At 44.0% G+C, this 260998-nt stretch overlaps 3 protein-coding genes across 10 annotated transcripts; 1 reads left to right on the top strand and 2 right to left on the bottom strand.

Moving 5' to 3' along the window:
- Window positions 1-26875: 26875 nt before the first annotated feature.
- CLASP1 (cytoplasmic linker associated protein 1) lies at window positions 26876-198259 on the bottom strand (the record flags this gene model as incomplete). 8 transcript variants are annotated; one of them, XM_082001361.1, is made up of 40 exons in its annotated part: window positions 196774-198259; window positions 159573-159651; window positions 159202-159305; window positions 158621-158712; window positions 158461-158536; window positions 155536-155633; window positions 154375-154442; window positions 120655-120807; window positions 119625-119698; window positions 118716-118808; window positions 117255-117400; window positions 116351-116486; window positions 115550-115620; window positions 114558-114617; window positions 113778-113855; window positions 111107-111274; window positions 110298-110347; window positions 108930-109100; window positions 107307-107330; window positions 99319-99433; window positions 97790-97809; window positions 95910-96077; window positions 88745-88852; window positions 84725-84787; window positions 80452-80555; window positions 77873-77896; window positions 76689-76933; window positions 73044-73107; window positions 71345-71508; window positions 70378-70456; window positions 69250-69393; window positions 57061-57204; window positions 55678-55784; window positions 46958-47108; window positions 45631-45877; window positions 44684-44874; window positions 42864-42992; window positions 31849-32055; window positions 28707-28823; window positions 26876-26962 (listed from the first exon to the last, which is right to left on the bottom strand). In XM_082001361.1, the coding sequence occupies exons 1-40, from the start codon at window positions 196966-196968 to the stop codon at window positions 26876-26878; spliced, it is 4614 nt and encodes a 1537-aa protein (XP_081857487.1). In that variant the 5' UTR covers window positions 196969-198259. The 8 variants fall into 8 exon arrangements, with proteins under 8 accessions (XP_081857487.1, XP_081857491.1, XP_081857493.1 ...); XM_082001365.1 differs by lacking the exons at window positions 77873-77896; window positions 107307-107330 and adding an exon at window positions 50813-50929; XM_082001367.1 differs by lacking the exons at window positions 84725-84787; window positions 88745-88852.
- A 27645-nt stretch (window positions 198260-225904) lies between these two features.
- NIFK (nucleolar protein interacting with the FHA domain of MKI67) lies at window positions 225905-230085 on the bottom strand (the record flags this gene model as incomplete). The annotated part of the gene is made up of 6 exons (XM_082001177.1): window positions 225905-226081; window positions 227326-227406; window positions 228084-228295; window positions 228795-228903; window positions 229677-229802; window positions 229948-230085. The coding sequence occupies 6 exons, from the start codon at window positions 230083-230085 to the stop codon at window positions 225905-225907; spliced, it is 843 nt and encodes a 280-aa protein (XP_081857303.1).
- Window positions 230086-230507: 422 nt separating this feature from the next.
- On the top strand, window positions 230508-238406 carry TSN (translin; the record flags this gene model as incomplete). Its single annotated transcript, XM_082001452.1, has 6 exons — window positions 230508-230573; window positions 230651-230744; window positions 236051-236147; window positions 236943-237058; window positions 237744-237823; window positions 238170-238406. The coding sequence occupies 6 exons, from the start codon at window positions 230508-230510 to the stop codon at window positions 238404-238406; spliced, it is 690 nt and encodes a 229-aa protein (XP_081857578.1).
- Window positions 238407-260998: the final 22592 nt, after the last annotated feature.

The raw sequence follows: 260998 nt of genomic DNA, 5'->3' as shown, positions 1-260998 counted from the left end.
GAGCAAAGTCTGTATATAGCTCTTGGACAGAGAAACAAGGCAAAGTTTGCTAGGATGTCCCAGGACTTCTCTGAATAGTAAATACATCTCCAGAATCTGAGTATTTTACTGCACTGACTGGAGAAATACATAGTCCAATGTAAGAGTAAATGACCACACCACGTGAAACAAAGGATCCCACCAAGTCTGGCATATCAATATTTTCTTTACTATCTTTCTAGAAAGTAAGTATGTTGGAGGAAAAATGACTTTAAAACAATCCCATTTGTTTCCTCTCTGGCCTGTTGCTGAATGTAGAAAATAAGGTGAGATCTGCTAATTAAATTTACAAAGACTCTGCCAGCAGCTCTGTCTTCTGAATATTCCTGTCCCTCCTATCCCTTCCTTAGCCAAACCTGATGAAAAAAAAAAACCCACATCTTTGTGCTTTGTCTACCTCTCCTGAAAGAAATCCCTCTTTCTTAGCCCGCTTCCGGTCTAACTCCTGCTCTTCCCCAGTGCAGAAGTTTGCATCACAGCATCAAATACCCTCTCCTGATCTTCAAAATCCACCACATCACACAGACCAAGTCCTCCTCTGCTCCCCTCTGGAGCTCCTTTGATTGCCCAAGGTCTGCTCTTCCTCTTTTCCTAACACGGCCCCTCAGTAAAGAAATCTTCTCTACCACAGCTTTCTCACCCAAACCTCCCTTTGCTCTCCTAGTCCCTCCCCGATGAAAGTAATTTCTTTCCCTCTGCTATGCTGATTGCTCTTCATCTCTCGTTTTAGATGCTTGTTCAGCTGGCCACGGTAAAATGATTAAAAGGGATTGAGTGAATATTTTATTTGATGGATTTTTCTACTTGAGGTAATGCTATGAAGGGACCTCGGGATACTTTTTGTGCGAAAAAGTATTTTAAAAATAAGTATCTTTTCCTGTGGACATTCGCACCTGGGCACAAAAGTGTTGTGCCAGTGAGTTCAAGCTGGCATAAAGAGGAACAATATTTTTAAGTATGTCAGTCCTTTTGATTAAAAAAAACCAAACAACAAAACAACACACACAAAAAAACCCCAAACACAAAACCTTCAAGCAGTAATATCTGCACTGTCAGTTTAAGATGTTATTGCCCCAAAAGTTCATTCTGCTGCTTCACTCCACATTACAATCCCTTTAGCTAAGCACTGAGTGGAAAACGTGTATGCTCTTCCTCCGCTTTGCTGGAGAGTCAAGAGATTTAAATCAGCTCCTCGGCACTTAGGGCCAGCCTAGTAGACTTTGCATTGAAGTCACTGAGATACAGTCACATATTTTGTTCCCTTTCTCCTCTGGATAAAAAGGTGTTTCCAAGGGGCTAAAGGGATGTGAGCGTGGGAACCTTACAACACTGCAGAGGTGGCTAAGTAAAAGCTCAGATTGGTAAAAGTAATTAAGCACTTAACCCCCACCAAATTCACAGGAAACAAAGCATCTCTGTACTTTATGAATTCCACCACAAACATCTCAATTGCTTCTGAAAAGTCTAACAGGAGCTTCTACGTCAGATAAGCAATTTTGTGTTCATGAAGCCCAAAAGAAACTTAAGTTAAAGGATCAAGGTTAAACATTATACTGTGTTGAAGAGCTTCCAATAGCTGCCTTTGGCTCATTATGGCATTAGTCAAGGTTATTCGGGGATTACTCCGACTCTCTCCTGATGCATGGGCCATAGAGTTGCAGCCTGTCTGGATGAACTGCAGGGATCTGAAATGAGCTGCAGAGGCTTGGGAAGACTTACTGGGATGGTCACCCAAGCACTGAATATGTTTAAAAAAAAAAAATTAGCATGGTGCCTTTTGTGTTGCCTCTGTGTGTATTTTAGCTCACAGGTTTCCAGCCTCTGACTTGGGGATCCTTGGAGGAACTGTATTTAAGTAGGCTCTGCAAGATAACCAGGAAAAGTGCCTGTACCATGACTGGTTAATTTTCTCTGCCTTCCCTGGAAAATACTGAAGGCACCAGAAACTAGAAAGAATTGAAAACTCCAAGGTTGTAATCAATGGCAATGCTCTTAACGAAGAGGGGAACAGGTCTTACACAGCCTTTATTGTTCTAAAAGCTGGAAAATCTTTACTATGCCTTTCCATGGGATCGGGACAGCTTCCAGTGGCAAGTGCAGACTCTCCTGGGTAGCCCACTGACCCCCGAGGTCTCCTCATCCATCCTGTGCAGGTCCACTTTTCAAAGGGATACCAGCCCAGCTGGGTTCCTGCTGGCCTCTGCTGAGCAGCACCTCGGGGAGTAGCTGGTGGCCAGCAGTTTGGGGCAACGGTTGCCACCAGGCATATGAGTGTAGTCTTGGAGTTACAACCCAGAAGGAGGACAGTGAACTGGAAAAACTGAGAATGAATAAGGTCTTGAAAATGTGCCTTATAGTGAAAGAAACAAGGAGCTTAGTTTTGTATCACCCAGAGGAAGATTAACAGGTGACTCAAACATAGCCTATGAATACGCACATGGGAAATCAACATTTCATTACAAATGTTCCTAAACCTCACAGCAAAGTGATACAAAAATCCAGGTGAAAAAAACCCCTGGAAATTAATAAACCGAGGCTAAGAACAGACTGCACAATTTAGCAAGGAAAGCAGTCAACCATGAGTGCAACCTTCCCAAAGTTTGCGGTTAAAGCCCCCTTTCCCCATCCCCATTTTCTAGATGTAAATCAAGACTAAAATATTCTGCTAAAGGAAAAAAGAAGTTAAACAGAAAGGAATTCATTTAGGTCCTGTGGCCAGCTTGAAGAGGAGAACAAAGATGCACCGGGACCCCTTCTATCTTTACGATCTCTGACGTTGCTTCCAAACGCCTTCCTGTTACAGTCACCTCCCTGTCCCACCCTGTGTGTCTAAGGCGATGTATCCCCTTCCACCGCAGCCAAACTCCCAGCAACGCTCGGATGTCGTGATGTGCTGTCAACACAATCATCATGACACAATGAGAACCACATTAACTGAACTTAATAGCAAAACAAATATCACGAAGAATACCGCACAGACTGGCTTATTTATTTTCTTATTCAAGTCATTCATTAAAACCCTTACCAATTTCTCACTTATCGGAGGTCACCATCAAATTTACAGCTGCCACTGAATTTCCAGGCACAACCAAGCCCTGATGAATCCACAAGGTCTTTTTGCCACAGAAATTAAACCTCATTTGCGAACTTTCCCCAATGTCATATTAATCATTTTGACTGTCCCGATTTTATCAGCAGAATCAATTTTTTTTTTTTTTTCTTCCTGGTGAACATTTCTTTTAAACTCTTTTTGTTGTGGAAACAAAAAATATTTACACAATGAAGATGATAGATGATTGGATGACAAAATAAGCGCTTTTTAAATTGCTCATTATACATCCATTGGCATTGGCTTGCTCATTGTGAGCTACAGGCTGCAATTACGGGGACCGGCACTCTCTCCGACGGAGCGCACGCAGTAGCTGTGTTTACATTGCTGCGAGAGAGGCCTCGGGAGCCGACAGCGCTAGTGGGAAACCAGCACATGACTAAAAAAAAAAAAAAAAAAAAGAATAACAACAACAAAAAAAGCATGTACTCTTCGGCCGGCAGCGGACACTGACTCTGCAAACAGCTGCGCCCGGTACGTGCCTCAGGGGTTAGTTACAGTCCCTCTGCCTGAGGTCACCGCGCGCAGCCGCCTGCGGCCGTGCTCCTGAGCAGCCTCGGCTGTCCTGGCGGGAGCGGCGTAGATACAGAATCGCAGAATGGTGGGGGCTGGAAGGGACCTCTGAAGATCACCTGGTCCAACTCCCCTGCCAAGGCAGGGTCACCCAGGGCAGGCTGCACAGGAACGCATCCAGTCGGGTTTGGAAGGTCTCCAGAGAAGAAGACTCCACAGCCTCTCTGGGCAGCCTGTGCCAGTGCTCTGTCACCCTCACAGTAAAGAAGTTTTTCCTCATGCTGAGGTGGAACTTCCTGTGCTACAATTTATGCCCATTGCCCCTCGTCCTGTCACTGGGCACTACTGAAAAGAGACTGGCTCCATCCTCCTGACAGCCACCCCTCAGATATTTATAGACATTGATAAGGTCCCCTCTCAGCCTTCTCTTCTCCAGACTAAACAGCCCCAGGTCTCTCGGTCTTTCCTCATACAAGAGATGTTCCAGTCCCTTAATCATCCTCGTAGCCCCTCGTTGGACTCTCCCCAAAAGTTCCCTGTCTCCCTCGAACTGGGGAGCCCTGAACTGGACACAATACTCCATAATACATCGCGTCCTCGTACACACCAGGCTGGCAGAGCAGGGGCACCGGCACCGCCCGGTGCTTTGCGGGGAGCAGCAGCGGGAGCTGAAGCATCGTCACCCGGAGCCGAAAACAGACCAGCTCCGCTGCCCGAGGAAGCTTTGCTTCACAGCAAAAACATTGGAGCCGGGACAAAAACATCTGCGATGGCTGCGTGCATCCCACATCCGCCCACCAGTCTGGTTTGCCACCCTGCCCCAAACACCGGCGTCAGCACCACTGGGGAGTGGAAGGGGAGGGGTGGAGCGGGGGGTCCCAGCTGCGGCAGGGACTGCTTAAACCAGCTTTGCCCGAGAGGCGGGTGTGTGGAAGCACGTAAAGAGGTGCCAGGAGACGTCTGGTGCATAGATCCCACGGACCAAGGCTATGTCCTCTCTCGTGAAAAGGGAGCCTGAAAAGCCTGAACAGGAGGCAGAAGGCACGCTGCAGGTTTGCAGATGGCTCCAAATGAGATCGGGCAGTTGGCATGCCGAGCACCAGTGCTTCAATCCAGCAGGACCTTGGAAAACTTGAGGCCAACAGAAACCTTGTGAGGTTTAGCAGAGATGTGTGAAGTACTGCATCAAGCTGGAATAACCTCATGTGCCAGCTCGGGCTGGGAACCAACTGGTTGAAGATCAGCCCTACTGAGAAGGACGCATGGGTTATCTTAAAAGCCCATTGTCTCCTATTGGAGACAACAGTTCCCTCTCACCAGATATGAGGCAAACTGCTCCTCCTAATGCAGGAGATCAGGGAAGTTCTCATCCCCTCTGGTTGGTGCTGGTGAGACTGCACCTGTTTGAGCCTCCAATTCAAGAGGGATGTGGAGAAGCTGGACAGTAGCAATTCCAGGTGAACTGTTAAAACACTCAGAGCCTAGAACACTTGTCCTCTGAGGACAGCTTGAGAGCATCAGGCTTGCTGAGTAATGATGATGAAATTAAGACAGGACCTAATAGCAGCCCACAAGCTATGCAAAGGCGGTTAAAAAGATGATGGAGTCAAATCTTCTCAGTAGCAGCAGTGATCAAAGCAATGTCCACAAGCTGTGGCTTGGGGGTTAAATTGAACACTAGGAAAAACTTCTTCACTAGAGGACTGGAACACCAGACAGGCTGTGCCATCCTTGGAGGTGTTCAAGATTCAACTAGACAGAGCCATGGTGTATTCAATCCAGTGTAGACTCCAGCCCTGTTTTGAGGTGGAGGTTAGATTAGTGACATCCAGAGGTCCATTCCCACCAACATTTCAACAAGTCTATGAAATCCAGCTGCAAGGGATACTGACACAGGTTTTAGTGTACATGCTCCGCAGTCTCATTCCTGCTCAAGGCAATGTCCAGGTCTCACCACACAGGTAATGCCCAAGCACACATGGGATGTCCACAGCTTCCCAGCTTCTGAAAACACTCATGGTAAAAGATCTACATGCTGCTCTACTGCATGTCCTCTCCTGCCCCATTGAGACTTCTAAGCAAAAACCATCTGAAAAGTGGTTATTTTTAACTCTGGAGGAAAGGGATTATTATAATTTGGACCTGGCAAAGCAACAGTGACAAGCAGACGCGTCCTCTCCAGTGTAAACTCCTCAAATGTGAAACGATTCCAGGATAATAATTAGACACAGTTGAGCATGTAGAAAGATCTGAAATGCTCTACCTCAGTGCATTTATCTGTTCTAGGACAGCATGAAGTACATCACAGAACCTTTCATCTCCCCCTAAACACTTTAGAGACAATTTAAATTCCTTGAAAGGAAAACATTTTAAGACCCTTCATGTATTCAAAATGCCTTTCAATAGCCCCTCAGAGAACTCTTTGTACCTTAGCAGAATCAAAATTTACAGCTCACAAGACCACTAGTTCTTCACAAATACCATGGCTTGTAAAAACTCAAAATATGAGAAAACAATGAGCATTATTATTATAATATTTGGTCTTTGCTTCAAAGGTCTCTTGAATCAAATGAGGTTTTTCTTATAGAAATGCTGTAATTAGGTGATTCACACAACAAATTCCTAACCAAGAGAAGATAAACTGGAAAAGGGAGTGTGATTTTCTTGTATTATAGCTACATATAGTCTGACTGTAATTATTCCCAACTGGTATATCCATACATAAAAGCACTTTGGCAATGACACTAATTTGTACAATTATCCTAATAACACGTTATTCCCTTAATTTTTATAAACCAAATTTAAGATTCTTTTTAAATTGTGTTTGCACAGCAATTCCTAGGTCTAATAACAAAGCCTCCCAAGTCCTCTGCAAGGTAAGGTGAGGTGAGTAGAGCCTCATCCCTACTGAGTAGTTACAAATGCATTTATTTCCTCAATATTCCTTTATCCCTTCAGTATCCCAGATTTCCTGCTTGTACAAGGTGTCACCTCTCATCTCTGCAAGTCCTGTGGGGCAAGGCGATACCTTTATATTAACTTCATACGATGGCACACAGTGTGGATGCCCCTCACAAGTGCAAATATCCTATCAGCGTTAGGTAATGAGCAAATAGTCTTACCTTACAGGTGAGGAAACTACAGGGCAAACTCATGTCCCGTCACCGAGACAGTGACAGATCTGTGAATAAATCCCAGGGTCATGAGTCCCAGTCCATATAGTCTGGCTCTCCTTACCAGCCACGCAGTTAGACCAGGGAGAAGCCATCTCTTTCAAGGTGGGATATGCTATACTGAAGTCTGCGACTTCATTTTCTTCTTATGCATACAGGGATAAACTTAAGAACTATTTGACAAAAACTAGTGGAGTTAGACAAATGTAAAAGCCATGTAGGTGGAAGAAGGATCAGACCCTTTATCTTTCTATAGCAGCAGTGGAGTACCTTGACCTGTCTATACAATAAGCTTAGTGAGATAATCGAAATTTGACAATTTTAGCTCATTCCCACAAACCCAAGGCAGCTGTACTTGCAGTGGTTTAAGACACACTTGTTTCCAAATCAGTACATATTCCATCTCTCTTTAATTCACAGATCACCTGACTGCTGAGGTACCCCTGTGGCATTCCTAAAGACTTTCCGGAGCTGGAGGGGACGGCGGTCTGAGGGCATGAACCGTAATGAATATTCTCAGACAAGACTATCCAAGTGACCCAAGCGCAGAACTGCTACACCCTCACTCACAAACCAAGGATAGCCAGATTGTTTTCACAGTGAAATAACTAACCTCACTGCAAATCCCTCCTGGGGACCATTGCTTTAACTTTTCTCATGATGCAGTTAGGCAAGGTCAGCAGCAGTTCAGACGCGCGGTATTCAGTACCGCTAGCTATATCATGGCAAAACCTACCAATTTCTTGCCTCCTTTAAGTTTGATTGCAGGACAGATGTTGGACTAGAGAGACAACAGACACTGAGGATATAGCCCAGGCTCGGTGTGCCAAGCAGAAACCGTTGTCTTCAGTAGGACTTTATCTCAGCCTAGAAGCGTTCCCATATTTCGTCATAAGGACAAGCCTCAGACTTTCAGAGGATGTTTTCCTTTGTTCTACTTTAATCAATCAGTGCCAGTTAACCAACATTTAGTTTCAGCTCGAGGAAGGAATGACAGAAATAATTATGTCCTGAGACAGACATCCCATCAGCTTCTCCAAACCTATTAACTATCTCAGATAAATTGGAAATCAATTAACTGAGATTAAGAAGTCTAACACACAAACCGTCTCTAGAGGCAGGATGACACAAAATTACTACCCAACTGCTGCGTATGTTCATATAAATGCAACATTACGCTGTCCATAAAACAATTTTGCTGGTTCATCCCAGGACATGGGTTCCTCTGACACTGAAATACAATGTGGACTTGTTCCAGGCTGCCCCTGACCAAGGAAGAGGATAAGCTGCTCCTGATGTGTCTGTTTATAAGACATCAGCCAAACAACTGTATTATCACAGAATAGTTAAATCAAGAGTTACGTGCTATCGGTTCAAGTTGCTCATTGTAAAATAAATTTGCAGTTTTGAAGACAGGTTATTCTGATGGATTAAAGATGTGAAAGATACACATACTGGTGTGGAATAGGAGGATAAGGTTGTTCTAGCTTTAGGTGTTTACAAGGTGTGGGTCTGCCTTTCTCATTTGCCTTAATGTAAACATCTGTTTAGGGTAGGATGCACAGTGTCCTAAACTCCCTGGACCCTGCCAGTGAGATTCCGCTGTCTGTAAACACTGGAGATGAATCAGAAGAATCCTGCCAAACATCTGCTTTCATTTATCAAAACAAGGTTAAGAAACTTGATCATAGTTTATAAACATCTCTTGGGAAGGGACTTTTCGTAACACAAACAGAAGGGAGGTAGTAACACTGGACGGGAAGCTGATCCCGTCCAGCAGTGTCCGGCTCATAACACCTGGTGCGAGCAGTAGCAACCACAGAGATTGTTACGTGAGACAGCACCGTTATTTTTATTGTGAATAAATAGAATAAAACCTACTTGGTAGTGTCAGGCAGTCAGATTTATATCTAACCTTCATAGCTGATTTTCAGTATTCTCCATTTATTTGGAGCGCCTGGCATTCTGATTTTGTCATTATACACCCCACCTGTGTTTTTCTCTCCAAGTCATAGAATCATAGAATCTTTGGGTTTGGAAGGGACCTCTTAAGGTCATCTAGTCCAATCCCTCTGCAATAAGCAGGGACATCTTCATGTAGATGTACATCTACATCTACACCTACATCATCTACATCTACATCTACATCTACATCTACATCATCTACATCTACATCTACATCTTTAAATATATAAAATAAATAAATGATTCTTGAGTTCTTCTTCCTGCGGGTTTCTTGTTTGGACTTTTCTAATTTTAGCAGAGTAAAATTTCATGGGTTTAATCCAGCAAATCCAAGCATAAACTGTGCTGAAGAATGGTCTGTACCATTGGTGCCAGTGTTCAGCGTGACTTGGAATCCATGTTTTACGGATTCCAAATATCCATTGGGAATTCCAGCAGAAAACCTGTATTGTGATAATATTTACAAAAGGGGAGGGATGGGGTCCTTAAGTAGCTTGCTAACTGCCCAAATCTAAGGAATCAAACAGTAAATGACATGACAATATGGGGAGATGGCTCTTGGTGGAGGCCATCAGGGTGGCACACCCGGTGTTATCCCAGCTCAGCGGCAGGGAGTTGGGAACAATCACAGACTGTCACCTTTTAGCCAAAAGAAATGTGCTTTTAGTAAAGGTAACTTCTTAGCCAGTCCTCTCAATCTTAAATATCAATAATTTTACCAGCACAGCTCTCTCTAGTAGCACTTAGAAATATCTAAAATCTGATTAACTATACAGAAGATACAAAGATTGCCTGAGTGATGCATAGCGAGGAAGACATGTGAGAGATGCCAAATCTCCTAGCTCAGAGACGACAAATAAAAAAAAAAAGGTGTGTTTTCATACAACCAAGAAGGAGTACAGGACAGGGGCAGGGACAGAGAGCATCAGCCTTACTCACAGGGGCAAACTGCCGAAGAGATCATAGGAAATACTCACATGTTGGTTAATGATAACACAGCAAGTCTTAGGATGAAACTTTGGAGGAGGGGAAGGGGATTTTATCTTAAAAACAAACCCGCTTTCACTCACACCCTCGTACCCACGTACTCACAACCAGAAAAAAAGCATCTGTCCATCCTCCAGGTACCAAGACATGTGTGTCCAGGGTCCACTCAGGATCCCTCGCAGTGACACAGGGCGCAAAGGACACGGCTCTGTAGTCCTCATCCTGGCCCCTTCCATGGCTGGTGACCTCTCACTCTTTTGGGATGTGCTTTTTGAACCCTGGAGCTGACAGCAACTGCCTTCTTTTGTCTCTCCATCCCACCCCACCTCTGTGGGTCATCAGGGCTGACTCATTGCCCTTTCTCTCCTCCCTGAGAGCCTCAAGGCTCCAGTCCCAACCTTTATTCTCCTGCTATCATCCCTTTGATGGTCTGAGGCTTTGTTTCAGCCTGGGTGTAGGTTTTCCTCTGCTGTAGGCCGTCTCTTGTTTGCCTGATCCAGCCTGAAGGTGTCTTGTTGCCAGCTCCAGCTCAGCCCAGCTTTGCATAGATAAACGTGACCAGAGGTGTCCCTCTGCAGCGTCACCTGCCCTGATTTAGATGCCAGCCATTGCAGATGCAATCCTATGGCTTCTCCTAGATGGGAGGTTACACTACAGCAGACTTCAGCCAGTGACCTAGAGACCCTGCAAGGGCCCATGTTGCTCCTAAAGGGTCTGTGGAAAGTGATTGCATTGAGCTGGCCAGCTGGCTATAGATCTGACTTTGTGGGGATTCCTATCTCTATTGGAAATTTAAAAAAAAAAAAAAAAAAAAAAAGGTTGAAAAGCATTGAACTAGATAATGCAAGAGCCTTCCAGTGGCCTTGAATATGCTATTCACTGAGGTCGGAAGCTGTTATGGAATTTTTCAATACATGTTTAATCTGGGCAGCCTAAGCTCCAGAAGCAGAGGGAGGAAACCCAGCAACTCTGGAGCCAGGGCCCCTCGGGCAAGGAAAGGGAACGTTTTCAATGGCTTTTAGAGGATGGGATGGCCAAGTCACACATGTTCCAGCAGTTCACTGGCAGCATTATAAAGACAGAAAAGCAGTGTCAGGTGAGCTGCCTAAAAGGGCAAAAATTGCCTCCCTACTCTGCAACGCGCTAATATTTGGGCATTTGTGGGTTTCAGATACCACACGATGAGAAGGCAACCTCTTAAGCATAGAGTCTTAGTGGCTATTCTAGACACAGCGTTAAGAGCAGCTCCCCAGCAGGCAGAAATCTGCTGTGGCACTGACTTCTCAGCAGCTGAGGTGTCCCACAGCGGGAGCTGGGGTGACACAGCCCTGCCCAGGCCCCTGCACCCCTCTCCACCCACCGCAGGACATGGCCCACCTCTCCCCACCCCTGCACCAGCGGTGCCAGGAGGCGAGCGGCTCCCTCTGGGAACTGGTCGTCCTCCATGAGAAAAAACCCTGCTATTTTCTGGTCTGCAGTTTGCTTCTCAGCCAGGTCAGTCCCTGGATCCGAGTCCCAGCACGGCCATGCAACCAGCAGTGCCAGCGCAGCAAGGGAGCAGGGAGGGGAGAAGCCAAGGGAGGGCTGGGGACGGATCCTGCCCTCAGCCCGGTGAGGTATGAGTACCATGAAGGTGTAACCTGGTGTCAACTCCAAAGAGACCAGTGGCAAAACATGTTTCCATGAACCACTTCAACAGCGCTCTGCCTCGAAGGTGTTCCTTCCTTCCTTCCTTGTGCCTGGAAAAGTTCGATGAAGCTTTCTGCAGATGACATCACCTTTCCTATTCCAGAAAGCCTGGAACTTTATTAGTAAAGCAAACCAACCCATGAGCCCTAACTTTTACTGCTTTGTTTCATTCACTGCCAGTGGAAAATAAAACAAAACGTTCCCTGACTGGTTCCCGCAGGGTGCAGGAACAGCTCGCAGCGGGGAGAGGTGGCCCAGAGCCAGGGAGCACCCAGGGGACACCAGGACTGTCCCTCCTCACCCTGCACTGCGCAGCTCTTCCCAGGCCCTCTGATAAAGGTACGTTGTGACGGATCTTTAAGGGTGATGTCCTCCAGTCAAGGGAGCGACACCACCGTGTCCCTGCCAGAGAGGAGCCCATTACACTTTCTGTCCCTCAAATGCCAGTAGCCTTTCTTGTGGTTGTCTTTGCTTTTAGAGACAGATAGAGCCCAGGTATTTATATTTCATATTCAAATACATCCAACTACTTTTAAAGCAGAGGGCATTGCCAGCCCAAGAAATACAATCTTACTCCAAGGCCTTGAGAAATTCGGTGGCTGTTGTGTAAGTGTCTTCCTCCATCAAAGGCAGCTCTCTGCCAAGGGCACCCGACGGTAACCGACATTGGTAAGAGGACCGCATCCCCTGCCCACGCAAGTGGTCCCACTGCTCAAAGTGTATCAGGCCCTACATTTTGTTAAAATCCACTACGGCCTGGTGAAAGGCACCGTGCAGGCAGAGCTCCCTGCCCATCTCCCTGCTCCATCCCCCATCCCCTCGGCGCCGATGGAGACCTGCGTTCCGGCTGTCTGCATGCCAGCTTTAGTCCCAAGCGCGGCGGCATCGCTCCAGGCAGGCAGGGACCACCAGTTTGCAGTACCCATCTCAGGGCCAATGAGCCTCGGAGAGCCGAGGGGAGGACAGCAAAGCTCCCCGGCACAGGCGCCCGTGAGATGGGCTGAATCCGGGGCATAAGCGAGGTTAGAAAACAAACCCTACCACAAACAGAGCTGAAGGGATGGTTGGATATCATTTAAGCGTGTTTCAAAAATAGAGGAAGCCCATGTCTGAACATGAGCTTTCTGTCCCTGCAGATACATAATAGCTGTGGAGGGATCCTGGAAGTGCAGGGCAACAGCAGTGGCTCGCCATCCCCTTGATAACAGGGGCCTTGAAGGAATATGCGCTCCCAAAAGACCTCCCAGCGGTCATAAATGCTTTGCCCATTTTGATTTTTTGGGCGCAAGGTTTGCATGGCCTTCTCCAGAAAGGGGCCCTGCTAGTGTGCCATCCCGTGCCTCGGTTTCCCCACCTGCACAGCCAGGGTAACTGGGCTGTCTTCCCATCGCTGGGAAGATGGATTGGTTAATACTTGCTTAGTGCTCTGGAGATAGCACTGTATAAGTCTAATTACATTTTATGCCCTCATGTGATAAGGATGTCATCTTGGATTAGAGGGGATTAGTCGTTAATGCCATTCCTGTACATACCAGTCCCCTCCAGGGCTTTGATTTCTGCCGAGAAGGTTTCTCACTCTGCTTTCCAATCAGCAAGGACCTCCTAGTTATGTTAATCAAGGAAAGCAAAGGTTTTTGGTGGCTGAAAACAACACTTGGTGGATACCGGGAGATGTCTTCAGCCAAGCAGAGGTGTGCGCTCAGTGAACGCTGGTGCGCGCTCGGCATCTCTCTTGCTTTGGCATCCCTCAACCTTTAGCAGGGCTGGGGGAGGGGGGCTGAGCGCGTGCCCTTCCTGCGCACTGGACACCAAACACACCGCCGAGTTACTAAGTACAAATCTAAGTTAATGTTTAGCGCTCGCCCAAAACACAGAGATTGCCGAACGCCAAAGGAAATGGCCTGAGAAACCACAAGCCGGCAACGATCGCAGGGCGCGGTGCTGCTGAGAGCACACCCCCGCGCCCAGCAGTGCCGCCCTCAGGGGAGGGCTCCGGTCTGCAGCAGCATCCCAGAGCAAGCGAGAGGGGAATCTGGCTCCCACGCTGCACGCTGAGAGCCAAGTGACTCACAGGGATTTTGCTGTTCTAAACCTATTGCTGTGAAGTTTATATCCTTACGTCTGCAGTGACCCCGACCCCCCCCGGAGGACTGCCTGTAGAGCCGGGGTGCTCTCCCCTGGTTGCAGGGGGATTGAGCTGAGGTCCCTTCCAGGGGTCCCTTTCCAGCGCTCCCACCTGCTCCGAGCACTGGCTCACCCCTGGCATGGGCTGGATTTCGGCTGCTGACTCGGAAGGGAAAGGGCTGTCCTGTCCCCACCTCCCACTGGCGCGGTTTGTCCCAGAGGAAAGCCTGGATCCATTCCTGCTGCTGAGCGCCCGGGGTTAGGCAAGAGAAGGACCCAGGCTCCTCGCAGCAGCAGGAGGGGAAGGACACCCGCCCCGGCTCTCATCCCCCGGCTGACGGGTGCGGCTTTGGCTCACCAGCACGATGAAGAATCTCAGTAGAAAGGAAAACCTCCACAGACTTCTCAAGCTGCACTAAACTTCCAGAGACAGCTCCCACAGCGGTACCTTCAGGGTGGACTCGCTGCAGCCAGGTATAAACCAATGAGCTGCAACATGAAGTGGTGGGAACTGGTGGACAAGGAGCACTGAGCGACAGCAAAGCTCTTGCAAACACCCCTAAAGCGTGAAACCGATACTCGTCCAGGCTGCATGGTCAGGGAAGCATGTCGGCAAGGGCTGGCAGAAGCATTCGCCAAAATCCTAGGAGGAGAAGGTCTCCCCTGCAGCTAAAGCGGGGAGCAGAGGCTGACAGCCAGCACTTGTTGCAGCCATCGCGTCAGTACCCATCTGAGCGGAGAGGTGCTCCCAGGGCAAAGCGCACCCCATTGAAGCAGGTGCTGAAGACATCAGAAGGGGGGTTGAAGAATGGCAAAACCTCAGCAGCGGTGGAGCCGGACGTTGCCCTGGGTCCAGCCATAACTGAACATATCGAGGTGCTTCCCTCTAAGCCAGCAGGAGCAGATGGATGCTCGCTGGCCACGGGCAATCAGTGGACACACAGAGGAAGGCACGGACATGGCTTTTGCCGTTTATATTTCTGTGGGAATAGGCAGCTGCGAGGCTCAACCATGCATGAAGGAGAGAACCGGGTAACCTTGCAGTTACATGCTGGGAAGTCCATGTCCTCCAAGCAGGGCGGCCCGTCATTCACATGCAGCATTTTGGAGGGGGGTTGCTCTGTGTCGTGTTGCTCTGATTATTCAATAACAAGTGAGAATATTTTTACATTTGTTAAGACAAATAACATGACCCCAGAGAAAGGAGGAATCTCTGCTTTCAGGAGAGTTTTGGGGTGCAAAGGCACTAGAAGCCCTTTATAGTCCCGGGAGCACCCACAACAGTGCTGAGAGGGCACAGCTGAGCGAGGCAGAGGGGGGCCAAACTTTCAGCCCCAGCTCTGAGGGTCCCGTGAGGGCTTAGAGAAGCACAGCTCAGGCTGAGCCTGCCGGGAGCTGAGCTGCGCTGGCGCTGCTGCTCAGGGTCAATGGGACGCAAAGGCAGCCGGGGCTTTCTGCCCAGCTGGTTAGCTCTACCAGGCAAATACATACCTCCATTTATTGCTTATTGCTGGCCAGAAGAGCCAGCCTGTTGTAAGACAGGGACTAAATTGCTGCCGCAATCAGTCCGTGTGGGTTCTCCCTGTCTCCCAGGGCAAGAGGACCTGGGGTGCAGATCAGGACATCCCGTTTAACTGCCTCCAGCACAGCATCCTTAGGTCAGGCCAGTCCTGCAAGGCAGAGTGAAGCTGGCCAGGAGACTGAATTTTCATTTCTAAAAAAAATTAAATAAATGAAAATTCAAGATTTTGAGGGAAAAAGGTTAGTTTGGTGTCTGAAACATGTTCCCTGGAAGCCAACCCAGGGCACAACAAGCACTAGGAGCAGCTGCAAAGTGGGGTGCTGAGGCTCGCGGGGCTGCAGGTGCCACCGGGACACCCCGGCTTGGCGCAGCCCACCCAGAGCCACAGCGCAGCCGGTGCCCTGGGAGCCGCGAGCATCCCGCTCCTTCGTCTGCGAAGACCAACCTCCCTCCCAGCAGCTACTCCAAAGGCAGGCAGGGAGCCAAGCTGTCGGGGAAGCCAGCAGGGTCCCATTAGCAACGTTATCGAACTCCACGTTTTTTGGCAGAACGTTTCCATTTCGGTGAGTCAGCAGCCTTGGAAGGCGCCTGTCGTCGGCAGCGAAGCTCGAGGCGGGTGCGTGGGGAAAGGCCCCCAGGACGTGCCCTGAGCTGGCCCGGACCCAGCTGCACGGGCACCGCGCTCCGAAGGAGCCCCGCAACAAACTGCCCGCGTGTTGTCTGGTTCCCCTCGGTCTGTTCCTCATCCATCAGCAGAAGAGCTCGTCCAAGCTGAGTTTTCAGGTTTAGTGGAACAACACGCATCAGGTTGAGACAGCAGAAGGATTTGCCCCTTGGCTCATGCGCTCTGCAGGAGTCACTTTCCCTTTTGTACGCTCGATCAAATTTTGTCAAAATGAGGCCTGGAGACAAGTCAACTTTATTACCCCAACTATTAACAAGTTTTTCTCACCTAAATTTTTGCTTGCTAAGCCCAAGACTTCTTGCCCCATCTGCAGAGAAGAGATCATCCCCGCCCTCCGCATTCCCCTCTCGTATATTTGAGGGCTGCTCTCACGTCTCCCTGGGCCCCTTCTCTCGCCTGTTATCTGATCCAGGTCGAGCTCGCCGGCAGTCATTGTGTCCTCGCTGATCTCTGGCCACCCTCCAACCTGCCCACGTCTGCCCCGTCCCAGCGTGAAGCCGACCTTTCTTCACAGCCCTTGTCTGCCACCCCCCAGCGCCTTCCTCCAGCAGGTCCTCACGCCCTTCACAAGGATTTATGGCCTGACCGTCGCTCGGCAGGGATGGAGTTGTCAGTGCTGTCGGAGAGATGGAGGAGATAGGGCAGGGGCTGCGGGCACGGTGGGAGCCGGCAGAGGGGAGACTTGCCGGGAGCCCAAAAATGCTGCCCGGCCCCCCTCTCTGCTCCCTCTCCAGCTGCCGGCCAGGGAGTTTGTACGCAGGGAGGAGAGCTGGGTCTTCAACATCTGGTGGCGGTGCTTGGGCCGGGGCTTCACTGTCCCAAAACGGGACAGCTCTGACGCAGCTCAGGGCGGGCAAGGCAGGGGGTAAAACTGGGCTGGGGACTCACAGCACAGACCAGGGTCGTGGAGCCCCTGCCCGGGGAAAGCTTTGTTTCTCTCCACTCCTTTTTTTCTTTTTTTCTTTTTTTTTTTTTTTTCTTTCTTTTTAACCAGGATGGGTTACAGGAGGACTGATGGATGGCAAGTCTCGCCGGGCAGGACTCGGCTGCTCGCCTCCCTCTCCCAGCAGCACCCGTGGGGCTGCAGACCATCGGCTGCAGATACCTCCTTGCAGGAAAAAGCAGGAAAAAACTGGCAGGGAGTGGAAACGAGTGGCAAGCAGATTAGAAACTCAGCTCCTATTTATAGACCGGTGACAGGGCCATCCGTTTAACCCTTCCAGCCCCGTGCACAAACCACGAGGTGCTGAGCCAGCCCTGGCCCATGCCAGAGGGGTGAGGGATCATTTCGGCACAAGGGAAGGAGGAACCCCCGTGCCAGGGCACCCCATGGTGCAGAGGGGACAGGAGGTGGGTCTGGGCATGATGGACCTTACAGAGCCACTCCCCAGCAGGAATGATGGGGATGGAGATGGGTTACAGGTGTACAGAACATGGGTCACTAAGACAAGAAGGAGAATATCCCAGTGTCCTGCTGCATGGCGGCCAGAGCAAGCTGAAAATATTTCATCTAAAGGTATTTCTATTTCCTCTGGAGATAATGAACAGGTTTTAGGGGCAACTCCAATGTTTCCAGCCTCTTTTGTGACCCCTGAGCTTTGGTGGGGTTGAAGGCAATGGGAGTTGTTGCTTTGAGGGCCACTGCATACCCGTTGCCCACGTGTGCCTGCTGATGCTCCATCCCACAGAAGTGGATCGTAGCCCCTGCCCCCTGCTGCTCCCCACCATGGTCACCCCAGAGCTTGTTGGCAAGAGGACAGCCAGACTTTGTCACCAGCTCCCTGTCAAATTCACAGTGATTTGTCAAATCTAGTAGTGTTGCCAAGGAGAGGTCATGCAAACACCAAAAAATACAGCGTTCACATTGCAAGTGCCCTGTACGCCCAACAGCTGGGACAAGGAGCCGAGTAGAGCATGGGGTGAGTCCCGGCAAGAGGCAGTCAGCACATCTGCAGGTCCCAGGAGCACACTGGTGCCATCTTCCTGAAGCTCCCCTTTGACTACTACTCTACCTGCTGTCATTCATGGGTGCCACAGTCATTAAGTACAGAAATTGGGTATTGCCAGCTTGCTCAGCCTTCCGCTTTCCCAGGTCTGGATTTCACCAAAAGTGGTGCCGAGCAGAGACACATCCGGGGAAGGTGAGCTTCATTATGAAAAAAACAACCCCCAGTGTTAGCCCTTGGGGCACCCTAAACAGAATAAAGGAGCCTCTTAGCTCTGCCATGCTATGTTAGACGTCAGTATGACCCAGTTTATCTGCAGAAGCGAAAGGGCTGCAACACTGAAAGAGGGCAGGTTTAGATTGGACGTAAGGAAGAATTTTTTTATGGTGAGAGTGCGGAGGCACTGGAAGAGTTGCCCAGAGAGGTTGTGGATGCCCCTTTGTTAGAAGTGGTCAAGGTCAGGCTGGATGGGGCTTTGAGCGATCTGACCTAGTGAAAGATGTCCCTGCCCACAGCAGGCAGGGTGGACCGGATGATCGGACTAGATGATCTGTAACTGCCCCTTCCAACCCAAACTATTCTATGATTCTGTGAAAAAAGGCATCATAGCTGCTTAGCTGCGAGTTGGGGTTTGGTACCCGCAACCGCTGCCCGTAACGGAGATGTCCCAGTGTGAAGCCGCTGCGTGCTGGATACACACGGGCTGTCCTGCGCCACAAGCAATGGAGTTGCTGTGCTGGCGGCAGCTCGCAGGCAGCGGGGAGTATTTTTCACTCCATTTCAGCTCTGGCAGCTCCGGCAGCCGAGCAGCTCCCCTTGGCCGGCTGGTCCAGGGTCAGCCCGGCTCCCTGCGCGAGGACGGCGCACAAACGCAGGGCTGGCCGCGGGCAGGTTTCACCGCAATTCTCCGTCGTTTAGGAAGAAACCTGCCCACCCCAAACCCCCTCAGCTATAGGCCTCAGCCGTTTGCTGCCTCTGCACGGAGAGACTTGCCAGCTGTTCTCCCACTTGCTTGTGTCAATAGCTATTTTTACAAAATTGCTTTTCTTTACTTCTTAATTGAGCTAAATCCTTTCCCTTAGCTTTCTTGTTAAAGGTGGATTTAAAGAGAAGGAGTTCATTATCTTGGCCATTTTTGAGTCATTATGAATTTCATCCCTCTCCTCATTAATTACTCATTACCCCTCGCTCTGGAGGGCTGCTTTGTCCACGATGTGTTTGCGAGCATCTTCCCCGGCACCCTGTAATCCCGCCGGCCCCGCGTTAGCTCGGTCTGGTTTACGCTGCCTCCGCTTTCCCCTCCGCTGCCCGCTCGGCTGCTCCCCGTCTCCTGCGCTCCCAAGCCAGCTCTTGCCTTTTCATTGCGCCGGGGCGGCCGTTTCCTGCTGAGCCCCCCACAGCCCCCCCCGGTCCCTCAGTGGGTCAAAGCCCCACGAGCATCGTCCCCGTGCCGGGCAGCAAGGAGGGTCGCTGGTTCCTGGCGAATGGGTTGGCACTGGAGTTTGGATATAAACAGCCCTTTTTTGGAAAGCAGGGGTTTTGCTCGGCCCGTTTCAGTATCTGCCAAGTTACAACAAAGCAGCGAGGAGAGCGGAGTAACGTTGCCTCAGGGCCTTGGGTTTACCGGGCCAATATTTCTCGAGCCTTCGGCTGCCGTCAGATCCCCAGGGAGAACCTGAAACGTTTCAGCAGCTCCTGTGCTGCAGCAGGCCGGGGGGCACAGCGGCCGCAGCGGTGCGATCGTCCCCCCAGCCGCGCGCGAGCGCTTCCCTGGCTCACGCTTGGCTGGCGCTGCTGGCTGAAGCAACCGCCTCCAGTCCCGAGCACATATACACACACACACATATATATATATATAAAAAAAAGCCCGTCAGCGCCAAGAACGGATCCACGACTGGGGGTCACAACGAGTGATGGCCTTTCTCTGGACCTACACAGACAGGCAACCAGCCAGTGTCTGCTGGCAAGAGACCCCCTCCAGCCCAGCCTGATGCTCGGGCTGACTTCCATGCCCATGTTGCCCCAGCAGCTTCCCAAAAGCCTTGCAGGATTTTTTTCCCATCACAGCAGGGAATGGAGATTTATGGTCCGTCCTCTCCTCCCCGAGGTCAGTATTACACGCATTTCTGCGCTAAGCCTCCTCCCAGCCCCCTCCCCTCGGGGCTGGGGTGCGCTCGCCGGGCAGGGCCCTTTCCGTACTTCATGGATGTGTATGAAAAAGCAAAGAAGGAAAAATGTGTTGGGTTAGTAAAGAGAAGAGAGGGGTGTGCGATATTTGCTCGAGGAGGGTAAATGAGGGTTGCACAAGCAAGCAATTGGGTTGCATAATCAGAAGCAGTGGAATTATTTAACTTAACAAGTTACCACTGACCAGCTGAGCTGCACTTTCTCAGGGGTTTTAAGCCAAAACATCTTATTCTTTAACTGGACCATATTAAGATAAGGCACCTGGGTCCAGGAGTGCAACTCTGCTGACATGCACTGAGCCGCTCCTTGGTGCATCCCTCGGTGGGAGGGAAGGGGTCCCAAAATAATTTGAGGAGGATTGCAAAGTGTTGGGCTGTGAAGAAAGCAACAGCAGTTCAGACCCTCCAGGACAGAGAAATGAATTGAGAATGAGCCGCAAGTGCTTAGAGCAAGCCTTCACACTTGCCAGGAATCTGCTAACTACCTTTAATTGCTGGCAGCAACTCCGGTCCTCCACCGTGGGGGAGAGCCTAGGAAAACCCTAAGCCAGCAATTACAGCCATTCCTCATTCTCCATCTGTGAAGCAATCATGTGGCTTAGGACAACAGGGGACTTCGTGACAAAGGAGCTACAAGGGACAGATACTTCAAGATGGTTCAATAAACAAACACCCCCTTGTCAACGCGCTGTAGTCTCAGCCCTAAAGGACACACCGAAATCCAGCACAGAAGGAGCCGGGAGACCGAACGAGAGGATTATTTTCTTCTGCTCCTGTATTTCATTTGGAATACCCGCTCTGGGATGCTCCTGTCGAGCTTTTCACTGGCTGCAGTTGCATCCTGCACAACTGTTGCCTTCTGCCACGCTGCTCCTGCAGCGAAGCGGGTGGCCCGTGCTGGTGCACCCGGAGGTGCGAGTCTTGCCACCAAGGCCCGTATTTGCATATTTTCCAAGGGGATCAGCAGAGGGACAGACCCGGGCAGGGAGTGGGCACAAGCCATTGCTGGGAGAAGACAACTCCTCCGTGAGGAGCTCTGTGCATCTGGCGAGGGTTGGTGGTGAGCCAGCAGCTGCGGCTCCACCTTGGCCTTCTTTCTTACAACCTGAGCAACGGCAGGTTTGGTAAAAGCCAGCCGCAGGGTACGGAGAGGTGCTCTCTGGAGACAGAGCAGGCGAATGTCCAGCCTCTTTCAGTCCAACCCTTGCTGCCTGATGCTCCGGAGGGAAAGGAGACCTCCAGCCACGCAGACAGCCCTCTGCAGGAGTCTTGGACAAACTGCCAGAATGACCTACGTCTGCATCTGCGGGATGTCCCTCTCCTCGGCCCCCACAAAGGGTTTTGCAAGGACTGACCATCTTAAGCACGTGTTAGCGAAACCCAGCTCCCCAGCTTGGGTTGTCCAATACCACATCTGCAATGCCTCAGACTTCAGAGCTTTTCCAAATCCCTCGGGGCTGTAAGGCTAATTTAGGCCAGCATCTGGAGTTTTACAAGGCACAGACGAGATAGGGAGGGGAGAATGAATAGAGCACTTTCTCATAACCACAGGTACCCGGCACTGCTCGAGACAAAACACGTGGGAAGCGCCCCGGGAAGAAGCCAGGGTCACCGGGCGAGGGTGGACCTTCCCTCGCGCTGCTCTGACATGCAGCGGAGTCAGAAAAGACCCGGCCACCACAGGCATGGGATGGTCCAACTGCAGCAGAGCACGGTCACTGCTCCTCGCTCCCGCCGGGCCCGGGCACCTCGACGCAGAAGGGTGCTAGGCTGGCGCGGGCAGGGCCAGGCGGCAGCCAGGAGTGCCAGGGCGAAGGAGGCACCAGTCAGGCTGCTGGTGCTGCGAAGGGTCTGCAGCGAAACGCAACTACCACTCGTCTGAGACTTCCCCCCAAGTTTGCCAAACTTCTTGTAGCTCAGTGATGACCTGGAGAGTAAAAGGGGCAGATAAAATAATCCTCTCGCAGGAGAGGGGAGAGGATAGTTTAACTAGCAGTGCCTTATCCGGCATGGCCAGAAGCACCGCAACACTCTCCCTGTCTGGGAATATTCACACCAAATGCTTCCCATAGGAAATCTGAACCTCCCGTGCTCTCCTGACTCCCTTGCACCCGTCACAAGGTATTTGAGGTCCTTTTACCTTGATGCTAAAGAATAGCACCAAGGTAGAAGTCATACCTTAGGGGACCCATTTCCCTAGGGCAGAGCACAGCTTCACTGCAGGGTTTTAAACTGCGATGAGCTATTATTCCCCCAGGGTAACACACAAGTGCTTGAGTGCTCAGGCTCCCCGGACACTTCAAATTCAAGTTGTCTTTTGGTACCAGGAACAGAGACCTGTGGAGTTCCCAGCACCCCTTCACCTCCCCAAAGACTTCATCACGCAAATTTCTACTGCCACGTACTTGAAAACCTCTGCAATTCCCTTAACAGGCCTTGTAACACAGGCACCTTTTGGAGCCCTTGCTCCTCACGTTACGTGACTTTGCACGAGACCATCAGCTTTCGAACAGCATACGGCTCTCCAGTCTGTAACGTCACAAGAATCCCCTAAAATCTTGACTTCCCAAAAACTTTTAAAAGCCGATGGCAAAAGACCAGCACCCCAAAAGATCAGCTGCCCGCTGGCCCCACTGCCACTCAGGCTGGTGCCTGGAGGAAACAGCCCGAGCACCACGCACCCTCTAATTAATACATGAAAACACAGCAGCCAGGGCAGGAATAAGAGCAAATCCTTTACAAGCAAAGGCTGCTGGAGCGAGGAGCTGTGTTGCATAATGAATCTACTTTAATATTTTTCCCCCGCCAAAAAAGCCAATGTCCATTTATTCTAGGGCAAACTCAAAAGGTTTTATTTTAATTTTTTTTTAGCAAATTCTATCACATAAATGTTAACAAAAAACATCTGTACAATTGCCATGATACACTCAAAAGTGAAACAAATGAGATATAAATACAGATATGGATGTAACATGACAAAAGCGGAAAAAAACAGAAAAAAATACATGCGCATGAACACGGTGCCAACAAAGTAATTTCTCATGGCTGACGTTTTTCAGAGCGGTTTTTACTTCCCACTTAAAACATTGTTAGCAACGTCCTGCTGTATTCTACGAAGGTCTATTTTTTTGTCCCTTAATATGTAGTATTATGCTTGATAAATAAAGGGGTGGGGAGAAAAGGTTTTGATGACAAAGATGCGAGTTACATTACTTATACAGGTTATTGGTAAGCTAGTAATAAGCAATAAAAAAAGACAGTCTCGTATTGTATTGTAATCCAGGCAAGCACACATAGTGTACCTTAAGAAAGCCACATGCCTCGATATTTCTGCACTACATGAGAACTACAGTACGTAGACCTGTGGGGCGGATGGATCCGGTATTTGCCCATGCCCACGGAGCACTGGTGCAGCCAATGGCAGAAAAAAACATCCACATCTGAGATTTCGGCAACCTTGCAGCCAGGAGCCGCTGTCTGCTGAGAGTTTTCTCCCATTCAGACTTTTAAAGCATGGTGGGCAAATAAAATACATTTTTTTCTTTTTTTTTCTTTTTTCTTTTTTTTTTTTTTTTTTAAAGGTACAAAAAATTGAAGCCCTGCATAATGGGCAGCAAGGAAAAAAAAAGGCAGCTGCAGTAGATGGCTACTGCCAGGAGAACGTGAACACAAGCTTCACCGGTGCGGTGAGGCACTGCCAGCATGCAGATCTTTCTCTGCAAGCGTGCGTGGACACTGTGATTTGTAGCCAGAGAGACCTTTATGCTTGCTGAAGAAAAAACAAAATGATTGTACAGCTTATTGAAGTCAGAACACTGGAGATCAGAGAGGTGACATTCAGAGCTAGCCCTTTGAGTACTTCAAAGGAAACAAAAAAAAAAATCAGGTCATGTTCAACATACTAAACAACCTTACTATGTACATTATACGCAATGTTTTATAAATACCTAAGCAGAATGCTCTCTACTGTATACAGGTATAACATACTTCTAGAGTACTCAAAGGATGAACAGTCCTCGACTGACTCACATAAGGAAATTTAGTAGCACGTTAACGAGCATCTGTTGACAAACAGAACAGAATCCGATTCAGAAAGTAAGGCCTGGTTCTACCGTTTGCAGCCCCAAGTGTGCTAATAGCATTGGAATAAAACAGGCTTGTCACCGGAGCCGCAGCAGGCTGCGCGTGTCTCTTCGAGGACGAGCCGTTACCTCCTACCGTAGTGTCAGCGCACGCGCCAGGGTCAGTTCAGGGACGTTACAGTGCGTTCACTCTCAGTGCATACTAACAGGATTTTATAAAATATATAAAATCATTTGAGAAGGAATTCAATTCCTGGAGATTTGCTACAGTGTGCCATTCAATAAAAAAAAAAAAAAAACAAACAAAACCCAAAAACAAACAAACCCAACAAAATGCAAACGGCGATGGACCAAGTTCCATCAGAGCTGGGAGGGACTAATCACCATCTGGTCAGCTATGCTGACCTTCTGAACCCCAGAACTGGAACAGAAGATGCTGAACTGAGATGGGGAGAAAGAGAGGCATAAATACTAAGCAGTTAGAGTACAAATTTAAAAAAACCCAAACAAACAAAAAACACACAAAACCAAAAAAAACCCAACCAAACCCACTACTAAAAATTCAAACAAGACAGCTAACTGCTGCCAACAAGTCCACTGAATATTTCCTCAAAAGGGAAAATAAATTTGTGTTAAACTAAAATAATTTGAATCATTCAAAAAATTAAAAAAAGAATATTCTAACAAGCATACCGAAAGATGTTGAAAAGAAATGGTCCATGGAAAGGGAGACGCCAACCATGGAGCAGCCAATCCTCCCATCTAGCGAGGATGGCTTTTCTGAGCCTGCGGAAAGACCCTAGGGGAATCCCACCGACCAGGATCGCATGGTTTCTCCTGCCGTGGCATTACTCGTTGGGAAAAATGAAGGAACTGGCCCTGCAGCCAGTAAAAGCCTGGACATATCTTGACAGAACTCAGGAGCAGGTCACCTCCTCTGCTCTCACATCAGGAGGGAAAGGGACCGACAAGCTTTGCAGTCCAGTCCTGCACAGACCCCACCAGCCCCAATCCCTCCTGACCTGGGTACTGGGAGGGGAGCTGGCACCAAGCGTCACCTCCTAGCATAGCTCCTTGGGCCAGGGCTGAGACACACAGGGATGAACTGATGGAAAGGGAGGACGGGGGGCTTTACCTTCCCTGCTGTGCCCCCCCGCTGCGGTACTGGAAATTCGTGTTCTCAGTACACTACCAAGGTGTCCCTTCAGCTCCCCGAAGGAGAAATGGAGGGGGCTGGAGAGAGACTGAGGCACTGAGAGCAGCCAGGGAGCACACATCCATCACCACAGCTGCAGCTGTAAACTGCAGGTCCACCATCACTTGCACTGGGGGCAAAACCCCAGTTATGATCCCTTGCAGGTTTGGGGTGGGCATGCCCATCAGCCAGGAGCCAGCCCAGGGCCAAACACAGCACCAGCATCTTCCTGCTTCCCCTGGTCACAGGCAGAGGCGGGGGGAGCTCACCCTCTGCAAACAGAAGGGTCTACCTTCGGGGAAGGGTAGTGCTGTGGGATATTTGACTGCTGCTGGTTTGGCTCTGATTTGGTCTGTATCATCAGATTTGTCCCGCTGCACCCTAACCCAAAGCATGCTGACAGCAGCGCCCAGCGAGGGCCCTCCAAAATGCAGAGCACCCAGTGGGGCTGTGCACAGGGCTGGCCAGGAAGGAGGTTTCTACAGGCAGCTAACAGCACTGCAGGCTCTTCAGGCATAGGAGGGGAGCTGCGGCAGGCAACCAGCACTGTCCAGCTGGGTCAGCAGGTGCTTCCACTGCATCTTTTTGTTCAGTTCCAGATGCCCTTTCTATCCTCTGGGATGAACATTTTGCCCGAAGCACAAAGGAGTTGTGGGGACAAAGCCATGCACCACTCAACACCAGTGGGTCAGGTCACAGCAGCAGATCAGCCCTTTGATGCTACAGACTTCAAGAAAAATGCAGCTAGCCTCACTGCCAGCTCCCACTGCCCACCCATGGACATACTGAGAGCCTAATCTGACACCCACCCACCTAACTCCAGTGTCCCATCACAGGCATTGCTCCCAGAATTGGGCCTCAGGTTCCCTTTGGGGAGTAACAAGTAACCTGGAGAGTCTTCTGAGCATGTGAAAGAGCCAAATCGGTTGGGAGGGGAGAAATATTTACACAGTCAATGAAAGGAGCAAAAGCCCAGCTGTTTTGCACAGCTGGCTGGAGAGCAGTTACAGAGAAATCAGCCCATCAGAGGTCTGTCGGAAGAACTATGTACAAAACCTCAGATGTTTAAAATGAACCTACTTTTTCATTACTCACTTGATATCTTTCAGTATTAAAGCATCCGAAGCTGGAATCACAGCCACATCTGCAAAGATCTCCCCACGGAGAGCCCTGCACATTAGGCAAGCTGCAACAGGGAGTACAAAACAGGACCACCAGACTTGTACGAAGCAGAGAACCTAGCCAGAACGGCTGCAGCCGCGGGGAGAGAGCGGGTAACTAGCACACAGAAACCAAAACTGGGTATGAACTAAACCAACAAGATTTGTTTGGCCTTTACATGTGTCCAGGTTCTTGGACTCAGTTTTGAACGCTAACCTAAACATATTTCTGAGATTTCAGCAGGCTATACAAATATGTTTAAGTATGGCTTTCTGTTGTTCACTTTTAATGAAGACTGCAACACAGACCTTGCTTCCTTTACATTCAATACCAGTAAGATTCTACATAAAAGCTTTTAAGGGACTAAAATACTGATTGCAATAAATATCTGCATGGCCTCCTTGAGCTGATGGAGCGCGCCAGTGAAGAGTAGCAGAAAGGTCTCTGAGAGGCACCGTTGATTGCTTCTAAGTCTACACATTATGTCCACATATCTCCATTAACTGTGCGTTGAAACATCTGAAGAGGAACTGCTGTTGCTGTTGGTGGTCTGGGCTCTCTTTATGTACAAGTTTAGTAGCTTCATCTAAAAGAAACAAACAAATGTCAGGGGAAGATGTGGACAAAAGTCAACTGCAAATCTTAAAACCTGCATTCTGCAGTGAACTCAGTTTTGAGTGAGCTGACACCAGGCTCTCTGGAGGAAAAGCAGAAGCAAATCTGAGCATATTTCAGAACAGAGGCAGGAAGGCATGCCTAGTCTCACTGAAGTTACAGACAGATTTAATAGGATTTAGAAAAACCTTTTGCATTTCACTTCAGCAGCCACGAGTTCATAGATGTTCACAGTTCATTCAATCCTGGAGCCTGCTCTTGGCAAGCAGGATTCCCACAGAGGTCAGTGAGGCTGCCGGCACACCAGCGGTCTAAGAGCCACAGTCTCTCCTAGGAAACACCCTGTACTCTCCATGCTTTATAAAATACTCGTTTTCAATGGCATTTAAATATCTTCACTAACTTGGTACATCTAGTGAAACTGCAGCTGTTATGACTATATACTTCCTTTGCATACGTTTGTTTTCTTTTTCCGCCTCACCACCTTAGCTCCAGATCCTGCAATGACTCACGCACACGTTTAACTTTAAACATGCAGGCAGCCTGCGTAAACCCAGAAGAATTACTCACATGTTTATAGTTAGTTATGTGGTGGAGTAAGTCTCTAGCACCTAGGATGCTGGGATAATAAAGTCTCTACAACATTTATAGGGGGATTTCCTAACTGCCCAAATATAATGAGGTAAACCTCAGCACCCATAGCTGTCTCTTTCCAGAGCAATTTGGAGGTACAAGTAATTTGTTCAAGGTCAAGGCAACTCAATTCAGAAATAAAATCCAAGTGTCCTCAGTCTCAGGTTGTTTTGGCCTACACCACACTTCCTACCCATGAAAGAAATTACTGCTTCAAAATAAAAGAACAAAGCTGTTAACACACAAACATCTAGTTCAGGAAGAAAAAAGCAGAATTCATCTTAAAGTTGCAGAGAAATCTCAGGTATGATGACTTCAAACAGGCAAAGAAATTTTGCAACAGCTTCCTGAGCCACTCTGAAAAGCAATTAGCCATCTCCTGCTTCAAAACAAAATGTCAGCTCTTGTCTGAAGGACACAGCTGAATTAAGGACTTGATTTCCCTTGCAGCATCAGGTCAGAATTTGAGTTTTGCTGCCAACCTAACTCCAGGGCACAAAATCCTTTCAGCTTGCTGATGTCCCAGGAGGAAAGGGACACATCCGCAATACTATTAAGAGTGAAGCTTTACCTGCGTTTCTGCCAGCCCAAAATCACAAACTGCTGCTGAGGGGACCTACTCTCCCACCCATCCCAGCTATGCATTCCTACCACCCTTTGTGCTAGATTACCTGTGCAGCTGCAAAGCGGACTGAAAGCTAATTTGTATTGCAGATCTGATTTTCAGCCAGAGCTGCCAACTGATCCAACTCACTGCACAGTCACCCCTGGATGCAGTGCCAAAGGGGCAAAGGTAAACAAGGCTGTAGTGTGGGAAGGACCCGCTTGGTGGCAGTTTGCAGTTACACAGGATCAAATGCATTCTGAAACCAATCCCTGACCCCCATTAAAACTTGCTTAGTGGGATTTCAAACGGTCACACTGCTGAGCAAGTGCTATGCTGCTCTAGCGGTGTTTGGCAGAGGGAGATAGGATGTAACGGTGTAAATGTAACTTGACCCAGAGCTATCGTGAAGCCACTGGTCGTGCTGCTAGTAGTGCAAGCCACTTATCAAAACACCAGAGACGCATTACTCTTGTACCTTGCTTCCCGTGAGTTGTGCAAGATGAGGTTTCAGTTCTTCTCCAATTACCGAATAAATTGCCACTAGGCAAAATACGCTAGCTTTACGGACGCTGCTCTCCGTATTATCATAACCCTAGGAACCAAGAAAAAAAGGTGAGGAGTCAAACAGCACTGACCAACATCCTTCCAGAGCAATATACTAAAGAGCTGATAAACGTTTTGCAAATGTAGCTGACCTAACAGATCAATACAAAGACCCTGCTTAACATAACAGTTTGCAACCTGAATACTCAAAGAGCAAGAGAATGCAATCACCCGGTACATCCTATTTTTTCCTTATTAGTTATTACTATCATGTTATAAGTTATTAATATATTGTTGTTTATAACATTAAGCAGCAACATGCAGTTTCTCAACATGATCTTAGGACTTTATCAAATACACAGATTCCTTGGTCCAGTTCAGATGACCATATGCTATCCTGGATGGTCAAGGACTTCTTGGAGGGGAGCCGTCATGCTCCCAGCTTGCTTTCAGAAAAGTCTTTCCTGACCCAAATCTAACACAAAGGAAACCAATTCTGCTCCTGGGAGCAAAGTTACAGATGGAGATTAATTTTGCAGCAAAATGGCCTAACGATTATATCACTCAGGACATAAAAACCAGAATCCTGTTTTGTGAACAAATATTCTATCCGAATACCTATTTGACAAAGTAACTCTATCCAGGCACTAGAAACCGCAAAAACCAGGGTCATTGTGGGCGTTTTCCAACTCTTTAAAAGCACTGGGCTTAAAAGGTGTATGTAACAGCACTACGCACGAGCGCTAGCTCATTAGATGAACTATCTCTGTAACCTGGAGCTTTCTGATTACTTATCAGGTAGGAAATACTGCAGAAAAGAACATGCTGAAAGACCCCTGTAGGCGTGCCGATCTCTGGCAGCTTCAGGAGAGCTCAAGCTAGCCACCAGGTCACTCGGCAGCTTGTGACATCAGTCCTGTACTCAGGCAGTGATTCATCACTAAGCAGCCATCCCAGGAGAAACACAGACATCACTTCAGCCTGTGGGATGCCGGCTCCTCTGGACGCAGGGTGACCTCTGCCGGGAAAGCTGGGAGGAGGGATGCAGCACACCTGGGGCTGTTCCAGCTGCAGGGCCAAAATACTTAAATGACAGTTTGCAATCCCAGAGAGCACCCAACTAGAATAGCAGGAGACCTAGGTAAGCTCAGAGGAACATTGAGCTATTGAGGACCGAAGTGGAAAATAGGCTGAGCCCAGGCCCATAGCAGAGGAACATCCATGGAGACACAACTCACTGCTGGGACGCAGGGCACCAGCTGTGGGTCCCAAGCAAAGGCTCCTGAACTCATCAGATGCCTCTGCTTGACCTCAAGTTTCCCTATGGGCCTGGCATTTTGCTTTTGTGTGCATCCCAAATTGCTCCCAGGGAGGCAGGCAGATCTGTGCGGTGTTGAGGCCTGAGGGGCTGCGTCCCAGTGGGCGCTGGGCTGGTAGAGCCTGCCCCATATGCACCACCAGGACCATCATCCCACCTCTCCATCTGCCAACTTGCTTGCAAGGCAGTGGCTGGTGCTTCTCCCAGCATTCAATAACACAGCCCAACAGTTAGAGCATTGGCTCAGGAGATGATACGGGCTCAAAGCTCTCTGCAGCCTGAGGGCATTGAGGTACAGCACATGGGGGAGTGACTTGTGGCCCAGCTCTATCCCCCCGGCTCCAAGGGAGCCAGGGCTCTGCCTCAGGACGAGGGCAAGCACCATGACTCTCCCCAGCCAAGCCCTGTTCTTGCATGGACATCCCCATCTGTTCATGGGGGTCACAGGGATCCCACTTGGGGCTGTTTAGCTGCACACTTGTGCTCACGCTGCTGCTGTCCGACACTCCTCACCTCCTCATCACTGCCAGTACCCTCACCATACTAAGCAAGCACAGGGGTGGTTCCCTCTGCACACAGTCCTTCAGCCAGAAGGTTCCCAAAATACCTCCCAGACAAGAAGAGCAGATTCCTTCGATCACTGTGAGTTTCTAAGGTGAGGAACTATCACTGGCAGCTCCAAGATGAAAAATGGCAAACTAGGCTCCGAAACAAGACCAGTTTTAAGAAATGGAAGCAGTTTAATAAAACAAATGCAACTACGTTTTTAAAGGCATGCTGCTCCCAAACTTCTCCGTTGCATTGAAGCTATATTGTTCAGCTTGTTGTCTCCAACAATTATGGCTAAAAACTTTTTACAACAGAAGTTTAGATCAACACAAAATTGCCTGATTCCCAGAAGTTGAGATTTAAGAAAAGAATTGCAAGAACTGACACTACAAAGTTGGGACAGATGCTGGGATGCAAAAGGGGAATTTCTGACTTCGCTCTTGTCCTTCCAACTTCTGATGGTCACAAGGAGGAGGCTTCTTTATTCCAGTTCTCCACTGAAGTCTTACCCACGCAAACATGTCTCCCCTTTCACATTGACCGATTTGCTCCTGTCGCAGTCCCTCCCTGCTAAAATACACATGTTCTCTCTCCTCCCTCACTGCTACCTCCCATTATTTCCTTCTTGCTTGCAATCTCATCCCAGCCACTGCTTGTGCAGGGAAAGAGAAGACAACACCACTACAGCCAGTGCTGAAAGCTAAATTCACAATCTAAGACCAAGCCTTAGCACTGGCAAAAATACAGCTCCCCACCCAGCCTGAGAGGGTTTTGAAAGAGGCTGAATGAAGTCAGTGAGTAGCTCGGTCCTGATTTCAGAGAGGAAAGGAGGGACTAGCCTGCCCACTGGGATTCAAATTCAAGTGCAAAGTACAAAGCCCAGAAAAGCTCAGTAGAATTAAAGGAGACTACAAGATGTATTGCGTGGGATACACTGAGACAGCATAAGATATGGTTAACTCCTATTCTCAAATTTATTACATGACTGCTACCAGCTTACTTAAGAGTCAGGCCACAGCATCTAATTATGGAACATACACACAGGAATCTGAGTTCTCTCAAGTATAAACACTTAGAAGGATTAAAACTTTAATTTACCAAAATCTGGCCCCAGAGGGTCCATCATTCTCTTAGGTCACAGACCTCACAAATTACTCAATGGTGGTTTGTGCTCAGGCATTTGCATTTGTGAGATGGGATTCTGTACCTGTAACAACCCAGGAATGATATCTGGAAGGAGCTGATGCAACGATTCCTTGGAAATCCTTTCAATGACTTTTGTCTGCATTTTGATGGCAGCTAAATTAATTGGATAATCTGCAGTCTGAATGATGGGGCAAAGCACCTTGATGCATTGCTCAGGGTGGATGGAACTCGCCAGGGTGGAAGCAGCTTCTTCAGCAGCTCTGACAACCTGGAATGAAAGCAGAGCAAAACCTTACATTAACGAGGTCACGTCACAGCCAAAAATCACTGTTGTGTGCTAGGAACAACTGCCAAGAAATGCTTGGGGATGTTCATTAACAGATCTGCATGAGGTTCTATCAAGAGGCAATTGACTCCGAGAATTCAAATCCTTCACCTCCAGTGACATCTTTGTTCCAGCCAGCAGTAAGAAGTCCATCCTGCCTCATGTAACTGTGTCAACGTTGTGGCTAGTTTGAAAGAGTCATCTGTTATGGAAGATAGATAAGCACCCTCAACCTAGGAGAAGTGAGAGGACATCTCCTCTTCAGCCACTGTCAAGGAATCTAAACCCACCAGTTTAGGCTTAATACACAATTATCTCATTAAACATTACAATAAGTGACACCACTGCACCTTTTACTATGCGTCTTACATGCTGAGTGCTTGGGTTACCAAGCTGAGACACCCGTGCCTACACAGATGTGTCCTGCCATTTCCCAGCTAAACTATGCTGTAATCAAACCCAGGCTACAGACACAAACAGGCTTTAGGGTGTCCCTGACCAGGCAGCTGTGCTCTCAGCACATCTAACCCATTAGGGCAGCATCGGGATCACTATAAAACATGGGAGGAAGAACAAGTGGAAACAGTGGTAGCACCCACCTTTTGCAACTAGCCCACACTGTGAAGCAGTCATACAAGACAAGGGAAATCCTAAATTCAATCCCATTGTTGGCCTGAGGGAAGGTAGATCCACAATGTCCACACTCTTCCCCAGTGGATAGGACAGCTAGCTGAAAGAGGAACGACCTGATTCTGGTCTCTCCTCCCATATGAGTTTACTCATCTTACATTCTGCAGTAATTGGATAAAAAAAAAAACCAGGATGGGAAGGCAGGTTTTCTTTTTTCAAGTGTCTGTGCCAATTGCCAGGCAACAAAATGAAGCTTCCCCTTGTTTGCACTCTTCCTGGCCACAAATCACACACTCTTTGCTCCTCATGTTCTTGTTTCAGTACAAAAGATGAAGGATGCTTTTGCTCATTTTCTCACTCCCTTCTTCTCCTACTTTTAAGGGAAGGTAAATCCTGAGTGGACAGAGATGCCCCAGTGGGCAGACTTAAATCCAACACCTCAAATCTAAGAAGAAAGAAGCATTCACAAACCCTCATGCTTAGCATCTCCCAGCTAGCCCCAGGCACTCCCTAAGAATGAGCCCAAGAGCACTAACGCACCCTTTGAAGGCACTCCCTCTTTCCCGACTGCGACTGATGCCTAGCACTGGTTCTCTAACTCATCCTAAGCTGAATTACCTGGGGTTGTCTGAAGTCAATACTTTGAAACCAGCACCAGTAAATCTGTCCCAGGCAATCCCCACCCCCCCTCCCCAAATAAATCAAATCACAGGTCTCTCATCACTTAGACTGAAGCCATAGCTGCTGGATTCTCCCCATTCCCCTCTTCCACACACTGTTGTGATATCAAACTCAGGGATTTCTATCTGACTTCAGAAAACCCATGGACAGATGTAGTTCTATCAAAGCCTCAACAGAAGGTAAGTTTTCATAATTTTTAGGTAATTACACTGTGGGTAATTGTGAACAAGGATTATTTGGAAGTTTATGCCAGTCCTCACTACGACAATAATATCTCCCTGCCTGGACTACAAAGCATTTTCTAGAAAGGCCTAATTGATTTTAAGATAGCAGCAGTGAAGAGTGACCAGAAGAGATCATCTCAATCTACAAAGTCTGCTTCACCCACAGTCTTAGCATTACAGACACACCACTATCATTAATCTTCCACTCATGCTGACAGCTACCTCCCTGAAACAGGAATGGCCACAAGATACTTGTATGCTCAGGAAATAACAAAACTCATCCACTTGGCTCTTGGTATTCTCTAAAGTAAACCCAACAGTGAAAGTGATCTCAGATACTTCACATAGTACAAATACCGTATGCACGAAAGGTACAGGCGAGATGGTGCAGCAGAGGCAAGACCTTGATTGCTTCTGTATCAGCTGTAAAGCTGCTCCACCTACTTCAGGCCTTTCTCAGCAATTAATTATAATATTAAAATTTATTCCCAAAGAAATGGCAATCCACAATGTTGTCAGTATTAAAAAAATTTCATCCTGAAAGATCTGTGAATGAGTAACCAAGCAGAACAGAATGCTTGTTTTCCCACTTCCAGCAACTTTGCCCTTTTCTGTCTTTTTCTTTGCTAACTCCTCTTCAACTTCGCACACGGGAAGCATGAAAGTTAATTTTTTTTTTTTTTTTCCATGTAAGCCAGTACTAGCTTAGATGGAAGGACTATGTGATTTTGTTGGGAAAAGAGAGAAACACCTGAATACTTAAGGGAAACCTAATGCCATGCTTTGGTACCACGGCATTGAATTGCTGGAGTGGATGAAGTCAGGAGCTCCCATGAGGTCTCCTTTGAAGGAATTCACTTCTTGGCACTGCAGCTTTTGACGTCGGCTTTCCCAGTGCTGAAACACTGCTACCATCAAACCTTGCACAAACAATGCAGTGGACTCACAAAGAGCCCAGATATCTTTTAATCAATTTAACAATATTCACGAGCAAGTCACTTTAGCTAAAAAAAAAGAGCACCCAAAAAACACCAACTGGAAATGTTTGGACACAGGCCACTTGGGATTTTGCTTTGCAACAATTCCAAATACTGTTAGTGAATGTTTTCAGACACCCTCAGAAAGGAGAGATTGCACATACATCACAACTCACAAAAAAAAAAAATTTTTTTTTTTCATTTTAAACTCTCCTGGTATCCTACTTGATAAGAAAGCAGAAATGTTTTAGTATGCACTTAGGGTGCATACTAAAATGGCTCCGATCTCAAATATACTACCGTAAACTCCAAACAATACTAGAGTAGGTAAAAATTTCAATGAGTACTTCTATGTGCATTTCAGCTCCACATCTTGTCTGCATACAGTTTACCATGCACATTAAGTTGCAGGTATGAGGCAAGTGCATGACAGAAAAACTTTTTAAAAGCGTATTAACCAATTCGAAGCACAAGGGGTTAAAATACAGCTGTAATGTTTCACAAAACAAACGAGGGTTCAACAGTCTTTGTTCTGCAGCTCTTTGGCTAGCTCATCTTGATACCACAGTCTGATCAGTTATTTTCCACAGTTCTTCTCTAAAAGCGCTGCTTTTTTTCTTTAACTCTAAATTGGCAAGACGTTGGAGCCCAACATTTTCCACTGCAAGACCGAACATGGAGTCAAATAGCAACAAAGGTCATACGTATTTGCACACCATAAGGTCAGCAAGAAAAATTGTAAAGGTGCAGCATTTATTTATGCCCCTACAAGTCCTCCTTTCAGCAAAGCTGCCCATTTCTAGCAAGGATCTGGCCGCATTTACACAGCAGTTGGGTATTTCACATCACTTCTCCCTGAAGTGCCTTCCCTCTGAACACAGAGGGACATATTACCCATGTCCAGTAGGCTTCCTGCTGATGTTAGCTTGTAAATGTGACAACACCAGGGAGACTTCCAAGTCTTCCGAGAGCACATCTGGCAGGCAGCGTCTACATCTAAGCCACGCTTCAGCAAACCCCTTAAGCGTATGTTTAACTTTAATAACATGCTGAAGTCTCACTGACGTCAATGGGATTCAAGCATGTGCTTACATGCTTGCCTGAATCAGAGCCTCTGCAGGTAACTAGCCCCCGGCTCCCCTGGAAAGGGCCGGCAGGGGACAGGGTGTAGGAAGGGGTAGGGCAATACCAGCTGAGAGCAAGCCAAAAGGACAAGCTCATCCCTGCCGGCACAGAAAGCTGAATGACACCGTTCTGCAATGCAAGTACCAGGCCTGTCCAGAAGGTCTTTCCTTCTGGCTTTAGCAGAATTATACATTCAGCCACCCAGACCGACCCTGCATCCCACAAGGGGAAGTACGTCTCTGAATACTTACACAGCACTGAGTCCCGCTCACCTGGTAACGCCAGAGAAATCATAAGCATTCCCACATAGAGGGAAGTGCATTATCAAGAGATACAAACTGCCGGGTTGTTTGGCAACAAGAACATGCAATTATAGCAGAGTTTAGCAAAGATATTTTGCCATGAGGTGCAACGCTTTTGTCTTGCAAATTATACATACCATACAATATAAAAAACCCCCTGAAATATCTTTTTTAATCAGGGCTTTAACCTGACCAGCAGAGTGAACAGCCTTAAGAGGAGCAGGAAAAAGGAGCAAACAGCATCAAGCAACAGTTCTTCCTCCCATCTTTGGAGGCAAGATCAACAGATACACACTGGGAAGCAACAGGAATGGCCCCATTAGGCTCATACTAACAGCAGGCACCACAAGTAGTAATGGTTATGAAATGCTTCCTTTAAATTCGAGAAGAGTGCTGTTCAGTATATGCTCAGACTGTGGAGCTCATTGTCACAAGAGGATTAAAAAAAATAGACAAGCTTACTGAAGAAAAAACAAAGGTCAAAACATGCAGAGAGGCAGGCAGAACCATTAGCAGGGGAAGGCTGTAAGCTTCAGACAGCTGGAAGGAGGGAAGATACTGACAGGGAAGCATCATTGTACATTTGCTTCTTGCTAGTCAGTCAGGTAGGGTATCAAGTGAAACAAACTTTTTGTCTGACCCAACATGATTATTCTCAGCGATCTGAGAAATATGAAAGAACATGAGCAGAGTCGTCAAATGAGCATGGCAGTTAGAAGCAGCAAGTTCAAAAGGGTGGCTATGAAGCAAGATGTGCAAGGCTGGAGAGAACCTGCAGGGTTTTAAAAACACAGACACTAAGCTGTGTGTAAGGTATGTCACAAACATGATTTTACCTCCCAGTAAAATCTTAGAGCAAACCATGGCTTGAACTGGATAGTTCGACATCATTCAACACAGGGCAGGTAGCCCAGGAATGCAGATCTAAAAGATAGAACTTTGTCTTAAAGAAGCAGGTTTTTCTCCTTTCCAAATGCTTACCTTACACTCTACACACTAGAGACTAGATTCAGCCTGACTTCTGCTGGCGTAACATAAGCTGCATTTACTGGTGGGTTCCTTGAAAGACATCTGCGGTGCATTAAGACCTTTCCAGTGAGTCTCCCAAAAGAGAGAAATGGTTATACTTCCACCCAGTTTGCTTTAGGGAAGGAACCATACTCACATACACAAAGCCAGAGAGGTGTACCACACAGGCAGGCTGTTCACCTCTAACAATGTCTTCCTTAATGCTATAAAGGAGTAAGCTTCAAAGTAACAGGTCAGATGGTCCCAGGAATATGCACGTGAAATGCTTTCTGATTTCAATGGGAGGGGGTATGTTGATGTGCAGTATTAGGGACAGTGTGATCAAGACAGCCACCTGTCACAGATCCCTTTCTTTTAATAGAGAAGCACATTGGCATCATCAGTGTTCTATAAAATTTGCTGGACAAACTTTGGATGACAATTCCCACTGGTTTACCTGGTTCACAATGCACAGCAGCCATGGGATCCTGGTCACTTAAGACAGCCAGAATCAAGACTCCATCTCTTCTGCATAATTTCTTCTGCTCAGCTATTAATCTTGGTGTATTATAGACATTGCTTGCTGCCTGATGGCTGCAGCAAGCAGCTTGTCTGAAGTAATTTGCTCTTGGGCGATATGCAGCAGCTTTCTAAAGGGTTTTTGATGGTTTCGTTTCCGCTCTGAAGTGACACAAATCACCAGCAAATAAGGAAAGCAAAATGTCCTGACTTGCCTAAGGCAGAACATACCAGGTTCATAGGCTACACAGGGCATCAGTGTAATATGCTGGGACCTCAGCAGAGCCGCAGCTATATGCCTAGATGAGAGCTGTACGTAGGACTGTAAGCTGGAGTACTCTGCCATGACTGCTAGTTGCACCGTCTCTGCAGAAAGTCATAAGGGATGAGGCAGTGTAGGTGAAACCCCACTGAAAACTTAAGAGGCTTTGTATGCTATTTTTGTGAAACAGGCAGAATGCCAGCTAAGTTTGTTAAGCAGAAGAACAAGGTTTTGCTTTCAGGCTTACAAGGCACACAGCTATGTTTTTGAGTCAATTTTTGCCATCTAGAGGTGGTTGCTTAAAGACTGCATAATCTACGCTGGAGGGGATGGAGGCTTACCAACACCTACCTAGCCAGGCAAACTCCCATCCCCAAAGGCTTTACAGTCTGATCCAGACAGGAACAAACAATGAAGCACTTGGTTTCAAAGCAGGAAGTGGACTCAGCAATAGGGAGTGCAAAGCAGATGAAAAAACAATGTGATTTTTTTATAAGGGATTCTGAGGAGATGAAGTAGATTAGACTGCTTCTCCTGGGCACTAAATAGTTCAAATGTGTTGGGAATTAGAAAAAGCATATAAACACATACTATGAAACATCAGCAAGTGTCAAGCTGCAGTGCTTGGCAGTTTCCAGCATGTGCTACATATATATCAATTAACCTTAAAGACTGTCATCATTTAGTGCTTTTCCTCTTTAGTAAGCTATGTTTTGCAGAAACCTACATAAAGCAACCTGATCTAGTTGAAGACGTCCCTGCTCATTGCAGGGGGGTTGGACTAGATGACCTTAAAAGGTCCCTTCCAACCCAAAGATTCTATGATTCTATGATCACACCATCAGAGGACAGTTGCAAATCATCTTATAAATGTCAGAGGCCAGTCTCAAAGCACCTCAGCAAGATAGTAACAATTATCTACAGTTGATGGGTATCTGTGATTTCTTCTTTTTCACCCTCTTTTAGAGGGTTACAACAAAGAATGCTACATGCCAATTATGTTTATGGACCTTCTGGATAATAAAACACTAAAATTAGATATCTAAGACATGGCACAGTATCCTTTCTTTACACACAGAAAATACTCATCAGCTACTCTACAGGCTTAGTTGCAGAGACAGAAGCGAGGAATTAGCTATCCTATGATTTTCATTTCATAACCATTTCCCACGATAATGAACTATTTCTGTTTTAATATACTCAAAAATAAGAACTTATACTAATTTTGCTGGTATGAATCTGAAGCAATGTCATCTCAATGGTATTGGGTCAGCGGGCAGCATCTCTCCTTAGTTATGGGTGAGTAACTACACTGGAACAAATGAGTTAATATTAACTAATTGGCAACAGAAAGATGGTTCTCTTCCAAATAACTCCAAACAAAGTGATAAAAATCAACAAGATTTAATACCGTCCACAATTTCAATTACATCCTAATGCTCCAAAAGTAAGTGAAAGGCATTTACACGTCAACCCCCATAAATATTTACAGTTATGACTGAAGCAGGCTTGACTCTTCACATCATCCCATTAAATCAACAGCATTGAACAGACTGTTATACTAAAAACAGTATAAAGACAGTCAGAAGTTAAAAAATGCAAACTAAACATGGATCCCAACCCAGAGTCTTCTGGTCTGTAGCCTAGGGTTGCATTAACTTTGAACCCCCACTGAGGTCTGTGATTTGCCAATCTCCTGCATTTGCGCTCACAACAAGTCACGACTCCACATCCAACTCAGTGAACCAAGTTTTCCTCTCCTGTGTCACTGGGAAGAGCGGTGCTGCTCCACTGATCCTAGACCTTTCCTTCAGCAACAGGTGGAAGAGTTCTAGCCATGGCAAAGATTCAACTGTCTACAGACTTCAGCTTGGACACAGACAATTATCCAAGCATCCCAAGATATCCAATTATGTTAACACTGCTTTGATACTTCCAATTACATAATCTGGAATAAAACCACAGACCCTTTTGTTTCAGACAACCTTTAACTAGATATCAGTACTCAAATGGACGAGGGGGTGATATTTGCTGGATGTTCATTATAACTTGTTATTTGATCCCTCCTGATCATGCTGAACAGCAGCACTATTGGAATTTAGGAAGACAAAAGAACCTTCTTCTCGATTTCCAAAGAACTGCCTCTTACTACAATAACTTCTTGGAGATGGTGCCCGAGATTAAGGGTTCTTTACCGTGCTCCTCTTCACACTCTCTCCTCTTTGCTTGGTCACTTTAGACTGTTTCTCCATGGACTATAAGTAACAGAAAATGGGAGCAATAACTTGGGGCAATTAGCAGTCTCTGGGCTGAAGGGGAAAATCAGGTAAGAAAGATTGAAACTGATACAGCTCACTCAAAACAGTCATTTTCTGCTGACTTACACAGCCTGTTGCATGACAAAGGATCTCAAACTATAAAACCAGGATCACTCTTTCTTCTACTACGAGGCAGAAGCAGCCCAGACGCATAACAAACTCTGGAGTGACATCATATCAGGGCATCACTGGCACAAGGATTAACACCTTCCTAACCAAATTATACAGCAGGTTTCCTCAAAATAGTTTTTACAGTATGGAGGAAGATTTTATTTTACATAGCCTAAGGACAGTACACCCCTGCCCTTAATACTGCTCTGATGTGAAAAAGAAAGCTGTAGAACCGACAGCTGAGATCTTCCCTTCTTCAGCTATTCTTTGAAAGTGCCCTTCAATCACAAACTGGTGAATTTTCACTTAAGCTCCCACTCAGTGGGATCAAGTCAAAGGGCAGGTCCTCCACCCTTCCTGGAGAGCACAGTGCTGCAAAGCCAGCAGTGAGAGTGAGCTGGAGGGCCACCATGGGATGGGAATTTGTGACCTTCTGGCCCAGGGTATGAGTTTGACCAACTGAGCCATGCCCAAACGGACTCTCAGTTAATTTTTCACAGACTTTCCTGAATCAGCAAGCCCCAGCTACATGTAAAAATACCTGAAGCATATTCCCAGGTATATCTTTAGCCTAGTTTGTGCAGGGACCCAAATGCAGGTTGGGAAACCTTTCTTAACTTCATGAATGCTGATACTCTCAAACTACTGGCAGACAGATGATGCCTTTCACGGGCTACATCATGGTTCCAATAGCGCTATTTACACAGAGATCACAGGGATCAGAAAAACCACATACATAGAATGAAAAATCCAGCCTCAGTGCCACCACTTAATACTGCTGTGCACACACAACTGTTTAGCAACAGGCAGCAAAACAGGAATATACCTGCAGCGTCCTATGACAGCTGTCACCGAGAGGTCTCACTGCAGTAGTTGCAAATATGATCTTTAATTATAAAGATGCTATGCAAAACCATTGTAAATCAAATTGTAAATGCTATGTACAGCACAGCAGCTACTTGCTGATACAATACAGCTCAAAATTGTTCTTCTATAAAGATGTACCAGAACTCACATCCCTTTGTTCCTTTGCTTTCTCTGTAGCAAAGACTTATTCTTCTCTGTCTTCCCTCAGGAGACACCTCATGCAAATCCTGAAGAACCTTTCCTACCACAAGCATGAAGAACACAGCATGGGGAATACAGAGGCATGGTGTCCTGTTTTCAACATCGTGCTTGATTCCTATAAAACCCACCAGTCCCACAAGGACAGTGAGTTCTGAGGAGCATTAAAAACAATGCCAGAGACAATCTGTAAAGGTCCTGCTAGAAATGGCAGTTTTGGAGGACTTGCAGGAAAAAAAAAAAAGGGCACTGAGTCAAGGTGAGCTGAGAAGTATGCAACAGGGAAAACTTGCCAATAAAAGGCACTCCTTCAGAACACAATGTTTTGTCTGAATGCTTTATCAGGAAATCAATTTACAACTGCTTCTTATTACTCTGAACTAAAAATGACAGGAGTGCAAAGGCTCTAAATGAAGGAGAGGAAGGTCAGCAAAGTATGGCAGTCCTCATTCACTAAAGGATTAAACATTTTCTACTTCTGCATTTTAGAGAAATCCAGCCTCTTAGTTTCTTTCCCTGAGGGTGTTTTTTGTTTTGTTGTTTTGATTTTTAAACAGTATAGTTGCTGCTACACACAGCTGACATAACCTTGTGCTAGTTATGCAATGCTCTAGAGCAGTCTGATCTATACAATGATCTTTTTCATGGCCAAAGCTCTCCAGACAGAGATGCCTAAAATTGCTAGTTTAGGACAAGCCTGTTTCACAGAAGAGTAAGTGTCTTAGATTTCAAAGCAAGGACTTTGGCAACAAAGCCATCACAGGCATTATCCACGTGGCACTTTATGAGGTTTAGTTCAGACTTGTAGCATGCACAAGGTAGATTAAAAGATCCAGCTTGGAAGTCAATCTACAAAGATTGACTTTAAATGTAATTTGATTTGCTACATTTCAAATATTATCATCATGTCCCTTTATTTGTGTTTTACTCCAGAAGAATACTTTTAGTTTTACACAGGAGTTCTACCACAAAAGGAAAATGCAATTCACCCTTTCCCTTGCTTCTTCCTCTGCCCCAGCTTCTTTTCAGCACCATGGCCTCTGTGTCCATTTTCTCCTGTTATTCACCTGTGCCCAGTTCTCCAGCGTGACCCAATTTCACCATTCAGTTTTCACACACAATTCTGCTTGAACATGGGCTTTGTGTTCTCCAGTACATTTCCTACCCTAACCCATAAAAATGGAGGGAACACAGTGTCTCCAATGTGCTCTGCAAAATTATTAAACATGCACTTTTCTACTACAGGGTCTCAGCCTCTCCCAGAATGAGCAAGGAAATCTTGGGAAGTTCCTAAACAGTGGCCTACAATTCCACATAGTTCCAAATCCACTTAAATGGTTGTCAGTCTCAATTTTTTTCCTCCCTGCCTCAGCACGAAAAATCCTGTCTTTTCATACGTGGGAGACTTAGTATCAATTTGTTCTACTGCCAAGATGGGTCAATGTGTTTGCCTGTTAAATCTCAGTTCCCATATTTCTTCAGCAGGTCCATGTTGCTTTCCCAGTAGCAACACTGAAAGGCTCACTCACCTCCTTGTGGGAATCCTTATGTGCTTCCAATGTTTTCATGATGGTCAACTCTGCATAGTTCTTAAACCTTGCTGGCTGGTTCCGTAAGATCTCTCTCAGGACTCGCAGTGCCAGGGCTCTTATTGAATGCTGTATCAAGAGAAATTCACATTAGAAAAAGTCACTTCTCAAAATTGTGGTTTGAAGTAAATTCTCATGTCTCCTACACGACCAGAAATCTTGTATCACTCTACCAGCTCCAGTGGAGTGAGCAGTGTAATCAATATAACTAAATATAACTAAAATTCAGCATTGGTCTCCCTGCTTGCTTTTGCACAAAAATACACATAAAGTGACTGTTGGCACAAGAAATAATCAGAATGACTCAACTTTGTTAAATTCCATACTCTTTTAGCAATGAAGTATAAATTTGTACCCAAAGCAGCATGTCAGCATTACATAAATCTTCAAAGCAGCTCAGATCATATTAGTTTTGCCCCTCCTCTTTGCTTAGCTTTGCAGATATCAGACTGGGCTCCATCCATGCAGCAAAGCCGCTTCTCATCTACTAATGCAGTAAAATCGACCCTCTTCCTGTAACTCCTATGGAAATTACTTTCAAGAATAGCCATTCATTGTAGTCAACACTGACCTGTGTGTTAATCCTTTATATCAAAAGATCATTAGCAGAAGGGATTTATAACACCTGCTTCAATTTCATAACTGTTACATATACTATGATTTTAGCCTGTGGCCACTCCAAATAGATTCTAGAATTTCAGCAGAGGAATACTTAACTTTACTCTATACTCAGCCTTTAAAGCATGTCCTTTGATATTCATAGGCAAAATTCATGCAGTAGCACAATTTGCCTGTACTTAAAGCCACCATATCTTCTGACAGGTGTGTGATGATGCTATGATTAAACACACAGGACTACAGCAGCTCATGCTCATACTACAAACAATGACTGAAAAAAATGTTGGCCACCTACACTGTTTCAGAATTAAAATTTCAAAGAGCGTGCCATATACTTTACAACGAGTATAAGAAATACAATGGATTTTGAACCAGATGAAACAAAAAGGAAGAACTGTGAGTGCTTTGAAGACTAAATATTGTAACATTCAGATGGAGCATGGCTCTGATGTGAAGGCGCAGCAGGGTGCTGAGCCCTTACCAAATACCATTGTGCTGCAAGCTGAACAAATAGCCCCAAGTGCAAAAAGTAAAGGTCTAGCCTGTAAATTACCACTTTGATCAACTATCAAATATAAAGCTGTGATAATAATGCAGCTTTTTTTAATACTTCAAAACAAGATCCCCTACAAAAGCAGTTTGTTCTTGATGACATTTTTGCAAGAGACAGATACCCATCCCACGAGATCTAGTAGTCTGGATTTTTAAACCACACAGAGAAAAATAAATAATCTATTCTAGAGTACCTTTATTCTCCTTTTTTGGGGAATGGGTATGATATAGTTAAGAGCTTGTAACTTCATCCTAACTTGGAAGATAGCAACTTTTGAAATCATCATAGTTTTTGTACAGGATTAGAAGATAACTTCTTTCCTGATTCTAGTTCAATTTTGCAGTTGTTTGTTACTAACACTCTGGAGGCGAGGGGAAAAACTGGGACACTTCAGAGTAGCTTAAAATTCATCACTGAACACACTGAAAATGAAAGCAGAGTCATCAACCTTCAAAAGAAAAAATGAGCAGTGCAGCATCACTGATGAGATGTATCACAAACGCAGCAGCTTTCATTTAAACTAGCATGGAGGAACTATCACCCTATGAAGCAATGTACAGGAGAGTTAAAACAAAAATCTGCATCTCACATCTTTGTCTCCAAGTGTTTCCAGCAGCAAGAGCAGAATGGTTTTGAAATGTTCCTCCCAAACTCCAAGGTTATCTTCCCTTGTGATCTTTAGCAGTTCCAGGAGAGCTCCTTTCCGCTCCTCCACCCGCTCGTTGTGGTTAGAGAGCTCTTTCAGAAGATCAGCCACCAAATCTGAATGGTCAATGGGTACTTCTAGGACAAATGGCAGCAATCATTTGGGGATATGAGGAAAAAGATCAAAGATGACAAGATTACTAACCCTCTACAGAACAAAGTGCACATTACAAGGGGCCCCCCCAAAAATGCATCAAAACCCAGGTGGCCTCAAGCAAGCAGGCAAGAGAATCTGACTAGCCCACAATTTCACCTGAGTTCATAACACAGCCCATGAACCTGCACGTGTCTTCTAACGAACCAGGAAGAGATGACTGAATTTCATCCAGTTCCAATAATTACTTCTACAAGATGAGAACTGCCAGTTTGTCCCAGACGCACACACCCAAAACCAGCGATCACACGTATGACCTTTAGATCACAGTACAGTGACTCATCAGTGTACTGCAAAGGAATACAGCTAAGGTACAGCATCACTTAAGTGAAATGCTCAGTAACAATGAGCTATTGAGACATGTTTCAGTCAAAGATTGGAATGTCCCCAAAACTGTGTCCCTACAGATACCTTCTAGACTCTTAAGGGACCAGTTTGAGGGAAACTCTAGGTAAAGAAAAATTCAAATTGCAGTTTAACATTTTCTCAATAACTACAGATCAGGATATGCTGGTATATACAGAACACAGAGTATTTCACACCAAGCCTCAACTCAGGTGCAAAGTAATACACAGCATATCTGTGGGCAGGCATGTATCCGAGAGCACTACCCATACACAAATATATCAGAAACAGAGTAAGCTGCCTGCAGTTTTATGAGATACACTAATACAAACCATCTCGAAGCTGATCCATGTCGTCATCAAATACTGCTTCCTTCAGGGCAGTCTTGTCATAAGTGTTAATTGTGTCAGCATAAGGATAGGGGTTATATTCTCGAGCACGCGGCCCTGAAAAAGCGCGGGGAGGCTGGGTGTTAAGTAGGGAAGTTTTGTTATCTAGAGCCATCCTTCCACCTTCCACAATGTCACTGCTTCCACGCACATCACTTGTAGGCACAGCGAGGCCACCATCTCGAGACACCTGGAGAATCAGAGATAAAAGACGTGACACTACTCAAATTCTGTAGAAGCTATAGCTTTTTTTGAGTTCACCCACCAATGCAAAGAGGCATAGACTCATTTACATGTACGTAATACTTGAGTAAAACTTCCCAGATTACCACTTCTTCCCCTTACATGACTACAACTGTTGCAAAAATATCTCATGATGATAGGGCAAAAAGCTATGCTAACGTTCCTAAATTTAAGTTAATATTGCCAAAACTACACAAGCTGGCAAAGATCATAAGCTCTGGAACAGGACTGATTTGCTAAGAAGGGGAAAGGAAGCAAAAGCAACATCTTCATGAAACTTCACAACCCATTGATAGAGGAGACTGGATGATGCTTAGCAAGCTAACATGAAATGCACAATAGAAGGGTCCCGAAGAAAAATCATGGACCAAGAATTTTTAGCTTTGAAGGCTAACTTAATCTACTAATGTAAAGTTGTTTGTCCAGATAGGAAGCAAAAATGTCATAGAATCATAGAATATCTCAAGTTGGAAGGCACCCTTAAGGATCATACTTTAAAATTCCCATAAATTTTGAAGTCCATGAATTTAATTAAAACAAATGGCGTCTCACATGGTAGATAATTCTGTAACCATTGATGCAACAAGGCACCATACGAGTTTTGCACTCAGAGCAATTACAAGTCCTTCCTATATATGAAGTAATAAGCCTGTGAGGGAAACCATCCATGCATTTTAAGAACTAACGTTTCCCATTACAGACCTAGCTACACACACTCCATGAAAAAGCCATTGCTTGAGCCATGCTGAGCCTGAGGAACATTAGCACTGTTTGCTTCATACATGAGACTCCCACAGAAACTCTGCGAGCACATTTCACAGGAGGGTAGAGTTCAAAATGAGCAAGGGACTAGATTAGGGGGACCCCATAATGTACATATAAGAAGCTAGCAACCAATAAGCCAATGATACTTGCAAGAATACAGCCGGAATAACTGGATTTTGTACACTAACAACCCAAAACCAGGTTCGAATGCAACGTTTTAAAGTTTCACCTATCTGGGGACATAAATTAATCGAATACTTACAATGTCACAGTCTTTCTTTCCATCACGTTTGATTGGCTCATTCAGGTCCTCTTGACTACGGAAACTAAATTTTTCAATTGCTTCTGTGACTCCACGAAGAGAGCTGTAGATTTCATCAGAATTTAGGTTCTCCGTGTCATAATCCAGCATACTAAAGACCAAACGTATATGAAATATTACATATGAAATTGGAATCTGCTTTTTACCGTTAACAAAAACAATGCCAAGTAAGAGACAGATGATTTGGCATACCCTTTCTAACAGTGACTTGTAACAAAACATGGATGGAATCAAAGCAGAGTGTGGCTCTGAGTCTCCCCTCAAATGGGGCTAAATCTAGGAGAAGCTCCATTGAAATCAGTGGCGTTACATCGCTGTAAGTGAGGGGAAACCAGGTCCACTGTTTGTTACATTCCACAGCAGTGAGTGTGCTAGCTTCTGAAAAAAAAAAATCCCAAACTGTCCCCAGCATGGTAAAGATGTTATTTAAAAAGGAAAAAAATTTAAAAAACAAATCAATCACTATGGGAACACAAAGGGTTGGACAACTGATGGAAATGAAATCAATGAAATTTAAGCTTCATAATAGATCAAATATATTCTACCAATGGATTCAAATGTGACAGATTGAAATGGAAAGGAAAATGCATCTTGATGTAAACCTTAGTCCCATTTTCATTTATAGAGTATTAAAACCAAAACCACTTGCACAATGCCTTGATAAAAGATACATTTCAGTATTGAGCCTAAGTTTGGGAATTCTCTCACTCAAATCTGATGCTTTCTTGCAGCCTGTCTGTTCCTCAGAAATTCCTCAGCAGCAAAAAGCCACACAAGTTTTGGGATTCCTTGAGGAGTTATCCAAAATTAAGTTCCACGAAAAAATGCCTGGCATGCAAGGGCAGATTATATAAAAAGATGTGGCTAAGAAGAGAAGCTCCTACAAACTTGGAGAAAATGAAAAAGCATTACTGGCAAGGCTTTGCTCTATCTAGGAGAAGTTGAGTTTGCATGACAAACAGTTTTCCAAGAGAGATTTAATGAAGAGACCCAGTAATGGAGAACAATTTATCTGGGGGAGTCTCGGATCTCAGTAGAGCCAGAAGCAAATAAACCAAAAGAATCTGAGACATTTACATCAAGTTGTTTGTCGATAAATGGCAAGAAGTGGCTCCCTACAGGGGTGATTTACTATTTCTAAACAGTTGGGGAAGGATGACGGGATGTGCTTGGAGGAGGACAGCTGAACAAAGCACTGAGTTCCTTTTCCACAAAAGAAAGACACCCTGTGAGGTGGGTGGGAAAAAATAAAAACCAAAATCCCTTCTGAATCCTGGGTATACAGATATTATTTTCAATAGAACTAGAAGTAGAATGTTAAATATCTAGAAGCATTACTTGTTTTCTGGAAGAAATTCAGGAAATTCCAGAGAGAGGATAAGATTGGTGCTGCCCAATTCCTTTGGGTTTAACACACTGAAAATAGTCATAATCCCTGGCTCCCAAGCAATGCGCTCACTCTCTGATCACACAAGCATCAGCACCATGTATTCTGGCAAAGAAACCAAAGAACAACTCCCCAGCTTTAAACAGTGTCTGTCAGGCCAGAAAGAAAGAGAAACCACCTAAAGAACAGACCAAGACCAGGAAACAAAAGCTTTTTATAAACCTACAGAAATCGAAGTACTTAGGGCTTTTAAACAGCTGAATTACACTAATGCACTGTGATGGCTTTCCAGACAAAAGTGAAGGCAGTTTTTAGGGTTTGTTTTTTTTTTTTTTTAAATAGGTATCAGGCAGGGATAGGACAACCTCTGTTTCATAGAATCTCAAAAATATTAATTTTGAGCCCAAGCATGTTTAATTCATAGATCTTAAGGGGTTCCTCATACAGTATTTAAGTGAGCAATGAAACTGCCATTTGAGCAGGCATACATATGACTGTACCCATGAACCCACACCAAGAGATGACATGACTTACCAAAGATGACACAATGAAATCCATGGCAAAAAATGAGAAATAATCACAGATATACTAACACTAAATCTTCTGCTAAAATCATCGCTTCTTTCCTCAGGGATGATTTTTGCCCTACACGGCTACCAAAGAATAGATCAAAGTACAGACTCTGCAATGCTAAAGGACTCAAACAATTTCTCAACAACGAGCCACCAATCTGATGCATTTTTCAAAGCACAAAACCACATTTTAATGAAAATCTAAATAATGATTTCATATGTCAAGAGTAAGCCTGTGTAGAGGATCACATTATCAGTGTGTTCTACATGAACGAAAACTCTACATGTGAACACACATGCCTATTGACAGTATGTGTGCTGGAATACTTCACAGACAACATGATGAGGGGAATAAAAAATAAAATGGAACTGCACCCACCTTTCAGGTAGAAAAAAAAGGGCAAAAAAAAATAAAAATGACCCATGCAGAAAATGAGAGGAAAGTCACAGGATGAATAAGAAGTGAGTAGAGATGAGCAGTGTTTAGGGATGTCACAACATTATTTTCCATCTTCTGCTGCACTAAACCAATGCAGCTCTCTGCAAGTTTATCAAGATACAATTTGGCAGTTTTCCAGTCTGACATGAAATACATTTTACTTCCATAAACTATTATTCAGTTTCCAATCCAAACTATGTGTAAGTAATCAACAGTTTAGCATCCTCAAGCAGTACACAGTAACCCACTTCCTGGCACTTTCAGGCTCTGGGCTGGAATATATGTCAAATTATTCCAAACCTTGGTGTCAACTAATGAAAGGAGGATTCTCAACTAGTTTAACTCCAACAATCAGCATGGATCTCTTCCACAGATATCTTAGTGTCCTTGAAGAGTCAGAATATTGATTTAAAGTTTTAATTCTTCAGGTCACAGAGGTATGGACTATGGGATTGTATTCTCTCTCTCAGATGTCACAGAATCCCAGATTTTGAGCGCTCAAAGAACAATTTGTTTGCTTTTCTTTCAATAGTTTTTCATTAGGAACTTCTTGCTTCAAGGAAAGACTATATATAGTCTGTCCTCAGGAAATACATATATTTAAGTCAGAGAAACCACATCTACAGAAAGCCTGTTGTGAGGGTATAAACTTAAAATGCAAGGAATTTAATGTAGTGGTCTGACAAATTAACTTTGTATTCAGAAGGGTTTTTTTATTAAAACCAGTATACAGCTTTAGTCCAGTATACTGACTAAAGACCTGTATGCAGATTGGAATAAAAAGTGAGAGCACAGGAGGAAGAGATGTCAAAATTGGCAGTCAATAACCTCTAAATCTTGTGGCAAGGACAATTTTATTTTTAATACTACAAATTTCCAAGGTGTTCCACAATCACACTGTGCAAGCAGCTGGTAAAATCATATACACAAGCTTCACCCTCATCATCCTCTGGATATTCACTACCGCAGCTGTGAAATCACTCCTGAGCTGTATTCGCCTGTTTGAAAGTACTCGTGTGCCACTTGCACAGTGTAGCCAAGGTGAAAGACCTTGCCTGCGTTACCATAACGCAACCAGTGTCTGCCAAAAGTGCTCAGCAACTGTGTTCTGCACTGGAAACCAACTGTGAAACGTACACCCATTCAGGAACCTGGCAGGGAGGAAAAGCCTGGAAAAATCCACATTTTCTCCTCCCCGCTTGCATGCTGCATCTTCTCCAAGCGGCGAGCAAGCGGCTGCCTGCCACCTCTGCCCTCTAAAAGCTATCATCGTCTCCTTTCATTTTCCAACCAAAGCCTCTACAAATCATTTCCCACATTTGAACAAATCCCACAGTATGAAAGGTAAATAATACTGTGACACCTCAGACAAGTTGGTTTAACAGGTAGCTTGTTACCTGGGAGAGTAAGAGCGCCTGAAAGTCTTGTGGGAAGGAGCAGTGGGGATGGAGTTAGGCTGAGAAAGGGGAGGGGGGTGCTTCGACAGCCCATCTGCACTCCAACCCCAGAACCGACTGCCGTGATCAGAGGAGAAACGAAAGAGAGAAAAAACAGAGAAAGGAGAGGGAGGAAAAAAAAAAAAAGAAACTATAATCTGAGTGGCTTAGTGCTGTCATGCTGCCTTGGAGAGAGGAAAAAAATTAATAAAAACAAAATTAAACAAGAACACTCCATTGAGCCCCATAAGTCATTGTTTTGGCCTTTATTATTAATTTCCACTTTTATTCCTAACGTAATAATATGGTTCACACAAAAATAGTCCCTGCTTGTACTAACCAGTAAGTTTTACAAACTGATATAGCCTCTATAAACAACTCCTAAGGTGCTCTACGTGAACAATCCCTGACCACACATCTGTATTCAAACTCTAAGCAGGTCTTTGTGAGCAACAGGATTTCCCTGGAAGAAAGAAAAGTTGAAGTTGATTTTTTTTAATCAGACACCCAAAGGTAGTTTGTCAAGTTTGGCTCCTGGCGCCTCTATAAGAGCCTGCAGTCAGGCCCTACACAATCAGCAAACCTTTGCAGGGCTCAAGATCTGATCCTGTTTCACCAGATTCAAGCTGATCCCAAATATGCAGCAAGTAAAAGTCAGTCTAGAGTGGAAACATATCATGTAAATTGGGGACTTGGCCCAGGTTTCGGCAGACAAATCTGGAAAGACTGGATGAAACCAGCCGCTAAGTCAATTCAGATCTCTCATCAAGCTTCCACAAGCCCTGTTTGATTTCTGGTTACTGTTTGATCCTGTGCCTTTGGGTCAAGGCATCCATCCCTGTGCTAATTTGTCTAACCTTTGCTTTTGTCCCATTCCCTTTATGGTACATAGATTTTCAAAATCATCTTCTAAATGAGAATATAGACGCTTGAGCTGGTGGAGCATTCAGGATATAGCTTTGTTTCCGTTAAGTTTAAGCACAGCGTTTCGGAAAGTCACATTTGTGCATACACAAGTGAAAGACTGCAAGATCAGAAGTGGCAAACAAGTCAAGAATTGCTCCAGTGCAAACAGCAGCAAAGCCAGTTGAAAACTCCTCTGAAGAGTGTTGCCAAGAAATTCACTCGTTAACCAGCAATCAAAACCCATAGCTATTACCTGCAACTATTACGGATATACACCAGACACCCAGACTGCTGATCTCACAGCTCAGGTCTCACCTATCTGCAAACGGGCCACCAAACAATGCAGGCTTGTCCTTATTGTATAAGGTGGGTGGCTTATTTTAATCCTTTTTCCATGCTTTGCCTTGCTCAACTTAATATTGAAAGTGTCAAATTTTATTTTTAATGGTATTTTCTATTGTCAGTGAAAAAACAAGCATGTAAACTTACATAGCCAAATAAAATTGTTAGCTTTTTATTTTCATGCATTTCCTCTAAAGATCTTTGAAGGACTAAAAATTTGTTTTTTTTAATAATTGGAACTATGCACAGGTTTCTGGGCTACTAATAAAGGCAGAAACAATAGGGCAAACCTATTCATTTGATATTCGTTCAAAGATTCCTACAGCAGTCTAAGTGAAAATTCGCAACCTGAATGTAACATTTGAGTTTACAGAAGTTCATTTGCCATTCAGAATGGTATTTGTACACTTGAGATCTTCACAATCTAGTATTTTCCTTTTTGTCATATTACATCATCTACCAAATCTCTTAAGTTTTTCTCTGTCCAACACAAACTCAAGCCATTCATCTGAGCACTGCCCAGGAAAGAAGTCAGTCAGAAGTCTGTTTTTTGCCCTATTATTTTCAGTCTTACCCAGTGCCCGCCCCTGCTTTTCTTCTTCAAAAAACACCTCTTTCCTTCATAACTCCTCTCCCCAAAAACTAAACTGTGAAGACAAAAAAAGCAGGTACAAATGCAGAAGTAACTCACAGATGCAGTGGATATGTTCTAATGATCATGAAGCAGAACTGGATGGACCAAATGAAAGCAGGTGAAGGAAGGACTCTGCCCAAGGCCATGAAAGCACACTACCCTTCTGAAGACACTAACATCAGTGGATACTTAAGCAAATGTTAATCATTTGGATAGGCAAATTAGCTGTTTGCATCAGCAGAGTGCAGTTCAACTAAAACATTCAAAATCTATACAGAGATCTCAAATACATGCACACATGTACACATACACACAATAAAAAAATCAGTCATCTGGAATTCAGTTGGGATGGCAATAATATGGGAGAAGTGATGTTATCTAAGGGCAGTGGCATACATACATACTATAGAAAGTCCGTATCAATGAAGCCTTGCTGGTTAATATTGAGGATATTGTCCACAAACCGTCAGTAATATGGGAAAGCAGCTATGCTTAGCAGTATTTTTATATTCCTACAGGACCCAAACTTTCCTTTCTATACATATCCCAGCCCCAAAGACATATACGTCCCTAGATATGACTCCTTCAATCTGCGCATCAAGAAAAAACTCAAAGGAAAGTATAATCTTCAAAACCAAAGCCGGCATTAAGAACTGGAGATAATCCTTCAACTGACTGCACTCAGGCTGCCTGTACAAGACATGGACAATGCAAGCAGGGGCTGCACATGGAGCACCCCAGGAAGCAAAGGGCATACACAACCTCGGTGCAACCTTTTGGCAATGGCTCCTGTAAAAATGTAAAGCCAAGTCTAGTTTCAGAGGAGGGCTACACAGAGAAACTGTGGGAATCCTTATCTTTTTATGGTACTATCAGAATGACTCTGGTGTGCTCATTTTCCAAGTCTGTAGAGAGAAAAGTGACATTTTACACCACTGATGAATAGCAAATGACAAGCATTTGTAATGGAAATATGACAGAGAAGCATCTATACCGACAACTGCAATGATGCAGCGTACCCTACTTGCCGTAATCTGTTTGCACACCTTCCAAAGCCATTTTTCTGAAAGGATGACCACATGTGCTCTTCAGAAACAAAACTAAATTCTTCCTTGTCCTGTAAGTTAGGACCATGCTCAAACTGTGCTACACAAGACATTTTCAAGAAGGATGCAGTCCAGCAGAGCATTAGAAGCTACTGCCACTGATTTGCAGGACTTGCCACTGCCTTTTCTTGACATCTTAATGACAGAATTACATGCTCTCTCTAACTATTCCTTGAGAACGTATCACATGGGAAAAAAACCTTCAGTTCCTAAACCCAAAATGCTAGAAAAAACCAGCAATAACAAAGTATGAAGTGTACACTGAATGCTTTAATCAGTATTTTTATACATGCATTCATCAAGAGGTGAGAAGAATGCAAAGCCAAACTAAAAAGCAGTGAGTGAAGTGGCAAAACACAGTTGTGGCCCAATAGCAAAATCCAAAATGCATGGTAAAAGGTCATGGTTTTATAAAACAACTGCCACATGCAAACACGGCCAGCAAAGCCACAACGTAACCACAGGGAGACGTATCTCAGTTTATCATTTCCCAAGACAGAAGCCAGCAGGGCAACAATGCTCAAACTAGTTAAAAAGGAAGTAATATAGTTGGAACCATTCCCCTAATACTCCACCACTTAATTTCTTAATGAAAACTTTGTTGAAAAAGCTCGTCATAGGCAACTCGACCTTCGCTTGCAACCTCTCGGTCTAGTTTTGGATTACAGCAGTTTTAGGGGGTCACAAAGACGTATTTAGATATCCAAAATTTTCTCAGGAAACTCCATGTGCTCTTCATATGCTGATGGAATTAGTATAAGTACTCATTAAACGCTAGAAGCCTGTGTTTTTCCTGACACACGGGAACTCACATGTCTAAGCATCCCTCCAGATAGGGTTAGCAAGTCATGACAGGGCTGATCAACAGATTTCAGTGTAAATTACTACACTGGACTACGAACTGCAGTCCTCACCCAATATGCTTCCTTCTGTCTCTTCAATGACAAAGGGAATTGACCTCCCATGGAGAGGGCAGGCAGACAAAAGCAACAGCTTTTACACTTTCCCAGCATGAATCAAAGCTTGTCCAGGTAACAACCTAATACTTTTCTCCAATATTTCTATGGTCCCAGAGCATACTGTTTAAATTCCTGTCTTCTCTGCTCCAAGTTTTTATGGTGCAAAATATGTCCATTCCCAATATCCAAGAGTCCATATTTGCTCAATAAAAGGTTTTGGAGTGGACCAATATATTCTAGGGTAGCACCTGCAGCTTCAGCAAAACACCTGGTTGCAAGAGACCTGCTGCCCAAAGGATCAGACTACTATTCTACTGGTGAGCAGCCTGGGGAGTGATCTGAGAGGTATTCAGCACTGAAACAGTCACCACCTCTGCTTGTTCTGCATCCTCACAAAGCACAAGAGGAGAACAGGAGATTTAGTACTTCTCTGAGCAGCACAAGCACAGTACTACAGTCAGATGAACTACTCATCGCAAGGGCACACCTGAAAAACAGACACAATCTGAAACCCTTGACCTGAAAGTCATCATATGCTTTGTGATATTCGCAACCTCAAGAAAACCTCATTTCTAATGCTGCCATTTAATATTACCTTTACTGAACCCATAAATGTGGTTCTGGAGAAGGCCTAGTTATGAAAGAAAATTAAAATTATAAGCAAAGACAATAAGATTACACAGATAACACGAGGACTGGAACACAGAAGTCAGTCACCAACCATGTATCATCATGTTCAAACCCTGTTTCTTTGGAACAGTCTACTGTAAACTTTTGGTCTTGTTTTTGCTTTCAAAGTGAGTCATATTCTGCAAATGCACACTCAGTGTTGAAATCCTTTAATATTTTGCAAGTGGTTTAATTAGCCTACCGCATTACCTTGGAGACAGTCCACCATGGGAACAGTTGGTAGGTGAAGTTAAGGGGCTGGTTCTACTGCTGGAGTGCCGGGAAGGAGTCCGACCAAGGGTATTGCTGGGGGAACCCTGGCACAGAAGCAGGAAGACGGGGATTAGCAATGTGTTGCAATGCACAGGCAGGCGTACACAACAACAACAGGTCCAAATATTGCCTTTGTTTGCACTAGACAAGCTTAGTACAGTTTTGGTTCTGGCTCTTGACCTAAAAATCTGCAGCCAGTGGCTCATGTAATCATTAATATGTTCTTGAAGGTACTGGTCTGAGGATAAAGAAAGCACACGTGCACTTCTCTACAATCCACAGTAGCTGCAATTTTAACTACACAACACATACAGCCTGCAAATATTGCCAGAGAAATGGTTTATCAATCCACCAGGCTACCCAGCTTCTCAAACACTATTTTCCAGGCTCCAAAGTATGCAGACCACTACCCTAGCAATTTAGCAATTTAATTATGCAGCTATTTTCTGCATTGTCCAAAGCATTCTGATTGTGCTTGTTACAAGCATAAGTAAACAATTTAACTTATCATTTTTCCACTGGCCTGCACAATCATTTATACCACAGCAAAATGAGTAGAAATTGCTCCCAATTCTGACTCACTTCACACAAAGTTGAAGGTACTACAGAATCCAGTCTGCTTGCCTGGAAGCCTAATGCTGCAGTTCTAGCTTACACAAAGGTCTACTTGTCCCAAAGTGCAATGACAGGAGGGATAAAATTCCAGCAAGTTTCACAAGATTTCCACACAAAAAGGCAAAAAATACCCTAATTCTTGCTGCTCTGGGTGTAAAAAGAAGTTTAGAAGAACACTTAAATCCTCTACTAATATATTCCTTCAGAAAAATAAAAATTTGCAAGAGCTTCATGTAAAACCAAAACATAAGGTAATAGGTGTGGACTGAGGTGACCTTGTAGGTCGCATCAAAGATCCTGCAAGTTTCTTAGTACACAATATATGTTATTAAACTGATTCCAGTAGTAGTGAAATCAGAAAATCTGATAGTATCAGGATCTCCATTTTAGCCAAAAGGTCATTACTGGAAGGATTTTCAAAAGCACCACCAACTTGAAAGCACAAACCCCCACCAACTTTTATGTGCTTCTCAGTAATATTTTTTTTTTAATTTGTACTGGTTATGACTATATTAAATTTAAAAATAACTGAGGTTTTTTGTTTTAATAATCCCTACAAGAGCAATATCGAACAGAAGCCTCTGTTCCCATATTGCTTCAAGACAACAGTTACAGATAATTCATGCCACTGAAACATCTGCAACAGCTTATCAATGAGCTGCTCTCTTTGGGGCTCTGCTGTTTGCCAGGACAAGGGCCTCTCACCACACTGGTGTTACTGGAGTTCTTGAGGTGGTTGTGCAGGAGCTTGGTAGCACCATCCTGGAATGTTTTTGGCAAGGCACCAAGTAACATGGTAAACTCAGGAGTGTTCAATTCAAAGAGAGAAATCAGGACTATTTGTGCTGCCTGAAAAGAAGAAGGAAGAAAAGACCATCAGTTTTTATTCTTTGAAAAGAGTATACATTCTGTTAGTAATGTTCCTTAGAGTAAACAATGTGCATTTTACAGTAAACAATGTGCGTTTCATTCAAAAATTAGACTCCCATACTAGTCAAATTTTTTGACATATTCCTTGTGATATGTCATAAGGAATTGATAACTGCTATAGTTAACTTTTTAATTCTTAGCACTTACAATATACTTTTGCATTTATGTCATTAACTGCTCAGATGTGAAGTGTACAGCTGTTCACAGCTAGTGAGAAAAGCTCGTACTTGTCCTGTCTAGCACGTACTTCAATTGAACAAGTTCTGCGAAAGTTTACAGGAAACAAATAAAACCAGAAGCTCAGAGAAGTATAAAGAATCTAGGACTACAGTTTGTCATTCCCATGCTTTGTATTTTAAGTGCAAATGGGACTAGTTCTCTTCCCATCCTCTTCCTAAGGATCTGACAAGCTTGTTTCATCAAACAGGCAATCCCTGCTTCTGTTTTCCCACTCCTCCTTACAAGTCTCACCATCAAGGCTGTTTCAGCAACAGAAGATTTTATCTCAAGTGGAAGATCTACTGGGATGGGGAGAATCACCTTTCTCATCCATGGACAGACTAAACCCCACCAGATTCCCTAAATTTGAGTGGTGAAACCAGGGTACTACTGAAACAATTGACAATTTTACCATTAATTACATTGGACAGGGTTTCCTCTATCTGCTTGGAAAAATAGCTGCCGGAACAGGATCTCCACTAACTCCATTAGCAACAAACAGCTCTGCATATCCTGAACTAAGACAATGGAATAAAATGGGAATGGAAGCAGAATAAATCAGAGTGCAGATCTGCAAGAGTAATTAGCATCACATGGTCCTAACCAGACTCCAGCAGCATAAAAGCCATGTAGATTACACCAATTCTGGTTTTTTTTCCCCTGCCTTTGCCTTGAAAATATACAAAAATATAAAAATTGATTAAAATAACAATAAAAATGAAGCAATGATGAAGGACCTCTGATGGCCTGCAGCAGCACCTTCTCCAACAGGGGTGTAGCCATTGACACACTAACCTCCCACATACACATCTGGATACAAAGCAGTGGCTTAGGCTCATAAATAAAGAAGCAAAGATACACATGCTCTTATTTTGGAACAGCATATGTATAGGCCTAGGAATTGCAGACACTCGTGTGTGACTCTCTTGGGAACTTTCTAAAACTTCCTAAAAATGAAAAAGAACTTTAAAGAGGGTAAAAATATAATTCACTGCTGTGGTGATAACTGTACATTCGTTGTTTTCACTAATTCAAAGAAGGAGGTTTTTAGTAAGTAATGTATTTGCAAAGTTGCAATAATGAAGTGTATCTGCAGTTCCCTGTGAAGTGGAATCCTTTAGCAGATGATGAACCTGGGTACACAAAAACCCTTTCATAGTGGAGGGGAATCAAAGTACCTCATTGTTTCAGTCTGCAAATTGCAATTCAAGCTATACTGTTCCTTCTGCTATCAGCCCCAACTTGCAGTAACACAGCTTTGTATAGAAAAACATTTTCCATCCATTAAAGTTCGGTAAGTAACACCCTTTTCATACGGCCAAAGAAACCAAGGCACACAACACGCAACGGACTTCCAATGACTGCAGTGAACAACAGGTCTTCAGACTCTTCACTCCAGATGGACCATGCTGCCTCCTGTCAAAACTCTCACTGACTTGAACAGAAAAACAGCATGTCATTATTCACTTCACACTAAAGATCTAAGGATGAAAGAATTGGGGAGAATTTTCCCCATGGCTTTCTTAACTCCATACTCTACCCTCCTCTGACCTGAAGTTTTGGGCAACTCTGCCATGAAGCCTGCCTGGTATCCAACAAGGACGTGTATTTCTGTCCATTTTGATCCAAGAACTTTTAAGTTTTCACCAGCACAGTATTTTCTGTAATAAAAATATTACTGCAAACAAGAGATCTCAGAACAACAATCAGCATGTTGAGCTGAATGCAAAGTGACAAGTCATGCCAAAGTTCATTCTTGTTTGTGAACGGCATGCATATCCCGGATGGTTAGGAAGTGGACATGCAGAACTTGTGTCAGAACAAGCAGATCTCATACTCATTGAGATTAAAAAAAACAGGAAAATTGATCAAGAAGGTTTCCCAGGTTGAGAGATTGCTCAGTCTAGAGTATCTGGAGATATCAACTGGTAAGCCAGGAGCTGCCCAAGGTACAGTGAGGCAGGGAAGAATTTAAGATACCTTTGTCCCACATATCTCCTATCAATGGGTTAGAAATAAGGTCATCCTTGGAGACCTCCTATGCAAATGGAGCAAAACAGGCGCAAGAGCAAATGCACTCTACTATGTGGCATTCTGGAGATACCTTTCTTGTATGCCAGAGAGGTCTAAGATGCATCTCACAGATCTGAGCAAAATCTTCACCAAAGCTCCACCAGGGACTTTATGATCCTGTGGCTTCACTTTGAAGCAGAGAGTTATCTAACTGACACAGTTTAACCCTGACACACAAACACTGATAGCACAGATGTTGTGCTACATCTGTATCTGAGGGAAGCTTCAGCTCACTGAAACAGTCACTTCATTTTGTTCCACTTTTTTTCCAGCTTTAATGAAAACAGGACTGCGTCCACCCTCCCTCTTTGCACAAAATACAGATTGTCTTTAGGAGTGTCTGCCAGTATTCTGTGTACCTGGTGCTCTTCGGTAGCTTTGCTGTTGCCTGCAAATAGGTCATTGGGCTTTGAATGAAGTGCTGAACAGTCACTCACAATGCTTACAATCTTATGTGGCCTGAAAGAAAGCAGACCTATAGCCTATGTTTTTTGAAATAAAGCCAAATACTACTACAGCCTGGGAGTGTTGCTCCAGTAAAGCTCTCACAAGCAACTCCAGAGCTACATGGGTTAACCTTGGCTGTGTTCTTTTTAAATAGTCCTCAGCCATCCAACTGCACTTTTAGGTTTATTTCTGGCAAAAGCCATTATTTGAAAGTTCAGCCACGATTTCCTACTTAAGATTTAACACACAAAGGTCTTGGTCCCCACTACCATAAAATCAAGAACACTGTTACCACTGACCTCAAAAGCTGGAAGGTCCGTGCTAGCTTGAAATCACATTTATAACAAGCTCCAAGTTTCACTCTTGCAATACTTCCCAGTTCTAATACAGTTAATTTTATTTCAGTAATGAAGAGCACCAGGAGCTGCATTTCTACACCTGACTAATAGTTAGATCTGGACAAATAAGTTTCATTTATCTAGCATACATTTATCTAGTCAAAGGACATCTTCTACAAATAATGTTTCTAAGAGTTTTAAATCTGTGGATTTTCAGCTTGTGACAAAACAGAGGACATTTTCATAATCTTGGAATCACTGGTCATTTCTGAAAATCTTAGCCCTTGTTTCATGAGATTACTCAGGAGTAGATAAATTTAAAACAAGAAATAAAAAAAAATATTTCTGTACACAATGTACAAACATTCTCCATGCAACACTCATGCTTGATGATATATAGTTTGAAGAAAGAGTGATATTTGAATTTTCCCTTGCCTTTGTGTCCCTGTACCGTTAGTGTGGAACACTAATCCATCTCCTTTCAGTGACATATAACGTAGACCCCTACAGATTATCTAATCTTAATGAAGCAGTTCTCTGCTGGCCTGAACTGGAGAAACTCCAGTGACTTCAGAGCCTGACTATGCTAGTGAGGGGGTCTGGCTCCACATCAGGTTCTTGAATCATTTGCAACGGATCGCTTATGTAACTTCATTATTTTCCTTATAACAATGCAGCGAGGGATCAGGTTCCACAAGCTGGTAGCAGCTCCCAAAGTTTCACACTTAGGTCAATGCAATTCATGCTGTCCAACAGTGTCAGCTGCTAAAGGGACACAAATGCTTTAGTGACTTTTGTTTTCACCTAGACAGTGGGCATTGGCCAAAGTTCGATAAGTCTGTAACCTCTGCAACTTGGCTGAATTGTAATAAAGTCTCTTTGAAATGGCTTGGGCTCATTAAGCAAAAAGATCAAGGTTAACTGGAAAAATCCTTTGATTTGAGAGACGAAATGTGGTCAGTGACCTAAGCTTAATACAAATGCCTGTTGCTGCTGCCACTGGTCCAATACACCAAGCCGAATAAGCAGCTAGTTGCCCGAGCAGTATGAAAGCAGTTTTCAAGTTACTCAAATTTCTGTTGGCAATGGGCTCATGACACTGTCAGCCCCACAAAAGCAGGGGACCTCGTACTCTTGATTTTTTATGAGGGACTACAACAAGAGAGTTAACAGAAAAGCACACCAAAGCCAAAGATTACTTCATAGACAGACACGCTTTTTTCAGGCTCCTAGTCAAGGTCTCTTTACACAGCTAGACAGTTGAGTTGAGACTGCAAACAAGATTAGTGTTATTAGTGCACACGGCTTTTAGTCTACCTGTTTACATTTCTCTTCCAAGTTTCCTTCACCAGGCCCTGAGGAAGCTGTAGTTGTCCTAGCTGGCAAATCCTCACCCACCCAACTATGCATGGTCTGGGTTTGACAAACAGGAAAGTTGGTATCATTTAGAGAAAGCATAGATTTCGACTAAATCATCTGAACAGTACACATGCTGTCTTTTTGCAGAAGAGTTTAAACCAGTTGCTTGCTTAATTTCAAGTTATAAAAAATCATTAGTATTTGATTTTAACCAGAAGAGCATTCCTTTCAGCAGAGGGCACCGCTGGCTCAAAATTAAATACAGCCACAACTCTCAGCCTTCGAGATCATCTCTCAGTTCTCCTACAAGACTTTGCTTTGGCAACCACCTGATGGTCTCCATAACCACCTGAAAACCTCTGCTGAGGTGCACAGGTTTGGCAGTGCTGCACTGAGATGGCACCAGGGCTTACATCTGCGTATTAGCACACATTGGCGTAGGGCAATGCTTCGATTCTCCGATGAGCGTAGCTGTGTTAAATGAGTTAATTCACATCTACCGAGACTGTTTGCAGGCTCTAAACAAGTGTTATTTAAGTGTACTTTCCAGCAGACAATTAAATGTTAGCTGGCACCAAGCTAAAACTATCTACCAAACCAAACCTCCTGCTTGTTCCTTTTTGAGGTCTAGAATCAGATGCGTATGGACATCCACATTATCGATACGGTAATATGAAGCACAATGGCTTCATCAGTTCATACATAATCCAAGCATGTTAGCTTGCGCACAGTTTTTAAACATACAGTTTTCCCAAAAGACTTCTGTTAGAATATGCTGTTTACATCCACATCCTGAAAAGGAATAATTTGTTTAGCAGATTTAACTACAAAATTCACATACAGATTAAATCCACATTGCTATTGTATTTTATACAGCAAACAGTTAATAGATCATGAAAGGCTTTTACAAGTCATGCATAGTTGCATTACATGTGTTAAAAGCATCTTGCTGGCACTTCTTTGAAAACTATGCAGCACTGAATCATCACATATTCAGATTACTGTTCTATAATGGATTACAACTCCTTATGCATGCTGTTTGTGACCTGGGCACAGCAAAGACCATGGCAAAAACGTTTATTATTTCTGAAGCACCAGATGTTATCCCAGAATTCAAGCTGATGAAGGCTACTCTGAGTAACTTTGCTCCTTACACAATGGCATTTGTTGCAAAAACAGGTTTCAGGACTAGAAATGAAGGTTACGTTTTGTTAACAACTGAGAAACTTTTATTATAAAGCTGGCATGATGTAAGTCTGAATTCTGAGGGGGAAGTTCCCACATATAAGCTAAGAAAGAAGAAAAGCTACTGAAGTAAGATGGTTTGTAATAAAAACATGCACTTTAAGCTGCACAGAGTCTTGAAATGCTAGAATAAGTATGGCAGACTTATCCGTCACAGTGCAGAGAAAGCAGTCTATGGTCTATTTATTGGATGGCTCTACAATGCACATGTAAATATTACCTCTAACCTCGATTTTCAAAATAGATACGTCATGTATACCTATGTAGGGGTATGTGTGTTTATATAAATGGCATGTACACACAAACATATTATGCAAAAACACATAATATAAACATGAGTATACACATTATGTGAAGCAATTTCTTCTTAGCTCATATTACTGTTTCAAGCAAACTAAGAGAATGTGCTTATAGTACAAACTGCTTTCAACTCAAAGGATACTAGAAGGCTGTATAAAGCAAAGAGATTCATTTTAAGGAAATCTGTCCCAGCACCATCTTTCCAACAAGCACATGATGATTTTCTGGCCACTAACATTGGGAAAAGCCATTTTCCTTACACTGTGTACACTAAAAACATTTGGGCTCTCATAGCTCTCTAGCATCAAATTCAAAACAAACAAAAAATGATGGCTACTATTTTGGAAACACAGCTAGGACACAGAGATCCTTTTTGTTCTAATAGCATTAAATCAAGTAAACACTGAAGTCCACCAAGTGCCATTTTTTATGTATTACTCTATTTTTCCTAACACTGACTATGTTTAAATGCCTGAAAGGAGTTCCTCTGTGCATTTAGGCTGAGTTTGACTTCTTTAGGAATATCCTTTAGCTAAAAGGCTGACCTCAGCAAATGGACATAATCCTATTTAAGATTCCATAAGCCTGAAATGAAATCTTAAGGCCTGGTTCTCCGGTAACTTGGCTCTTCATGAAGTCCATGAGACGCACAAGTCTGGTGTAGGAATATCACAAGAGTGCTAGAGAAACCTGTGACCCAGAAAGGCAAGGGCCTGCAAGTAGGGAATATGAAAACAATTTGCTATTCAAAAACATCTCTGTAAACATCCTCTTTGCCACTGCTACTGTAACAGGCCATGACCAACAGTGTTTATTGCCCAACACCAGTAAAGATGAACGATGCCATTTCAGCTCACTAAGGGTCTTTGGAAGTGCTTTTACAGTGACACTTCTGTCCCAGAGTTGCTCAAATCAGCCTGATTCTAGATGGAAAATTAAAGTTCCTGGAGAGATTTTAGGAGTATCATGGCATAACATTGTCAAGGAGCCCAATTTCATTTCCTTAGCAGTGTTTGCTTTCCTATTACTGGTCCTCCTACAGACATGACAGCAATATTTTATCCAAACTTGCCCTGGGCTTTATTGATAGATATGATTTCCTTATCAAACTGACAACATCAACATTTCCCAAGAAATGACATCTAGGACTACTACTTAAAGAGGTAAATACACCCTCATTGCCTGTTTGAGCATATGAAGAATTATTGACCTGCAGCCTCCTCTCTGAAATCTTCCTCATTTTCCAGTATAATTCAGAAACAGTTTCTCAATGGGTTTTAGAAAAACATCTGATCCCAAACTTGTTCTTTGGACACCTCTAGACTACACCTGCAAACCAGTGGTGCCAATCCAAGGAAGGCCCTACCCCTACGTAGTCTGAGGGGTACTTCATCTTCATGTGACTCACAGTAACACAAACAAAGCCCCCTCTCCTGGGCTTTTTGATTCATTGCAATGGCTCTACTTTCTTATCAAGTCCCATCCACTGCCTGTATTCAAGGGCAGCTTGGCCAAACTCAGTAATGTGTGGGACAGTTGAAAGAATGTTTTTCCAGTTACACAAGTGAAAGGCAGAACATGATGTACACGTGACATGAGGCTGCCCATAACATGTAAAAATGCATTCAGACTTGTAAAATAAAACTACTCTGGGAATATTTCATCAACAGAGAAGCCACGTCAGGATATCTGGCACAAAGGAAGAGATTAGTAGTCCAAATGACCATCAGGCAATAAAGATCTTGTTATTTGTCATTACGACCAGAGCTTGGCTGATTAACAAGATGGTAGGCAATGTCACTGGCCCTTCACCTCGGAAGGCCTTGTTTCCCTTCAGCCTGTACAAGCTCCTCCAAAAGGCTAAGATCCTGTGTGCCCTCACAGGTGACTCCACCCCCTCTAATGGTGAGCACTCACATTTAATAAAACTTTCCGTTCGCCTGAGCCTTGGACAGGACGTTTCTTTAGGCTTTGGCCAGAGTCAAATGAGAAGCCTCATTCTAATTTCCACTCTCAAGCTGATGGCTCTTTTCCAAGATCTAAGTATTTTCCCACACAGAGCCCAAGCCTGTCATCCAAATTCAATAAGCACTTCACCTACGTAAGGATTGCACAATAACTTTATTGGCAATATTAGTGATAACATGGTGAAGTTACTGACTCAATGTCCTCAGACTAGTCATCACAATATTTGCATTGCCATTGTGTTACTTTTCTGTGTGGTAATTAACTAGCTTTTGTAAAATTATTTCATCAAATCTTAAACATTTTCCAGAGAAGAAAAAAAAAAAATCAGAATCAGTTTGCAGCCTCCTGTTACAGAGAGGAATAAACCAAGGCAGAGGAAAGTCAAGTGGATCGCACAAGGTTAGATGCTACTGCAATCAAAATTAGAGCTCAGTTACCTGAAATCCTGATCTGTGCCCTGCCCATTGATATGTTCTGCTTGGGGAAAAAGAAGCAAGCCTGTTGTATGTGCAGAAATTACCAACAGGTGCTCTCATTGCACTTGAACCACATCCCATCCAGGTCACTATGCAGTGCTGCGTGACCTGGTCCTACCCAATGGCTTTTGTTCAGCACAGAGGACAAGCGTCTTTCGCCTTTCTTCTAGCACTGCTTGCAGGAAGTAAATCTTAACTTGAATGTACAGTAAACACCCATAGGTATTCACAATCTTTAAAACAAGGCAAATATTTACCCGTAACACACTGCAGATCACCTTATTTTAAACACAAAGCTTGATAATAATTTTGACTGTACATAGTTTGTGGCTACTATCAGCAGCTTGAATGGTTCCTGCCCTTAGAAGGAATCATGACATTTTGTCAGTGACACTCTGTAATATCAACTGTACGTTCCTCAAAGTACATCATATTTTTCTTATGATAACAAAGCTTATCTTTAGCTACAGATATCATTCCATACAAGAACATAAACTGCTTTATGCAGAACAGCATTTCCATTGACTAAGTTTCTTTCTGATTTCACTAGCTGTAAAACATGATCTGTAGTTCCAGTGAGGTGTCAGACAGGTGAAATGTCCTCATTAAGGGTACTCAATTAGTCATCGTAAGAATATGCAGTTTATTAATAAAGCTGTATCATTCAGTCTGAAAAAGGTTTTTGGACTAAATGCCACCTTTTGTTCTATTTTTGTCCAGTGCCTTAACACTACAGGGCTGGGACCTCCATGACCATCACATAGTGAATAGTAGTAATGGACAAATGACTAATAAAAGGATAATCCCACTATTGACTGAAAATATAAACCATTTCTTGAAGAGGTCCCTTGATTGCTACCATAGGATCAGATCTGCAAGACTAATTACCATGTGCACACAGCAGCCACATGCTTTCCTCAGTGACAGAGGTCATTTATATACTTCACCACCAGCATAGCAAGCTTGTTTTACCTGCATCTGCTCAAAGGTAAAATCCAGACAGAACAGCATGGCCAGACACACAGATGCTATTTGCATTAAGGTGGCATTCTGTAGCTCAAATCCAGGTGAGAACCACATTGGCTGCGGGACTACATTTCTTGTGGGAAGGAGTCCATGCCTCCGCAAGCAGTTGAGCGCAGGCATCGTTGTTCCAACCAAGTCAGCCGCAGCAGTACACATGGACTGGACTATGCCAGCCAAGACTCCTCAGTACCAAAAGTAAAGTCAGCTCTTGTCAGCTTGCAGGAGCTGAGTTGATTGTACTAGTGGTCTCAAATCCAGATTCTATTGAAAAATTACCTTATTTTACACTTTTTACAGGCCTCTTGTAGTACTTTGATCATTTGAAGACTGAATTGGTTCTTCTCCCTCTTCCCCATAACCTCAACTGCTGTCTCCATTTTTAGGTTGCGACAATGTTTACAATGCATGGTCTGCTTTGCACTTAGAAAAAGCCAGATCTTGAAGGCCACCATAATACCTTCCACAAGGGCAGAATCTTATGATCCTTAAATGAATCATCTTGATATTAAAAAAAGGTACTTGTTTTCTAGGTTACAGTCTAGTCTCCAAAAAAGAGAACAATTTTTTAATTGTGTTCTTCAGAACATTTCACTTGTCTGGGTTGGCCCTTGATAATCCAGTTTGTTTCTGCGTAATGAGTTTATCTGTCTCTTAATTACAGTCCTGACAGAGATAATGGCCAATGATTGCTTATAAATCTTTTGCTGCAATGTTTCTTCCAAAGCCCCTGGTTTGTACTATGTTCTTAATAAAATCATAGTACAGCAACAGTATGATGAAATAAAGATCACCCGGGCATTCATTTTTAGTAGTCTAAGTTAGCTTAACTGTGTAATAATTTATTTGAAAGCTACAGGAATCAGAGGCAAATCCAAGTCACATGTGGGTTTAATAAAAAGAATTTAGATCCAGTAATCTCTCATCTGCCCCCAAGGCACTGCTCAGGTGGAGCTTGCTGTAAGTTTTGGCAGAGCTCTGCACGTCTTTGAAACAGATAAAAGGATGGACACCACACTGTGAGCACCCGCTCCTCACATCCCACAGCTTCACAGCTAACAGCCAACTTTTTCAGCTACTGCAGATACTCTTCACTCAATTTTGCATGCAGCAATGATGACCCCTAACGGTGGAATATTTCTTCTGCTGAGCGATATGCAGATATTTTGCTTTTTAATGTATATTTCTACTTAAAGTAATTACAACATCCTCTTGCAGACCACCAGCAGTGTAAACTGCTTGAGATTGACTTCAATCGTAACAGAGAAGCAGCTTCTTTGCCTGTTTAATTCTTTCTGACTTTGTACATGGAAACATCAAAAGCGAAATGCATAAAACCTGGACTTAGATCTGGAATGAAGTCACCTTTTTTTTCTGAGGCAGACTATTTTGCAGAAGTAAATTTCAGTCACACTGGTGTGAATTATCTCTGCAGAAAGTCTTCAGAAAAGAGGACGAGACATTTTTCTCTAGATCCAACCAGCATGCCAGTACGCCAGAAAGCAAACAGCATGTCCCCAAAAAGCTTCTTTGAAGCCTTGTGTCAGCTATCAGATAATGCTGCAGTTGCAGCACCTTTGATACCCAGTGATCTTTTCATCAGAATCAAGTAATCACCAAGAACAAAAATAATTTTCTTATTTCCAAAGTTATAAAATAATGTTATTCTAGTGTTAATTCAACATTGTAAGTGCACGTAGAGTATAAAAATCTCATACAATTTTTGAAGTCCAAAATGCTTAAAGTTTTTTGTTTTTTAAATCCAAGTACATCTCAAAGCCTTTTAACTCCTACTGGAATCTATTTCTACATCTGGGCTGGGAAGAGAAGGTAATTCTGAGTTGTGTTAGAGATGCCAGGTACATAAAACTAAGTCTCATTTTTCTCTTGGGAGAGATGAATATCGTTATGTGCCCCGTTTTAGCTTGCCTGACACTTGCATCAACAGCAAGATAAAGCACAAAGTAACTGTATTACCCAGGCCTGATCTAAATCTGTCAATTTTCTCCAGGTTGAGATAAACACACAGCTCTTAAAAGAACAGAGTTGAGAGTCCCTGGCAGCTTAGTGATTTGTTTACTTTCTTTTAGCAATATTATAACACAGAAGTTGTGCTAGATTTCACTCGAGTCTACAAAGCACAGAGCCTTCACCTAAATAAACAAAAACGTAGAGATATTTCCAGACTGCTCAACAAGCACATTTTCAAACCTGGGTATCTTCTTCTATGGTAATAGTAGTTAAAAGTCACACAGCTAAGTACCTACTAGGAAAAAAAAATATGAAGACATGCTTCAGAAATGTGTCTTTACTGAACTGGCAATTTGGTTTGGACAGTAAGGTATGTAAGTCCATTTTTTAAAATTAGAATCTAACCACTGATTTTTTTTCATTACCTTTATTACCATTACTTTTGGGGGTTGTTTGTTTTCTGTTTCTTTTAGGTTGGTTTTTTTTGTGTCTTTTTTTTTTTTAATAACAAAAATTACTGCAACTACTTCATCATCCTGGCTTACCTTTCTCACATCTGAGCTCTTTGGTTCTGTTGTCCAAGTTATAATTCTAGATACAGCAAGTCTTGTCTCACTGGAGTTCACAAAATCTGTTGGATCCATCTGTCTTGCCAAGGACTCAATATACTTCAGGATAGCAACTTTCACCTGAGAAGTGAAAAGTTGATCTCATGAGCTGGCAAAGATGTATTTATCCCATAATAAACAGATACCACTACAGATTGACAAGACCTATGTCAAATGGGGGAAAAAATATCCCTGTGACATATCTCTGTCATGTCTCAAAAATCAAAAGCAGCTTTTTACACAGGATAAGTTTTGCGTAGTAAGAGTCTGGAATGGTTTATCAGAACTGGCTTGAAATACGTATGTCTGCTCGTGCATTTGCATAGCAGATCGGTACTCCAACACACTGTTTCTATGAGCGGTTATTGTTCCAGATGCCAAACCATAGCTTTTGGTCTCAGACCAAACACCTGATTGCTGGAGTCTCAAAAGATCCAAAATGTGGGAGACAAAAAAGGAACACTTGAGTCATTTGGCGTCCTGTATATTCCTGTCTCTGGAAGATAAATGTGTATGACTTTCAGAGTTTACAGTGTTCCTATAGCTTTGAAACAGCCACCTCCTGAAAAGCAGTCTGCACAACGGTATCCTTTTGGGAGGATTTAGTAAGAGGAAAGCTCTGATGTTGTTTTCTCCAAACCCTACATGTGCTATGTCTGATCTGTGCAATGAGCACTTGTTAAGGTGTGCCCAGGGTCCCAGCTTCCCAGCTGTTCGAGACAGGGTCTGGTCCCTTCTGTTCTGCATAGCCAGGTTTTCTTCTCACCAAGACCAGGGTGAAGAGGAATTTTCCATGTCTGAACTTTACTCTAATACATCCCAGTGCGCTTTAAGCCCAACTCTGTCTGACATGTGATGAGTCACAGGGCCCTATTTTAAAGATATTTAGATTTATTAAAATGGAGAACAAGAGAGTTAATCAAAGTTGCCGATACCATTTCTATATCATGCAGGTACTTACAATTAATTATCTTATCATGATAATCATTATCTTCATTTTATGCCTGACATGGCAAGCTGAGACAACCATGCTGATGCTTTAGTGAACAAGGTTTTGATACTGACCTTCAGGTTCGGGGTTTGGGTCTGATCTACAATAAACCTCATCAAAATGTTAAATTGTTGATCAAATGGAAAAGAATCCCTGTCCAAAGAAAACAAAGGCAAAAATGTAATGCAACATAAATTTTCAAACTAAATTAACTCGATATATTAAAGCTTATACAACAGATTTCAACACCTATCACACTTTTCTTAACTTTACCATCAACCAGAGAAACTCCAAGTCTAAGGATTAGCTGTGATTTAATACTGGAGAAAACTGCTATATCAACACCTTTATACACTGCTATTCTACCTGTTCTCTGTATACTTACCAAGCTTTTGGCACACCTGTCCATTCCTGCTTCATTTCAAGCTGTGCTTTGTTCCCTTATCTCTAGTAGCAGCAGGTTTTGATTTCTCTCCTCTTTCCTTCCTCTATCCTATTTTCTCCTGCATTACTACTACTGCTTTCTTAATTATCTCATTTCTAGGATGAGCTGAACTTTACCATAACAGTGTCCTGCGCTGGACTTCCTTAGAAGAGGACATTGACTACAGAATTGGTGTGCACATTGCAGTAGCATTCAAGGTCTTATCCTGACATTACCATTATTTGCCGTTTGAAAACATGAAAGATGCTCTGAACTTTGTGTTAAAGCACTGTTCATATTCTGAATACTGCAAATATATATAATAAAAAAGAAAACTGATATCAAAGCGCACGCACACCAAAAAAATCCACAAATTAACAAAATTAATCAGTCGCACACTTTAAATATTCTGCTTTAAAGTTATCTATTTAGAAAAGAGACAGGCCTTTTTAATTCAATGCTTGAAATACTGTGACATAACTTTGTTCTTTATTCTGGTATTCATCAAGATTGAGCCCTCAAAACATCCAGCACTACTGGGTTTCTAAAACATTCATTAGATGCCTTCCTGTAATCCTGTAAAAACCTCCATAACATTAGCCATCTGAGTACTCTACCTGGTGACATCCAGAGCTTTTTGAACTTTTGCTTGCACAGACCCCAGCAAATCTGCTCCCATTTTCTTTAGCAACTGGGTCAGGAGAACAAAAAGCCAATCCTGCAAATCATCTTTATGAATGATGATGAAATCAACCAGAGTTTCCAGAAACATGCTGAAGACCTATAAACAAAACAAGTGTCACAAAAAGGAACACTATGCTTTAAATAAAACTAATCAAAAGGGGAGATGTTTACACACCAAGTTTCAGGATGACTTTGTTATAGACAGTTTCATGAATGAATGATTTTAGTGACTACATTGCTCTGAAAAAAATATACAGACAAGACACATCTAAAATGTGTCATATTAAAATACCAGATGAAGGAAGGGGGTAGAATACACTTACTCTCTGTTGTGAATTCCACGGCAAAAGCAGGCCATGCAACAAAACAAACCACTCGTTAGGACACATAGTGATCAAGGCTGGTTGTCAGATGCAGTTTGTCAACCGATAAAAGATGCATTCATGGAAAGTTTACATTTTCTTAAAACACAATCTCTCCTCAGCAGAGTTACTTAAAACATTAAATACTTTGGATCAGATCCAGTCTCCTCACTCATGGAAGTAACATATGTTTATGTATGTTTATATGGAACAAAGTTTACATTTGTTTAACACCACAACTAACCAGTTTATAGCAAGAATTCTACAAAAGCAGTGCAAATGACAGATCACTACTGCCACAGAGGACATACTTGAGTTCAGTGTGCAATAAACCCTCACCTTACTCGAAAATCGGCAATATTTTGCAAACGAATAGCTACACCTTCACCATTTCCACAACACATACTGAACCTCTGAGAACCAAAACATTAAGACCTCACAGGTAGGAACTGCCACACTCAATGAGGCCTGTGGGACAGATGGTCCAGACTATAATTACGGCCAAAAATGCGCACTTCAAGCATAACCTGTAACAAGCAACCATGCCTGCCCAGGAGATTTCCACCCAACAACCATTTATTAAAACTGGTTTACCAAGTGGTCTGAAGTAGAGATATTTATACAACTTGTTCTTGCCATTACTGGTTGCCCTCAACCAGCAAACCTCCTCCAAAAGGGGCATGAAAATCCCTTTTCCCCTCTCCCTGTTCCCACCTACCTGTCAACAGAAGACCACTGGGTCTGAACTTGCCTGTGGGCCCATTCCCTACTCTGCTTCTTTTTAAGAGATGTCTGTAAATTCATGTCACGGCCTTTAACTTCAAAGGTCAATGTTATAAAGAAGGCAAAGTGGCTATATTAGAGACTTTATTTACTTATGAGATCCAGAACAATATCTTGGTGAGACTCCGTACTGCTGCCAGGTGTACACGCTACAAACCCCGGTGACCATGATGCTGAACTATGGCTCGTTACCCTTCATGGACCTCACACTACTGTCTATCACCAAGACACTCCCTAGAGTAGGAGCTGACATCTGAAAGGCATTAGGCTGCTCCTTGGGAAGCACAGGGTAACCAGTTCCTAGCAACAGAGGAGAGACCGAGACACATCCCTTCATTGTAAAACAGAGAAAAACCAAGGAGATTCATAAATGCCAGTTTCCCCAGGCAGATGGCAGGGGTAGAAATACAAAGCATTCATCTTGGAACAGTGTCAAATGTGCACACATGCTAATGTAAGAAAGCGAGCCAAGTCTTTGTGATCTTACCTTGCTGTGAGGGTCAGCAAACATGCGAGTAAATATTTCACATAGCCTTTTTAACTCGACTCGGCTAAAATACATAAATAAAACATGATATTAATGCTCAAGCTTTAATTGCAGCAAAAAAGCTAGTAACAACTGAAAAATCTAACCTTCTTTATTTAAATGTTACTTAAGTCACACTTCTGAAAACTCTGTATCTAGGCAAGGACTTAACTGGCATTCCAGTTTAACTGCTGAGATCACCAATCCTACATTGGGAAATCTAATAAACGTGTTTTGGTTTTTTTAAATCATAAGTCAGACTCTTCTATTTTCTGCTGCTTCTATTTTCTTCTGTATTCTGGATTGCAGAAGACTACTTGAAATGCACACATTTGGGAGGTATTCACTTTCTGGCTGCATCAAGGTCACAGGCTCACTGAAACACGGCTCTTTTGCAGCCTAGGAACAGGTTTCTCAGGTCTCCTTTGTGTCACGGAATTCAAATTTTCAAGTAAAATCAGAACTTTCATGCTGTTTGGGTGTATACTAATCATAAATATTTTGGTCTAAATTCAAAGTTGCTTCAGTAAAATCAGTCTAGAATCACACACCATTAAAAGATACCAGAAGTGACTCCAAAGTCTGAGGGCAGACACATTGAGGAGACAAATACATAGAAACAGAAGACATATTAACAAGTGGGAAACCTACTAAAGCAGAAGATAATTAAATCAAGGCACAATCCAAGTTCCTATTCGTAAGAGATTATGAGGTGCTCAGAAATGCTCTTTTAATGCCAGGAGAAAAAAGAATGATGTGTGGGTCCCTTTCATAAGATACTGAGTTTGAGTCAAATGCAGAACTGTTTGGTGCCAAAGATCTTATTTACAATGCATTGAAAATACAAGTCTTAGTTTTCCTGTAGTGCAAACTGCCAAAGAATGCAGAATTTTTCAGAGCACGGCAGTTAGGTAGTATTTCCTGCATACTATGGATGCAATTAGATATTTTCACAATTGCTATGTAATTACAGCAACTAGTGAAATGCACATGGATTGCTCAGAGAACAGCCGTTCAGATCTTGACTACAGGTACCCTCTTTCCAGAAAGATGTTAATTCTACAATCCACCAATGTATCTCCCCCTCTCTCAAAACAGGCTTCAAAGAACAGGCCAGAATATGCTAATAGTCTGCAATTATTTTATGTTACCTTGTTTATAAGTAACACGGGACTTTTTTTTTTTTTTTCAAATAAACCTATGTATGAAAGGCTGATCAAGTTTTAAAAGGGCACAAAGACAATGGTCCTAAGAGTTTGATGTAGAGAAAAAACTCTTTGTAACGACGCCACAGCAAGCTGTCAGCTTCATTCAGGAAGAGACTGAACAGTCTCAAAACAACTACTCTACAATGCTCTTCCTGACTTCATGCAGATTGCAGCTCTCTGAATGAACCCTTATTTATTACTCTAATAATTTTCTTTCTGGACAAAGGTTACATGAAGACAGCGAGTATAAGCATGTCCCTTCCCAAAAGCTCATGGACCCAAGGTAACAATGGAAGTACTAAATTGAAACAGGCAGTGGAAGAACATTTCCTTAAGGGACTTGTTGGCCTGGTTTTATTTAACAGAACTCATGAGAAGCCCTTAGAGAACTAGGCCACATGAAGCTGTATGAAACAAAAGAGGATAGGTAAGTGCCATACCTCTTTGCATGCACATCTTTCTGGATAACCAAATCCCAGCTAATATAGGATCAAACATCTTTCAGTTCAGAATACTAAAGAAAACCTAGCCACATCACTGCCTTTTATTAAACTTCTTATACCACAACAGAAGATACCAGGTTTAATTAGAGACTTGCCCCTTGGACTAATGACCTTGATGATGTTCTGCAAGATGCCATGAGAACAAACAGGGTGATAAAATCTAATCATTAGAACAGGCACTAGACCAACCCTGAACCAAGGAGGAAGCAGACCAAAAGCAAACAAAAATGAAATATAATCTAGAGAACTAAAACCAGTATCAAATTAAAAAATAACTCTGCAGGGATGTAGTTTCTGGGACAGGCTTATGAATTATTCAGGATCAAAGCTAAGAAAACTTGTTAGCTTGAGGGACAAGTGACAGCAGTACAGTTCAAACACTGCAACCAGCAGGGTTGTAAACAGTAATTTAATTCTACCGGCATTTCTGCTAAGAGCTGCTGATCTGGATAAATAGCCCATAACCTAACCTTCACAGCACTTCCTCCCTTGGAACTATCCCCAAGAGCACACAAAACCTTGGTTATAATCCTCACACACCTTTGTGGCAAAATCAGTCTCACCCAACTTTTTCATACAAGTATACGAGGTGCCACAGTTTTTCCATACAGTTCGTTAAAATAAGAAAAAGAAAAAAAGGCAGCATAGATGTGGGAAGTATCTTTTAAAAGACTCATAAACAGACCACATCAAAAGCATCTCTAGAGACTTTAACTACCCGTATTAAAAACCTGTAGCACTTCCCACTTAAGGACTGCACTACATCATGTGAAGGGCTAGAATATTTTTATGAAAGCAAGAGAATAACCTTTCCAGGCCTGCTCCCAGTACATTTTCATTCAGCCTGTTAACGTGAACCATCAAATATTGTCAGTCAGCGTGAAGGCCTTTTAAAATAGAAACAATTGTGCAAATCCAAGTAAGTAGGCTATAAACCACACAACAACCACTTATAAACTTGGTCATAATTTAAGTACATAATATTCATAACAGGAAAATAAAAATATTATAGCTATTCATGAGTTCTCCTCAAAGAAGCCAAGAGATAAATGCTTGTTTCCAAACACGTTCACCATAAACCAAGTAGAAAAGCCTATAGTCTGATAGCCAGGTGACTTTAGTTAACGTGACCTGTGGCCTTATGAAGTTTCCACAGGACTATTGGGTAATTCTAAGATCTGTTTTAACGTGTAACATGCCAAAGGTGTTTGAAGCATTTATGTGTCTTTCGACAAGGGAAAAAGGTCTGCCTCTCCTACTATAAGCAAAGTTTCAGAGTTGGTACACCTATTTCATTGCCCTAAGAAACTTCCCTCTACATTGTAAACTACATCATATATAGGAAATCCAAGTTACCGATAAAAGATTTTTCACGAGTTACAAATAAAGTCTATAATTATACCTAACACAACCTTCATAAAGAGTCAAAGTATAGTCAACATACTGAGAGCATTGTCTGATCTCATCTTTGAGTCATTTTAGAATAAGTGCAATGTTTGCTTCACAAACTAAGTTACTGGGGAAAAAAAATACTGAAGGTTCAAACAGGCTACTGTAAGAATGGCACCACCCTTTGAGTGCATTTACACTACCATCATTGTCGGAAATCTCACTATGCTGCAACAAGCACCTGCCATTAGAGGTCTTCAGAAGACAGGCTAAGGGAAGATAGCATGCTTACCTGAGTCCTGTCTACTTTACTGCTACAAATTTAACAAATTATACTGATGACAGAGCATAAATGTGTCCACAAGTAATTAAAGTCCCACATTGTGGAGAAAAAGCTTTCACAGCTTGTGAAAGATACTATCTGTTTACATAAAGCAGATAAATACTAACTTCTGACTATAGCAATCTCGCATGAATGGCTGACACTATAAAACTATTAAGATCACCTCAGTGTCCGCTGGCTTTTCAGTAAGTTCTGAAGACCTATGAGCCCCTCTTTCCTTTCAGACCAGTTGGAGCTGGCACAGTGGTTCAAGACCTCAGCCACGTCTTCAGTCTGCCGCAGGTAGTGTGGAATGCCCCCGTTCCTGGAACCATAGGAGCGCTCTGAGCAAGCGCTTGATGCATCACTGTTAGCATCATCATCAGAGTACATCCCATAGGGTTCATATCTTCTTCTCACTGGCTTTTTCTGGAAAAGGGGAAACCCAGACTTGGTAAGTTTATATATAGTTACATCAATGCCAAAAGAAAAACATGCTATCTGTAATCACTAAAAGAAAGATTAATGCTATTGTTATAGTGACATAAGTGTTCTAAAGACGTCACCAAGCACTGTCTGCTTACCTCTCACAGTAGAGCAAGACAGATCCCATTATTTCAATGAGACTATTGGAGTGACTAAGGGGAACAGGGCCTGCCTTCCCCAGCATGAAAGCGAGATACTTATACCCAGTGGAGTTAGCTACTGGTAATGAAATCATATGTTGTTTTATTGTCAATAATAGTCAGTTCCATTGTTACAGATTTTATGATGATACAACCTCTACTTCAAGAACAAAAATAAAGATAAGGAAGAAAGAGCTGAAGGAATCTGTGCTGGCATGCACAGTCACTTTGATACTGATAATGAAGTGACTCTAAAAATGCGCTGGGATATGGTAGATGACAATTTCTCTGTTAGTTTGGGCTAGGGTTTTTCCAGAGGCTGCTAAGGGAGTTGAGTACTCAAATCCCACTCATTTCCACAGCATGGCATTAGAGGACCTAATTCCCTTAGGTATATCTTTGACAACCTCGATCCTTAGAGAAGGCGTATTAGAATAAATGTGCTAACAGAACAAATTGCATACTATACTGCAAAAAAACCTCTTAAAAGAACCGTAACAGAACAGGATTGATAAGACAATATAGGCAATCTTTTTCTGATACATTCTAAAGTGTTTGCTACGGAATTTCTTCCAGTGTCCAGTCCTGCAGTTCTTGGACTTGCGAAGCCATCAGAGTTTTGCTTCCACTAGGACTGCAGGATTGAAGTGTAGAAATTAACTCGAGTGCAGTATCATGGGTGTTAGCAACAGATTGGGGAAAGTTGGAAAGTAGAAATAAAAAGTCAAGAAAGCACTGGTACCTTGCTCCTGGAGTCTCCTAACAGCTGTAGGCAGGAAAATATTGAAGGGTGGGAAAAAGCATAGAGAATTATGTCAGAAGCTTATGTAGGGTTTGTTTTTGCAACAAAAATGTATAGCAAATGCGTCTTAGCAAATTAAAAGAAAAAATACAGTTTTTGCAAAATAAAAGCGGGTATAGTAACGCCTGACTATCTCCTAACTGCTGCGCTGCTCATATACCCTACAATTTCCCTTAGGGAGCTTGGAAGTGAGATTATCTGTTAATACATTTTTTTTTTTTAATGACAGATCTATACACAGCACCCCTTTGCTTACTTTTCAAAAATGTTGCTCTGGAAGATACCAGAGGTTTTGGTAACAATTTATTTCCCCTTACATTATCAGTAGGATTTGATTTCTAGGATCTTGGAAAGAAATTCTGATGTCAGGAAACCACTATCTACAGTACAGCACATTTAATCAACTTCACTTAACCAAGTTCTCTTTCAACCTGCAGTTCTTACACCATACTTTTTTGAAGTTTAGCTTCTTTTAAGACCCCCTGGCTGGCAATCCTGGCTTAAAGGCATTACTTAATGCCAAAGTTTCCATCACCCTTTGAGCTCTTCTGACAGACCCAAGCACTGATTCCCAGTATAGATGCTGTAGTTTTAGGCCAAGTCCAGCTCTCAAACAGAATCAGTGGATCCAATGGGAATTGTACACAGGGAACAGAGGTCACAAAATGACCCACTGTGTTTTGTTTAAACAGAGTATGTGGCTGAACTTCTGGAGAAGTTCTTTTCATTCCCTACTATAGGCAAAAGAATATTCCTCTGAAAACAAGGCCGCTGGGTAAAAGCTGGCATCATATTATGCTTTCAAAAGGAGCCTGAACAGAGTTTTTAAATTGCCTGTTGTGAGAAGACAACCAGGAAAAAGAACACATTGTGGTGAGAAGGAAGGGGACAACAAGACTGCATTGCATCCCCTAAAGTCATACAAACTCAGACTGATCAACCAAGTCAGCAACACCACTTAAGTTTCCAGCTAGACGTAATAATTTCCCTTTTAAGTCTTCAACCCTTTAAGATTTTTAACATTCCAGTATAATCTTATTTAATTTAAAAGAGTGGAATATTTAAAAGGGAACTTGAAGTCTAGCTGAAGATTAAGTCACACCCAAAGAGATCTCAGTGATCAGCCGTGTATTGAAACACCGTGACCCTCTCCTCCCTCAAGAAACCTGTATTCAGCAACTGCTCACTTTCAGGGATACAGCCTGATTTCATTTATGCAGGCATACAACCACCTATAGTTAAGCTCTGAACTGCTCTGGTGGCAAATTTGAGGTGCTGAGAGCAGAAAGTGGCTCACAAGTTGCTGTATTTGGTAATGAAAATGCCCACCAATAAGTCAGCCCACCAATAAGTCAGCCCACTAAATGCAACAGTGCAATCTACTATATACCGTCCTACCTTTATATTATTCACAAATACTTTTTTTTTAATGGAAAGGTGGATTTTCTAGAGAAATGTAATTTTTTTATGAGTACTCTAATAATCACCATCTAGAAATGGAGGTGATGTGAACTGGGTGATAATCAAATATAAAAAGGAAAATGTTAGCCGTCCCTAATGAAAGTCAACGAGGAAATGGATAAGGGACCTCTATCACAAACACTGGGGACATGGTTCATTCTCCATAAAGAGAGATCTGAGATATCTGCCTCAAGATACATCAGAAAATCCTCCCCTCAGCTCAGGTCTAGAGCTGGAGAAAACCCAAGGTACACTGGTACCCAGCTGCTGCTGTAGAGTAATTGCTCCTGCCTCTGCACACCCTCTCAAACCCCCCACCCCCCAAATACTCAAGGTAAATGCAAAAGCTTGTCTTAACATTTGTCTTCCAAAGAGCAGAAAACAATTTTCTGGGTTCTAGCCCAGCGATATTATAGTACGGTAAGATTATACAGGACAACAAAGTTTTAAAAAATGACAATAAATTTACTTGGCAATGCACTGAATGTTTGAAGGTACTAGTAGCAAACTAGACGAAAACACTTCAATTTAACTGCATGAGATGGTACTGATTACTTGCAAACCAAGTTCTGAGCTGAGCCGAGTATCTAGCCAGGTGCAAAGAGCACAGGGCAGGAACTCGTGAAGTTCTAAGGTCTTGCTGAAACCCGATCAGGAATCGACACTAACAGAGAACACTGTGTTTTTCTGACAGAGTCTTCATGCAGGTAATGGGATTGATGGAAGTCCCTGACCCCGTGGGTGCCGAGCACCCCCACAGTGCTGCATTCATCCTCTGACAGCCAAGCGGAGGACAAACAGCTGATTCAACCCATCCGGCAGCCCTAGCACCGAGCCACAGCGGTCTGTTTGATAATAGCTGTGGAGAATTCACATGGAATAAGGAAACAAATATTGCTGCTGATACACCCAAAGACCAAACAGCAAAAGGTAACTAACTCTATAGCATCAGACACTGGCACAATCAGAACAAAGCTATTTAGAAAGAGGAGAACGTACGTACAGGTAACTTTAAGCCACTTTCTGGTGTCGGAAGCATTTTGTGTTTTTCCTCTTACCAGTGCATCGGCCACAGCAGCCTCCAGATCTGTGCTTGTGCTCAGGACTCGCATGGCATTCACAGAAGCAGGCATCCTGCCTGGCTGTCCGAGTCCAAACCGGTCTGCACAAAAGACAACATTGAAAGGGATTGTTAAATGAATTCTCATTCACTTGGAATCCTAATCAGGTGCCCAAGCAGCTCTCCCCATGGCTCTGGGAACTTGCAGTGCTTTTCCATTAAACACACTTTTATCCACAGCTCTAGAGAGTTTGCCATTAGAGTAAGAAGTAAACTATTGTTTGTTGGGCCCCAGAGACAGTTTTGGATCCTCAAGGCACTTTTAATTTATTTTTAAGCTGGGAAGCGGGGTATCTATTTTGTGTTTCTTTTTACACAGAAGTGGTTTCAAAGTTTTATTTTAATGTCAGTGTCAGACATGCCGGTCCCACTCTGGCACTCTCAGAAATAAGGAGAAAGCTTCTCATTAACTTCAGAGACAGAATCGTGCCCAGGGTCAGAACATGTTAATACCTGAGCACTTACCCATCCTGCAGCTTTTTCTGAGGTAAGGATGCAAGACTAGCAGCACCAGATTAGCCTATTTTATGTCTCAAGGCTTGATTAACCAGTAGAATATCCCCCTATGCCCCACAGTATAAAAGTGTTTATTATTTGCTTGTGAAGCGACTCCAATTTTTATTACTGTTCTTGAGAAGCAGTTTAAAAGTTGTTTAAAAACTTTACGATATACCAAAAATTGATTTTTTTGATCAAACAATATAATCATTCTCCCTTTGAATTTGATGGCAAAGCTCTCAATGGAATCCAAAGCAAGATGATTGAGTCCAAAACGCCCTTTACACTCCTAGTACTAATTAGCATACTTTATCATTTGCCCAGTCTACCAAAAAGGTTACTGAAATTAATTTCTTTGGGCAAAGGCCAAATTCAGAAAGCCATGCTAGCAGGCATATGACAGAATCAATGACTTGAGTATCACAGGCCAGGCCCTGGCAGCAAAGTCCTTCCAGATGGGGATAGATCAAATACCGTATTACTGGGATCCTGGCTCCAGTCTATAAGCAGCAAGAGATTAGCATTCCAAGTTTTTGTTTCCACGTAGGCTTGTCTTTGCTCAAGAAGGACTGGGAACACCCTTCTTGGGACTTAATTTACACCTCTGTCTCCTGCACGAGCCAATAAGAGTTTTGGCAACAAATTCAGTGCTGTACAAATCAAGCTGCATGAACCCATTTAATAGACCTTCAGCTGATCCACATCGGAGGCAATCATCAAGCAGCAAGAGAGAAGGATCAAGTCACAGGTTTTTTATTAGTTCATCTATATTTTATTTAACGAAGGAAAAATACTGTTTATCAAAATGCATAGCTATATCGTGGATTTCCACAAAACTGAGGTCAAATATGATATTCAGCAGCTTACTGTATTTTTGGGGGAAAACACTGTGCTTATCACAAAACTTCATTGCTTTCTTCTTTAAAAACCTACTGCACTGAAGTCTCTTTTAAGGAATTAGCCCACACTGACGTGTATAATTTAAATCACAGACTGAAGTTTACCAGCCTACTGTCCTAATTCCAAATCTTTACCCGAGCGTGTCAGAGATTAAGCTACTGCGGAGGAATAGGGAAGATTTTTCAAATTTGAAGTATTTTGAGGAAAAAAAAGCAAAAACTGAAGACTAGTATTTATTTCAAAGTGTTATCTATCAAAATTTACTGTTTCTCAGAGTTACGTAACCAGACAAGACATTTCTGATTTACAACAAAAGCACATTTTATACAAAACACATTACAAGGAAAAAAAATAAACAAACTTCTTAAAACTACTGCCAAAAAGTAATTAAATCATGACATTTCACAAAGAAATAAAAGTTGTATGTGTTATTACTATCCCCTTTTTTAATGCACTTGGGTTGAGGAATCATTTCAAATATTTATGTGAAACAGTACTTCATCCCTAAAATGGAAATATCTGTACACTCTTAATAGAAGCACAGAGAAGATGATGATAATGCATTAGGTCTGATTGAAGCTAAAGTCACTTCTACAGAGATACACACTACAAAGATGTACAGGAGACATGTATTTTCCTAAGTGCAAATGATACCTGGGTACCAGGGCTGTAAATGTTGAGACAAGTTCTGGACTCAGTTTTATATCTAAACCCAACTCAATGACATTACTCAAGTGTTACTCAGATCAGAATTTGGCTTTAACTTTTGAAATAATGCAGCATCAAAAAATACCAGTGTCATTTGTTTTCATGTTAATTTAGTATTACATTAGAAAAGGGAAGATAGTTTGTTTTTTTAAAAATGAAGAACAGAATGACAAAGTAATTCAGTTGTAGATCAGTTTAAATACCCAGCTTAGAGAAACAAAATAAGAGCTTTAACAAATTAAGTACAGTGTGGCATGCTGGCTTTTATCTATCTCCACGGCTATCAAGAATTTTCTGAAATACTTCCTTTAGTGTAACACCCACGTCACTCTGGGCTTCTCCCCAATACACTGTTGCCATACCTGAGCACAGAAGTTAGACCCTAGGAGAGACCTCAGCATCTCTCTAACATGGGACTGGGAACACATTTGGCTCCAGGAATAACCAGTACAGGCAAGCCCAGTGTTAAAGGGCAAGAAATAAGCTCTGGCCACATTCCCTTGTGTCTCCCTGGCTAGATTCATTATACTTGTTACAAGCTTGGTAAAAACTTGGTAAAAACTCCCACCATTTTTCGTCCAATTTTGCCATTTTTGGGCAGATTTTGGCCATCTTTAGGACACAGGTAACCATATACAATTTGATTATGCTTTGTTCCAAATAACAAGGGCCAAGCATGAAGTGACTATCACAGAGAGTTGAATGCAAACAAAGCTTAAATTTGTATTATAATTGAGGTTTTTTTAAATATTTTTGATTATTTTTGTTAAGTACAAATTCAAATTGTTACTTTGAAAAATGCCAAAGAGTCCAATCAGCTTGCATCATTTCTGCCAAGTAATCTGACAAGGGAAATGTTTTGAGAGTTTTAGGTAAGCGACAGCCATTTAGAACCATAGAATAGTTTGGGTTGCAAGGGACCATTAAAGGTCATCTAATCCAACCCCCCTGCAGTGAGCAGGGACATCTTCATCTAGATCAGGTTGCTCAGAGCCCCGTCCAGCCTAGCCTTGAATGTTTCCAGGGATGGGCCATCTACCACCTCTCCGGGCAACCTGTGCCAGGGTTTCACCTCCCTCGTCGTAAAAAATTTCTTCCTCATCTAGTCAAAATCTGCCCTCTTTTAGTTTAAAACTATTACCCCTTGTCCTATTTAACTAGACTTAAGTGAAACGGAGTATTTTTCACTCCTTACCTGAAGGGGGTTATTAAATAGTTTTCAGCATCACTAATTCCTTATGCAATTTAAGCCTCCAGGCAAACACTGAAGCCTTCATTCATCTTTGACATCATCTTTGTCCCCACAACTAAGTTTCCATTGACCCAAAGCTGGCAGCCCTCACTCATTTCTTTTTATGATTCCCAGTGAAATATCCTCATTCTCAAGGGAGTTACAGGTTCTCCGCAACTGCAAATCCAGCAAAGGGGTGGGGAAGAAGCCACTAGAATCTGCAGTTTTCTCATTATATGTAAGCATTAATCTCCTGATGCAAAGCCCAGTGAAATTAAGGGAATCATTTGTTTCAACAAATTCCATGTACTTTGGACAAGGCCTTCAGAATTATATGAAGGATGGATCACCATGTGTTATCCTCCAAAGTTCATTTTGGATGCACATCAGGTGCTTAATTCTTGCTGCTCTTGCATATTTTGGAGAGGATCCTGCAAAGCACTTTCATTTACAGAGACAGGAGTCCAGGATATTTAGTAATAAACGGGATGAAACCTACTGGGATCCGGTCCTAGGCATTGGGAACTGCTACACTGCTAAAGAGGAAATATAAACAGAAGTTGCAAATACTCTGCATCAGTCAGGATTTAGGCCATGCTGTGCAACTGACCCAATTTACAGGAGAATTGAGAAAGCCCTGGATCACCCTTTGTTTAAACACTGCTCACAATGTTCCTAAAATACATAAAATTAAAAACACCCAGTAAATGAAATTCAAAACAAAAAGTCACATTGAACAAAACGGAACAGAAAGCCCCACAGCGGTGAGAAGCACATGCCAAGTGCTGGCTGATGCACATGACGGCAAATGTTAAGATGGTGTAAAACAAGACTACGTATAAGAAGCAGATTCATGCAGTTAGCGCTTGTTCACCTGACTGCCCAACAGAATCAGCAGTGGAGAGAGCACTAGTGGACCTGGAATGACGTCGAGAAGCTGCAAGTAGAAGGAATGGCAACACCCACAGGATTAACACACATTTAACCAGAGACAGAAAATGTCACAATCCAAAGGGGATGCGTGTGACCGCTACCAGTAAAGGTGTTTCATAGTGACAGGGAAATGACGCTGCATATGAATGCATAACAGATACAGTGCAAGCCCCACAGCGACACCTCCATCTGTAGCTTCCCCCCCACCTTTTCCCCATGACCATAAACACGATGCATGACAAAACTCATTTGTAACAGTCCCAAACCCAGTGCAATTCAGCAAAAAACCCAGTGCACATCAGCCACATTCCAGACCCACAGATCTGGAAGACGGCCATCATGAGAACGTGGAGCACATAACTACAGAGCAGGATTTAGATGTGTCTGATCTAAACCCTGAAGTGAAGCTATGATGAATGGTTAGGAACTGTGCTTGCAGGTATTTTTCCACAACATTCTAGCCTATGCATTAAAAAAAACCAACATCAACAAAGAGAATGAGTAACCACAGAAGTAGAAAGAGTCATACAGGGAGGTCAGCCAACCACCACACACAGGTCTTTGGGTTGGGTTTCTGTTCCAAGTAAACACAAGTACACGCATCGTAGCTGTCGCTACTACCAAACGTCTCTTGCTTTTAACAAATTTTGCATACATGTTTCTTGAATCTAAGTATGTACATGCACAGATAATCTGAATATGCACATCATACTCCTATCTAGGATTACACCACATGTATACAAATTGTTACTAGCAATGGAGCACGCACAGTAGCAGAAGAGCTGAAACCAAATATAGCTCCCACTTCAATTCCCAGTTGTCAGCAGCACATGAATCACAAAATGCCTTTGGAGAGGTTTTCAGTTCTCGGGTTCAGCATAAAGGTGAGTTCTTTATGAAAGCAAACAGAAAGCTGGTCCAGCCATTTCCAAATTACAGAAATTTGTTTTTTCTAAAGAGGTGTTCCCTGTATCTAGCAATGACATGCTCACCTGGCTCAAAGCAACTGACCCAAGAAACTGATTGCTCATTTGAGCAATTCATCACCACAGACTCACTGAAGGCCTTGTTGCTTTAACATCATTACTAGTACTGTCAAGAAACTGAAAAAATAAAGCAGAATCACCTTCTAATACAAATAGGCTTTGTCAATTATGCATATACGTGCACAGTAGAAAAATTACAAGTCTTCTGTTTTAAGGCAAAGCATTCATAAACACAAATACTAATATTATAAAATAGAAATCAGCCAAGCGAGGAAAATACTAGTATTATAAAATAGAAATCAGCAAAGTAAGAAAAATAAAATTTAAGTTTTTCCCCAGCTGTGAGACCTTGACAAAAAGCTATACAGAATATGCAATGTGACCTTTAACTATGGAGAACACATGCATTTATTCAAGAGAACAATCTCACTGACACTGTAACTCATGAAAGATTTGCGGGATCAGTGCAGGATTCTGGACTGAACCTCACAGTTAGGATTCTGAGCTTGCAATTGCTTTCTCCTGAGCCATCCGCTGTGCCACTGTGGACATCACTGCAAGATCAAGACCCATGAAGAAACAGGAACGACAACAACAAAATGATCACATCTCTGCAAGGAGGCCAAGTGTAAAGTGACTTCTTCACTGGTGTTTCCTAACTTAGGAAGCAAGATGTTTGGGGCAGAGACATGCATACCTGCACAGCAGCCCCGAAAAAAAGCAGAGCAATCTGCAAGGTCAGAATATCAGTGTTGACATTGACCATAATATCATTAAATGCAAGAATCCTGCCGTTCACATATAGGCAACTTAAGTATCATTCACTAATATAAAATTTAATCTTTATGAGAAAGATTAGACCATGCACAATAGGATTATATTATCTTAGCATTAATGTAAGATTACCTGGGTTCTAGAAATACTGTAATAGAATCATATTGTTTTGGCTTAAATTGACATATATAAATTTACTTCCGATTAGTTACACACTACATAATTAACAAGTTCATGAACATTTTTGAGCTTAAAGCATTTCCATGAAAACACAAGAAAAAAGACAACAGAATAAAAACTATAATGGGTTACTATTATATTGATACTTCCTCCCCACCCTCCGTTAATGACTTTTATAACACTGTATTTCTAGAAATGAAATAATCTTCAGGTAATTAAATGTCATTAGTTAAAATGAAATGTCCCCCTCCCCGTAACAAAGTTTGTTACAACCAGTGTAATAGACATCTGTAACTGAAATTTTATATTCGGTGGTGGTGGTATACCAAGCTCACACCAACTGTGATTCTGGTACACTGCATTTATTTTTCAGAAAAAGGGCTCAAGACAGTATTTCAATTAATGTTTTTTCACTAAAATGAAACACAGCACAATGACACAGAACACTGATGAGCTAACCCTGAAATCTAGCCTACTTAAACACTTTGGTTGGAGAAAAAAATCCAAAATGGAAGCTAGAAAAGTAACTAAAAATGAGCTGCAGTTGCTTATCTACTGTTCTTTTATGGCTCTGCTATCACATCAGCTTTACTGAATCAATAAAAAGTTCCTCTACTTATCTTAAAGAGCTATGAACCCAGTTCTGAGTGTTAAGCTGAACACCTCTCATTTTTCACCAAAATTTGAGGTATTAGAGATAAAGGAAATAGATTATTTTATAGCTCACTACAGTTCAAAATAATGAAGTTTTGAACCCAAAAGCCTCTCTAATATTAATCTGAAGATTACACTCTACAGCACTGAAATCAATAGGAATTTTGCCAATGATTTCATATGCATGAAGAAAACGAGCCTCTCCACGGACATTTGAAATTGAGATGAATAACGAAACCAATAATGACAATAGCTATGTAAATTTAAAAGGTTAAAGTACAGTGTATTAATCAAGTATGAGAACGAAACATGAAAATTTTGCTCATCTGTCCATATTTTTCATAACCTTTTCTCACAATTGGATTTAAGTTGCAGAATTAAGCCCAAAATTCTGTGTTCCACTTACACACTACTTTGTATACCTGTATAGTGTCACTATAGACAAAAAAGATCCTATAATAGATCCTATATAAATGTTCTTCAGCCTTGATGGAATTTGTAAGAGTTTTTTTCTCACTTTTAATACCACATGCACAGATATGAAATTACTACATAAATGAAGAGGGCCTGGAGATCAACTATGTTTCATTATGTCCGAGATGACAAACAAATCTTTCATACAAGTAATGTATTTGGTTGAATATATGATACGGTATTTGATCAGAAACATTAACTATCCTGCTGTTTTCAGCCTTGTGCAGAAAAAAAACTTCTGCATATGGTAAGTGTAATGAGATTTTCAACTTGTACACTTAAGATGCATGATAATGATGCTCCTCTAAAACCTCAAACTTTCCATGATTTTAGGCTGCTTGAAAAAGTTTTCTACAAAATGGCATGTGTAACTTGTTAACAGATGATTGACAATATTGTGTAAAACCTGTACAAAATAGAGGTTCTATATCTATTGGAGGATTTAGTACAGAAATTATATGCTACTGTACCTAGCTGTAAGAAAATCAAATCATGAATAGAGTCACTCGACAACAGGCTTCGATGCTACCAACTACCTGACTGTGACCCTAGAAAAAGAGAGGCTTGCTCTCCCATAGATTTCCATCAGTGCTGTAAAGTGAAGCACAGCAGCCTTCAAACACAAATAAGCTCATTTAACAAAACTAATAATTACAAAAGTTCAAACTAATCTTTTTTCCTACTAACAGTGAAATGCTGAGAACCAGAATTGAAGCATGCAGAAGAAAACAGAAGGGAAACAGGTTGGAAATGGGGAGTGCGTCAGGATCCAGGAGAGGACAGGAAACAAGCTCATTCCACCTGGCAGCGTCTTTGAAAGGGCAATCAGAAAAAGGGAAAAAGAAAAAAAAAAAAAATCGACCCTTAAAGCTCCAATTCCTACATGTACTCACCAAGTGGAGGAAAGCCCCGAGCAGGGCTTGTATCTCGACTGCTCTCACGGCTGGTATCACGGCTGCACCCCTGACTCATGCTGGGTCGGGGGATACGACTGCTCCGTGCTAGCATGCAGCATGGAGAGTTTCAGAGAAGGTGAACAAGTTTAATGAGGACAGAAAGCTCAAAGTCAAGTCACATTTCTGTTAGTTACGGTAATTATTACATTAGTAATTATAATTTGCAGCAGCCTGGTCAGGCTCTTTACAAACCAACTACCTTAACATGCTGAGCTGTGTTTGTGATGTGAAATTTCAGCAGCATTAAATGTCTGGTTGTCAGTCTGCTTTTTTCTTAAGCAATTCAAGTTTTGTTATTCAAGTAGAGCAGGTATCTTCAATCATTTAGGGGAGCTCTACTGTTACAAAACATGCAAAACAGATTAAACCCTCCTGGTATGTTTTTTCCTTAATTAAAAGATAAACGCCTTTATGGAACAAAACAGCAGTGTTTTTAACCAGGTCAAAATTTTTAAAAGTTGTTACAATACCACTGTGCTATTTTTACATATATTTGTCTTTCACAAGGAGAGTTTTGCCATGAACAAATATCCTAAAGAAAAAAGGTGTATTGTACAGACTTGCAGAGATACTTTTCTCCAATGAAAGATACTGGGAAAGAAACATTTAGAACCGGAATACCTGAAAGACAGGTTAAAAAGTGGTTTGAATTTTAAGACAGCAGCAGCTTCAGATCTTGTAACAGAAGCAATCTAACTATTGCTCCTCAAACATTTCTAAAACTTCATATTTATGGTTTTATTATGCACAAAGACTGAGATATTTGCGCACTTAAGGAGAGCTTTAAACTCTATTCTTTTCTTTGACAAAACCCTACGAGACTCTTCTCTTTGGTCTGGCAGCTATCAAGTGTTCAATCTCCTACAGCCTAATAAGGGTCCTGCCTGTCAGCTGTGTCACAGGAACTCATCATGTGCACACTCTTCATTTGGCCAAATGCAAAGTAGAAGATAGAAGATTAAGCTGCTTTTAAAGTAAAAAGCAATCCCACTGACTTCAGTTGAAGTTTTGTCCAAGTAGGAAAACCAGAGCTAGGCCCTTAGAAGGTTGCTTAACATCAAGGATTTGAATTTTTTTATTTTATAAAATGAGCATTTTAGGTATTTAAAACTGGATTATTCCTCTGCAAATTCTGTGTCATTTTGATAGGAAAGATATTTGAGAAAGTTATTTAATAAGCTTTATGCCCAGTAGAGAATACAAAGTTTTCTTCAGGAAAAGAATAGCAGTTAATTGTTATGAGTTTACCTTGAAGAATTTAATGACTAAAGAGATATTTCCTTTGCTGTTTTGAAAAGGCAGTAGCATATTTTAAGTGTTCAGGAAAAGCCTTTAAGGAATTTTCTCATGCACTGAGTAAAATCTAATCTACCAGCTTAGATGAAAATGGAGCAGAGGCACATACACATAACATGAACCTGCTTTATACTAATACTTTCACAGTACCGTCGTACTTATAAAAATAGTGCCACTTGCATGCTTCAGAATACATATATTCTTATAAAGCTCTATTGGTTTGTACACAGAACTTAAATGCCTAGACTCAAGCTAATAAAGGTCCCCTGCAGTGCTTCTGTGGGCTCATATACACTGGATCTATTACTATCCTCTCAAGCAAAGCAGTACAGAAGAAAATAGAAACCTTCATATTTAGGCTTTAAAATTCAAATACAGACTACTGCCAGAGTCTTGGTTTGTCAAATCCTTCCCTGTTTTGCAAAACCTAGTTCATATCTTTCAGATGAATTAATGGTTCTGATGGTTGAACTTTGATGCCAGACAATACAAGATGAGCTATTGACCAAGCTGACTAAATCACCATAATGCCTAAAAACCTCTGTGTTAGATGGTCTTATAATAAATAAGACAGACTAAATAATATGAACCGGATGAAATTAGGGTCCATGAGTACAATAATCCCACCTCAGATGTACAAGGAAAAAAGCTGACAGCGGAACTACAGGTGAAAGTAACACTCTAAAGTCTTCCACACGAATACTTGCTTGAAATTGAGGACTCTCCAGCAGGGAACTTCTCATTCTTGGGTCTCATGCTTATATGTAAATAATGGCAGCCTTCACATCAGGTTTGCACAAAGCAGTCATTTCTCTTAAATAGAGAAGATCTGTCAACCTTTTCTATAATACAATCCTACTAAAAACTAGCAGAGGCTCTTTAAAGAGGGAGAGACGTGAACGATTCAAAAAATTAATGGATGCACACAGTACATTCTCCTTCCATAACAGCTAACAGCAGCAGCATGAGCTACGAAGAAAATGTACTTTAACTGCATGAGAACAAACTAGTAGGACAATGCCACAGGTGAAGCACAATATTGATTGCACAGAGCACCCAAAAACAAACATTGGGTACTTCATGAGCAATGGTCAAACAAAAGATTTGCCTGTTACTGGATACAAATACAAGCAAGACACAAGCAAGGAAACAAAGAATGGATTGAAAAGAACTGAATGATAAATCTGTTGTGGCCTCCCAGGCACCTGCCCCATACTTTTACTGCTGTGTTGTGTAAGGAAGATTAGATACCAGCTGTTATTTTCTTTGGGCACTGCCAGCAGCAAGGGCCAGCAGCATTGTCACTTAGACAAGTTTCTCATAGTGTCACAACCTGTCTTTGCAGTGCAGGCAGCAAAGGCAGAGAAGGCAGACATTAAGTCTCAATTTCAGAATTCCCAACCCCCAAAAGTTGGAGAGAAATTAAGAAAGTGAATAGCAAAATTTATTAAAAGGAGTTGTCAGGATGACAGCAGACAACATGTCCACAGCCAGCTCTGGACTAAAAATCTAGGACAGGACAAGGGTGGGTTGTTTTCGATAAAGCCCCAACTTTCCAGATGTGTCCCATACATAAGTTTTACCAATTTCATTAGGAAAGGCAGAGCTGTTGGATACGGTTCACAACATTATTAAAAGACACTAGTATGCTGTCTTACACCAGTGGAACCCAATTGATGCAAATACCACCAGCAGAACTTGAGAGTGTCCCTGTTTACCAATCTACCACTTGGAAGAAACCTGTATTTCATTAGAGTATGATTCTTAATGATTCTTAAGTGGAGACTAAATATCAGCAGACAGTTCCTTTACATCAATACAAGCATTTTAAAGAGCATGTAAATGCTGCCAAAACAGTCAAAAGGAAAGCTCGGCAGTCAGGCACACCCAGCAGAGGCAAGTCAAGAACTGCCTTCAGCTTTCCAATGAACACACACAGCGTAACCCTGACAGAAAGTGCCGCTGCATGAAACTGATAACCAGCTGTGCCTGCTCCACTCTTCAGAGTGACAATCTCAAATCTCTCACTCCTTTCAGATCCAACTGTGACACATGATCTGCTGAGCATCCAACAGAATTAACTTCAAACAGATAAACTTTCAATCCATGGGAAACAGACATCACCTTTTTTGAGGAGATCTCCTTCAAGGGGCCCAAAGAAAAGCTCAATACTAACTGGACTATACTCTTCCTCCGCCAACAGGGTGTCACTGCCAGTAAGTCTCCACTGAGCAGACAGCAAAGTCAAGCTTAAAACTTGCTTGACCAACCTGATGTCCTTCTATGACCACCAGGTGACCCACCTAGTGGATGAGGGAAAGGCTGTGGACATTGTCTACCCGCACTTTAGTAAAGCCTCTGACAGCACCTCCCCCAGCATTTTCCTGGAGAAACTGGTGGCTCATAGCTTAGAGACGTTTACTCTTGGCTCTGTAAAGAACTGGCTGGACAGCTGAGCTCAGAGAGTTGTGGTGAATGGCGTTAAATCCGGCTGGCGGCCGGTCACAAGCGGTGTTCCCCAGGGCTCGGTTCTGGGGCTGGTCTTGTTCAATATCTTTATTGATGACCTGGATGAGGGGATCGAGTGCTCCCTCAGTAAGTTTGCAGATGACACCAAGATGGGTGGGAGTGTTGATCTGCTGGAGGGTAGGAGGGCTCTGCAGAGGGATCCGGACAGGCTGGATCGATGGGCTAAGGTCAACTGTATGAGGTTTAATAAGGCCAAGTGCAGGGTCCTGCACTTCGGTCACAACAACCCCATGCAACGCTACAGGCTTGGGGAAGAGTGGCTGGAGAGCTGCCCAGGGGAAAGGGACCTGCGGGTGCTGGTTGACAGCCGGCTGAATATGAGCCGGCAGTGTGCCCAGGTGGCCAAGAAGGCCAACAGCAGCCTGGCCTGCACCAGAAATAGTGTGGCCAGCAGGAGTAGGGAAGTGATTGTGCCCCTGTACTCAGCACTGGTGAGGCCACAGCTCGAATATTGTGTTCAGTTTTGGGCCCCCCACTACAAGAAGGATTCTGAGGTGCTGGAGTGTGTCCAGAGAAGGGCAACGAAGCTGGTGAGGGGTCTGGAGAACAAGTCTTATGAAGAGCGGCTGAGGGAACTGGGCTTGTTCAGTCTGGAGAAGAGGAGGCTGAGGGGAGACCTTATCGCTCTCTACAACTACCTGAAAGGGGGTTGTGGTGAGGTGGGTGTTGGTCTCTTTTCCCAAGTAACCAGCGATAGGACAAGAGGAAACGGCCTCGAATCGCACAAGGGGAGGTTTAGATTAGATATTAGGAAAAATTTCTTTAGTGAGAGAGTGGTCAAGCATTGGAACAGGCTGCCCAGGGAGGTGGTGGAGTCACCATCACTTCAAGTGTTCAAAAACCATGTGAACGTGGCACTTTGGGACATGGCTTAGTGGGCATGGTGATGTTGAGTTGATGGTTGGACTTAGAGGTCTTTTCCAACCTTAATGATTCCATGACTCTGTGAAAAGCACCACAGAGCAGGGCCATATAGGTGACCAAGCAGGACCTTAGCATATCAAATGCACCTCATTGTGCCACCTCCTGGAAACCAACCTACTTCAAGGTTTCCAGCATACAGAAGGAACATACTGCATGGATACCCACAGTCATCACGGAAATCTAAGCTAGCAGCAAGGTACTGATGCTAACAGGCATCCACATGCAGAGGCTCTGTTGGCTTGCCACTGCCCCAGAAGGGCCTGAAAGAGTCCAGAGTCCAGTGGATGGCTCCTGTATAAAGCCCACCTGCACGCAGGGACCCCCACTCTGTGTGCTTCCTCTTGCACACACAGCATTGGTTTGGCTGCAACTCCCAGTCACCCCTGCAAAAACTACACAAGGCAATGGATGAGTTATGAACAGGATCCAGGAATTACCCATTTTTAACAGCCTGGTGTGCACGGTGGTTCAACATCTGCTGCACTGCAGTGTGACCACAGCCTTAAGAGATGTTTCAGCCCATGGGATAAGCACGTGTGTACCAAATACTTAAATAATCTCACAAAGCCTAAAGTATTGCATGTACATTTGATGTCATATGTGTGATCAATCACCTTCTTGAGTCAGACTCTGAAAAAGTCTATCGACATATTTAGGGCCAAGGTGAGTGGGAGACTATTTAATGAAATGAACAAATGAAAAAGCATCAAGGAAAGATAGAGACTGAAGCAACACAGTAAGAAAGCATAAAATACTGTTAGCTACTATGTTATAAAGTAATAAATAATGGAATAATGGTATAAAGATGACAGGTCAAAAGCTATCTCTATCCAAGCCAATATTACCATTTTCAAGATCCATTGAAGACAGTTTCTGCAACTGAGTGCTAAAGGCACCACAAGTGTCAGACTCTCCTGCTCCCATGACAGGCCAAGAGAATAGGCTTTGGCCATCAGCTGGGGCAGGGACAGGTGGAAACCACACGTCTGATAGATCTGTCAGAGCTCTCTCCCACTCCCAAAGAACAAGCACGGACTGTGTTCACAGGGAGCACATCCGAGCAACAAGGTAAAAAATTATCCTTTCAAAAGAATTCAAGGCTCCCATAATATACCTGAAAGCAGGCAACCCAAGAGTGAGGATTTTACATGCGGCGATTTCCCTCCAGATGCTTGAGACTATTTCAAATTAGACCACATAATGTTATCATCAGCTTAAGCGTGTGTGATGGTACTATCCTTCATTCTTTGCTTCCTCCTAAAAACAACGTTCTTCTGCAGAGTGATAGCGGAGCAACTACCTCTAGTATTTGGGAGGCATGCTTTAAAAGCAATGAACAGAAAAGCACAACGTATTCATACAGAGGCCATAAAATAGATCAGACTTGAGAACACCACTGAATTTGGAAATATAATGACAATAAACATGCAATATTTTTATGAACCATAACAGTATATGTACTCAGGTGCTTTGCATTCACTTCAATATACCTGAAGAATGAATAAGATACTTGTCTACTAACAACATGCTCTAAATAGAAACGTAGCTTAAATTTAAAATACAATTGCTAAGGCAACATTTAAAAATTTAATTGACAACAGTAAGGATATAATTTCAATCAATTTCAACCTACTAGCACATTCTTCAGAGATAGAAAATACTTCTGAAAACATTTCCATTTAAAAAAAGAAAACAATATTTACTTGTTCAGACAGCACACTGAATATCTTTTCACCTCAATTCAGATACACAAGTTTATACATAATGATGCTTACTCACCTGACCAAAAAAAATGAGTCTGCTGACAGATTTGAAAATAAAAACTATTATACAATATTTACATAACAGTCACTAAGACAAGAATCTTGGAAGCAGAATAATTAAAGCATAAGTGTAAAATGCCATCTAAGAAAGTGGCTCCAAGATATTGAGGATGAGAGAAGCAAACCATTTAAGCTGCAGAATTTCTAAAATAATCCAAGGTGGTGTTCTTTGCCCTTGATTCCAATTGACTGTAAAGATTGCTCAACTCATTTTAGGACTATGCCATTGATGCCAAATGAGATTTTTGCTGTGACGATTATTCACGACAACTGTTTTTGCTGCCTGATCTAACAACATCGCTCATGTTTAATTTCAAATAGAAGGCATCTCGTGACATCTTTAGGCTTACTTTGAAACTATACCTCAACCAGGAAAATTAAAATTACTCTCCTACAAACCACAAACACAGCAACTTGCCAGCCGAAAAACTGAGAACAACAACAGTAACACATAAACAATTTCCTAGTCAAGAAGAAAGTTCCTCCTTCGAGCATGCCAGTCAGCATGTCACTGCAGTGACTATTCTTACCTAGTCCTATTCTGTTGGGACTTGTCTCTCGACTGCATCCCTGGCTCCGAGGGATCTTGCTGCGCTTCTCTGAAGATGATGGCACTGGCTGGACTCTGGATGTTCCACCACTCAGGCCACCATAGGCGCTTCCTAACAGCTTACCCGGAGAACTAGACCGGCTACCAGCTAGAAGAGAACGAGAAATAAGGAAAAAATTATTAAAGCCCCCCAAATTTTTAAATACTCTGACAGCAAAACGGGAACACAATCAGCTCTGCCTAAGAATTTGATCCAAATCACTCAGAAAATTAATGCTAGTGTTTCCCATGGGCTTTCGAGGAAGACTGGGGGAAGCCCATGGACAATAAACACTGACATCAGCAACCCTGCCTATATGAACCACGCTCCCCAGTTGGGATCAAGACAAAAGCAGATACAGCAGTGTACAAATACCCCAGATGGCTTTACGTGAGCTTGTGGAGGTGCCATGACCAGCCTTGCTGCAGCAGCATGGAATTCACAGGCTGCTTCACCTCCTTGTTGAAGCAACACGAATTAGCCTGTGTGGAACACTCTGCTGCAGCAAGCCAGCTTCTGGCACAGGTAACCTGCTGCACGGCAGCTCGGGCATCTTCATGCTACACTGCAGTGGTGGCATTACTTTCCTGCAAGAATTCAATGAAGGAAAATTTTAAAAATACCATCTCAACAGAAGCAGATCAGCACAATAAAGGGTAAACCAAGTGAGCCTGTCACATTTGTAGAGATACTGGCTTACTTGGGTCTGACTGGTTAAGCTCAACTATTTTAGTTATTTTTCAGCTGGAGAAAATTTTTAGCAAGTTGAGTAGTTGGCCTGTTTTTCCTTGTCTGTTTGACTAGTCCATGCAAATTTACATTTCTGCTAAGCCATGTTGTCTGCAAGACAGTCTACTAACCAAGACTTATTTACATAATTAGATTCCAGTTGCAGCAGATACTTCTATCTGATAGTCTTGCTAACTCAATGATTGAGTAACACTTTTTTCTTTTTTCTGTGGATCTTCATTTGCTAAGTTGCTTGAAAATTAGCAATGCTAGCTTAAAGGTAGCCACAAAGAGCTATGAGAATAACAGATTCAAGACTCTCTTTTGCTTCTTCAGCTATATAAAAGTCACTGAAAATTTGCTGCTGATATTACCATTCCCGACATACTATTTGTTTGCTAAAACAGCCAGGAGAACTATATTTGAAAAGGTTACAAGAACATACTCGGGCAAGCTCGCATTCTGAATCGATATTCATGTTGGTCTTTCTGAAAAGTATCTACACATCCTAAAAATTTCAGTTCTAGATACTATTACAACTAGCAAGAGTTAAGACTGTTCTTCTGTCTTAAGAAGTTATGCAATTCTATTAATCTGATGGGCAATACCATAACACATGTATTATTTTCACCTACGTGCCCCCTGCAGTTTCTTGGCCAAAACAATTCTGAAGCAATCACATCATACACCCCAATCCTGTATGTGGTGCTGGCTCCCCCACTCCCCGAAAAGTGAGAATACCTGTGACAGATGCCAGCCATACAGCATCCACACCCTGAAAGCCAATACTCCAACTTACACTGCTGCAATCTCTCTGATGTCATGTCAGCAGGGTTGTACTGCAGTAACTGGAAGAATTTAGCACCTGGGGTTTAAGCTACAGCAAGGAGCCAGTCTCCATATGCAGAATGTATGCTTACCACGTTTGATTACTATGAGAAAGCAAGATCACTTGCCATACGCATTTGAATTTATGATTTTAATAAAATGCTTTTTAAGTCTCATAGTTAGGAAAGAGGGAAGCTAAAAGCTTAGCAGTTAAATGTGAAGGAAATAATGTAAGAAAGCAAGAAAGGGAAAACATTTCTTACCACCAGCAGGATTAGCTGATCTGGATCCTTGATTATGAGGGCAGACCAAAGGACAGGCAAAAAGTGGATTAAAAGACAGCAAGACAATACAGCGTTCAGCATGCGGTTTATGCTATACAAATACAGACAGATTTATTCACAAACATGTCACTCCTAAAGCCTCTGCAGAATGCAGTGAGTTAGTGTGCAGATGTGACTAACAATTTCCCAACATTGATCAGCTGCTTAGCTAAATGTCAACCAACACTCTGAGACCCAAGTGCTGCTCTAAATTACACCCCAGCCCTATCTGCAAAATTGCAACAGGATTATCCACTGTGTGGACATGGAGAATTTGGTCCTGTGACCGTATTATATTTGAATTCCTAAGTTATTTTATGCAATGTTTGGCTTAAGATAAAGCTCACATCTGGTTGGGCTAGGCTGGGATTGGGATTCAGCAAACTAGACCAAGAGAGAAGATTCAGATGTGACCATCCTAAAGCTTCGTAAGACCTTCTATATGGTCTATAACCTTCAATTATTCTTTAAATATTTCTGGGACTTGCCTCATCTGGTCTGATAATTTTTCAACAAACTAAGTTTAGAGAAAAAGGTAATTTCTGGCTTTGGATTAATTTTACATTCAAAACTGAAGAAAACAATTTAGATCAGTATATCAAAGCCCAAATTCCTTCATGACCTCAATGTAAAGATTTGGTCCCATCCTGAATATACTACTTCTCTCTTCAGCTCTCCCAGTTTAACACAATGCTATAAACTACTTCCCCATCCTTCCAGCATGACAGAGCAAAGCAATGAGAGCATAAACAGAGCAGGGCTTTTAAATAGGGGTACAAAGCAAGGCAAGTCCTCAGAACAAACAGGTTTTTCCACAAACCCCATCTCTTCTTACTCGCAAGCTTGAAGGTCCTCAAAACATGAGTGGCTTTCTCCCTCCCCCCAATTCTTTTTAGAGTTTGAGTGACAAAATTCTCCTTAGATACACAAGACAAATATGCAGCAGCACCGTATGTATGGCTCCTTGGGGAAAACTATGCCCTGCCACTAAGCCAGAGAGCAATGGGTCATGTGAATCAGAGCAGAACCACCTCCCCCATATCTACACAAAATAAGTAATGTCCTATTTTAAATTGATGCCAAATCCCAATACCTTTAGACAGCCCACATGTTACACATACAGAAATACAGCCACACAAGCAGGACAAGCTTGGCAGGGCAAGAACCCAGGACAGCAGTCAGCTAGACACAGCGGGTGTCTCAGTGGGACCCAGTGCAAGTTATTTAATCCTACACATCAAGGCAACATGAAATTCTGCAGCACAGCTGGTAAAAAAAGGCAGCAACTAAGCACTCGGATTTGGGGACTTATTTGTCAGCAGAAGTACACACTGCCTGAGCAGGAATTTGTTTTGTTACACCGTCCAAATGTTATTAGCAGAAGTGAGCCCAATCCTCAGCTGACACTACTGCAATTCAAGAGAAACATATTAATAACTATTTGTTCTGCTCCCCTAGAAATAAAACACTTCTTACGCTGGGACTGGGAAACCACTTTAGCCCGGCTGCGGCCTCGGGTATCAGCAGGCGTTGATGTGACGCTTGTGGCACTGCCAGAGCTCTGTCTCCTTGTACGAATCCGACCTGGAGGAATGCAAAGACAATCAGACTGTCAATAGGTTTCTTCCAAAGACAGCAGCAGTTTCTAACATATTATTCTACGCTTGTAAGGTTGCTATACACACAATTAAACAGGGTACAAAAGAAAAATTTTACAGGGAGAGGCAACATCTTTATTTAGACTGGCTGAGATGCAGGGCAGGGAGTGGAAACAGTCACAGTCCACAAGTCCCAAAAGTTCTTTGCTTTCTGTAATGCTATCAGCCAGTTTAATTAAAAAATGTTACCTCTCTATAGCCTTTGCTTCAGTACTATAGTAGCTTCTTTACCAAGGATCTACAACAAAAATTTCAGTCTCCTAAATGCTGCTTCCTATATCAAATTATTACTTTCTGACAAGGCGATCACTCTTTTGGAGACGGGTGTGACAGATGCCCTCACAAATTCCATCACTGGGATTTCCAGTTGGCAGTTTGGTGCCTTATATCCTGCTCTACATGCACAGGCTGGCATGCACTCCTGCGAGAGTCTGTCAGTGCAGCCTGACTACGCTTGTTTCAGGCTCATTGAGCCTGCTGTTTACAGATCCCTTCTATTTATCCCGAGATCAGTGTAACTTTACTTGTAATGGAGAGTCCCATTTAACACAATCAACATTGTGGAAAAATGATTCTTTGTGTCTGCTCTTTAGTTAAGCGGAGAATGGGTATGAAGTCTCAAAGTGTTCTTGGTCCTTTTTCCATCCTTTCCTCATGAAAAAGCCACAGAAATTTGAGCTAGAGAAGCTTACAGGGTCATCAGTTCATCCCCTTCCTGGGGCAGGGCTGTTTCCTACAGAATGTTCTCTCCAGTGCTAAGTTTCAATTATCTCTGTCTAGTTAATGGGAAAGAAATAATTAAGAGCAACACAATCAAAGCCTCCATCAGTACTTTTCAACAACTCAGTTCTCGGCCAAATCTGAAGCTGTTTCTCAGGACTCATGCCAGTGCTATCCTGCACTCAGAGAATGACTTCAAGTTTTAGGCACGATAATAAAAGGAAAAAAACCACAACAGGTGAGAAGAGTCTAGACAACTGCACCCATCAGTTATAGATATGCATCTCCTGCCCGTTGTCTCCACCATAAGCACGCAGAGAAATATGAACAGGGGGATATACACTTCCCAGGGGGAAAAAAAAAAAAAATCACATAAGGTACACATGCAGGACGAGACAACGGCAAGCAGCCCAGGCTGAACGGATTGAGAGCTCTGTTCTTCTGAGCTCTCAAAATATTCATAACATGGTCTGCAAGCTTCTGAGAAACACAAAGTGACGAGGAGATGTTTAACTTTGAGAATAAAGCCTAGACTTTTTGCAGGGGAAAAAGCATAGAAGACAGCTGAACTTCAGACCTCTCCACTAGCATCTAGTTTTAATATAGCTCAGTAGGCAAGGCAGGTATCTACACTCCAGCGATTGTTTGTAGATGAGACAAAAGAAATCATTAGCATAAAACTGGGAAAATATAAACAACCCACTTTTAAACTACTGGCTCAACTAAACAAACTCAGAGCACATCCATGTGGGTCCAGTCTTGAAACTGGCTGCTGAGGTCTTCTTACCACCAGCAAGGCTGCAGATCTCTGCTCTAGGACGTTATCTGCCCTTTACAAATGGTCAGCCTGACACACATCCTAGAGACAGCTCTATAGCTCGCCCCTCGCTGGCTCATTCCCATCCCTCCCAAGTTCAGCACATGTGCAGCTGCACCCAGATGAGCAGAGCCACTGTGTGACTTGCCACAAGGCGCGTACCCCACGCCCCACCGCAGGCTTCAAAGCAGGCGCGCTCAGGGAAGGAGGCAGAAGGACCTCGCGCTCTTGTCAGAAGCCTCAAGGCTTCCTTTCGTTTCTCACATCAGGAGGGCAACACAGGTGGCAGCAGGAGTACAAAACAGTAAGACAAGAAGTTAAACCAGTCTTAGGAACCAGTAATGGAATTAATTTACATCCTTCCAGAAGACCAACAGAAAGTCCCGGGGGGGTAACTCAAGCTGAAATTCAATGTTCCACACAGTAACAACAGTACTGGAAACCACATTTAGTGATGTGTATGGGCCAAGAATAGGCAAGAAGAGACTGATACCTCCTCCTTTTATGCACAGGCCATTCTCAAGATCCTCAAAATTTTCTGTTCTTCCTGCATGTCCTAAATCTTTTATTGCTTTATTAGCAAGTGACTAAGAACAAGGAGGAAATTGGGACAATATGTAATGTAACTCTGCCACCTTAGGAAATGCAAAATCTAAAACAATTTATAAAAAGAAACCAAGGTTAGCTTCTGATACCAATTTTGGGGGCTTGAAGAAAGAAAACTGAACCAAAGGGTCAAACTTAATTAACATGTGATTATTAGCAGCATTAGAAAGAGAGAGCTCAGTCCTATTTTGAAACTCCTGAGAGTCAGTGGATAGACTCCTACCAACTTCAATAGTTCTTGAATGAATAAATGAATGAATGTCCAGGAACAAAATTCTGCTTCCTTCTGGACTGGTAGATTTGCACACTGATTTTTGGCCTAATGGGTGTCAGAGAGGACAATGTGGGATGAAGAATTGCTCTTGCACAGGAGAAACAGAGTCCCAACACTGATACAGGTTCTCTCATCCTTCTAAAAAGGCTGACAAACATTTGAACTAATACTGCACTGGACTCGCATTGTGCAAACAACAGGAATCGCAGAAAATAGAAATTCATGACATAAAAATTATGTAACGGTACAAACACTGCAATAGCACACTAACAACCCACCTTAGGAGTACCTTATTTTTTAAAGTCCACGGGATGAAGTAAAACGGAAGGGGGAAAAAAGCCTCTCAAATTCAAGGTCAAACTCTTCACACAGTTACAAGGAAAAGGTGCCATCTGATATCACTTATATGCATTCCTTGAAGCATGAATTATTAACAAACTTTCCAAAGTTTTCTGTTCTGAACTTTCAAAAACTATGTATTTTTTTTTCCACACAGGGAATTAATTGTACTTGCAGCATACAAATGGTTAAAACTAAGTGACCCAAAGTTACTCTTCAAGAAAAAAAGATAGAATTCTAAGTTTTTCCTATCCAAGTACAGTTTTCAGTTGTAAAACAAAAACTGACCAACTGGAACTCAAAATTGCTTTAGGAAAATCTGTATGAGAGAGAAAACCGTGAGATGGACCTGGGATGTTTCATACATTAACTGATCTTCACACACATGTACAACTTTTAAATGAGTCTTATGATACCCAAAACCTATTTGCTTTATAGTAATGTGAGATGAATCACTATCTGTCTGGCTTGAAAATCTCAAGGTTTTTAATATACATTATACCAAGTACAGCTTGTATATATATAAGTTCATCTATACAATACAAATGTCTCTACTACATTCCCTTAAGGATTTAAACTGCGAACAAGAGTCTGCATTCTCAGCCTGGAGTTATTTGCACACAGGACTATGTGTGGCTTTATGCCTATCACTCTACCCCAGACAGAAAAACTATTTCAAGCAAGACTGTGAATAGCATATCAAATAAGTTATTCAGACTACTTTTGTCATTTGTTGAGTTGTTAAACTCAAACAAACACCTCCCCTCCCAAAACTTCTTTGCTTTCAAGGGGGTTTGTTTCCATATCTAGCACACACTGCAGATGTAGCAATTCACATTTCATAATCATTATTTTTCTGCTGCTCTTAAAATAATTACTGCATCCTGACAACAGCAGCACAGCAAAAGAACAGATAAAGACTGCCCCAACTAGTTTCCAAAAACCATAAAAGTATTCCCATAAAAAAGTCCTTGATCTAAATTTGACATGTGACACATCACCATCAGGAGAGAAAGTATTTGGAAAGATGACATATAAATGCTTTGTGTTAAGAAACCATTTCTGGATTTTTTTTTTTTTTTAGGGGGAGTTGGTTTCATTTTTTTGAAGTTATTGTCAGTTTTTACAACAAACAATGGATCAGAATCAACCTTGAAATGTCTAACATGTCTAAACCTAGGAAGGTTGTTTTGTTTTTTTTTAAAAAGGAACAAGCAAAGGAAGATCCTGTGATAACATTTTTGCATTACAAAAGGCTTCATCCAGCAGTGATGTTCTGAGCTCCTCTGGGAGGATACTGCAGCATCTCCATCCCCAGTGCTCAGAACAGACATAGGCTTTGTGAGACCCAGCCTGTATATTACACTGAAGAAAATGCTTTCTAGTAGTCTAGAAATGGTATATAACAGCTCCACAACCAAGTTTAATCAGTTCCATGCTGTGAATAATGATACCTACAACCACACAAGTTATATAAGGAAGCACTGGGATAGTAATGGTCTCTCCATGGAACATGTTAATGCATTTAGGTTACTCAGCATTGGGTTTTTCCCTCCCTTGGAGGAAAAACATTCCTGAAAATGCATCTAGGACCCGCCTAGCTGTGCCACTCCTAAATGACACATGGACATCTGTGAGACAAGCCCACATCAATTAAAAACATGCTTTACATATAAAGCTGTAAACAACTTTTTACAATGAGCATGGTATAGTTTCCATGCATATTTAGCACAAGCCCAACATTATATTAGTAGAAGACCTGACTCCACACCATCATTTCCTCTGAGAAGCACTCAACCCTTACTGGAAGCCATCGGCATATGTTGCCTCTGGGTTTTGCACGAGAACTCCCTCCAAAACAGAGGGCTGAGGGAACAACAGAGGCACCACTTCGCCCTACACCAACAAGCACAGGCAAATCAAGTCAGTACATGCAAAGGGATGGACCAAGAGAACAAAGAACCTACTACCTGAGCATTTCCATTTAAGATACCGTGTTCAGTCAAACCTTTGAATCATTCCTTGTCCTTGAGGTCAAGGAAGAGCTTTAAGGCAGAGAAGAAAACAGTAATGGTGATTTCATAAACCCTGTGTTACTCTCAAAGCCTTTGGTAAGGCTCAAGATGTCCAAGTGAGATTAGGCTCAAAAAGAGTGATCTGCTACTTGAAAACTATAATAAACCAGATTTTATTTCCCTTCTGGTGAATAATACGAACTATTAAAAATTGTGCCACTGACTCTGGAAACTTCTGATTTTGTTTTAAACTTGCCAGTTTCAGGACAGACCAGCATTTACGCTTCCCCCTTTTGGGAAACGCTTGCCTGAAAAGCTTGTCTTCATGCTCACTTTTGAAGAAAAGGCAGCCAGATAACAGAAACACTCTGAACCATTTTTCTGTTCTGAAAGTCAGCATTATGCACCTCTTTTTAAATATTAAATATAAATATTAAATAAAAAATAAAAATTTAAATATATAATTTAATATTTAAATATTAAAAGCTGGTTCATAATAAAACAAGCAGAAACTTTTCTGATGTTCTTTTTTAATCAGGCATAACAAACATGGATTTAGGGCACAACTGGTACTTACATAGCACTAGCTGTGAAGGCCTGATCAAGATAAGGGTTCAGATCTTACAAGCTTTCTGCCTGGAAAACTCTTAATGAAGTTCAAGAGACACCCATAAATGAAGCGTCTGGGCAATCAAAACATAACTATGCACTGCATGAAGAGACAGCCTCACAGCACGGAGGCAGCAGAAGACCTGCACAGATTTGGGTGGTATACAGACTCACGCTACCTTTCCATGCAGAAGTGCATTTCAACAGCATTTCTCAAGTGGGGTGACACTACTTAAAACCAAAGGACTGATACTCAGGCTTTTGTATTCATGCCACTGGCATAACCCACTCTTGCTCCTGTTTTGAGATGTCTGGCTCAAAACCAAAACACTGAGGAGAACTGAGGGCAAAGCAGATGGGAACTGCCAAGTTTGCACAATGCTGGCTCCCAGCTGAGGGGAAGGTGCAAGAGCTTTTACTCTGCGGCTACAGAAAACCATGATGGGAACCAGACTTCAGATTTAATGTCAAGCTGAACCACAAAAAACCACAGGGATTTGCCCTTAAATTATTTATTGGTGACCTGCAAAAAACCCCAGGGGCACAGGTGTAGATGGAATTTCTCCTTTATGTTCAAAGATTACCTCTTGCATTTCCAGGGCAAAAGACCTTTCTCAGCCCTCATCTGTAGGACACACCAAATCCTGAACAAAGGCTAGTTTTCCCTCAACTGTCTCAACAAAGGAAAATAAAGACAAAAAGTTCCAAACAGGGATTAAACTCATCCTTCAAGTGCTCTGACTGTAGTGTGCCACATTGTTATAATCCTCCCTGATCCACGCCCCCCCCCCCAAAAAAAGAGAATCCTACAGCAAAAAGAGGAGATGAGATCTGGTATTTAACACGAGGCAGATGAAAAACTACATTTCTGAAAGTTCATCTTTCAATCTTTCCCCTGAAGTGACTTGCTGGTTTCTATTACAGATTTTTACCAAATCCAATCTGCTTCCAATACAGCTGAATTGAAAAAAAACAACCACCAAAAAACCTAATCAAATAAGAAACTATCCTTTTGCATGATGACAATAAAGCATTTAATAAACTGAAAACAAAGGTATTCCAGAGGACAGCTGTTGGAACAGCCCTCCACAAATATTATAGCCTAGGAAAGGATTGAGAGCTGCACAGGGTATTTAATAAATTATTATTTATTAAACATTCAATTTTTAAAAGTTAGGCTAAAAATAGAAAGGTTTGAGAACTAGGGGGAAAGGAAGAAAAGAAAAAGAAGGCCAGCAATGAATAAAAAACCTAAGGATTACAACAATCTGGAACTTTCATCTAACTTGCTGTTGATTTAGAAATGAAGTTGTTTAGGTCAACTAAATATTCCTTATCACTGACAGATCACAAAGCACAAACACTTGCTCATGATCCAGAGCCAGTTCATCTCTCAACACCAAGATTAAGTGACAGTTCTAAAGATGGTAGAGACCCTTCCAATAATAGGATGGAAAAAAACCATACACCTCAACCGCACAGCAGCACCATACATATCAACTGCACCGTGGCACTTCTTAGAATACCACATCCAAATACAAGCACTCATCAAGGATATGAGCACAGTCCCACACAGACAGTAATAGATCCCTTGAAAAGAGACTTGCATCAGGAAAAAATGAGTTTCTTGGGGGGTGTAGTGTCTTCATTATGTGTAGAAGACATTATAGTTTTCAACTCCTGTCTGCCTCAGAAAAAGTGACTTCCCAGCGATCTTTTTTGCTTGAGAAAAATAAAGAACAAGCTTTGACAATGAGCCAGAGAATGAGACTGGGAGCCCTCCCAAACTAGCTGGCTCAGTGTTCTCAAAAAAAAAAAAAAAAAAAAGAGCCTTTCCTCCAACTATCTTATATGTAAGCAATCTCACTCAGTTAACAACAAAAAGAGAGAGCTCAGGTTCAAAGAGGTTGACTAAATATTCCTTCCCTAGAGATCATTATTTACTGTCCTCATTTTTCTGCCATGTGATCATCTCATTCAATTCTCTCGCTGCCCAGTCTCTTCCCGAAAACATTTGGCAGTTGCGACCTGAGCTTTGGATGGAAAAACACAGCAAACCTTTACACATCATGGAGCAAGAAAACACAAGCCCTGTGTTGGTCTTTTGGTTGGGTTTTGTTTTGAATCTGTGCACAGGTCACCTTCAAGCAAAAGCAGTGCTTTAAATACAGAGACCCACATATAGCTTTGTGATCAGAAGTCAAGTCATAAAAGCAGACTAGTGCCTATTAGTGGCCTGAGGAGCTTGAAGAGAACGTGAAGAATACCCCATGGCATCAAAATGAGCAGGACAACCATGCAACACTTCATGCAGGTCACCAGTGAACATGGATGAGAACCAGATAACACTTTGAGAACAGAGACCAGGTAGGGTGGTACGACTGTGGACACACCTCAGTTACACAGAGAGACTGCTTACCCTCAGTTTTACTGGTAGTACCATCTTTAGGCAAATTAAAAAAAAAAAAAATAAGGAAAGGGTTAATAGGGAAAATTAGTAACATCAACAGAAGTGGGCACTGTATATTCGCTAGAGAAATATGCAAAAAAATTAACACAATTAAAGAAATGAAAAAAACTGTGAGCAGCAAATCAAAGCTTAATGTATCTGAAGAATATGCTGCAGGTTTTCCCTCCTGCAATAACCAACCTTTGCCAAACTCCATTTTCTTTCTTTGCCTCAGGTGACAAATGTCCTTACTAGCTCAAAGGAAGCAGGTGCCTTGAGGAGCAGCCATGTTTGCATCGCTTATGAGTGTATTTACCGCTTTTCTCTTACAGTCTGTTTTAAGAGCAAGACCAATGCTGTATTCAGTCTCCTGGCTTCAAGGACAAAGCCTACTTTAGCAGATACTTCCCTACCTCTTCCGTTCTTCCTTATGACGCAGGATTGTTCAAAAGCAGTTTTGCCACTGAAAAATGGTTGCATCTGTAAGCTCAAAAGCATGCTATTATGTCATCAACTTCATATCCTGTGTTATGTCTTCACTGCAAAGTATCTAAATCTTGAACAAGTATGAACAATTTAAATCAGAATAAGAATTCAACTTCTGAACCAAATACAAACAACACATTTAAGCCAAGGTAAAATACTTCAGGCATGAAAGAAACCTGTCTACAAAAGGAATCTATAGAAACCATCCTTATATAAGTCACCAAGCATATTTTATCAGACTAAAGACCAAATGCTCTACACTAAGGAGAAGCACCTTTTCAACTGACTCAGTGAAGACAATCTACACAGCTTGAAACAAGATCACTGATTTCTTATTTTTCTCCTTCTTGTAAAGGTAAATCGATGAGAAGTCTGGAATTAGATTAGCATGAAACCAGCAGAATGAGAAACTAGTTCAGATTGTCAGCTCTGCTCATCACTGCCTTGCATTTCTTCCTCCATGCCTCCTTCAACAGCATCTCCAGTAAAGAAAGATCAAATGCAAACTTCGTTGCAAGAAACCCTGGGGCACCTGAAAGTGATATACGATGCTTGGAGAGAATAATGTCACAATGCTGTAATCCAAAAAGAGTCAGCATAAGGAACAGATATTTATATCCTGTGTGGTGAAATGGGAAGTCAAACTTCTTCTCTTTGCTTCTACATCTTTCTCTTTTGTGAAACAGAAAGCGATCAAACTCAACTAGGATGTACCATTCAAAGCATAAAACAATTAATGGGAAACCAGTTTCAGGAAAGGAGGGAAGGAAGAGAAGGAAAAGAGATAGGGGGACACGTCAGAAGGAATTGAGCAGTGTTTTCCTCAACAATGTCCCAGAATTGAAGTAAGATTTTCTTTTCCCCAGAAAGAAGAGTGAGACACAGACTGCTGTACAATTCAAAAACTAAGAAGCTGCTTCAAGTCAGTTCTGTTGCAAATTTTTTCCTTAATCCCAAAGGGCAAGAGATCACACACTGATCCTGGAGAGCTGGTAACTATCTCAGATATGTTCTTCTAGTTAGAGTTCATTATTCAAATAAAACTACCAGGCACTTTCTGCTAGTAAAGAAAGCTAACTGCAAAAGTAGGAGAGCATGTAGATTTACCTAGTGATGCGTATGAGCCTGGGGGCAAGGCTGCAGCAGAACTGAAGGGGGTGGATGCTCCAGAAGACGTCACTTTTGACTTGGCACTAGCTGCTGCATTCACATCGACGTCACTGCGGGATCGCTGCAGAGATCCTGGTGTTGACACAGATTTTGTACTTACTGTAGATGCTGCAGATGGGAGTGGGAGATCCAGAATAAAGAAGATTAATTTTTTGAGCTGTGTGCTTCAAAGAGCCTGACAAGCAGTTTAATGTACTATTTTTAACTCTCCCTGCTGGCACTAAAATACCTCAACTAAGAATGCTTTATCAGGGCAATGTGGGCTTCCCCACACTTCCTGCAAAGATATTTCAATGCTGACCTGATGCTACCTCTAAGAACTTTATCAGACACTAACCTAAATCCTGAGATCAAAAAGGCTGCCAGGCCAGTAATAAATTTCTAACAGAACCTAGATGGGAAAGTCCAACCACAGTACTCATTACCATCTTGTGAGTTGCTGGCCAAAACAGACCTGCAGGTCCTTCAGTCCAGGTTCTAACTAACAACTTCCTTCCCAGGACCTCATCTTCTCATGAGGACTGCTGTTCCCACCACTTATGGGAACTTGATGCTTACCCTCTTAAGCATGAAGCTTGTCCATTCAGCTGCAAGCAAATGTGCATTTGTGTGCACAGTCAAGTAGGTTCCACACCAATAGCTCCTTGCATCAAAGGTGTCAGCAGGGTGTCGTGTATACACAAACCAGACAGAACCCAACCTTAGTCAGGTGTAGAAGGCAGCTTATCTTCTACCAACAAAGTTTTGTCTGTTATATTGTATATTGAAGTTTACTATTTATTGTATGCATTTACTTAGGACAGGAAAGCTGCACCTAAGTATTCCACCTAACAATAAAAACAGACTAGCAACGAGATGGAATTTAACACTGTAGGACTTAGTGGAGGCATCGCCTGCACGCAAGTGCTGAAACCACAGAGAATAAATGACAGAAAATTGTAAAGCTGAATGCACCATTAGACTATGAAGCTGTATGTCTTAACGTCAGCAGTAGTTTATTCCATCCATTGCACAGCTAAACATACCTTGGCTACAACTTTCAAGGCTTTTTAAGCCTTCCCTTCAGGTGCAAGCAATAACAGATTTACTAACTTTCAAAAGCATCATTGTATCAGCAGTTGATGCACAGAATGTGGTGTACAACCCAAAACTAATTAAAAATTTTACATAATAAGTTGCCATTTTAAGGAGCAGTAAATAGTGATCAAAGTTGTTCTTTGCATATCCTAGTGTCTGAAATTCTCATTCTAATTCATCACACTTCCTCAACAACATGTGAGTGCATTTTTCAGCTCCTGTTCTCACCTCTAGATGTAGTACTTCCAGTAGGACTTCTTTTGGCAGACAACGGACGGCTAGAATTTAATATAAATATTTATTAAAACAAAACTGTTATTTCATAGTCATCAGTAACAGTGCTACTCTGTTCCCTCGGTACACAACCGAGTTAACAGTAAGTTATTTATATACAGGAATACACTAACAAAACTTATTTAACAAATACAGCACCACCATGAAATTCTTTACAAATCACTAAGAAAAAAATTACCATGCACATTACTTGAGGAAGAAGAGATTTTTAAGAACACTTTTTGTACATAAGTTAGATATTTTTCATATAGGTCTAACACTTAGGCTCCAAATATCTGCAATTTAAGTTCACTGTATCTCTAAGAGAAGTAAGATACATATATTCAACCCAAGAGTAACATTGATTTTGCAGTTACAACTCAAATTTCGTTTAGTCTTTTTTTTTTTTTTCTCTTACATGGAAAGAGGCAGACTTACACCTCTAAACACGGAATTTGAATCCAAGCGTTGTTTTAAGCACACCTTGAAGGAATTACTAACAATATCTGCTGAGCACAAAAAGCTTCCTTGAAAATTATTTATGATATCAAGATAATGATTTCTTTTTTTAAGACAGTAGTGGGTTTCGACGCCTTTTTAATAATAAGTTAGCGTAACAAAAAAAAAAAAAAATTTTTTTGGAATAACCAAGCGTTGAGGTCAAACAATGACCAGATCAGACAAAGCAATGGATGGCTCCCTTCAATTCAATGGAGCTATCTGCAGTTGTTTAAATCAAGAGGTAGTGACATTGAAGGACTTACTTGAGACTCTCCTGGGAGCTGGAGGAGGAGCGATCCGACTGGGGCAAGGACACAATGCTGTCAGAGTTCTTCAAGTGTGATTGCAGGGCCTTCTGGTAGGAAGACTCCAAGGTGTGGTACAAATGCTCTGCCTCCCTGCTGAAGTGATTGTGGAAACCCCAGTAACACCTGAAAGCAAGGCACAATACCGTGAACATTTTCTTGTTGTATTTTAGAGGGCAGTGGAGCACAGTTACAGTCAGAGCCCTTTTCACTACTGGCATTAGTGGGCTCATCAGCCCAGTCGCGTCAACCACCTACTGCCCCTATGATGCACTTAAGACATATCACTTCCTTCAACCCATTGTGTTGCTCAAACAGCTGCACAGAAGACAAATCAAATGAAAGTAAGAAAAGAGGAATGTACCATTTGGTGCATTGTGAAAACACAAGTAGCCAAACAAAGCTTTATTACAGAGAAACCTTCATCCCTCCGGCTGTCTACTGTACATGAGAAATGGTAGACCCAACTAGACTAATACTAGTTTGGGATTGGGTGCTCAACAGCAACTTCAAAAACATGCCAAAAGCAGAACACACATGCATGGGCCCACTTCAGGAAAGTCCCAGCTGCAGCTGTTTTCTTCCTTAAGTTTAACAAACAGCTCTCCTACAATGCTGCAGAGGCAAATCTTGTGTACTGACTTGAGGCTGTTGACTGTCTTTTGGGGAAGAAATAACAAAGAAAAGGAAAGAGATGCTCCTATAGACTTCCAATTAGTGCCACGCTGAAAACAGAAGAACATTTTAAGATGAGAGGAGAATTCCTCTCTGGTCCAGATCTCCTGGCTGATGACTAACCACCATTCACTCTCATCACAAAAGAGATGAAAGCGCTCAGCACTTTTCAGGGGATAACTAACAGGCAGTTTAAGAGTAAGATCGCTAGCTCAAATGAATCGGGAATTGTTTGTGTGTGACAGCCAGTCCTCAGAGCCTCGGAGAAGTCACATGCTTTCTCACATCACTAGAAAGAAACAAATTTCTGTCTTACAATCAGCCACCCTGTTAATTAAGAAACACGGGAAGAGAGAATTAAGCATGCTCTCTGAAGTCTCATGCCATTCTCCTTGTTGCCTGTTCAGCTTAACTGGTCACCTGCTGTGAAGTCTCGGTGCCTACTGTATTTTTCAGTGATGGACACATTCCCTTTCAAAAGGATTTAAACAGTCCTACTGTGAAAAAACTCTGCTTGTAACATAGCATTTAGATTAAGTTCCTGTAGCGTTCTGTTCAAAAGAGCATGATCCTAGTGTATCAGCATACTACCGTAAGTACACACATATTCATGGAAATGGAAGATATCTTCCACAGAAGAAAATTAATTGCAAATATTAAAGTTTCTTGTAGATACACACAAAGATATTATTTCAGTGTCACAAAATATTTCCTTCATTTAGGATACCATTTAGCAGTGTATTAGCACAAGGACTTTTATTTCAAGAGTGACAAATAACAATAGACTCTTTCGATTGGAACAATCATCCAACTCCCTGACCAATTCAAGGGTGACCAAAAATTAAAGCATGTTATATGGGCATTGTCCAAATGCCTCAAACAGTGACAGGCTTGCGGCATCGACCACCTCTCTAGGAAGCCTGTTCCAGTGTTTGACCACCCTCTCAGTAAAGAAATGCTTCCTAAAGTCCAGTCTAAACTTCCCCTGGCGCAGCTTTGAACCATTCCCATGCGTCCTATCACTGGATCCCAGGGAGAAGAGCTCAGCATCTCCCTTTCCACCTCCCCTCATGAGGAAGCTGTAGAGAGCAGTGAGGTCACCCCTCAGCCTCCCTTTCTCCAAACTAGACAAACTCAGAGTCCTCAGCGACTCCTCACAGGACATTCCTTCCAGCCTTTTCACTGGCTTTGTTGCTCTCCTCTGGAAACATTCAAGGACCTTCACATCCTTCTTAAGATTGTGGGGCCCAGAACTGCACCCAGTACTCCAGGTGAGGCTGCACCATCGCTGAATACAGCGGAATAATCACCTCTTTTGACCAGCTGGGCATACTGTGTTTGATACACCCCAGCATGGAGTTTGCCCTCTCGCCTGCCAGGGCACACTGCTGACTCCTTAGTGAGCCTGTTGTCAACCAGCACCCCCAGATCTCTTTCTGCAGGGCTGCTCCCCAGCCACTCCTCTCCCAATTTATACTTGTGCCTGGCATTACTCCGTCCTAGGTCTTGCATACAAGTCAAAAAGAAAAGAAAAAAGCATATTAGAAGTAATTTTTGTACTAAACAGAAGAAATCTCAGTTAATTGCAAGCAACAAAAACATCAAAAAGAAAGACTAGGTTACTAGTTCTCAACTCTAGACTCTTGAAGAACTCAGGTAAGCATTTTACCTGCTCAGGCACATAAAAAGGTAATAAAATATTACAAGAACAAAGTGAAGCAAGCACCATTAGAAGATACTATACATATATAACTCAGCCCTATGTGATCACCTCATATGACATCTCCTGCTGAAGTACACACTCGCATTAAAGCCATGGGAAAGTTGGCATCAACTGCCAGGAGAACATAACTTGTCTGGACTTCAGTCTCCAACGTGCAATACCACTGACTCACAACACAACAGGGGCAAAGAAGGGGAGGAAGAAAAGACACCAACAACAGCTTCCACTTACTTTCTTGCTTCTATCCTGGCTTCAGAGTCTGCATCATGAATGCCCTTCTTTATCGTTTCAGCTAACACTGATATGTGTCTGAAATAAGAAAGAAAACATTATCCAGCAGTCCCAGAAGATGCACCACACTTATAAACAAATGACTAATATGATTTTGCCTTGGTCTCCAAGAACAAAGAGTTCATCACATCCTCCCATTTCCATGCAAGATCCTTTAGAACCTTTATTTATTTACTCTTTTAAGTCAGTTTTATTTCACCCACGTTGCTGACTAGGAAAAGGCAAGCAGCATTCTTCGTACGTCAGTCTTTAGTTAGCTATTGAAACTGCCTGGGTGCAAAACCACTCTCTTAAACCTTAGTCAGTCTTGTGCAGTCCAGGGCTAAGGAAATTGTGTCCCACTCTCTTTTCCCATAATTACTTTCACTGTTCATTAGCTTGAAGTACTGTAGAAGGCTCAGAAGCTCCTGATAGATGTGTAGTACCCTTCACCTCATCATCTCACTTTAGGGTGCAAAGGGGGGCGGGGTGGGGAGCAGAAATCTCTTGAGTTCGGGGATTTGGCCATGTTTACCAGGGCTGGCAGAGGAGACAGACTCACCGCACTCTTTCTGCCAAAACTATAGGAATGAATAGTGTGTGTGTACATATATATGTGCTTTTTTGTGGCAAAAATCTCTGCTAGAGCTACCCAATATAGTCTCACCTCCTAGATTATCCTCTCTCCAGGATTAACCTCCCCAGTAGGGGAGAATTAACCCACTTGTTTTCAAAGCTTACCTTTCTAGGGAGTGCGTTTGCCACTCCTGCAACAGCAAGTCTAAAAATTCAAAACAGCGCCTGAGAGAAGGAAGAGAAGAAATGCTGAGCTCTAAATTAACAGAGGCACACTGACTTTGCCATACCTGCCTCTGAACAACAGCCATCTTTTGTTATGAAGCTTTTTGGGACATTAGGATTCAGTAACAACCCCAATAAAAACATCAACATCTCTACAAACGCCATCAATGAACAGTCTGAAGGCACCTCCCTACGGAGAAGTCTGAAGAGAGGGCTGACATAAAACAATCCAGAAAGCCCCCTTTTTCATTAAACAGGATACAAACCCAGAAGGTCCATGCTAATGATACTTCGTACCTGTTAGTGCAGGCTGCACAGGGAAAGTTCACATTTAGCTTCCTAGGGAGACAGATCTTTTCAACTTTAATCTCCCTTCCTCATTTCAAGAAAATAAGGCACAAGCGTGCTGTTATTTGTTCAAACTCAGCAACCACAAAGCTCTTCTTTTTGTTTAACTAGAACTAGCTAATCTAGATGGACCAGGCAAGAGTCTCCCAATGAGGTACTGGACTGAAGTACACTTAGATTTTAAGTGCAGAGAAGACCATTAGCACATCCAGTCCAACATCCAGATGACACTATCACAGAACACTACTCATGCTGACTGGCTCAAAGAAAATGTGTCACTATAACGGCTAGTAGTGGGAAATAGGAACATGTCTGTAAAGAAGTCAAAATAGTATGATGTTATAATGACATGTAAACACAGACTAATTTAAAGAACATTTTTCTTTGAGGAAAGTGCTGTAGCTTACACAAGATAGCTGACTGAGTTTGATCCCAGCTCATGGGGGAGAATGAGATGCATTCTTTACTAAGTGTGTATATTAACCCTTTTCATGAATAAAAACAGATACATGAATGTTATCAGAAAGTACATGTGAACCTATTTACTGGTAAAAAAAGAGAAGAAATTCAAACTAAATGCTCACCTTCTAACTGCAACAGACTTGGAGGTACAATTACTGGTTATGATGGGTATTAATCGAGGGATGTGCGTATGCTAGAAGAAAGCAAACAGCAAAAACAGAAAGAAATCTTTAAATCACAGTTCTATGGAATGAAAGGCCATCTCCTTCAGCCACCCCAGCCTAGTATGTAGATACTTATTTTTCTTCAATCTTAAAAGTAGAACTCCTAAATAAAGGAACACCAACAGATATGGACAGATATTTTTATTATTTAAAAAAAATTTATATATTATCTGTTAAAATACCTTTAACAGACGTTTTATTTTCTTCTATAACAGGCTCCAAGTGAGTCAAGGAGCTGAAGTCACTACAAGAGGATCTAAACTGTCAGCGGTGACAACTTGAGATATCAGGCTATCTACAGCTTCGCCAATGAATCACTAGGCAGAAGTCACATTTGTGACCTAACGGCTTTAGGAAATGTGCACTGCCTGTGAGGAGTTTTAGAGCATAATTAAGAGAATGAGTCTGTCCTGCAAGGCAGGTTTAAAATACATTCAAAGAAAAAAGTTTGCTCAGCTCTTAGAGACTTAGAAGTCTATCTTAGTCTGCAAAGAAACACTTTTCCTACTATTTTGGCAGAGCTTAACCGTCATCATCTACACAAGGCTGCGTGACACGTCCGACAACCAAGCCCAGCCCAACCAGAAAAGTACATTAAGCACTTAATTTCATTTTCACTGCAGCAACATTCATGTTTTCTCAGAGACACTACGTAATTTGAAAATGATAACATTTTGTTCTCTTTTGATGTATACTTACTCGAATGATTAATCTAACTGCTACAACACCTGAAGTGGCCATGACTTTGGCACTATTCGGAATTAGATTAAAAATTGTTGGCATGATGGCTTCGGCCCCATGGTCAAACTTGTTTCCCAGAACTGATGACAAATGTCTGAAAAACAGAAAGAAGTCATGCTGGTAAGTGTGCTGAGGATTAAGCGAGTCAGACTTGTGCAGAACATCTGACATAAGCACATCTGATATCTCACTCTTCCCAACTGGCACACCCTCCCAAAGTCCAAAGGACAGAGAACACAATGTTTCAAAAAAAGAAGTTCCTTTACATTCTTTTCAAACTTACATTCTACATTCATTTGAACTGTGGAAAACAGTAAGCTCATCATAAAGTAAATAAAGTAACTAGCACAGCTAAAAATTTATTATCAAATGGCACGATTCTGAAAGAATGCACTTTCCTGAACTTGTTAGTCTGTATCACAGTTTCTCTGAACCTGTCTATTTTGCCTTAATAAGCACAAATTTCAAAAAAGCTGTTAGAAACACTGCCACGCCCTTTTTCTTGAAGCATTTCACAAAGGATAAACCATCAAAAATAAAAACTAGCTCAATCCGAACCAGAACAAAACATACGCATTTTCAGCTTTATTGTTCAATCTTTCCCTACTCGGTGCATGAAGGCTTGCTCATTCTTTCAGCATATCTCAAATCAGCATCATCCAACACTCAGAAACACAGTTTGGCCACCATTAGTAGCCTACATGGACATGGTTGTAAACAGCTGCAGCAATATCATATTCTACATACAGTTATATAGTTATATAGTATTAGCAGCATGAGTTACATCCTAGATGTGTTTTAACCAGTGTCTGTTCCTTTTCTTCTACATCACATTTCAAGCTCATTTAGAAAGTAAACTTACCCCAACGTGATACAAGCCTCTCGCACTACTTGAGACCGCAGGTCTTTAGCAGATAATTTAAATGCTCCATCCAAAAGTCTTAAGTGTTGGAAGAAGTTATCATATTCTGCAGCTCCAGCCAAAAGTAAGGAGCGGATTTTTTTCAACTGTTAGCACCATAAGAGAAAGCAGTGACTGTTAATGAGCAGTAAGTACAAGGACAGTTATGTTCAGGGCTGGTACTTGGTTTCCAGGATCCTTGTACAACTGTTCTTCAATATGCATTGAGGAACTCTGTTCTTAAAGTCTAAGCAATTTCATTATTTCAGATCTTATATTCACATACTAAGTACGATAATATAACTACACTACCTGTTCTAGGAATCCAGAAGTGTTGCATACAGCTACTCAAACTGTATTGTTAATAACGCAAACATTACTTTTTAAGTCAAAAGATATCTTAACAGTTCTCCTTTATTCCCATAAGAAACCACCCATTTACAACAGCTTCTAAAGCTTAGGTCCTCTCACAGTTGACTATTGTATTAAAAAGATGGTAGACTTAAAGGGCATGGCTCATACACAGATCTGAGTAATACTGACTTACATCTAGAGTATGCCCATTGACCTCATTAAAATAATTATCTGGCTCTAGTAGAAATGGAACCCTGACCCCATCAAAATGTGAAATTCTCTATTAATATTACGGGGACCACCATTTTAACTTATAGACATTCTTTTGGAGATCTTCACAGGCCCCCATGTATACTGATGCATCTGTAGAGTGCCTCGATTTAAGCTCATTTACTCAGCATAGCAAAGAAAAAAATTGAAGGAAGCTAAATCAGCACAGTTTGCCACTCAGATCTGTAATACACGACTTGACAGATATGTCAAAGTTGCTACACCAGTGATGAAAACCTACAAGCGTAGACAAGATCATGCATCTGTATCATGAAAACACAGCTTAAGTCAGTAAATAAAACTCAGTCTTGGCAGGCATGTAACATCTGATTTTTCACTTCCACAATTTCCCACATAGTAATTCATTCACAACCTAAACATGTAAATTCTTTCTGAACTGTTTTACACCTCCTTTTACAAAGGTATAGATAAGTTCCCTATAACCAAGTGATTTTCTGCTTCATCAGAAAGTTTTGAGATATTCTGAATACCACTTCTGACATTTTGATTTCAGCATCTGCTAGAAAATTTCTAGCTTTACGTCTGGATTTGCTGCATGACTTCCAGTTCAGCCTGATGCCATCTTGACAGGTTCTTGTATATCAAATAGCATTTTCCTTCACAGATGTAGTTTAAATTAAGTCTCATAAGGAAACATTTCCCCCAATAACAGATGTTCACCACTTCAACCACATTCTAGCCTTACTCTGAGATTCTCTCAGTACCCTCTTCAAGGGATTAAGTTCAGTGTAGGAAAACCTTATATTAAGAGAGTTCATATCTAGGTTCACTACTTACTGCAGAAACTCTCTGCTCCCAGTCGTGCTTATCATCTGATAGTATCTCTCTTATTTTGTTTATGGATTCCTCAAGATCCCGGCTGGAATAAATCTGCAAATTTAAATACAGAGTAGAACCATAATGCAAGATTTACTCCAGAAAATCAGATCATTTCCCAACTACATTCTTACATCCTTTGCTCCTCAATACTTAAATGTCATGTGCTAGCCTTGGATACAGCTGGCTTTCCATAATGCAAAGAATTTACACCCATTTCCTGCAATCAAAAATTACTAAATACCACAACATGATTAAAGTATCATCTTTTCCTATTTTATTTTCACAATTTTAAGCAGCACTCCTGCAGCTACTAGTGGCTATATTAGTGAAGACCTACGAAAGATCATGAGTGGATACATGTGCTGTTCACCTGTCCCAAAAATAAAGCTCTGGTGAAGGACAGGGGATATGTGACATCTCAGATATCCAGCTAAATCTACCAGCAAACATGCACTATCCAGTTGTGGCACTCACAACAGCAGTGATCCCAGACACACAAGTTGGAATTATTGCTTTCAGTTCCCAGATGGTACAGATGAAGTGTAGAGAGGCTTCTGCTGACTTCGGTTTTTGTTTGAGCAGATTGCACAGTGCAGCATGCACATCCAGTTCCAGCTCAATGTCCGTTCCTGTGATACCTCCATCACAACCGTCCCATCCCCATTCCCTCCACTTTTGAGGGTTTCACATAACCACTGGCAGATACCACCATTTAAGACCTTCCTCCCTCCAACTTCCACTTGCCTTCCCCTTGAAGAAGATTTGCCAACATCACAATGAAGCACAATTTGCCAGAGATTAGGACTAGATCCCATATCCATCTTCTGCTTTTTAGTATTGTGTGTTTTAACACGTACTTCTACTTACCTGAACCGTTGGGACATCTTCAAATGCCTTAATGAAGTCTTCTTCATCCACAGCACCCGCTCCCTCTTTGGCTGCTGACATACAAATGAAAAAGCCTTTTCAATCTTCTTATCAACAAGAGAATCAATTAAGAAACCACCAGCTATCAAGGCACCTAATCAGGAAAAGTTGACTATCCATGCAGCCTCTGAGTGCTGCAGATGTAATGAAAGCAGAGACAGGGAAATTCAATACCAGGCATAGCTAGACATTCACAGCATCCTTCAACTCCTAGGCACAGGGGGCACATTAGGGAAGTCATTACAGTAGTCACGCAACAGTTATGGGACACAGTCTGAAAGATGAAAGGGAATATTTACTTTAATTATATGGGAGATTTTATTTTAAAGGATTTAATCCTATCTGTAATAGATGAAGGTACAGATCTGACAGGTGAAAACACAGACAAATGATAAGGAAGATAAACAGTCTCTGGAATACTAATCAGAATAGAGACTGTCTGACGGAGGGAACTTTTCCTGTTTCTCTAGGTCACATGTAGAATTACAATCACATGTAGAATTACTTCTCACGTTCAGAATTATTGCTCAGTTTTCTTTCTGCACCTTCATTACCAGCAATGCCCAGAGGTCTTAGAAGAAAGCCAACGCATCAGGTTTAGATTGCATGGGCTGAAGTTTAGCATGTAGCTGTAAGCAACCTGCCTCTGTTCAGCTAAAGAGTTGCAGCTATAAAGGCAAAAATCAACACACTGCAACACTGACATGATTTACCCATAGCCCTCAGTGCATATCCACACAGATCCAACCTTTCACAAATGCAAAACGCATTACAGGGATGTGGGGACTGCTTGAAGATTCATCCTACCCAAGTCTGGTCGTGGCATGCAGACATCGTACACACAATGATTTCATAGGGGAAAAGGTGTTACTGGGTCCTGGGGCCAGTCTGGAAGTCCTTGCAATAAGGTCAAGCATGAACTCTATAAATATTCCACATAAAGGTCAATCCATATATGCTATTGGCTTACTTGAAGACTTGGAGCCCAGAGCTGCAGACCCAAGTCTGCGGGTAGTCCCCATCCCAACTCTACGTGAGTTTGCAGGGGCCTTTGAAGATGTAGAGGAGCTAGCTGAGGAAGGTCTGTTCCCATCCACGGAGTCTTCATCGTCAAAAATTTTATCTGCCAAAAAAAAAAGCACACTCAACTATAATTTCGATGAAGCAAAGGGATGTCCCAAGGAACATGCCCACACGATGGCAAACATGCTGCATGTTCAGGTTTGCTCTGCCAACTCTTGTCTCAGCAGTGTCTTCATGCTAGAAATCCAGTTATTCATGAATGACCACCAGGCCACTGAACCCAATCCTTTTCTATTGCAGCCACTATGTTATAAACCCTTTCAATGAATGCATTCAGATAAAAAGAATAAACTTCAAATCTATAGCAGAAAGATGCAAGCCACTGATAATACTTGGGGTGTCTACGGCCTGTATCTCTGATGTTTATGCTTCCAAGAGCTATTTTGCGATGGGCTGCAGTGAAGCCAAGACCATGAGCAAATCCGAGATCCAAGTGTGGAGGGGATCAGGCAGTACAGGCTGCCCTGTAACATCGTGCTAAATGCCTGCACCAGATCGAGAATAAACAGGGTAAGCCAGGAAAGATTGCATGGCAACACCCATGCTGTTGATAAACCACAGACCATTAATCACAGAGGCATCCAGAGCTACAAATCCTCTTTAATTTTTCAAATGACCACCAGAGATTCTTTACAAGCAAATAGAAAAAATTACCTCATATTCATAAAAGCCATAAGGTGAATTAAAACTTATTGAATCCTCTGTGTACATCTAAAGGGAATTGCAGCCTCTACCTCCAAATGCGAACATAAATTAACTTAGAATGAATTACAGTCACTTTGATTCTCAGTGAAGGTCACTTCGATTCCAAAGGAGTGCTTATATTGCAGTTTTACACAGATTAGCTAACCCACTTTAAAAACCGGCCTTAGGTTGAAAGGTGACGAAGTGTTTGGGCAGCTGATACAGATGGTGCACATTATTTATTGAGGCCAGAAAAGCCACTTCAGTCCCCATCATTTAGCTTCTCCACACTAAACACTTCATTCAAGATTTGAGACCTGCTTCATGTCCATCCCTCTGCAACAGTCCAAGGCATGCACCCACTCTCCATCGTTTCAGGAACATTGCCTTTGCAAAATTTCACTTGGCAAAAACTCAAGCAGGTGCTTTAATCCATCCCTATTCAAGAAAGCACCTGGGAATATCTAGTAACAAATACAGGCTCCTAGTAACACTAGGAGTTAACACTAATGAGTGAAATTCAATACAGATTGAGCTTTCTGAAAGTAAGAAAACAAATAGCAGAGACATATTCTAGGGGAGGCAAAAGAACAGAAAGAAAAGCCTGTACTGTCCTCAGCACAACAGCCATAAGGAGTTTTCCCTGCCCAAAGTCACATTGGCTCAGTAACAGCTGGGCACAGGAGAACCATCAGAAATAATTTAAAAACCTAAACCCCACATTTCTGATATGCACCCATGCACATGATGCCATGCTCCAATCACAGCACAGCACTGAAGTGACAGGTAGACAACAGCAAATGTTTACGGTTGGACTCGATGATCTTAAAGGTCTTTTCCAACCTGAATGGTTCTATGGTTCTATCCAGCAAGTTAAGAAAGGTAGCTTGCAAGGACATCTCTCCCCTTAATTTTGACATCCAAGCAGTCTTGGAATATGGGAATGGGCTAGGAAAAGAGTAACATCTAAAGGCAAGAGGTAATATAATAACAAGTACTTGGACTGCTGTTCAGCCAAAAGTGAACAAGAAAAAAGTGAACATATGAACTTTAACATCAAGAAATGTAAGGTCACACAGCTAAGGAGAAGAACGTAAGCCACATTAGGATGTGGGTGCTCTCTAACTCAGTGCCCTAAGGCAGCCACAGAGACTGTACTACCTCCCTATTGACACCGGTCATGTTCTGACACACCTAATTCAAAAATAATTTGAAAAGAGCTCAGGGAAGAACCGTGAGAACAATTAAAGGATTGGAAAATATGTTTTTAGTTAAATTACATGAAAATTCACTGCAGGGGACTGCTTAGCCTGGCCAGATTCTTAACAAGTTGCTTGATTATATTTTGTGTTAACACAGCAACTCAAGATTTATTAACACAGTTTTCCAGTGTGATTTGTTAACACTGGTTCTCACCTAATAGAAAAATATACAACAAGGCCATTTGCTGGAAGTTAAAAATAACTGAAATTTCTGAATTGCCTTTTTTCCCTCCCTTTGTTTTTTTAAATCTCTATTTTTTGCAATAAGCAGAGGACTGACTCCCTGCAAGGTTAGGAGGTGTGTCACCCAGTGAATATTACCACAGGCAGTTCTTAAAAAGCAAGATTGATTTTCCCACCCCCACCCCCCCCCGAAAGACGCAGTCTAGTTCAAATACGAATTATTACAAAAACATTATTCGGTGAGAGTTGTACAGAAGGTCATGGCAGATCAAAACAGACTTTAAAAACATGTAATCTCTGAAGCCTCTAAGAAGGGGTTTAAGCAATACAGAAAGACTTGCACAGACCTTGAATATAAAAACTTGTGAGCAAAATTTGCCCCAATTGCATTTATTTCAAAAGCTCATATAGATATTAGGCAAATGATTTTTTGTCATATATATTACCAGCCAAGAGAAAGCCAGACACACTCAAAACAAAAGATACTTCACTACCTCACAATCACTTTCATCTGGTAATAAAATTCTCCATCAGCTGCATTTCAGGCTGTCTAGATGCAGTCTCAGGTAACTCACTTCCTCTTGTATCTGCATTTTTAAAGCCTCACCCCTCTGAAGAGAGAAGAGGGTGTGGTTTGCTATTTCATATAATAAATACAAATTCAGAAAAACAGACATTAAGAGGATTGCACTCCTGTAGCATTTTACCAATTAAACAAACTATAATTTCATTTAAAACAGGCTTTTCTGAGCATTAGCTAAAAAACCAACACTCCAAAACACCAACCAGCCCACCCACAGTTTTGGGGATGTTTGGATTACAACCACATCTTCCTGTTCATTGAAGTCTACAAACTAAACATTATATATTTATCAAATCCGAATATCCCTTCAATAACCCAACAGCATTTTCTCATCTGAGCAGTGCAGAATGACAGCGCCACATTCAGAACTGCACATCAAGTCTTCCAGCAGCACGTGTGCAGGACAGAAAGAGAAACAAAGAACAGAAAGAAACCTGACCATGGAAGTACAGAAAATAAGAGAAAAACAAGCTACTATACATTATCATTAAAAAGCCTTTTTTTACTCCTATTCACTGACTCCTGTTCACAATAATCATTTGAACTAGGATCATATTTTTTGCAGCCTATCTGGAAATCACAAGGTGGTAAATTCAGCATGGGTGTAACTCTCATGACTCCGGCAGAGGTGCACTGAAGCAGAATCAGTGCCACGATTTAACATTAAATAACCATTGATGTTCTCCCACCCCAAGCTCCCCCAGCGCTCATTTCTAAAGGCCATATAGCACTCTCCGTCAGAGACATGCCCTTATAGAAGAGGCCTTTGTCTCCTTACTGCTCTGCTCTCTTAGAGAAACAGAGAATGCAATTTGCTTTACATTTTTCAATTCTTTTACATTATTTAAGAAGAAAGAAAAATTGCTTACAAGTACATATCCTTCTGCAAATAAGCTTCCTCAACATTCCTTCATATTTTCCATAGCGTGCCCAGATGTAACAGTGCTTCACAGAGCGCCGTGGCTTTCAGTCCAGAACATAATCAATCATTGCCCCTCGTATTCATTAAGCATGCTGTCTTCACACGTGGATTTAAACAGCTATGGCTTCAGTCCTCTCTGTGACTGCGGCTCGGTGGGATTCTCATCAACACCCATCTCAGCCCCAGAAACTTCGGTTCACTTCTAGGAAGGAAATTCCCTGCTAGCGAGGGGAACCCGGGACGAATAACCCAGGACGAAGCCGAGCTGAGTCTGCCTGGCTGGGCTGGTTTGCGCTAGGATCCAGCCTGATTTTGTCCCCTGGGAAGCGCTAACAGGAGCATCTCAACAGCTGTCATCGTTTGTCCATGACGAATAAATTTAGTCATTATTCATTTTAAAGTGTAACCCCTTCAGGTCTGGGCAAGGTGTAAAATGGGGAGAAGAGACTGTGCTGGTTGTTCAGGAAGCACGGAAAACAAGGGCCAGCATTTCCCCTGCCAGAACTGCCAGCCTGGGACCTTTTAAAGCAAAGTGGTGGAGTCTCAGATTTCCTTTCCAATGAAAGGAGGTGCTTTCTGGCTTTTAAAAAGTTTAAGATGTTGGATTCAAATCTTCTAGTTGTTTGTTTGTAAGCTCTAGAGAAGACAGCTACCCTGTAGTGACTACAGATTGGGAAACAGCTTACGATCATGTCTGTTCCTAACGAAGACACGCTGCTGTGGCCCTCAGGTCTGACTGCCAAATGGTACTAAACTTGCTCCGGCCCAGCTGTGCGCACTTACCATATGTCCCATCTCCCAGTGTCAGGGCACTTGAAGTATGCAGGATGGATACAACTTGCAAGTATCCCCTGCATCTTTCTCATGACCACCTCCCTTTCGTGTGCAGATGAAGGTGGATGGCACCGGAGACACCTGCCTTCCCACCCACCACATGGCATCCTGCACCTGGAGCAGACACACAACTGCTAAAGCTGACAGACATTTCTGCACATCGAAACCCCATGCTCAAGGCCTACTAGGTGGGCAAAGCCCAACTCCTGACGATCCGAGAACTCCCTGTAAAAGCTAAAAGCTAAGAACATGCACAGGCAAACCCACTGATGCCAACGAACACGGGACATGTTCCTCCTCACTCCATTAGCCGATGTTTTTCAGAGAGACACCCCAGCTCATGCCCTCCCCCAAGGCCAGCACCCCCATCACCAGCTGTGACTCCCATGGAACATGAGGCACAGTTCACTCCTCTCTGCAGGTGTGTCCCACCAGCCTCCAAGCAAGACAGCTTCAGTCGAGGTTAAATGCCTTCTCCCATTAGCACACATCAAACCCATGCACGGCTTAGCTGCAAGCCTGCCCAACCCCAATATAGGTATTGCACACGTTTCTCCAGGAAAATGAGCTTATGAACCCACTAAAGACAAAGGGACATGTATATGCTCCTCAGCAGGATTAAATGTTTAAAAACAAAGGAGTTGCAGCCACACGCAGAAGTACGCAGGCATGTCATTAGGGTTTCTCACTTGGCCATCTCCCACAGTGTCCCAGCTGCTCTCTCCTGCCCCAGCCTCTCCTTCCCCACCCTCCACACAATGCACAGTGTTTTGAGCCTTTAAAACGCTACTTGCTTGGGCTCAGTGACCCCGGTCAGCCCCCCCAGTGCCACTCGCCACCTCTCTCCCCTTGGGTCCAGTTCCCCCAGGTTGACCCAGCCACCAGCTCCAGGCCCAGCCCACCCCTGCTGCCACCTTCTGGCCCGACTCAATGAACCACTTCATTGACCTTCACAACTGGCTTTGAAGTGGATTCCCAAAAACCTGACTTCAGCGGGACCCCTCCAAGGGCTCACCAGGACTGAGTCAGCCACAGCAATGATCATGTCCGCAAGAATATGCATATCACCATTACTTTGGCTTCTTTCTCTTACCTCACATATGTTGACCTATTAAACTGGAATATGTATAATTGTGGGTGAGAGTTTGCCTTCTGAATAAGGTTTCTACAGTGTAAATCTAGACAATATATTTATGACCATAATAAATACAATAAGCAATAATGGCTGCCATCAGCCACAGGTAAAGTGGTACTTGGAGACTCAAGCCAAGAATGCCATGCCAGGTATGTGGACAAATGCTTTTTATTTTAATAATCCTTCTAACACCTACATGCTTTTCTTTAATCCAAAAATGTTTCAGTTCTCCTTCCTTAGCTAGGAAAGGTGACACATCATCTTGGCTGCTGCCTCATTCTGTCTAATTATACGCAAAATGAGGCTGCTCATAACCTAACAGGTCTTCAACTGCTATCATAAAGGGAAAGAAGATTCCTGAAAGATTTAACACTTGGAATTGTTTTCTGCTCCAAATACATCATATTTACACAGGCAGTTGTTCTGATACACATGCTGCTCAGTCCCAAGCACACAGCTACAGCAATTTCAGCGTATTGGTGCCTGCCATCCCTCTGTGCAAGCAGAAAAACAATCAGGCAGTAGTAGCAACAATAAACAAAACACATTTCTGTTAGTGAGGAACCCTGTGTTTATTAAACCAATTCCAGTATGAGAAAGTGAACTGAGGAAGTTGAGGTACACCCTGACCTGACCACATCCAACACCAGACTAGGCAGACACAAACCACATATGGAAAGTAAATTCCAACTTCTACCTGAGAAAATAAGCAATAGCCTTGGCAACATTCAAAATCTGCTCTCAAGGACTGGCCTGGTAAGTCCGACAAAATCTTCCTGTAGAAGAGTAACCTGAAATCATGCAACTCATGACTGATTCAAGTTACTTTTCTGATGGATATTATAATTTTCAATCCTGGAATCAGACAGCTCCAATTTAAATTGTATCCATGACGGCTGCAGGGAAGCTTGAGAACAAGAGCCTTAAAGACTTGAAAACAAGAGACTAATAAAAAGGATTCAATATTTATGAACCTGCTTGCTTCAAAACATGATTTTTTTTAAAACCATAAGGTTGACAATATTAATGCTGTCACATTAACAAGCCACTGCACGCACTCTCTAATAGCGTATGAGCATTAACACAACTAAGAATACAGCAAAGTGCTTTTCAGAAACTTCTGTTCATAAAACTAATGCACCCGAAAATGTGAATTTTTAAGAGCTAGCGAAACTGTCAGACAGTTTTCAGCAATATGCAAGTTTCCATTAGCTTTAAGTAGATTTAGAAAAGAGGCAGTACAAAAGTTTCACATTTCTACAAGTTTTGTAAAATTAAGTAGCAATAAGAGACAATAGTTAAGATACTGAGCGAAGGAGCAACAGCTCAAACAGCCAAAAGAATTCACAAAAGCACCGAAAGCTGCTCCATAAAAATAGCCAGGATTTATTAATTTTGCTAATTACTTCAGTACAATTCATACAGGCACCTAAACAAGAATCACAAACCCATGTGCCAGGAGCTGCACAGACACAGCCCTCACAGAATCATTAAGGTTGGAAAAGACCTTTAAGATCATAAAGTCCAACCATCAACCCAACATCACCATGCCCACTAAGCCATGTCCCAAAGTGCCACACGATTTTTGAACACTTGAAGTGATGGCGACTCCACCACCTCCCTGGGCAGCCTGTTCCAATGCTTGACCACTCTCTCACTAAAGAAATTTTTCCTAATATCTAATCTAAACCTCCCCTGGCGCAACTTGAGGCCATTTCCTCTTGTCCTATCGCTGGTTACTTGGGAGAAGAGACCAACACCCACCTCACCACAACCCCCTTTCAGGCAGTTGTAGAGAGCGATGAGGTCTCCCCTCAGCCTCCTCTTCTCCAAACTGAACAAGCCCAGTTCCCTCAGCCGCTCCTTGTAAGACTCGTGCTCCAGACCCCTCACCAGCTTTGTGGCCCTTCTTTGGACACACTCCAGCACCTCAGCATCCTTCTTGTAGTGAGGGGCCCAAAACTGAACACAGGATTCGAGCTGCGGCCTCACCAGTGCCGAGTACAGGGGCACAATTACTTCCCTACTCCTGCTGGAAGTCACCCATAGTCATCCACTCCTGCTGGAAGTATTCACCCCATACTGATTAAAAAAACATACCGAGACACAGACGTGCACACAAGGCAAAAAATAGTGAGAAGAGAAAAAGATACGGATCCGTTTTCCTCAAAGTCATCCTTGGAAATACAATATTCCCACAGTGCCCTTTCTAGCCAGCCACACAGCTTTCCCCCAGCCCTCAAGAGCACCAGGAAATCCACAACATATACCTTGGAAAAAACACACCCACCCCAAAAGCCCACATGTTTACATCAAGTTTCAATTCCAAGAGCAAAACCAGCTTTTCCCCACCCTGCACTCACCCTCCCGTTACCCAGAGGTTGGTTGTGAGGCCTGGCAGGGCGCCCGCCTGCCTTTCACAGCCAGGCTCTTGCTGCAGGGAGGGTTATCACCCAACAAACACACCAACTATCTCAGAGTCTATCAAAGGCTCCACAGCAGGGTGTTATTTCTGTCTCCCACCGCCACAGCTTTCCCTGCTGACTGCACATGGGGGTCCTGCCCCTGTTCTGGCCCCTTGAAAATACCCCTTCAACTACAGCAGGTAGAAAGGCACCAGCAGCAGCCCTTATTTCTCCCTCCTCGCACACTCAGCTCTCGTTAGCACAATCTTCCCAGATAAAAAAGCAAAGTGGGCCATATACCCTGAGGCCTATGGGTACCAATCAATGAGAAAGGCTATTTATACAGGATGGGCCAGGGGGATCTTTTCGAGTCAGGAAATACCTTTTTCCAGAGCTACAGGAAATAATGGCCTATCGCAGGACCGGTATAGCTGTGGCAAAGCATTCCTTGATGCCTAAACACAAGATAAAGCACATGGTTTTCCATTTTAGTATTAATCCTCTGTGCTGCACAATGGCGATGTTGAGGCTTCTCCTCAGCCTTACTAAGGTTTAATTATTTAGGCAAATAATTACATAAAAGAAAGCAAACTCTTCTGCCTTTGTTCACAAGACAGCAAAATTCAGTTCTACAGAAGCACGGCAGCTCCCTCAGGCACCGCCGTACGCACACATGTCAGCGATGCGTCAGGTTGAAGAGCAAGCAATGAACCTTTCCCTTCCTTGCCCTCACCTCCAGGTTTTAGCCGACTCCCTGCACTTGCCGGAAAACTTACGGCCACAGCCTGGACTCCGCGTGCTTGCGGCGAGCCTCTGCTCTGTCGGAAATTCAGGCAGCGGCACCATCCAGCTACTGCTCACCCATACTACACGCACTACCCCAGGCAACGGCTTCCTTTGCCTCGGTCTGTGGTCGACCTTGCACAGTACTTGTTCTAAAAATTATATAAACTTGATTAAAAGGCACAGCCACTCAACAAGCAGTATTTGTTATTATTTTAACACATGAATAAACTGAAACAGAGTTGCTGAGGGGCATTCTCAAGGGCATGAAGACTTCAAGGGCATTGCCAGAACCTGGATTAAGCTCCATTCCTAATCATACGGGGTTTTTCTAAATCACTTTTTCTACCTCCTACTAAAGGTGAGAGTAGTGTCCCAAATATTTTCTGATTTCCCCAATATTCTCTTCAAAACTGTTTTGTTCATATTCAAAAAGGACATTTGCAAGTGGCCCAGAGAAAACAAGAAGTCACATCACATGCTATTAGAAAAAATACATTTTAATGTAGTTGTTCTTGACAGGTTGCTTGAAGTTCAGCCACACATGAAATGGAGCTCTCTCTATTTCGCAGGGTTGGTACCCCGGAATGCTACAGGAAAACAGCTACCAGAAACAGTGCTCAACTGAGCTCCCAGGGAGAAATCTGCTGGCAATGGCTTCGGTTTTCTTCGCCAAAAACCGCTATGAAAAAGCAGATACCTGGGGAATCAATAGGTGAAGTTGTGTCTTACCTGGATTGCCTATACCCTATATAAATAAAGTGAATTAAGAGGCAGAATCTGAAGCTTTTAAAGGGACAGATGCTTTCCCACCCATGAAGGAGGGGAGCGCCGCATGCGGAGCGAGCAGGTGCCCCCAGCCCCACCACCCAGGTTCAGGTTTCCAGCTATTAGCACCATCTGCTGCCATGACATCATAGGAAACGGCATCTTCTCCAGCCAACGCGCTCCCTGAATAAATCCCTCTGCCCGCTCGGGCAATTACCACAAGTGTAGTTATGCTGACTGCTCTAACACACATCACTGGTGACAAAAGGAAATTACGCTCCGTACCGCTCTCCCTTACCGCTTCCGCACGGGCTGCTCGTTTCCTACACGTGCAGGGCACCAAGGTGTAAAGTGTTGACAACTAGCACCCAGAGCTGTATTAGGCAGGAAGGAGCATCCTGACATTTTTAGGACACAGCACTGTTACAAAGAAAGGCCAAAAGCACCTTGCTGCCTCAAGTTATCCAGAGCACACTGCCGGGGGCAGAAATGGTGCAGGAGACCCCACTTCCAGCCACCACAGAACACCCTCCCCGCTGCAAAGCCTGCTACTGCACACAAGTCCTGTGACGGAAAGCTTTCTAGGAATACCTAGGAGGAGATCACAATGCCAAACTGCAGCCTTATTTCCTTTTGGGATGGGTCTTGGAGGATAACTGGGTCTGTAAAATTAAGCCAGTAGGATGTGTTGGAGGGACCAGGGGAAGCTGTAGCACCGGCCCTGTCCGAGACCTTCGTTTAGGTGCATTTACAATTAGTAACAGAGCAACATGCTGCCTGGCACTTCACATTTGCCCAGGGATGACCCTTTATGAGATAGTGGGGCATCCTCAGCTTTCCAAGCAGCCTCCTCCGAGCCAAGAAGCACGGCATGTGCAGTTGATTCCTGAGCAAGGCTGTCAGCCTCCATCTCCTGCGCAGCCACAGAAGAGGAGCCAGGGCTTCTGTCCCGAGGCGTTCACCCGCCCGGTTAAAGGCCAATGCAAGAACAAGGGTACTACAGCTGCAAAATCGTATGGTGTTACGCGCATTACACATCAATGACTCCCACCCAGAATGCCTGGCCTGATGCATAATTTAAAGTATACTTTAATTAGACAACCATTTAAAACACTGTAAAATGCTCAGCGGGGCAATGACCATGAGATAAGAACGTCTAAAACTGCAGGTGGCCAAGACAAAAGAACAACCATGAAGGGAAAACTAGGGTGCAACGGGCAGCAGGTCCACAGCCCACAGGCATCTTGAGAAGTATTATCAACTACTACAACAGGTATGACCAGCATGATGACCAGTATTTTCTACCATAAATAAATGCTTCACCTTTATAAAGATGTGTATTACTACAGCCTGTGAAGGAACATATGCAAACATCAAGGCGTACAGACAAGTTTTGTTTATTTAAAATACAAAGTTGGATTTTATGACCAAGATTATGCTCTGTATCTAAAAAATGGTTACCAAACAGTGGTTTGAGACTCTTCTGCTGACAGAAAACACGTCTGGCTTCAGGAGCTCCTGGGAGCTACTAGGCTAAAGAGTTGGCTGTATGTTCTCCAGAGCATCCACTGCAGTTGTTAGCAAGGGAAAGAGATGGGGAATCTGCCTTGATACTGATCCTTACTCTGGAATATTTAGTAGTAGTGACTGGCTGCATCAGAACTCTCCTGATGCACCAAAAAGCAAAAGCTCCTGCCTGCTCCTAACTAATAAAACTACTACTCCGAGAAGGAGGATTCTTGCCCCATCACCGGTTCAATTCACCTCTACGCAAGCAAGCAGAGCCTAGCTTTGCTAAGCTGCCTGCACAAATGATCTTACAAACCAGACTTCAGCACCATTATGCCAGTACCAAAATTGGCGGCCCACGTTTTGTAACGTCTACGTAAACATATTCAACTACAACCAGACCTTAGATCAGCATGGTGAGAAATATCTATCCTCCATCCACATCACACTCATTTTAGTAGATATAGGCAGAGAAGCAGCAATGGTTTGCTGTCAAACCACCTTTGTTGATCCTCTTCTGGGACACTGGGTATAAAAACCCAATGACTGAATAATTAGCATTTTACATTTCCCAGGATCATTGTAGAAAAAGCAATGAAACCACATTCAAGAAGATCAGTGACTTCAATGGTAACTTTGAAAGTGTTCTTTTTTTAGAAGCAAAAGCAGAAACTAGTAGATAACAGATTAGGAAAGCATTTTGGACTCTGACCAGTTTGAAAAAAGCATCCAACCTCAGTCCAGTAAGCCATATTTTACTTTTAGTGAAAAAATGCTAGTTCAGTAACTTAGAATGGATTTTCAATAATGGTTACTTCTAATGATACATCACACAGACTTCTTTGTGCATAATCTAGATAGGATTAGTTTCTTTTTTTTTTTTTTGACATAGTGGAAACAGAGGCAAAAAACACATGGAGAGGCTGACGCCAGGTCATGCAGAAAAGTCAGAATCAGAGCAAATGCCAGAAGATGCATCAGAGTATAGAATTTCCTTTATTTAATCACCACCACAGTGCAATAAATTCCACTTCCAGCTCTATACATTGGGGATAGAGGTGAATGCAAGAGCATGCAGAACTTGACCTGATTCTTTTTTAGATGCTAGCATCTCACATTTCCTTCTATACAATTCCAAATAAGCATAGAGGTTTTAGTAAATTAAGTAGCGGCCTGTTTGACAGAGACTTCAGTACAGTATATGGTTTCCATGTGGTTGGGTAACAGAACCTAAAAGAATCAAATTCAAATTTAATATGGCTTCAAATACAAGCACAGTCTGAATTCCTGACCTACAAGAAGAAAAAAAAAAACTGGTATGTCCGGAGACATACCAGTTTCTCAGGCCTTCTTCACCCACCTTTCAAAGTTGCATTTTAAGCAAACCATTGCCTCAAGGAAAAAAGGCTCCACAGCCAAAAATGTGTCGCAGCTTATAAAATATTAATAGTCAGCATGGCTTCTGTTTTCTCAAAGCCTCCTTCCCACCCTCCAAGTCCTTTAAAACAAAAGATAGATCTAAGCTCCTTCCCTCCACATTCCTTGCCCATAAACAAACATCATCATTAAGCACAGCAAATATAGCAGTCATATTCAGGGGGGAAAAAGGAAATACAAAGGTGGAGTCAAGACACTGCAGAAACTTTCATTCCTTTTGCCATTAATGATTTTAGACTACTAAATATGATATTCATATTTCAGAGGCAATGCAAAACCCTGAGCAAGCAAGGAGACTCCAACGTGCTACAAAGAAAAAAGCATGCTTCCCAAAGAGTTTACAATATAAATAATGTAGGCAAAATATGGTTAAAAAGAATTACTGTTATCCAGACTCTCTATATAGGAAAATTAAGCACAAAGATGCTCCTCCCTTTCTTTTGAAAGAAAAAGTACAGTTAAAGAAATGCAAGTACTTGTGTCCTAATCAGTTTAACATAATCCTGCCTAACCCATTCCTATTTGGTCTCCATCAGTGGTGCCTTTCACTTTCTCCCCATGGCTCAGCACCCTTTTTGACCATCCTCAGGTCTCTGCACCTAGGTAAGACTATCGCCCAGCCATCCAAAATTTTCAGCCATGACTGAAAGTTGGTCCCAAATAGGACTCATTAATTGACTTCAATGCCACAGCTGGTCATCTGAGTTCTTTAGTAACCACCTTATTTCTCTCCCATACATTGTGTGCACAGTAGAAGACTTTTCCACAGCTGCTCTTACATCCATGAAAGAATGACGAAAGAAATCCGTCTCCCCACATAAAGCTACTTACTGCATCAAATAAAAAGATCAGTCAGGATCAATTAGGAAATCATAATTGGAAAAGTGTGGTATGACAGACCAGCAAAATCTCGATTCACCTGACCTTAATTCAACCAGTTCCTCTGCCGCACCTCCTATACCACTTGACTCTAACCCCAAGACCACCTTACCCACAAGAAAAGCCAAACAAAAGGGAGTAAGGGCAGGCTAATTTTGACCTTAGTCACTTTGTTTATATCAAAGTTCAGAACTTGGTAAGAGGTAGTGGAAGCTGTAAATATGTTTATTCATAAACAGACAAAAGATCTCTGGTTCAAGGACAAAGTTGTCAAGTAAAAGCAAAGGATGAGTTTGCCTCAAGACTCAGACTCACAATCGAATTATTGGTGGTTAACAAGTTATAAGACACCAGCTGAGCCACAGTAACAGCCCTTGTGCTGTTCTAAAGCTACAGCAAATACAAGGTAATATAATTTAACTTAGCCTTAAAGAAAGTAAATTAAGCCAAACAGAATCATTCACATTTACCACAAAGAATACAAACATTAATTAAATTAAACATTAATGTAATACAAACATTAAACGTCTTGCTCTGGATGTAGCCATTACAGACTTCACAAAACAAATACTGACTTCTATGGAATTGGAGATATTAAAATACAAAGATGAGGTTCCCATGCAAAAGCTGAGGACACTGATTGCAGAGAAAGCCTGCTTTAGCCATTTTCACCACTGCTGGGAAATAAAAAAAAAAAAATCAAAATTGCTCATATTTCCTTAGCAGTGACACCTTCTCACAGCTGCTTCTGCCAACTTAAAGTAGCTGATGTAGAACAAGATTCAGACAAGGTGGTGAGCACTGCTGGTTTAAGTCCTACCATCCTTCCTCATTCAGAAAAGACACTGAAATCATTGAGACAACATCAACAGCAAACATTGGCATTTATGAAACAAAACATCCCAGATCTGAACAGCCATAAGGAAGCTCAAATCTATGCAGATAAAAAGAAAACCTCCACCCCAGTCTCACAGGTTAACTAAAAACCGATTTCCATCTACATAGATTTCTTGTTTCACACAGGCACACTTGTCTCCATGTAAGACTTGGAAGGAGTCAACAAGTTAAAAATAAAAAGAAAACAACACTTCATTAATATAAGGAACCATTTCCTAAACAGCTTGAGATCTCTCCTCTCCCTATGGCAGGTCTGGTTGGCACAGCCGTTTTGTATATCCTGTGACCCTGCAAGATCACTGCATTGATAACCCAAACTGACAAATTAGATAGCAGCTTCTTCCCCCTTGCATGGCTGTGTCGACCCTGTAGGAAGCTACTCCCCTTCATACATGACATTTACACTTTATTCCTAAATTACAAGCAGTAAAGTATAGTCCATATAAGGATTTAGTTCCTAGAAACAAGCTGTCCCCTTTTCGGCAGGCTGCTCACGCTCTAAGCAGAAGTCACCAGGAGAACCACAGACCGCATTACACCTCTGTGTTTCTGCTTTGTTAAATATTGTGTCAAATAGTAAAGAAAATCATAAATATACATGTTAAGATGAATGCTTCCTACTTTTATTTCAGTTCTAGGATGTACAATACACCCTAAAGCTTAAACTCATAAACCTTAAAGCTTACATGGATTTCTATTACTTAGCCTGAAACACAGAGGATACCCAACCCAATGAAACCTTCCACTGCAAGTGCAGCATGTTCCAGCATCACCTACACAGACCCCACACGCTGGCAACTTTTCTTGCCAACTGTGAGGAGTCTACCAGGAAATTAAGCTGACGAGGTTATTCTCTCCATTTTCCTGCCACCAGGCACGATCCAGCCATACTCTAAATTTGATGGCTAATTCAGAGTGGGATGGGGGGAGTGGGATTTTTTTTTTTTTTTTTTTAAAAGAAAGGGAGAAAACAGTGATGACATACAGGCAGGACACTCAACTAAGTGATTTTCACTGCCAGCACAGGAAAAATCTTTGGTCAGGCAATGCACATAACTAGGTAACCAGCACAAAACTTAATGTGCTACTCAATGTACATTTGCTGGAGTTAAAGTTTTGGGAGATGGAAATAGGCTCTGGAAGGTACCAAGGAGAGTCATAGAGATTAAGTTTCTACAACACACAGGGAACCTGCGATAGAGAGTAGAGAGGAAGACAGAAATCATTGCAAAACACATATGTCGGACTTCATGACCAGAGCACTTTGTGAGCTGTCCTGGGAACAGGCTTATGTGCGTCTCCTTATTTGTCAGATCAACGCAGATCATGCTCAAAAAGGAAGACACAGGCATCCCCTTCAGTCCAACAACCCAGTTAAATACTTCCTAGCAACTGAAGTCATGATTCCTTATACTCTCTTGTTACAAAGTCACTTCATACAGTTTGATATTAAACACAAAAAATTACTAAAACAGTATTATAGCCAAGAGATAATTCAAATGTCTAATAATCCCTCTAAGAATGCCTTCTTGGTTGATATTTTGTAAGTTGCTAGACACAGGTTCAAATCCTAGGATAACTATCCAATATGAATCAAGAATGACCAGTTTAAACCCTCCTCCTGTTCAAACATGTTATGGCATGTATTTTAATGCATGAAGACTTTCTGGACAAGCCTCCAAAACTTTAGGCCCATCTGCTCTCTGGCACTTAGAAGACTGAAACACCTTTGTATTCGGGGGGCATGGGAGAACAGGCAGAGAAATCACGACAAAGTGGATTGGGAAAATCAGTGGGGACAAAGTTAAGTAGAAGTAAAAATGTCACCCCATATTACGCTTACAGTAATAGGACAAGAGGAAATGGCCACAAATTGTGCCAGGGAGGTTTAGATGGGATATTAGGAAAAATTTCTTTACTGAGACAGTGGTCAAACATGGGAACAGGCTGCCCAAGGAGGTGGTGGAGTCACCATCACTGGAGGTGTTCAAAAAACATGTAGACGTGGCACTTTGGGACATGGTTTAGTGGGCATGATGGTGTTAGGTTGACAGTTGGATTTCATGATCTTAGAGGTCTTTTCCAACCTTAATGATTCTATAATATTGTAATATCCTAACAGTCAGGAACAGAGAGAGCACATGAGCAACCAACCGCAAAACTAAGTAGCTCAACATTTGAGCGTTAAGTCCTCATTAGGACTGACAACAGAAACAAATAGATTGCTTTAATCCTAAACAGGCTTCTTTCAAAGTTATTCGGCAAATTAAAATAAGGCTGAAGTACGACACACTTCCACTTTGCAAACTCCATAAAAGGTTCCCAGGTTGAGATAATGGTCTTCAGCTACTTACTGGGCCTTATTCAGTGCAGTAGCACTGATGAAATCTTTCCCAGAACGCAATCATCAGTGATGACTGTGAAGAATATACTTGTTTTAAGTTCACTATGAAGATAATCCCCGCTCAAGGAAAGTATCTGCAGCCATCAGGCCACAGAGAGGGCAGACGAGAGCTGAGGGAAGGAAGCCTCTTCCAAGCACCTTTGAAATCAAAAGACAGGAGGATGCTACTTCCTCGGGTTTGCATCATTTCCTATAGCCCCATTTTTATTGGGCCTTTATTTTTAGATTATTTTGTTGCCATATTCACCTCACCTCACATTCTTATACAGGAGAAAAGCCATGACTCAGGAGAGGAGTCACAGAAGAGCATTTTATCTGTTTCGTAAGTGGCAAAATGGATGATTTCGTTCAGAAGGCGTAGCTCATCCAGCGAGGTCCTCACTCAAATACATGATGCTCTGCAATACACCTCTGTACTGTATGGCATAAAAGCACCTAAGTTCAAGGTTATTAAAGGCACTTTGTGTCTCATGCGCTGCAAGGCATCCAGATGCACCTAGGATTTACATTCCAGCGCAGGAACAAAAGAGAATGACATATGTCAAAGAATTAAAATACTTTATTTTAAACACATTTCATTTCAGATAAAGGAGCATGCCTCAGGTTAGAGTTACAAACATTACAAGGATGTACCAAAACTAAAATGGCTTGGGTCTGCTTTCTAGCATTTAATACTCAGAAGTTCATATGAAAGATCTTTTGGAATATGATTGTTTCTTTTAGACATATCAAAAAGGAACATGAGTTGGGGAGAATTAAAAAAAAAACAAGAGTTGTTCAAAATGAAATACATTTTACAGAGTAAAATCTAACGAGGAAAATAATGGTCCTTGTATATCATTCATTTCATAATAGCCTCTCACTTGGATGAGCAAAGTATATACATATGGTGGTTTGTATTTATTATTTGTACTACTTGGTGTAGCAACTTCAAGAATCCAGGTGACACCAAGACCTTCCTTCTACTAGCTGAAAAAGACACTGAAGCCAATCTTCAAATTGCAACCACTAGTTACATACTTTATCTGAGAATTTAATTTCTGAACCTTCAACTTCTGGGAATATTCATCTGAATTTTCAGTGACCTACAGCCCTGCAAGTACATCTGTCCCAAAACACACACAGCTTGAACCAGTTTGAGAGCAGAGACTCACCGTTTCCATTTACTCATTCATCAAGTAAAAGGAGCTTGACAAGCAAGTAATTTGTTTTTAAATTTAATACTGCTTAGGAGCAACAGTCAGATTCCAGACTGCTATGTATTTGCTTTACGTTTTCACAAACCAGAAGCAGGAGGAGTGACCATGTCACACTACATATAGCTAAGTGTTCTTTGACAGGCAGGATTACTACCTGTTGGCACATTAAATAATGCTCACAAACTCTATGACTCAAACACTATCAGGTGCTGAAGGGGTAATAGCACAAAGGAGATGTGAAAGTGGAGGCAGATATGTCTACCAAGTTAGCAAGCTTTTATTATAAGCCTAAGCAGCATCTGGAAACAGCTGCTGTCTGAAGAATCAGTACCAAGAACTAACATTAAAAAAATTAGCATGAACAACTGACTGTGGTCTATAAAGACGTGAGCTGAAGGGAAACAGAAGTGTATCAGGAGTAGCATAATCAGAAAACGTCAGCAGACTGGGTTGCTGAAGAAAAAGCCATGTAAACCTTCCTCCACCCAATTCAGTATTTTTTAGCATGCAATATAGGCTGCTGGTACCTTGTTTAACTATAAACAACACGGAGCACTCACAGGGTGCTGCCGTCTGTCAACAGCTGTTACTGAAAACCAAACACGGGGCACAAGCTGGCAGTTAGTGGCACCCTGCCTCCAGAAGCAGCCAACACTTAGAAGAAGGAGGAATAAATTTTGTGGGAAAATAATGCCTTATCAAATCCCTACATGTTCAATGTGTAGATAAACCTTCAGCATTTTTGGAGAAGGCAAGCAGCAGTTACAGCATGGGGAGTCTGCTGGACCGCTTTGTTCCTTTCGCAAGTATGAGTGCTCAAGTGCTGTATACTTGCAGGTACCACAGACGTCAGAGATATCTGTCTAGGGATAATTAGTCTTCATATGTGGCCAACTGCTTTACCAGCTATCGGTCTTATTCAGAGAGAAAAAGTTTTGGGGCTCCCCAAAACATGAGAGCAGGATCAGCCGTGTTCACCTGAGGCTCACAAGTCAACCATTTAGGTCACTTGAGCCACCTGAATTACTCACCTCTATTACAGAGCACTCACTTTATTTCCAAGTAGCGATAATTATTATTTGGTCCAGACTGGAACTGAATGGCTTGGTTATACAATGGCTATTTACTATTTGTACTGCCGTGGCAGCCTGAAGCAATCAGTGACCAGCAGCATCCTGGTTCACTGGACATTGTGCACAGCCCACCAGTTCCCTAGATGTTGCCAAATACTGAATCCATGCTTAGGAGCCACAAGCCAGCCAGGGAAGCATGGTTTGAACCATTAGCCTGCATATTAACCAACACCTGGGGGACTTTCAGTCCAGCTAGGCTAACTCAACTGAGCTAAAAAGATGAAACTACACTCATGCTGGCCCTCTGGTGAGGGTCTCTTCTTGGCATCACTTAGTTTGAAGGAAAGGGTCTATGAAGGGATGAGGAGACCTTTGCCTGCTGGCACTATGGAAGAGAGGAGACCATAAGTCTAATGGAATTAAGGCATGTCCTACATTTGAACTGCTCCATTCATGTTGCATTCTCATTTAGGCTCCACACCTAATGAGAATGGCTCCTTAAGAATAAACGACTGAAAGGTCAACAAGCACCTTGCTAGAATCGAAAAACATAAATGAATCCCACCACAAACTAAAGAGGACAACACTGAGGAATTTCCACTTTCTAAATGAAAATTTTGAACTAAGAGCAGTGACAAAAAAGCAGCCTCAGGCCTGTCTAAGTCTCACTCCTGCAAATACATCACCACACTGGCAAATCATCTGGTTTTCTTTAGCAGCCATCTGTGCTTGCCTTCACTTAAGAGAAGAATTAGCAAACAGAGGAATTGGCAAACATGAAGCACAGCACGTGACAGACAACTATAAATTCACTTATAGCGCTGCTCCAGAGATTGAAAGCAAGCAAGCTCATGTGTTTTAACTGGGAAATGTGAATTTTAATACCACCCTTTACATACTGGCACTCATAAGTCAATGCTCCAGTTAGCGTCATTTTGAACTGTCTGCCTTGCCTTCTTTCCCATGCAAAGCTTCATGGGTTCCTACTGCACTCCCTCCGCTTTACAACCTGAAGACTGAATTAATGAAGCCTTCACTGAAAAGCAGAACAGGAGATGGGCCAGAGAAATTCCATTCCCTAGTTTTGTATTTATTTTTTAAATATTAGAAACAGCATCCTACTAGTTCCTGCTAGCATCTGGAAACCCCCTCCCACTGACACAAAGAACCACTGCTTATTACTGCCTGGAACACGGGTGGGTTTGTTGGGGTAGAGGGCTGGTTCTTAGTCACCTAGATTACATTTAAACCACGCTTACTTAGCTTCCTTTTGCAAATGTTATGAGGGAAGAGGGTCAAAACCTTTACTTCATTAGAGATAAAAAAAAAATGCATTCACACATGAGTTAAAGGAAACGTTTAGTTTTTCTACAAGGGGAGCTGGAACACTGATAAAGCCAGCAAAATAAAGCTTACAAGTAAATGTTCAGAAGACTTCTAAAAAGACTATTTTGAAGAACAGCATGAAGATTAAATGGAACAAAACATAGTCTCGACTACTAATTTGTAGCAAGCTGCTCCTCAGACAAACAATTAGAATATAGCCACATTTAATTATCAAGTTTTAAGTTCTTAATATTAAATTCAGAGTAATCTGCACCCATGTGCAACTTGACAGTCATACCAGTGACAGACCAATAAAACTAGAATAAAGTATTCTCATCAACTCTAGTATAAGACCAAATCAGCAAAGGATGTACATTAAATTATACACACTGCCATTTATAGAGGTGCCTCTGTTGTGGCTTGCAGACATCCATGCTGACATCGGGTTGTGTTGTTAGCTGAGGTCACACTTTCTTCTGCCTTTAGCACTGTTATCACTCTTGATAAACTGAAGTGATCAGTAACAGGCAAATGCACCATCTCAAATAACATTAGCAATCTTTGCCTTTAGCTTACTAACACGCACAGCTACAAAAGTACTAAATAAAAAAAATTTGATTAATTTGAAGATCTTAGATAACTACTGCCTCTTACTGAAGGAAAAATAAAATCATAGAATAATTTAGATTGGAAGAGACCTCTGGAGGTAAGTGATCCAACCTCCTTCCTAAAGCAGGCCTGACAAAGTCGTATCAAGTTGCTCAGGGCTTCATCCAGCCAAGCTTTAAAAGCCTCCATGGATGGAGATCCTCTGGGTAACCTGTTCCACTGTTTCATGCACCACCCTCAAAGTGAAAAAAGTATCAGCTCATGGAAAAAGTCAGCATAGGGCTGTCCCCTCAGTCCCTGTAGTACATGTACTTATGCAAGTACTAGAACTTGCATAAGACCAGCTGAAAATCTCTTGCTGGAAAAGGTCTTATTTCCAATTCAGAGGTTTTCTGGAATTAGTAGCCTATGCATTATAGGTACAAAAAAGTCAAGATTCTAGCTCAAAAATGAAAAGATGAGCTGCTCACCACAGTCTTTTATTGGAGTTTGTACTGTGTGTTGTTTTACAGAAATCGCCTCCATGCCATAAGGGAGCAGAGACCGCCTGCTTTCAAAAAATAGCTGGTAGGGTCATTACTGGCTAAGGGTGATGAGCAGTATCAAACTGGTAGTATACAGCATTTTCTAGGGCATGTAAAACATGCTTGTTTAGACGTTTCTGTGATCCAGCCTTCCTGGTGGAAAGGGCTGAACCGTTTCCTCACTCACACACTGGAGGCCCAGAAGGGAACGTCCTGCCATAGCTGATGGAGCACCCCGCCTGGTTTATTCAAAAGACATTGTTCCCCATGGTTGTCAAGCAATCATCTTTCCCCACCAAAAGTTTCAAACAAAATATTACGTTTTTAATCCTATTTTTAATGCTGACTAGCTAGATAGAATAAAGGCTTCATGCTTGTCTTGAACTACTCCACAGGATCTTGCACAACCGACCTCTGTCACAAAACTCCCCGGTGCTCCAATACGCTTCCACATCTCCCAGACTCACACAACAGAGTCCACAGAGACGCCTATACCACGCTGCTATGAACAAGAAATAGTTTGGACAAAAATAGGGAAAAGACTCCTTTAGAGCCCATGACAATAAATAGGCTTCAGGGAGCAACATGAAGGGGAGCAGCAAGCAAAGAGCATGATGTGCATATGCAAGACCCATTCCAGACTCAGATCCTTGGAGAAAGCCCACTGTAGCGAGACAAGATCCAGCACATCACAAATTAAAAAACAGACAGACATCTGAGGAAAGCACTAGAGACAAGCGTGAAGCTTCTTAAGGGGGAGGGGACAGAGAATAAGTTTTAGTGAGTTGGTGCATAAACATTTTGCCTGTGGAAGCTTGGGATCAGATCTTATTTAAGTCTCCAGTGAAAAGGAGCATAATTGTCTCTCCACATCATAGAAGCTCCATATGATTAGATGTCTCTGCAGATTCAGCTCCTGCCCAGCACAGAGCTCAAACAGCAGGAGCGTAAATTGGAGCTGAAGTGCACTGGCAGAGCTGCAGCGGGAGAAGCGTGCCCAGCCCTCCAGAGCTGGCTCCAGGACTGACCCTCATCCCTCCTGCTCACAAGCAAGAGCTGGGGGGGCCAGGGGGAGAAATATAAACAACTGAGAACACAGTTAGATTCGTCCTTCATTCTAATTAGAAATGGCAGGTCTCCTTATGAGCCAGAGCTCCACTAGATAGGAGTCCCATTACTCAGGAGAGATGTGGAAGACATGCATAATTTCTTAAAGATGTACTCATCTTTCCTTTACACACACCACACTCTAAGGGAACAATCTCACTATGCAGGGGCAGAGGCAGCACCAACTCTGTAAGAGCCAATGCCACATGCACAAAGAAGGCACTGGGAGGAGTGTCAACACTGTTTCATACATAAAACTTCTATTTCTCCCTTCCTTCTGAAAGACTAGGAGCAATCATGCCTAAAATACCTGTAACAAGGCTATTATAGTCAACCAGCAGTTTACAGTTTACAATGATTTCCCACTGAAATCATTAGAAAGAGTCTGTAGAGATCTGGAAAAAAAATAGTGTAAATGTATCTTTCGTACCTGTGCATATAAGCGTCCAAAACCCTCTATCAAACCACTATCCATCCTGGTCTCCAATGAAGTCCAGATGTGTTTCATATTCATTGGACATTAGCATCTGCATCTCATACTAGAAACTTCCATGTCAAGCATCTAAAGGACTTTTGTGGTGCCCTGATGAGCTCTGAAGGAAGGTGAGCCAGGTCTGCCACAGGAAAAAGGGCAGGTCTGGAAACGTAGTTGCTATAGGATTTGCCATTCTTGAGAAAAACAGTTCAGGTGACACTGTACAGTGAATGAAAGTATTTATCTCTTCCTCCATAGTGCTTGTTTTTGCTAAAATTCACCTGGCTAGACTTTAAAGGCCAACTGCAAAGAAGCAGCCATTTGCAGCTTTCCTCATGAAGATTTGGCTGCAGTGAGCTCCCTGCCAGCTACATGTAGGGCGCAAACCGAGCCAGGATTATTCAGGGCTGTCTGCAGTTTTGGGCTTCAGGGGAATAAACAAGAAAGACTCAAACTGCTTTGCACAATGCAACAAAAGGATTCCTTTGACAGAGCAGCAGGGCAGAATTAAATCCGTCAGCAGGCAGAAGCAGCCCAGTCATCATACACTATTTGCTGTCTTAATACTACAAAAATAGGACTGTTTCCTTATTATAGTTTGGTTTTGCTCCATTTCATATCACTGTATCTAAGTTACAAACAAAATACTTCAGCCAAACATAATGGAGGGCAACGTAATGCCAGACCAAGGCCAAGTACGGACAATGCATTAACTGTACTTCCCACTGGAGTAAAAACAGCGCTTGTCTACTTCTGCATTTAGAAAAATGGTCCTCTTCATGCCCTCAACTCACACGACTAATTGCAGTTACTCTTCCACCACTGTATGTCAGAACCGGAAACACCATCTATATTAGTATGATCTTCTTAGAAATGGACTTGGTAGTCTAATCTCATCCAGCCTAAAGGTCAATGATTTGACTATGAAGAGTGACTAGATATGAGAAGACCTTCAAGCCTGCAAGCATTTGCTCTTAGGTTCTTTAGAAATCAACCAGGTGCTATTCAGTCTAGACACTTGAATAAAATCTCATGGTTATGGAAGCTGCAGCTACTGTGGTTACACTATACATACACAGTTCTGCAAGGGCAGGGATGCTCTTCGTCACCAGCAGGAGAAACACACGTCTCGTGCTCTTATTGCCCCTAAAAGCCTGTCCTGTAGTTCACCGATTACCTTAGGGTGACTGCTGTCCTCAGAGGCTGATAATTACAGCAGCTAAACTCAGTTCACTTGTTACATGCTCAACCTGAAAACAAATCTCATCAAATAAATGAGAGCACCAGTACAGGAATTCATCGAAGTGCTCCACAAGGGGTGCAAGAAATTTCATCTCTCCCCCAAGCAGTCTTTGGCCATTGCTGATGCTGCTGATTAAGGACAGCAATTTAATTCTAACTGGGACACGGATTCTATATAAAAACAGCCCAGAGCATTTGCTTATAAGAAGTATCAGGAGACTACTCTCCCAGAAGAACCCAGCACCCAGCCAACATACAGAAAGGGGGAAGGAAGACCTGCTCCCCTCCACTGCTTTTTGTGGAGACTGAACTATTTGTGAGCCTCAGGCAAAGCTTCCTACCTCAAGAATACTTTTGTAATTCTTTCCATAGCAGCAGAAAGCATGTGATACCTTCACTTGTGCTCACTGAAGTACTTTACTGTGCTTCCCCAACAAGCACTAGAAGACAGAGCGTGTGAAATATGCAAACACACACAACCCAAATAAGCTTCACAAATAAGAATATACAGCTATGGGATACTTTTTACTCACATCAGGTTGCCCTTCGCATGCCAGCCTTCCTTTAGGATATTTGAGTAACTTGTACTCCTGTCTCTCAGTGAATTGTTGAGAATTAAAAGGCTGCCTTAAAATCACTGCTACGTTCACAATTATCAATACGTGTGTGCGCATGCATGTGTATGAACCATCATATTGATACATTTGCCCCTGGAAGATGCTGCATATAACAAATGACAAAGCTAACAGATCAAACACATGAGATTTAGAGTTAGTCCCTTCATGTGAAAATGTCACTGGAGTTAATATTCCTCCAGCCTTGACCCCTAAACTCTTTCTGACAGAAGATCTATGAAGAAGACACAGCTGGGCAAAGCAGAAGACACCAGGTAACTGGCCCAGAGATTTTAAAGACACTGACTACTGCAGCTTTGAGTCTTTGTTTTACAGATGAAACCAACCTGACAGAGAAAGGCATGAAAGAAACTGGAGGAAGAGACCACAGCAGAGAAAATAGCAACACTACTAAGCATTACTGAAATGTGCCCACCGCTGTAGCATTACCAGATGTTACTGCACTTTCCATGGGAAGCGTGTAGGATCTTTTCTAATTAATTCTAATTCTCATTATGGACACTGGACTGCAGATACATTCTCGCAACGTGTTCCAAGTTTCATGTGTTCTCCAAGACAACCATTGAGGTCCCTCAGATCCACGTGGTACTTTTACGAAAGGGGAAGAAGAGAACAGGCCCTGCATAAAGAAGCTCATCTCCAAATGTGCAGGATATTGATGCATTTAACCTCCATCACTTTTAATAGAATTGTGCATGTTAATGTTTCGCTCATGAGGTCCACACTAATCAGCATCATCTGATCGTTTAGCCTACATTTTATGTACATCTGTTGGAAATACCAACAAATGCAGTGGTAGAGTGGTTCTGCTTGGTTACATCAAAGCTTTGCCAAACAAGCATTTCTGTGTTCATATAAAACCATCCAGGGTTATGGAGGTGGTAATACACAGGCAACCAAAGTAACTCTGGTCGACTGCTTCTTCGCAAGGGAATCCTAGGGTCAGGGTACTTTTGATTCAATCCAGAAGACACAATAGCACTAACAACTTATTTTTCTTCTGACATTTGCTACTACTGCAGTTCAGACAACAAGTTGTGACCTGGAGGTCAGATATTTTCCAGCAGATAAGACCAGCTGGACTATGGCCCCAGGCTCTTCATTCCACCAGCTGATCTTTCAAAGCTGAGAATTTCCCAGCATGATGAAATCATCATGCTTCGTTAACAACAATGTGCTTGTTTTCTTTAATAAGCAGTTAAGTACATTAATTATTCAACACAATTCCAACTTTGGAAAAATTAATATATTATTCTCAAGTCCTCTTTTGACCTGGACAGGAGAAGCCAGAAAGAAAAGGTGTCTCAGATGTAGATGGTGACACTGTCCAGCGACAAGTGATAAGAACCACCAGCCTAGACAGGTTTCAGTGTTTTGTTCCCAGAGCTGGGAGGCATTTACTGACTGTTCACAGGTAACACCACCACACACAAGCATCCCCTGCCTCCTCTGAAAATACATGTAATAATTGTCTTGGATGAGCACTGTGGAACTGTAATAGTCTACAAGGATCCAAGCCCCTAGAAGAACTACCCGTAAAAATGGCAAGTACTGTCACACATAGTATCAATTCCACAGCAATTTGCCCAGGTGATTTCCACCTTCTAACACATTACAAAAAGAGCTGCCAATTAACTCAGACCCTGAGATGGTAAATACCAATACAAAACCAAAGTCTATACAACTCAGATACTGACAATCTCAGACTTCCTAAATTTAATCTACTACACCTACACTGTAATAAGGACTGCAAGAGGACAACAGGTTGACTGAAGAGCAGAGGAGGAAGAAAATAAAAAAGACGCAGTTTTTGCAAAGATGGCTAACAGAAATCGTTGCCTCTGAAAGCTAAGAAGGGCACAGGCTTCTGATGTACGAAAAATAAATGCAGTTCACATTTCTATCTTGTAAATTAATTCTTCACAGGTGAATAGATACAGAGCTCCTCTGCTGTTCCATTTCACTTAGTCCCCTCCAGCCTCTCCGACTTCCACAGATACCCTTTTGGTTACAGAAAGGTAGCTAATACACAAAAATGCAGAAAAGCCAGTGATGTCTCCATTTGGCACATTCTTGGAACTGTGATTCAATTTTAATTCAAAAAGAGTTACAACCAATGATACTGCAAAAGCAAGCAGTTCAGAAAGGAAAACCTCAGTGATCACTCAAAACCATCACAAGCCCAGGAAGGGTGCCTGAAAATACCTGTCCTTCACCTCTTTCAACCTGCTCTGTTCCTTTACATATACACATCCTCCTCCTTCACCCCAAACAGATCATTTATCATATTTTAGAGAGTCTTAAACTGAGCTTGATGCCACCAGGCTACAGATGTATGCAGGCTATTTTTTTTTTAAAGTTACCCTTTTACCGCAGGATCGCTTCAGTCTCTTCACACCGTTAAAAAGAAATGTAATAGGCAAATATCCAGACACTAACAAATAAACCCATCCACCCCTTCGTGAGCACCTACCTCTCCCCGTAGTCATTATCTGCGGCGCTCCTGGGATGCTGGGGAAGAGCACAGTGCTCCGGGAGCAGCCCCACAGCGCATCTCACAGCGACTTCAGCGCCAGCGAACTCTCCACCCTCCGAAAGGGCTCCCTGTGCCCTAGCAGGCGATTGCCACCTCTCCTCCAAAATAAAAGCCTGCTCAGCATTCAGCTCAGCGCCATGTGTCCTCCTCTGCCGGCTTGCTCACACCCCTCCCTTCTAAATTTGAGACTTTAAAATCCAGGAGGTAGTAATCTGCTTATTTACGAAGTTGTGTAACAGAAAGGGAGCAGAGCTCGTCTCGTCCGTTTATGCCTTCCACAAGGATGTGCTATCGGTTAGCAGTACTCGTTCAAATACCACTCAGACATTACTGCTCTCTCGGCCCCCATGCAGGTCCTTGCTTTTTTTACGCCACAGGAATGCCGAGTCATTAAAATGAATTTTCTACTTCAACATGAAAACAGCATTCACAGAGAACAAGCCACAGAGGAAATTAAACTGCACAAGGAAATACGAATGCAGAAAAGCACAGCGCGGCATTTGTTGGCTCGAAACCTCTCTGTGTTATCAACCCTCCTTCCAGTCTAATTCTGCTGCTTGGATGTGTGTTGACAAACAAACAATATCCCACCCACAGACACATGGCAATGCTTGGCAGATGTGGGTGATTTTTCTTCCTTAAAATAAATATCAAAATAGCATTTCAGTGCCTCTGCTTTAAAAACACAGGAATCTAGAATAGTTCTAGTTTCCACCTAATTGCCTCCAAGTTGCCAACTTCATCATAAACAGAATTCATTTAACAAATAGCGTATTTACTTTAAGCAACACCTCAAATACAGAAGTAGTTCTACTCAAGAGTAACATTGATACTTCTTCATAGGCTTTCAGTAACTGGAATTATCACATCTGCTATTTCAACATTGTTCTAATTAACCTCCTTACTCTTAGAACACTAACCCACACAGGCAACTACAGAAATTGCATCCCTCCCTCACCTTACTCTGTGCAAGCATCCATGAGGGAAGAGATCTCGGCTCCAGACTTCTGGCTTTAAGATCTCCTGCTTTGATTTCCTTGGAGTCCAAGACCACTGGCACCTCCACTACCCCTAAATCTTGCTCTCCCAGGCAAAGCCAAAATTCAGCATAGACAAGAAAGTTCAGTCCCCTCCCTACCCATAGCTCCCATACTGACACACCACTGTAGCATCCCTGGACACACCAATGTAGAGGTGTCTCCCAAAAATTGTGACGCATGTAAAAAAAGGAGGGTTTACATCAAAGAATGTCCTATTATATTACAATGATCAAGAGCACAAAAAACCACCCAGAAACATTTTGGTTACAGTCATCATTTCCTATCAGCCTGTATCTCTCAGTAGATCACTTATTTCATTCTTAATCTGTCCTGAAACTCAATTATAGTCTTCTGGAGTCCAGGTCTGATCCCAAGTCAATTCAAATCCATGGAAGAACTGTACACTTTATATTCAGGTCCTTCCAGATATAATGCCAAGGAAACCCATGCAGCATGAATTTCTTGGGAGTCTCTGTTTACGTCCAATAGCCTCTCCCTGTACCACATCAACTAAAGATCATCACACAACATCACACGAAGACAGCAGCTGACTAGCTGGCAATTATTGGCTCTTTCATGCTGAAAATGCCTTATTCCCCTGGGACAAATACATCTGCATAATTAGCAAAAGCAGTTACACAAAAAATAATTAGCTTGCTGAAAGTCCAAAGGGGGGAAAACTATAATTTTTGCTTCAAAAGGCTGACTAATTATATACCAAATAACAAAATAGAAATGCACTGAGAATCATCAAGAAACCCAACATGGATTTTAACTTCATATTCTAGCTATAAAGGGTGCTGGTAGCCTAGCAACAAGCAGCATACTTCAGCATGCCAAAACCTCCCTCTGACTTAATGAAACACCTCAGATTACTATGCAAACGTCCCCCACTCCACTATGCATTCAATTCTTGTATTACTAAATGATAAAAACAAAGCCTAGCCAAAAAAAAAAAAAAATCAAGTAATTCAAGATAAACTGAAAGAAGCACTAATGGACGACAGTATAGAAAGATAAGTAAAACATATGAATTATTTTCATAGACTTAAAATTCACGTTCTGATTAGAGTCGATTCATTAGATTTATTCATGGGATCAGAAAATGCCCTATTATTTTAACCACCTTTTCCAGTAGACTGAAGAGTTTTCTCTTTGTGTCTTGGGAAGCACTAGTTATGGAACCTTTAATGGTTTACACAACACTCGCTAATCTCCAAATTACTCCCGATATACAAAAAAATGCTGCTGCAGTTGCTTTCTTTTATTTGCATCTTCAGTGACCTGCTAGAGGAAACTCATCCCAAACAGCAGTCTTAGAGCTGAAAGACCAGTTTTAGTCATCGTTCTTCTTTGACCAGTTCTTTTGCCATACTTCACCATTTCAGAAGCCACAGTTGCTTTCCCACCTGCCCAGTACCACTACGTTCTGCAAGTAATCAGGTTTGACAACCACTTTCAAAGTCTTGTTGTAATTGGCACAACTCCAGCGCTCCCGGGCCAGGGCTTAGTTACGAGTGACACTTTAGCCAACAGCTTGCTCTTGGTTACCCACCCAAGAAGCACAGATTCACTATATTCACCCAGAAGACCACATAAAAAAAGTTAGACTTGATCTTTGCTCGTGAGATGGGAAGTCATGATATAGCTTCAGTGGCATACGTTAACCCTAAGCAACAGAAAGCCCTTCCCCAAGGGGCGAAGTGTGGTACTTTTCAGCCGGGTCCTTCTGCAGCCAGTACGCGCCCAACGCGGGGGGCAGAAAACCCCACGCGAGGCAGCTGACGCAGCTCCGTCTGCGGTGCCGTTTTACACTGACAGGGGCTTACGAGCTGCAGCCTGTACAAACATTTGCCAGTCTGCCTCCCAAAACCTCTGGGACACCAATCCAGCCTGCCCAGAGCTAGAATAGTACACGCTAGCTACAGAGAAAGACTAACACGAGCTTTTAAGACACAGCGTTAACTCCACCATATCGCCTGAAGTCTATCGCCTAACCAGGTCATATCACATGAAGGTTAAAGCGTTACTAGCGTGTTCACAACTTGCCGGCATGACAAACTAAAAGGAGCGGTACTAATGGTAACAGATAGACATCCTCAGAATCAATGCTGTACTCTGCCAGACTCAAAGGATTAACAAGACTGAGACAGCTATTTCCTGAGAAAGGCAAATCTTTTGGATGTGCAATATTTTTTGTCATCTTCCCTGGTGACTCTGACAACCGCTGAAAGTGTCACCTTTCTTCAAAAGCTGCAGGAGGCATCAGGGACACAAGAAACCTGACAAACTTTGCTTGTTTTTAGGCCATAATAAACTTGTGAGCACGGGTGAAGATAAGCCTCCTCCACTGGCTTACACAACTTACACAACCTCAAAAAGATAAACTGAAAGTTGCACAGAGCTGTTGACACAGTAGATACAGTGAGCATGTACGCTGTACTTGTGCTGTGCTTGGAGGGTGAGGAAGAAGCAACAAACCAGCCTATAGCACTATGGGAAACTGAACCCTCCCCTCACACCAAAAAAGAAAAGATATTAATAACTAATGTTCTTATTATTAGCTTCAAAAATGAGAACTACTTTAAAATTAACTCACACAACTACAGACTTTGTTGTTGTTGTTGGACAAGATGAAAAGGTTCTGGCAGAGCAATGCGAGATCCTGCCCCTTCCACACCTTGCTCTCACCCCTTAACATGCCTCTGCTCTCCCCAACTCCCTTTCCCCCAGGCTACTCCTTGGTCTCAGTGCCCACACAGGGGATCCAACAGAGGAGAAACGCTAACACACGCTCTAGGGATTGCGTCCAGCCACAGTGCGAGCAATGAGAGCGAGACATCAGCAGACCAGGTTAAGCAGAGTGAGGAAGGCAGTACTCCTCATGTCTGGAAGCACAAAAAGCCTGACAATGGAGCCAAGGATGTGAGACAGGGTGTGTAAGGTCTTGGGCACTGTTATGCACAAGAAAGTTAAATCTTCAAATTCATCAAAACAGTGACAGAGGAAGGGGTTAAAAAAAAATTCTCAATGAAGCCTAAAACTAGCAGATCTAATACGCATAGATGCTTTCCTTGCACTTACTAAAAAAAATAATTTAAAAAAAAAGACAAACCAACGTTCTTATGGAGTCCTTCCTTGGCAATTTGAAAACAGATAGTTTGCTTTCTTGGAAAGAGATGGTACTAAGAATTGTCTGCCCAGAAAAGGTCATCCCCATTGTCCTGTCTTGCTGCTTTGATGTTTTCCATGGTGCCAGTAGCCTTGAATCACATCACAGCATGTGCTAGGAAGTCCATTCTAGAGATCAGAACCACCTCTCAAAAGCCAAGGATTAGCAAGTGATGTCTCTGGTACTGTTCTGGGGCATGTAGATGCTAAAATGATGGCATAGCTAAAACTTGCATTGCAAATAAGTTAACTCTAGTTTCTTGCTCTTCGTTGAAGTTTATTCTTAGATGTATCTCACCTATTTCATACTAAATATTCTTCTAATCAGTTGTGACATATCCAATTTTCTACTAGTATCACCTCCATTTGGAGGTGATACATTACAGAAAACCCCTCTGTAAACTTATCTTAAATTTAGCTAGGGGCACGTTAAGCTCCAAAATCTTTCCCCCTTCCCCTAGAGAAGTAACCCAACCGAATTCCCACCCAGTCATCACCCCACCACAGCATTTGTTTAAAAAGACCATGTAGGAATACGTCTCATTACAGAGCACAAGTCTGTCTCCTCCAACTCCAGACAACAGCAATCTACATAGTACAACGATGCATCGAATTAACTTTTAATTTTTTGAAAGCCTATCCTATTCCACTACTAGCAAAACAAAAATTCTACCTTTGCTTTCCACTTGCCTAGGCTGAGAAATTGGATCAGCTGTAAGCTTGTTTCAGTTTCAGTTAGGATTTCACAACAAGCACCTAAAACTTAAGTTTTACAAACATCTTAAGATGTTTGCTGAGGGATTACATATTTACTCCTCTCCCCCTTTAAAAAAAAAGTACAAGGACATTTGTTTCTCAACTGCACTTTTTTGCCACTGTAAGACTCATCTACCAATACAGCCAGTATTTTCCCACATTATGCAAAAGCATAATTTTAACTCATTCCATCACAGAGAAACCTGCACTAGGTCCTCATCCTTCCCAGACATAGAAGAGAGTATCACATGACAATTCTGAATAATCCAAAATATAACTTCAGAATTTTCAAATAAATCCATTTGATTATTTCCTGCAGGGATGAAGTTTACTGTATTTTAAAATGGGTATGGCAAGAAGAATGGTGTCTAGAAATGAAAGAGATTTTTTTTGCAATTTAAAACAGCAGAGACCTCTCTGCTCTCTTGGCTTCTGAAAGCATGGTGGGAAAGACTGGGGACATCACTTCTCCCGCTCTTGGCCTTGCGGAGGGTGTGAGCTTGGATAGGAACCCGCAGCACTGAACCCACATTCTTCATCTCTGCTCTACTTGGCTGTTGGTAGAAAAATGAATTCCCTCACCAATAATTCCTTAAAAATGAGTAACACTTATTAAAAATACTTTCTAGCTCATAAGCTTATCTGTAGGAAAAGCAGTAAAACACTCTTGCTCTTAAAAGTAAGCAAAATACTAGTCTTAGACAAGAAAGACACAATTAAGTCTCTGATAAGGCTCTTCGACTATCAGTCATATTCAAAGTACGCAAACTTAGGAACTGCAAAACACAATTCCTAAACAATATAAGCTTTAAAATGGAACACTACTACATTTAATATGTACACTTCCTGTGCTATTTAGGGCATTAAACTGAAAAGGTACCTTCTCTTAAATTACTATTTAATTTACCTTATGAACAACTTAAAGATGCACATGGACTTGAGAACAGAAGATGTATTTCCCTAATGAAACTCAAGTGGAAAAGGAGGACAGCTTTAACACCTCTTGTTCTTGAAACTTGTGCTTCCTTCTCCTTTGATACTACTAGGAAGACAGGGCAGACTAAGTAAACATCAATTTTATTTGCTGCAAAAGCTATGTGTATATCTCTAAACAATCACCCATACATGTTTTCCCTAACAGAATGCTTACTTTTGTGTCCATTTGAATGCCTCACCAATTGAAAATTGCTAAAAAACACCAAAAAGAGAGTACAAGTACTTCTACTCACCACCTGAACTCTGGATCATGTTTCCAGATTTTTGGACCTCATCGAATTTTGTAAAAATTACATTCAACCTGTTTGAAAGTTAAAGAAATACACAATGAACAGTTGAATAATTTTTAGGAATCATCTAATTTAAGATGTTATAGGACAAATTTTACTTCACTCAGGTCATTGGGAGCACTGTCAAAAATGTCAGTGTGGAGGGAAGTGTTTTTTTTTTATATCACAACATGCAATAGCCGATAAAAACTGAGAAACAAGCGATACTACAGAGGTGCAAGAGAGATCCAATTAGAGATACTACGTTACTGAAGATGTGACATGCCAATTGTAAATGCATTTCCAGTTCATTACCACTTTGTCTATCTTAACTATTTGCAGACATACCACAAAAAAAAACACTCCCAAAAAGTGTTTTCACTGTTTTTTCACACACCATTTCTCTTTGGCCCTGAAACTTCTTTCCCATTCATGTCACAGGCCTGGTGGAGCAGAAGATCCTTCTCACGTCTCATTATTCCTTCCCAGAGGATTTATTACTTCAAGGCCGCATTGTAGCGGCAGACGTTTTCACTGGAGGACAAGAGGCAGCAGTCCTGCCTCCCCCTGCGCACACCCCACCTCCGCAACAACCTCCTGCCTCTGCACTGTCCCACTGCCGCCTGCTCCATCCTCAGGTCTAACCTTGCTGCAACCGCCAGCGTGCAGAGCCGCTTTCTTACCGCACCTAAGCGGCGGAAGCAGAGGGACAGGGCTTTGGTTTTGGTGTGGGGTTTTTTTGTTTTGTTTTAATAAAGCCTCGGAACTGATGCTGACTGTGAGTTTGTCTCTTTAGGACAGCCTTTCAAGTTGCATAAACACAGCCGACTCTGAAGTGTCCCCTCTACACATGCAGAGCACACAGGAAAAACACCACATTAAAACTTAAATCAGTTAACTGCACATCTGTAATAATTTTACTGGTTTTCCAAAGATGCTGTGTCATACTTGGGCAAAGGTACAGGATCCACATTAAGTGAAACCTGAGTGTTTGTAGGACCAAAGAAGCCAAATCCCCATCCCAGGAAAACGTGCAATCATGCAGCTCCTGAGACCTTCTAAACGAAGGAAGGGAATAAAAAGCAGCCCAAAAATAGCGAAGACATAGGGACATTCTCAACTTACCGAGATTGGGGTAATCCTTTTTTACTGAGATCAGCCCTTACACGTTCACCAACATGTCTGTAAATCTCCACAAGGCTGTTTATCGCTGCATCTCGAACCTGAGTTTGAAATATGAGACAAATCAATCATCTTTATAATTTAAATAAATAAATCCCTGCCCTACCTTGGAGAAAGAAATTTGCTTATTTCTCAGCAACAACAAGCTGCCACTATACACATTACCACAGAGTTCATGAAGGAGCTTCCATCCCTGCATTTCAGATATTAGCAGTAACAGCAGGTCTAATTTAATTGAAGAGGCAGACAAGACATATGATGAAAGGTTTTGTACATAGGGACGCACACAGGGAGCTCGGCTGCCTTTGCCAAACTCCACCCATGGTGTGCAACAGGTACCTTTACTGGATTAAAAAAAAAAAACCAAGAGAGACAAATAGACCTGATATTGCTAGTAGGTTATAAAACAAACTATTTTTAAAGTTGTCTTACAGACTTATGTTTCTGTGTTGATAAAAAAATATGGAGAGAGGGAAGAGCAATCAATCACCCAAGTCACCATGAGTTTTGCATGTTTTTCAAACTGATTTGCAAGAAATTGCCGAGCACATCCCTCCCTCCACCTAACAGAAGAGCCACAAGTCTGATTAAAGTGTTACCTTTCTGTACTGAACCCGCTTCCTCCATCAGACACTCAGGCAGAGAAGGTAAACCATCTGCTCTACCTACAGAAATGCCTACGGAGCTGTGCTTCCCAGAAGGTGGCCTGGCAGCTACCCAAGCACCCGCATGCATCAGGACTAGACACAGGGTATTTTGCGGGCACAAGCTAAAATCGCCTGTAGGTGGGAGTCAAGGGGCAGGCACGCGTGCCATCCTTCCTAGCCAAAAAAAAAAACCCCAAAACCCTAACACTTGACTCACACTCATCTCGCCCCACTGTCCTGCTCCGCAGCCTTCCCATTCCCCAGGTCACGGCCAGTTTCCAAACCCCTGCCTTCACTCACACCAGCCCTCACTCAGCGGTCTTGCCTCTCTTCTCTCTGCCCATCAGCCCTGTACACCACCGGGCTGGACTTCCGGGCACAGCTCAGGAGGAACTCTTTGGTGTCCCCACTTCCTGGGTACGCAGACCCTAACCCAGCCTCGCTCTCTGCCTCCGACAGCCTGGGAGGAGAGGAGACATGCAGCGCCCGCACCTCTCGCCTGCGGCAAGACCCTCTGCCCCGGGGCCGAGGCCCACAGGCCGGCAAGCTCTGCCGTAGCCCCAGCTCGCCGCCGTGCCCCATCCAGCTACGACATGCAGCGCAGCCGACCGCGGAAGTCCTCACTGCGTGATCTGGAAGGATTGCCTGGCCCCATACTGGCCAAGGCAGGGACACCCTGCTATCATACTTGGTTTAGTCTACCACAGCAATAATAAAGCTTTAATGCTCAATTCTATTTTTGAGAAAATAGCCATCGTTTAGATACTGATATCATACCCGATGCTAACTGGATTACACAATTACATTAGTTGAAAACAACAAAACCACTCTTTCTGAAAAGGGCAGTAACAGAACAGCTTCTATGTCCACATCAAAAGGGAAAACCACTGCACTTGACCTGCATCTGTGCTTCCCCATTCTCTCTCACCAAGAGAGGGCAGCATTGACCGAGCATCAGGTCTCCCAGCGCTCGGGAGAAGGCACCAGCAGCGCAGAAGCTGCCCAGGGGAGCCCAGGAGCAGCCCCTGCCCCAGGACACGCACTGTTCAACCAGGAGCCACTTCGACAGCAATTAGTGTCTGATCAGTTCGGGCAGGGAAAGCCCGCGGGATCATGAGCTGTGACAGGCACATGGAAGAGGTTGTGCAGAGGTCAGTGCTCTCACTAACTTTGATTCATTCAACAGCTCACCAACAGCAGAACCAAGGTGTCTGTCTCTGCAACAAGTCCAAGTCCTAAACCCAGTATCCCCTTGAAGAGTAAGAGCTTGCTCAGTCACAGCTCACAACTACAAAGGACCGTGAACACGAAACTTCCTTAGAAACTTCTTGGGGTAACGGGTTTATCCTCCTGCATTGACACAACCAGCAAGGGAAGGCTGCTTCATCCTCAGTCCTCCTCTTCAGCAAGGGGAGGCCCCAACAGCCATGGGTATATGGCCAACTCCCCAGGGCCAGTGTAAACCCATTCCCCAGTCAGCCACCCCACGCTCACTCCAGACCTCCTGGATCATATACAAGTCACCCATGCTGGGAAGGCAACAGGGATATTCAAACACTGTTTGTACTCATATTACAAGTCTGAACTCTGCTTCCCCAGCCCCCTCTTCACACTAACCTCATATACTCGCATCAAATTTCAGATTAGGTCCTGTCCAGGGCAGGACAAAAAGCATGTAGAAGTGATAGATTTATTTTCCACACCCCCCCCCCCAGCATGTGTTTTCATTTGGCTTGTATCACTGATTTAAGGTTCTTAGACACTTGCCTTGCCTCCACCCCTTATTCAGAATCTCCCTGTACAACTTCTGGCAGTGCACATGGCCAGGCTGTCTGACTGGTCCCATTTGCCTTCCCTGCCTAGACTGGTTGTTCTCTGAAAGTGAAGGCTGCTGCACCGAGCCCAGAGGGATCCCAGCAGCCTCCCCTGCATTCGGGCTGTGAAGCACAGGAGGTCCCTTCCCACAAAGGTTTCCTGCTCTGTTCATCTCGCCTGCAGATTCATGTTATTCTGTTGAACTCTTGGAGTAATTGATATGCTAGTTTAGGCATATGTCAAATCATACCTCTTCCAAACCAGCCATGGGCTCTTTGTGAACAGCATTGTCCGGAGTTCACCACCAGCAGCACAATTAGCTAATTTACCAGCCAGGATGCAGAGCCCTACTTACCGACGAGGCAATCAGCACAACCTTTAGACGTGACTCACAGCAAAAGCTTACCTGGCTGTTTGGATCTCCAAGTAAGTTACATATATGTGGCACTATCTTACTCAGTGTCAGGCTCTGAGCTCCAGATCTGGGAATTAAGAACAAAAGAGCAGTGTGAATCACAGAGCAGGCCTGTGTACATAATGTAGGGTTGCGGGAGGTTCTGACTTACGCATTGAGTGTTGCAATAAGGCAGAGGCAAATCCCTTCCCTCGTCCGGAAATTTTTGTGTTTGAATCCTCCTAGCATCCTGTCCCACACGTACTGTGGAAGAAAGAAAAGAAGGTAAGACAGGAAAAAAGGAGGCGGAGGAGGATACAGATTCTTTCTTCCAGGAGACACACACCATAATGCCTCTGGAGCTTAAATACAACCTTTACATCCATCCAAGCAGAACAAGACAAGAAGTAGAAAGACACTTTTAGATCTGACTAATTCTTTGTTCTGTGCTGACTTCATAGTAACTCCCCGCTAGCTAACACAATGCTATCACTTACAGAAAGCAAGTACCTTCCAAAGACCCAGAACAACTACTCTGACATCCACCCATCCTTGAGAAATCCACTAGCACTCACACTCCCATGTGTATCCTGACATGCAACAGCATTCTCAAGTGAAGCAAATATCTCACAACAAGGCGTAGGGAGATGAAGCCATCTCAGACAGAGCCAGAGGAGAAAACCCTCTGTCTGACAGAAAAAAGTCCTTTTTAAGCAGCCGGTCACTCCTGCTGCAAAGGGCTGTCGAGCATACCTGAGGGTTAGCAGCTTGTTCCATGATTTTTAGCAGCAAGGTCTGATCCTGCTCCCTCACCGAGTCCTTAGAGTCTCCCAGCCTATCAAGTAAACTTGGCAGCACTGAGGAAAGAAAACAGGAACATCCAAATCCCTCAGAAGGAAACTATGACAGTGGCACAGCCTCTCTGCTCTCCCCCTGCCCGATGGAGGGGTCAGCCCTCTTGCCCTTCAGCAGAGCCTGAAATCACCAAGAGCCTCCCGGGCTCTCTCCTGGAGAGGAAAAAGGCTTTGTATCCAAGGTCAAAAGGCTTCGTGTGCAAAAGCCAGATGGGATCTCAACAGCGCGATGGCAACACCCCCCGATGCACACACACACAGACCCTTTACCTGTGCCAATCTGGGCCTTGAAGCGATCTTGCAAGCGGGACACGAGTGCAGAAAGGATGTCAATCCCCAGGAGAACCACCTGCAAGCACAGGATAGATGGCATTTTAGCATGCAGCCCTTCACCTCAGCGAAGGCACCCAAGAGGCGGGAGCACCGGCACCTGTTCCCCTGGGAGGAGGGCCCCTTCCCTCCCTCCCACCCACGCCGGCGGCACCACATCCATCCGCCCCGGCGCTGCGCTCACTCAGCTAACAGGGTCGCACAGATCCACGCAGCTCTTCCTTGCGTGGCTTCTGGCAGACAAGCTGAGTGATTTACAAACAGAAAAGCCCCCAAATTATTGCTCCCTGTGACATTTACAAGCCAAAATTCACTGCCGAGAACTTGGCAAAGCCAACAACTGTAATTGCTACTCAGTGCTAAAATCATACATATTTATATGCAATGTACACATACCATATGCATACTAATTTCAGTATTTGCTGTAACTAACATTTCCAATTGTAATTATTACATTTATAATTAGAAAATGGCGTGCCCTAACAGCCACTTAATTATTCACTCACAGAAATTAAACCCAATGCTTTCATGGCATAACCGAAACCCAGGGAAAGGCACTTTGAGAGAAGCTTCAGGACACGCTGCAGGTCAGAAAACCCACTCTAATTAACTCCATTTAATAACAGTACCAAAAAAAATACATCATATACTGAATATACTGTGCAGCTTGTATACTAAATAATTAGCAAGACCCTGTAGATCACGACAGCTCTGGCATGAGACAGCTCTCTAAGTTTTAACGAGGCACTGAGGTTAGTAGCCCCTGGAAGTGTTACAGACAGCCAGGCTGCTGAGTATCACCAGGGCTGTCACAGCGCAGCCCCAGTCCCTGCGCGTTTACATATCCATATACTTATATATCTATAGGTACGCACAGGCGCGGACGCGGCTGCTAGCAGGGCGGCCCTGGCGGGCAGCGCCGTGGGCGGGCGGCAGGGGGCGCGCTCCGTCACCGCTGCCGCCCGGCGCGCCTGGCCAGCCCCCCTATGCAAATAACCGCCCAGCTGGCGCAGAGCACTCTGGGTAGCGCCGCCACCGTCTACAAAAAGGCTTAAACCGGAGCCGGGGATGAGACGGAAACGTGGCGCTCTGTGCCGCAGCCGAGCGGAACGCGCCCCCGAGCCGGGTAGCGGCGGAGTGGGGCCGGCGGCGCGCCGTCCCTCGCCCTGACCTCGGGCGCGGTTATCTTTCCCCTAGCGGAGGCGCGGCGAAACACCCGCTAACCGTCCTTATCTCGGGGTTGCGCGGCTGCTCGATGAACGCATGGTGAGAGCAGCACTGCTAACGCCTCAAACAACACACACAGCGCCCGCCTCGCGCGCGGCGCAATTTTTGGAACCTCGCACCGCGGCGCGTGCCCGGCGCGTTCCCCACACCGGCCGCTTCCCACGGCTGCCCTACCCTCCCACACCGAAGCTCCTCTGGGCAAGCTGCCGCCCGGTGCTGCGCCGGAGCTTCTGGCTTCTGCCGCGGTAACACTGGCCTCCCCACACCCTGGTCCTCTCCATCAGAGCTTACTCGGTGCCGCGAACACCCACGCGTGACTTCTGCTGACTCGCAGCGTTATTACGGTGTCCATTATGCTACTGTCTACACCAAAACCCGCGTGGTACATCACTCAAGCGGCCTGTTTCAAGCCTGCTGCTGTGCCTGCTTTGCACACCAGCCATCGGTCCATAACCTAAGCTTTCCACCCGCAGCCTGTCATACCGATTCACTCCAAATTCAGCTCTATAGCAGCAAGGGAGCCATGAACAGCATGCAGAGGAAACCTCCTACCCCATGTCAAGTGTCCTGAAAAGAAACCTTCCAATACACGCACCTGGGTCCTGACTTCCCCCAGTAGAACCACTTTACCTTCCCCAAACAGTTGCTGCAGTTTTCTCCCATCACAGTGGCAGATCCTTCAGTGTCATTTTTAAATTTTTAGTGAACATCATTTGCAGCATGCTGACAAGATCTACAATCTATTCATATGCCAAAGGAGAATTTTTCCTCATGCCTTTGTAAGCCGTGTTTCATTTTCACATTCATCTTGCACCCTGGATTTAAGCTACCATTGACTAATGCTCAGCCAGCTCCAGAGGCAGCTGCCATAAGCCCTGCCACTGCCAGCTCACTCGGCCCCTCCGGGCTGGGGTACAGCAGCAGAGCCCCAGCAAGAGGATGGGCTTTAGAGCCTCGTTAGCCCAGAAAGGCCTTTAAGAAAAGTCACCGTGACTCTGAATGCCGGACATCGTTCACAGCTGTCTGACCAGAGTCCCAGAACAGCAGCACCCTGCACGGAGACGTTAAGTGTGCTGCCTGCAATTACGGAGGTGTGCCCTGGGGGTGAATCTGATCCCGGGAGAGGAAGGGATCCATCTCTTCTCCAAACTGCCTGCAAGCCAGGAAGAGCGAGGGGAACTCACCACTCAAACATTAAAGGAGACGTACGCACAGCGCAAACAGAGCGCGTTACCCTGCAGTTTGGCCCCAGGATCAGACGGGGAGGATGAGCTAAGCCTCCCAAGACATTTTGCTGTTGTGCTTATAGAAACGGAGCGCTAATTAGCACCATGATTACAGCAGTGGCTTGGACAGCTATTGAGGGAATAACCACTGGGGGTGACCAGGTGTTACTCCCTACCATGCTGGATTCTTTTACCAACCCTGATGTACCACCTGCCTCAAACTGCTGAAGGTCAGCAGTAGAAAGTCATGTACAGATGGAGATCCAAAAAATCCATTTAGACAGGTAACAGAAAACCCGCAGCATGATTGGCAAATGAAGAATGAACTGAATTCCAACCCTTGTTGCAATGGATTGACTGCACCCAAGAGCCCACCCCAGTTTACCACTGAAGCAGTTGCTCGGGCTCTGCCGGGATGAACACACCCAGACAACCAGGAGGAACCTGAGGAGCAGGGGGACTGTCACACAGGGCTGGAGCAACTACGGCCCTGTCAGCAGCCACCCCGTTGCTGTGATCTTGCAGCACACCCCTCCCTGGGGAAGCCAGCCAGCAGGCACCGATCCACGCAGAGGCACAGGAAGGGCAGCTCTCCATCCGAAATTCCAGATAATACTGCAATGCTGATAACTACAGAGCTATTCCAGGCATTTACATCAGTACAGGTCTTGCTCCACACTCCAGGCAAGGTAGGACTCAACTCACCAGTATCTCTAGTAGCACAGAGGCCCCCTGCCCTCAACTGAGAAACCACCAGGTCAGCAGCCACTGCATTTAGCCTCCTACTTTATACGGGCCCCCAAAAGAGCGATCTCAGGTCTCCCAACCCACAGTGGCACAGCACCAGGTCCACAGCTTAGCTGCTTTGCTTATTTGACTCCTGAGGTTCCCCAAGACAGCCAATAAAGCAATTTGTGCTGTCCAGTATTCAGCTCAATTGGCATGTGCTGCTGCTTTGTAATGCCTCAAGAGTACTTTCTGTAGGTGCTGAGGGCTGTCAGCAGGCCTTCTCCTGCCTCCCTCCAACAGCCAGGTCTCAAGGCACCATCATTCCCGGTAAGCAACGTTCTTGTTAGTTCCCAGGACACAACATAGACTTCCCCAATACAGAAAATACTTTTTTTTTTTTTTTTAAAGAAGTCATCAAATACTTACTTCAAAGAACTCCAAGCATCTGTCCTTTAATATCTGGGTGGTGTTGAAAGGCCTGCAGGCAGCTCTACGTATCAGAGAACAGACAGCCTACCATCATCTGCTCTAACAGTAAATGCTCACCAAGCACAGCAGACAACTAAATACATACAACACAGCTTAAAAACAAGACACACCTAAATGCACTCTCATAAAAGGGCAAGAAAGCAAGCTGCAGGATCCAGCACCAGCTGATCCAGCACAAAGTGACCAGAGAGAATCACTGCCTTGGGCTACCCCAACAGCCTGCTCTAACACAGCAGCTCCAGACCATAGTGGGGAAGAGATGAGCCCTTTCCTCCACCCTCTGCACCATGCCACATGCAGCAAGAGATGTGGTGGCTGCTGCACAAATCTTTATCCTGTGTCTCTTGCAGGGAATCAGTGATGGGCTGAGCAGCACATGCCCACATACTGGTTTCACTCTGTTGGCTTCCTGCTGGACCTTCCACACCTGGTAGCTTGGGACCCAAATGGGAATGCTGGAGATACTGTTTCTACCCCAGGTGTGCCACCAGCTTGCTTCATGCTGTTTCCTCATCAACACTGGGGTGACACAGCTTGGCTGTTTTACTCTGGAGACTGTGACATTTTTCTTGGAGACGGGAAAGGAGGTGGAAGGCATACTTCTAAATCTCAACATGCAAAATAACAGAATTCAACCAGGTTTTTTTGAACACTTGTTTAGATAATCTTTTTGACTCATAAACAAAGACATGGAAAAGCCCTTGCATACTTCAAGTAAGCTTAATATATTTGTGAAAAAGGAGAACACTTCAGGTTACATGTTGAGAACCCAGAGACAAGCACCAATGCCCCATATCACTGTCTGCCTAATGACTAGTGCTAATCAGTCAGGGAGCAGTTCTAATTCCTCAAGTTATGAAACATCCACCACAACTGAACTGGGCACCCAAGACCAAGCAAGAGCTGAAGTTAACCAACATCCGTAAATTTAGTTTTGAAGTCAGGTACATATTTTGAGTCAGCACAGCAATAAACTCCTGGCAGATAGGGAAACATGAAATTAGCCTATGAAATGCTGACTGCTGCATTCCACCTGCACACAAGTATAACCACATCCACCCTAGAGGAGCCCGCCTCCTTCTGCTGTTCCAGCAGTTAACATTTCACATTCCAAGGCAGGATCACATCTGCACTGGCAACATCAGTGCATCGCCCCAGCCCAACGATGCTAGTACAGACACAGGTCATATGAGCCGTTCTGTACAACACAATTTGCAAAACCAAACACCAGCAAATAAGAAGGCAGCAACAGTAGCACGACTTGTTTTACTGGCATGACTACAAGATGTGGTCAAAGAGCTGAACACAGGGAAGATTTGGAATAGTTATTTCTGGCTTCTCTCTCTAGATCCATGAGATACCATCCATTCTGTCAGACACCACTTTCAAAATCCACAATCCATTTGGACACTGGGCCATTGATTTGCCATTCAATACAGCAATGCCTCAAGAAAACCCCTGCTTGGTTCGGATATATACATTTTTCCATTGCAACATGGACCACAAGGAGTAGCTTCCTGGAGGAAAAACACCCCTTTTATTTCTCATCATCTACAGACAGATTTCTAAATCTGTGCTATTTAGAAAAATTAATTAACATGGGAATTTAAATATCTAAACAGAGAAATCTTATAGTTACTTTTCTTCTGTTTTAAGACACTGATGAGAGGCCAGACATCTGTTTTGGATTTAGAAGAATGGGTAAAAAGAGCTACAGAAACCTTTCAGAGGGTTTTTCTACCCTCCTATACAGCTGATGAGTTATTCTGCCCAGAACAGGGAACTACACTAAGCAATACCAGTTCAGAGACAGTATCTATGGCTGACAACAGTCACAGGGGGTCAGGAACATCCCTGGCACTCTGTCCTTCCCTGGCAGGGAGGTCACATCCTATACACCGGAGAGTATCAGCACTGCGGGGCTCCTTACAGCCCAGCATGCAACTGTTCAGCACATCAGACTAGGAACCCACTTAACAGACCTGACAGCACTTAAACCACATAACAGCTTTCATCTCTATATCTCTTTTTCCCGGTCTTTCCTACCTCATGCTTGAAAACCTCTTCCCTTCTCCTGGCACTATATCCAAAGATGCCTGCTCTTCCTTCTGCACTGTTAATCCATCCCCTGCTCTGTGTTGGCCCATGAAGATGGCCCATGACAACAGCCCTCTCCAAAGGCAGAGAAGCCCAGGCTGCTCATACCATCTCTGCCATGCCACTATCTCAAAGGAAAATCCAGGAGGTACTGACTGTCCTGCGCATCTCCACCCAGACAGGTTCCCAAATCTCCACTACTTGTGGTGTCCCCTCAGTCCTAGGCTCTGTTCAACATCATCCTGCAAGTTTATCTTCCCTGCACCTCCATGCCAACACCACCCTGTGCTCCTGTGACCAGACTAACCCTGCAGGTCAATGGAGTCTGCTTTCCTCACTGGAATGACAGCCAGTACTGTCGTGGAGTCCCCACACTACAGTCCCAACCATATGAGCCTCTGGCAAATGCCTCACTTGTACAGCACAAGGAGTAACACAACTTCCCACAGGTCTCCTGGCACTAGAGAGCACGAAGAACTGCAATCAGCCCATCTCCTTGATCCCCTTACTGCTCCAACATAACAGAGCTCAGAGCACATCTCAGTACTTTTAAACTACTGCTTGTAAAAAACTATGAAGAAGCACCATCTATGAATTAAGGACCACTGCTCACCCCAAAATTCAGGGGACCAGCTTATTTGGTGCCAACTCACCCACCTTACAATGGTGCAGCACTGTGGGACAGTGATCAAGGACAGTAAAGCCCATGTGACAAGTGACAGTCTGCCACGGCCTGCTGCTGGAGTGATGGAAACTGCTGAACCAAAACACCCAATACGACCACTAGTACTTGTAAAATGAGCAAAAACCTGGTTAACTGAAAGTTCTCCTTTGTTTACAAACCTAGGAACAGATGAGAAACCCAGTAAATAATGCATAGGTCTAGAGTGAAATGACTCCCAGAAGGACCAAGACCATTTAAATGTTCGGAGGTATTAAGAAAAAGTTGTCAGAAATTATCACTACAGGGATATAATTTTACAACTACTCTTAGAACACATTTTTTCTTATGCAAAAGCAAAAAAACCCAAGAACTATTTTCTGGATCCAGTAAAAAAAGCCAACAAAAATCCAGTTTTCTCCTAAGAGCTAGAGACTTGGTAAAACACATGAGAAATTCAAAGCAATTCAAGGAAATGCACCACAAAGCAAGAAGTTATCACTACAGAAATTCCACAAAGAAAAATGGGGGGATGCTTAAAAGAACATGATCATTCTGAAATGTGGGCATCTGCTTCCAGGAGACGCTGACAAGTATGCCCTGGGTGAAGCAGCTGAAGCCAGTCAGCCCCCAGCCACACCACTCCCTGCCCTGCCTCTGCTCAGTGGAACTGAAGGGGTGAATTCCCAAGAATAACAAATTTACCCTCTTTTGCAAAGATTCTGCATTGGTCCTTGAGTAGTTGCACATAACCATGATGCGAAGGAGCAGCGTGTAGCCACTGGACACATGTAACTACTGGGCTCTGTCCAAAAAACAGAGGGAATCACAAGCTGCAGAGTCATTGCTGTGGCATACAAGTGGCTTTTTTAGCCCAAGCAAGGTCAAAGCTCCAGACAGCACAGCAGGTAAATCACACCTGACACAGTCTACAGTCCGTGCTCAGTCTCCAGAGAAGTAGCGCTCGTGGTAATACATCAGGAGACTTTGCAGTTGAAGGCAGAGTCCCAATTTAAATCACACTTTCCTGTCTCTTATCACCCCAAACACTGCTGAAAACCAGCAGCAGCCAATGCAATCTCCAAAATGTAGTTCTGTTTTTGCAGCTCCTTCCAGGTACAGGTATCCGCATGGCAATACTCAGTACTTAGTATCTTCATATAACACAACATCAAAACAAAACACCTGCATTATCAGGTTTTGTATTGCAGGTTTAGTAGCAATACTACTAGTATTGCTTTTGGTTCCTCACCACAAAGCAGTTAAATATCTTAGTCACAAATACTGCCACGATTCTGTGCATTTCCATTGTTCCCAGCTGAGCACTTACACTTACAGCCAGGTTCTCAGCCAGCAAAGAAAAATGGGTGTAGCTCTGTGAGCACCGATGAGATCATGCCTGTGTGTGTCAGCTGGGGATGAGACCACCACATCCTTGAATGAGCTTGTAGCTTTGGTGAGAATTGCATCTCAGGAGCTCAAGGCAAAATTAAGCATCATACAATGAGTGCTAGGATCAATCTTACAGAAAAGTAACAAGAATATATCAGGGAATGGAAAAAAGCCATTGCAATGCCCTGCTTTGGTTTTCATGGGAAAACCAAAAGCTCTTATTCTGGCAACTAGTAAATCACTACTGTAGCAATGTGCCTTAACAGACCAGGTTGGTTTACCTAATAAATGTGTTTTCCCCTCCACTGGAGGCAAAAACCTGCAACAGTGCATGGAGAAAGTGAGAAATCACACTGGTAATCTGCCTTTATGCAGAACCATATTAGCTGGGGCATCTCAAAGCTCCCAGCACAGAAGCCCTGACCCCGACTTCACCTCTAACACCTACAGGAACAGAGAGAGATCAGCACATTTTAAACAAACAGAAGTGCTTATGAGGGTTTAGACAGCATCTGGAAAAACAAGGCAAATGCACACAATCCAGCAGATAATCACGCACAGTCCTCTGTTCCCTTAGGGCTGAAGAGTAGTGAGAATTGTGAGGATGCTTAAATATTCAACTACTGCCCCTTGACCACTGGATCCCATGCTCTGAACATCTACACTTCCACATTACACCACCCAATACAAGCTTTTATGAGGGACAGCAATCCTGTGAGGCAGTGCCAAGAGGCCACATGGACAGCCTCCTGATGGCAGCACCAAAGAGGTGCCAACACAGCCAAGACCCACCAGCTGCTGGTAATGCAGGAAAAAAGCTGGGGATCTTTCAGGAAGGCCAAGCAGCCACTGCCAAGGAGCTGACAGAAGCTGACTTCAGATGCTGACATCTCTCGCTACATCACAACTAACAAAGCTTTTTCTTGCTTTGTTTGGGAAGAAAAGAACACATGCAATTAAAAGTACAAGAGCATTTTCAGTAGCCACCACCTCTGCAGAACTCTGGAAACAACCTAAGACCTGAAGCTTCCACAGCAACTCTCAGCTCTGTGCAGTCAGACTGCCTGCTCAGCATCTACCATATATGCTCCTACACCCTTGAGAAGCGTCTACAGACATAACCCACAACAGCCTAAAAGTAAAACAACAAAGAACTCCTCTGAGAAAAGGAGAAGAAAGTTCAAGAAGCCTTTGTTAGCTGCAGGAAGACAACAGCCCAAGAAAAGAGATGAATGCTAGGTAGAAAAAGGGGACACAGCTGGTATGCGGGAATGCTTCCTCCACTGCTGTAAAGTGCTGCTAGCACTGTAGTACTTTAACAGCCAAGTAAATAAGCAACTGATATTATAGCTCCCAAAGAACCCAAAAGGTTCTATTATTTAGAAAAAGCAGTTCTAAATACTATGCTGGAGAGGGGAGTTAGAAGAAAAGGTGAAAGCCAGACTACACTTAACCACAGAAAGTGAAAGAAAGGAGCTGATTATGTTGTTCTCACCTGCAACCATAAGACAATATAGATTTGCGACCAAAAGAAAATCACCTCTCGGTGCAGCCAGACACAAGCCATAGGGTGAGGCTAGGACAGAGCTGGCCATCCCAGCAGCAAACACAGCAACTCAGAAACAAGAGTGTCCAAGAAAAGCTTCCCATAATAAACAAACCACGAAACAAAACCATGCTCTTGTGGCACGTCCCGCAGATCTTCAGGCAAGTTTTACATATGACAGGCTCAACAAGTGCTGTTCGTAATTCAGGGACAGCTCTTCCAGTGCCCAGCATCACAAGAGATTATTTCAAAACCTTGTGTGACAAAAAAGCCAGGGTTTCAAGAGGTTTCAGAACCAAGGGACCCTGACACATGAAGGAAAGGGCAAAACGTGCTGAGCAGCATATAGAAACCAGCCTCTGGGACTATAATTTTCAAGTACAGAGGATCTCTCAACATATGCTGCCCTTCTCTGCTGGATCTACACCTCCTGCTCCCATTCCGTCAAGGCTGGTGAAGCTGCAGTGACCCATGCAGTATGGGAAGCACTACCCTCAGGGGAAGTCTTCAGCAGTATGCCACGAGGTCTTCCTTCACAGATGAGCCTTGGAGAGGAGAGAGTGCATTTCAAACACCTTTCTGACCCGTTCAGGAAAGCCCAGAGGATGACCCTTAAGAGGCATGGGTTAAAATACTTCTCAGTCTCTCCTACACCAGTGAGGGGTGCGCCTGAGCTCGATGTAACCCAGCAGCCACAAAATCTAGCACAGTCCATACAGCAAATGTGATGCTTCCCACAGCTTATGATTCAGTACTGTCAAGACAGGTCAGAAGACAGAGCTACTGGTTTAAGCTGTTGACTATAACAGTTTCTTCTTTTATCTTGGAGGGACTACAGTTAAATGCTGGTTTTCAATGCATGTCAAACAACTTAAAGGAAAAGCCTCCAGAGGTTTACTCGGTGCTATACCAGTGACTCCAGCTGAAACCAGGACCCCAGAAAACCAAGTGCCACCAAAACACAGTAAAAGGCATTCCCAGTCCCAACCTGCTCACCTGAGTGTGCCTATGCAGGTAGAACCAGACCTCACATCCACAGATATGCACCAGTGCCCATCTGCGAGCTGGGCAGCTGTCACCGTGCACTCTCTGAAGCTGTGTAAAGAGGTGGTGTGCAGGGTGCTGGGCCTGGGCCAGTTGTGTCACTTCTCAGTCGAATGTCCATGCCCCTTGCAGGATGACACAGTGGCTCAGCAGCTCCAGCCAGCCTATAACACACACAAGCCACTCAAAACTATGGCTCTCTTGCACCCAGCTCGTAGCACAGTTCTTGATCAATTCATGCATCATTTTTTAGTATGTTTTAACTTCTGGCAAGTAGGCATCTTCCAAGAATTTGATCTATCTGGCCTAGGAAATAGCAATCGGAACAAAAAAAGATTCTGTCCCTGCCCATTTAAAAGCTAATGCTAACTTCAAGGGCAATGCTTTCCACATGCTCCAGAACTAAACCCCACATGCCAATTAACACAGAGGAAATAAGTATTCTTCTCCTTCCTAAATACATTCTTCTCCTCAACTCCTTTTGACCTATGCATCTGCCCCTTTGCCTTCTTGGCTGTCATCATCGGTATCTGGATCAACAGCTGAAGTATTGCTCTACTGAGCTCTCACAAGAGTAAAACATGTTTTCCTCCCTCAGACTGAAAACAGATGCCTTTTTAGTTGTTTCCAACAGACACTCAATTATATGACAGCATAGTGAAACACAATGCATCTAAACTAGGGCACACCCTTAAGCCACATTGGTGCATGGCATACGGTTAGAAAAATCAAAGAGGTTTTGCAATCTTGGGCAAGCTACCTATCCACGAGTACCCAGGGTCCAAGACACCCGCACACAGGCAAGGGTAGATTTCTTGCCTTGGCACTCAAAGGCTGCCGATGTCTGCAGAACTGCTCTGAAGCAGAACACATGCACCAACTGCTACGCACTTGCGCTGCAGTTAGCTGTGTGCTTGTGGCTTTTCTAACAAGCTGTTTGGGAAAACCAATTCCATACATACAGTACCCCACATCATCCTACTCACCTGATATTCCAGGTGGGAAATGGATGACAACAGCTGTCAAAAAAAATCTGCCTGGGAAGAGTTATAGTGGATACTGTAGTTCTCTCCGAAATCCACTGCTACAAAACACTCATGCAGTTGGCGCCCATGGAACCCCAGCCACAAGCAGACCTAGGCAAGCAGCCTGGCAACAGCTGGTTCAAGATCCAACCTGAGAAACAAGGGTGGGCTGACACTGGTAAAACTCAGCTCAACCAGTACCCATGCCATGTCTGAAGCACTCGTCTCCAGAGCTGTGGAACTGGTGAGACACTACAGAAAAAAAAAAAACAACCCAAGACCAAAAAACAACATACAAGCACCTCAAGGGAAGAGAAGGCAATTCTTCATCCTGCATTGCTTGAAGGAGCCAGCATTTTCTTAAGGGAAAAGAACAAGCCATCTGAGCAGCTGACAGCACAAGTGAAAACCAATTGGAAAATTATAGGGACAAACCACATACATTTTGGCTTCTATATCCAGCCCTAGAAACACATTTGAACAAGTCAGGCAAATAGTTCTCATCAATGCTCTAGCGCCGCAGCTACACAAACAAGCATCCCTTCCACAAACTCTTGTGGATTAATGCAAGAAGGGAATTAATTAAATGTTCAACTATATCATTAGTGCTTGGATTAATTATCTTAAATGGAACTCTTAAACTGAAATACATCAGAGGAACAGAAGCTATAAATGTAATACAAGAAGCCACTCAGTCCAGCATAGGCTATACAAACAGCTGACACACTGGGAAAGCACAGCCAGATGAAGCAGGTACCTCCTGGACAGGCTCTACACACCTTTAACCATGTTTTTACTACATTTCTCTCTCCTTCACAATTCCCATCATTATTTTCAACACAACAAAGGGTATACTGTATCAAGTGTTTAAATAACCATTTTGATCATGATTTTAGTTCAGTTGCCTTGTTTTGCAAGTCAGTTATTTTCTCAAAGAGGTTTGTTGTCACTGGACACTTGTTAACAAGAACAGCCTTCTAACTTTCTGCTGAACAGGATATACTATGTATTTATGCAAGCAGTTAATAGCACAGCATACATTTATAAAAATGCAAAAACTTCAGAATCTGAATATAGCTTAGTAAGAGAGGCTGTGCCATGCTTCAGGGGGAGGGAGGGTTTTTTTGCCCCAACATTGTAGAAACTTGAAGCAACAATGAAAAGCAACTTTGAAGAAGAATAAATGCAACCTGCTGAATTCGAGTTACATTTCACTTCAGAGGAGAAAGGGAACAATTTTTCCAAATTGTTCCTTCTAGTTAAAATCAACAGGTTTTGTGAAAGAAACATAGAAATATTTGTAATTAGCCAAGGAAGATACTCAAGAGACTCAGCTGTCCCCTGCCATCACAAGCAGGTTCAAAGGTAGATTTATTTTTGTCTCCAAGAGACTGTAAGGGAGACTTGGTGGAATTTTCTCAAGCACAAATTAGGTGCCAGCTTAACCTGAAATATGCAGCACCCAGAGGCACCGATACCTCTGAAAATGTGCCTAACATCTTTGAAACCTCTTCATTCTACACAGTCTCATCTCTTTCTATTCATACAGGTTAGAAGTTATGCAAACCCTCCTGCTCCTGAAATTTCAAGAGGTTTTTTGACTTCAAGGCACTTAGTCCAAACTGAAGTGCCCCGTTAGTATTAGTTTTTGTCTTAAATAAGGCAACACCTCTTACACAGAAGGGAAAGCATGGTCGTTCTGAGAACTACCAGAACCAAAACCTGATGTCTTTTGACTTCTGAAACAGGATAGACAAAATACTGGACAAGATACTGTGCCGTTGTTAAGCTGACAAGAAAAGGGTGCCAGATTATTTCCTCCCATCCCATCCAGCCCTATTGCACATACCAGAGCTAAAAGACACAATAGTTCTTTAACCTTTAGCATCAGAATAGGGCTTACCAATAAAAATGGGTTAGAAGGGGTTTCCAAAGGTCAACTACTTCAACAACATCCCCACCCTACTGCTCAACGTTAGATCAGTTTGGTCACATTTCTACAAAGCATTTTGTTTTACTTGATTCTTAACATAGAGGCCTTCAGCTGTCATCAATTTCAAGCAAGGTGTTCATTAAAACCTGAAATAGTTTTATGTATTCTAGTTAGAAGCTGCACTGTCAACTCATGAATGGATTTAATGAGCTTCTATGTCACCACCAAAGACCTTGCTAGTGGACTATGAAATAGCAAAACTGCCTTTTTTTTTTTAGTCCTTCTCTAGGTATAGTAGTATAAGCCAGGCAACTTTCCGTAGTCCCCAAAGCATCCAGCTACATGATCTGATCCATGACAATCTTAGATTTCAAGAGGGTTTCATGCAGGTATAAAGGATGTGTGACATGGTCAGACAGCAAGATCAGCACACATATATGTCAAGTTCAAATATTGCCAGCCATAGCAGGAATTGCTACATTCTTTTCAGCAAAGAAATGGCATTGGGCTTTCGGTTTATTTACCTAGGAGGTTTTAACTTGATATCATCCAATAAAAGTAAAAAGTTCAGTCACACATAATGATAGGCTCCAATTACTATTCCCCTCTCTGTCAGTCTGTGTCAATGGCAACTTTGTTCAGGAAGGAGGAGGGACGGCTGCTGGCAAGCCTCTTGCAGTCTATGGCACATGGACTATTTCAGAAGAACAGGAGATTGAGTTTCACAGATAGTAACTGTCAGACTATAAAACATCATTTAGAGAAAGAAGAGTTAAGATACAGTGATGCCCAAGGATAACACCAAGAAACATAACACACCTTCCTGATAACATGGCTTGTAGTGCCGGTTAGAGATCAAGTGACTGCTTTTTCTTCAGCGCAGAAGTAAGAAAAGTTAAGTAGATCAGTTGCTAGATCTTCCACAAATTGAACACCACCAACTGATTAGGAAGGGATGCAGCTACAGTTACATCTCTTCTTGCCCTTCATCATCTTCTTCTTGCAGACCAATAGCACACTTTCCTGCACACTGGTTCAAGAGCTTTCATATCCTCATCTGGAACGAGCATTATTACTATCCTAAACTTCTCACACTGAGGTGTAGCAGTACTGTGTGCTGGGAAAAAATATTATTTGGCCACTTCATATACATCTGCCTGCAGTGTTGGGACTGTGCCAGCATGCAGTCCAGTTACAAAGTTCAGCCTAAGATCTATACATGCAGCGGGGAAAAAAATAAATCCATGCAGAGCTACTTGTATGTTCACATCACCATGTAAAGATATTTCTCCTCCCTCCTTCAAAGGACTTGAGATTTTTTGAGCACGCACATCCACATTCTGTTCCTCTTCATCAAATTCATACATCAAAGAAGATCTCATACGCACAAAGCAACATGGAAGTAAAGCACAGATTCTTCATTAAGTCTTTCTTTAAAGAACTGCAAGAGATGTGCAGGCCCTACGCTCAACTTTTTAATCAAAGGCAAGGAATTCAGATTTGCTACTACAGGACAGATTCTGACCCAGACTAGCATAAATCCAGAATCTGAAGCCAGCTGTCTGCACTCGTATCATTCTCCCCAGAAACAGAACAGAAGAATCACAGAATCACTAAGGTTGGAAAGGACCTTCAAGATCATCAAGTCCAACCGTTAATCCAGTGCCACCATGACCCCTAAACCATGTCCTGAAGCGCCACATCCACACGTTTTTTGAACACTTCCAGGGATGGTGACTCCACCACCTCCCTGGGCAGCCTGTTCCAATGCTTGGCCGCCCTCTCGGTGAAGAAATTTTTCCTAATATCCAATCTAAACCTCCCCTGGCACAACTTGAGGCCATTTCCTCTCGTCCTATCACTGGTTACTTGGGAGAAGAGACCAACACCCACCTCGCCACAATCCCCTTTCAGGTAGTTGTGGAGAGCAGTAAGGTCTCCCCTCAGCCTCCTCTTCTCCAGACTAAACAACCCCAGTTCCCTCAGCCGCTCCTCATAAGACTTGTGCTCCAGACCCCTCACCAGCTTCGTTGCCCTTCTTTGGACACGGTCCAGCACCTCAGCATCCTTCTTGTAGTGAGGGCCCAAAACTGAACACAGTATTCAAGGTGCAGCCTCACCAGTGCCGAGTACAGGGGCACAATCACCTCCCTACTCCTGCTGGCCACACTATTTCTGGTACAGGCCAGGCTGCTGTTGGCCTTCTTGGCCACCTGGGCACAGTGCCGGCTCATATTCAGCCGGCTGTCAACCAGCACCCCCAGGTCCCTTTCCACCAGGCAGCTCTCCAGCCACTCCTCCCCAAGGCTGTAGCGTTGCATGGGGTTGTTGTGGCCCAAGTGCAGGACCCTGCACTTGGCCTTATTAAACCTCATACAGTTGACCTCTGCCCATCTATCCAGCCTGTCCAGATCCCTCTGCAGAGCCCTCCCACCCTCCAGCAGATCAACACTCCCACCCAACTTGGTGTCATCTGCAAACTTACTGAGGGAGCACTCGATCCCCTCATCCAGATCGTCGATGAAGATATTGAATAAGACCGGCCCCAGAACTGAGCCCTGAATCAGCAGTCATTGCACATTTCTTACCTTTTGATGAATTAATTCAGACCTTAAAGATCATCTAAATTGTATTAGGTGGGGAAAAAACAATTCCAGAAACAGATTTTTTAGCTACTAAGCTATTTCAGTCTACTAGGTAGATCGTACGCTCTTTAAAGAGTTGCCCAATGATGTCCTGACCTTACATATGACTTGATGGTTCCCTGAAGTGACTCATTAAATAATCCAAGATAGTGGAAACTATTTTGCAAGCCAGATTTATTCACTTGCATTATTTTTCCACAAAATTCCTCTTGTTCACTAGAAGTCAGAATATGGCAGCATCAACACCTCTCTTTTATCACTTGTCCCCAGCAAGAAACACCAGGTCTCAGGCCAAATACCCATGGAAAGCAACTCTTACTCCCTGTTCCTCAGAGCTTTGTCCAAAATCCCTTCTTAGGAGGGTTTGAGAAGGGATATAACACTAATCAGCACCAGCACTGATTTTATCATTCCTTTTGCCTGTGTAAAGCAGCATGCAGGCAAATTGCTCCCTTCCAGTCTATACTGCCTCTGCAAGGACATTAAGATATTTGGTTTCCCACTTTACAGCAAGGAACCAGTGCTGCTCCCAGCCGACTGAGCCTAGGCACCACAAAACAGACTTTCAGCAGAGCCAGGATTAGGCTCCCAAGCCTTTGGTCAGGTCTTCATCCACTGCAAAGGAGATGCGGGTCTGAACCATCTTTACACACTAAACCTCAGAGGGTGCCAAACAGCAACATCAGAAGAAATCGTAATTCAGCCCTCTTGGGTGGGGAACCTGAGACCTCACCCACAGAAAACTTGATTGATGGAAAGAAACTGCTACAACACAATCAGTAGCTCATTTTTGCTACAAGTTATGCCTAAACAGCCATGCCCACCCAATACAAGCCCGAAGATAGTTCAAATGGATCCAATCTTCCACCTCCCATGGAGGTCCTATCACAACAGTGCCTCCCACACCTTCAGTTTTCTGGGTTTCGATTGCATCTAACAAAAAGCAGGTTTATGTGATAAAGGTCCTCCAGAAGAGTCTGGCAGCAATTAACTGACAGACCATAGCTTGAGGATTTTGAACTTCAAACCTCCACAGCCCCTGCTCCCCGACATAGCTGCGCTCACAATCACGCTCAGCAAAGAGCAAGACCCACACATGTCACACTCAGGAAGGAGCTGACAGACATGCTGCAGCTCTCCTGCCCCACCAAGTTAAAACAGAAGAGCACAAGTCAAACCAGTTTTCTGCTCACATAATTGCAGTTCAGGAACTTCTTCCGAGGCAGGCCTAAAAGCCATCGCTTGCTCCTTTCAAGCTCTCACTATATTCATTTGGCCTCCCTCAAGATAGCAGCATGCTGCAGTTCAGCCTCAGCACATGCAAGATGTACACTTCCTCAGGCTGCAAAGATAACCAGGAACACCAAAAAGGCAGTTCCACCAAGGAATGGATAGGAAAGACTATGACCACTAAATGGACACACCCACAAACCAAAGCACCATTACCACCACACCAGTCACTCCTGCAGGTACCTCAGATGACTGTGAGACACTTTATAAGCACAATGACGAGGAAGAGAAGCTACATCCCAGCTGACTTGTCCAGGACACTTCTACTGCAGCCAAGACAGCAAGCCTCAAGACCATTTCTCTTCTTCACTGTTGCCTTCCAGGCTGTACATGCTAGAAGTTCACCCAGAGGAGACTGACTTGAGCCCTCTGTCTCCAAGGGCAAAATTCTCTGTGCACACAGATCAATCCTACCATCTTCTACTGGTCCCCTCCCTAGAAATGTCTTTAATTCATATCATCGCATTCTTGATCGCAGCAGAAGTTCCTACCCAGGGTGACAAATCAACATTGTGACCCACTTGTCTGCCACAGCATAAAAGCTTCACAACACTGTCTCCTTGGTATGACTGTAGCTGCACTCACCCCATCTGCCAGACTGCTCTTTTCCCTGCCTTATGCTGTGCTTTTCTAGAGATTACAGAAAGTATCTCTGCCCATGACAATGCCTTTAAAGCTTCATCCATCTCCCCCCACCTCCTCTTTGTTAATAACACTGCTACTGGAGTAGCACTAAACTTGAGCTGGAAACCAGAGCAGCTAGCTTAAAATGGCTGAAGTTTCCTTAGGAGATCTTCATTAAATAATGAGGATGTTACACCTTCAAGGGCACATGATCCCTCAGTCAAAAGGAGGTATAAGCAAGGCCTCTGCCTCTGAGCAGAGCTATCTACAGGCCGATGAGGTGGTTCTTCTCTACCCTTCGATTACTTATCACCTTTCTGGGATGAAAAGAGCAGTGTGCCCTCATCCTGGAATCACGCCAGACCTAGCAATTAGAGGATGCCTTAGCACAGACAAAGCTCTGCCAATACACTGTAGAACAAAGCACAAACTACTAGCCTCCTTTGGCAGACAGGTAAGCAGTTGTAGTGGAAACTACATTGAAGAGATTTTGCTAGCACAGACTTGAACAAGAGTGGTGATCAACTTTTCCCATATCCTCCAGGAGAAGGGTAAAGAAAAATCCTCTTAGATTAGCTAAAAAGGAAATTAAGCATGACGAGCAGAGGGGCACTGGAACACACTAATTCAGGAAGCTGTGAAATCTTCAAAGGATGTATTTTAAGCATAGGTCCAAAAAAGTCTGACAGAAGACATCTGGGTACATTTGGTTGTCTTCTGTGAATGAGAAACTGGATTTGACTATTTCCTGAAGTCCCATATATTACGATACCTACAAAGCCTCAAAATTTCCTCCTTGCCACTAGAAATACAGCATCAGCAAAATAAGTTATGTTACTAGTTGGTAAGCAACGTTTATGAACAATAGAAGCCAAAGTGACAATAGATTCTTATTAGCAATCCACTGTAGACATAAATTACACTAGCAAATAGAAGTTACTCCCCAGGGTAAGGTTGACGCTCTGGTTAACAAAACTTTCCAACAAGGCTTAATTCAAGATTAATGTATAACCATGAAGTATATAAAGGCTAAGGTGGACTTTAGACTCCCAAAAAAAACCCAGATCATATCCACCCCTTCTTTCATTGCAGGATCCTTAACTAACTCTACACCAATGACCCAGACTTAAACATAAACACAAACAGAATTTTCCTCTTGACAAAACTTACTTTGGGCCCAGCTTTGAAGAGTATGAAGCATGCATGTCATGCGATTTCTTGGAAGAAACCTAAACTAGGGAAGCACTCGCTCACAGAGAACATGAAAGAGCTTCCTCCTTGCTGCAAGCAAGATGCAAGGGGGCATTTGGATTCTATCACACTGAGCTGTTCCAAGACACAATAAAACTCCTCATACTTCTGACATTTATTATTCAACAGCAAACAATAGGTCTTAATAAACTTCTGGCTATTCAGAACAGCTTTCTAATCACCCATATGTCTATTTTCACAGACCACACATGCTGGACACCGCATGAAAGGGAATCAACCTTAGTATATTCAGTGCACTCTGTCCTGGTTTCCATCTCAGTGTGACTCAGTTGTGCTGCTTTGCCACAGCAAGACCTGCTCTTAAAGCCAGAATAACACACAGACCAGCCCTTTCCTAATTAAATTGAACCCACTTATGCAACACCGAGCCAAGCCTTGTAAAAAAGTCCCCAGGTCACTCAAAATCAATATAAAGTTCACTTTAGGCTTGTAGTGTTTTTGCTCATCAGGGACAAGTTTAAATTGAATTGTATGAGTGTGTGTTAAAAAAGGAATTTGCACAATTTCCCAAACTTTATGATATGGAAAGCATCTTCCCTCTATGTAGTTCCACCATTGAATGAAACCTCAAAGTGAGATCTATGCTAGGAAGCATTCACACATCATCCTTAGCTGCTGGCTCTGGAGGGGGCAAGAAACAAGCTGATCTCAAGTTGGACATCCTCCCTCAACTACAGAGGTCTTGACATCGGCCCCCAGTTTGAAATCACTACAATGGGCTTACACAACCAGTATACTCAACTTAATAAGCACAATATTTTCCCAAAAGAACATAGAAGAACCTCGGAAAGAGGGGAAGACATTAACACACTTGGATGCTGCACACTGTCAGTGGCAGAGCTGCCACCTGAACCCGACTCTGTAACAGCCCAGTTCCTGCATGAAGCACAAGCCTTGCATCTCAGCTGACTCAAGCTGCGAGGTTCACAACCTGTGCTCCCAGGCCCTGCGAACAGGCTCACTGCTTCTCATACAAGTGAGGATATTAAACAGCACAAGTTACTTGGAAAGAGAAACTTTATTTTAAAACCTTATCTCATGAGATTTTTTTTCCTTCTACGGATAGCCTGAACAAAATAAAGGCAGAGACCACCAAAACACATTAGTTACCACAGGCTAGCCATACACATTGACACATAGTACTTGTATCACACTATTCCAATGCCTATTCATCCTAAAACCACAGGAAAAAATATAGTCTACCTCATGGTTAAGGTTTCCTAAAAAGTCATACACAGTCTCCGAATGCTCCAACGTATTTTCTCCAGAGCCTTCCCCTGCACACAGATGAACAAAGCTGGCAAAGGAATTTCCAAGCAGGCCACTCCACACTGCTGCTGGAATGGTGTCTCCTCTTGCTTCCTCTAAAACAGCACAACCTCCTTACAAGCAAGGGCTGTGTCTCCTTTTTGCATGCAAACACCACAATCAGGACAGAAATATCGAAATAAAGTCTGCTGGTGTCTGCAAGCTCCCCAAAACCCCATCTCATGAGCCACCCTGGACTGCTACTTGACTACCTACAGAGAAGAGCTTGGTTGTGGTGCAGACCTGTGGTTTGCAAACCTGGATTTTGTTACTACCATCCCTGTTTTACAGCCTCAGCAACCAAAGAAGAAAGAAGGGTTTGCTGCAAGCTAAGAGTCAATGGCAGGCTCTCCAGTATTAACCACTCTTCATCATCACTGTCCTCTTCCTCACATTAAATTAAACCCATACAGCTCCTTCATAGGTCAGACTGGGAGTGGTACTAGCTGGCTAACAGAGACCTGCAACAGACATTTTCTTCTTTCAAACCTAGACTATGCAAAATGCTTGGGGAGAGGGAAATGGCAAGGCTCTGCCCTCTAGCCATTTCCCAAGAGTCCAAAATACTGGAGGTATAATTGCAATTAACAGCTGCTACGGCTGCCAGCTCAGCAGCAACTAAGCCCTTCCCATGGCTCCTGAGTGAATTCACCGTGGTGGTTTTAGGAACTGAGCAAATAGACCAGACCCAGCAACTGAATCCTGCCAATACACTTCTCCCTTCTTTAAACATCCTCCTTGAGACCTAAGGGAACGAGGCATCATTAACCTCCAATGAGAAGCGTCTGCATGTGGCATTACCTAGAGCACCTGCATATACAAGCAAGAGAGAAAACACCTTTTCCCCTGGAGCTAATCCCTGCTAGGGCATCTGTTTTCCCAGCAAACCTTATACCAGCAGAAACCCAGTTCCCTCTCAGTTTCTCACAGTTCAGTAACCCAGACAGATGGTCTCTAACTTGAAATTGTAATCTTAACCCATCTCCAGTTGTTTAATCATGCTCTTATATCTGAAGTGGCAAGGCTAGCAAGCAACCGACCCAATTTCTCTTCCACACAGTGAGGAATCCTTCTCAACAGGAATTTGTGGAGCAGCCTCCATTCCTTTAAGAGTGACTTAGAGCTTCATAGAAACATAGGGCAGAAAATTAAGAGTGTGAAAAATAACCAGGGATTTCCTCTCCACTACCGAGTCACCTTGCCTGCCAGCCTACTTCAGTCACACAGAGAGAGGAGGGCTCCCTCCCACCATGTCTGGTACAAGCGTTTTCTGAACACTGGTTCTGTACCTTTCCCTCCAGACGGACGTGACAATACTGCACACCAGGCTCTTGTGCTAAGCCATATCACAGCAGGCTGAGGAAGCTCCAAACCAGCCTGGGAAGTGAAAGCTTCAGGTTGCCAGAGCCATGGTGGGCAGAGACTGCAGACAGAGCAATAGCAATTGTGCCCCAGGAGCCAAGCTACCTAATGCAACTGCTGGTGAAGCAAATGGGAGAGAAGGAAGACCTTCTTCACACAAAGCAGGAGACAGTAAGAAAGAACCTCTCTGCTACTGTTTCAGCAAATACTCTTATATCTTCAGGGCAGTTTCTTTTCCATTCAAGAGGGCAGAAGGGAGGCAGGGTACACTGCAAGTACCCTGCAGCACTTTTTATCCAAGTCCCACAAGGCATGACTTCTGTAGCTCCAGAAGTATTGAGTGCAAAAGAAAACTTACAAAGTCAAGTCAAAGGAAGCAGGAGAGAGGCTGTTCAGGTTTTTTAAAGAAAAGAAGAGACCTCCTGCTAACAAGGTTTGGAGAACACTGTATTTGAGAGCAAAGGACTGTTGCAGCCACCAGCAAGAATCAGAACAAGCTCCTGCTCGTCAAGGGGGAAAGGACATCAGGCAGGAACCTAGCTCCCATGGGCTTGTGGCACCTGCCTGCCGCAGGAACACATGGCCATCAGGACCAGCATGACTGAAACAGGGATGCAGCTCAGTAGGGCTCAGCACAGCCACGAAGTAAGAGCTGTCACGGGGGAAAGCTATTCTCCCACTCCTTTTGGAAGCTCCATTCGACGTGCTGAGCTTCCTGACCTGCTCCGCACTTCACTGGCAGCCCAGTGACTGGTTCAGAGGCCACAGAGTACTAAAATTCACTAGCGCACTGCCAAATTTTCCCTTGTAGGATTGCCTTGCCACTTTATCTGTGAACTAGAAACTAAATACAACCTCTGCCTTAATGTATGGTGACTAAAGAACATCAATATTTAAAGCAATCCAATTCCATTGACAGAAAGCAACACATCTGTGCTAAGTTTATTGTTCAAGCAGGTAAAAGCAGCATGATTCAATGATGGGTTTAGACATTTTGTTGGTCTGAAAAGTAATTCCAGATCCTTTTGGACAAAAAGCACTACAGAATTTAAAAATTTGTATTAATCTCATCCTTCCAAAATAATTTTACTTTCTTTTGATCTAGCAAAGACTTTCAGGATGTGTTTATCATTAACTATGCCAATCAGAAGAGCAATGAATCTCCACACCAACTATTTACAGTATATGTAGGGAAAAACATGCATTAAATATTTTTAAATCAGATCTTGGAAGATGAGGGGAGAAGCAGGGGTTTCTCCCTAACAAGCAGGGCTTCCAGACGTTTTAGACACAGATTAGTTCTAGCAAAGGCTTTAGACATCAGGCATCAAATAGCATTATGTGCATTGAAGGAGTCCATTAAACACTCCAACCCAAATATTCTAGACAAACAGAGCCCCTACTGAAAGAAGACACTACACAAGGCATGGGTCATCACCACAGTCCAAGACCCACCAGGCCTAGAAAACTACATACAAACTAACACATGAGGCTCAAGTGTCCATAGTGCAGACAGATCACTTACTGCTCATTACTAACAAAAGAGCATCAAAAAATAGGAGATTTACAGCTCCCCAGAACAGAACATTTATCACCCCCAACTCTCCTCTTGCAGACTGCTGGTGCATGGGCACAAATTTGCTTTCAGCAGAAAGTTCGAGCTCACTGCATTAAGGAGAAAATTAGCTGTGCAAGTCAAATGAAGAGCATATGCTTCTTTTCAAGTTTCCTTTTAAGCCTTTGATGCCAGATAAAAGAAAAAATAAGATCCATCTCACAGGTATGCAACTGTTCCTAAAATGAGCACCGAAAAGCAGAGATTCAAAACAGCCAGGCATGAAGACGAAAACAATATCCATATGCAGCTTATGACATCCACAAAACACTGAACCTGTCAGAGAGAAAGAGAAGATAATCTTCTGTCAAAGGACCCCTCAGCCTTATCTGAGTTCAATCCCTATCTGTCTCCCTGCCAAGCTTCAACCCTCAGTCCAAAGGAACAGGATGCACCTCAAGTTCTTGCAAGAATCTGGACCCTACTGCAGGTCCTGGGACAACCAATTATCTGCTGATGGGCTCTTCCAAACATCTCATTGTGAGCTCTATTTTCTACAGAACAGTAACCCTTTCAAACACGATAACACAACCGCCCTGACTGATTACCCAGCATCAACCCAAGCAAATAACTTTCTGCACAGGGTCACCCCGTTGTGCCTGAAGACTTAATTCTAAATCACAATCCAGTTTGTAATGTTGGCTAGTCAGCTGCTCTCCTCATAGACATTCATACTTACAGTAATTCTATTCAAGTCAAATGAGAGTCTAAATTTCCTCCAAAATAACCAAGAGCAGAATACAGGATGTCAACACAAGCATTGCCTGGAAGCAGAGGGAACATCCTTCTCACACCACTGATCTGGAAAGGGCAAAGGAAACAGCAAGGACAAGAGAAGAAAAAACTGATTGAAAACAGTGTTGTCTGTCTATCATCAAGCTACATTATTTTAAAGAACACAGCCAAAGACCATGATCTCTTTACACTACGTTACTTGCACCAATAACATATTTTTAGAGGCAGAAGGAGCTCATTAGGTCAGTTAATCTGATATCCCGTGTAACACAGTTGATGAAATCCCAACCAGTTCCTCCTGCACTGAAACCAATTATTTTCTATTAATAAAACATTTCTTCTGAAACAGCATTAGGGCTTAATCTGATTTAAGATATTCAAATTGAATAAAGGAAGAAGATCAGAACTAAGAATTCTGACCAATGATTTTTTTTTTGTTGCAAACACTGTGTATAGCACAGTAAAATGCAGAAGGACATAAGCATTTTTCTCATCTGCCAAAAAAAAAAGGACCCTCCCACTCCAAGATTCACATGCAATAGTTTTGAAGCTTCTGAAATGTACAGGGATCTACATACTTTCTATTAAGTATGTGGATCCCTAGAGAGCAAATGTAAGCCCACAGGTAGCAGCCTCACCTCCTTCAAGTTATCTTTTATAGCCCCCTAAGCGATAACCCGAGTTCCACATGGCCCAGAGATCACAGGTTGGAAACTGGTGCACTCCAGCCAGAGTGCAAACAACCAGAGAGGGCCTGGGTTGTCCTTGTGTCAATTCCTATGGCAGTACAAAAAAAACAGTAATAGCCCAAGATTTTTTTTTCCATCTTCTATTTTGTAAGAGCTTTATATAAAACAGCATCTTTCAAAGATGACACATTCACATAAATGCCACAGTAACTGTCATGGAAGCCAAAATTTCTGATATATAATTTAATTGGCTATAAAAGACTACCAATGTTTTTTTACTTTAAAAACCACAAAAAAATATCACAAGGAAATACAGATTCCAAAGCTTCAAACAGGGGGAGTGGGGAAATAATAAATTTCAATCACATACTGTGACTTCTATAACAAAAGAGTAAACAAGATTAGTTACCCCCCCAATTACCTATTATTAAAGGATAGTGTCAAAAGAATGTCTCCAAAAAAAATTTCGTAAGAAATGAAATCCAAAGGTAAATTATGCATTATTAACATGCACACAAGTAACACAGGCATAGATGTTAAAAGCATTTCAAGAGTTGAAACTAAAAAAATAAGACAAATCTTTCCCACATTAGCTGTGGCGTTCATCAAAAATTACATCCCATCTCTGGAGAGCCTGCACCATGCGCATGCTTTTAAGCAGCACTTTGCAGCAGGTGGGGTCCATCTGAGTTTTTTCTGACTTTAACAGCAGCAGGATCTGGCTGTAAATTAAGTACCATATTTCCCATTGTCCCAACCCTACCACACCTTTCCTGATTAAAAAAGGCAGCTTTTACAGCATTTTTGTTTTAGTTGCCGCTCAGCCAAGTTTGGCTACAGAGCCATTTTTTGGCATACATTCACTTATCAGAACTGCTGCTCTCACTTATCACAAGTGCCTTCCTGATCACCAGAAAGCAACCCTCAATATCACATTTCATTTCCATCCTCCCAGCTTGAAGATGCCAGTCACCTACAACTGCTGATAGCAGTGAAGTAAACAGAAGGAAGATAAACAGCCTCAAGTCACCTCCCTGACCTCCCAGAAGTTTTTCCTGGCTCACCTCCCAACCCGATGAACACCAGCTCAAAGCCCTGCCCTCAGCCTCTTTTCTTTGCCTGTGCTTACCTCACCCCGATTTAAAAAGGCACACCAGAACCTGTCCTCCTGCTCTGTCCCTCTCAGACTGCCACATGACAGTCACCAGTGGATATATCCCCACAGGGAAAGCAGAGTCTATCCCACACTTATCCTTCCCCACAGCCCCATCTTTCCTCAGATCAGCAGCTCCCTTCTCCTCCAAGCTCCTGGCTCATGCACACCTGCTCAGACTCCCCAGAGGGCTTTATCCAGGCCTTTTGAACCACCAGCATTACCCTGTCTGCACAACAACTAGTTCTTTGGGACACAACCACTTACACAGCTCCCCACACCTCCTCAGTAAATGTCTTGTACACCCGAAGCACAGCCTTTGCTTAGCGGTGTCTCAGGGCTGCAGCTGCACCAAGTGAGCCCCCTTGGCTGGGAGCATGCAATCAGCAGGACCACCCCTTTGTGCCTAGTCCAGCAGAATTATTTTGATGTTGAACCAACGATCTTGGGATCATTAAACATGCCTGCAAAACAACTGCAATAAATTTGGATTCTAGTTAAAAAACAGAAAACACGTAACACATGAAAGTCTGGAGTAGCCACACAGAGTATCTAGTAGGTATTCCAGCAATTAATCCTGGCTCTCCTCTCTAGATCAACATTCCCCTCCCCATTTCCTGCCTTTATTTTAGCTGAAAGGACTGGGGAACCCACAAGACCCACATGATCTAAATGTCTTCACTACCACGTCATGAGAAACCTGCTTTCCACAGATGGAATTCAGCAAGCCACCCTTGCACCACCTTCCACATTACTTAGTTTTGTAAGAGCTACCACCTAGAAAAATAACCAATTCTTGTTCTTAAGTGTTTGTCCAGCTACAGCACACTTCTCCTACAATTCCCACGCACTACTTCCTCCTGAAAATGGCCACCAGAAAACTCTTTGAAAGATGCCTGTAAGATAGGCATCAATTACCATCAGCCCCAGATACCTCAGTGATAGCACAGTGAAGGGTAAACAGCTGAGAAAAGACCTAAGTACCTAATACTCAACTAAGACCTCTCCCTGCCTAAGAACATGAAGGATACTTTTCAAGTTTGTTAAGTCTCTAACCTTCACTATTTCATGCAGACCTAAAAACCAGCACTGCAGTGCTCTTCTGAATGTCTCAGAGTTAAAGAAGGTACACAACTATCTTCTCCAGGGTCTTAATTTAAAAAGCTCCAAGTGTCCCCCAGCATCTGCCCAAGGATCATTCTGTCCAGAGCAGTCTAATTAAACAGATAAGAACATGCACAGATACATCATCCATTGAGGAGTATGGTTCAAGTTGGTGCACCAGGACTGACTCCATCAGCTCTGAGCAAACAGAACTCCCTCCAAAACTCACGTAGACTTTTTTTATTCCATTGCGAAAGCTAGAGTTGTCTATATTTATAGAGCTATTACAGAAACTAGGTTCTTAACAGATCTGGCTCCATCAGACAACTTTGGTGATGGGTGTACATCAGCAAAAGCCTGTAACATTCAGCTTTAAACAGCACTGAACAAGTGGCATCCCCTTTATTTAAGCTCCCAATAGCGAGACACAAAGTCCTCCTAAACTGTTGAAAGCAGACATTTCTTCCATGTTACTGCATAAGCAGTGATGTCTCCATTTGCAGTAGATTTCCAATTAGACCCAATGTGAGTATGTCACTCCATATTAGTCAAGTGGAGAGTCATGACAAGGCAAAAAGATGTCTTTTAATGGAATACAGTTCTAACACACACAAAGAATTAAGAAAATTAGCAGAAAGACCTGCTTTCTAACATACAATTCACAGTAAATGCAGATATTACTCAAACAGTGTAATTTGAAAATACACTGAGTAGAAGCAACTTTAGGTTTTCTGTTGGCTATTACCAGGTTCTCAACCACCAGCTGACTGGCACGAACACTCTTACCCTGGCAAGGTGGTAACACCACAGTTAACCTTGCAATACTTCCACATTCCCAAGGAGATACTGCCAGCCTTCGCACTTGTGTGCATGTCCTGCCTTTATGAGCACAGCTAGCCACAAGGGTATAGCAGGATGGGGCTCTACTACCTGATTTCCATTGTCTCTGCAAGCTTCCCTCCGGAAAGCTACTTTTGGAGATGAAAAAGCATTACCAGGCATGAAAATTTTCGTTCTCACACTTAATGCAGGGCCCAATCCTACACATTCTTTCCTCTGGCTAAACTCCCAGCCACATTATAAAAAAGTTATCCTGCTTTCCACGCTCTGATAACTGGGACTCTTTGCTCTAATTCTTGAATACTCAAATGATGCTTTGTTTTAAAGTTTCATATTTGGCACAAGAGCAATGCCAAATGAGGAACATAGCAGGTTTTGTCTAGTTAAAAAAAGAGATCTGATCTAGGAAGAAAGTAATGAACAATTTGCGGGAGGTAGCGTTCACTTAGAGAAAAACAGAGACTACACATATCCACTGTGTTCTGCACCTTCCCTCCTGCATTTAATGATATGGCCACAGAGCAGATGACATACAGGATACAAATACACAAAGTAGCTTTATACAAACACACAGCACAGTCCAGCCATCAGACGCCTGGAGCTATGAGTGAGGCAAGCAGCAAGACAAATCAGGCTGCACTGAGCCTCAACTAGATTGTCACTAGTACCTTGGGTGGCTCATTTTAGAGTCAGTTCACATATCTTTAATACAAACCCAAACTGCTCTGCTGTCACCACCGGCATCCCAAAAGCATTTGTATGGGAGTTGATTCACATAGGCATTTCTGACACTGGGACACTTACTACTCACATGCTAAATTTTGTTAGAAAACAAACAAGTTTTAAGGTCTTGACTGACTGTAAAGAATGATATGGTGGATGGAACTAGATGAGCCCAAGGGACCTTGCAACCTGAATTACCCTGTAATCCTATGAGCTGATCCTACTACCGCACAGGAAATCTTACCTTTCAGTCTCAAAATGCAACTGCTGCAAAAGGAGGGCTGCCAGAGCCAGAATCGCATATCTGAAACAAAAAGGATCCCTGCACCAGACTGCCTAGTCTAGTGGGCTGGTCCTCCAAAACCCAGCTTAAGTACACTTAATCCTAAGAACACACTGGAAGGTTAAAAAAAAGGTATTTTTATTACTATATATCAGGTGTTTTTCAGTCTTGTTTTTAAAAGAGAGATTGTTAAATTGTTCATCTATCATTCATATATTCTTCCTGCTCTACATAACTTCTGAACTCTTTAACCAATTTTAGCAAACTTCAATCTAACATGGTAGAGAAGAGATCCCAAAGATATTATGCTCTTACAAATATAGTAAATCAAGCAAAAGAGGTTCCACTAAAAGGCAAACTTCAGCATGAAGAAAATGAGGTTTTCTGGCATTAGACACCAGAAAATCTACACAAAAAAAGTCAACAGAAATGAGCCTTCATAAAACATCTCTGTTTACAAAATGACTTAATTTAAAACTAGACAAAGGCAGACACAACTGACACCAGTGCCCGTGGGATTGTCAGTGGGTGATTTTTCATGCTGAAGTGCAAAGGGTGAGACAAGAATGGCTTTCAAGATGACTTCAAGGAATATCCCACAAAGATTGCATGGAAGAGCATGCATACTTTTAGCTGAGAAGCTAAGACTGGTATTGGTGGGGGGACCGTGAAGGCTGATGAATATTTTTTTCAGCATCAAGAGGACAACAGAACTCTACTAAGCCATTTAGAAACTAGCAAAAAATCAAGATGCTTGTAAACCCACCACTGCAACTAACCTCCAGTTCAGGCAATGATCCTCAGGCAGGAATCACCATGTCAGGCAAAATGAGGATTCTCCACTACTCATCCTGCTACCTACTAAACACGAGGGGAGCTGGATCGCACATGCATATGAGCGACTGTTAATTCTAATCCAGAGGTAACAAGCACATGATCCTCAGGCACAGCACAAACAGTTTCTGTAAATCACTTTGGGATTTCTGAGGACCAAAACCAGTACACTCTTTAAAATATTTGTGTTTATTCAAAGCATTAGAGCAGTTTCAGGCATAGTATCATACCTGTTCTACCATACAAAGGACTGAAATGAACTTTCCCTATCACTATGCATAATCCTGTTATTCTATACTGTATATAAACTATTCAAAATCATCGCAAGATCTATCCTAAAACCAAATAGATGTCTTGTCCTTATCTATTCCTCTCCAAGAGTTTTCTAATGTTCTTGCTACAAGCAACTTTCATCTCACATCCAGCCTGAATTTACTCACAGTCAGTTTATACCCATTCGTTCTTGTGCTAACCTTGCCCTTTAGATCTAATAGTTCTTTCCCCTCCCCAATGTTCACCCCTCTGATGTATTTATAGACAGCAGTCATATTCCCTCTCAGCCTTCATACTGTAAACTAAACAAGCCAAGCTTTTAGCCTTCTTGGTTAGGCAGGCTCTCCAATCCCCTAAACACCACACTAGCCATTCCCTGCACCTGTTTCAGCTTGAATTCTTTCCTTGAGGACGGGCCACTAGAACTGTACAACACATGGCACAGAAGGGCCCAATAAGGCACTGTACAATAGCATTAGTACGCCCTTATCCCCACAGAAATAAATCCCCAATAATCTGCCTTTTCCACTGATGCATCAGCTGTGACCCTCAGCCTGCAGTCAAGTAATACACCCAAGGTTTCCTGAGAGTTAGCGAACTGTGCTAGACCTCTGAATAAACCCTAGTGACAAGCACTGAAGCACTGCAACTGAAACACTACACCAGCATTAAAGGAATAGCTTTATCCTCTCAATTTAGTAACCACTACAGTTCAGTCTGTTGTGTGTTGGCCAGACTCTCAGTCCCAGACAAGAGCCTCTTTGGCCTTGCCAGTGCAGAGGTGGCCACACTACCAAGCACCCAAGAGAAAACTGCTCAAAAAAAAAAATAATCCATAAACACTCTTGCCCTAAGCCAGTCCCAGCACCAAAATCCTGTGGAAATGTAATGTACGTTTGGTCAGAAAGCAAAATCAGGGGCTAAAATCTCTACAAGCCAGCAGGATATGCAAAAGAGACATTTACTTTGTATCCCATTTTTCTGCTTATCTCCCACCATCCACTACCTACCACTGAGAGACTGGATACCAAGTTAGACAGACCTTGCATGAGCCACTACAGAAACAAACTTCTGTCCTATTTATTTCAACATTAGGTCTCCAGTCTTCACATTCCCTTGGGATCCTGTAGGTTCTCACTATTTATATTTGATTTCACAATACCTTGGTAAACAACTGAAAGATACTGTTGGCTGGTACACTCAGGATGACAAATTTTTGTTTGTTGTATGCAACCAGTAGCACATCCACATTGTATATAAAACAACCAGAAAGTATTACTACTCCACTACAGTTCTTCCCACCCCAGCTGGAAAAGGACAACCTTTTCTGCTACAACCAGTCATTATTACCTTTTAAGTGTTAAGAAACAGCCACAGGAAAACTCTAAATGCTGACTTGCTACAGCAGTTAATTTTTTTACTGTCCTGAATATGAAGGACTGAAGCTAGTATTAAATTTGCTCTAGCCCAGCTGCTACAAGGCTCTTATTCTGAATTGCACCCTCTATGGCACTCCCCATACTGCCGATACCAAATAGGCAAGAGCTGCACCAGAATCCAATCAAGTTACCACACAGAGCAGTAAGTGTTAGAAAGACAGGCACAGCTACCGGAGACAGAGGAAAAACAACTGATCAGCTGGACTGGGAATTAACATCAATGCCTACAGGAAACTGGATATCCCAGAGCCAAAACTCTGCTCTCTCATTAAGTTTAAGGCAGGAAAACCCACCTATTAGGAGCATGCAAGCACAGCAGCCTAAAAAAATCAAGCACTGGGGACACTCTGCAAATGCAGTTCAAGCCCAATGAGTCTTTAGCCCTTCCTAAGATAGCTCCTCTCCCACAAGAGGAGTTGTCAGAAGCAGTTTTACCAATATAGCAATATGGGCTTATTGCAAGGAATAGGCTCTACTCACAAGTCCAGATCTCAACATCACTCTTCCTCCATAGTTCATTTCTCATATCTTTTAGGCAAAACTAATAAAAATGAATTAAATTAGCAATTATACCTTCATAGTAAACAGGTTTTCTGGGATGAAACTGCTAAATGAATGTATATATTACTGATCCTCATGTACCCCCAGCATCACAAAATTCACCAGCTAACAGCAGCTGCTTGGAAACCCTTTACAAGTCTCTTTTTTTCCTTCCCCAGATGGTGAAGTCTTTTTTCCCCCTGTGCATTAAATACTCAACAAAACACACTTACCAAATTATCATATAAACCCATAACGATGCATGATAATTATCTCTTCAATCAGGATTTCTTCCACCAAATCTCAACCAAAGTAAACATGGTTTAGAGAACAAATGTATACTTGTAGTGAACAACCATTCATCAGCTTAAGTAACTCTAATGGATGCCACTTTAAACTAAGCCTGCACCATCTGTTCTACCCCTCAATTAGCGAAGCCAAAAAAATTATTCAATACACAGTTTAAGAAAGCCAGCTAATTTATGTACGTAAGTTTTATTTCTCTTCAGCCTAGTGAAGCATGCTCTTGCAATGCTTGATATTCAGACACAGATCAGAATGGAGGGCTGCTTTCTCTAACACTATTAGGAGTTTTGTCACAGGAAATTATTTCCCTGCAATATTTCACTACATAAAATAATTTCTCTGTAACATCTCACCATGTACTTTAAAGTGTGTGATGTCTCTGTAAGTAACAAAACCAACTACGAGCTAAACAAATCAAATCTGAAGTCCTGCACACATGAACATAAATGAACCTCAGGACACAGCCCTGCACAGCTCTCACCCTGACAGACTGGGCCTACCAGCACAGCATTGCTTGTTCAGTCAGGAGCCCTTTGCAACTGGAAGCGTTCTCAGCCACCGGGGTCTGTTAACCACATTAGCTCCTAACTCCCCTTTCACAGGCAAAGCCCAGTCCTGTGAGCTCCTGAGGGCACAGAGCCTCCCACATGTCAAGCTGCACTGGGGCAAAGTGACCATCCATGCAAGGGTGAGATACTCCCCTTGGAAAGCGTAGCCTGTGCAGCATGAGTAGTGGAGTGTCAAAAAAATCACTACCTGCCAAAGTGCAGGAAAAAAACAAAAAGTTTCATCCAGTTCCTTACTGCAAACCTTCACCCAGTTTTACTTCAAACTAGCCTCTCCTACCACTCTGCCACATGAGAAAACATTGAGTAAAACTTCTCAATTTGGTGGACCCTGATCTACTTGAAGGCTCTGTCATCACCAAATCTCTAAGCTGAGCTCTCTTGGGTGTTGCTTTTCAAAAACAAACCAGCAATACCAAGGGCTACTTCCAGTGTAAACCTCAACTCCAACAGCACAGACCACTCATCACTGTAAAGAGAAAGGTGTAAGAGACCTCATCCCCTCATCACTGCTAGATGGAGGTGACAGTACAATTCTCTCCTGTTGTGGAGAAGGTGGCAAGGGAAGGTCACTGCTAAACACCCTCAGTTCACCTCTAGGAATACCAGGCTGGTAGAAAAGCACTTTAAGATCCTGGACATATTCCTTTATGCTACACCTCAAAATAAAACATCACTGGTAAATCATAGTCTGGATACTGAGAAAGGCACATCAGCCACAGTCAGAGACCCTGCATACTTAGCAGTATTTTTAGTACTAAATACTACCACAAGCAGCTCAAAGTGAGATTGTTCACCTAGGAATTACTGATGATTTGAGTTCCCTCCCCTTGCTACAAGATTGTGAAGCTGAGAAGACATGCTGAAGCCCCTGACACTGCTATGTTATTTTGCTGCATGTCTCAAGGCAGACAGCTGAGTGCTGGCCTTAGTTATTGTTCAGGGTTTCAAAGCTCTGCAAAATAACTCCTTTGCTTAGCAGGGGAAGAAATGGAGTCCAGCAGAACCACCATCCTGAAACAGCATAGATAAAGCAAAAAAAGCACGTGAAGGAAGGGAGTGGAGGCAGGATCCCTCTTTGGTCTGCAGCATCCTGCAATACCTTCTCCACCCCAACCTTGCTAATATGCCCCACAACTCCCAGTGCCCATGCAAACATAGGCTGGACTGCTCTAAGTAACTGAGTTCCAGAGAAGAGTAAGAGCTCCCAAAGAGAAATCTTTGCACCCTGCAGCATTCTTCTGTCTTTCACCTACCTGTAAGTACTGCTGGGAAAATGCAGGCGAGGCAATGCCTGTTGGGTGCAGTTCAAGCACACTCCAGGCAAGCAGAGATACACAAATGGGCTTCCACTGGACCTCAGTGCCTTACTTCATGTAACAACCCTCATGCTTCCTTGACTCAAAAAGCATCCCAAAGTAGCTGGTGCCTTCTGCACATACGGCAGCTGCCTGTTATGAAGTAGGGATCAGTGACCAGGTCACAAGGGCATTTTTTAGAAGAGGTGCTGAGTGCTATCAGAAATGTGTTAGGTCTCACTGTTTCACATGAGTCTTTTACAGACTCGGACAGCACCAAAGAGAAGCATCTCTGACCCCTCTATGATTGCTTTTTTGCTGCATCACTTGAAATAAAATTGTATTGTCTCCAGTTCCAGTGCTGAGGTCAAGGACTTCACAAAATAGTGTCAGGTTAAAATAGAAACAACGTACAAAAGCCACCAAAGCCTAAAAATGTCAATGATGGTCATGACTTACATAGCTCAAACTTGTATGTCAATGAGGGAGGTAGCTTGAGCCCACCCTGTAAAGGCATAGTAGTTTCACCATCAATCGAGGCTCCTTTTAATCAGAACTGAACTGTCTCAGAGATGTCACTTCTCTTTGGTTCACTGATAACATATAAGCACGTAAGACAAGCATAACATGTAAGCATATAAGAGTCCTTATATGAGAGCAGGACCAAGAGCAGGAACCATGAATCAACTGGATGCTCTCCCAAGGTAACAGGTCTGCTATCCAAACCCAGTCTAAGTCTGAAAGCACGCACTTTATCATTGAAACACTAGGAAATCTCAGCTCATGCAGATGATCTCAATCTTTGGTTTAAGCTGATATTTTTTCAAATGAAGGGAGTGAGGTGAGCAGAGAAACAGACTGCAAATATAATAGCTTTTCAACAGTGACCAAAAAACTGCAGTTTAGCTCTCCAGACGGCTATTGTGGGGCAGCGATGCTCAGCCTTTCACTCTCAGGGGTGTTAAACTAATCCATGAACTGGATCAGATGGCACCAGCTACCCTGTTCTCCCTCACACCAGACAGAGCCAAGCTTCCAAACCCCCACCCCACAAGCAGTCAAGAAGAATGGAAACAATAATGCAGATGCAGGCACTAAAAGGAGAAGAGAAAGAGATTGGCATATGATAACGCACTAAGCCTTGGTTGAATACAGAAGCAGACCATCCCACGTCACTAGCCTCCAGGTAGCCAGCTTGCCCCACTCACAGCTTTCACATCCTCTATTATACTCATTCACTGAAAAAACACCCTCCAGACATCCGAGACATGTCTGTTATGCTTACTAGAACTTATTAAACACTGCAAATGCTATCTATAGAACACACACATTAATGAACAGCCAGTTCAGCAGCATGAGTTCTGGAAGAGACTTACTGCAGTACAGAAGTGCCAACCAGTTTGGTACTGGAGAATGAATACCACAGTGAACATCTGTAAGTGTGCCATTCAACCAACAACAGACTGGGAAAAGGGGTGGAGGAGAGAACAAGTTATCCTAAAAGAAATTCTGCAAACTAAGTGTGATATTGGAATTGCAAAGTACTGCATAGCTCTGCGATCCACATCGCTTCATAAAATCCATGCAAACAGAATATTTCATAAAAATTTCAAGGTTACTGTGCTTGGGTTACTTTTCCACTGAGAATCATGGAAGTCTGTAAGAGAAAGCTGGTTAGCAAGAACACAGGGAGTAAGACCACGCAATGCTCTCAAAACTACATGTACACCACTTGCTCATGACAGCAAACTAAGACTTCTTCACGTGCTCTGCCAGAATGGATCTTCTATTGAGACTGTACTGGCTTTGGTGTTTGTTAGGTGGGGTTTTTTTTCCTGTTCCTACATGCCAAACAGCTTCTACCACAGCTGCTTGTTGACAAAAATGAAGAGAAAAAATGCAGCTGTGCAGAACACATTGACCAAAACACTTCAATCTCACAACCAAATCAAAACTTCTGTTAAAAATAAATCTGAGGATATTGAGCTCCAGAGCACTTGCAATCCATATGGCTAGTCTCTCCTTCACTTCTACAAGAAAGAAATCTAGTACAACTCAGTTAATTATATTCTGGCTCAGCTCTGTAGGAACTTTAACTCTCAGATTTTTCTGGATTTATTAGAAAGGAACAAAGTCTCCTATTACATCCCATAGAACAGCTTAAGTACCCTATTAGACTTGTCAGAGTGCCTTGTGAAAGGACCAGGACAGGAGTTTTCCAAGCTACAGCTGAGAACCTCCTCCCCACTCCCACAGTACATCAGAGTGGTAGGATTTCCTCACTAAGACCTGGAGGGAGAGGAAGCAACATGACAAGGACAACAAGGCAGTGGAGTTCCATATCCTACCAACTCGCTGCCATGCTGTCAAATTCAACAGAACATACACGTATACACAGAACCTTTCCTGCGCTACGTGCCGTAGATCAATTGTACTTAAGTTGCCCACAGAAAATAGGAAAAAAAGTCTAGCAAGATTTAATGACAGTGAAAAATACTGCTGTTTATATATGTTTCTTGCAGTTTCATAAACTTTTTTAATATGGCAGGAAATCAGCATTGCTAACTACTGGGATGATCAAAGCGTGCCACCAGCTAACAAGATACACAAAGAAACCAGGATATCACAACATATGAACACCAAACGTAAATCCATTTATTAAAACTCCATTTAGTGAATTCTTACTGCCTTGAGTCCTCAATATTGTATCAGCTATCAACTACAAGAAATGGGTCAAGAATTGTTGATTCAGCATAATTATCAGCTTACAGAACAGTATATTAGAAAGCCTACTATACAACTTTCACTTAAATCAAGTAGCACTTGACATTGAAACTTCTGACTGTAATCACATTCCATCTGACAAGTCTTACCTTATAATTGCTGGAATTTACCCAAGAAGTGGCCAGTCCATCAACCATTTTATCCAGCATAGTCTGATCATGTTCAAGATCAGCTGACTTCTGTTTATCTGAGAAGTAATCTATCAATTCCTGGCCAACCTGAAGTCTCTTCCCAACATCCTTCTGCAGCACCTGCGCTAAGCAGTACTCCATACTGGGCTCCATAGTGTCTTAGAAATACAGCACCAGCAAGAAAGCTAGAGGGCAGTAGGTCCAAAAAATCCCTCTATAAACATACACAGGAGGTTGCCTCTTTGTTCGATGAAGGTTACTGAGGGTTTGGATTTCAAAGATGCAATTCTGAGAATGGCAACAATGCACCATGTGTGTGTGAACAGCAGCTGGCAGGATATTAAAAGTCCAATTTAAATAACTAGTAATAGATGAAGCAACGAGCTGTGCTGTACTGTTGAGTCTGCAATAATTCCCAATTCAGCAGTCCATTCTGAAAGAAATGAAAAAGAACAGTATTATAGGTTAAATTACGACTGGAGGGAAAAAAAAAAAATCAAAAGCATGTCACAAAATAGGTTATTCATATACAGCTGCAAAGCTGTGATAAGCTGGATACAAGCATTGTTCTATTTTAAGGAATCAGACAAGGTAGGTCAGGACAAAAACCTTCAGTTATTCTTTACAACAGCAGTTACCTAGCAGTTCCCTAGAAGTTTTAGTGACAGACAGTAAATCCGGGGCTTAAGTAAGACTTAATTAGTAATCAATATTATTGCAACTACCACTATCATCATCCACCCACAAAGGTAGAGACAAAATCCTTAAGCAGGTCACAAGGAAAACACATCTGCTTTAAGAAGTGAAAGTAGGAAGAGGTCTGGATCCTGTTTTGACTGTTGGCCTTCTGCAATCAATGCCATCAGCTGGTCAGCAAGACACAGCACTAAAACAGTGGGCTCCAGGAATGTCAAACAAACAGTTTTCAAAACCTAGGTGCTCAAGCTGTTTCCGGGCTGATTCCTGTTACATCCCAACTACACATGCCCAGGAAACAGCACTGGCCTAGTGCAGTAATAGTGTAAATGCCGTTCAGCCGACAGTGCATGTGGTGTCCTGAGAACAAAGGCCATACACAAGAAAGGCCAGGCCAAACTTTGCTGCCAGAGGCACAGCATCATCTGTGAAGTAAGCTTTTGGCTTATGTGTTTTAAAAAAAAAAAAAAAGGCTGTGTGCCTGGGGTTTGGTTATGTTCCTCAATCCTAGAAACCCAAAAAAGGCTGTGTGCCTGGAGTTTGGTTATGTTCCTCAATCCTAGAAACCCTCCTGACCAAGGAATCCATTAGTGACCCAGATGCAGGTTTTTTGTCCCTCCATCTGCAGCCAAACAAATCCCTCCAGGCAGCCAGGGAACAGACACTCAGCCTGTCCTCCACCCTCCCACAGACCAAGGCTCCCAGCATCACCACACCACTTCCTGAAGCACTCCCTCGTCACAGGTTAGCTCTTTTAGGAGAGGGTGATAAAATTCAGTTTCTTTGTTTCCTGTTTAATAGTATCTAAAGCTAGAAATCTGCCCTACTTTTTCCACCAGCATAAGGAAAGCAGGTCAAGCTCAGAGCAAGGAAAGAGGCTGTGGAGCAGACACCTGGTTTGATAAACAACTGGAAGAAAGCTGGAGGCAACAGTTCACTAATTAGAAGCACTAGGGCAGCAAATCTAAATACCTTCTGTTTGAGCAAATAAGGCCTTCACAAAAGTCTTAACAAAACAAAGTGGATCTGACAGAGATGGGATGCACAGAAGAACCCTAGCCTGGAAACAAAAGCACGCCTCACACAGCAGACTAGTTCAGTTCACTATCTCACCTCCATCCTCCTTGGCCAGGCTTACAAACTGCCACATCGTACCAATACCAAACACAGCATCTAAAGACAGCACCTTGTGGTCTTGAGCTTCCCTAACCCCCAAGGTGCTGCCAGACATGTCCCAGCTGCCCACACTGGCTGTCCTGCTTATTCATCAGGCAGGAGCAGTCACCAGAGAGCAGGTCCCTCTGTTCCAGGCAGCCAGTTCAAATCCCCATGGGCTGACAGCGATCAGAACTGGTTCTGTACATCCGGGGACTCACCTCAGCCAACTGCCTGGCAAATCCTACCACCAGCCAGAAGGGATTGTGTGTGCCTGCAGACTAACCTCCCTCCTCACCAGCAAAATCTCACCCTCCAGAGCAGCAAGAAAGCATTAGCTGCAACTGCACACACAGCACCTAGGGCTTTAAATTAGTGCCATGACAGCTTGTGACCGCTACTCCAGTCTGACCTGTCTAAAGAACATACCAAACTATCACCAGTTTGCTTCAAGTCACTTCAAAAGTGATTTGACTTCAAATTCTAAAAATGCCAACACCCCCAACCCTCAATCAATAATCTTAGAGCAATGTCTTTTGTCTTTCTAAAAGAGAGGCATTGGTTCCAAACTAGGGGAAATCCATGCCTCTTCTTAGTGCTGAAGCTACAGTTTCTTACTTGTTTCTGTTTTAACACCAACTCTGAAAGCAGTGCTCTGAGCTTTTCCATTCTCAATCAAAACGTTTCACAACATGGCTCCAGCTACTCACAGCAGCACAGGCAAAACAGGGACACTTCAAGCGATCATAAAAGCACAGCAGAACCTCCAAGTCTCCCTGTCTGTACCCTTGAATAGTGGCCCCTGCCCTGCCCTCTAGCATGGGCTAGTCTTGCTCCTTGAAGCAGGCTCTCCAGTTATGCGAGGCAGTATTGCACACAGGAGTGTCTAAGCACATAACAGAAGGGCTTTCAGAGTAGGGCAGCATTTCACTGGATACCTCACTAGCAGAGAGCTACTTGAGAAGGTGCAGCTACCATGTTCTAGCTGAAACCTTTCAAGTTACCTGTGTATTTTGCTCCTGGACTCCAGAAGCTGCACACATGTTCAAAAGGGGACTCTTCTGTTAAACTGGATAGAATATGGTGAATAAAGTCACCTAATTGCTTTTACAATGGAAATGTGAAACTTGCTTAAACTTGAAAATTCAGATTACAGGAGGATGTGAATGACTGTTAGTTACCACAGAATAGCTTTTTTTTTTTAACTAACTTCACACATAGACAAGTCCCAACACATCCAATAAACCATTAGCTGGCCATACTACCATGAGAAAGGAACATTCAAAGTTTCAAGTCTTTCTTCTATGTCTGTCGTTTTCATTTAAGTCTCTGCCCACAAGCACAGAGACAATCTTTTAAGCAAACTAATATAAACAAATTTCTCTCAAAGTTCCTCATTTTTTAAGTATGTGAAGGAAGGCATAGAATAAAAATTATGTTGCACTACAGAAAAACAGATGTGTGTCATAATTTTAAGGAATGCAGTCTAAAGATCCACTATACATTGTAGCACTACCATCAAATGCATACAGTGGAGAAGAGACAGAAATACCTTTGAATCCTGGGGAACATAGGAGCAGTAATCCAAGAGGAAAGGCTCAAGCTGGCTTGCATCTACTAGCCAACAAATGTTTAAGTTGCACTTTTTTTAATAAAAGAAAAAAGCTTTTCCACAGATGTTAGGAAGTCTGTTGACTCCCCCTCTTCCTCACATGAGGAAGTGGAAAAAATACCACCCAAGAAAACCAAGACCCCAAGCTGACAAAAAATGAACCTCCCAAGCAACAAAGCATACGGCTGCTATATCCCATCAAGTTTGAAATCAACTGGGCAGATGCTCCCCACATCACAAGCTTTGGGAAACACAAAGCCAGTGTCTCAGTCCCAGCAGTCCTCTTCTGTTCCTGCAGAATTTAAATGCCATGGGTTTCGGGTAGCCAATGTGTGGTGGGTTGACCTTGGCTACACACCACATGCCCACCAAAGCCGCTCTATCACACCCCTTCTCAGCCAGACAGGGGAGAGAAAATATAACAAGAAGCTTGTGGGTCAAGATAAGGATAGGGAGAGATCATTCAGAAATTACCATCACAGACAAAACAGACTTGACTTGAGGAAATTAAAATTAATTTATTGCCAATCACAATTGGAATAGGATAGTAAAAATTAAAACCAAATCTTAACACACCTTCCCCTTACCCCTGCTTCTTCTTAGGCTCAACTTATACTCCTGATTTTCTACCTCCTTTCTCCTCAAGCAGCAGAGGGGGACAGGGAATGGGGGTTGTGGTCAGTTCATCACACATTGTTTCTGCTGCTCCTTCCTCCTCAGGGGGAGGACTCACACTCTTCCCTGCTCCAGCATGGGGTCCCTCCCATGAGAGGCAATCCTCCATGAACAACTCCAACATGAGTCCTTCGCACAGGCTGCAGTTCTTCACAAACTGCTCCAACACAGGTCCCTGCCACAGGGTGCAGAACTTCAGGAACAGACTGCTCCAGCGTGGATCCCCATCCCCCACAGGGTGACAAGTCCTGCCAGCAAACCTGCTGCAGCCTGGGCTCCTCTCTCCACAGGTCCGCAGGTCCTGCCAGGAGCCTGCACCAGCATGGGCCTCGCACGGGGTCACAGCCTCCTTTGGGCATCCACCTGCTCCAGCATGGGCACCCTCCATGGGCTACAGGGACACAGCTGCCTCACCATAGTCTTCACCACAGGCTGCAGGAGAATCTCTGCTCCAGCACCTGGAATTCCTCCTCCCCCTCCTTCTTCACTGACCTTGGTGCCTGCAGAGTTGTTTCTCTCATACTCTCACTCCTCTCTCTGGCTGCAAATGCTGTGCACCCTCCCCCCCACCCCACTTCTTAACTATGTTATCCCAGAGGCGCTACCACTGTCACTGATGGACTCTACCTTGGCCAAATCGGTGGGTCCATCTTGGAGCCAGCTGACATTGACTCTATTGGACACAGGGGAAGCTTCCAGCAGCTTCTCACAGAAGCCACCCCTGCAACCCCCCCCACTACCAAAACCTTGCCATGCCAACCCAATACACAATGTTATAAGATACAAACAATTTAGGACTGGGATTTTGAGGACAACCTCTTCCCACAGAAATAAGAGTCATGCAGAAGTCAAAACTAACAACTCAGTGGCACAGGTACTGTGTTTGGAGCTCCTCCAAGTTTTGAGAAGGGTTGTGGATATAGGCTCCAAAGCAAGGGTTTTCTCCAGTCCTCCTCCTGGGGTTGCAGTTTGCACTCGGGGAGACAGGCTAGGCTACATCTGACATAATGACAACATGTAGACAAGATAACCCAAGAGGAAAAAAAAAAATTCTTCCCACCACCCCAACTCTCTCACTGCAAAAATAAAGTTCCCTCTTTCACTAATAAGCCAAAATGATGTGCTTAGTTAAAGCTTCTGCCAGTAACACCTAAATTTTCCATCAAGAGTTATCTAGCAGAAAGCCGCTAGAGAGGTTGAAGTTTAATGTCAGGTTGGAGCTCAAAATGATGAATTTAAGGGAGAAAGCTGACAAAGACTGAACAACCCAAAAGTTACCCAGCCTAGATACTACCACCAGAACACCATAAAAGCTGGTACAATTCACAGCAAAGCAACTGGCTCAGCATGTAGAAGTCATCAACCCAAATAGTAATAAGGGAATACTTGTTACCTAAGATGCTGTGGCAACATTAAACTAGGTACATAAGCCAATGAACTTTTTTCAGTGCTTAGTCTGTGGTCAGTGGGATTCTCCTAGGTGAAACGGTATTACTTGCAATTCTCAAGTAAGATTTTATCTTAGGATAACTTACAGGAAATTTTAAATCTTCTTCCTCTTGCAATGAGGAAGGAAACCTGAAACATGTAAAGAATGTAAAACTACTCTTCTGGGGGCTTGCCTATACTTGGGAGCTCTTCCAACATAGCTATTTGACTTAAAAAATTATGCCCATTCTCTTCTGCTCCAGTCATCAGGTTGAGTTATCTTTTTCATATTTCACCATCCTCTTCATTTGCCAACAAACCAGTGTAGTCCACAACCTCCCCAGTCAGCTGCTCTAACACAGCTAAGACACAAGACACAAGCTTGCAGAGAGACAAAAATATTGCTGCCACTCATAACCACTAAGGAATAGCCAGCACCACTCAATAACCAGGCCTTTCCAGTCACCTTCCTGAAGGTATCCTCTGTACCTACTTCCAGCCAGTGAGCTTAACTTGTAAACAACTTGTGAATATGTCAACACTCCTTTGGTGGCTGTTTTTTTTGTACATGGTTAGCTGCAGCCCAGCAGCTGTAGAAATAACACAGCAACACAGTTCTACCAACAAGTCTCCTTCACAGGTCTCAGGACCAACCTGCATGCAAACTTCAGTTTAAAATTAGCTCAAGGTACATTAGACAGACATTTCCTTGAACCTTGACTTTCCACAACAAAGAACTCCTCTCCTCCTTCAGGAGATCTCCACCCTAACCAAATGCAGCAATTTTTCAAGTATAAAAGCTACCAGGCATCAAACCTGCAGTAGTTCACTGCTACTGGAAGGTGGGCAGTGTAAATACTTAACTATTGGGTTTGCCAGCCAAGCCCCCTTGGGCAAGAAGTTCAGAGCAATCAGAACAGCACCTAGAAATCACATACTGCAAAGACTAGATGGAGGTCTCATCAGCAAGGCAGTGTCAAACTGCAGCTCTGCATGAAGGGTGGAAACTCTCAGCCCTCCATCTACTCGTTCCCTTTTATTTTTGCTTTAACCAGTACAGCTATCCCGCGCCCAGAGGGGATTTGGTATCAGGCCTTCATAAAGTATGACACTCGCTAAGCACTCATCAAACCTACCCTTCCCTTGCTGTGCAAGCAGCAGCGGACAGAGCAGCAGTACTGACAGCCTCTAAGCTCAAAGTATTCTTAGTTGTTCAAACCCTCTGAGGGAATGAGGTGGCAAGTAAAACATCAAGTGTCCTACTTGGAGGAAGAAAGCAACGTTTTTCTGGAGACAAAGGCAGTTTGCAAGGAGACACTCACCCAGCAACTGGCAGATAGACCCTCCCTCTTGTTCACCTGTCTCCATAAGTAGGCAATAATGTTTCTCCAGTGTCCATGAATATTGCACAATCACTGTGATTGTTTCAAATCAGTAATTAGCATTGCCTTGTAGTTGAGCCTCCCCCTAATCCAAAGATGGTATCTTAGACTTCCAGCCTGACAACTCATGTTCTAATTAGCTGACGGGACAGCCCAGTGCTTATCTCAATGGACTAGGTGCCTCTGACTGCACTTCATGCAAAGATTCCTTCCACACCCCCTATATATATATAATTTTATATATTTAACTATCTTCAGACAGAGTAGCCACTGCACCTCTCATACTCGCCTGTATAGCCTCATTGATAAGCCAAGCACTGCCCACGTGGATGCAGCTCCGTTGCTGGAAGCATTACTACATCTTCAACAGAAGGTTCTTCCTCCTCCCAAAGCACCAGCCACACCAAGGAAGCCTTCGTAAAATTCCCTGCTGTTGCAGGCAGTTCACCCTCACAAGAACCACGTCTGGCTGAAGGCTTGCTAAGACTCCGCTAAATATTTGCTGTTCTTCAAACTTGCTTGGAGTCCATTAAGGGGTTTATGTTTAAAGTACAGACAGTAACCAATCCACATCAGGGCACGACTTCACTGCCACAAGGAAAACTGAAGCAGATTTTTCTAGAATGAAGACTACTGAAAGACTTCTAGGACTTAAACTAACTAAGGCCTTCTAGCCTCCACACAATCCTTCTAGGACAGATGCTAGCTGTGAAAGTTGCATTACCCTACTTTAAGTAAGATGAGAGATAAGCTTCAGATAACAGGAATTCTTATGCCTCAGCTAAAGGTTTACACTGCTGCCTCAGTAACCAAACACCTCATACAGAGCTACCGATTTCAGTGAGGCATCAATCTTCAAAAAATCTCCACAGTAATGAAGCTGCAGCAAATGAAGACAACTTGCAGGTCACCTCAATATGACCCCAATACCCTACACTAATGGAACCACTTTGCAGAGCAGGAGTAGAGTGGGGTAGAAAATTAAATGACTTTTAACATGCTTTGTTTTCCTAATGCAACCCCTCTCTGAAGTTAGTTTGGTTTTAACTTTGTCTGAGACCAAGGACAAGTCTAGAATGAGTCAAGGTCTCCTTCCTTTTTAACAGTTTGAGTGCTGACACGCATATCAAAATCTTGTAAGGTTAGAAGCTGCTCTGCATGACTCCCTCTTGTAGGCATCTCAGTTCATGGTTTCAAGATACCACACTACAAGCAGTTTATTAGGAGCCTACTGGACCACAGCAGCGGTAGAACTATCCTCATGACACTTTACCCTGCGAATAATACCTAAGTTTTGGGGTTGCATGTTCAAAAATATCCTCTCTCTCCCTCATTCTGGAGATCTAACCTTACCTTAGAGCCTGTAGACTCCAGTTCTGACACCTGTGGGACCCCAGCCAGCAAACCATAGAGCACTGGTCCTCTATGACTTCCAGCTCTGCTCTGCAAGGTGTCAAAGCCACGGGTGCACAAGTTCCCTGAGGGGCTGTGATAATGCATCACAGAAGAATGGAAGTGGTGTCCAGCCCCCTTCCTACTGGAACTATGAGTGTGGGACAAAGCTTTCCAGAGTCACATCCTAACACTCTCCTCCTCAATCCAGCAGCAATATCAGATCATCTGGAAAAACATGGGAAAAAAGGAAAAGAAGAGACTTTCACCCGTAGCCTCACATGGGTAAAATTCTTAGCAAGTGTCCTGGTTTTGGCTGATACAGTGTTGGGTTTTGGACTTAGGATAAGAATAATGTTGATAACACACTGATGGTTTAGTTGTTGCTAAGCAACATTTACACAAAGTCAAGGACTTTTCAGCTTCCCATACTACACTGCCAGCGAGGATGCTGGGGGGCACAAGAAGTCAGGCGGGGACACAGCTGGGACAGCTGACCCCAACTGGCCAAGGGGATATTGCATACTATATGACATCATGCTCAGTATATAAACTAGGGGAAAGCTGGCATGGGGCTGCTGCTCAGGAACCAGCTGGGCATCCGTTGGTGAGCAGTGAGCAATTGCATTGTGCATCACTTATTTTGTTTATTCTTTCATCATCATCATCATTTCCCCTTCCTTTTCTGTCCTATTAAACTGTTTTTACCTCAACCCACAAATTTTAATTTTTCTTCTCCCTGATTCTCTTCCCCATCCCACAGGTGAGAGGGGAGTACACCAAAAGCTGTGTGTTTAGCTGCCTGCCAGGTTAAACCACAACAGCAAGGTATGGAAGTAGAACACTGCTGAGTATTAGAGGATGGTGGCCTATCACTTGCCAGATTACTAGCAGGACAAGTAGCTTCACAGCACACATCTGAATCTTGTAATCATCTATTGCAATACAAATAGAGAAGTCCCTTAGGCTAAGATCACTAATTTAGCCAATCCTGAAGATGGAAAGCATCTCTTAATGTACATCAGTTGAGGAAAAAGGTGGGAGAATACCAAGAATCTCCTATTTTACAGGCAGGAACACAGTAGAAATTCAGTGCCTTTCCCAGAGCTGCTGCAAAGCAAGTCTCCAGTGGCAGTGGGAACTGACAGCAAGGTAACACCTCGGGGAAAGAAAAAAGCCATACCACCACATGCTGGTACAAGGTCAGGATAATCTAGTTTTAAAGACATCAGTGGGTTTGATATAAATTCTATACTCAACAAATTCTCCAGGACCTTGTTATCGCTACAGATGTATAACTGGTTATTGACACAGAAGAAATAGGTATGTTTTTGTGTGCAAGTCCAAGCCAGAACTACCCTGGAAGCAAATACTTGAGAGACAAGTGCTAGTAGTAAAATGACAGATTGGAATGGAAAATTAATACACAAGATCACACCTTGGGTACAAGCCCTCAAGGGACACTGAGTGTCCAACCAAGCACCTTCTTCCCTCTGCACCCCACATCATTTTCCTCAAAACACACATGTGCATTTTAGACAATCTTAACAGAACGTGTGTGATGTGGGAGTAAAGAAAGGAAAAAAACACTCCACGCAGTCTACACCTCAACTAAGTTAATTCACAGAAGCTCAGGCAGGTAAGCAGATACTACAGCCACAAATAAAAGCACCTCCATCTCTAAGACACTGACTTACATGCATACTTGTGACAAGTCATGCCAAGATGCTGCTGCTATGAAAACCAATCAGACACCCAAAACTGAACAAGGCAGGAACTCAGGTAGGAGCCTATAATAGACTGGCTATGGGATACAACAGCAGCAGTTTGTAGTCAACAGTTTTAGAAAAAGTTTGCTTTCTTCGTCCCTCTTCAGGCCACCCAGCTAATGTCCATCTCTTCCCCCATGACTCTGAACACAAACTCGTCTCCATGACAAAACAGGGATCTTAGCCTACCCCTATTCTCCAGGGTTGCCAGCCCTCATGGCAAACTGCTGGCCAAGGACAGAACTCCCAGCAGCAGCTGGAGTTAAACTGCTGACAAGGGCCAGCAGAAAGCACCAAACCAGCACCGAGGAGCAGTTCAGCTCCCCCTCTCAGGAAGGTTACCCTCTCTGCTCAGGCATAAGCAGATTCTATTCAGCCTGGCATTTGCAACCATACATAAGCGGATGGCTGAAGAAATCCCCCAACACAGGCAGCAGGGGATTGGAGAAAGCCACCGCTACGCTTAAGATTTATAAAACAGCGGGCAGAGGGAGCACAGGACAACGAGGAGCGGAAAGCATTTTTGTTTGGCAATACCAGGAATTGGGCTGAACTCTTAAGTGGCAGTTAAGAGACTGCTGGGATAAGAAACCACTGGCAATGTAACAGGCAGAAAGACAAACCTGCAATTCCTCTCTTCTGCTCAGCAACACCTTGAAACACAGGTCAGAATCTGACTCCATTTTGATCCGATCTTTGCCTCAACAAATCACCATTGGTTCAGTTTGGCTTTCTGAAATATCTTGGCATCTAAAGCATCTACAAAGAAAGCGTAAAAAGAGGGCCCCAGTTTAGACCTGAAACACTGAAATGCTGCACCAAGGACTGGCCTGCTTAGGCCGATTAGTCTATTATTTTGCTGGCAGGGGAAACAAAGATTTTTACATCTGCCCACTCACTTCCAATAAACTATTGATGATGACGCTTTTCTAACAATTTATTTTGCTGCTCCTACCTGGCATACTGTTTCTAGACGCAGAATGGACATCTCCCTCCTTGCGGAGCCAAATATGCACAGATTTGATTAAGTGACAGAACAGGAAACCAGATAAACTCTAACAGTAACCATGTATTGAGATGAAGTCTCTTGGAGAGCACCTGCAGCGTCTCAGACCACAACGCCTATTTGTTGCCCTTCTATAACTTGAACAGTTACAACTCCATACAACTCATTTGGGTGGTTTGAGTTTTTTTGTGCAAGAGTGCTAGTGCCCCCAAAGAGATGAGAAAGTGAACTGCCATGTTTATAACAGAAGCAGACACCAGTGCAGTGCAGAATGCAAAGGAACTGGCCTGCATTTAGCTCTTCAGTACTCTGCTGTGCAAAGCCCTTAACTAGCTCACATCAGGCTTTCAGATATCTTTGAGGACCGATAACAAACTGGTCCAATAGAGAGTATCCAAAACACTGAATAAGCTCTACAAAAACTTGCAATGCAAACTTCAACCCTGCCTAGGTTCATGAAAATGAAGAAACTGAGCAAAAAGCAACATGAAGTGTACAGCATTAAACAGCAGGGTAAAGCTAAGGCTGTTCAGCACAGGACTGCCACAAACATCAACACCTCATCAAGGAAGGAAGCGAACCCCTTTCCTCATATTCAAATTGATTACAATTGACTAAAGTCACAGTCTGAACAAATTAATAGACAAAATCAGTCTATTTTATTCACGCAAATAAGACACCTTTATATACATGCCAGCATTTTTTTTAACACACTGGCAAGCAGTGTTCGAAGGTGCACTGTCAGAATCCAGGAGGAAGCTCCAATTACAACCGCCATCCAAGGAGGCATTAACAGCCGCAAGCCCAATCCAGAGGCATGCTGAGATTTCCAGCCGTAGTCTAGGCAAGGCCTGAGATAATGAGAGACTCAGGGTGACACACAAGCTGGATCCAAAGTCATTTGAGGCCAGAACGGTACTCATAATGGCAGTCCACAAGTTTCAAAGCCACATTACTCCCACAAAAGTCTGCCTATATGTTGAAATGGGGAAATGCATCCAGGGGAAGTCATTACTTTATCCATCTATACATTTCATGTCCAACCTCTTTCACACTTCTTACAGCATTACCTGCCCCTAACACAAATGTTGTTGAGGGCAAGCTGTAGCTCCTCTTGTTGTAACTCATTATAGAAACGGTAAGACTTCCTGTCAGCTCTCATCCTCCAAGAACCAACAGCCCTGACTAAAATGCCTGATGGATAGGCAAGGATTGACTAATGCACGGGAGAAACAGAGAAATCATTTCGGTTTGAGTTTTGCTGTTGAAATATCTGGTTTTCATCACACTTAAGTTGTAGCTCAGATTTAAGATTCCTACAGAACTTCAAAGATGACTGGAGGACTAGCTCACTCAATCGTAGGCGCTCTCTGCAATTGTCCCTCTAGGGAATGTCACATGAACTATAGAAACATTTCCATCTCACAAGCATGCTGCTGTCTCATTTTTAGCACTGCACATTATCAGCCAAGTGAAGCAAGGCCAAAGTGTTTAACTTCATAGCATTTTTCTTCTTGAAACAGAAGCTTTTGAAGCTGCCTGATCCATTTCAAGGACTTCATAGGAATGTTGCAGGCATCAGTGTGGAAAAAAAATTCCATTTATGTTGGCAGTAATTTAAAAAAAAGTGACAAGTATGACTATGAAATACAGAGAGGAACACTCATGACAACACAGTTAATCATTACTCCATCTCCTCCTAACTTCCAGGCTTCAGTCCCACTATCTAACAGGGTTCAGCAGAGAAAATCAGCAAAAGCTGGACTTTGCCAAGCCCAGGACTGCTGCACAAAGGCTTGTTCCACACAGCGAGCTACGCTGCCATGATAAGGAAGACCCTGAATATGACAGTACTGCAGTTCCATCCTGCACTTGGTGTAGTCCTTTGCTCTAGCAAAAGCTCACCACTATTGGAAGTTCTTAAACGCATCCAGCTGCAGCCCCCTCTCCAGTTGCAAACCTCTTAAATCCAGTTCAGAATCCCACACAGAAGCAAACACTTGCAGTTCTAATGACTTTGCAGGATCTAATTTGGAAACTACTGATCTAAATGGTGGATTTGCATCATCAGGTATCAAGCAACAATACTTTGTTTTGTCTTCAACAGCACCCAGGTGGCATCAAGAGGAGCATGCAACAGAGATGCAACTGCTCAAAAGATGTAGAGAAATGGTCTGCACTACTGAGCAGCAAAATGGACTCCAACATATTTGCCAGAGATGCTGGCACAAGCACTGGGGTGGAGACCACATCTCTGCCCTACCAACACCAGCTCAGCACATGCTTCTTTGCTTCCCTTGTCTCCTTTACTAAATACTGACTTACAAAATAAGTCTGCAAGGGACAGAGAGATCTACTGGTCAGAACAACCCTTGCACCTGGGAAGACTCTGCTCTACTCCACCACAGGCTTCCCACGCAGCCCTGAGCTTTCATCCAGCCTCAGTTTCCCACCTTTCTCAGGAAGCTGTACAGGGGCATGGGGAAGGGGACAGCTTTTCCCTTCTTCACAGGTATCGGAAGACACATACATTGAAAATACCTTAAACTTAACCTACACAGGCCTGTATAAACACACTGACAAATACCTGCATTTTATTTACTCAGACCCGGCATCTCTCCGAAGCATTTTTGCAGGATTTGTCTAATGATCAAACCACCTCTTCGTATGGGCACAAACTTCCAGTCCTCATCCAGCTTGCATTAAAGATTTTGATAGAACTAAATTAAGTAAAGCACGACACGTGCACAAAAAGGGCCAAACACAAGAGCTGAATCTACCCAAATCACAAGACAGTTTTAAAAACACAGCAGCCTCAAGACGTTGCCGTAATCCTGCACCGCTGACTGAATGCAACACGGCTGCACTTCACCTCCCTTCACTAAACCAGCGTTCGTGCTAGCGGAGACCCCCGAGCAAGGCCTCTGCCCTGCGGCGGCTCGAGCACCGCCGCCTCTCCCCGCCGCTCGGCGGCCCCGCTGCCCCCGGGCGGCACGGCCCCAAGCCGTGCGCGCGCCGCTGCTGCGCCTCAGGGGGCCGCGGCCGGCCGCCCCCGCGGCCTGCTGACCCCACAGCCTCAGCGGCTCCCGCGGGCGGCCCCAGGGGCGGACAGGCCGAGGGGCGCCCCCGCGCCAGCCGTTAGGCCCCGGCAGCCCCACAACCCCCGGCTCCCGCTGCGGCCGTTATGCCACAGGACCCTCTTCCCCCTCCCCTCCAACAAAGCGCACCGCTGGGCGACCCGGGGCTGCGCTGCGGCCCGGTGCTGCGGTCGGAACGGCCCCAGCGGCACCCGCCCCGCCCCGCTCCTCTCACGGCCGCACTCCCTGCCGTCACCCAGCGGCGGCACCACACAAAGCCCCCGGCCGCGCTTCTCCCGCTCCCGCCCCCCCGGCGCGGCGTCGTCCCCCCCCCTCCCGCCCGGCGCGGCGCAGTGCCGGCGCAGGCGCTACCTGTCGGGCGCGGCGCGGGAGGCGGCGGCGGGGCGGGGAGCCGGACGGCGCTCAGTGCCGGCGGCGGCGCCCGCTGCGCTGCATGCCTGCGCCCGCCCCGCTGCCACGGGAAGAATGGGAGCCAGCGCGCATGCGCCACCCACACCCTCTCCGCGCCGGCGCGTCACCGCCCCGCGCCTCTAGAAGTCTCCCGGGCCAGCAGCGCGCCTGCGCTTAATGGTGCGTATACACACTCCCTCGCCCCCCCTCCAATACGTACCATAGAGCGTGAGCCGAAGGCTAGAGAAAACGCGGCTCTCTATGGTCGGTGGGGGGAAGCCCCCAGCACGGCGGCGGTGAGGTCAGTGTGCGCCCTGCACATGCGCAAGGGCGGCACCACCCCGCCCCGCCCACCGCGGCCGTTACGGGCGGGCTCGGTCGCCATGGCGACACCGCCCGCGCGGAGGGAGTCGTTGGGGCTGATGGGGCCGCCGGGCGGTTTGCTGCGAGAAGGCAGCCAAACATTTTTTCAGGCACAGCGGGAGCGAGGAGGGGCTCCAAACCGAGCCCCGACCGATCTGCCTCAGCAGAAAGCTTCAGGGAGCTCAGTGCTCCCGAATGGCGGGCCCAACTTGTGAGGGGCCCAACTGTGAGGAGCTTAAATGGTCTGAGAGGAATTCTCGATAGTGGGCAGAGAGAGCTTGGGGGCTAACTGCTGTCGTGTGGAAACAGCCTGAAGCTGCGTGTCAGTGCATAGCTGCCCCTTTTAGTGACTTCCTACTGAGGGCAACAGTGCTTTATCCAGTCTTGGTTAAAAAGCTGCATTTAAAAGCAACCAATTCTTTCTTCTAAATGGAAAGAGTTGCAGTGCTCCTTTTCAATGGTTAACTGAGGTGAAAATAGGGAACAACTTGTGTTCCCTGTACCCTGTGCACAGGCTCTTTACCAAGGCATGTTTGACAGTCATCTTCCCTAGGCTTATGACTGCTTCCCTCATGTTGCTTGTAGGGAATTCCTCGTTTGAAACGTAGGGAACCTTCATTTCACCTCAAATACCCCCATCTGCCCTCATCCTCTGCTCTGCAGAAAGCAGTTGGCCTCCATAAGGTGGTGTACATCGTGGTTTCCAACAAGTACGTAGTCTGAGCCATCGCAACAGTTTACACAGAAGAACTCTTTGTGGAAAAAACAGCTCATTTTCAGTCATAACTTCTTCAAATCATAATGCCCTTCTTCACAGCTCACAGTTTGGCACAGCCCACACCTTTTGGCAAGCCCACTCCAAATAATACTAAATTTGCTAATTTGTTCTTTCCCATCATCAGGTTCCAGAGCAGCACATCACTGCTGGTTTGCATGAATGAATTGGCATAGGTTGAACGTAAAAAGTGGAACAGGCTGCACAGATGTCAAGAGAAAGCTGGGGATACTAGTGCTTAAAAGGATGTGTAAACTGAATGCAAGTGATTACAAACCAGCTTTAGAAATTACCTTGGTTCTCACCCCCCAGGCAGCAGCTAATCGCCTGAGAGCCCTAATGGCTAAGTGCTACCCACAGTAGAGACACCAGAGCTCTAGCTCACCTACTGTGGCTTTCCGGTCCCCACATTACTATCTGTGTGCACTCAGAGAGAGACCAGCCCCTGTGCTGAGGGCTCGCTCTCCCTAGTTGGGCAGTTCTGCAACCAGGACTCCAGTTGTTTGCCTTTCTCCCGTTTTACAGTCTCCTAACAGCAGCTGATGACAAGGTAGGATCATCAGTACGTTAAAAAAGCACCAATCATTCCAGTTCAGCTGAATCTGTTAGAACTACAGGTGAAGTTTTCTTGGAGACTCTAGATAGTTCCCTCTCTGCTACCTAAAATACCATCACATTCCATTTTGAACAAGAAAATGAGATAAAAATACTTCTTTATGATAACCAATATTTCATTTAGCTTCAGTAAGAAATCAGTAATTGTGTATCACATATTTGCTGTGAATTCATTCTCTTCAGTTACAACAAAGAGGCATTTACCTTGGAAATACCTCAATGCTGCTTTCTGATATAATTGGATGTTGACCCCTTTTTTTTATAGATTCTTACTTCTGGCAATTATAGAGTGAATGGCAGTTTAAAGCTTCATAAAGAAATGCTGAGATGCAGTTGGCTTGGGTTTTAAGTACTTTTTTTTCCCCCTTCCTAGATAAACTTGCACAGAAAATACAGTTTTTCTTTTCTCTTTTGTTGCAAGGCTTCAGGTGACAACTCCATAAAGAAGCTTCCTCACTGAAATTAACAGATAGACTGCGGACACAGTCAGTCTCTCTGTGTTTTCTCCACATTTTTATTATAAAGCAGGTAGAGTCTCTGTGCAGAGATAAATGTCTCTGCCACTTAATCAGCTCTAATGTTTTGATTTTTTCTGTTATTACATGACCGTTTCCTTGGCTCTCTGCAGAGACTTTTAGAACATATTATGCCTATACTTTTAAGATAACCAAATTCTTCCTCAAGCAGCAGCACTAACGATGCCTCGTTTCCTACAGATCTGTGTTCTTTGTCCCGCTGATCCGCCCCGCTGTCTCAGCAGCCCTACCTTCCTTTGTGTGTCCTGTGACACTCCCCTCTAAGGAGATACAGGCAGCATGAGGTGCAGGTAGTCCAGGGCTGTACCATTGTGCACATCAACTGGCAGCTGCTGCCGAAGGAACCACACCGTGCCCGAGGCTGGCAGGATTACTTCTCCAGTTCTCATGAAACCCGAGATTCTTTGCTCCTCCCTAAATGTTGAGAAGCAAAAAGGAGGGGGCTAGCCAGACAGCTGCATAGAAACAGACTGATCACAGCAGCCTCATTTTCATTAGGAAAAGAAGTCTAAAATACATCGTAACCTGCAGGTTTTCTTCAAACTTTTTAAAAGTAGGCAGTGAAGGAACTGTTCTGATTCTTGCCCTTTAGGTTTCTTAAAATGAACCACTACTGCATATGGTATTGCACTATATCACACACTACATTGCATACTTCATCCTGCGTTCTCTAATAGAACACTGTCCTTTCATGGATTTTTTTTTTTTTTTAGCTTTCTATTAGCGTCGACAGCATCTCAGTACCCTTTAATTCTTCTCAGTGGAGGCTCCTCCTGATCATACTGCACAGTCCATCAACTTTCACAGGGACATCAGTATGCATTAGTTCTAGCACCATCTATGACAGACATGCGTGCCCACTGCCTGTAACAGTTCACACTGGAAACCCACCATGAAGGCCTGTTGGGATACCCCAAGCACAACTAGATCCAAGTTTCTGGATGGAATCCAGGCTGCACGGATACCTCAGCTTCTCCAAAGTTATTGTTAGGTAACGACCACATTATTTCTAACCAGTCCTTGGGGATTCTTCCTGGGGTACAGAAAGGACCCTCTAAATGAAGGAAACAGCAGTAAGTTCCAGAGGGAAGCAGAGGGGTGGATCGAGAAGAAGAGATCTTCTTTTCCATATAGGATGGATCTACTGTTCCGGTAGAAACACTGACTGTACCTGAGGGACCTGCTCTTCCCCTTTCCTTCAGGCCTCTTTTGCATAACGTCTGCTCAGGAATCTGAGGGCCTGTGCTCCAAGGAGAAATGTATTCATTTATGAATGACAGTATGATGATGTAGTTTCCCATGACAGCAAAGGACAGCAGCATCAAAGCCCGGCTGTCCCTGGGTTGCTGCCCCAGACTTGAGCACACTGCCACGCAGCCTTAGAAACCCACGTTTCCTTTATGTGCTGTCCCAACTTGACTACTCACACGGCTAAGAGGGAGAACAACTTCACTTGACCAGATGTAACACTGCATCTCTACCTTTGCCATCTCCTGCACACGTCACCTGACCAGACTTGTGCAGTGCTAAGGAGAAGGCTGGACCGCTCCTGGCACAAAGATAAACAACACGGGCCAACACGAGGCGAAGCCCAAGTACCCAGCCTCTGAGTGCTGTTGATCCTGCTCTGGCATGGGCTCCCTGTGTGACTCACCTCCTCTACCCCTCACTTACCTTACCCGTGAAAAAGGGAATGAGCTCCTTGTCTGTACTGCGTCAGAACAAACACCTGAAACGGGGAAAGCACTGGCTACTTCAGATCAACATTAAATTTAATCATTCCTTGTTCTTTCCTTTGCACATGACAGTTGTCACAGCCCCAGATTCGAGCACTTTCAGCTCAGACAATATGCTCCTGCACTGCTATCTTTAATTGGCACTTTCCTGCCAAGCCTCAGCGTTTTGCATTGGGCTTTTTCCACGTGAGAGCTGCCACAAACAAAGCAGCCCGCTGACCCACTTAACTCCCACGTGAAGGCACATGAAGCTTCGCTTCAGTCACCAAACAGAAAAGAAAATGTGAGAGCACAAGGTTTTGATTAAAGGGAAGTGAGGAAATGGCTTCAAGGCTCATCGTGTGCACATGGGCACGTCTGCGTGTATTCACTCCTTGCAGAAATTTGGCCAGCCAGGGAGAAACATCACATACAAAGCAGGTAGTCATCATGCAGTGTGAACTGGCTTTGATTCAAGATTTCCCGTTGGCATGAAGGTCCTGTGAGCCATGCGACATCCCCACGGGCCTCTTCCTCTGACCTGGAGTGACTGCCTCCAGGGTGGCAGGGGACAGTTCATTCTCCCTGGCCAAAACATCAAGGAAGGTACCAATTAGTGTTAATTGTGACGTTCTTTGTTTTGTGACTGGAGTCTGAGCTGAAACCCTCAAAAACAGAACAGGCTACTGCCAACAGCTTTCCACCCTTTCTGACCCAAGCTAGATTTAATGCAGTAGCCCAGAAGATCTTCAGTCTTAAAAAGGGAGAGGCACTAAATCTCATATTGGCATCAGAGACCATATTTTTCCTAGCTGCCCTCAGGCCTCTGGGAAGAGACATTAACAGGTCAAACTAACAGGAGTCCCATTTTTGTCTTGCACTTAAATTTACATTAAACATTTCAGCCCCGTTTCCTCTTCCCTCGTAATTCCCCATTTACACTTTCAAATGGATTTACCTCTTCCTGTGCTTGTTCTCTATAGTCATCTGCTGGTGTTATTTTATCTTTTTTCCACCAACCAAACACTGACAATTATGCTCATATCTCCTTTTTTATACGTGCACATCACACATGCACATACCTTCACAGCATGGATTCTTTTAATCTTTGAAAAACATTTCCTTTTTATCCTCACCCAAATATTAAGCCAACTGGAAAGTGACACATCAAGGTTAGGAATGCAGTCTGCTCCTGACAAGGAAAAAATGCTGAGCTTTGCAAGAGAGGCTAAGTGGATTAAGATCCTTTTTAAAGATTAGGTCACCCTTCACCCCAAATGCAGATTTCTACTGAAATTAATGGAAGCTCTTACAAAATGTCATGGGAGGGCTGACATTGAAAAGCAACACAGCAAACATATACCGACAGCCTACCCAAAACCGACTGTCCAAATCACCGACTCCAAATGATACTTAACAACCAGCCGATTGAATCTATACTCCATATTAACACAGCAGGATTTCATCTTGTGAAATCATGAGCTGATGGGGAAAAAAAGCTGAGCTAGTACTTCTCAGGATAAAAACTTGGGCTGTGATTCATCTGAACTGGCTGCATTGACATTATACCAATGGACAGGTTTGCCTTAGGAGAATCCATACCGCCTCTTTGCACTCGTGTAGCTCCTGCCAGCACAGTCACAAGGCTCTGGGCAGCTCCAGCAGCTCCAAACCTGGAGTTTGTTTTTCAGGATACAATTCAATAGAATGCACTTTAAGCACTGCCCAGCTAATAAACCACAAACATCATGTCTTTGTGTGGGAGAGCTGAGGGAAAAGCTTTATAGATTTGTCTTACGTTTCCCCTGCCCATTGCTTCTGGGCAGATGAACCCAACCCTTCTAACAGGCAGACTTGCAAATGCAGCCCAGCACCTGAAAGTCACACCAGACCCCTCCCAGCTCTCACATCGACAGAAACAAAAATCCTGCAGGCAACAAAGCAGCTATGCTGCTGCTGCGCAACCGGCACAGACCCCTGCTCACTCCCCACCGCGCGACTGCTTTCTGCAGGACATGCTGGTGAGAAACACTAACTCTGAGTGCGCCCAGCAAGCAAGACAGAGAGGCGAGGTACTGCCCCTGCACTCTCAAAATGGTGCAACACTTTCAGCCTTGCAAAGCCACCCTGACAGAAGTAACTCTACTTCCCTGCCCGTTTTAAAGAAACCAAAACACATGCAAGCAGGCGGTTTGTGCAAGCACTTGTGGGAAAGTGGCAGCAATGCCACGCTACAGAGTGAGAAGCCCGATTCCCATGGCTGGACCTGCCCACCAAGTCCTCCTCTCAGTCAGCACTGAAAAAACGCACAGAAAAACAACAGGGCTTTCCAGAATCACTAAAAAAAAAAGTTTTATTTGTTTTTCTGCTCCTTGTTCTTTAAAGCAAGTTTCAAATCCAGGCCAGGCCCTAGACTCCATGTGATGGGTCAAGCGCGGTGTCAAATGTGCAGCCATGGAAAGGAGGTGACCCCAGTGCCTGCAGCTCACTGCGGACCCCCACCTCACTGTCTCAAAGTCCTGCAGCATTCATCCTCATAATCCTGCCTGCTCTCTTCAACACCACACTTGAAGACAATTATAAACAACCATTTTCTTCCCTAATCAGAGCCAAGATTTGTGTAGGAACTTCTCTGCAGCTTATCTTTTCCCAGCACAGGAGACCCATAGTTACTGGCCTCAGATACTCAGATGCATAACTAGTCCGAGCCTCCCAGGACAGCCAGCATCTCTGTCGCTGCCATATGCTTAATTAATGCTGGGTGGGAGAAGCCATGAGAAGCCTTGCTGCACCCTGCATGGGAGAAAATGTTTCACTTTAGCAATTCTCACTCATGCAGTTAACCATTTCCTCGGCTGGCTCTGGCAGCTGCTGGCCTTGGGCAGGGAAGGATGTGCCTGGATTAGTGGTGCCAGGCAGCAGGCTGATGGATGGAATGTCCCTCCTCACCACCTCCTTTCCAGCAGCACCCTGGGGTGGCCCGCCCGTATCTCTGGCCAAGAAGGTGCAATTATTGCTGCCTGGAGTTAGGCGGTTCAAGACTTTGTGGGTTTGGTTGTAAACTCTGGAAAACAGGATGTGTTTAAACAGTATCTTAAACAATGAAGGAGCCTGGTCCAAGAGGAGGACTCGTAGGTGTTCCTGGGAAACACCTGATGGAGGTCACATCCACCATACTCCTGTTACCTGCCAGCCCGGCTTTCACCTGCAACACCCTGCCCAGGGCAAGGATGTGCACAGCACCTCACACAACACAGCCCTGCCTGCGTTCTCCCCTGCAAAGGGAGAACCAAACACCGCAGCACTCTGAAGGGAAAGTTGGGAGAGGAGGAATTTGCTAGAGCTACCCTCTGCTTTGCTGGTGCTTTACTTGGAGAGGAGAGGATGTCACCCCTCAGCTATGCACAAATCCTCCCTTGCACCATGAGCTATTTGCAGACAGGTTTTAGCCTTGTTCCTTGGGGATGCAGCCATTTTAAAAGCCAGGTATGCAAGCAAACAGGCCTGTTACGGGCAAGAGCAGGTGTCACTTGCCCAGCCTGCTCTCCTCCTCCACTCAGGGCTCATGAGTGCCTGCTCGCACTTGGACCACACTTCACAGCACGCTCCCGAGGCACTGTGCAGCCTGGGCATCCCACAGCACATCTAACAGGCAAAACAAATAAGAAAAACATCAAACTGCATCTTTAATTTTGAGCAGTCTAACACTGCCAAATTCACTAACCCCTTTCTCCTCTAGTGGTGAGCATTGGCTTCATCATTCCTTTCTCCCTTCTATTTTGCAGCCAATTCTGCTTTTCTTCCCCACTCCATTCCTTTAACTTCCAGTGCTTTGTGCGCTGAGAAATGCTGTACATTCCTAACCCCAGCTCCCTGTCCTGCAAAACAGAGAAACCAGAATAACCGAGTTTAAATTAGCAGACTTTGCTAGCACCTAGGTGTTTCTGAAGCTTGGAAACTGTACCACATACATAGGTGTCCAGTAAATGAGCTTCACAAAGTCATTCATTACAGAAAAGCAGAGAGCTTGCAAATTATGCCTTGAAACCAAAGCCTCAACACTCCTAGCATCCCAGTAAGAACAACTCACAGCCTACCCTAAAATCAGTGGCCAGGAGGTTTGTGTTTGCCCAAGATGAATGAACAAATGACTGGAGAGCTGAGAAATAGAAATCAGTGCAAGGACTGAGGCATAACTCATGACACAGCACGTCTGTCCACTTGCTACAGAAACTATGTTTGGCAAGTATCAGGTGTCTGAATTTCTGCTTATGTACGTCTCCCAGGACAGCAGTATATTAATAACACAGGCAGCCTAAAAACAGAAACTATCACCAAGAAAAGCGACCCTTCTGCTGAGAGTTCCTTGCTGTAGCCTGGATATTGTTGTGCTTTAACTCAAACAGCACAGAATTTTGTTTCCTTGCTGTTCAGATTTGCCATCTAAGCTGATCTCAATTGAAGGAAGACCAATAAAGAAAAGGAAGGAAAAGGAAGTATACAGCAGGAAGCAAACTTTATTGTAAGCACAGCTTTCTTGAACATGTTCCCATCAACGCTTGCACTGCCACGCGAACGCAGAGAGTGAGTGGCAACCAGGGTGCTAGCTTAAAGGCACAAACCTTTTCAAGAGATCTGCAGAAGCGTAAGGCCCTGGAGGCTCACACACCTAGACAGGATAGCCCAGGCATGGCAAGCAGCGCAAAAAGAAGCCACAGAGTCAAACACAGAAGAAAGCAGCAAGCAGACACAGGCTTCCAGGCCAGGGCAGAACACCGGGCACAAAGAGGAGCACCGCAGCAGAAGCAGAGTAGGAAGAAAGCAACTCCAGGTTCAAAATGCAGGCCAAGGGGTTGGAATGGGAAGGAGAGGAAGGGAGCTGCTCAGGCTTTGGTGAACATGGAACTGCACTGGATAAGTTACTCTAGATAAACTAAGCTTTCTTAAGAGCAGCTTTAACTCAACGGCTTTGGAAGGAGTATTAGTGGCAGCACCAAAGAAACAGTCATATTTAAGATCCATACCCGATTTCTCCCATATTCTTAAATTGTGTTTGAGATGTGTTAGTTACACCAATGCAGCCAGTCACTCCGAACTGCCTGGACTAGCCAGGTTTCTTTATAAATCCAGGAGGTCATTTCCCAGGAAACCTTGTGCCGTGTTTGTCAGAGGGCAGCGTGCATCCACACAACCAGAGCATGCTGCCCTTGGCGCCCGACTGCGCCCAGGATACTCCGCTGCAGACAGGAGAAAGTGTAGCGACATTTCTAGTTCATCTTGAGCCAACAGTCATCTTTATTGACACAACACAAAGTTAGGAACATGGATTTGAAAAGAAAACTGTTCATTCTGGACAGATGTGTTTTGCTTCTCTTCTGCTCCTCTCTGCTGTGTGACGTCAAGGTAGAAAAGTTTTTGAGAGCTGCATGTCAGTTACTAACAGATAAGCAATTTCTGCCAACCACTCTGATCATGTTTATCTCAAACCTTAGCCAAGGATGTATTTTCCACAGGTTTGAGGTGTAAATGCTGCCCATTTCACATCAAACAATGCACAGAGGAGAAAGCCTGCAGATGTACACAGAAATACTAAAAGCAATACACTGACAGCCCAACTGTCAGTGACCATTGGGCTGGCCAACAGATTTCCCTAGCATGGCTAAGATGACAACCATTTGATATAAAGACGCACTCATCCAAGTGGCTTCCCCGACAGCTTAGAGCGACAAAGGAGAATGATCTAATTTGAGTCATAATGTCATTACGATCACATGGTTATTCAAGTGATCAGGCCAGACAGGACAGAATTAGCCAGGCCAATGGTTCAGATTTATTCTCCTCTGCCAGGAGTCCGAGTCTTAAAATAGCCAATAAATTAGTGCCAGCCACCTACCTGAGCAGCCGGTTACTATCACCTGGGCCTTCTTCTGAAATCTTCTTGCCAAGCCTGACCTACAGCCAACAGCAGCAGACTGTTTCATCTCAAACAAAAGATCAAGGCTAAGTATGTGCCACAAAAGGGCTTTAAACTAGAATTGGAGGGGGGAGGGGCTAAAACCGGGCTCACTAGAGTTGAACCTAGGGGTAGGTTCAACGTGCCAGAGTTGAAATCTATAGCCCGGCTCAGGTGCATCTACACCAATGCACGCAGCATGGGCACCAAACAGGAGGAGCTGGAAGCCATTGTGCAGCGCGACAGCTATGACGTAGTTGCCATCACAGAAACATGGTGGGATGCTTCTCATGACTGGAGTGCTGCAATGGATGGCTATAAGCTCTTCTGAAGGGATAGAATGGGAAGGAGAGGCGGTGGGGTGGCTCTGTATGTTAGGGAGTGTTTTGATTGCATAGAAATCGAAGATTGTGAAGACCAAGTAGAGTGCTTGTGGGTAAGGATGAGGGGGAAGGCCAATGAGGCAGACATCCTGCTGGGAGTCTGTTACAGGCCACCCAACCAGGATGAAGAGACGGATGAGACATTCTATAAGCGACTGGCGGAGGTCTCGCATTCGCTGGCCCTTGTTCTTGTGGGGGACTTCAACCTACCGGACATCTGCTGGAAGTATAACACAGCAGAGAGGAAACAGTCTAGGAGGTTCCTGGAGTGTGTGGAGGATAACTTCCTGATGCAGCTGGTGAGTGAGCCCACCAGGGGAGGTGCCTTGCTGGACCTGCTGTTTACAAACAGAGAAGGACTGGTGAGAGATGTGGTGGTCGGAGGCCGTCTTGGGCTTAGCGACCATGACATGATAGAATTCTCAGTTGTGAGTGAAGTAAGGAGAGGACTCAGCAAAACTGCTATCATGGACTTCCGGAGGGCAGACTTTGGCCTATTCAGGTCACTGGTTGAGAGAGTCCCTTGGGAGACAGTCCTGAAGGACAAAGGGGTCCAGGAAGGCTGGACAGTCTTCAAGAAGGAAATCTTAAAGGCACAGGAGCAGGCGGTCCCCATGTGCCGTAAGAAGAGCTGGCGGGGAAGGCGACCGGCCTGGCTGAACAGGGAGATTTTGCTGGGACTCAGGGAAAAGAGGAGAGTTTATCACCTCTGGAAGAAGGGGCAGGCAACTCATGAAGAGTACAAGGATCTCGTTAGGTCAAGCAGGGACAAAATTAGAAAGGCAAAAGCCCAGCTAGAGCTCAGTCTGGCCACAGTCGTAAAGGATAATAAAAAATGTTTTTACAAATATATTAACAACAAAAAGAGAGGCAAGGAGAATCTCCATCCCCTACTGGATATGGCGGGGAACATTGTCTCCAAGGACGAGGACAAGGCTGAGGTACTTAATGCCTTCTTCGCCTCAGTCTTTAATAGCCACTCCAGGTATCCACAGGATATTCAGCCCCCTGAGCTGGAAGACGGGGATGGAGAGCACAATGTACTCCTCATAATCCAGGAGGAAGCAGTCAAGGACATGCTAAGCCACCTGGACACCCACAAGTCTATGGGGCCTGATGGGATCCACCCAAGAGTACTGAGAGAGCTGGCGAAGGAGCTTGCCAAGCCACTCTCCATCGTTTATCAGCAGTCCTGGTTAACAGGGGAGGTCCCAGAAGACTGGAGGCTTGCCAATGTGACGCCCATCTACAAGAAAGGCCGGAAGGAGGATCCTGGGAACTACAGGCCTGTCAGCCTGACCTCTGTTCCCGGGAAGATTATGGAGCGGTTGGTTTTGAGAGTGCTCACAGGGCACCTGCAGGACAGCCAAAGGATCAGGCCCAGCCAGCATGGGTTCATGAAAGGCAGGTCCTGCTTGACCAACCTGATCTCCTTCTATGACCAGGTGACCCGCCTAGTGGATGAGGGAAAGGCAGTGGACGTTGTCTACCTGGACTTTAGTAAAGCCTTTGACAGTGTCTCCCACAGCATTCTCCTGGAGAAACTGGCGGCTCGTGGCTTAGACGGGTTTACTCTTCGCTGGGTGAGGAACTGGCTGGATGGCCGAGCCCAGAGAGTTGTGGTGAATGGCGTTAAATCCGGCTGGCGGCCGGTCACGAGTGGTGTTCCCCAGGGCTCGGTTCTGGGACCAGTCTTGTTCAATATCTTTATAGATGATCTGGATGAGGGAATTGAGTGCTCCCTCAGTAAGTTTGCAGATGACACCAAGCTGAGTGGGAGTGTTGATCTGCTGGAGGGTAGGAGGGCTCTGCAGAGGGATCTGGACAGGCTGGATCGATGGGCAGAGGCCAACTGTATGAGGTTTAATAAGGCCAAGTGCAGGGTCCTGCACTTTGGCCACAACAACCCCATGCAATGCTACAGGCTTGGGGAGGAGTGGCTGGAGAGCAGCCCGGCGGAAAGGGACCTGGGGGTGCTGGTTGACACCCGGCTGAATATGAGCCGGCAGTGTGCCCAGGTGGCCAAGAAGGCCAACAGCGTCCTGGCCTGTATCAGGAATAGTGTGGCCAGCAGGAGTAGGGAGGTGATTGTGCCCCTGTACTCGGCACTGGTGAGGCCGCACCTTGAATACTGTGTTCAGTTTTGGGCCCCTCACTACAAGAAGGATGTTGAGGTGCTGGAGCGTGTCCAGAGAAGGGCAACGAAGCTGGTGAGGGGTCTGGAGCACAAGTCTTATGAAAAGCGGCTGAGGGAACTGGGGTTGTTTAGTCTGGAGAAGAGGAGGCTGAGGGGAGACCTCAACACTCTCTACAACTACCTGAAAGGGGGTTGTGGCGATGAGGGTGTTGGTCTCTTCTCCCAAGTAACTAGTGATAGGACAAGAGGAAATGGCCTCAAGTTGCGCCAGGGGAGGTTTAGATTGGATATTAGGAAAAATTTCTTCACTGAGAGGGTGGTCAGGCATTGGAACAGGCTGCCCAGGGAGGTGGTGGAGTCACCATCCCTGGAAGTGTTCAAAAAACGTGTGGATGTGGCGCTTCAGGACATGGTTTAGGGGACATGGTGGTTCTGGATTAATGGTTGGACTTGATGATCTTAAAGGTCCTTTCCAACCTAGTGATTCTGTGATTCTGTGAAAATCCAAACTGGAATTTCTACAGGTCTCAGATTTGCAATAAAATCCAAATTCTAATTGCACAGTCAAACTGCATCTTCCAACAGGACTGGATATCTGCAGTCAGCTATGGCAGGTTACGTTGGAACAAGAATAAATCGTGATGCACAACAAAAAGCTACACTCAATTCTCTGAACTCTTATTACTGGTGACAAAACCCCACCTTCACCCACCCAAAGGCTTATTACAATATTGTGATGCGTTTATCATCCCCTGAAGCAGAAGATATCCTTGTTTCATGCAGACAGTGAAACTAATACAGTGACAAGATGCTGCAGGGCCCAAAGGACAATGGAAGTCCTGATGCAACCCAGACTGCTCCCATTACTGATGCATCTTCTCAAAGAGCCTTGCTCACTCTGAGAACAGCTGTACATAAGCTATTTGCCACCACCTGCTCCCCTCCCCAGTTCAGCAAGAAGTCCCTCTACAAGCAGCCACACTTTGCAGGTCCTTGAACGTTTTCTGAACCAGGCAACAGCACATTTATGGCACATAAAACCCCAGAGAATTAGCGAGTTACCTTTGCCTGGTCAGCCCAGAGGTAAAGCAGTACATGAGTACATACACACCCCTTCTACACAAGTGTGTGAGGAATGAAAGCGTAGCTGTGGCTCTGGCTAAGCCACCAGCCAACAGAACACCCACCCTACGTCCTCCACAGTAGGGTACACACTCAAACACAAATCTTTTCCCTGCATAGGGAAAGGACTGGGAATCTTGAATGTGAATAATCTCAGCCATCTTCCTCTGTCTCTTACCACCTTCCTAATCCCAGTCCTTTCCATGTTGTCTGTAACTACTCCACATCCTGGCAAAGGATGAGCTTCCCAGGCTGAAAGCAGAGTTGAAAGACACTGGCTTGCTAGGGCAGCATGGCATTCTGCCTCTGCCCAGGACAGTACAGGCAGATCTCGACTGATCACAAACAGGAGATGAAATTCAAGGTATGTCTTCCTTGGGGAAAAAAATCCCTCACCCTCTATTTGTGTAACAATGTGAGAACTTGCATGAAACACAGACATTCCATTAAATAGAAGAACCACTACCAAGAGCCAACACAGTTGAAAAATGGTTAATTTTTTTTTTTATAACCCATCATTAATTACAAATGTAAGATACAGCCCATATCAGCAAGCCAATGGACAGCCTCATATTTTCTTTCAAAACAGTGGGCACTAGAGACAGTTTATAGAATTAACTGAAGGTTCTGGCATGACTGCAAGTGTGTCACAGCACGGGCACTTGTGAGCAAAGAGTCAGAAATATCTTCAAAGGCAGAGAAGACCCCAGTAGGTCCCCTGATGGCTAAACAGGAGGTGGAGGATTTGTGAATAGATTCCTTGCCTAGGAAAGATTAAAACAGTCTAGTCAAGGCAAACCAAGCCAGGGCAGCACAACCACTAGAAGCTCCACCTCGCCAGTTTTGAGTCCAGGGAAAACATGGCTACAGCCATCAAAATTTTAAGTCTATTTCTGTTTCTTCAGGTTTGTTCTTTTTCTTGGCTGCTTCTTTGGTCTCTGCACAGCATTCTTAACCCTGGCAGGCGGCAGTCTGAGCGTTATTTCACTGTCCTCTGCATCACCATCCGCCTGGGAAGCTTTCCGGCGCTCGAGCACTGTTGGAGTACAGACTGGAGTAGGATCCTGAAGAGATCAGAAAAACAGGATTCATTGCAAAGCATCTGCCAGAGAAAGTTGTCACTGCCTCTGTGGTACCACACGGCACCTCAGTCCAGCTCTCCTTCAGAACTTCCACATGTTAAGGGAAATTGTTTTCTTTTTATAACTAGCTATTTCTGTAGACGGTATTTCTTCGGACAAAACTGTCATCTCCAAAAAGGTATATGTGAAAGGCAAATGTAAATTAATTAACATTTTCTAACATGTCATTATACACATTTGCTTACTAAACTTTCTATTCCCTGACTCAAAGCACTAAGCAAGCCAAGAAGAAAAGAATGGGGGGGAGAAATATATTTGAGACTGGGATACAGAAATGCCACATTCAAGCCCACAGCAGAACTGAAACATCCCAGCTTCGTTATCTCAGTAAGTTCTCACAACTCAGCTGGCTGAATGTACAAGTTATCTTGTCTTCCTCACAACCAGCCCTGTCCCAATTATCACAAGTAAATCCAGTAACATTAAAAAAACCCCCACAAAACCAAACTCTCAACAGTGATGAAACAAAACAGAAATGTTAATACTTGACAGACTTTTCAGATTGTCAGTGCCCCAAATCTCAGTCCTGATGACCTTAGGTTTCCTTTCATCCTGCTTCTAGTTTTCGCTGGCTTTTGTTTTCAAAATACTGCAATACCATGCCTGGAGCACACAAGGGAGGAGGGACAGTATACCACGTAAAGGGGACAGACAGCACTAGACTGTATTAATGGTTCCAATTCCTTTTTGTCAAAACAGGCTGGTATTATATCGTAGTGCAGGCCAACAGAAAGATGCCACCAAGGAGATCACTTCGTACTGGTTGGAAGCACAGATGTAGGTGGTGTATAGGTGACGGTCCCCAACACCCTGCACTTCTCCTGTGTCAAGTTAGTGATGAATAGCAAAGGCTGACAGCAGACACACTGCTGCCTTGATGCACCTCGGGACCAGCACTGCTGGTTACAACACGCTGAGCAGAAGCCTTTGCTGCTAAATACTCCCATAGGAGAAAGAACTGAGAAGACCCAACCACCCTCCCCCATTCAAAAGTGTTAATCCATCTCAAAGGAGCTACTTTGGCACAAAAAGCTCTCAAGTAAATACTATCCAGGTTTCCAAGTGTTGAAACTGATAAGAATAAACCAGTTGCACACCTGAAACATCTGCCCCAGTGTGAATGGCGGAGTGTGGTGCTGGGCATGACCAGGGCTGTTTGGTCTTACCTGGCTGCTCAAAGAAATGTTCAGTTTTGTCTTCTTGGATGTTTTAACTTTTTTTCTTTTTATAGAAAGCTCTTGTGCAGCCTAGGAAGAAAGACAGATAAGGTGGATCACTACAAACTTTCTTGTGTGAAGATGCAGTCACTTAACAGTATAGAGGTTTCTTTGCTTCATAACTACAAAATCTTTGCTACAGCAATTAGGTTTGAATTAATAAAATGACTTACAGTGCCACAGATCTGGTTTGAACAAACACACCCAAAGCAACATAGGAGCCCCTACTGTGCATTTTAAAAAAGTATCATGTTAAACAGCATTGCTTAAAATTCAAGTACTTCATGCAAGCACTCTGCAAATGAGCAATAGGCTTGGTTAGCTTGGGCAGGGTCTAGGGATGGAAGCTCTAGTCTTGGGATCTGCCTTTAAATACCTACCCTGCCAAAGCCCCTGTCACTCTTCTGTGATCTACACACAAATATTAAAACCACAGAATATCCAACTGCTTATACTAACAGAAGAAACATCTTCCCGTTGCTGTTACTTATTTACTTCTCTAAAAGCAAACCCACACGAACAAGTAGTACAACCCAACACTACAGTAACTTCCAAGAGCTTCTATACCGTTCTTTAAAGCATGTAAGTCTCTCTGGTGCACCAGCTCTTTTACCAGTTCCACACAAAACACAGGATTTTCTTGTATTTAGCACAACCTTAGAATCAAGTTTTGCATAAAACACTCATCAAAACGATGCCAAACTTACAAATCCTGGGAAGTCATAATCGAGCCCCTTTTCAGCCAGTCTCTTCCGTAAAAGTCTCTCCTTTCGTAGCAGTCGCTTTGTCATCTTTGCCTTCTGAACAAGCGAACGTATCCTATTGTACCGCCTGACCGCTGGCTGAGAAGGCTTCCGAAATATTTTGTTACTGTTTATGAAGAGGTTTTCATGGACCCTTTCAGGAGGCATGAACTGACCTGTATCATAAACATATGACATCAAGTTATAGCAGAGCTACGCTTCTCACCCAATGTACTCACATAACGCTATTCAGTTCTTGTTATAACATTATCCACTGCTGCAGCAGAGCACTAGTACGGCATGTTAAGAACACAGAAGATGGAAAGTAACTATTCACCAGCAAAAGAACTGATAATGGGTGGATGGAAGAAAACGCTTTTTCAGTTTCACCCAGAAACAGTCAGAGAAATTTATTTTTCAAAAGTTGATGCACATATTTAGCTCATAATCCTTTACAAAGCAAGTGCTGCTATCTCCACGTCTGAGAAACTTGCTGATTAATCTTTTAATCAATCAAAAAAACCCCTTATGTCTAACTACACACACTGCAGAAGCATTTATAACTGTTGCAGCATTTAAAAGCCCCAGAGATTCTCCAAACAGTCCAAAAACATAACACAATAATGACAAATTTCCTTTGCACATTAGAGGACTTGCACTGTAGCTTATACTTACACTTTAGCAGTCTTTCAGAAAACAGGTAGTTGTTCATTGTGTCTGCAACAATCTTAGCCACGTCATCGGACTCAAACTCTATAAATCCGTAGCCTTTGCTACCTCCAGTCTGCAAGCAACAACAGAAAGAAATCTGAAACAATGCTTCGACACCTGAAGAATTACTGTAAATTATTTCATGCTTCTGAAATCATAGCCCACTCAGATAAACACAATTTCATAAAGTTCAGTAAAATCATGGATTACATTTAGTCCTAAACTGGTATGAAATTTTTGGTAAATATATATTTGCACATGAAACAAACTGCTTACCAATACCTATTTGCCAGAAAAAAGCTGCCCTGTGTTGCTGCTGTTCTGTTGTTGCTACCAAGCATATGTAGCAATATTATAATGTGATGATAAATCCATAAATGAGAAGTTAAATTTATTGAGCACAAACGAACAAGAAATCTAAGACGGAATCTCTTCCATGACGCTTCACCTACCACCTTGAATCAGCATATTCTGGCAACACTTGTCACATAAGCGTATTTACTTTTGCAGAAAAGGGGCTACATTAACTGTCGGTGAAACTGCTGCTTTGCAGTCATAGAATCATAGAACGGTTTGGGTTGGAGGGAACCTTTAACGATCATCCCTGAGACAATGCCTCATATGCCGTCTATCAGCCTAATACTCGTTTGGCAAGTCTTATTTTCAGGACACCATTATGCATGGTGCCCCCCTCTGCCCACTCATGAAACTGCAACAAAGTTTTCCACGTGGTGCGCACCAAAAGGCCGAAGGAAGCAAAGCGGCAAGTTCAGAAGCGCCCAGCGCTCTCAGCGAGGGGCGCAGGCCAAGCGGCCGGGGCCGGGCCGGGCAGGCGCGGCGCTTTACCTTCTTACTCCTGGAGAGCCGGAGCCGCGTCACCGTCCCGAACTGCCCGAAGTACTCGTAGATCTGCGGCTCGCAGAGCCCCCGCGGGAGGTGCCCCACGTACACCACGCCCGGTGTCAGTTCCTCCTGCAGGGCACAAAGCAGCCGCGTCAGGACGGGTCGGGTCGGGTTGGGCCGGGCCAGGCCAGGCCAGGCCAGGCTAGGCTAGGCCAGGCCAGGCCAGGCCAGGCTAGGCCAGGCCGCTCCCGCCCCGCGACAGGGCCCCGCTCACCTTGGCCGCCCGGCTGTTGCGGACCTGCTGCACCTTCTGCTGGAACTCGCGCTGCAGCCGCGGCTCCAAGGCCAGGAACGAAGACGCTGCCGGTGCGGGAGCAACCACGGCTGCCGACTCGGCCTCAGCGGCCGCCATGCTGCCCTCGCCGCCGCCGGAAGGGCGTCACTCCCCTCGCACGCGGTGTCGCGCAGCGGCGTGCAGGCGCAGAACAACGGGGCGCTGTCTCCTAGCAACAGAGCTGCCGCTCGCCCGCCCCCCCCCCCCCCGCACGACGTCGCGTAGCAACGCGGCGCCGTCGTCACCAGGCAGCGGGGCCCTCGCGCGGACCGGGTGGGGCGGCGGCCTCCCGAGGTCCAGCCCCGCCGCACTGGGAGCGGGGCCCTTGAAACACGGACACCCTGCCTGGGACGAGGAGCTCCTTACCGGCACTTGTGCCGCCCCCTCCGCCACGCTCTGGCTCCTCCGGCCGCTCAGGCAGTGTGCGGGGCAGCCCCCGCGCCGGCGGCACAGTAGGCCCTCTACGGGTGCGGGAGGCCCCAGAGGCGGCGGCGGGCACCATGTCGGTGAGCGACATGTTCATCGCGCTGCAGGGCGTCCTCACCGCCGACCAGGACATCCGTGAGGTGGGCGCGGGGCTGGGTCCGGGGGCGCGGGGCCTGGGTGCCTCGCTGCCTCGCCTGACGGCGCCCTGTCTCCGCAGGAGATCCGGAAGGTGGTGCAGGCGCTGGAGCAGACGGCCCGGGAGATCCTCACGCTGCTGCAGGGCGTGCACCAGGGAGCTGGCTTCCAGGACAGTGAGTCCCGCCCTCCGCCCCACCCTGGGGAAAGCCGTTTGGCGGGGGAGGGGTGCTGGAGGTACCCCCCAGGGTACGCGACCCCCTCCGTCGTGGGCGCTCCTCGGGTGCCCTGCGTAGGCCTCATCTGGAGTATTGTGTCCAGTTCTGAGCTCCCCAGTTCGAGGGAGACAGGGAACTTTTGGGGAGAGTCCAACGGGGGGCTACGAGGATGATTAAGGGACTGGAACATCTCTCGTATGAGGAAAGACTGAGAGACCTGGGGCTGTTTAGTCTGGAGAAGAGAAGGCTGAGAGGGGACCTTATCAATGTCTGTAAATCTCTGAAGGGTGGCTGTCAGGAGGATGGAGCCAGTCTCTTTTCAGTAGTGCCCAGTGACAGGACAAGGGACAATGGGCACAAACTGTAGCACAGGAAGTTCCACCTCAATGTGAAGAAAAAATTCTTTACCGTGAGGGTGACAGAGCACTGGCACAGGCTGCCCAGAGAGGCTGTGGAGTCTTCTTCTCTGGAGACCTTCCAAACCCGACTGGACGGATTCCTGTGCAGCCTGCCCTGGGTGATCCTGCCTTGGCAGGGGGGTTGGACCAGATGATTTTCAGAGGTCCCTTCCAACCCCTACCATTCTGTGATTCTGTAGGCTTCTTAACAGCTGCTGGTGGGGGTGGCCAGCTGGGAGGTTTCAAGCCAGGTTAAGTAGAAAAGCTGCCGTTCATCCTTGGGGAACACCATTCTTCCCCGTTTTCCCCTCCCCGGGTCAGTGTTTCACTGTCCCAGGGTAGCAGAGTCAGTGCTTTATGCAGGTCTTCCCTTTCTGCATTGCTGAATTAGCTCATAGGTTTCCCTTTAAGCGACTTGCAGGTAGGTTTTTGTCTTCTAAATTTACTGTCACCTATTGGGCCTTTGTATCTGTGTCCCTTTCCTCACCTCTTCACCCCACCCCCTAAAAAGCTGTGATCATGAACGCTCTTGGGGGTGTTCAGGATGGTGTGGGAAGGGGGGGCCTTTAGTCTTTTTTGTACAAGACTACATATGCGTGTATGTAAAATCTGCTTAATGTTGCAAAATATAAAGGGAATTTGTAAAGGCTGATAAAGCAGGAGCTGTCCTTGATGTATGTTTGAGTGGCAGCAGGAATTGTTCTGCTGTTCTTGAGGTTTTGGGTTGGAGCTCACCTGGTTCCTTGCTTTCAATCCAGGTTTCTTTAAGATGTTTGACATAATGTTTCTGAGCCAACCCATTCCCTCCAGGGCATGAGAACTGGTACTACAAACCTAGATGCCAAATGTGCCTTTCCTGCTCCCCTCATCCCCATTTTTAGACTTATTTGTGAAAAAAAAAGTGGAATAATCATTTTTTCCCTTAAATATGTAACTTAAAAGCTATTTTTTTTCAAATCAATGAATGTCTCCTAAGAAGAAGCAACCATTCTGACTTTTCTGGAAACTCTTGAGAGGAATTTGGGAAGGGGAGACATCTGGCAGGTGGCCCTTTGAAGGTGAATAGAAGAACGAACGTCACCAGGTGCTGTTTTATTAACCTGCAGAGCTGAACGGTTGTTATCAGCCTGATGATGTTCACTGGCACACTTGTACTGGAGCTGGAGGCCTGAGATCTCTCTGGCCTCCCTGAGGGTGTGTGTTTAGCAACATGCGACACTTGGGGTTTGACCTCTGCTGGCAAGTGCAACTTCCACCTACTTAGGAAATCTGTCAGTGCCAAAAATTAGAACTGCTAATTGGCTAATTCACACAAGCATACCCTCATTTTTCTAAGCCGAGTAAACCTGTGGATGTTGTGACAGCTATTTTGTGCGGGTGACAAGGTCAGGGGTTGCTTTGCAGCATTTAATAGTAGAGGCCTGTGTCTGGATCAGGGTATATTCACTTGATTTTTAATTCTGGGAGAGAACTGGTCCTGGAACTTGCAGAGTCTGAGAAGAGATTTGGAAGAGTTAAAGTTAAAAAAAAAAAAAAAAAGCTCATCTTATAATTCTTATAATATCAAAGATAATGAATGTATGCTTAATAGCTTAGGAGTTAACTCATAATAATAGACTTGTCAGTTTGTCATCGATTCCAAGTGTAATAAAGTCAATAAAGGTTTAGATTAACAAAGGTTTACAGCAGAATAATATAATGCCAGTTAACAGAAGGATTGTTAGGGGGATAAATAGCACTTGTCAGATGTCATGTGTTTAGATTACAGTTTTATTTGATAATGGTTGTAGTTCTGCAGCATAGTGCTCTTAAATAGCTGTTTGGCTTACTACAGCATCTCATTTGTTGAGTGAGTACCACATTCTGACTAAGAAACTAGAATGATTCTTCCTTAGTAGATTAAAAAGGGATAAATGATGACTCTTGTAACTGAAAGAGAAGATTATTCATTGCAATGGAGTTGTGGCTAGACTTCGTAGCATCAAGATTTTTTAGCCTTGTGTTTATTTATTCCAAGATGTAAGGAAAACTATTAACACCCTTAAAGTATTGAACTATAATAATATTAAATTATAAATTAACTATATAAACTAATAACTAATTAATAAAAAATGAAAAGTACAAATAATTACTACAAGTTCATAGGTGACAGAGTAACTAACAATGCTTGGTGACTGCAGCCATATTGCTGTGGATGGTTTAAGCTGGTGCCTCTACCAACAGAAGCTGTACCGCTTGTTGTGCCCCCTCCCTTGTGCCAGCATAAGTGGGAGACACCTTTTTCCCCCATAGTCTGCTGGTTGATCCTTTGTCATTCTTGCATCATCAATTGAGGCAAAGTGCTGAAAACTCAAGTGGAGAACGGAGAGCTGGTGAAAACAGGTAAAGGATTTGCACTGGGCTGAGCAATCTGTCCTACCAAAGAGAAGGATACGGGGTGGCATGAGCTCTGTTAATAGAACTATGGGATAGCTGGAAGATGGAGATTGATGGAGAGCAGTTTCCTGTACCAGTCAGTGGTATTTAAAACCTTATCTTGCACAATGCCTTTCCTCTGTTCTCCAGGGACTTAAAATATCTCTTGGCTAAACCTGTTTTCATGGACTTTTTCATCTAACCTCTTTCAGTGTGGGGCAGACGCCTACCCACAGACATGGTGCCAGCTTCTCTGTGGGCTCTCTCTGCACCAAGCATGAAATTGTGCTTAGCTGTGAGATAAGCAGTTTCAGTCATAGCCTTTATTTGGCTGTGGGGAAGCGGGAGGTAAAACCAGCAGAGCCTCAGGCCAGCAGCCTCCGCAACAGGGTTAGAGGATCTCTCTCCTTCTGCTCCCTCTGCCCCTTGTCCAAAACGGAGTTGGAGAACTGCTCAGAAATCTGTTCAGGGCAGCACGTGCTGCAGCCTGCTGTTAGCTGACGTGAGTCTGAGTGACAGGTAGGGTCTTCAGAGGCTGAAAGTCAACTTAATATATCTTTGTTCTTGAAACAGGTTATGTTAAGTTTGGGAAATGTCAGTGGTAGTATGTTAAGGATGCATGAGGATAGTTTGAAGTTGGGAGGTTATGTGTGTATCGTTGGGTGCTGTTGTCTGAAACTTTACCATAAAGATTGTTTATTTTTATAAAAAGTTCCTCTGGCAGAAGCCAAAATGCAAAATTATGCCTTACTTGGTGCACAGCTGCCACGTCACAGCTTTCCATGGCAGAAACCATAGTCCAAGGACGGTGTTTGAAGGGCAGCTTCATACATTTCTTTCATCCTGGCTGCACACGGAGCATTTTCACCTTCTGCTTCCTGAAGCTTTTATTTTTAAGTGTTCCCCCTTTTTTTTAACAGAAATTATGCTTTACTAATTGAGAGAACTTTATTTTAAACATGCTTAAGTGGCTCCTAGTAGGGCTTGTTTGATAAAAATCATTCATCACAGCTTTCAGATTTAGCTTCTGTGATCTTGTTTAAATAATTCTGGCTTCTGTGCATCAAGATGCAGGAGAACCTGTCAGGTTGATCTTCTGCCTTCCTTGGGTTATGACCAGGATTTCTGAGAAGGCTGCAGTTGAGAAGTACTGGTATGATGAGTTCTGTTGGGCCCTGGTACTGCGGGTGCAGTGTGGCTGTAACTCGTATCAGTAAACGGGAGGTGGCAGTGGTTCGTACATATGCGAGAGACCATTTCTCTGCAGAGGTATAGCATACGTTGGACAGGTTAAAACCCAGTTTCTTCAAATACATTGCTTGAAAGCAGGAAATGCAGTTTCCTGAAGGGATGTTGCACCTCATCTAACCGAACTTGGATTGATAAGAAAAAAAAAAAAATCCTAAGATTCTAAAATGGAGAAAGAGAAGTTGCTTTTCCTTTGACTGTATGAGTCATGTGGCAGTGGCACCGCTTGGTGTACATGCTTTCTATGGGGCTGGCTGTGTGCAGTGCCGTTCTGTTGCTTGTGATCTGGTTGTTCCTGGTTTTTTTTCCTGAACCATTGCATTAAGGCGCTCTCCAGAATGTTTTGTTTCTCTGACACCTGTACAACCCAACTAGCTGCCCCTTTCTCTTACTCCATCCACACAGCTAAACCAAAAAATGTCCCCTTACCAGCTCACACCTGATCTCTGCAGCATGCTTCCTCCTGCAGCAGCGCTGCTGCTCCAGAGCACTGCTGTATGGGTGGACTTGTAGCATGGGGCTTTAACTGTGTCACTGCTCTTGCTGGCTCCCTCGCTCCCCCCCAGTATCTGTTGCCATAGTCTCAGCTCTTCTGTGTTTACAGACCCTCGCACAAAATTGCCTCTCTGCACCTCAGATGAGGTCTGATGCTTGACCCCTTTTTCAGCTGTTTGTCATGTCTCCTTCAGCATTGCTTGTTTGTCACCCTGCTCAGCATGTCGCCTGGCTCCTTTGCTCGTTGGTTCATTCCACAGACAAACACCACATTGACTGTGTGTTCCTCCACTCCTGCATCCGTCTGTATCCCCCGTTGCCTCTTGGTCTGTAGGTTGTGTGGCCTTTCCAGTGTTTTCTTCTGTCAGTGCCCATTACAGAATAGGTTCTTCATCCATGACATAACTTTTATAGCAACAATAATTACTCATGATTAGCAGTGATTCTTAAATAACACTGGGCCATCCTGGCTCAAGTTCAAAACTAAGGACTAGAGGCAGATTAGACAGCTCAAAATTCAGGAATATTTCTCCTCTACCTGTGTGACTCATGGTGGGACAATGAATATTTTTTAGATTGATTCAAATGTCAATATAGACTATTTCGGACAGCAAAGGAGCACAAACAGTGCTGTCTACACTAGAAAACTCTGCTCACAAAACCCTGTTCTCTGTCACGTACCGAATGTTGCGCTGTTTCTCTTTCCAGTACCAAAGAAATGTCAGAAGGCTCGTGAACACTTTGCTACAGTGAGAACACAGATGCAATCTCTGAAGACCAAGTTTCCCACTGATCAGTATTACAGGTGTGCAGCATCACAGCCAGATATGGATATGGGAATTGCCTGGGCATAGGTGGCATCATTACCTTGGAAGAACGATTTAAAGGTTTATGGGCTGAATGCTTCTTTTTGTTTGAAAAGTAAATCATGGTAGAGAAGTGTGAGGTTTATTATCAGCATAGATAAAAAATACTTTTGCTCAAACACTTTATCTATAACTTTTCACTAAAAATATCCAATATTCTTTTTCTAGAAGCTTTTTTAAAAAAGAAAAGGGAAAGTTTAAGAAATTGGTGTTCTGTTGGAGCTGCCCTTGTTTCTGGGAGCAGGGCATTTGCTGCTCCATTAGTTGCAGTTAAGTTAGGTTTGGGGCATTTCTGAAAACAGAGCTCTCGGTCTGTCATGAAATGGCTGTGTGATAGTGCAGATGCTAAATGAAGCTGTCACCTTTGTGTTTTGTTTGCTGCCAGAAGGGGACAGTGTAGCAAATGTTCTAGCAAGAACATTTCAAAGAACAAGAATCCTGTCAGCTCAGATCTGCTGAGGGAAGATGGGAGGGAAAGCCCTGGTTGTCTTGAACTGAGTAGGGGTGTGAGAGGCATGAGCAATGCTTGCATCCGGTGCAGTATCCTGGGGGTGAAGTCCTGGAGTACCAAGGAGATGACTTTAAGCTGGTGTCATTTTGATAAGCCAAAAATATTGCAAAGCCCTATGTGTAAAGGTGGAAAACATAATGTATACATAATGTATGCTTGTTGCCTAGCTCTCCAGTAATAGATGTCACTTATTTATACCTTGACTTGGTGTTTTCTTCAACAGATTTCATGAGCACTGGAGGTTTGTGCTTCAGCGGTTGGTGTTTCTGGCAGCGTTTGTAGTCTACTTGGAGTCAGAAACATTAGTGACCCGAGAAGCTGTTGCAGAAATACTTGGGAGTAAGTTAATGTTGTAACTGAAGAGAAAACGCTGGTCATGTTTTAAGACATTGTAGCTTTTAGAGGTACAGGGAGACAGCAGAACTTCATTTCCTCCCAAGAAGTAGGTTCCAAACTTTATCTGGTATTTGATTTCATTATGTAAACAACAAATTCTTTAATAAGGTGGAAATCAGCAAACCTAATGTGAACAAAAGTATTTACCCATTAGTAAGTTCTTCATCAATGGGGATTATTCATTCAAATTGTGTACATCTACCAGAGGAGTAATACAAAGATGAAAGCTTATTTTTCTCCCTTTTTGCTTTTGGTGTTTAAAAAGTGTGGAAAAAAGAATAAATTCCTATGCTGTAAGAGAATTCTGTCCTTCCAGAGCAAAGGATTTGAAAATATTTCTCAAAAAAATTACTACAGATCCCTCTCCTATGTATTAATGTAAATTCAGTTATTTTGTTGGATCAATTTTAACCTCTTGCATGTCCAGTTGAGGATGTATGAGATGCTAAATCAAAATGCTGAGAAGAGGCAGTAATCGCACCCCATACAGGAAAAGGCTGGCTTTTATTTTGTAATAGGACTTCATAGATTTGATATTTCAAATCAGCTCCAGTAAACAAATGCAATTTCAAGTCGCTGGTTTTGCTCACGTTCAGTACCACCTGATTACTGCTCTGTTTCATCTTAGTTGAAGCTGATCGAGAGCGGGGCTTTCACCTGGACATTGAAGACTATCTTTCTGGTGTATTAACTCTTGCCAGTGAGCTGGTAAGGAAGATACTCATGCATATATTTGGATTGAGACTGATCTAAAAAGAAATGATGTGTTTTCTAACTTTCCCAAGTTGTTTCTGGAAGTTATGATATGTAACACCTTGATCTGAACTAGCAAACTGCCTTTCTGTATGCCAGAGTTGTTCCTCACTGATATTTTAAGATTTAAACTAGTCACTTGATTGACAAATATCCTGGATTTTCAACAAAAATGTAGATCCAAGTATAAATAATCTGACTGCCTGCAACAAAACTGCCTCACTTGGTAAAGTGACATGGCAATAGTGACATGATTTGGGTTGGTTCCTCTGCTGATGTTCTCCTGTGCGTCCTCTCGTAGGCCAGACTGGCAGTGAACAGCGTCACAGCCGGTGACTATTCTCGCCCTCTCCGCATCTCAACTTTTATCAACGAGCTGGATTCTGGCTTCCGTCTCCTCAACCTGAAGAATGACTCCCTGAGGAAACGCTACGATGGCCTGAAATACGATGTCAAGAAAATTGAGGAAGTGGTTTACGACTTGTCGATCAGAGGACTCAATAAGGAGGCAACAGGTGGTGTGGGTGGAGAGAAATGAAGTATGCTCATTTTAACAGCATCATTGATTACCTCAGATGGTTGCCAATTTAGGAAGCATGCTAGTGAAGCCTTCCTACAGTAGTTTAGAAGAACTGCAGCTGAAAGCTGCTCTCTATTTTCTTACAAAAGGTGTAGTACGGGTGTTAGATCTCAAAATGTTTTGTAAAATCATGTCTAGAATAGGACAGGAGGCTCTCTGTTTCCAGTGGAATGCCTCTGTCAAAACCCATGGTGCCGTTCTGTGCACAGCAGCAATAGTAGTCCGTAACTCCCATGAGCTGAAATTCTTGTTAGGTCTGTAGTGTTGTTCCACTGCTCCGGCAGTGATGTGCTTCAGCTGTCTCTGCTCACACACCTTTAAAGATGTGTGCAGATACATGTGATGTATATATACACACCGTGTTTTCTAAAACAATTTTTTAAAGACTTTTTTTTTACCTCTTTGTTTCTTAAATTTCCACCTACATCAGTAAGTTGAACAGATTTGCATAACTGCTTACTAACCAGAACTCTTTAAATGGCTTCTGTTAATGTATCCCCCTTTATTGAGAAATTAGTGAAAATACTCCTGAGAATTTCTCCATTGGAACTGGTGTATTGCACCCAGGCACCTCTCTCTCTCTCTCATGCTTTTCCTTTCCTCCAAGATTTCTGTTGCCAGAGAGAGTGAGGTTTTCTCAAACATCTGCATCCACTGACTGGTATTTACTGACATGAGTAAATGTTGATATGATCATTTGCCGTGAGAACTTGGTGTAATTGATTTTTATTTTTTTTAACTACCAAAGTTTCTGAATAGAGAAGTGTTAACCGATAAAGCACAGGTAGCATCGAGTTTTAACAACCTATATAGGTCACAACTGTACCTGTGTCCTGGCATTAAAAAAACCAAACCACACTAAAACTATAGTTCATGTAGTAAAATGTTTGTATCTTCAGAAAAGGGGAAATTACTTCAGCTACTTTGCATGCAAGGTGTCTGCAAACACCAACAGCCTCTTTCATTTCTGTAAATGGGCAAACTCGTACCTCCCAGGGTATTTGTTCCCTTGCCCTAAATGACTTGGAGTTTTGCTATTCTACTTCTGGTGGTGCAGGAGGGATAAGGAGAAAAACTAACTTCTTTAGGAGGAGGAGTATTTCCAGAGGATGAACACGAACAGTCAAGTTTGTGATGTCTGTTAGTGTTTCATTTTGTTAGCAAAGATTTGCCGCTGTTTTAGGGTTTTGTTTATTGGAAGAAAATGGTTTCTTGGTTATTTTGGCCAATAAAACCTGTTTATTGATTTTGGCCATTTGGTAACTCTGCCTGTTGTCTGATTATCTGTTATTTGCTTCCCTTCCTTGGGAGCATGCTCTGAAATAGCATAATTTAAGTTCAGCCTTCAGCTGTACTTGGACAAGAACAGAATTCCTCACTGTGGCTGTACGCCATTCAATGGTGCACTCCTACCCACTGATGAGCAGAGCGTAAGTCAAGTGGAAAACAGATTTCATGGGCTTGCTTTTTTTTTTTTTTTTTTCCTCATTTTAATTTTGACCAATTTCACCAAGTAAAACAGGAGAGGTATGGAGGAGTTTATCATTACCAAAATCCAAGATGTGGCAAGGTTCATCTTCAGAGCATCTCATAATGTTTCACTTTTGTCCTCATCCTTTGTATCTTATGTCATATAACATAGGGAGATGGTAATACCCCTCTTTCGCAGCTGAAGAAAATGAGGGTGTAACTTCCTGAGCCCCACGGCAATGAGACGAGCTTTCAAAGTAGTTCTTTGTTCTTGCCCTATGCCACTGCTTGCTTCTTTCTTGCTTTAACCCCATGGAGGTGAGAGGAAGGAAGGAGCTTAAGCCAGCTCTGCCAAAACCAGAGACTGGTGAAACAACACCCTAAGGCTCCGAGCCTGCATAGCCGTGTAGACCAAGGTCACACAGGAAATGTGTGGGAGCAGGGGAATTGGAGAAAGGTTTCCTGAGCATCAGTGTGATGTCCCTTGGGTTAGAGGAGGACTGGCATGCAGGACTGGGATGTGAGGCTATGTGGCGGGGCAAGTTTCTGGTTGCAGAGCAGGTGTTCATTAAGGCTTTGCACTGGCTTGTGTCCCAGGTGCTCTGGTTGCATTCGGTCACACAACAGGTCTGCGTCCTGGCATGGGATGCCATGTGCCTAATGCAGCTTTTCAGGAGAACCTCTATCTGCCAGCTGTTGCATCTTACATGGTTTCCGAGAGCTTGTGTTGTGGAGACACAACAGCACTGTGCTGCAGGTGCAGCGGTGCAGATACTGTGGGAAGGACAACTGGAAGAGCAAGTCTCTTACCTAGGGCTTTTAAAGTCTGCAAGGTGTGGGATCCTTCTGTCTAAGGCTCTCTAGAGAGCAAGTGCCTGAGAAAGCAATACTCCAGTGTTGTGTTCCGGGAGGGTGTTTGGTAACACCTCATTCTTTCCTGCCCCTAGGTTTTGGGAGAGCCTAGCATCTTCCTCTGGAAAAGCATCATTTGCAAGAGCTAGGCTGCGTAGTGCATTCCCAAGCCAGGTCTGGGGAAGGGGAAAGAAAACCACAAACTTTTTCCCTAGTCTGCAGCAGGGAAAGATGGGGACCTGCTTTTTGTAGCTTCTTCTGTGCAGAGGTAGCCTATAGAACCTTGTGGCCCTGACTCTGAATGTGCACATTACTCTGGTCCTAAATGGTAAGTTGTGTTTCTGTCCCAGACCTGGGAGCAGGGGGAAGAAGTGAAGACCCAGAAGGACTTGAGTACGGGGGGGGGTCTCTCTTCTTGGGCTCTTCCCTTTCCCAGGGGCAACAGGAGCAGGTTAGCCAGCGGGGAATGGCAGTGAGAGATGGAGCTCCAAGGACTGCAGAAGCTTGATGGCTCATGATGAATCAGATGCACTTGAACTCTGAACAAATAACTCCTGTTGGTACCGAATGGACTGTGCAGCGTGTGCTGGCAGCTGGGAGGGGAGTGAGTCAGCACAGGAGCACTGGAGGGTCTGACTCAACAGCCAGTATGGCTATGCTCTGAGCCATTTCAGCCTGAAGTGTGTCCCAGGGAGTGCTTCCTTGGATCATCTTTGTATTCACTCACTGGGTTGGCTTTTTTTTCCCTCCCTATCTTGACGTCATTTCTGTGGGTTTTCTTTATTTTGGTAAAAAGGGCACTTAAATAGTTGATTAACTGCTCTTCGTTTATAGCACTGCCTTTTCAACCCCTGCAGATCAATGAAAGCGCTGACCTGAAACCGCTCGGGGAAATAGGGGTGGACAGAGCTCCCTGGCACAGGATGCAGAGTAGGCCTTGGGGCTGGCTGCTGAACTGTGCTCTGTCTGCTGGAATTGATGAACTGCAGCCCAGGACCAGCAACCTCTTTAAACTGGCACTTGTTAAAGGACACGTTATCACCTCCAGACTGCCCTTTTCTAGTGCCAGCACATGTCTTTGTGCAGTGAACTGGATCAAGAACTGATCTAGCTGAAACAATCTTTATTTTTCAGCAGTGTTTGCTCCCAATCCAGTTTGCTGTGCCAGTGTGTGGAGGGAGGCTTCTTCCTCGCCCCATGGTGCCAGCTTTAAGTGTTCACTGAGCTGTAACACTAAGTGGCAAATTGTCTGATTTTCTTTCAGTAATTTAACTGCTTCCAGTTCTGTTAGGATTGCCAAGGATTTTCTCTTTGGGTAAATAATTTGCCTTTATTTTACTGCAAAGTGATGACTTCTGTGCTATAGAGCCTTAACTCACATCTTTCAGCTGGTAAGGTCATTACACACTGAGGCAATTAACGAGAGCAGAAAGTGAACATGGATGACTCCTGGGGTCTGTGTGTGGATACTGGCCTGTCACTCATCAGCAGTCCATCTCCCCTCATTGAAGTCCTGTCTCTTGCTGGATACTGTGGTGCAGCTGTACTGAAGTGTGTGTAGGGGCTGTTCAGAGAGCCTCCTGCCTGCTGAATTCGTGGTGTGTCATTAAGTAAGTGTTTGAATTTGGAAGGAATAGTTCTTTACGGTTTGTATCTTCTGTATGCGTGTTGTGGGTCAGGCATGAATTACTTGAAGATGGGTGTCTGCTTGCAGGTTTCTGTGCCTCCCTATTTATTGTCCCTTCAAACTGCGGCACTTCTGGCTTGTGCTGGTTAGCCACCACTGGAGGATTGCCCTGCCCAAGGGGAAAAAAAACCAGTCCTTTCTTGAAAGAAGGGGGAATACACTCCCTGTCTGAATGCTTTGTCATCTGCATGTTCACACTATGGGTGTACAAACATCTAACCTGCTTCTGTTGGGGAAAATGTAAGGGCATGAGCCTTGCAAGGGCACTGTCTGCTACCCAGGAAGCCTGCTGGCTCCCATCCCGGTAGGGAGAGCCATCTGGCTGCCTCTGGGTCTGCAGTGGGGCCCTGTGCAGCTCTTGCAGGCTTCTGTGAAGTCTGATGACCACCACAGCCTGTTGGAGACCTCAACAAGGACTGCAGAAAGCCTAAAGGGAAGAAAAAGCCTGAGATTTCAGCCCCTGTACAACAAGTCGAAGGCTATAAATGCCTTGTGTTCTTTGCATGTTTTGGTTACCCCAGGCATCAGTCATGGGATCTGCTCTGTGACTTTCTTATGACCTACAGGCTTCCCACTCTCATCTGCCAGCCCTCCCCACGACACCCAGAGGATGTTTGTTGTGGGTCTTCCCAAGGATGTGACTCTGGCACTGCAAGGGGGGTTCCTGTGCTAGGAGGGAAGGCTTCAAAACCACCTGGGGCTCCACTGCTGCTGAAACAAAGGGCTCCTTTGCGTGCTCCTACACAGGGCACCTTCCCTGGGAGAGCTGTTTGCCATCTGGGTCTTCTCACCTGCAGCCGAGACCATTTCTCAGGGATGCAAAGCCTGCGCTGGTGGAGATCGTGTTGGGGCAGGATTTGAGCTGGACAGTTGCAAATTAGCACTGCATTCATCCCTGCTAAAGGACCTAGAGCCCAATGCCAGCTTTTGAGATTTTTCCAGCTGCTTAACCAGTCAAGCCTGGGCAGAGACCAGTGCTGAAGGATGCTCTGTCTGCATTGTGATTCCTTGTTAGGGTTCTTCACTCTCTGTTGAAGAGGACCCTCTGTTCCTATTGCTCAACTTTTCCATCCATGTTGTAGAAAGGTTTCCCTTAGGGAAACCACCTTCGGCTTCCTGAGGCAGATGTCTTTTTTCTTTCTAATGAGTGCCCTTGGGGCTTGCCTGGAATTCTTGGACTGTGCAGTGTTATTGTAAAAATTTTTATTTTTTTTAATTGCTTCTACCTGTCTCCAGTCATACTGATATTCTGCAGCAGCCTCTGTGAGAAATAAAGCAATTCCCTTGTCTCCCTGATCAGTAAGACTTTTTGCTCCATCATATTCCACTGTAGTGACAAAAGGTCACTCAGTGGTGACAGTGAGATCTTTGAATCTGATCTTCGTCAGGAGGACAGTTTCCTCCATTGCATTTGGTTCCAGGTTTTTCCAATTTCAAGTCGGAGAATGTCAGCCTAATTCCAGCCAAATCTTACCTGGTTTTCTAGCATACATTTAAGAGGAGACATGGCTCACATCACAAAATGAGTTACTAGAGCTGCCTCATCCATGAGCCCTGAAGGTGTATCTTTGATGTGGTGCTGGAAGATGTGAATTATTTTCCCTTTGAGGATGTCAGGAACAAGCAAGAGAGTGCAATATTCCCCAGAATCTCCTGCTGGAGATCTGTCTTCCTGTGACTTTAGCTCTGTAATAGATTCACATGCATTGAATGACTGAAGTCCTCCAAGGCAGGAGATCTGAGGTTATCTCAGAACTTTTTTTTCAGGATTTGGGATGTGCTGGGGTCAATCTCTCAATCTCCAATGACAGCTACAATAGCTTCTTGCTCCCAGACCAAAGCTGGTGCTCCCTTACATGTGTTCTTGATCACATAGTGGAGACCTGTGCTGAATGCCCCTTCCCTGTCCTCACTTCTGTTAAGGACAACCAGCAATGTAACAGGAACACCATAGAAGAGAAGATCTCTGTTCACTAAAGCAGGAGTCTCTGCCCTCTAAAGTATTTGCTCTTTACCTCTTTGTGTTTTTTTCAGGCTTTCCTACTCGGCCTGCTGACTCTTAAAGTAGCTATTCCTTCTTTCCTCAGGACCTGATCACAGATGGGGCTCTTAATCCAGTGTTGTGTCTTCTTGTGTGTCTGCATTGTCAGCCCAAAACTATGTGGACTCCATGACAAAGATTGCCTATTGGTTTTTTTTTCTGGTAAATTACCAGTAAGACTCATCCTAAATTCTTGTTAAAGGTAATTTATAAGTTCTAACAAATCAACAGAGTAATCTGACTTTCTCTTTTTTTCCCCACATAACATGGTACCTCCAGCGAGGCCTGCTTGTACTAGCAGGGTAAGCTCAGTGGGCAGCAGTCTTGAAAAGTAATCTTAGTATTGTCAGTCATGACTTCTGAGAGGCATAAAAATATTCCAGATCCTTAAGATGGTCAGTTTGGAACAAGAAAGTGCTTTCTTGGCTTACACACAACCCTGTCCCCAAGTACTGTGGGTTATAATAGCATTTTGTCAGGTTTGTTAGTCAGAAATGGAAAAATACAGCATGACTAATCTCCAGGGCTGCCAAGCAAGCTGTGTACATGTGATACTGAAAGACCTGGGACTTCCCAGGAGGGGGATCATCCAGTTCAGAAAGGTGCCTGAGGATTATGGAAACCTACTGCCTTGTCACTGTGCTGACACTCCGCACCCTTCCTATGCAGGCTCACCCCGCAGCATGAGCCCTCGTGGGGCCACAGGGATTGTTCTATGCTTGTGCTCCCTTTCAACACCTGTAATTTAAAGGCAGGCAAGCAGCTGAGTACACACCGGATACGTAAAAGATAAATAACATTGGAAGCACAGCCTCCGTCTAGTTTGACAGGTTCAACAGTCAGGCTGTTGCTTCCCATAGCAGGCTGTCCCAGATCAAAGGGCTTGTACTGTTCCCTGGCCACAGTTTTTTTAGGACAGGGCTACAGCACTAAGCACACATCCTGCTCGTAACTCAACACCCAGCAATTATTTATGGACCTTCTTTTGGGGAGAGTTTGCCTGCTTCCGAGGAAATGGGCCATGATTACTGGGAGCCTGGCAGGCAGGTGTTTCCTGTGATACCTAGAAAAAACCTGAATCTGACAAATTGAACAATCACCCAAACACAAGATTGATGCTTGTACATATACTTATTGTTCTCTAACCTTTTTGAACAGCCAGGGTGACTGAAGGTATCTTGATTTAACGATATGACTGTACAAACAGTCCATGGCTTGTTTTGAGCATGGACTGGTGTGGAGAAAATCATTGCGCTGAAAAGTAATTGAAGACTTTCCAGAAAGCAGTAGCTTTCTGTGGCTGTGAAAGCCATTCACTGTTTGGATAAATTAAGCTATTAGGCTTAATATGTACTTACACCTTCCCTTATCAAAACTGCCACTGGAAGTAATGAAGAGAAGGTAGCTGCGCTGTTTTGATCTTGGGAGAGCAAACAAAGGTGCTACAAGCTATTGCTTTTTGCATGTTCAGTGAATGGCGCTTCAAGGCTGTTAGATGCAGATCTGTCATGACAGCATCAGAGAAATCTTCCTCCAGCAGCTGCTCTGCTTAGGCATCCATCTATTTGAAAAACAAACAACAAACTATAAACGGAATGCCTCCTGCTCTTCAGTGTGTGTTTTGGGGGAACAAGCAATTTGTTGTCTAAAGACTGGAAATTCTAACTCACTTGAGGGAGTCAGGCTGCTGCCCCAACAAGCATTTTGCCAGCTATTGCTCAGCTGTGTGCTGCCACCCTCACATCTTGGGTATCTTGTAAAGCCTCCAATGATGCAACAACTCTGATTTCCTCAAGGACAAAAAGACTGGACAGTGCAGATGAAGAGACAACACAGCCAGTACACACACGTCTCACTGCTGGCGTCTGCCTCGGTGCCTGCAGCAGTGTAACAAGCCCTGCAGCTATGGCAGGAGGACAAAGCACTGGGTTTGGAGCCTGCTCACGCACTGGGTCAGTGGTGACTTTACAAGACTTGGGCTACCTCCATGGAGGTAGTCTCTGTCCGCCTTCGTTTGTGTGCTCACTGATGCTGACTGATCTCTGGAGAAATACACAAACTTGCTGCTTTGTGTGAATCCTCCTGTAAAAGAAATGCCTGTAACAGAAATATTTCTTTTGGAGTAAATAATACTGATTGGCTTTGTCTTTACACTGGGGGGGACAGGGACACACCAACATTCACAGGCTGTCCTCTGAGACCAACCAACCCAAATTCAGGCTCCTTTAATTTAGCCTCTAGGGCTGTAATCTGGCCTTTGCTGTGTAAGTCACAGCGTGACATTTTGTAATCGCAAGGCCGTGGTCAGTGGTAATGGCAGGCTGAAAAGGTTAAACCCTATTTGCCTTTCTACCATTGTTCAGCTTCGAGTCATTTCCGTGCTGCGGAGCTGAGAGAGGCTGGACCTTACAGGGGTGTGCTTTGTGGCCTCAGTTTGGGATCTCACGTCTGGTGTGCTGGGGCCTGACCTGCCCAGGCAGGGCTGTGGCCAGAGCATAAGATTTTGTACCAATCTGCTGTTGTCCAGGGGGAATTAGGGTAGCAGGCTTGTACCGTTCTCCCAGTCTCATTAGGAATAGCCCCTGAATTCTGTTCAGGGGATCCAAAGAACACACGTAGCCACATTGTTCACCTGAATGCCACCCACACTAAATGAAGTATCTACTCCAGAATACATATATTAAAAAAAATACCCACCTAAAGTAATTGAAACATAATTATTAAAACCTTTTATGTTACTCTACAGTAAAATGTAAATTGTTCCTTTCAATTAAATTTTGAAATACACTAGGTTACATCATTTAAATAATCGCAAACTTTTAAGTTCACTATTAGTGGTAGCAGACCTATATTTACATATACTTCTGAGATATTTCAGATGCAGCGTTATGTTCCAGTCCCTAAGTCAGTTAAATAACAGACATTCAGTGAGGGTATACTGCTCTTCCACAGGTTCTACACATATTTGGGGTGTTTGTGTGAGAGAGCAAGAACTCCTTCTATTCTTGTCTGGGGTTTTTTTTGCTGTGTGCATGCAGCTGTATGAGAGCAAATTGATACCTACTTGATTTGGATTAAAGACCTTTCTGTTTAAACAAGCATTCTGACTGAATATACAAAGGTGAATAATGAAATACAGTCCTTAGGAGTAGTGGTGGAAAATAATTTCTCCAACTATCCTCCCCTGTTGCATAATACTGCACCTAATTTTGACCCTGACTTTACCTAATGCTGATGAAATATAATCAATGGTGGAAACCTCTCTCATGTTGTCAAGACTGGCTTTGAACACAATCCATGCAATGGCAAGCATCATACATTATTCTCCCGCAGTGCAATATTAACAAGTTAAACTCAGTATTTTCCTCCAGAGGTCTGCTCCTCAAGGGAAGCTCACTTCTGCATGTACATCAGCCACAAACAGGTTGTGAGTCCTGAGGCCGGAGACCAGAATTAGGCTGCAACACTTGCTTGCAGTGCTGCTAAGAGTCTTCGTGGGCCAGGCTCCTCCCTGTGCTGTCCATGGAGCAGAGCAAGTTCTAGCCACCAAGGCTCTTGAGGGTCCTTGCGCGTGGCACTGGTCAAGCCAAGTCTCCTTGCGTGCTGCCCATGCAGGGCTCAGGGCCTGGTGTGAGGGGTGCTGATCATGATGTTGGGCAGCGCATTCCGCCGCTTCTTCCAGGAGCCCAGCTCCCTCGAGTACCGCCTGATCTGCCTGAACCAGTGGTGAGTCCGTGCCCGGTCGCTGTCCCGGAACACAAATGCCTCCCGCCTGATCTCAATAAGTTCAAAAGTGTCATCGCAGTCAGGATCAGTGGAGACGATGCAATTACTCAGCCTCAAGGGCTCCCTGAGCAAATGGAACTTCCCGTTATTTTTGTCCCTGATGAGTACCAGCACGGCGTCCTTCACAGGCCCTGGCTCGGCTGATTCCAGGCTGGACTCGGACACACGCTTCATGTTCACCAGGAGGAGGACCTGCATGTTCTGGAACTTCAGGGTCTTGCTGCCTTTCTTCACCCACTGGCCGTCGGGGGGCTGGGCCAGCTGCAGAGACCCCTCCATCACAAATCGCGTTTCCTCCCGCAGCCAACCTACAGTTTTGAGGGCAGTTTCTCTCATCTCAATGTTGATGACTTCCCTCTTCTTCTTGCTGTCCTGGCGAAAGGATCGGAGGGTCCACGTGTTCCCTTCCTGCTTGGTTTTCATGTTGATGTGCTCCAAGTGGGACTCAATGCGGCTCTTGGCCTCCCGCAGGCTGCCATGATCTGGGTGGTACTCAGTGGTGGCCTTGATGATTCTGCTGAGCAGCAGTGGGTACTTGGTGACTCTTTGCAAAGGGGCCATCAGGAAGGACCTCAAGTTCATCCGCCGCAGTGCTGTGTTGTCGTTCTGGGAGACATTAAGGAATATTCTGCAGGGATTTAAGAAGAGGGAATGAAATGGTGGCTGTTCTGCCAGCAGGTGCTACAATCCTAAATGCAAATGAACAGTGTGGTGCTGACAGCTGCTGGGCACCGCGCTGTTTTAACAGCCTTGTGAACGCGGTCTTCTCAAAAACTAACAATTTCTGCAGCTGTGCTCAGCTGCAGAACAGCGATGAGGTGCCTGGGACACTAGCACATAACATCCTGGCAATCTTCTATTAAATTGTTGTAAAACAACAAGGGTGTGATCTTTCTCTGGTACACACTGACGTAGGCCTGAGGCAGATACATGTTCTTATATCAGATTACATTAATTTGTAACTCCTTTCATCATTAGATTACACAGCACTCTACACAAGAATTTGGTACTGTCGTCATTTTAAGCTGTTGCAGTGGAAAGAGAACTGACTTGCCTCACGTTGCCCAATATGCCAGGGCTAGGAATGGGAAGAAAATTCAAGTCATACATGCTTCACACAGTGGCTTTCCTCCCCACCTAGCGCAGGGACTGAGAGCTGCTCTCAGCTGGGTGTTCAGTGCAGTGGTCAGTGGGCAAACACTGGTACCACAAAATACAGTATACAGCTGGGGACCAACTGGCTGCCTCGGTGGAGATATCAAGGCCTGAATATCTTTTGGAGAATAAATTACTCCCCTCACCCCAAGAGCGAGCAGCTCAGCACTGACAAACATGAGCATCAAAACTTTGATCTTGTTGAGCTGACAAAGGCTTTGCCCTCAACCTGGTGCCTTCTTGTCCCCAAAGCCTGGAAGAATACGCTCATCCCTTTTCTCACCTGAGCAACTCTTTCTCCTTCTCCAGCGCATTGAGCATATTCACAGAGGAGGACTGCTGGAGACAGTAGGTCTGAAAGGCTGGCAGCATGTTGACGAACTCTAGAAATATTTCGCCGATGCACACGGTCATCAGGTCGTCATCAGCCTGCAAGCATGCAATACAGCCCCTGCTGGGTTAGCTCAGGAGAGGCACAAGCACGGAGCCTGCGTTCAGTCCTATCAGCATGAACCTACTGCAGGATCTGGTGAACACCAGACCGAAGGTGGAAGTGGGCTCACCCTTCCTGGTGGAAAGGCAGTCCCTGCAGGTCTGGGGGGAAGCAGTGAGTGGGGAGGGGAAGGAAAGCTGGTCTACCTGCTTGCTCTTTTATACAATAAAAAGATGTCTTCTCTGATTCTGTGGGCTCAGCCAGCTCACCAGAACATGGGCTCAGAGGCCAGAGTGAGCCTGCTAGTCGGGAGGGTGTACAGGGGCCCTTGCTGCCAGCAGGTCTGCCGTAAGGCTAATGAAGCAGTGCATAAATTAACAGAGAGCATTTAGGAACAAATGGGCAGAGGAGGCCTGTAACTTAGGTAACAGACATGGCACTTAGCAACTTCTGCAGTTGTTCCCAGCAACTGGTCTGGCTGGGAAGCAGTCTCCTTCAGTTGTGCTCTTAGTGGCTACTTTGATGCCTAGGTGAAAAATAAATTTCGTGCTAAATTGTTCTCTGATTTCTGGAAACGAATAAAATAAGGGAATAGTAAGAATTTGGTGCCACATAATGCTCTTAGCTTTGTCTAGGTGTATGCTGACATGCTCTGCAATCACTAGCATTTGAGCAGCGAGAGAGGGAGCAGCTCCCTGGCTCCCGGTGGCTTTTTGGTGCAGTACTGAGCTCTGATTGCAAAGGGCAACATGGAGGAGGAGATAGGGCAAACCATGGCTGTTTGTAGAAGCCGTTGTCTCAACAAATGATTCACAGGGGACATCACACCTACAATGCACATCTGTCTTCACTGTGCCAGGTGCCTGAGAGTGGTTGTCAAAGTTGACAGTTTTTGAGACGTGTTGCTCAGTCTGACATGCAGGGTTTCAGAGAGGGAAAGGAGGAATGTTTCCCAGAGAGCAAAACATCCCAGTGAGACTGATACAGCAACAAGTGGGGTTTGGCTTCTTGAAGAAAGGAGGGTGTGGAGCTTATGTGTCCTTTGCAGTGATTGTCTGCTGCTCGAGAGTCTTATTTTCATTTCTCTGCCATTTGACCACCACGCTCATGGGGTAGGAAAGTCCCTTGTGCAAGGCAGGGTGCATCAGTAGAAGCAACTGGTACACATAGCTGTAAGGGCCAATTGTCACCAGAGCAGGGAGCAGCCTGTGCTGCCTGCCCCTGCAGCCAGCCTAGAGGCAAGCTGCAATAAACAGCAACCCAAGGCAAATACACCCAAGCCAGCCTGAGGCGAGCCAGCTCAGCGTTGGGCAAGAGCGTGGTCCGGTAGCTTGGTCCCCTCCATCCCTCTGGTGGCCAGACCAAGTTGAGCTCTGTGCCCCCATGGTCACACACTTATCGGTGTAGTGTCGAAGCTAACTGGCTTAGAGCTAACTTTGGTAATGGGACAGTTAGATCCTGTTAATGCAATAAATGAGCTAGACTGCTGATGGCCTGCTAATGTCAGTGGCATTACCAGAGCTGAGAGTGAGGCCAGCAGCTGTGACCTAGCACAGGCCTATGGAAATCACTGGTTTATAGTAGCTGAGAGAGGAAGGGACTGGACAGATGACCAGAACCTAGGTGTCCTACCTCCTCATCCCCTGCTCCATCTATGCTGCTTCACTAATGCAAAACTTATTCCTGTCTGCCTGGTCCAGCCCCTATAGAGCACGCAGCATCATACCTGGTCAAAGGCCTGATCAATCTCTTCCTGGAGTACTTCCACAAAGTTCTCATTGAGGTCGATGAGCTCCTGGATGTTGCTGAAGATGCCCAGGAGCTGCTCCTGGCTCAGCAGCCCGGCTGCCTGCATGGGGAGGTAGAACTCCTCTTTGATGATGCGCAGGTCCTCTCCATAGCTGGCCTCCGTGTTGACAAACTCCAGCACAGACTCCTTGCGCTCTGTCCTGCGCTTGCGGCACTTCTCACAGAGGTCAGCCCGCCTCTGATTGCAGTTCTGCACATCCGTCTCCACCGGGAGGTCCCTTTCTCCGCAGTCGGTGCAGGGACGGTGGGCTTCCCAGGCCTGCAGGGAGCTCAGTGTTTCAGATGCCCTGTTCCTCCACCTTCTGGCTGGCATCTGGCCAATGCCACTATCTGCCCTCTCCACATCCGCTGACTTGGTCCGGGTGGCCTCACTGGGATCCAGGTTGTCCCGGACATCGTTCACGCCAACAATCCCACTGTCCGTGCTCAGGCTGCTGACATTGCTCCAATGATGTCTGGAACGGAGGGAACCACGTGGGGCGCGGCGGGTCTCATCAAAGCTGCCACCATGGCCAAGGTTGGCTTTTGCTACCACTGGACCTGAGAACAGACACAAATCATTACAGGCACTTCCAGATGCACAGAGCTCACATGAGAAGCTCAAGCTGGCACAGCCACGAGTGGCAGGAACCCTCGTGGGGGAGATCTGGTGAAAGCAGGGCTGTTAGCTGACTCCCCTCCTGTTTTGCTGCTGGGAAAGGCAGGGGTCAACAGTAAATGGTTCCCAGGTGAAACCTGTCACCCCTACTCTGCCCATACCTGTGAACTCATTTGGTCTCTCTCCCCTGCTGCCATCTGCCAGGCAGGGACTGAGACACAGCAGAGTAGATCCTGATTTCCTGCACACTTGGGTTAAACCCAGAACATTTCCTTCCCCCAGGTCATTGGATTCACTCCATATTTACACCAGTGTAGCAGGGCTCAACATCTGGCCCACCAACCCCCTCTAAGTGTGCAGAATGTGGGTACCGTAGTCTCGCTCCTGCCGGCGCTTCTGTGCGTGCTGCCGTGCTGCAGCTGCAATCTTCAGCTCCAGCTGCTTCCTCTTCACTGAGTCCGTCGGCATAGGGTCACTGAAGTGCGGCCGCAGCCGGCACTCCCGCTGGGCCTTGGCACCATCCGTGCTCTCATGGACGATGTCAGAGCTGGATCGGCGGCAGCCAGGACTCAGGGTCTGCAAGAAAAGCAAGTGGATTTGGAGCAAGGAGGTGGCCAAAGCAGCGCCTGGTTTGCAACCACTGGACTGCAGTTGCCAAGGAGGGAAAAGGAAATTCGTCATCAGTGTAAATGCAGCTCTGCTACATGGTCATTAGGAAATCTATCCCCCCAGGTCCCTCTGTCTTGCTTAGTCATAACAGCAAGAGCCCCTCGCCCTCTGCTGTAGTGTAGCTCTGAATACAGTGGCTTCATGGTGGCTGGATCAAGGCTGTAAAATAACCATGAAGAAAGAAGTCAACAGCATAGTCCCGGCTAAGGGCCTAAAGCAGGTCTAAGTCTGTCCTGCAGGGATCTGAGCTAGCTTGCCTCTGTTCTGTGAACATTTCAGCGCTGTGGGGTCAGGAACTCCAGCCTCTGTGCCTCACCTACATTAGTGGGGACTAGGAGGGAGTCTGTCTGATCCCCCAGGCAGTCCAGCAATGAGGGTCTGGAGGCATAGTGAAAGCCATAAAGGAGTTACAGCTGAACTCCCTACAAGAGATGCAGCAGCAGATAGGCAAGGGTACAGAACTGACTCCTGTTTCATGAACTGTAATAAAAAAGGCACTAGAAATGCTTCTAACAGAGTTTAATTGCGCATGGGAGTTGGTGTGATTTCAGATCCCAGGCCCCCAGTCTGCCCAGTTCCTACAACGAAGGGATCCTTTAGAATGATTCTGTGATTCTATGATAAGAAAAAAATCCTAAACACATGCTCAAGATGAGAGGGGAACTCCTCTCCCTTACATTCCCTGCAGGTGGAGTGTCGCTGGATGTCTTATTGCTTGGCTTGTCCTCCCAGGTCTCCGTTGCCATGGACATTGCCGTGGGCTTCTGGCTGTCTGCCGGAGGTGGGAGATCAGCTTCCCTCAGATCACACTGTCCCTTGGAGCGGGATTTGGCAGCAGTCTCAGCATTGCAGCTGCAGAGGAAGAAGCAGACTTTAATGAACATGGCGTATGCAGTTCACCTGCCATTCCTGACACAGATAAGACTGAACAGCAAGCCCAGGTTTGAACAACCAGCCGCAACCGTTCAGGAAAAGTGCAGGCAGGAATCTAGACTGGTCAGCACGGATGGCTGTGCGTATGCTTCAGGGGCTCTAAACACCGCTCAATTATAGCAGTGCAAATTCGGTAATTGCACTCACACCAGCATCAGTCTGGGATATCAAGTCTCGGGTGTTCACAGGGCATTTTTATGTCCATAAAACATGAGGTTCTCCCATAGGGACTAGAAAAACCTCTTTCTAAGTAGGCCATATCCATATTTGCTGGTATTCAAAGAGATGTTGTCAACACAGAAACCATGTTGCTCATCTGGAAGAAAATCACCTGCTAAAAACCATAATACTTTGAAAAGATTAGAGGATTAAAGGACCTTTCCCTCTGTTTTTCATCTCATATGATCTCAAGCCTGCTGAAACCACTGGAAAGATTCCCTCTGCTTCCAGTGAACTCAGGCCTTTTGGTACACTTAAGAGTCCTGAAAAAACTGGCAGAGTCTGTTATTCTCACTTGGCAATTCTGGGATGCTCTTATTCACGGCTGTCTGGTGCTAACAGGGCCTGGCCTGGATGATACAGGCAGCCTGTTCCAAGCCCATGCCCCGCTCTCTGTAGACAACACCACCTCTCCAGACAGATAGACTCTGGTACAAAACCACTGACTTGACATAGTTGACAGGCTGTAGTTTGTGACACTACTTGTGATACTTTTTTTTTTTTTTAACAGACTCTCTAAGACATTATTTCCATGCATAATGAAGCCTGCTTGGAAGAATATTATTTTTTTCATTTTGGGTTTACTTAATCTTTATGGGCTCAGATTCTTTTAAAAAGAAAGGTTGTGAGGACTGGATATGGATGCTTGTACATAGAGGAAGCCAGAGTCTGGAACATATTCCAGGATATACATGTATTTTACGCTTAACAAAAGTCTCCTATGACAAAAATCTGCTGCTTCTTAAAGGCTTCGCTCGTGAACTTATGCTGCTAGGTCGTACTGCTAATGTGCAATTCCAACACTGTCAGCTACAAGCAAACATAAGACAGATGGGCATTTTCTTTATAATGAATGGCAGTTGGCTCTGATAACAAACCTTCAGCCAATACTGAAATCGCTGAAGAGGGAACAAATCTCCCAGAACACAAACTGGCTCTGTTGTCAGGCCAGAAAAGTTGGTCTGCAACTTTCCAGCTGATGCTTTTTCATCTTCCTCCATTTACGCTTCCATGTCCCAGCTGACTCTACCAGAGGATTTACCAACTTAAAAAGAGTCTAGCTGCAGCTGCACAGCAATGGCACAGTGCTAACGGCGTGCTCCTGGCTTTTACTTTTTGCTGTGCTAACTCCCTGCCATGTGGATTTGGAAGCATCACTTCTCCCCTCCAGATCTCTTCTACTCAGCCTGTAGAAAGGGGATACCAACATCAGTGCTGTCACGGAGCAGTCTGTAGTACAGACTGCATTATCCCCCTTACAGGGTTGCAGTAAGAGCAGCACAGGCACACAGCAAGGCTGTGGTCCCACCACAGTACCATCCTGGCCCAGTCCAGCTTAAGGGGTTCCTGTCTCCTCCCTCCCATCCCCACCCACATGTGGGGTACCACTCTTTCAGCCAGTCCAGTGTAACTGTCTGTGTGACCATGATCTAAAATCAGTCTTGATCTGGGTTTAAAAAAATACCCTCTCTCACATATTCCCAGCCAGATCATTTCATCAATGTTTCACTGAGTTGGGGAAAGTATGAACAGTTCAGCTGGGCACACCTGTGGGAGGGAAGGCAGAGGTTAAGGAGCAAGAAAGCTCTTGAAGAGGATCTGCCACTGCCAGAAGACCATTTCCAAAAGGTGCTCCTGCTCAAACAGCTTCTCGTTGAAACATGCAGAAAGGACCATGCTGAGGCACAGAGGGGCAATGGGATGTGTCCAAGGTCAGCAGCAGAGCTCAGAACTGGAACATTATCTTCTCCAGATCACACCAGCTCTCACCATACAGACCATACTCTCAGAGAGAAGCTGAGCTTTCATTTGTCATTTTTACAGTGCTTCAAGATCATCCACTTAACCATGGAAAGTACTCCAGAGTATTACTGCTCCGCTAAGTGAACCTGACAGCAGCTCTCTGCTGATAAGGTCCGCGGACCAGATGCCATTGCTTATTGTGGTTTCCATAACCCAATAAGGATATTTTAAAAAAATCTCCAGACGTGACCTGCAGTGGGAATAATGGCCAATACTACCTAGAGAGCTGAGCTAAGCAAGTGTGACTGGAGACTGAGAAACTCAACCCACCCCGTGGTTGGTCAGCTAGAGATAAGAAAGGCAATGATGCAGAGTCCACATTGTGTGAAAGGAGATTTCTTCATCCCTGGTTTGACTGCTCTACTTTTAGTTGTGATTAGATCCCTCCTGCATGATGTATTGTCCATGCCATGTGGGGGTAAGTGCTGCTCCACGGAGCAGCTACTGTGTGCCACACCACCAGTGCGATCAGAGGGATGTAGACAAAACAGGGAGAATACAAGCAGTTTTACAGAACCAAAACTTAGGGCTGCTCCTTTAACCTTTGCCCCTGGCTTAGGAGGAAGAGGGGACATTGCCAAGAAAACAAGGATATTGCCCCTTCCTCCTGTCCACTCCCCCTGGCAGAGATTTGGGCTGTCAACAGGTCTATGCCAATGCCTGCTCAAGCAGTCCCCTCCGCTCTCATGCAGAGCTGCAGAAGGGGGGACTCTGGCATATTTCTTTCTGTGGGATCAAATCACTTATCGGGGTAGGAGTTTTCTGCCTGAGGTTGGTGTTGGTTTTTCTGGTTCTCTCCAAGACAGCTGATGCACTTGGGCCAGCACAGGGAGGACAGGTTCTTTCTGAATGTCCTTTTAAACCTCTGGGCCATCATTTCTGAATCTCATGGAAGCAGAGGCACTGGGTGTGCGGTGTACAACTGGAAACACACCTGCTTTCCTTCATGGTCTCTGTGGGATTCTTCATGGTTGTATCATTGTCCAGGGCAGCAGTTCTCAGCCCTTTCCACATGTTCCTGACTCCTTCTAACTAATGGAAATATTTTCATCCACTCTTTCCCTGCTGGCACCTGCCTTCCAGACTATCGGAAGCTGTTATTGTACCCACCATCCCGGTGTCATGCCAAATACACCCCACCACTCTTTTCAGGAAGCCTTCTTTCTTAGTCATGTCAAAGGACATGACTGCTTCCTTGTGCAGGTTTTTGTTGTCACCTTGTCCCCCATTTCATAGACAGGAACTCCAGGTCCTTGCACATCCTTATCCTGAACAACTCACTGCTTAAACAAGTTCAGAAAGTAGACTACAGGATTTCCACCTAGATCTCCACACCCCTTCCCCACCAGGACTACAACCTAAGTTAAAGGTATCCAGTGACCTATGAGGAGGCTAAAGCCACCATAATTCTGAAGCTGAAAAATCAAATCTTCACTGATGAAATATTAAGCCATTTGAACAAGTCCTAAGTAATTAACTATTAATTACTAGGGAGGCAATTAACTTATCAGACAAAATTGCTTTGTAAAACTGTAACACTTACACAGAAACACTGCAAAGAGAAGACACTTTCAGCTATCTTATTCTGTGACGCTCTATCACAACATCTCTATCAAAGGCTTGCTGAGCTCAGTACCTGTGGAAATGGGACCACATCCCAAGCTTTCAGCTCATTTCATTTGAGACTTAGAAAAAATGTGATCTGGATGTCAGTGATCATAATTTAGGACCCAAAACATCCAGACAAAAAGAATCAGCTTGAGTTATAAATGAATATTCTGGCACTTTACAGTCTTGGGTGAAAATGATGGAAAATTGAGAAATTTCCAAAGGAAACTGGAGTTTCCCACTAACCAGTACTCTGGCACAGCCAACAGATTTGTCTTCCTCCTGCTAGCCTGAAGAAATGACAAACTTTACCATTAATCGTTATTACTACGGAAAATAAACAAGCCAGGGTGGGTCCTTCACATGAAACAACCTCTCTAATACTGGAGCCACTGTCATTCTCATGTTTAGATCAATTACCATTTTGTTGTTAATAAATTCACCTCATATATTTTAACAAATCCAACTAGGGAGACTGAACACATTCACAGAAGTAAAAACCACTGCGGATATTAAAAGCACAGAAACCACACTGAAACCATAAAGGCCTTGGGCAGAAAGTGTTTGGAGGCTGGGAGAGCAATAGGAAGAAAGATCATACGCACTACCCAGTTCCTGTACACTTTGCTATGCATGCTCCTCGGGCTCCAGATACTAGTCAAACCTTTGATCTGCCCAGAGACGGCCCTTCTTATGCTCTTACTCATGCTTGTGCCATTCTGTGTATTTCATTTCACATCAACGATAAAAATAGCCTACTCAGTGAAAATGCTTGTTATACCATAACTTTTTCATCTGTTTCTTCATTAGGTTTTCGTACTTTGGAACAAAAGCACAAAGCTGGGCTGGGCAGCTGAAGGAAGCATTTATGGCTCTGACACCACCTATTTCCCTTTTGATTATGAAGTTGCAGAAGTATTTCTGCTTGTCACTCTGGCTCTGTCTACATGGGGAGCTTCAACTCCACAGAATTTCGTTCTGATGACTCTCATTCCTGTGCAGAAGTCACTATCACCTCCTCTAAAACCTGAGTCCAGTCTCAGAGCTCTAGCATCTCAGAAATACCAAGACAGTGCACAAGGTTGATGCCCTGGCATTTCACACACCACATTGTTGGACATCAGAAGCAGCCAGGAACCAAGTCAAATGTAATTTTTGGCAAAGCCAAGCATATGGAAACAAACCACTCCACCAACATTTACTCCTCTTTTTCCCATCAGCCTTTTCTAGTGATAAGACAGTGATAACTGCCCCAGATTCCTAGCTTCCAGAGCTTTCGTGATTCCTCTTGGGCCACCTGCTTGCATAGAAAGGGATCCTCATTTCTTTGGCAGGAAGATAAAGCAAGCAGTCCTTGTGACCATCTTTCTTACCCAGAGAAGGGGAAAACCCTAGTTGCAGAAGCGGGAGCAAGGCTTTACGCAAGTATTTTCTGTCACTGCTTACACTGTCTGAGTTGGCAGAATGGCAGTATTTGAAAGTGCTTTCACTCACTGCCTGTGCTGGTTTCCAGAGTGTGGTTAAAGACTCATGGCAGCCATCTTACTCTCATTTGTTTGCGAGTTCACTACATACAGGCAACAAGTGAAAGCACTTGTTGCTGCATGTCACACTACCTAAATTCATGTTCTGCAGTGGTGGGACAGACTCTGCATCTTTCTTCAAAGGAGTCATATTAATACTTTGTATCTCTCTGCTGTCCTCTACTTTTAACAGATATTAAAAAGACCTTTCAACAATTTATTACAGAAATAAAAATGGGTGGGAAATTGAGTGTCAGGACTACTAATGGCTGCTGTCTGGACAGGATTAAGGTGTAGAAAAAGGCAAAGTCTAGATGAAAATGCTTTTTGATGTTTAATTCCATGCAGAGATGGAGTTTAAGCTGAACAGCTTAAAGGCACGTCCATGTGGCTATCAGAGATAAGATAAAAGGCTCTACCAACAGCTACAGGAGTTAAATGTACATATCAGGAGAGAGACCAGATCGTTAACAAGGGAACTGCTTTCAGATGACCCCACAGAACATGTTACCTTTTCTTAATAAGTTCCAGGGCTGAACCTATGAATTCATCCTTCATTTTTTGTAGCTTAGCTCCATAGCTGGATAGGTCTGTGGCTTCTAACAGCAGCGATGAACAGCAAGAGGACTGGGCTTCAGAAGCCAGTGACTGCCCTGCAAGGTGGAGGACATCATTTAATTGTCTTGTCTCTCCTTTCTGCTGCTCATCACTGAAGATCTCCTGCCCAGCTCTGTGTATTGCTACTGCCTGTAAAGGTGATCGTGGAATAGGACTAGAGCAAATGGGGACCGGGGATCTATCCAGGCTGGAGATCTGGAAGGTTCTGTCCTTCACCTCAGGGCTGCTCATCCTGAAACCATCCCATGCAGCTGGATATTGTGAAAAGCCAGCAGAGGTGTGGTTTTCATGGAATACATCGTCATCATCCTCTGCTGTGACAGCGCCTTCATTAACAGTTTTGGTTCCCAGAGCTTCTGGACAGAAGTTCTTACTGTTCTCCTCCTCCAGGCTCTGGTTGGCAGGCAGACCTTTATTCAAGCACTCTGCTGGCCCACTGCTGCTGGCAGATGAATTTGCGTCCTTACTTCTCATTTGCTTTAATTCCTCAAAGGTGGGTATGTAGAGCCTCCCTTTGCAGTGGCCTTTCTTGCTCTGTCCCAATGTGGCTTTGACATCTGTTTCCCCAATGTATTGTTCCATGGTTTCTGCTGTTCTGGATTTAGCCATCTCATGACTTTCCCTAGCATGCTGAAGGGGCAAATTGGGGGAGCTATTCTGCCTTCGGAGCTGAAGCCTCCTCTGAGCCTCCTGCTTGATGACTTCTGGACTGATGATCCTGTGTGCAAAACACAGTCTCTGCCTCCCTGTCAGGCTGTGCCTGACAGCAGTATCTTCCAGCACAGCACAACCGTTCTTGCACTGCCGGCACATCTGGCATTCAAAAAACTCTCGGGCCATCAGGTCAGGCAGGGCTGCCTGTGGACGCACTGGCTTGCAGGGCTCTGCCACCTTACTGCTTTGCAGCCTCAGCTTCTCCTTCAGCTCTTTTTTGGCATCCCCATGTAGGGCTCTTTCCTCTGCAGAAGGGAAAAGCCACTGAGGCACTTTGGCAAAGGGAGGGAGGAGCACATTCTGTGCTGATTGAGATGTCTGTTTAGCACGGAGAGAAAGGTTTCTCTGAGAGTTCGATGTGCTCTGTACTGGGGCCACATCCACACAGCCTTCTGTCCACTGACTGGTGCCTCTATAGCGAAAGATGATCTCATTATCCAGGCTCCGGCAGTGAGAATACAGCCCAGAGTCAGCTACTGTTGCCCAGTGAAGGTTCTCCATGCTCCGATAAATCCGGTTTTCCACAGGACTGGCCAAAGGCGCCTTGCCTGTGTGGCAAAAGTCTGGAGTGTGGAAGTCCCCAGAGAAAATATGAGTGTCTAGGTTCTTTAGTGGATGCATGCTGCTAACCG

The sequence above is a fragment of the Phaethon aethereus genome, assembly GCF_964289735.1.
Source record: "Phaethon aethereus genome assembly, chromosome: 6".
NCBI lineage: Eukaryota > Metazoa > Chordata > Aves > Phaethontiformes > Phaethontidae > Phaethon > Phaethon aethereus.
Note: the sequence above shows the minus strand (reverse complement) of the source record. Positions and strands in the feature narration are given on the sequence as shown.